We start from the raw sequence: 288,358 nt of genomic DNA on the forward strand, positions 1-288,358 counted from the left end.
TAAATTATGCATTTCAAGCTCATTATCTTCTATAATAATGATCGATGTGTTAGTGCAATGTAATATGATTGCAGGTTTGGACTTTTGTAAAATGCAGATGTTTTTTGTGGCTTATGAGTGGACCACAAGCTATTAAATGTTGGGAACTTCTACTTGCTATGTATCTAAATACATTAAAAACGTCACATTTTCTTTGTAATATGCTACATACCCTTTTACTGTGTCTTTCTCTGTTAAATCTCTACAGGGGAAAAACAAATAAACTGTATGAATACACAAATATGTTAGACTGAAAGACAAGTAGACGGATGGATACTCGTACAGATAGAGAGATTTTTCTTACTTGTTAATAGAGACTTTTACTTTGAGTTGACAGTTCAGTTCTGGGAGTTTGACTAGTGATCTAGAAAACAATAAGACATTCGATTTTTATATACACATCGGCATCACTTATATTTCACAAAGCTTTTCTCAGATATTTACCATCACTTAAAATAAGTGACATGACAGTGCTATTGATGTTAACTTCAAAAGAAACTCACCTGATCTTGACTGTGAATTGAACTCCTGTTTTTATCACCAAGGGTCTCTGAGGATGTGTGGGCATACAAGGCTGTCTCTCCACCACAAGAGAACTGAAAGACATATCACAACCACTGCCATCCTGTTCACGAATAAGAAGTGATGCACACCTCAAAATCTATTCAAATTCCCCTGTGAATCTGTAACCCCACAAATCCTCCCATCAAAACCATTTTTTTCTACAGCTTGTGCTCTACATTTAAAGTCATAGAATGGTTTGAACAGTTAGGGTGTAGTGCCTCACTTTAATATAAGGTGTCTGAAGAGTGTTAGGGCCTGCTCATCCAGCTGGCTCTTGCCCAGAGTGAGGGGGTCGTTGTTGTAGGTGAATTTCTGCACCAATTCCTGAATTTTCTTCAGCTGCTGACGGACCTGCTGGAGACACTCTGCCACTGCTGTGAACCTGGAGCATAAGTCGTGTATTAGCTAATTATAAAAATTATATATCAGCACCAAAAGGACAAGATGAAATCATCAGCTCAAGCTTGAGACTACTGTACATTAAATATGGAAATACTTGACCCTCAAGACCAACTAATAATTTCAAGGATTTTCTTTCCTAAAGTATAACATTATAGATATGTCAAATATAAAATATTTATTTGATCTGTTTTTTTTTAAATTATTATTTTGTTTCCAGCTGCATAACAGTCATTTTGAATCGCCCCCTAGAGGTTCCCACCAGCTCTGCAGTTGGTCCAGACATGCATTGGGCGGCCCACCGATACAAGCCATCTGCTGTCTTTTCTTCCACTCCGGTAACTCTTCTGATACGAGTGAGAGCTGGATCTGCTCTGCTAGAGTCAGTGCATTAGCAATTTCTTTTATCACCACCTGCAAAGATAAACACATGCTCTATTTAAGAAAAAATATGATCATGAAAAAAACACCAAAGCCACATTAAAATCAACACCCTTGTAACCTTTAACCAAAATAAGTTCCCCTGTCTCTTGTAATGACATCTCTTTTCCCGGATTACACGCTTACTGGTGTAAAGGTGGGACAAAATGAACGATCAAACAATGCAATCAATTACAGATGAAAAAAAAAAAAAACGTCCCTTGGTCTTGTGTCACACTTTTTTGGTGTTAACCTTAGAGGCTTTGATTAAATGTCACAACAGAAAATACTATTTTCCTAGATGTGAATATTCCTGATCTCATACTTTCAGCTAAATATGTCTAGAGGTGCATTACTGAAATCTTGACCTACCTCTCTTTTCATGCTCAGCCCAACAAACATTTGCCTAAGTGCCATTTCCTCCTGCTGGATCTCTTTTGTTATCTGGCCATTCATTTCAACTTCCACTGAAAATATAAAAATACAAATCCATACCATTTCTCATTCTTGTAACGTCACACCATTTATGTTCACATAGACTCTGTAAAAACCACAAAATTTATCAAACCAAGTACTGACTCTGCAAAGTATTCCTCTTGAAATCATATTCATCTTGCGCATCCTCCAGAACCTGAATTTCTTGTTCAATTTCCTAGAAGCATATAAATATTCCACAATTGCAGCTGTTTGAAACATTGTAGTTACTTGTAAGGTTTAAATAATTCTGTGTAATTTAAAGCGTTTTTTGTATGTAAAGACCAAAAAGGAGTCAATATGAGCTCCAAAAAGATGGTTTACCTGCACACTCGTTTTCAAATTATTGATTTTGTTTCCCAACTGATTTTGCTGTTCCATCGTGAAACTCCCCTGTGATGGGCCACCTTTATCCTAAAAGCAAAATGACTAAGATGAATAATAAACACGTGTGCAGGTTTCAAATGACAGTTGTAATGCAAGACGAAAGCCTTACTTGAGTACGAAGAGCAGTTTCCAGTATCTTTCGCTCTTCATTTAGAGTGCTAGATATGATCATAGCCATGTGAACAGGATCCTCCTGGAAGTGCTCCTAATGGGAGATGATTATTTTCATAAGATATGCTATTTTATTTTAGAATAATGAAATCAAGGATATTAATGTTTATTGAATGTAACATAGTTAGAAAAACAATATAAAAAAATGTACCTGTAGGTTACGCTTAATTTTGCGTATATTATGCTGTAAAAGAAAGTTGTTCCCTAGGTTGAGACGGCTGTAGTGCTCGTCCAGTTGGTTCAGGAGTTCATGGAAGCGCAGGGTTGCCAAAGATACATTACTAGCCACGGATTCCCTGCAACCAACAATAACGTGTCAAAGATGTGATGTTTTGCAGCAATTCATGATGCATGAATTAAAATGTGCAACTGGATAATGCATCATTAAATAAATAAAAAAATTTAACAATAAAATTAAAACAATTCTCACCAGTCATGACTCTCAATCCATTGACTGAGATACTGTCGGATCTCCATTGGAAAAGCCTCATCGTAAAGCTGGTCTACTTGCTCTAAATACAGAGAGTCCAGCAGCTGCAGCTGGTTCCAGAGTGTCATCTGAAGATATAAAATCACACTTGCATATGAAATACTGTAAGAGTGGTTACGTGCAACATCCTGTTGATATTGGTCTCCAAGCTGCTTGTTTCTTGAGAAATTGTGTTAACATTAGGAATTAAGCCAAAAATAAAAAAATTAAAATAAAATTTATTATGAAAATGCATAAATATATTTAAGAATATATAAGACTTTCATGATGATACAAAAATAGAATTGCAATATTTTAATTAAAAAAAAATGGTTAATAATAAAATAATATTAAGAGTATTGGTGCTGTGCTCATCTTTTAAAATCACTGACCACGGTCACACTAGACTTGTATTTAGAGAGTTTAGAGAGATTATTTAATGCTTTTATTCTATGCATTTGATACTTAACACATACATTCTTTTCTTTTCTTTTTTTAAGCGGCATGTACTATGTTCTATGCGCAAGCTTCATTCCATTGTAAACAGAGAAAACAATGCTTTACGTGGCATAGCATTACCAAAAAGAACGAAATTAGATAAAGCGCTAGATAACTTAGAAAATTACCTTTCAACATAGAAGTTGGGTCAAGGCACAAAAGCAGTATATCTCAGGCTATGTAGATACAAGTAGACTAAACTGTGTATGCGTAAGACTTATATTCTCTTCAGTGACCTCATAATGGTAAAACATGAAATACCACCGCAGGTTACAGCCCAAATCGGGTCTGTAAGCCAATGGGAAAGCTGTAATCACCATATGTAAATTTACCAGTGATGACAGCCAATCATTTTCTAATGCGTACGCTAAGCCGCGCCACTGTAGTGAATGGCTGTTCTCGGTAAGCGCAGCCCTCCCTTTACTGTCACGCTCTTTAGAGAATAGGAACTGATGTGAAAAAAGAAACTTAACGAAACACTGGAATATTTTTAAATGAAGTTTGATAATTAGACAACAGCCGTTCATAATAATCTACGAATAATTTATTATTATCTTAAAAGACAAAGCATTCTCTGGTCCATCACTGACCTTATGTCGAAGTCTTTCACGCTGATAAACTCTGGTCAGGGCGGGGCGGTTGTGAAACTCAAGGCACAGCCACCAGGAGAGCACGAGTTTTCTGAGAAAGCGAGACCTAAACTCAGTCAGTGCAGGAATGAAACTGAGAAACGAAACTTGGATTTACGTCTATTCCATATTATTTTACTACAAGCCAATGGATGTTTTAAGGATACCCATTGGCTTTACAAAATTCAAAGTGCTTTGAGACCCAAAATGTAGAGCCTTGTTGTAAGAAATGGTTCTATAAAGGATAGGTTATACCAGATTTAGATTTTGAGTGAAACAAGCCATGTATACATCTATGTCACAAAATCCTTTGCAAATACTTGCTGAAGTTTATGCTGTTGTTTACCTACCAAAATAATGTGGCTTCCTGGAGGATAATGTCATTAAAGGGTAAGTTCATCGAAAAATCAAAATGATGTCATTAACTCACCCTGTCATTCCAAACCCGTGAGAACTCTGTTTATCTTCAGAACACAGTTTAAGATATTTTAGATTCAGTCCAAGAGCTCTCAGTCCCTCCATTGAAGCTGTGTGTACGGTATACTGTGTCCATATCCAGAAAGGTAATAAAAACATCATCAAAGTAGTCCATGTGACATCAGAGGGTCAGTTAGAATTTTTTGAAGCATCGAAAATACATTTTGGTCCAAAAATTGCAAAAACCACAACTTTATTTAGCATTGTCTTCTCTTCCGTGTCTGTTGTGAGAGAGTTCAAAACAAAGCAGTTGATGATATCCGGTTCGCGAACGAATCATTCGATCATGTAACCGGATCTTTTGGAACCAGTTCACCAAATCGAATTTAATCGTTTAAACGGTTCACGTCTCCAATACGCATTAATCCACAAATGACTTAAGCTGTTAACTTTTTTAATGTGGCTGACACTCCCTCTAAGTTCAAACAAACCAATATCCTGGAGTAATTCATTTACTCAAAAAGTGCACTGACTGAACTGCTGTGAAGAGAGAACTGAAGATGAACACCGAGCCGAGCCAGATAATGAACGAAAGATTGACTCGTTCTCGAGTCAATGTGCACTATCCATTATCACTGCCCCTCTACGGCGACTGCTGCGTAAGGATGAGCCATGTGTGTGGTCACAAGCATGCTCTGATGCTATGCGTGGGTTCAAGGTACAGCTGAAGTTCACCCCCAGCACTCTGCACATGTCTTGGCTCACAAGGGCCACCTGGGTATTGTGAAGTTGAAGCAGCACTGCAGAGACCGAGTTTGGTGGCCAGGGACAGATAAAGACATTGAGGCCAATCGTGAAATGCTGCCTGTCTCTTGAGTGGTAAGACTGGTCAACAGATAATGCACTGAATTAGTGTTCAGCGACGCACCGAGTTTGGCTGTGCTGAAAAGCATTCTGTCATGCCTGACCAATGTATGTGTTAATGCATCTCTTTCTGACAGAGACAGATTTAGATTCAGTGGCAGAGATCAATATATCAAAGAAAATACAGAAGAGATCAGATAGTGCTACGTCCTTAAATAAAAATGGATGAAATGCTTAGACCTCTACTGCTGATTAAATCTAGAGTATGTCTATGTTTGTGTATTGGTCCATGCACATGCTGAATCAGGTCAAAAGGGTTTAAAACAGTAATAATTTCTTTTGTGGTTTTGTTTTCTGCATTATCTATGTGAATATTAAAATCCCCTGCAATTGCAAAACAAAAATCGTTGATAGCATTTCTGTGAAATCTTCAACAAAGGCTGGAGAGTATTATAACTAGAGCTGCATCCACATGTCAGCTCTATGCGGCACGTTGGAGGATTTTCTCGACATGGTGCAAGGAGTGTAGGTTAGACCCAATATGCTGTGAAGATCCTGGAGTTCTTAGCTTTTAGCAGCATCTTTTAAATTCAGCTGAGAATGACCCTTAACCCATATTTTACTGTATGGGATTTGAAACTTGTTCTTGATTTTGTCTGTCCGCCACCATTTGAGCCTTTGCAGACAGCTAAACTGAAATGGATATCTTTAAAAACATTTTTTTAGTTTACAGTTGCTTCTGCTGAACATAACTGAGTTTCATGCTTTGTTCATTAACAAGTTATGTATGGGTTGGTTGCCACTCATGCTGTCAGTTCCACAATTTTCCAGGAGCAACCTTAAATTTTTTCAGGTGAGTGACATTCTTCATGTCATCCACAAGTCCTTAAGCACTGCCTCTGGCAGGAGGAATGAAACAAAATGTTTGTTACGTATATGTAAATGTTGTTCTGTGAATTCCATTGATGCTAAAAAGAACATTATTTTGTGAATTTGTTTTAATTAAATATGTTTATGCACTTTAAGTTAGTTCTGTGTGTTACAGTGTGTTACAAGAACAAAATTTGGAGCAAATTTTCACTTTAATTAGTATATTAAGATAAAAGCTAATATGATTTCTACTTTTAAATTGTGAATTTAATACTTTATCTCATATATTAAAACATTTGACAGGGACATAAAAATGAGTTGCATAGTATTGTCTAAATTTTTTAAGAAACAAAACTCAATTTAACTTAAAATCACCTTATAATTAAATAATGTAGAAACTTAATTTGACTTAATCTTAATTAAAGAGCTATACAAATAAACTTGAATTACGATTCATAGTTCTCTTAGCAGTTTTGTTTGACATTTTGACGTCATTATTTTTTTCCACACACCGGCATGACAAACCAAAGTGAATGAAGTAGATGTCAAATTGTTAGCATTCTTAGTTGCAGAAATGCAAAAAAGACTTACTGTCATATCTTGCATGCCATATTTGCAACTAAAAAACATGAAGTGAAGTGTAAAAGTGTTTTCAGACAGGTGTTTAAAAAATAGATGTTTAATTGACATAAATCATATTGCAGGCACAGTGCATCTAGTCACAAACTTTAATGGGAGTTTTCTGTTTATAAAGGTTAATATCTACATACTATAAAGGACATCATGATTAGATTCTTACTTCTAGCTCTAAATTACTGGATCCTACCCTGCAAAAACTTCACATATGCTGATAGGAAGAATGTGGGTGAAAACTTTTCCCATGTTACATGTAACATGCTGGCTGCCGCCCACTCAACAACATTTCCATCCTCATAATGTGAACAACCACAATTCCTACTCAATGTGCCAATATATTGCATTTTATTTTTACTATTTTATTACTACTATTAATAATAATAATACCATAGATAAACCATGAAATTCTTAATAAAAAAAATACATATATATATATATATATATATATATATATATATATATATATATATATATATATATATATACATAAAGAGTAAAATGGTTATAAAATTAAGACAGATTAAGGTTTGGGCAAATCTGAATTTTACAGGTAGATGAGACAAGTAATTTATTGTAAATAAGAAATAAATTGCTGCAATTTAGAATTATGACATTAATAATACATATGATACATCGTCATACTGACAGTATTTTGAATATACATACAGTCTCTGTCAACAAATGAAAATAAAGACATTATGCATTGTAACAGAATAGAGCCAGAAAAGTGAAGAACAGCAAAAGAAGCTAAAATAAACAGATGAAAATCTTTGAATCCATCTATAATCTTGGATCCAAATGAAATGTGGCTGTTGCCCTTTCTAGGGTGAACTCATCTGCAATGTAAACAAGAAAAAAAAAAAGTCATTTTCTGGTTAGTTCATGTCAGATGTTCTTGCTTTTAATGAAGTATAATATGCTTTTTGGATTATTCTCAAATCATGATGGACGATCATCACTTGGCAGCATCATAGCAAGCTTTAAAATGTGTTAAAAATGTTACTTACAGCGCTTTCAAACTCAAAGGGACTGAGGTGCTGGGTGATAATTTCAAACATTCCAGGAGACATGGGGGGTTCAGGAGAGGAACATGCATTCTGGACTGGACCACTGAGAATTGAGGACATTGAAGAGAGAGAATTTTTTTTTAGTTCATACAATCATGCAACACAGGGAAGAAACAAATTACAAAATTAAATCTGGTTGTGAAAGAAATTAAAACACTCACTTCCGATGGGAAATTGGAACTAACTGTGTCTGAATGTAAGGACAAACTGTGAAGGATATAAAACAACAACAATAAAGCATTTTAGCATATGATATTTATAATCCTGCACGCCCCACCCCCCCCCCAAAAAAAAGTATGGCCTGAAAAAAAAAAAAACAGGTGTGTAAATAAAATATGGGGCACAGCTAAAATATAAAAAAAAAAAAATCTGATACATTTATAGACATCTAACCTTTGTTTTGCTGGCTGTTATAATGTTTCCCAAAAGCCTCATCCTTCGGGATGTCAGGATAGAGGAACTTCAAAGGATTCTCTGGGACAACACCATCTGCAATGACCTTATAGTCCCGTATTATATCAGCAATGGGCAAGGCATTGAGGCGGTTTTTCGTGTACGGCTCTACAGAGATGAACTTTGGGTCTCCTGTAGGCAGAATACATATGCTTAAGATTATTTAACAGCATATTTAATACAATAAAGACAAATTTAAAAAAATGCACCAAGTGCTAATGTTTTCCTCAGGCATTATTCATTCTAAACAATTAAAACTCTCCAATGCACACTGAAAATAAGAAAACAAAAAACTATCTATAAAAGGATAAACGGCATCTGCTAAATTTTGGAATATCTCCAGGCTGGAATTTCCCTCAGCAAACACAAGACATTGTCTCAGTGTGGAAATGACAGTAATTGCTTAACCTGGCAAGAGTTCCTTAACTTTAAAACCTTTAACCTGTGCTTTCAGAAGATTTCAACCATTCACTCCATAGAAGACCTTGTTAGGATTCTTATGTTTTTTTTTTTGTTTTACAATTGGACACCTGTAACATAATGTCTCCTACATTCGACTGTACTGGGAATGTTATTCTTAAAGGAATAGTTCACCCAGACAATTTCCCCACCCTCAGGCCAACCAAGACGGAGATTAATTTGTTTCATTGGAACAGATTTGAAGAAATTTAGTGTTCATTTCTGCAGTGAATGGTTGCCGTCAAAATGAGAGTCCATAAAGCTGATAAAAACATCACAATAATACAAAGGTTATCCACACGACTCCAGTACATGAATTAATGTTTCATGAAGTGAAAAGCTGCATGTTCGTTGCATGAAACAAATCCATCATTAAGATGCTGCTTCCCACTAAAATATGATTCCTCTATTCATAATAATACTTCCTCCAGTGTTTATATCAGGGGAGAAATATGAACAGATCAACCTTTAACAAGCAAAAACAGTCAAATGGAGCTACAGACTTTTACACAGAGCTGTATAAGAATCTAAATAAGAATGTCAGATGATTTTCTTCTTTTACTCCCACCAGATGTCACTAATCTGCCTTCAATTTTTTTTGTTTTATTGTTTGCATTTTATCATGAAATACTTCCATAATTTCAAAAGTAATATAAAATATTAGATTTTTTATTATTATTTCTATGAGAATTTATTTATCATAATTATTGCATAAATATTCATTAATATAATGAAATTCTCTCAACATACGGAAAAAAAAAGAAAATAAATAATATAATTTTTCACTTCAAAAGACATTAATTCACAGGACTGGAGCGGTGTGGATTACTGTGATGTTTTTATTAGCTGCTTGGTCTCTCATTCTGACGGCATTCTGAATTTTCATTTATTGCTGAACTATTCCGTTAAATCCTGATAACATATATTAGACCAGTGGTTTTCAAAATGTGGGCTGCGATGGTATTGCAGGTGGGCCGCCAATTAATAATAAATAATAATATTGTTTTATAAATGTAAAAATGTCTAAGTCATAACATAATAACATCATTTCATGTATATAATTAAATAACAAACAAAAAATTTAACTGTAACCATGCTTCCACTGTTCCAACTCGCTGACTGGTTTAAGATTAAACCGCCAATTTATCTTAGATATTTTTGCTGCATATGCTACAGAACAACAAATTCAAACATGCATAAATGGCTGTCAACATGTTCCCTCCTGACTGCTTGCTCCGCTGACTGTCTACACGCTGCCGAGCTCTGTCTGGATCTGGTTTTCCCATTTTGCTAAGCGGTGCCAGCCCGAGTTATTTTCTGTTCATTGCCAGTTCGTTCAATAAGACAGTTAACAAACTAGCTTCTGAGTACTAAGTTATTAACCCAACAATAGCAGGGGCAGTTAATTTTTTTGCAGTGGGCCGCGCAAACATATATGTTTGGTTGTGTGGGCCACGAGTTGAAAAAGTTTGGGAACCAATGTATTAGACAAACCATTTTCATCCTGCTCAACCCAGGTGAAGGTGATTCCTCCAAGGTGACTTTCACTAAAGCGTAGCAGGAATGTCCCTGGCTCCTTCTCCTTCAGTAAGGCACGCTCCATCTCTTTACTCACAAACCCCATTATGTAACTGAGAAACAAAAAATAGCAGAATCCATTGAGAAGCAGAAAACAAGCAAAAACTCAATTCAGCATGGCAGATCAAGAGAAATCTCAATTATAAATATACTGATAAAACATCAAATAAAGATAGACTACATGCTTTTTTATAACATGCTTATCAGAATAACAGAGTTAATATGTGTTAATTATTTATATTTATCATGCATGTGAATGCCATGACAAGGTCACTGACCCATCAATCCAAACAGGAAGTAAATGTTTCTTAATAAGGTCCAGGATCGAGTCCAGCCACAGCCAAAAACTAAATGACTTGCCAGGAATGTTTTCCTGAGACCAACAGAAAAACAGAAGAAAAATTTAAATTGTTACAGTTCAAGAATAGCAAGATCATATACTATTTTTTTTTCTTTTTTATTTTACCTTCCAGAACTTGGACCAAGAAACCTGGCAGTCATTATAAGAAGCATGCTGACCTTCAGAAACAATTAGAAAACACTGTTTAGCTGAAGGCTAAATACGTTCACAAGAAACTGTGCTATGTTTATGAAACATCATTAGAGAAATCAAACATACAGTGGAATGCAGCAGACAATGACGGAAATATTCTTTAATGTCACATATGCCAACAAGTTTGTAGAAAACATACCCAGGAGTTTATCTCCCAGCATGTTAAGCTGCTCCTTGTTGAGTCCTCGGCCTGCAAAACTTGAGAACTGCCAGCTGAGTACCTCTGAGAGTTGACTCCAACTTGCCCGCAAAGGGTTACTGAAGAATCCAAGGTTCTAAACATATCAGAGAAGTTTAAATAATACTGTATGACAAGCCTTGCCACCTCTAGTTATAGTAGTCATATAATACATGAGTAGATCAAATGCAGACAATAAGCATGTTTCTACCAAGTACTGCAAACTATAAAATGGACACTATAAGCTAGACGTCCATTCTTTGCATCTGCATCAGAAGCTCACCTTGGGGTCGTCTGTTAGAAGGTTGTACCACATGACGGAGGCCCAGCCCCCTGGAAGCTGACTGACATTGGAGATGACCACCAGGGGCAGGGAGCAAGTCTGCACAGAAACAAAAATACAAAAGTATTAAGTAAAGTAAAGAAGTAAAGAACATTGGGTCTGATGGGAAACATTTTGCACGGCATTAAGCTGGGGAAAGACTGAAGCCCAATGTTTTATAGAAATTATATTTCAAATAAATCTGTTCTTTTCAGCTTTCTATTCAAAGAATCCTGAGGGGAAACACGTATAGCAGTTTCTACAAAAATGTTACAACAACAGTTATCAGGAATTTTTACTAAAAAAGAAGAAAAAAAAATCAAACATCACTGAATCAGCATGTTAAAATGATTTTAATAAGAACCGCTGAAGATTCAGCTTTACCATCACAGTAATAAACTACATTTTAAGATATGTTAAAATAGAAAACAATTATTTTTATTTCATTTACATTCTAATAATATTTTATAATCTTACTGTTTTTACTGTATTTTATCATCAAATAAATGCCATATTGGTAAACATATATAAAGCTGCATTGAAAATCATCTATAATGTTTATACATATTATAAACAAAAATATATATGAATTTTCAATAAAGCTTTAAATATGCTTTTGATTATATAAAGTTACATATGGTAATTAGTATACAGTATTTGATATATATATATATATATATATATATATTAATATATTAAAATTATACACTTAAACTTACCTCAAGATCTATATCCAGGCCCTGTAACATCAGCATGGCCTCAAAATTAAGAGAATGTAACTCCTCTGTTACTGACAGGGGACCCTGCAACACAGACACATTATTATTACGTCAATACAAAATCAAACATATACTGTGTGAGGCTGCCCTCTGTTGGCGAGATGATGTATTCCAAACAACATGTAATCATGTAACCAGACTCGAGCCATGGCACAGGCCTTTTAAAGATACAGTGGGGCTCCAAAGTTTGGGCACCCCTTGCAGAATCTGTGAAAATATGAGTAATTTTCAAAAAATAACAGAGATCATACTAAATGCATGTTATTTTTTATTTAGTACTGTCCTGAGTAAGATGAAAGTGAAATTATCTTGTTTCCTTCTGGAGCATCATTGAATATTTGAATCTTTTTAAATAGTTGTGTTTGAGTGCCTCAAATGTCCTCAGTGTGATAAGGTGCATCTCAAAATCATACAGTCACTGCTTGAAAGGGTTCAAATATGCAAAGATGCTGGAAAACTGAAGAATCTGCAGGACTTTAAATATTTTTCTGAAGAACGCTGCTCAGTTTAACTGTTCAGAACAAACAAGGGACTCATGCACAACCATCACAAAACAGAAAGACAGTCGAGGATCATAACTTTTGAGTGGGGTTATTTTAATAATTTCAGCATTTTTTTTTTGTCTTGTGGACTAAATGTTTTATGTACAATATCTTACTCAGGACAGTACTAAATAAAATATAACATGCATTTAGTATGATCTCTCTTATTTTTTGAAAATTACTCGCATTTTCACAGATTCTGCAAAGGTGCCCAAACTTTCGATCCCCACTGTACACCTGTGAAGTAAGCAGCAGATATTAGAAATAATGCAGTCTTACCTCATTTCCTTTTCCTCCAGTAGGACACTTTCTCTCTTTCAGCTGCTGCAAAACACAACGATTTCATAAAATAGCTTCCCTCTCTTAAAGGGATAGTTCACCCAAAATGAAACTGCTTTTTACTGACCCTCATGTTCATTTTCACACGGCTCATTCTAACAACAATTCATAGTTATCACACACAGATGGTATATATGGTTTATGGGGACTCTCCATTGGCGTAATGGTTTTTATTCTGTACAAACTGTATATTCTATGGCCCTACCCCAACCCTACACCTAAACCTACTCCTCACAGGAACATTTGTGCATTTTTCAAAAATACTAATTCTGAATGATTTATAATGATATTGATTTTTAATGATAAATTACGGGAATAAATGATATTTAAAAATTAATTACAGGGACACTGAAAATGTCCTCATAAATCACCTTCTCATTGTAATACGTAAGTCATAACCATGTCATTATACAAATTTGTATCCTCATAAACCACATAAACATGCTTACACCCACCCCCCCCCCCCCCCCCCCCCACACACACACACACACACACAATGTACTAAAATATTCCAAGTCTTCTGACATTTAATAACTTTATGTGAGAAAAAGAGTAAGTTTTTCACTTTTTGGAGCAATGGTCATTACCAACTGTCCTTGAATGGAAAAAAATAAAACTTTAATGTTTTTTCTTTTATGTTCCATGGAAAAATAACAGAATGTGGGTTTGGAGCAACATGAGGGTGAGTAATGACTAATTAATTTTCCTACAGTGGGTGAACTCTTTTAAATATATTTAACACCAAAGCCTTAGTAACAGTATTGCTCTTGAATAATGCTAGAATTCAGAGTGAAGTACCAGATGCCTGAACTCTACAGAAAGACATCCAGTCGACTCCTCAACATCCATCACTTTGGTGTTGTGGGTGTGGATGAAGAACTGTCTGTTCCTACAAGGACATATCAGCAATGTTAGTTTTGATATTTTCTGTTTGGTCACAACTTCCACTGTACTGTAGATTACAGTCACATGCTATGTAGAATTTAAATAGAAATGAGCTTGTAAAACACTGCTGTCCCCCTCCCCCACACACTTAGCTGAAAAAACTCATATTGAGATTTGGCCTAAATAAACAACAGGAAGTTGGTTCTTCTGTTTGAGGTTGAGTGCACTCACACTTTGCCTGGAGGAAGGTCTCTGCACACACAAAAATAGAAAAGAGTAGAAAAACACGGTCATGTTGGGCTAAATGCACCTGTGACACAAATACTGCTTGCATGGCTCGTGAACAATGAAAACAAAAGCTTGCATGTAAATGTGAGAATGATATTAATTATTATTGCCATAATCACAGTTGGGTCATTCCTAGTTGTGCGGTGTCTTCACATCCCTATCATGAATGCCGTAATACATATTTACAATTGTAAAAATGGAATTCATATTAGAGATTATTATTATTAATTTTCTATAATTTTACTACTTTTAATTAAGATTGAGTGCATATTGCATTAATGTCTAAGAAATATTTTAGTTGTTTATTTATTTATTTATTTATTTATCTATAATAATCAAAATGGGGTTTATGTATTATATTACAGATTTTTCCTGTAATATTATTTAACTGGTCTCAACATAGATTCAACATAGCTTCATCAACATCTGAGTCAAAACTTGGACTTGATATTACTAAACGAAATTAGACATCAACGAGATATATAAAAAAAATTCTGTTTAACAAATGCATTTTAGATTTTACTTGGACAAAAGCAAGTTCATTGACATTTTCTAGCGGGAAGTGACATCATGTGTGGTAGGGAAACAACAGCACAACATCAGTAAACATTATGATGAATTTTATGTGGTGTACTGTGGGATTAGTTTGTTTTTCTCTTTCTAATAATAATAATAGTAATAATTGGTATAATATCTAGACATTTAAAAAAAAAAATCTATCTATATTAACTTTTTTTTTTCAATCTTTTTATGATCCACACTCTTAAATTTGCCATTTTGTAAGTAAACAAGTTGTAATTAATATGTTTTAACAATCAGATCATACTTGTCTGCTCCATTACATCAAAGGTATATTTCTTTTTATTAAGTCAATATATGTATTGCACACTATTGTTAATATTGCAAATATATTGCATAACATGAATGACCTAGGTTATAAAGATGGAATGTAGACATGATTCAGGGAACATACTTATCAAATGTTGTCTTGACTTTGAGTTGATAATCCACCTCAGGTAATTTAACCAGTAATCTAAAAAAAAAATTAAAAGTGCAATGAAATGAAGTGCCTTGTGAAATCAGACTTGTTTACATGAAGCGTTTGGAGGAGGCTGTGGTTCATACCTGACCTTGGTGGTAAACTGCACCTGTGTTTTGATGATAAGAGGTTTCTGGGGGTGTGTAGGCATACAGGGCTGCTTCTCCACCACAAATGAGCTGCAGACATGACCAAGACAGATTATCCAGGTTCCCTGGTCACCCAGCACAGCCTTTACATTGTGTTGCATTCTTTGAGTTTCATGTATTTCCGGCACTTAAAGCCACACAAAGTGAGCTGTTGTGCCTTAATTGTTCACAAATCACAGAAAATCCCTAAATGTTACCTTTTAATGAGATGATAGATGAGGTATTTGACTTGCTCCTCCATCTGAGGTTTCTGGAGAGGGATTGGATCACTCTCGTAAGTGACTTTTAGGATCAGCTCGCCCAGTTTGTCTAGCTGTCTTTTAATCTGGAAAAGACTCTGGGCTGTCAGGGTAAACCTATAAAATCGATTTCACATGAAAATTGATTAAAATTTTAACAATTGCAACCTCAAAAGCAACCATTCCGAAAGCATTAGCAACCACCTTGAAAGACCAACACTCTTCAAAGGTTTTGGGTTGGTAAGACTTTTTACATTTTTCTGAAAGACATCTTTTATGCTCACCAAGTCTGCATTTATTTGACCAGAAATACAGTAATATAAAATATAGTAAAATATTAGTCATATTGTGAAATATTGTTGCAATTAAATTTTCTATGTTAATATATGTTTTAATTGTTTTATTACTCCAGTCTTCAGTGTCACATGATTCTTTCAGAAATCATTTTTAATATTTGGTACCCAAGAAACATTTCTTATGATCAATGCTGAAAGCTTTTTTTGCGGAAACTGTAATACATTTGTTAGGATTCTCAAATTAAGTTACATGCATGATTTCTGAATATGTTATGAAGGGTTATACCAGTTCTGGAGCTGGTCCAGTCCTATCAGAACCGGTCCTCCGATGCAGGCGATCTGTTGCCTCCGTTTCCATTCCTTAAGTTCAGGGTTGAGCTGGGACGAAATCAGGGCATCAATTTCCTTTATAACATCTGAAATCTTTGACAAAATCTCCTGCAAAGGTAAAACAAAGTGCACACATATAGTGGTTAATAATGATCTTCCAACCACAACATATATAGTGGCATCACACACCTGAGTGAAATGTACCAAAGATGTGTGAAAACCACTCAAAGCCACCTATCTGAGGCAGGAAGTTCCCAGGGTAGTTCAAAAAGTAGAATACAATCTACGTAAACAAAACCTTTTACAAAAGAGAAAAAAATTAAAAATGTAAAACTATTAAAAAAATAGTAATGTCAGTGTAAAATACACTTGCCTTTCTTTTAAAATCCAAGCGGTTCAGTATTTCCTGAAGTGTAGTGACTTCTTGCTTCATGGATAAAGAATTTCTATCAACTGGATCTACAGGATATCAGAGGAAGATTAAAAAAAAAAACTCTCTTATATGCTCATATTCAATTATTTGCTTTATGTCAAAGGCTCACCTCGAAGTTGGAGTGTTTTGTAGCGAAAGTCAAAATCGTCCTGCATGTCCTCAAGATACTTCACAGCCTGGTCCAGCATCTGAAAAACGCATGAAGAAATAATGACACACTGGACATTTTCATAAGAAATGAAATCTAAAAAATGCATAAAATTGAAACCCCGACAGCTGTGCTAATGGAAAGCAATACTGGAGGTAAATTACCTGAACGCTGCTTCTTATGATTGCCACTTTGTTGTCAAGAACTTTCTGCTTCTCCAAGGCGGCTGAGCTTTGCATTGACTTCTCCAGTGGCCCCTGCCATTAATGAAATGGAAACATGGAAAATAGAAGATTTAAATGTAAAGTAAATGTATACATCCTAAGCATGACAACATGAAATAAATCAAAAATGTATTGTTCAACAGTCGGTCACAAATTGAATAAGTGCATTTGTAATATTGGCCATGTTTACTAGGTCACACTGAAGCACCTTTTGGATCCCACACTGGTATACTGTAATATGTGAGTACGCTGCAATACTCTGAAGCTTGGTTAACAACATAGTTGCATTGGGTATTTGTGGTTTTCGCATGCTGTTTGTCCTGAGTGTCTTGGCAGTACCTGTTCCTCCATGCTGGCTGTAGATAAGATGCGTCTTTCTTCCCTCAGGGAGTTACAGATGACAGTGGCCATTTGCAGAGGATCCGCCTTGTATTTTCCCTGAAAGTGTTAAGCAACAGCATTTACAGACTGATGTCAATATCTAGTCACATCTCAAAGTACACTGGTGAAAATAAATCTGTTCAGCTTGAAGGTTGTTTCACAGTATGTGTGAAAAGCAGTAGAAAGGAGTAAGAAAAAGAGGTAAGCAGAGTGGACTGTATTAAGAAGCAGAGTGTATTAAGTATGAGTATGATTCAATGGGCTATATAACAATTTTAATTGCCTGGAAATTACTTGGCTTTTAAATTTTGGTTCAATATACTTTCCTGTTGATCAAAAAAAAAAAAAACTTAAACCTTTTTTTTGTTCTTGTTTTATTCAGTAATTTGAATTTGAATTTTGCAACACAAAATTGGATCACTTTGATAAGAAAATCTTATTTTGCTGAACAATTTTGGCATTCTTGTTTGGTAATTGATCAAGCAGGCTTGTTCAAACATTATATCTCCAAAGAACCCTAACATGTCTTCTAAGTAAGGAGTAATTGCTGCATTTGTTAAGTTTAAGAGAGGGTGTACTCATTTATGCTGTGCACTGTATATATATATATATATATATATATATATATATATATATATATATATATACATAGTATGTATACACACAGTGAGAGTACCCTGAACATGCCTGACAAGTTAAAACTCATCACCATTTACAGGAATCATGCTTTACGAGGAATGTCTCAGTACAAGGAGTGAAGTAACCTTGGAAAGTGAAAGTTCAAGCAAATAACCATTGATGTAAACAAAACACTTGAGGGTTAAAATCTCACGCATTACGTTTTGGAGATCTGTTTTGTTTCTATAAAGGAATAGCTAGTCCAAACTTTAAAATTTAGCAGGTTTGATGTTCTGAAATCATATAATGATGATACAAATATGATCTGAGAGCATATAATCATGCATTTGGCTTTAGGAGAGTGCACTTTCATTTTTGAGTAATTTTCCCTTCAAGTGCACAGAGATCAAGGTTTTGATATTCCTACAGGAGTTTACGGAAAATAACAATCATCTGCTAAGTTCATTTGAACTTTAATGTTAGACAAAACAATATTGTGGGCGTTTCGTCCAGTCGTTTTTTCCCCCCATGCAATATTGACTGATATTTCCATAGGGTTTTTCAAAACAAAATAAATGACGCAAGAACGAAAATATATTTTTTTGCATCTGTCCTAAATACAGTCTATGTGAAAAAAAAATGGTCTCCCCCACGCTGTGCTCTGTCATTTTGTTTTTTTTGCGGGTGGCATACAACACCAGCTACAGACAGATGTCATTTTTTTTAAACAAGCGAAACCCCTGACATTTGATTCTTCTGTGGAAGTTTTTTTTTTTCACATTGATATAGTGAGAAATCCCCACAGCACCTACTCATGAAAATAATCCATAAATGAAAGAAATGCGTTCAGCAGTCTGAAACTACACTGAGTGTTTTGCCAGTCAGCTTTTGTCAGTGAATTTAGGTTCTTCGACATCCTGGATTCTCATTTTCTTGTTGTCTGCCTACTAAAGAAATTTTCAAGACTGTAGGAATGCACACTACTGTAACTACATATAACACATCGAAATGGTATGTTACTGTAGTGTACATGGCAGCCATTGCTTATAGACTGTTTAATAATGTGAGGTAAGTGACCTAAGGTGCTAAATATTGGTTAGGACTGTTTCCACTGAAGTCATTGAAAAGTTAACAAAAACCACACCTGGCTACACAAGCTTCCGTTGACAACCAAACACGCACTTAAAATAATTGACATTGTTGTCACAGAGTTATGAATCACAACAGATATTCTATGTAATTAGCCTGTTGACTATTACAGTAAATATTAGATCATTTCCTGTTTAGTGTTTATAGGAAATAAGAGCATGCATTTGTTAAATAAATAATAAAGTAAAGTCATTCACTTTCCTCTCACTTCTTGTTTCAGAGAGGGTGTAAATATAGGCACGGAGGCATCACTAAATGAAACTATGCTTTTGATAGGCAACAATCGTTCAGTGTGCAAGAAAAAAATGTTTTCATAACTACACTGACAAGTATTTGGTGTAGAAACATTTTTCACTCAGAAAATTGCTAGCAAAATTCACAATTAATTATGGCAAGTAACACACTGAAGTAAACATGAAATATTGAAGTATATGAATTAAATAGTATTTTCTTGTAAAATGTACTCCAGTAATCTTTGTTGTTGTTTTTTCACAGATGTGAAACATAATTTTATACAATGTGGATATGGCTCTAACGCACAAGATCTGTGGAAGTAACAGGAGGGCGTCTGTTACCTGTATCTGATGAAATATTCTCTTCAGGTTGTGTCTGTGAAGAAAGTTCTGCTCCTGAGAACACTGCCTCTCCAGTTGAATGAGGAAGTTATTGAAGAGTACAGTAGCCATAGATTCATGGTTTGAAGCTGTTTCCCTGAGGTGATGAGGACAAAGATGCTTCAGAAAGATGCATTCCCTTATACATTAGAGTTGTGTTACAAATGCATAATACAAATGCACATATTATGAACCACAGAATATTTTTGGGTGGATGTTGTGTTTTTATCTGGCTGGAAATTCAAAATGTGATTTAATACAGATTGAAAATAGCCACATACCAGTCCTGGCTTTCAATCCAGCTGGCCATCACCTGCCTCAGCTCCATTGGAAAGTTGTCATCATAAAAATAGTCCACCTGTTCGAGGAACTTAATATCCAGTTGCTGGATTTGTTTCCATTGACTCATAGTGGTACTGGGACGAAAAATGCAATGTTTAAAATACAATGAATGTTATGCAATATATGAAATACACGAAAACTATACTGTAAATATATCAAATCAATGGCAACAATAACTTCTTGAGAAATCAAGAAGTGTTTTGACACCAATAGTGTAACCAAGAAATAAGCTATGGGCTGAAACCACTATCAAACATGACCATCAAACTCTTGAGGTGACATTAGAGGTTGTATAAGACTTTTTGCCTTCAAACTCAATTGATTTGTTATTATCATGTGATCTATTTCTGCATGAAAAAAAAAACAACAGTATCTACTAATAATTCTAAAAACATTATAGATTATTATACAGTAGTACCCTGTTCCTATTTTATTTGCTGTTATAAATTTAATGATTTCCTATATGTTTACTAAATGTTAAATTGTAAATTAAGGGTTGAGCAACAAGGGTTCACCTCTAAGGGAATGCATGACCTGAACCGACCTTGAATGCAATGTATGTTGCTTTGGATAGAAGCATCTGTCAAAAGTTTTTGGGATGATTCTAACATGATTGTGAACTTTATTGTGACATAAGATCACCACAATGAATTAATGCACAAAATGTAAAATCTATTTTATGTCTGTTATGTTTATAAACTATTTTAATGTGTTTTAGACACACATGGGAGTATTATATTAAAGTCTGAGACGGTGTAAAAAAAAAAAAAAAAAAAAAAACAATGCGTTACAAAGTTTCCCAATCTCCACTATGTTTTAGCTTTCATATAAACATAATAAACATTACAACGCACCACATAGGCTACGGTTTAGAAATCAGACTTTAACAAACAACTCGAATACAAATGCCAATATGTAATGTATTGTAATAATTAAAACTGAAACTAAAGTCCAAAGATTTACCTGCTGCTCTTACGAGGATGACACTCACGAGAAGTTCACACAATGCACCTGCTAAACCTGATGTTTCAGGGTAACCAGCAGCCACGCGTTTAACCAGACGCAGTTCCTCAAGAGTCTTGCCCTCAGACTGCAGACGCTATCCGGCGAGACGCGCTTCAAATGTTCCTAGAAGTCTGGAGATGCGTGCACGGTCCCGTTTCCTCTCATGAATGACGCCCTTTCAGGCATGAATGTCAACTGTCTTATCCAGCGATCTGGACTGAACGGGTAAACAGGTGGGTTCTTCAAGGAAATGTTGAGCACTTCGCGAACACGGAAACGCCGCGGCAGAAAAAAAAAACTACAAGGGAAACTCCCCTAAATGATCTCAAGCGTGTTCACAGGGTATTTTATATTGACCGCGTCTGTCTGACTCACATCTTGTGAGTTTAGAATGGAGTATGCATTTTATTAGATTTATGTACTCACCACTCTCTGCAATGATGGCATTAAAAGATACGTGTTACACATAGCCTGCTGATAACACAGATGACACAACACTGTCTAGCACTTGAGGCGTGCTCTTTGATAGCAATCTTTCAAAGATTTTTCCATATTGTAGTATATTTACAGTAACAGTTTAAACATAGTTTAATATTGTCATTTTGTTGTCGGCAGCCCCAACATTTAAAATTATAATTAAAAAACACATAACACATAAATACATACATAAATGTAATTTGGCATGAAATATAAAAAATATGTAAGTTCAGTATATATTGCCATTTATAATGCATTAGGTAACGTTAACTTAATCATTGTTCCAGATACACATCATGCATGTTGCTTTATATGTTTGCCTTATATAGCCTATGTATATGTGTGTTGTTGTTGTTGTTTTGCAAATTATTATTATTATTATTATTATTATGAAGCACTATTCTCATCAGTGTTTTTTTTTTCAGCTGTGACACATAATTCTTTGTGCTTTTTATATTTTATTCAAGGGCTTTTTTTTTACTTTATAGAGGACATTTTCTCACTAATCATATTAATATGATTCATTTCAAATTCTTACATTTGATCTATAAATTCAATTATGATGTGATTATCATTACGTTATCAAATTCAATCATTGACACACACAAAAATACAACAGTGTTAAATAATATTATGAGATTCTTTTAAATATGTTTTAATATACAAACAAGAAATTATGGTGGGCATTTAATGAGTGAGTCACTGAGTCGTTCATTCAAACGATTCGTTCAAATGACAGATTTATCAGATGTTTATGAAACTTTGACTCTTTTTGATAAAATGAAACTTTTGACAAAACACAGAATCAGCAATGACTCATCTGTTTGCTGTGAGATGCACTGTTTCCATCTAAAAGTGACCTAATTTGAAGTAAGTGACCTAATATTATTGTAATATTATTGTTGCTTATTGAACTGTTCATAGAATCATTAAACAGTTTTAATGGTGAAAACGTTGTGATGTTGCCTAACTAACTGTATTTTAAAGTTTATTTATATAGCACATTTCGTGCACAATGGTAATTCAAAGTGCTTTACATAAAAGAAAGTAAAATAATCATGAAGAAAGAAAAATAAAACAAGCAATTTTAAAACTTTTAAAATGATTAAAACATTTACTTAAAATGAATTTAAAAACAGTTAGAAAATGATTTTACATAAAAAAACAAACAGTGAAGATATAGTGCAGTCAGTTCGGACATAAAACAGTGCTCATTCAATAAATGCACAGCTAAACAGATGGGTTTTGAGTCTAGATTTAAATGTGACTAGTGTTTTAGCACATCTGATCTCTTCTGGAAGCTGATTCCAACTGCGGGCAGCATAGTAACTAAAGGCGGACTCCCCTTGTTTTGTGTGAACCCTTGGTATTTCTAACTGACTCGATCCTAGTGATCTGAGTGGTCTGTTAGGTTTATATTCATTGAACATATCTGCAATATATTTCGGTCTTAGGTCATTTAGTGACTTATATACGAGTAAAAGTACTTGTAAAAACTTTTTTTTTTTTTACCATTGTATGTCTGTGTAACCTTCTTCATTTCTAATATAATGTACATTTTCAGGACGAAAAATAGTTTAATTTCTGTATATGTGCCATATTTTACAGTAAAATTTAATGTTTTCTCTTTAAAACAAATTTTATTTTTACTGTGACATTTTTAGATTATTTAACTAAATATTATTTTTTAGAACTCTCGCAGTGACTGAACGCCCGGCCGCACGAGGCCGCTGTGCTCCATCAGATTCTTTTCACTACAGCCGAAGAAGAAACGCACAGCGGCCACATGTGATGAAGAGAGGCAGAAAAACATGGTGGAGCAGAGTGACGTCCGCGTGGTTCGCTGCGGCGGCAGCAAAATAAACTTTAGACCTCCAATCATCTCCACTGACTCCAGGTATCCGCTAAATCAAGTTAACTTTTGTGTCTGATGTTGTCTGTATATTCTCTAAATGTCATCGTCTTAAACATTAAAGCCGTGCTGGAAGTTCCCAAAGGGATGCGTGATCAGCCAGATAGCAAATTAAAATCCGATCTACATGTGTGTCTGAACACTTGGCTAAATGACAGGTTCATCTTCATTTTTATAGTGGGATGAACTTTAGTGATTGTTTACACTGCTGATGAACGTGTTGTTAGCTTTGTGTTCAAAGATACAGAAATGTCTGTGAAGCAGCTAACGTTAACTTAATCTTTGTTCCAGACACACATGCATGTTGCTTTACCCAAAAAAACAAAACAAAAAAAAGTAAAATTTTTACATTAAAGCATAGTAAAAATATTACACGTCAAAATTTACCACCCTGGGTTGCTTTATTTTTATTTTTTACCCTTTTTAACCCCCCCCCCCCCCCCCAATATGTTGATCCCATTGAAATGGACTCTTCCTAAAATAAAAGAAAGCTGTATAGTCATGCATTAATAAATAAATAATATATATAAACATTTATATTGTGTGGAAAAAAAACAGTATGTATCATGATATAAAACCCAAGTGGATCCATTATTAAGTTTATTTGTCATTGCACAGGTTTTTTTTTCTTCATTGTTTTGTTTGGTTATTTTAGAGCATTAGGTTAAACTAGATGAAAATGGGATGGCAAATTACACATATGAGCATGTTTTTGTGGTTTTATTAAATACTATAATCCTGCATTATACTAAAGCAATTCAAATAAATGTAATCGACACGAACATTTATATTTATTATATTTTATGCCAAAGTACATTTATGTATGTATTTATCTATTTGTTTATTTATTTAGAATGTTGGGGCTGCTAAGGGATAAAAAAAATCACAATTAAACCCATGGTTTTAGTAAATAATTAAGACATTAAATTCTGTTTTATGGTAAGACAACTAAGTGACGTGAGTTTTTGATCATTTGTGTGAAATATATCTGTATGAATTCACATACATTGTTCAGAGGAGGTCTCTGAATGGCAAATATAAAATGCAAAGGCATTGTCTGTATCACTTAAATTTCAAGTTGTCTCATGGTTGCAGGTTTCTGTTGTGCGCCTCTGGGGATTCAGTGAAGGTCTATAGCACACGCACAGAAGAGTGGCTCCATAGTCTGCAGGGCCACACCAACCAAGTGACCGGCATCGCCTTGAATCCTGCCAATCACCTGCAGGTCTGTGTGTGTGCATCACTTGAGTTCACTTCTATAGAAAGTGTCAGATCGTTGAGAAGTTTGTCTTTGTGTTCCTTCTGTCGGTCAGCATGCCAATGAATTCTTAACCAGCTCATGTAGGTGTGTTTTGAAGTCCATTTAAATAAATATGAAATATGAAATAATTTGCATATTCCTGGTATTTGAGGTGCACTATATTATAGCAGAAAAATGTCTTAAAATCTTTTGCCATCTTCCTTTTTTGAGGAATTTGAATTTAAGCTAACCGTATATTTTGAGGACAAAGTCTTTATTCCAAAATAAACCTCCTGACCTCCTTCCTGGATTTATTTTGGATGGCTTACTGTTACTTCAACAGCAGAAATTAATCTTTAACCTGTTCTTTATTTCTGCATGCAGGTTTACTCTTGCTCTGCAGATGGCACTGTTAAGTTATGGGACTTCATTGATGGCATCCTTATCAAGGTACAGTTGGTGTTGTTGTGAGTAAAGCCAAGGCCACTGTTGCAGTAAATATTTTCATTCTTTTCATGTTGTTTTATTTCTTTTTTATTCAGACATTTATCATTGGACACCCTTTGTTTGCAATTTACGTGTCCGAGAAACATGAGGGAATCGTTTTTCTTCATATTGTTATGGATACAGAATCCAAAAAGGGTGTGTATTTCAGTTCTCCATCCAGAAAGCACTTCGACACTGTTTCTACAGAAAGCACAATATGAATAGACATGAATGCTCTGTGTGTCTGCATGTCCAGAGGGTTTTCAGTTGGTTGCTGTACATCTGCCCAAGTCAGCAGAGCAGGAGGTGGAAGCCAAAGAGCTGTCTGCTGTTTCCAGTCAAATCAGCCCAAACCCCAGCTGCACGGCCTTCGGTAGAGAAGTAAGAGCTCAATCAGCACTTTCTTTCACTGTGATGGTTATTACATTCTTTTTATTTATTTATTGTTTTGTGATTTTTTTTCCTTTGGTGGATGTCTTAAAATCATTGAGGTATCTGTCTAGAACGCTTTTTAGTCCAAGACTAAGTGATTCGATTTTTAATACCTATTTTACATAAATAGGCTTTTCAGGCACATAATGTTAAAACATAGGGCGCGTCACTCTTCCATGGATTCAGGAAAAACAAGCCAATTCAAGCCAGAACAAATCTGGCATCTCTTTTCCAAAGTGTAGGTCCTTTTCTATATGTTTTCAATTAATAAAATCCATTAATGTGACAAATCTGATAATAAATTCAATAGAAAAAGACACAGTGACAGCTTGGAACAGGAACAGATCGTATTATTGTACAATAACACAAGTGTATCATACTCTAAAGCCCAACAAGCTGGTGTTAAGATGTTTAGAAACCAATAGGCATGAGTACTGTGGATTTATTTCATTTGAATTCACACACACAAAATAAAAATCTTAATGTACAAATAAATTATATGCTCCATTCACATACTTTGTGTAGCTGAAACTCCACTGTACATGTAAATTCCAACATAACAGAACATTAAACACTAATAGATCGTCTCTTGATCTCCTAAGTGTATATGGATATTCACTTTGGGGTCTGTTAAAGACTACATTTAACAGTATTAAATTATTAGTGTTTTTAATTGTAAATATAAGATGGCCTGTTATGTTAAACTAAGTGGGAAATATGGGAAATAGGCATTCTCAATAAAATATTCAGGATTAGCCAGTATTGGATATTTCTATGAAGACTCGGGCAGAATTTATAAAGAAGCAAGATATATATAATATAATGTATATCTTAAATATATATATTTATTTATTTATTTATTTATTTATTTTAAAAAGTGTACAGTTACCAATGATATAGACTACTTGGAAAATTCTGTATTAATATCTCCCTACAAAAGAGGTCCTGAAATCCAACTTGCATGCCTGTTTTTTTATTTTATTTTAATTTGAAATGTTAGTTCATTTCTGGCTGTGGGAAGGTTGTTGAACACTGTCATACCTGCTCAGGTTGTTCTGGATGAATTTGTCTTCCTGCACAGTCATTGCACAGTTTAGTAAACATGGTTTACATTGAGTTATTTTTGTAGCTCTTTCGCACCTTTTCTAGCTGTTTTAGTACAGCCATTACACATCATGACTTCTAAACCTTATTTGTGGTTGTGGGCAAATAAGAAAGACCTGTATGTTTCTTGAAGCTCAAGACATGGAACCAGCAACTTTACAATTAGCTCTAGAGAAAAAGTCATTTCTTAACAGTGTGTTTTCTGTATATTGTATTTTCAGGGGCAGTACATAGCGTTTGCCAGGAATCTCCAACTGAATGTTTATTTCTTCAGGAAGCAGAAGACATACAGGTAATAACCGCTGTATCCTAAATAGCCTTTTTATGGTCAGAACATGTAGGAACGTGTCCAACCGCACTGCTTATTTACTGGCCCCAGAGCAAGACACGTGTCATGTAGCTAGGTTTGGGCTTTGCCTTACTGTTGGTTTTTCCTTTTTATTTTCTGAAAACAAGTCAATTGAGACAACACCTCCTTATAGTTCACCTCAAAATGAAGATGTAATTTACTTAGTCATTTAAAACTGTGGTTTTTTTCTGTTGAACTCAAATGGGATGAACAATATTCACACTTCAAGTAATTAGGTTATTGGTCTACTAATAAAAATCACTTTTTGATTGATTTTTTTTTAAGGGGATATTGGATGCCCATTTTTCAAGTTGGTATGTTTCATTAGGGTTTTTTAAGAAATGTCTGCAACACACTTTGGTTAAAATTCCTCATTGGTCGTGTAAAAAATACGTCAAAAACTGCTCTGTTCACAGTGACCTGTTTGGGTCCATGTCTTTTTAAATGATAATGAGCTATTGCTCACCCGACTGCTCTCTTACGTTGTTTGCATATTCGGTGGCGTGTTACCATCAGAAACAAAACTAAAACACTGCGTCCTCAGTGGCTCTGATGTAGAGAGAAAATAAAAACTCTTCAGGTTTTGCTTCACATCAGTGTTCCTTCGTCGTCACTGCAGCTTTGATGTGTAATGTGTACAGTATGAGTATCTTAACAATTAGATGTATCCTGTAATAATACAATGACAATTATTACTAATAATGAAATTATTACCATGTTGCTGTTGTAATTTAATTGTCAAATAGCAAAAATAAAACAATTTAAAAATATATTTGGTACAATTTATTAGTTATTCGACACTTAAACAAAAAGAAAAAAATCTATATCTGTACCTTTTTTCTTTTTTTACTTAAAGTTTTGACAGCACCCATCCATATTTGCTTTCATTACTTTAAATGTTCCTGTCGTGCTAAATGGAAATCATTAATTGAATCAGTGTAATGACCAATGTAAATTTAAATTAAAAGTCCTCCCTTTTTTCTTTTCTTTTTTCGTTGTAGTTTTTCCCTAAAAGCCACAGATAAGAAAGGAGCCAAAAATGCATTCACATGCATAGCCTGTCACCCAACAGACGACTGCATCGCCACCGGTCATGAAGACGGAAAGATCCGTCTCTGGTAAGGCCAGAATACACCATCCAGTTTTTTGAGTTGATATGCAGGTCACGTGATCCGAATCGGAGGTTTAAAGTTACTTTGTTTTTTGCTACAGGAGAAACTTCATTCACAAAAAAGAGTACACATATTCTACCCAGCACTGGCATCACAATGCTGTAAACACTTTGTGTTTTACTCCTGAAGGTGGGTTGTACTGTGGGGTGGGTGTGTTTCACACACTTTCACTTCATTCTCTGTGTCAAATGTATGTTACTGACCCCATCTGTAGAAAACATGATGTTATTGTCCGTGCAGGCACTAATCTGTTGAGTGGAGGCATTGAGTCAGTGCTTGTCCAGTGGCAGTATGGCGCAGGCAACCGAAAAGAGATCCTGCCCCGTCTCGGAGGATCCATTTTACACGTGTCAACATCATCTGATGGGCAGCTGTTTTGCACCTCTCATTCAGACAACAGTAAGTCTTCAGCTTTGTGGTGAATCTGGGATTTCCTTTCCGAAATTAAGCTAAAAGTAGTTTTACTTTGTGTACAGAAAAGAAAGTTTATTTTTTGAGACAAATTAAGTGGCTTTACTTTCATCATGCAGATTGTAATTTAGATTGTCATACTGTTGTTTTGTGGATGAATTGTGTACATTTTGTGAGATTCAACCTTAGTCTGTCTTTACCCACATATTTCACTCTGGTGTCATCTCTGACATTTTTCTGGTTTGTCATTTGCCTTCTTCCTCATCAGAGATCACGGTTATCGAGAGCAGCTTCAAAGTGTGTGGAGTAATTCAGGGTTTAGTCAAAGGTTTGTAAAGTCTCATTTGCACAAAGCATTGAGATTTCATAACCGTTGCAGTAAATGTTTATTTCTTCCGATGTTTTTAATGCTTTCAGGAGATGCCGTTTTGACTGATCTAATGATTGACCCGCGCAGTAAAGCTTTAGTGCTGAATGGGAAACCGGGTCATCTGCAGTTCTACTCCCTGCTGCGTGACAAGCATCTCTACAATGTGAGTTGTCCCGTTTCTCTTAAATAAGCAAGTATTTGGGGGAAGTATGTGCTGGAAAATGTTGAATCACATGACGGTGCGTTAGTTTTACCCTTGTGCGTTCTGCTGAAATGGCTAATAAACTTTTGTCACCTGACGTGTGTCAGATGAAATCACATGATCTGTGCGGCCGTCGTCTTGTCAAATATTGTTTTGTGTAGATTTGTGCTTACATTCTGTCTGTTGCATTCACAGCTGGACATAGTGCAGCAAGAATATATTTATGAAGCGGGTCTGGATCAGTTTGAAGTGGTGAAGGCTGCCTTTGACAGAAAAGGGTTTTGGCTTGCTACAGTGGAGGAAAGGGGACAAAAGTCCTCCGATCTTGAATTTTTCCTCAAACTGTGGGCTTACGATGAAAGTACACAAAGGTATTCACGCTAGATTGCAGATTTTAATAATGTTAAATATATGATTCATATAAGAAATGTAGGATTTTGTCCACGACATTTGCTATTTCTCATGGTCCACAAGCAAATAATGTAAATCATTTTCCATTTAATTAATACTGTTAGGAGAACAATCTAAAATTTTTGCACTGGTCCTTCATCAGTGTTCAAAATAATCATATTTTTATCACTTCGTATTATATAACCAGGACGTTATCCCATAAACCATACATTTATTAGACAAAATTTTTAATACAATTTTAATTTAAAACATTTTTTTTTAACATAAGCAATACCAGTATATAAATGTGCAGTTGAATAAAATTTCAAATAAAAAAATTAAAAGCAAAAACACACTTCACAGTTTGGGATGTGAGGACTGCACAGGTGTATGAAGGAATATGCCTGATATTTCAGTTATTTTACACAAATTGTGAAAAGTGTATATTTATGACTTTGTGCATATATATATATATATATATATATATATATATATACACACACACACACACACACACACACACACACACAGTTGTTGCATTGCTTGTAATTGCTATTTATCTATTTAGAAATATCATTAGGGAAAAATCAATTTGGGACTTAATCATAAATTTTAAATCATATACTTTATACATACATACACGCATACATGTATATGTATGTGTGTGTGTGTATAAAATGTATAATTAGGTCCCATATATATGAAGTGACAAAAATATATTTTTATAGTACAGTTCAAACTTTTGTGGGTCAGTAAGATTTTTTTTTTTAATGTTTTTGAAAGAAGTCACCAAATATACGGAAATTGAATTTGAGATAGAAAAATCTTTTGTAACATTAATGCCTTTTAATGTCTGTATTTTTATTTGTTAAAAGAAATGGACTCAACTTTTGAATGAAATTTTTTAATGTTTCTAAACAAGACTTTATTTTTGGACTATAATGGTGTATTGTTCTGTCCCATTAGTTTCGTACTGAACACTACCATCACTGCCGCCCACACGGATCGGATTATATCCATGTGCTTCAGCTCTTCTGAGGAGACCACCATGCTGGTGACCACAGCAGAAGAAGGCCAGTTCAAAGCATGGTGTCAGGGTGTTGACGCAGACACAGAACGTGAGTCAAACCCTTCAGACATTTGCAAAGGTGTTAGTGTTGGATTGAGAAGCCAAACACCGAAGGTCACGAGTCTGAATCCAGACATACCTGTCTCACCGCAACCTTTCCGTTTGTGTTTTAGAGGACCAGAACTTCTGGTCATGTGATTTTGTGGGCAGCTACCATAACCTGAAGCCCACAAACTGCAGTTTCTCAGCTGATAGCTCTCTCCTGGCGGTGAGCTTCCAAGAAGTCATCACCATATGGAGTCCGGACACCTGGGAGCTGCTCACCACCCTCTGCCAACCACCTGGAGTAATAAGGTGGGATATGTTGTTTTATCAGGCTGGGTACTGTATATGTTACCTGTCTTCAAATGAGTCAGTCCAAATGCTTTCTGATGCATTTAGAATGGGTTGCACAGGTGTGGTTGACTAACCCTCACTAAACTCTTTTCTAACTGTCTGCACAGTCTGAATAATAGTAATTTAGTAATTAACCCTCTGAAGTTGATTAATGCGTATACGCGTTATGAGACATTTTCTCCTGATAACCCCGAAAATAACTTAAATTACACTTTCAGCTTTGATTGTACAGATAAGAGCAATACATCAATCGAATCTGTAAAGGGTCTACTTTTTTTGTATACAGACATAACAAAACTTTGTGCACATAAAATAAAGATAAACAAGGTGTGCTGTCTGCAGCCTTTGTCTGCGCTGATCTTCATTTACATACACGTCTATAAAATGAACTGTAACTCAGTTAAAACTCAACGAAAAGACATGAGAGATATATCTATAGAAAGCCTGACATGTCTACTTTTAAACTAAACAAGTGCTGCCAAAAACAAATGTTCTGTGGTAAAGTAATCCATATGAAAACAACGTGATGTCTGTTTTTCACATCTCCCTTCATTATCTTCTAATGTGAACGCCCCCGCGCTGAATGCGCTATTCAGATTATAATGTTTCACTGAAGCGTGCAGCTTGAATACGCCCACACAACTGAAGACAAAGCAGCGAGACTTTTCTTAGAGTTTTTTTTATTTTTTTTTTATTTTACTGTTTGCTTCGCGATAAGAGGAATAAGACATAATTCACCCCAAAAAGATGTGATGTGGTTGAGGATTTGGGTTTGGATTTCCTCAGAAAAAAGAATGAAGCACTTTATTCAGCAGAGATCATAAACATAAGTATGTCTCATTTAATTTATTTATATACTACTGTATTTTCCGCACTATAAGGCGCACTTAAAAGCCTTTAATTTTCTAAAAAAATGACAGTGTGCCTTATAATCCGGAGCGCCTTATGGATCAAGGTTTTGTTGACATTCAAAACGTGTAAACATTTTACTAGTTAGACTTTTTCCAAACTATAATTCCTGAAGTCTCAATAACAATATACACTACTATACCATTCAAAAAACTTGATGTAAATAATATAAATGTAACACAATGCTGTTCGTTCAACTTATTCCCCCCTAAAAAAAAAACCTGAAAAAAAAATTCTCAGCTGTTTTCTACATTAATAATAATAATGATAATAATAACAATATTTTTTTTTTTTTGTAGAAAATCAGATTGTTAAAAGGATTCTGAAGGATTGTGTGATTGGAGTAATGATGCAAAAATTCAGTTTGAAAGTCCACTTTAATTGTTCCTAATAAACTGTTGCACTCCCAAGTGAATATTAAATTATGTTGTGGGATAATTAAATATATTCTATATAAACTACAAAGATACAATTTATATAGATTTATTTTGTCCTCACATTCTTTCTTGTAACTCTTCCCTCTCAGTGGCACAGCTGACTGAAAGGCTCATTATGCAGCTCATTATGCAGGTCTTTGTCTTCTCAGGTGTAAATCACAATGATATTCATGGTAGTTGACGCCTACTCGCATATGACTTTTATCAACAAAAAGTGTCTTAGAAAATTTTAATCAATATGTTGTTTTCTGTGAGTGAGTAAAGATGATTTTCACAATTTAGAAAGAAAAATTCTAAGCTACAAGCTCCAGTTCTCAAAAGTTGTGGCCTTATTCAAGTGATTTAACATTTTTAGTTTTTCACTAACCGCACATAACATTTTTTTTCTCTCAAAAACACAATCATGAACATACATGCTGCTCACATATTATTATAGCCCAGTTTGTGCTGATTACGGTGAGACTAGACTTTAGCCATTTAGATGTTTATAAGCAACTGAAAAAAGCACATGTCAGGGCATGACAAAACTTCTCAAAGCCCCCAAAATATCCTTAGACTCCAGAGGGTTAAGATTTAGATGCTGTCAGACAAAAATGAGGATTTAGTCCTGCTAAGAAATTGGGCGCAAGCCCAGTCCTGCAGGGTCACCAGGGACGAAGTTGAAGTTTCTCTTCAACAGTGTATTTTGGAAATAAGGAAGTTCATTAGAGGAAACTGATTTTCATCACGATAGAAAATTCATGGCATTCCTTGTCAACAACTGCTTTCGGTTCTTCCTTAATTCTCCGTGTAACAAGCACTAAATTGTGTCGTGTTTTGAAATATTTAAAATGGTTTCAGTCTAGTTTTCTGCAATTTTGAGCTTTCTCACCCTCCCTTCTATCTCCGACAGAAAATGTGTCATTTTAATTAAACACGTATGTCCTGCTGCATGTTTTAAAGCTAAGCAATCACACTCCAGTGTTTTCAGCGACTCCGTTGACTGTGAAAGCAGTGAACTCAGTCTCTGAATTTAACATGCATTTGGGAGGCCTGAGGAATCTTAGATTCAGCTGAAAAGAAAATACTTTATGGTCAAAAGTAAATAAAATTACCTTAAAATTATGCCTCTAATGGTGTGTCATTTTATGGAAGTCATAAATTCCAGCATTGTGACAGCACTAGTAAATTGGTCCTTAAGGAAGTGATAGAAGATGATATCTTTGTGTAAAGAACTGATTGAAATTAACTAATTGACTTTAATCCTCACATTTGCCCTAGCTATCTTGGATGCATTTATTAGAAAAGTAACAATTAGAGGTGAGCGATACATATTCTACAATAATGTTATAATTATTTAAACTATATGCGATTTGACATTGAGTGTGTATCGCAAAAACACAGCCAATGCTGCAAATATACTGCGTTATACAATCTGTGTGAATGCATGTAAATGCCACTTAAGATGCAGATTCTGTGCCACCTCTGCTTTGCAAACACAAATTTAGTTGATACTGATTTCATTTGATTGGTAGTCCTAAAGTGTCTTATCTTTTGAATTTGATTAAATGTAAGAATTTGACAAAAGATGATGCATACATTTAATTAGGTTAGGAGAAAAATGGCCATATAAAGGTACAAATTTAAAATAAAATAAAAATAAATTTACACGTACTGAAATTGTTCCTTTCTGTTACTGCTGCAAACGAATCACCGCACAGAATATGAAGAATATCAAACGCTTTGGGATTTGGCTGTCCACAGCAGTCCTTAACCTGTCCAAGTATCATCAATATGGTATTTATCTGAGTTAGGAAGAATGGAATGTAGTTACAGTAATTACGTAATTAAATCTGTTTCGTACAGTATTTCCAATCCTCTCACACTGATTTGTTAAGCCATAAGGTCATAGGCGGCTTTGCACCATGTTTTGATGTATATAATCAAATAAACTCAAAAAATTTGATTTTGTAAACATCAGTAAAATTATTATACCTCAGGATATTTATCGCTAATGTTTTTGGTAGTTCATTGCTGTCATTATTACAGTTTCTGATTAAGAGTAAAGCAACTGATTATCACTCACTGAGACTAATCTGATGAAATATGTTAAGTGACATGGGTCTTGCTGTTCATGGTGGTCTTTGAATTGGTGAAACCAACTAAAGGGAGCTACTTTGATCCACCAGGGACCTTTGTTTCGGCCAATTAAGCTGCTCCAAATACTTGATTGCAACGACCACAGAAAACCTTCTCTGCTGCTGGAATCTTCTCACTTGTGCATGTAAGTAGTCATTAATATTGGTTCATATTTCATATTTGCTGTTTCCAGTTACAAGTTACAGTACAAGGAGAAATTGCACATGTCTGTCACATTATAACAACCCAGTTGTGGACTAATTTTATGGTACTTTCATGGGCTTTTTTGGAGCTTAAAAGCATTGTTGGGTGAACATCTCTTGGGTAACTAATCTGGCTCAGCCTGGTTTTATTCACTGTTTGGTTTTGCAAGGTCAGTTTTATGTAATGTCAAATCTCTTTCATTCACAGTGGAGTGGAGCACATCTGTGGAAGTTTCCAAGCTGCAGCTCGACCCCTTGTCAGAAAATGTGGCTGCTTTTTCATACCAGTCTGAACATACAGACCGTAAGTGTTTGAAAGCTCACCACCTCTTTAATGTATCAGACTTATGCACAAACTAGTTTTAATGTATCTTCTGGTCTCTATACAGTGTTTGTTTTCAAACCCAACGAGCCGAGGCCTCTGTTCAGCCATAAGAACGTGTGTTCAGAGAAGATACATCGTGCTGTCTTTGTTCCTCGAGAAGAGCCGTTGAACAGTTGTGATGAAAGTTCTCAGTGGCTCAACAGATCTCAGCTGTACTTCCTCACCCAGAACATGGTATTTCACTGATATTTGTAATCACACAACAGTGTAAATCACATGCATAACCGTAGGACGATCCATTCGTGTTTTGTTTGTTAGTTCCTACATCAAATAAAAACCTAAAAAAGTGTTTTTTTACTTATAAATTTTTTTTTTTAAATATGAAAAATTATATAATTTAGGTTAACGTTTATTAGAAAATATTTTTAATTATAAAATAATTTAATTTATAATAAATTATCAAATTTAATTAATTTTAAATATTCAAAAGAAAAAAATTAAATGATACATTTAATATAATAAATAATAATAATAAAAAAAAGTGTATTTTATGAGCTAGAATTCAATTTCTTTGTAAGAGCAATCATTGTGAACAACTGCACAGTCCTTTAAATATGTTCTAATACTATACTGTGTCCTGACATTTCTACTTAAATGCACTGTGTTCAACTATCAGGATTTAATGACCTTCAGCACAGCAACAGAGGAGGACAGATTGTTGTCTTCGAGTAGACGGGTACAGTTTTCTTTCTTAAACCATCCTTATTCTCATTTATTTCGAAGACCTCCAAAGTAACTTTTCACTTGTGTGTCTTTTGGTACAGCTTGTCATTGATGACAGTGTTGCTGTAACACCATTTTACCTGCTGTTGGGCAAACACAGACAACAGCAGCAGAAACTCGACACACCGTCCCATCCAGCAGCTGACAAGCCCCAACAGCCACAGGGCTCTGTTACCATCACAGAAGTAAGTCATTTCAAATAGGCTGTCTGTTTGTTATATATATGTTTCGGAAGGATCGTGTGACACTGAATTCTGGAGGAAATTGTAGTAGTATTTAGCAATATTACTGTTTACTGTAAAAATATGCTTGCGTGTATATTTCCAAGTATTTATCTCTTGTAATGTTTTTTTTTTTAGTTGTTGCACACACCAGCTCACGTTCTACCTGCTGCGTCTGTCCTGTGCTCAATGTTTGTCAGCTCCCTCCTGATCTCCAACACTGGAGTTCAAGACCCCCTCAGGTTCTTTCTTCATATACATATATACTTTTTTTGTTTTTTGAAAGTTAACCAGAGGTAACCTTTTTTTTCTGAGATGCTTTGTACTGCATGCACAAAAATGTTATATTTTTCCTTTTTGTTTTTTTCTGGCACGCCTGCAGGAAGGAAATGGAATCCTCTGAGCAGGAAATGAATGGTGAGGAAGAGGACTCTGAGGAGGAAATGGAGGCATGTGATAGTCAGCAGGAGCTCAGAGCCCAGGGTTCAGTGGATGAGGTGACGCCGAAGCTTTCTAAAGCACAAGAGAGAGAATTGAAGCGGGTCAGAAAGACTGACTTTAGCTGGATGGCTGGCCTCGTTGACTCCAAACCGTGATGGAGCAATTGCACAGTCCTTTTTATGTGTTTTTGTTTATTCTTCCCAACTTCCCAACAGAAGCCCATTAGTGGTTTAATAAGTGATTCCTTTTGGAACAAAAAGGACAGCAATGCTATTTTGTAACTCTGAATGATAGTAAAATGTTCATCCCATTTACATCAAGAATTTATAAAGAGCTTTGTGAACAATGTACTGTGACGTTGAATTTATTTTAGTACATTTGTGCATTTTTTTATGTTCAATTTATAACTTTTTCCAATTAAAATATTTAAACACCTTGAATCAGGATAAATTGACTTGAGAGGCTAATTGAACCTATATCTGTCAATGGGATAAGTAAGCTTGTTTCCCTGTTGAATCAGTTAGTTAGACTTTTGGCAATTACTTAAACCCAGTGTCTATTGATTGCACTTGAAAGCTAGACAGAAATACTGAGGAATAACTGTGATCCAAAGGTACAGTAAAAGTTACTTGGTTTTAAATGTATCTTCATAAAATTATATATATATATAGATAGATAGATAGATAGATAGATATATTAGTTCACAGAAAGAGAATAACAACTGAACTAATTGAACTGAGATATATATATATATATATATATATATAGTGGCGACATCTCAGTTCAATTAGTTCAGTTGTTATTCTCTTTCTGTGAACTAATGTAAACTACAGACATGGTAAACAAAGTGAACTTCTGACTAGACTATTAGGACTGCTCTCTAGTAAAAGTATCAAAGGTCATGGTTTTATAGACTGATATTGTACAAAATAAATTGCTTGGGATGCAAGTTACTTCACGCATTTATTTTCAAAACACTTTGGAGAAAATCTCCCACCAGTGTCTGGATTTCTAATTCAAGCAAAGTCAAACTTTTCTGTTGAGATTTGCTCCTACTTTGCTGTAGGTTTTAACTGTATAATCAAATGCATGCGCTCTTTACACTTTGGCCTGATAGACATGGAAGATATTTCTCAGTACTGGTTCTAAAACTCAAAAGTTCTGTGCACATTTTGGTCTAGACCCAGCAGATTGGCCTGATTTGCCACCCACCCAGAAGGGCAGGCATTGTGTTGGTGACTGCCATGTAATCGGTTTGTTTTTTGTATTTGCTTCTCATGCAAGCCACTCTGCTCTGCTTTTAGTTGGTGCATTAACCAAAAAAGTCTGAAAGGGAAATCTATCAAAGAAAATTACCAGCAAACCCTTCTGAGGAATGTGACCCTGTCCCTTTTCCGCTGGATGTGTTCCAGCTCCTGCTGGTTCACAGGCGACCACTTGAAATCGCTCCACTACTCCTTTCAATCAATCAAACATTGCATTTGGATACAAATCTGTTTATTTTGTTTGAAGTAAGATATGGTACAAGTTTGAATTATTCCCCCGGTAGTGTTGTGTGAACCACACAACAGGAGTATGCTCCCATAAAATAATTTCTTACATTTTCAACTGGGTTTTGGGCACAATTTTCATTTTCTAAATGTGTCCAAGGCAAAATCTAATGTGGTGTTACATAGGAGTACAAAACTGAATTCAAATAAAACTAGCCAACATGAGAATATAATTTTTTTTTTTTTACAGTTGGAAATAAGGCTTCGCATTCATAGAAAGACAGTATGCACTGAAGCAATTAAGTGTTTAAAAACTGACAGTATGTTCGTGAGGGCCTCATGAAAAAATCCTTACAAGTTAAAAATGCTTGCATAAGTAAAGTAAACCATCAGTGACTTGGCACCTGTTTTTGTGACCAGCTGCACTTTAGACCAGCCATCCACACTGGACTCAATAATCCCTTCTGTTCGGTGCATATGGTGGTTTCCCGCTGGTGTCCAACATCAATATTACACAACTATTACAAAATAACTTCGCATATATATGTTGAGCCAGCTGTGGCTGTCAAAGGGATGTTAGTACCTGAACGATTGTGGCTCATGGGCAGGTCTTTAATGTTTACTTTGTACAATCTAGATTAGCATATGATTTGAATAAAGGGAAAACTGAGGTGTGTTGCCATTTACAGAGCAGTAAAAATCATGAGGTTGTTTGAGTTACGAGCTAGTTCTAAAATCCCAATTTTGTTGCGGTTTTGAAGCAGATGTGAAATCTTGTAAAAAGAAAATCCTGTTTTAATGCAGGACTGCTACTATTTTGTGCAAATGTCTTAATACCTGAAGTGTCTCGTTGCTCTTATTTTGTAATGGGAAAAGTAAAATCACGTAAAGTGCTTGTGTAACAATCTTTGCAAAAAGAATCATGCGTTAAATCACTTTCAAATCAAAACAGGACAGAAACAAATCCAGTGCTTAAAACTAGTTGCAATGTGGAAAGTGTTTTAGGGCCTAAATCTCACACCAATAATATTCTGAATGTTTAAAAACATCTGCAATTCCCTCACTTCCACATGGTGAAAAAAAAAATCCACTTTGGTTACATGTTACAAACCGTATATGTCTGCATAGCTTTCCAGAAGAGTTATAATAACAATCTAGCACCACCGAAGCGGAGATACAGAATACTGACTACGTGTATATAAATATGTAAGCATTATATAAGTATTCCTGAATGAATAACTAGCACACTCCAAATAACTATTAAAGAGACTTTAACCATGGCTTGCAAAAAGCATTGAGGGACAAGCATTACAAAACTACACTATCTTAAGTAGAGCACATTGTAAAACTTATATACCTAGTCTGAAGGTTAACTACGACCATAAAGTCGGAAAACTAATAAAATACGTAAAAGTAGAATAAATATGCCCATTATTGCTTTGGAGCTTTTACAAAAGTAATTAAAGCACGTATAACCCCAAAGAACCATAGTTCCTGTTCGTATGTTTCCCCCTATGATTAGTTCTCAGGCAATTTTACAGCACCTTGAACAAACCGTATGATTCAGGGAAGTAGTGTATGCTTTTTTGACATAAGTAATTCTAAGCTATGCTAAGGAGAGCTCCTTCTCGCCTTTGTTATTTTGGCTAATGGCGAAGACTATATACTCAATGCATAAGCATTGCAGGAAGCTAAAGCAAGCATGTTGGTAAAAAGATGGAACATGTTCCTGGCGACGTTCTCGAAGAACACAGCATGCCATACTCTAGCAGTATGGCATACTCTATCAAATTGGCCTACAGTCTCTTTAAAAGTTATACAGAGTTGGGAAGTGAGGCAATATTGGGATCTGGCTTCTGCTCGGGTGAGCAGAACAGGAAGAGTCGACTCCGGAGGCTTTTATAGGCAAACCTGAAATACATCATATGTCCCATCGCAACAAAGGAAACCGAGATGATCACGAGAAGCCCAAAGGCCTCTGGATTTGGTGCAAGGATGACCATGATGAAGTGTAGGAGATCAAGAAGATAGTTCATGGAGTTCTGGACGCCGTTGATGACGCCTCTCTCGGATTCAATCACATTCTCTTGGATCAATTGGGTCACGGTCAAATCAAAGGACCAAAGACCTGAAAGCAATTCAGGAGAATCAATTAAAACATAATGCATCAATATGCAATTATCACAAACATGCCTTGTTGTTTTTGGTCTCAAAGGTTGGCTTTATAACTTTCAGGTGATACGGATATCATCATCTTCCCTTTGGAGATAACAGAAAATAAGGACTGAAACGATTTCTATTGTTTGCTGTTCGTTGCTCAATTACTCACCAATTCTAGCAGCAATGACACCGGTGAAAAGAAGACTGACGGACATGTAGGACTCTATTTGTGGGGCTTCCTCAAAAACAGTGGTGTTAATCTGGATCTGTGGTTCAATTGTAGGAAGAAGAGTAGGACTCTCACGCAGCGAGTTGCTGTCTCCAAACAAATGCTTTAAGACCTCGTCGAAAGGTGAGACGCTGAGATCGAAAGGGCTGCCAGGAGCAAAGACAGATGCTACACAGAGCACGAGGCAAGACAGTTGAGCGACTCCAGCGATGAAGCCGGTTCTGATCAGGCCACACTTCTTTCTGATCCAGGTGAAGGCCACCGTTCCACAGATTCCAGATATAGCTGAAGCTCCCATGAGGAGACTGAGCACGGAGCCGTTCAGGCCCTGAGTGTAAGCATAGCCTGTGGTGATGCAATCGAAGCCCAGAACGGTCATGTAGAGGAAAGACAGAGACATGCCAGCAAAAAAGATGGACTGGTTGTAGTAGGCCACCCAGCCATCCTTAAAGGTGCGGATGGGTTCCGTCATTTGGTAGCAGCAGCTGGTAGTCTTCTTCACCTCAGCAGTTTCATTCATCAGCTGGGAGCCTTCAACTGGACTTTCATTATTTCCAATCTCTGTAAACAGTGAGTTGGACAAACACGAAATAAATTATTATTATTTTTCTTTTTAGCAAATGATTAGTGAAAAGGTGCTTCATCTTCCAAAAACAACAACAACAAAAAAAAAAATACAAGATCTAATCCAGAGTCGGAAATAACAGACTAGTAAAAGGGTTTCAGATTTAGATTGAACAAAAGACGGTTTATGGTTAGTCACAATAAAAATGACAAATTATAAAAAATAAAAAAAAACCTTAGTAATATGGTTAGATGGTTAAGCTTGACAAGTGCAGTGGACACTACAGTTTGAATAACTTATTGATTCAACAGATTATCTTTCAGGTTGTCACAATTTTAAGAAATTATAATTTTTGTAATGGGAGAAAACCAATAGGTAACAGGGTTATGCACAGGTGAAAGTGAGTGTTTTAAGCTAGATTAATATTGCAGAATTCTTATGTTGTCTTAATCTTATGTTAAATAATAGTCTAACATATTCAGATGTGCTCACAACAAAAATCACTTTTTATTGTAATGCAAAAAAAAAGAAAAAGAAAAGTGGAAAGTTGTTGGGGTGGTATTACAAACCTTTTTGTACGTTGAGATGCTTCAACTCTTGGTCATCATTGTCCTTCTGTCCTGCCTTGAAGGCAAGTGCTGGAGTCTTCTGATAAACTTTCCGAAGCAGGAAGTACTCCAAGAACATGGAGAACACATTCCAACCCGAGATAAAACCACAGCCGATGAAATGGGAGCCGAATGCCATGATCTGGCCCACAAGCATTGGAGCCAGAATGTTGGTTAGCTGGTCGATTATTCTTACAGTTGCATTCATATCTAACAAAACAGACACATAGAAAACAATAGGGAGTACAGGTGTGAGAAATGGGATTTATTCTGTGATTATATAGAAAGTACAAGTAATTCAGTAAATTATGGAGTCTGTAAGATTTTTTAAATGTTTTAGAAAAAAGTAATTAAAGCTGCTTTTACTTCATAAAAAAAAACAGTATTGTTGTTAAATATAATAGCAACAAGTCATTGTTTTCTATTGTAATGTGTTTTAAAATGTAAAGTATTCCTTTGAACGTAAAGCTGAATTTTCATACTATGCTGATTTGGTGCTAAGAAAACATTTCTTATTATTTTCAATCTTGAGAACAGCTGTACTACTTGAAAAAATAAAACATACTACCCTTATTACTGTTGAATGGTAATGTATATGCCTATATATAATGTAGATATGGGCTATGTGCTAACTTTCATGGATTTCCTGATGGTTAGTGGGTTCACTGGGTACATTAAGAGCCATAAGGACTGGCAGCTGATGCAAGCATTCTAAACAGATAAGATGATTGATGGAGAAAGAGCTGTAATGTATTTTATGGGTTTCCTCGACTAGGTGAAATGAGTTTTATAGACAATATAACAGTGGTAAAATGTATTTGGACACTTAACCCCTCCCAATTAAATAACATAACATAAATGACCTGCCAATTTGCTCCGATCATCTCCAGCCACAACCACAACCCAGTCCCTCTGGATGGTGATGGACATAGCTGTGCTGGCCAGGTTAGCGATGTTAGCAATGGTGATGACCAAAATGTAGCATGATGTCTGCAAAGACGACAAACATGGACTTAAAAAATATGTCACTGTGTCCTAAATAGTAGCAGATATTGTTATTTGTTGTAAGTCCAGTGCCATAAAAAGCATAACTCGATATTCAGGAACAGTCCAGAACAAAATAAAAAAAACAAGAGTCCACCTCAGTGACACCCGGACAAACAGCAGGTTTTGTTTGTTATTATATATGTTAAGTTTAAGCTTTCCAGCCCTGTTAAGCAAACAACATGCTTTCTGCTCACATGACATCCCTGGAACCTGCTGACAACACATTTTGTTATCAAGGTCTCATGTTTCAGAAGCAAGAACTTAAGTTGAGTCGATTCAGAATAAAGAAGGGAGCTTTAGACAGCATCACCTCCTATATAGGTCAGAAATTATTGAGAAGCTTGACATAGCTCTGAATATCTTGTTATAAGGAGATTTTTTGCCACTGCCAGCTACGAAAGAAAACCCTCTTTTCATGCATTTTAAATAGGGAAACATGTTTAGAGTGAAACCATTTGCATTAAACGTGAGCAAAAACAAAAATGTAGGCCACCAAGAAGTTTATGTTTTTGAAAATTAAGGCTTGTACATGAAGATCTGTTAACACACTCAGCAAATATGAATGAATAGTGTCAGAGTTTTACTAGGAAGCAAACTATCACAGCTTTTTAAATACTCACAAGCAACCATCCGCTGTACAAGGTAGTAAGCTGTTCTTTAAACTGGAAAACGACCATCAGAAGGACACCACAGAGAATGACAGCACTGTTCTGGACAACCAAAGACGTCTGTGCCACTGAAATTGAGAGAGAAATATATATTTAAATTGCATTTAGTAAAAAAAATTTTTTTTTGTAATAATTGGCATTATGAAAAGTGATGCATGCTCTCATGTCTCATGTTGCACAATAATTCTGCATGCTCTGGTTTTTGGAGCTTTGCCATGTTTACCTTTCAGTCTGGGGTTTTTGTCCACCCAGTCACCAATAATAGCTCCCAGTAAGAGGACAGACCCCGCAACCACCAGTCCATACACAGCTGTCAGGAGTAAACTATTGCCATACAGCTCCACCAAAAACACAGCCACAGCAAAATTCCACATCCGATCCCCCTGTAACATAAAGACACAATGAACAAAAAGTTTTTTGCTCATTTTGCAGCTTACATTACTCGTTTTATTAACAACATATTAATAAACACATACATACATACACACACACACACACACATATATTTATATATATATATATATATATATATATATATATATATATATATATATATATATATATATATATATATATATATATATATATATATATATATATATATATAGCACAAATATACATGTTAACAGTGTTTAATATGTTCTGGAGTAAAGTTATTGTCATTTCTGATATAATTTAGTAATATGGCCAAATAACTTTAGTTATGGTTTTTGATTATTAAAATTTACTATGTAACATTTTACACAGAAAATTAATAATTTTTTTATGAAAAAAGTCGAATTTGCCTGATTTTAAGACAAAAATGTTTAAAAGATTTTAACCCTTTAGTGTTGCTAAAGATGTGGGAAAAAGCAACTTAAGAGACACAATAAAAACAGTTACATTTGATTTAAGCTTATAATTAATCAAAATATCTAACTGTGTGTGTGTCTAAAATCTAAAATACAAATACAAAATAAAAATATGAATAAAATACAATAGCAAAATATATCAAATATGACCACATTTATACTACATATGCAATATATATATATATGTATATGTATATGTATATGTATATGTATATATATATATATATATATATGTATATGTATATGTATATGTATATATATATATATATATATATATATATGTATATGTGTATATATATATATATATATATATATATATATATATATATATATATATATATATATATATATATATATATATATATATACATATATATATATATATATAGGTCGTTCTTCAAAGAAAAAAAACTAGCTGTCAAATACAGATCCTAAGGCAAAGAGACTCTTACCCATGTTGACAAGGCATGTCCGAGGTAAATGAGGAATTTCGCAGACTTGAAGAATTCGCAAAATCTTTCTGAAAATACAGAAATGCAAGTGCAATGTTGTTTATTTCTTCTTCTTCTTATACTTCACATGATTCTACCGACGAATTCGTAAAACACTTACCACAGCAAGGTTTTTTAGACGCAGCTCTGTCCATTTTGCGTTGAATATCGATTGTATTTGTTCGGCTTTAGTTGTTAGGATTTTAATTCCTTTGTATTGTTCAGGTTCGACAGGAAAAGTAAATCGTCGCTGCAAATATTTCCTGCGCAAAAACACGAATATGTCCCTTTTCTCCTCTCCAAACTTAGCTATCACTGTAGCTGAAGTTGGAGAGAAATAACCTCTTCTAGAACGACTAAATGTGTAAAAACATATAATTCCCGAAGGAGCCAGATCCGCGCTGACGGACGCAGCCGAGCACCGTGTTTAGCACACAGCGCTCCGAGCAGACGACTGATAATATAGTGATCATAGACTCCGCCCCTCCGCGATCAGACAAAGACAAGTGCTTCTCGAGCTTGTTTAACAATGTCAAAGTTATGACTCTGATCCACTAAATGGGTTTGCAAAATACAGCTAAAATACAAATATAAAGAGCTAATATATAAAGTCTATACATCTTATTATAGGAGAGACGGGGCTAACGCTTGTTTGTCTTCCAGTTTAATCCCTGTTAAATTATGTTTTTGTGAATACCGTCGTTCAAAGTAAAATGTAATACTGCCATACTTGACATATGCGTTAGAAGAAATGTTAATATTTAAGTCATTATTAATAGTAGCATTGCTACTTTTTGTCTGATGTGTGACAACTCCCCAGGTTCTCCTACACATAATACATTTTTTGTGTTTTTCAACTGGCCATATATCTTATTAGTTATCATTCAGGTCGTATGCCATTAAAAAACCATATCAGTATCAACACCACTAGCATCAGATAATCTCTTTATGTGTCACCATGACATGGGTGTTCTGTTATTCACTGCCATGCTGTGCTCAATGACCTAAAAGGTGCCCAGTACATCTCTATCATTTTGAATTTTTACAACACAGCCCTCGATGAACAGTAGTTTACATAAAATCAGTGTTAACATTTTATTAAATTCCAATCATCTATATCAGGGGTCTCCAAACTCAGTCTCCTGCAGGACCCCGAGGACCGAGTTTGGAGACCCCTGATCTAGATAGATAGAGATAGATAGATTGATAAATAGATAGATAGATGAGTTTGGTTTTATTTTCAACATTCACAATAAGATGGAAGTTTTCTTTTTCCGCTGTTACTGAGTTGCACTTTGGATCAATGACAGCTATTTCCCAACAGCTTGGCAGTGATTGGCTCTTCCCAATGGTATCCAGATTTATTCTATCCAGGTCAGTACTTAGTGTCAGTATTCGAGCACACAAACAAACATAATGTGAAATATTAGAAAAACATAAGCGTATGTTTATTAAAAAAGCTATGTATGTCCGGAATGCGTTTTTGCTTTCTGCTTTTGGTTTGAAGGAAAATTGCTTTATTACACACTCACGCTCACTTACAACCTTATTGCGTAAGCCTGAGAGGCTCAAAAGAGTGCATTTCAGTCTTTTATACAATTGATAGCCTGGGTGGATGTTTTTCCCTTAACATGACTATGCAGAAGCTTGTAGCATGTTTTTTTATATATCTGTTTGTATCTTCATATTTTTTTGACTTGATAATGCATAAAAAGTGAAGTAATGCTTTGCTCGGTTTTGTTATTTTTAAATAATAACATGATGCAATGACATGTCACATTTAATCACATAACAAACAGAAAGGATTGCGTCGTTATATCTCTTTTGTTAGTGGTTCTCATATTTGTTTGCTGCAGAATTTGCATGGAATGACAAACCGACATCTAAAGGTTTGGACTTGATTAAAACATCTGACAATTAGGAATTAGGAAGCATCCGATTCACACATGGCTCAGAGCTGAGTCATGTTGCACACAGAACCATCCTAGCCACAGAAATTTGAGACATAGAACCAGATTACTTGGGTCACAGACTTGGTATTGTTCTCTGTCTCTCTGTTGGTCTCATAACACGAAAATGTGATTTACACCTTGCTTGATAAATCTGCATTTAATCAAATTTGGTTTTCTTTGATCTGAAAAATCGGAACTCTTCCAACATATTTAGTAACCTTGGAAATTGCCAATTTTCCTCTGATAAAGATCCAAACTTTACACAGGTGTCTAGAATCAATACAGGAGTATACAGAGTTCATTACAGCCATGACCATGACTTAACCCAAACAAACTAATGTGTAAACACAAGTAAACACTGTCCACATGATTTAACACTTAAGCATTTCATGGGTGAACAAACGTTTCAACAGAACTGTACAACACAGGGGCTAATGCACAATCAACAGGACCACAAACACAAACACTGTAATTCAGTAAATACAGGTTTTCGTTGTCATGAATGAGGTTAGAAGTTTACAAAACAGGATAATGGGATCTTACTATTAAAAATAGGAATGATTACCCAAACCAATGGATTCTATTTTTAGAGCAGTGGTTGCTATTTGATTTTATTTTTCATAGTGTGATTTTTGATAAATTATATTACAAAGTTGAATTAACAAAGTTGTATCAACAATTAATAATTATAATAACAGTATATGGAACCCACAACATTTAAAAAAAACTAGAACATACAAAAAATATTATCCATGTTTTATTGAGGCATAGATAATAACAAGTGAGATTTTAGAGATATTTTAAATGCCTCAATTTTAGCAATCAGGGGCAGGATTCACGAAACATTCTTACAAATAAAATTCTTCTTAACTGCCGATGTCTTCTTATTTTCTAACTTAAGAAAAAAGATAAGAATATTTTGTATTCCCAAAAATTAATCTTAAGAATATTCCAACAAGAGCTACATATAATACATAGGAGGACTAGGGATGTGCCATGTGTGTGTGTCATAGTCTTTTAAAATACCTTTATGTATTTGATAGTTACTGAAAATATGATGATTTAATCATCTTAATAAAATTCTCAGAGAGGATTTAAAATATTCTCTAATCTGTTTGAATGCATAATAATATGTATCGACCACATTGTCAATACGTATACATTTAAGGGATGTGTTACAAAACCTTTTGTCATCAGAAGCCATGGTCTTGTGGATTTAGGATTGTGGCATGTTGGTTCTTTAGTGTTGTGGGAGAAAAATCAAAATCAAAATCAAATGGCTCCATTTTACACTAAATACTACTTATATCCAATGGGATTCAACATTTCTACCGCAAAACAGTAAACTCTTGTCAGCTTAGATTGCTTTTGAAGGTTTAAATGCAAACCATGTGCTTTGATATGTTTTGAGCAAAACTCTCCAGTTACAGTGCAACACAAATATTTGGATTAGTTTGGGATAAGATGTTGCATAAAAGAGTTATGATATCATGTTCATTTTTTTTAACCACCCCTTAAGTGTGGTAGCACATCAGAAAGGATAGTATAAGATAATAATAAAACTCCATTTAAAAAACAGCTTTTACTTTGCAACAAAAACACATTATAATATGATTTTTTTACTTTTTCTTTTTACCTTCAATTATTTTAGAAACACAGACAGGATAGTATCAGATTAAATCGGGTTCAGACAAATATCAACTGTTTGGTGGTGAATAACTTTTTGCATTTGACCTATGTGAGCTATTTTTGACAATTTAACGTAGCTACATCCTATTCTACCTACATCCTATTTTTCTAGACACATTACAGGTATTTAAACCATCCGTTTACACGGTCTCTCTTACTCGTTCATTCACATTCATTTGTTAAAATTCTCCAGTCTCTCGTAGCTATCTTAAAACCATCGTTGTCATTCTGTTCAAAGACTCGGGGAGGGGTCATGAGTTGGTAAACATTTACGTGACGTACTTTTAACGCGTCGCTGCCTGCTTCTCCCGCGTACGTCATTTGTGTTCGACGAACGAGCCGCTTGCATGTGGAAATGTTTCCTTGAATCCTCCGAAGCGTTTTGATATAAAATGTCCTCTGAAAACAGCCAGCGAACGGAACCTGGAGCTCAAGAAGATCGTGCACAAAAAGAGGAGCTGAACAAGAAGGTTTCCTTTCAAAAATGCTTTGTATAGCCTATATAATATTAAAACTTTTTGTAAAATTGGCAGTACGTTAACTAAATGTAGTAGTAAATTATGCTTTTAATTAATGTTTGCAAACATTTACGATTCATTCACAGATAAAAGAGCAAAAGATTGTCGTTGATGAGTTGAGCAATTTGAAGAAAAACAGGGTATGTATGCTGTCTACTCGTCTTGTTTTATTAATCATTCTGTCATATGGGTCATTTTTACATTTTGAGTAGCAGATGCTGACAAAAACAAACTGCAGTTTTCACAGTGGCATGCGAAAGTTTGGGAACCCCTTGCAGAATCTGTGAAGAAATAAAAAAAAAAAACAAGAGAGATCATACTAATTAATTTGTGTTCCGGGAAACACAAGTATCTTCTGTTGCTTACAAGGGCAGAACTAAATGGGAAAAAAAATATTTCAACAAAATAAGAAAAATTTGCACATCTTCATTGTGAAAAAAGTTTTCACCCCCCAACTCTTAATGCATCTTGTTTCCTTCTGGAGCATCAGTGAACATTTGAATCTTTTTTAATAGTTGTGTTTGAGTGTCTTAATTGTCCTCAGTGTGAAAAGATGCTGGAAAACTGAAGAATCTGCAGGACCTTAAAGATTTTTCTGAAGAACAGTTCTGAGTTTAACTGTTCAGAACAAACAAGGGACTCATGCACAACCATCACAAAACAGAAAGACATTCATTGGTCATCCAGGTAACAGCACACAGCATGAAGAACCAAGGGTTCCCAAACTATTGAATGGGGTTATTTTAATTATTTCAGCAATTTTTTTGTGTTGTGGACTGAATGTAAACATTTTATTTAAAATATCTTACTCAGGACAGTACTAAATAAAAAAAAATAACATTCATTTAGTATGATCTCTCTTATTTTGTAAAAATTCACATTTTCACAGATTCTGCAAGGGGTTCCCAAACTTTCGCATGCCACTGTACCATATATTATGAAAAACACTTAAGCTATAACCAGTAATGGTATAATCAATTATCTTTGAAACCAATATTTCCAGTTATTTTAAAAGCATCTTCTTCAATAAGCTTGCACTGTTTCATAACACTTAGCAATTTTGAAAAACAAAGAAAAAAGGACCAGAACATTATATACACATCATGCATATAATCTATTGCTATTTTCCAAAACACTGGGATTCAGATAATACAATGTCATGTTTTTCTTGAGAATATTGCATGTAATGTCAATCGAAGAGATTTCCAAGTGTACCTCAAGGTCAGCGGTCTTCTCATGGCATACCTTTAGATGAAGATAGGACCTGATTTCGTTTTTGAAGTATTATAATTACTCCTGTTTAGATTGTAGATTTGTTAGTATATCATGTTCTGGTACTCATAAGCTTATTCTTACAGAGAGTTTACACCCTGCAGCCCAACAGCAATATATTCTTCCTGGCAGACAAAGGAGAGACCCTTAGCACTTGTAAAGGTAAGATTTCTAAACAATGAATCATAAATGACAAATAATAACTGTACAATTAGAGCGCTTCCTAATACGACCATCATCTTGTCTCTTATAGAGGATCTGGATAATATGAGAAAAGAATATCGAGATATATAGTGCCTTGAGATCATGTGCGGTATCTGCTGCGTGGTCAGTTTGACCACAGCGCATAATCCCCTGGACAAGCATGTCCATGAAAATCTCAAGCACAGAGGGCCCAACTCTAGCTGGGACATTACAGAGCCAATCTCAAACGGCAGTCTAGTTTTCTCTGCACATGTGCTTCACATGAGAGGATGCTTGACACCTCAGCCTCTTCAAGATGACAATGGAAACATGCTTCTCTGGAATGGAGAGGTATTTGGTGGTCTGAGAGTAGAACAGGGAGAAAATGACACCAAAGTTGTTCTCCATCACCTGTCAATGGCTCAGTGTGCCTCAGATATGCTATCTTTACTATCGCAACTCAGAGGACCATGGGCCTTTATATATTACCAAAAAGTAGAGCGCTGTATCTGGTTTGGGAGAGATTTTTTTGGAAGAAGAAGTCTGCTTTGGAAATTTGATCCTGAAGGGACATCTTTCACACTTTCATCAGTTGCTTCCCTGCCAGTAGATAATATTCAGTCCCAATGGCAGGAAGTACCACCTAGTGGAGTGTACCGGTTTGACCTTAAAGACTCTTCACCTTTACGTCCATTTGTATTTGAATTTTTTCCATGGGTTTTCCACAGTGGTGAAGAGCCAAATGAAAGCCCGGAATCGAAATGCGTAGGTCTTCCCAGATCTGTCACTGTTAATAGTTCTGGACTTTACCTGACCTCTCCTATTTGTCCAATGAACATATCCATTTCATCATTTACAACTGAACGAGATCAGAATGTTTCTCAAACCTCTGTTGAAAATCTGAAAGGATTTTTAACAAACTCTAAAAAGAAAGCAGTGGTTAGCACGCTCATTGGTATTCTAAGTGAGGCAGTCCGTAAGAGAGTACAGTACCTACCTGCTCAAGATGAAATGGCGATCCCCAATCATATGAAAGCTGATATTGTCATTCTTTTTTCTGGGGGAATTGATTCAATGATATTAGCCGTCCTTGCTGATAGGCACATCCCTGCAGACAAACCCATTGACCTGCTCAATGTTGCTTTCAAAACCCAAGAACCAAAAGTGCCTCCCAAGTCTTTGAAGAAAGGGAAAAATAAGAAGAAAGGCTGTGACGCTGATGAAATGCAATTGGATCAACAGAGCTTTAACTGCTTTGATGTGCCAGACAGATTAACCGGTAGAGCTGGTCTGCAAGAACTAAAAAAACTCAGTCCAAAGCGCAAGTGGAACTTTATCGAAATTAACATAACTCAAGAGGAGCTTAAGGAAATGCGACAGAAATGCATCTGTCATTTGGTGCACCCTTTGGACACTGTTCTGGATGATAGCCTTGGATGTGCCGTCTGGTTTGCCGCCAGAGGAACTGGCGTCATAAATGAGGGCCTGGAAGAACTTTATACTTCAGAAGCAAAGGTAACTTGGTTTTTCTGTTTGCACTTGAATTGTGGAAGTCCTAGGTCATACTGTATTAAAATTATATGTTCCTGTTCTCGCAGGTGGTTTTGACTGGCATTGGAGCAGATGAACAGCTGGCGGGATACTCCAGACACAGGGTGCGGTATAAGAACTCAGGGCTGGAAGGACTCGTCAAAGAGCTGGCTATGGAATTGGGACGAATATCCTCCAGAAATCTTGGAAGGGATGACCGAATCATTGGGGACCATGGGAAAGAGGCCAGGCAAGAATTACACTGTGCAGCTAAAGGAATATTTAAGGTTAAAGGACTTGGACCAAAAATGAAATGCTATTGTATTGTACATAATACATATTCTTCTTTTATCTCAGATTCCCGTACTTGGATGAAGATGTAGTCAGTTTCCTTAACGGACTACCTGTGTCTGAGAAGGCTGACTTGTCTCTACCTAGAGGAGTCGGAGAAAAGCTGTTACTGAGGTTGGCGGCTATTGAGTTGGGATTGGGACTCTCTGCTCTCTTGCCTAAGAGAGCCATGCAGTTCGGCTCCAGAATTGCTAAGTTAGAGGACAGCCATGAAAAGGCCTCAGATAAGTGCAAAAGGCTTTTCACCACCTAATTTAATATTCTGACAGGTGTCTTTTCTGGTTCTGTTCTTTTAACATGGATATGCTCCTTAAATGATTGGTTTGGGCAACTGGGAATGAGTACAATTAACACATTTATGGCAATAAGTTTTATTTTGTATGTCATTACATGTTTGAACTACATTAAATAAACAGAAGGATTTTGCAGTTGGTCCTTGAAGTATTTGTCACATTCTATGTATGATGGAAGATTTCCCACATCAAATCGTCCAGATATCCTGTGCACGTACACAGGCCTCCTAAAATAAACCGATGGTTATTAAAGTAATTGAATGTCAAAAAACACAATGCCTTAATATATGCCAGTAAGTAACCTTAATATGAGCCATGAGAGAAAGGTCCCTGGTGCATCCCGCTCTTCAAGGGGTGCATTCTGCAAGGAAGAGAGTTGCATTACGAAAAATAACATGATAGAATAGCTAAATAAATATAAACTGTACCTTCTCACTGAGAAAAATGTCCAAAAGCGGAAGTGAGGTTCTTGAAAACAAGTAAAAGCAAGGACACTGCAAAGTGGGGATAAAACATTAAAGATATTGACTCTAATATTAAGGACAAATTGAAATGTCATCTTGTATCAAACAATACAAAAAAACCTACTGCATTATGTGAACTTGTTTCACTAAAGATAGGTTTTTCCTTCATACAGTGTACTTTAAGGTTCTCATCCAACTCCAGAATCCCATATTTGGAAGTTTCTGAAGGTGGAAATAGTTTTAATAATTAGTTCAATATATTTAGCTTTTTTTAAGTGAAGAAAAAAGGATGTTTACCTGCATCATTGCACTGGTATGACAGCACTAAGTTGCTCTCTTTGTCTTTACTTTGCACTTCAAAGAACCTCTCTGTGAATTTCCTCAGGCTGAAATCCTCTTTGAATAAATTTTTTTTTTCCTCCAAATTTTAAACCCATTTTAAACATTTAGCTGGAGTGCATTATTTAATCTGATGCAGGTTATACCCTCCGATAACTAGTAAGTGTTCATCCACAGCACACAACTTGACCGGTAGCTGAAGACAGGCAACAGCACCATGTCTGTCCTGCAAACACATTTGTTTGAAAAACAATCAGCATATTAGAATAATTTCTGAGGGATCATGTGACACTGAAGACTGGAGTAATGGCTGATGGAAATTTTCTGGTTTGCATCACAAAAATAAATTCTATATTAAAAAAGAAACAATTATTTTATATTGTTATAACATTTCTTTCTGTATTTTTGATCAAATAAATCCAACCTTAATGAGCATAAGATATTTCTTTAAAAAACATTACAAGTCTTACTGATCCCAAAATTTTGAGCGGCAGTGTGTGTGTGTGTGTGTATATATATATATTTTAATTGACAAATAGCTCCTTCCCATGTTGCTCACCTCATTTCTTCTTGTTCCATCATTGATTATTTTAACATTGAGGAATTCTTGAGCCCACTGCTGGAATGCTTCATGGTAAAGATCATTCGTCTGTTCAAAAGATGATACAGTTTATTATTTTGTGCAAGATAATCATGCAATTCAAACAAGGACTGTAAAAGCTGAATATTGTCATATTTAAAAACAACAACAACTAAACCGTTATTATGCACTCACAACCACATAAACTTTGTCCACACATCGTGTTTTGGTCAGTGCCTGGACCCAGTGTGTGATAAGGGCACATGGTCCGACAGGAAGCAGTGGCTTTGCAATGACGCCCAGATGCTTGAAATTCCCGGTAGTGTCATTCTCGATATCCCTTTGCAGTCTTGTTCCATAACCTGCAGCTAAAATAACAGCTTTCATAGTCAGTTGAAAATGAAAGTGACAAAATCTTTTTACTGCATTTGATCTTAAAAAAAGTTAGTTAAACCGTAAAGTTTTACACTTTGGAAAGGTTTCGCCAAGATCGTTTTCTGGGTAAAAGTTGTTTTGTTCAGTCAGACCCACACATGCGCAGTACGTGCCACAAAGTTTTAAAGCACTCACACATCCGCTAAACTAACTTAGCTCATAAATATAAGTGATAGGAAGTCGAAATCATTTACATGAATCGTTTTAATTTATTTTGTTAAATAAAGCAATATATCTTGTCGAGTTGTAATATATATTTTATTACCTTTTTGTCTATGTCTTTATTAAATATGTGCAGAGACGTGCAAATTATATATATATATATATATATATATATATATATATATATATATATTAATATATAATGTAATGCAAATTATAATAATATACGATTCATTTTGGACTGTACATGAATATAGACGCGTCTTTTGTGCTTTTGCTTTTTTGAATACCATACTTTATATGACATTAATATGTTGAAAAGTTTATCTTACAGTTTGTATTTTTTAGGGTGACTTGACTAATTAACATTCAGTCCATGGAATAGCCTCTGACTCATTTAAAGTATGTTTATTAATTTGAACTGCCGCTTTTAAATAAAATAATAAAAATATATTATAATCAAAATACTAATCAAACTCTATCATGAGCTAGTCCTGCATATTGCACTGACCTGACCGCAAACGCGTGCAACAGCGCCATCTATTGGTCGAGCTGAAGAGTTGCAGAAGCGTCACTGGGCGTGACTGGTTGCTAAGAGCACAAAATTAAATTCGACAACTTTGAGGGGTGTTTTTAAAAAGAAATTAATTCAGGAAAATTTTAGCTCCCAACATAATTTTTCTGGCTCCCTTTGACTCCAGTTTGCGCCTGGATTACAGAATGGTCCACCAGATTGTGAGGGAGCTGACTGTGGGAATGTATGGTTTTAACCAATTTCCTTTATCAGTCTGCTGGTACCCAACTATGACCAGAGCTCCACGTGCCAGTTGCCACCAGCATATTACGATACAAAGTCGGTCAGATAAAAATAAACAGATTATACCATGAAGGCTCTCTGGCACAGAAGTTACATTGAGAAATGCATACACGCATACCCAAGATTTATGGGGCCCTAAGCAGAATTTTATTTGGGGGCCCCTTCGTGTCGCCAATACGACTGATCAATGTCAATGCTTGATTATTCACACACTATAAATCTAGCGCACCCATTATCAGTTTAATTTGTTGTAGCTGTGTGTGTTGTTTACATCACACCAATGTTTTTACCCTTGTGTGATTTTTACTTGTAACAATATAACAAACCCAGAAGAGTGCTCAGGTGTTAATTTGCACTTTACCATTCAGTCTTACAGTACTAAGTGTTATATAATGCGGTGTACTGAAAAGTAGCTAAATAAACCAGTAGACAATGCATTTACAGAAAAGAATGTTATTTTAACAACATAAATTATCAGAACGTCAGAAAATAGCATAATCACTACCATAATATTTGTAAGAATAATATTTATATAGGAATTTAGTTTATGAATATAATGAACGGTTTTAGTAATTTATTTAGAATAATATATACTTTTATCTATGTTCTAAAACAAAAAACAAAACAAAAAAAGAAGCACCTTTCTTTAAATGTTGTTCTTTGATTTTAGTTCATTCCTTATTAATTTAGCATTTTTTAGTCTTGCTTTTATATCAACAAGTGGGTCTTATTTTGTTGTTGTTGAATTTCCTGTACTGTTCTTGATAACTTTCAAAGAATTATAAGATTTAATAAGAAGGATACGATTTCAGAGAATGGTTCTCGTATTGCATAAAGTCTCAAGTCAACCCTTGGCACAGTAAACTCTGAACTTCACCCTGTGTTCAGGTGTCCAGCTAGAAGTGCGGGAACAGGGTGCAACAGCTCTGTGTGCCCTGGCAGGACAAACTGAAGCAACAGAAACTCATGGCAGAACAGATGGGCTACCCGGCCATCCTTGACCTTCTTCTGTCCTCTTCAAACTAAATGCAATATGTGGGTCAGATAAAAATTGGTCTCATTATACACCATCCCAAAAGAGATCACCCAGTTCCATCCAACCAATCAGTCACCCATGAATGTAAGTAACACTCTCGCTGCAAAGCTGTCGTCCAGACAGAACAGAAGAAGCACCAAATGCAATAAAAACAGCTTCCCATTGACTACGTGCTGACAGGCACTGGATAAACTGAGCAGATTGAGTACCTGAGCTTCTCCCGGTCGATGACAGAACAGGTCTGGTCCAGCGGGTAAGTGGCCAGCACTTCCTGTCTTGAGACAGCACTGATCTGTTAGACTCATAAGACAGGAACATTATTCCCCCTGTGGGTTTCTCTGTAAACATTGCTTACAAGAGTTGCTGTGTCTCTTGTATTGCTATTAGTGTTAAACTATGACCCGTTTACAGGCTGTGATTCCAAAATGATGCTATATTCCAAGAGTGCTTCCTTTTCGGTCAGGTGTCTGGACCGAGTCTCCCCTGGATCGTCTGTTAAAACACTTTGTCAGACAGAACTGTCCGCACCTTCATAACTGTGGAAGCTTGTTTCTGCCATGGAATAAAAAATGATAAATAAATGAAAATATAGTATAAATAAAATGTTAATTGTGATAGTGTTAATTGTGATTTATTATTTTGCAATTAAAAATATATTTTGGAATTTAAATAATATACTTTATCCCCTCCTACATTTTAAGTTCGCACAGCATCGTCATCGACAGCTTCTGGCGAAATGTAGAAAGTCTCCTCACATATATGGAGAATTTAGCTGAAGATGCCAGAATATCGCAAGTGTTTACAGCAGAGTTTGAAAGACAGAGAAGAACAGGGAATCCATCCCTCAGGTGCTTTAATTTTAAAGTATGCAATGAAGTAAAAATGAAGTAGCTAAAATATGAGGCCTTTGATAATTCACAAGCATAATTTGTTTTCTTTCTGTTTTCTCCATTGCAGTTTGGAGATAAATGGCAGCCCTCCTGTGCCTCATCGTGATAATAAAGGTATTTCAATTGAATTATGTATGACAGAGCGATACTGTATTGCTGGCTAAAGCAATGAGGACTATATCTCACTTACAGATGTTTGCGCTATATCATTTCTCACCAGGACTGGCAAAGAGAATGAACGTCAGTCTGCAACTGGGGACAGAGAAACACCAGCTCTTTTGCCACACCATTTAAGATAGAGGGCCAGAACTGCCAACCCCAGAGTCAGAACGGGACAGACGTCCTGCCACAATGCCCCAAAACAAAGGTTGAATGAAAATACCTGAAAGGTCAAGAACTGCCATGCACACCAAAAGGTGATTTAAAAAGAAATAACATCATTAACTTTGAATTAAAGCATATGCAAAACAGACCCATTTGAATTTCTTTAAATAAAGAATCATTTATTAATATGTAGGAAATGTCCTTTCAACACAATGTCAAGAATTTATCTTCAGTTTTAATGGGGGAATTTTGATTGCAGCATCTTTAACTTCTGAAGTAATGTCTAATCCAAGTGGTGCCCTAAAAATAAAGGAAAAATGTTATTACACCAAAACAGACTCTTCACATGTACAATCAGTGCTGGGTAGATTACTTACAAACCGTTACTGATTCCAGTTATATGAGGGAAGTTAGTAATGTAATATATTCGATTTTACACATTTTAGGTAATCTAACTGGAATACTTTTTTACCTTACTTTTTTATCACATAGATTTGAATAGGTTTATTTTGTACCAAAATTATATAAAAATACAAAGAGATAGAAATTTTTTTCCATACTTTGCATTAAACATCACATTAGGGTTTTCCAAACTGGGGTTTGTGAGTTGATGAAAAGCCAATACTTAATTAAATCATAAAAAAAAAAAAAGATTACAAAAATAAGATTTATTTTTTTTTTTTTTTACAAAATTGATTATGCATTGAAAATGTAAATAAATCCAATTTATTTACTAACAGAGCAAATACAATTTGTGACCCTGGACCAAAAAGTCACTGGGGTATATTTGTAGCAATACCAAAAAAAAAAAAAAAAAACCTTATATGGGTAAAAATGATCTATTTTAGCCAAATATTGTCCAATCCTTATAAACCATACATCAGTGGAAATCTTATTTATTCAGATCTCAGATGATGTATTATCTCAATTTTGAAAAATTGACAGTTAAGTGTTCCAGGGTCAGATTTGAACTTACTTGGGTTCATAGTTGACCTCTTCGGTGTGGGACATGATCCCCTTTCCTTGCTTTAGTCTCTCTACACCATTCCTACCAACAATAGTGAGGAACAAATGTCACTGTCTTATTCATGTCATTAAGACTATGAGGCAATATGCATCATTTTATGTTCTTACCATGCAATCATGACTCCATTATCAGTGCAAAACTTTGATGGAGGGCAAAGCAGATGTAATCCAGTGGCATCTGTGACAATTTTCAGAGTCCGTCTGATGTATTCATTACTTGCTACTCCCCCTGAAACAACCTACAGAGGTGCACAAGTGGAAGAGTAGAAGTTTTGGTTGGGATATAAAGGTTAGTGGAATTTTCACAGAATGTCAATTCACCACAGGCATTACAGTTTTTCAACTGTACAATGATTAAGCCAAGCTCAAATGAATGTTAATATTAAAAGCCTCAACCGAGTCCTGGAGTGCTGTGAACTTACCAGAGTTGGATTATGCTGTGGTAGAAGACCTTTGGATTTACAGAACAAAATGGCACGATGTGTTCGTTTGACTATATGAGACGCCACGGTGTGTTGTGAGGCAGCGGCGATGTCTTTGACGCATGATAATAACTGTCCTTTTTCAACACCTGACGAAACATAACATTACAGTTATATAATAGTGGTTAGGATTATATAAATACACATTTTATGCAATTACAATTAACATATACAGCACATACAAATAAAACATTTTCACATTTGTGTTTAACTATTTTATTGATACTTCAATATGAATGAATACATATATATCCATAAAATAGTTAAAATCTAACTGAAAACCCTATATTTTTGCACAATATTTGTGTTCTGTACATTTATATAAATACAATGTGTGTGTGTGTGTGTGTGTATATATATATATAATCTATGTAGGCAGCTCACTAGCTTTTGGAAACTTTTGTTTAAAAGGAATAGATAAAGTACCTTCTTCTTTCTCTTTTTTGCTTATTGCCAGTGTCACCTGGTTTTGCAAACCAGCAAAAGAGAAATTGCAGTCGTAGAGCTGCCCCATGGGTGACTTGAAATGAAAAGCGAATCGATCTCCTTCTTTTGCCAGAAGCTCTATGGCCTGTCCACCGCTCAAAGACGAGCACTCTGGGTGACTGCTAAGAGAAAGTCTTCTAGCAATCTGTCATTGAAAGCAAAGATAAATGGTTTATATTACAAACATCCTGCTGCTCTCACTGTGTTTGAAACTGTCCTGATATCGTGATACCTTATCTAAAGTGTCCCCGGCTGCTACATCCAATGTTTGCCCCAGCAGAAGAAATTCATCTATTCCTTTGGCCAATGCAAGAAGAGAATGACCCCCGGAGACAAGGAGCACAAGAAAAGGGAAGTCTACGGGGTGTAGCATTCTTACAGTGAGGGCGTGTGCCTCCATATGGTGTATAGGGATGAACGGCTTTTCGTGAAGTCTCACAAACCTCTGACTGAAATCCAAGCCGATCCCTAAGCTAAGAGCGAGCCCCGGCTTCACTGTTGTGGCCACAGCTGTGAGTTCACTGGGTTCAATGCCACTTCTGTCCAAGGCCTCCTGGACAACTCTACAGATGTTTTCTCTGTGTAGGCGCTGGGCCACAGTTGGGATAATTCCACCCGTCCTGTAAGAGAATGAGTGGAATTAAATGCACATAATACGCCATTAACGGAGTCATTTATATCCTTATCTTATGTATATAAATATATAAGGCAAATAGTTTATTTTTAAATCACCTTTTTTGTTATTCCTGGATTTAACTTAAATAGTCCTGATCTGAAAATGGCCGAACATAATGAAAAAAACCCTTATAAAATATAATTATATTACAGTTTTTGTTTACATGACAGAATTCACACATTTTATTATTATTTATTTTTATTTTTTTTGAGGGTTTTTATATTAGGTATGTAAAACCAACATACAAGCCATTAGTAACACTATTGTCTAAAAGCCTGTGAACTTCTCTAGTGTAAGAAAATTGGTAAGTAAATAAGTAAAATGATAAGTTTTTTGAGTAATTCTGCTATGAATTACTTAAGTAATTCATAGCAGAATGTCCAAGCTGTTCTTTTCTACACAACAACAGTGAATAGTAACCACAGCTTATATTTCCAGTGAATAACAACTTTGCTTTCAATCAGTTTCTTAAGCACAGCTATTATAGCTCAAGAAGATAAGTCAGTGTTGTTATTGTTCACTAAAACTAAATAGTTTTTCTTAAAATAAGACTGACACAAAATATAATTCTATGATAAAAAACTTAAGTTAAATTTATAAATGTTGCCTTGGCAATTGAGTGAATAAGTCTAAGTACTAAAATTACTTAAACTAACACGGAAAAAAATAAAGGAAAATAAAACATATGAAAACTAAAAATATAAAATAAAAGCTAGTTTAAAATATTGATAATATAATATAATACTATAATATAATTAGTGCTGTCAAGTGATTGACCGCGATTAATCACATCCAAAATAAGTTTTTGTTTACGTGATATATGCGTGTGATGTGTATATGTATTTTGTATATATAAAGACACACACATGCATGTACATATTTAAGAAAAATATGTTGTTTATATATTATATATTTATATATGATTTAATTTATATTAATATGAATACATACATGTAAAATCATGTAAATATTTAAAAAATATATGTTCCACACATGTATCATGTAAACTAAAACTTATATTTTGGATGCAATTAATCACGATTAATCGTTTGATTATATTACAGATTTAGTTCATAAACAACACTAAAATAACCCTACTTGAAGTATAGTGCACAGGTCATATAGACCATTTTTATGATAATTTTCTCGTTTCTTAAGACCTTGCAAATGTTTCTTTAACATAATGAAAACGTGGTTAGTGTTGTTCTATGTATCATCAACTGAGGTTATTTATGAAGCCAGTGGCTATCCTTACTCAAGGTGTGTCAGTTTCTGAGAATGCAAAGATTCGCCCAGAATCAGTCCAGTGTCGTCCAGCACAGCCGCTCCGGTCTCATCGCAGCTCGTCTCGATACCCAAAACTAACCTGCGCCCTGTCCTGAAGACTCCCTGTGACGAGCAGCGCTTCATCAGGCACACATCAGCACCACTCAGAGCGCGAGGGAGCATGCTGATTTAATTCGACGGGAATCTCAAAGGCTACATACGCTTCAACAATTCAAAAGAATCCAATAGACCGCTAGACTTAATGTAGTTCCTTGTAAAACTTAATTTATGAATCTGTCCGATCAAGGCGTTACATATAAATACGCCCTACTCACAACAAACGAAGTTGGGTTCCGTTAGACTTCCTTTAAAATGAAAAGGATAAATAGTAGTAGAGAAAAAAAGATGCCTTGGCCAATTTAATGCATAAACAAGTATGCTAAGTCCAAAATAAAGAACAATACGGGATAATACATGAGGGATGAAGACTCACGTGGACGAGATGTTGTACACTGAATAAGATGAGTTCTTCACACTTGGCTGCTATAAATTAGGTTCTATGACTATTTCCAGCTATTATTTGATATTTAAAGTCCATTCTTTACTAATAAGGTAAAGGCATGTTAGCTTCACGCACATTTCTGTATTCAAATCCATTCATTCCGTTTCTGTCTACATTATCTATTTTCATACATTTCTGTATTACAACGTTCATAGGCTATTTTCAGTTTTTTTTATTCTGTTTTTTTTTAAGTTTTAATAATTTTGTATTTTGTCAGTTTCATTATTTTTTAATATCTATATAGTTATTATTTTCTTATTTATTTTAATTTTAGCTAGTTGTTTCAGTACATTAAGTTAAGCTAAATAACTAAATAAAAAAAGTTATTTATTTATACCTCAGTTCAAGTTCATTTTATTTCTAGTAATGAACATTTGATTATGGTTTTAGTTAACTGCAACAAACCAGGTTCGTGATGAGGACATTTTGAGTGTCTCAGACAGCTCTTCAGGCAGTAACTTTTACTGTGAAATTCTGCTTCTACAGATGACATCAGGAAAGGCCCAGACAAATTATTAAATGAATATAACAAGATGGAGCCACAAGCCAAATTAAGAAAAAGGAAATGGACAAATATGATACTTGGGGCGGATCTACCGGGGGTACCCCAGTTGGCAGCAACGAATTAAAGGTTATGAACAATTTGAAAATTTACTAGCGCGAATCTTTCGTGATTCGTGATCCAGCTACGAAGTCCCGAACTGACTCAAATTATTTGTGATCCTCAAACTGACTCAAATGATTCGCGAATCCGCTTTGAACTCCCGAACTGACTCAAATGATTCGTGATCCCGCTCCGAACTTCCGAACTGATTCAATTGATTTGCGATCCCCAAACTTACTCAAATGATTCGCGAACCCGCTTTGAACCGTCTATGCTTTGAACTCCCGAACTGACTCAAGTGATTCGCAAACCCGCTACGAACTCCCGAATTGATTCAAATGATTCGCGATCCCGCTCCGAACTCCCGAACTGACTCAAATGATTCACGAACCCGCTCCGAGCTCTCGAATCGATTCAAATTATCTGCGATCTCCAAACTGACTCAAAAGATTCGCGCACCCGCTCCGAACTCCCAAACTGACTCAAATGATTCGCGATCCCCATAAATGACTCAAATGATTCGCGATCCCGCTACGAACTCCCGAACTGATTCAAATAATTCGCGATCCCGCTACGAACTCCCGAACTGATTCAAATGATTCGCGATCCCGCTACGAACTCCCGAACTGATTCAATGATTCGCGAACCCGCTTTGAACTCCCGAACTGACACAAATGATTCGCGATCCCGCTCCGAACTCCCGAACTGACTCAATCTGCCTAGGGCACCAACTCCCAGAGGGGGCACCATCCCAGTTGCTCCCAAAAACAAACAAACAAACAAACAAAAAAAATCCTCCATTCTGCCATCCGCGCTCGCGACCGCTCGCAACTCATGTTTGCGACTGAATGTTCATAATTGATGGAGGAATCCAATCAAGTATACACTTTGGAAATGTCATTGGCTGTTAAAATCTTGTGTTTCTTATAATAAACGGACATATTGATAACACTGAACCTTTTATAATGCTCTTAATTACATGTCGATGCATACTGTGTGCATTAGGGAGTGTGGTGGTGCTTCTTATATGAACTGTTTCAAATGCAAGACACTGATTGCATGAGATTAAGTTTGTAAATGATAGCCTGTGTCCTTTTGTGTGCACATATATTTATCATCCAACTGTGATAACTTTGACTAAATTCAGTAAATTAGGTCTGCAATATGTTGCCACCCCTCAAAAATTCCTGCCCCCTTCTCGCCACCCCATCAATATTTTTCTAGATCCGCCCCTGCTATGTTCTTCCAGTTCTTTTGACTCCAGTTGATTGGGAGAACCTTTCCTTGTCCAAATACCCACCAGTCCTCCATTAACTAGACCACAGTTTGAAAAAGCTAGGCAACACTGGCCTACATCATTTCACGAGGACAAACACGTGAAGAGGCCACTTATTCACTGCCGATCAGAGAGCTAAAATGCAAGAGTACATGACAGCAGCTGTAGAGGCTGCAGGATCAGGTGAGGAGATGGGAATGGATGCCGTTGGCGCTGTGATTGTGGACCCAGAATCTGAGCAGATTGTTGTGGTGGGTCATGACTTTAAGCGAGGCTCTCATCCGCTTCATCATGCTGTCATGGTCTGTATTGATCTTATGGCCTGTGGGCAAGGAGAAGGTGCCTACAATTATGAGAAATATCTAGCCTGTCGGTTTAGCAGTCCTTTAGGAATGCCTGCTATGCCAAAGAAACCAGACAGCCTTATATCTGCATCGGATATGACCTTTCCATCACCCAAGAGCCGTGTGTGATGTGTGCAATGGCTTTGGTCCATTCAAGAATCAACAGTGTTTTATGGAGCGCCCTCTGCAGATGGTGCCTTGGGAACCGAGTGTTAAATTAATTGGGAAAAAGATTTAAATCATCACTTTGAAGTGTTTAATGGGGTGATGAGAAATACATGTGAGGCTTTATTCAAAAAGTGATTTAAATGTATATATATATATATATATATATATATATATATATATACATACAATATCAACATTTTAATTCTTTTTACGTTTTGACTTTTTTTTTGATAGGACCATAATAAAAAATATGGAAGATAACTTGGATTGTCGTCTACTTTTAATTTTCATATTCAATTTATCAGACCATCTATATATTATCAGTGTCTATATATATATATATATATATATATATATATATATATATATATATATTTTTTTTTTTTTTAAGAAATAAAATTTCATTCAGAAAGGAGACAGGAAATTGATGAATACATTTAAATATTACAAATTATATATATATATATATATATATATATATACATACACACACACATTTCTGTTAATTGAAAAATCATAAAAAATATTAATCTGAAGACTGGTTTCCAACACTGATAATGAGAAATCTTCCTTGAGCAGCAAATCAGCATATTAGATCCTGAATGATGCTAAAATTTTAGCTACGATTTTTTTTTTTTTTAAATATATCAGAAAAGTGATTTTAAAATGTAAAAATATTTTTTATTTAAAAAAAACTATCCAACCTCAACTTTTTGAGTAGTGGTGTGTATTCTATGGTTTTTAGTAAAAGCTTTACAGCATCAAAAGTATTTGGTATTTCACACAATTTATTTTTCTAATAAACAACAGTGTTTCTAATACTTTGCAAAGTTTTATTTGTTTGGAGCATGTCATACAACACATAACATACTCTGATCAGACCCTTTCTCAAAACAAAAGGACAAAAAAATTGGCACAGTCGAGCCTTCGCAGATATTGTCAAAAGATGAGAAAGTGAAAAAATACAAATAGTTTATTAGGGCTATGTTACAGTTTCTCAACTTCAATAATACTGTGAGGGAAAAGAGAGCAAAGAATCGCGATGATCCAGAGTTTACAATGACACTGAAATTGAGCTAAAAGTCAACATGCAATTTTCTGATTCAAACAATAGATGAAAGAATGTAGGGAAGAACTTGATGTTTTGTTTCAGGGGCAGAGGAAGCTGTACAAAAATTATGATGAAATATTCTTTGAAATAAGGTGCAATGATAAAATGTGCAAAATGAGACCAGAATGAAGATCGATTTTGGATTCCATGTTGAATGAATGTGAAAGTTCTTAAAATCCTAAAAGTTTTGTAAATGTTAATATTTTTCCATTGTCACTTAAAAGTTGTAAGACAAAAACTGTAAACAAAACTATATATAGTATTGTGACGGAACAAATATTTTTCAGGATATCATGCCATCTGACTTTTTATTCACCTATGAAGCAATGAAAACATTAACGAAACAGCAGAAAGGTTTCATGGCTTTTAAATGATTTTAAAAACACGTTTGTCAATTCTTGGCATTATCTAAGAATCAATAGATTCAGAAATGTGAAGTGAAGCTAAAAGCATAAATCTATCTTAGTGTATCAGTGTTGTGAGCACGTTTGAACAAACAAAAACTAATGAACAAAACACTTTAACCATGAAACCTGGGCCAGCCCAGATCCACAAGGATCACAAAACAACTAACAAAAACACATTAAATATCTTAAGTTATTAATGCTTGTAGAATTGTCCTCCTAACATGTCCCTACAACAATTTCTCAAGATATATCAAACAAAGAGACTCACAATTACACAGACTGTACAAAACTGCTAAGTGTACACAGCTGCTGTACAAAGTACAAAGGGTTATCTCCTCTCCCGAATCAGACAACATCTCCGAGTTGGTCTGTGCCCTCTGAACACTGGGCTTAATACTTGTTTATTCCAAAGATCCTGACTCCATGGAGTTGTGGCAGTTTTGGGATGAGAACACTCAAAAGCGAAGCTGTGTTTATCACAAAATGAGCGGTGTCATATTTAGTGTAAAAGCTGGCGAGAAAATATCTGCAAAGAGAAGAACAACAAGTGTTACACTTTAAAATAAGTACAGGATCTTATATAATAAAGGTCTAATAAATATGTCTTTAGTATTCACTATTCGCATTTCGGATGCATTTAGTTCAAAATGTTGTGAAACTGGATGGTTGATGTTTTAACACCAGGCCAGCTTTTTTGGCTATTTTCATGGTTGTAATAATATTCAACAGCCATATAATTAAAAAAAACCTATATCAGGTCTGTTAAAGGGGTTATCAGATGATTTTCCAGAAGTTGATATGATTATTTAGGTTCTTAATGACAAGTCTGTAACATAGTTACGGTTAATTTCTCAATGGTAGAGTCAAACAACACCCTTAATACTCTGTCATAAACAGCTTTTTTCAGAACAAGCCGTTTTGTAGCATTTTCCTTTAAATGTTAATGAGCTCTGCTGACCCCGCCCCTCTCTTCCAAGCCACTCTCTGAGGGACTGTTTACTTCAGCCACATTCATCATGAAATTCACACATGATTCACACGAATATAGACGCATTTAGGTAGATCGGGGGCACATTCCCTTTAAAAACAAATGTAATCTACTGCGTCTTCAGCGGCTCAGATGTCGGGAGTAAATGATGACTGCCATGTTTATTGTTACAACTATCACTTATGAGATATTTTTGTCTACATCTGCTCCGGCGTCAAAACAATGGTGGAATGCTGACAGCTAATTTAGGGGCGGGTCTAAGTTAAGACACCATTCCAATCTGTGCTGAAACACTACTGTCAATCAAACTATCTTGGGAGGGGTCTGTCTCTGTGATGTCACACAGAGATCGGCTCAAAGGGGAAATTATTTAACAAGATAAAATAAAAAAAATAAAAAAACACTGGGTGGATTTTTATCATTAGAGAGTGGTTGTGTACACACACTGCCAACACATATTTCAGTTCAAATAACTTGTAAAAGTGCATGTAGCATCCGATGACCCCTTTAAAAATGTATTTAAGAGTGTCAATGTTGTGCAAAAGATGGTAAAAATAACTTACAAAATTATTGGTGAGATTGTAAAGAATTTTCTAGATGATGTGAACTGCACGCCATAGTCCAGCTGTTCCCAGTGTGTGAGAAGTCTTGCCTTGCCCTGGTCTGGTGTTTCAAATGGTGTGCCTTTCACTGCATGCATAAACACATACATACCCTGTGGGAAGATTGAAAGATGATCCAAATGTCATACACACAATTCTCAAAGCTTGTAACAAAGGAAAGCCCCTCAATATTAAAGGGACAAATTACTCAAAATAAAAAATTCTGTGATTTACTAATGTCATTCTAAACCTGTATGACTTTGGTTGATCTTCTAAAGACTATTTCAGATATTTGAAACAAAACATGAGAAGTTCCTGTCCCTCCAGTAGCGCTTATATCATTTATATAGAGATGCTAAAAAAGCTAGAAATTAAATTTATCATTTATATAGATTAAAAAACAAGCTTTATTTCTTTTATTTTCCATTAGTTTGTGTCTGCTTATTCTATTCATCAGTGTTTGAACCATTAAAGAAAAATCACATTTTCCATATTATATTTCTGGGTTAAAAACAAAGGGATTGCAAAAGTACACAGACCTTTTTGTTCTCTCTTCATGGAAAGCTATCGTATGGCTTCAGAAGACTCTGAATATCATCCCTCTCTCTTATAGCTGCAGACTTACTACACTCACTAAATTCCATGTCAGGACTACAGAAACATTACAGTAGCCCTATGAATAGCTTGGCTTTATCATTGTGGCACAAGCTGTAATACATCATCTTGTACCAGAGAGCTTAAACTTGGTTGGTGATGTCATGCTGTTGACCTTGAATCTTTGTGTGAGCGAGTCCTTACATAATGCCACAAAGACTACTAAGGAAGCATCAACTGTTGAGACTCCAACTGGCCTCAGGGCACCGCTGAGAAAATGACAAGCCATAGACAGGGAAATGAAATGCAATATAACGAAGGATTATTCAACAGAGGACACTTACAAAATTGTGAATAACATTTGTGAGGGTCCACACAACAGGAACACTGAAGAAAGGAATGCTCAACAGTACGATGTGAAGCATTCCTACACCGAGTGCATATGTCAGCCATATCCCCCGACTGTTCATCACACGGGTGTTTGGGTTCACTTCACTGTGGGCCACACCGACGTTCATCTTGCTTTTCTGTCGACAGATACAATTTTTTTTAAATTATTATTATTTTACACTTTCCATATTGACATTTTCGACTACAACAACAACAAAACATCTGGTGTAGAGACAGTTTGCACTCAGAAATTGCTAGTATGTGTATATATATATATATATATATATATATTACTTAAATGTTTATTATGCAGCTAATTCAAATAAACACAAAATACAATAAATAAAATTAATAAATAAAAGCATTGCATTCTTCTTTAATTTTTTTTAAGAAATATATATTTTTTCTAAATGATTCAAACTGACAAAAAAAAGAACCAACATTAAATTATTTGGCTAATCAATCAACTTGAATTAATTGAGAAAGTGACTTAAGTTATAAAAGTGTCGTGTTGTCTCATCATTACTAAAAATTATATGTCAGTGTCTATTTAGCAGCAGTCTAGTTAATTCCAATTAAATAAGATGTAGAACTGTATTAAAGTATTCAAATTTATGATCATTTTGCACTACTACAATCAATAGTCTGCTGCTGTTGTTTCATAGCTTTAAAAAAAACTAGTTAAAAATAGTAGCGGTCTTACAGGTGAGGTCTTGTCTATATGCCAACAAAAGTTCACGAACTTACAATGGGGTGATTCTTTGTAGTACTTTGCCCTAATGCATTACTGTTCATGCGGGCCAACTTTGTATTCAAATTATTTGCAAGAGTTCAGTACTTTGGAAGAGCAAAACGAGTGGAAGTGACATTTCATGGCCTGTCACAGTAAACAGTCTGGGCAGCTGTTTGAAAGTCAATGTTACCTAATATCAAGCTTATTTTGTTTGGTTGTCGCTCATCTCAAGATTTCTCACCAAAATCAAAGCTCATCTAAATGATACATTTAACAATTAAAGAAAGCATCCATAACAAAATGGCATTATTTTATCTCTTATTATTGACCCTCTACACATAGATGCAATAAAAGCAAATCAGATTGAGGTCAAAGGTTGAAATCCTGTGACTGCAACATCTGTCAATAGCCACTTGGTTGATCCTCCACTCAGTGATTTTGTAGAAGTATGAAGTATATATGTAAAATTTATTTAATATCCCCTGAGACGACAACAACACAGTAATGAAGAAGTAATTTTGAATAGATAGCGTTCATAACCGGCTTCATGTAAACGATAAAGACAGCAGGCTGAGCGTTTGCCTTTATTCAAAATTACCTTAATATTACATAAAAATAAATGTTGGTTTTTCAGTGGCAATTGCAGGAGATAAACAAGTCCATGACACGGAGTTAGCAGCACAGCTATCTGACAAAACATCGCGCATCTTAATGTATTCTTTAATTTAACCATTTAAATTAACACTCATTCCTATTTTCCTCTCTGTGCTGTTATACGGAGATGCTTCAGGTTCTGCCCATGAGAGCAATGTTTTTTATTTCGCATCTAACGTTAACGTTACTGCTTTCATAACAAACACTAGTTGCTTTTGTTTCACTGTACTTCCATTAAACACATCAAACAACAATAAAAGCTCTCGAATCTCCCATTATCAGCCTAATTTCTTCCATTTGGTTTTAAAAGTAGCAGCACAAATGACTTGGATTCATAACAGATAAGTAACGGTACCTTATTCGCGTTCGGGTGAAGCAGGCTGGAGCGCTGCCGGCCTCCGCTGCGCGCACTGCGGGCTGACTCACCGCTCACACTCCGCTAGCACACAGGCTACCCCAGCTAACGGGATTATGAGAGCAAACATCGCGAGATTGACGCACCACGCCCACCAAAGGCATGACGTCTGGAAAATAATATTTATTATTATCGGATAATAATTGGGCTAATATTAGTTTTTTTTTTTTATTTGACCATTTCTAAATATAAAAAATATCAATAACATAAATGCGCTAAATTTTGTGGATTTGTATACTTTCCTAGGGATAGCCATAACTGTATGACAATAAAAAAAGGTCCAATCAAAGCAGAGATTAACAATTGTAATAATTTAGTAAATTAAGTCATATTCGATAATGGAGCGAGTTATTAAAACATGTTAAATACACTTGTGATGTGAAATTTTTGGTTATCTTTTAACGGATGATTATTATTTTACATAAAGTAAGAAGATATTTGGATATTTTAAATATAATTGTTTAACGTATCATAATGTTAATGTCAAGGTTGATCTAAGTTATAAGTTACGTGTCCTATTAGAATTGATGCCAACCTGCAGCTTTTGTGGTAAATGCACTTTGTATCTACAAACCTGCTGACCAGTATTAGGACACTTATAAATGTGTTCATGTCATTAAATTAGACAACAAAACATATTAAACCGTTGGCATTCCCTTTAAAGGTTCCGTTCTTTGTGATCCCATGTTTTAAACTTTAGTTCGTGTGTAATGTTGTTGTTAGAGTATTAAAAATATCTGTAAAATTCTAAAGCTCAAATTTCAATGCCAAGCCAGATATTTTTTTTAAAAGAATTTGACTACAAAAAACTGGGGGACTGCATCCCTCTAGTTCCTGCAGTAATGACGTCACTAAAACAGTTCTTTGACTAACCTCCGCCCACAGGATACACAAAAAGGGGCGTGGCCTTGTTGCGCTCTGACGGAACAGCTGCGTTTGTGTTTGTCGCCATGTCTTCGAAACGCTGTTATTTTCATCTCAGAGGCAAATCACCCTTGTTTGGGCTTCCAAGGGACGCTGTACTTGGAGATTAATTGTTACAATTTATGTTTAACTCGTTCCCGAAAATTATAATCCACATGTAAAATTGTGTGCAGCACATTTTCCTGAGGATAGCGAGCTTCCTCAATCTCAATCAGTTTAATGCCGGATTCGCACAAAGATTATTCTTGAAAGATGGAGCAGTTCCCTCTTTGTCTGGAGAAGGCGTTGTTTATGGACCACAACCGGTAAGTGTATTTTATTATTAAAGTTGGTGCGTTTAACAGTTTACTTAGTAACTTATTACAGAAAGGGCAATGCTGTTTAGCTTTGTTAACTAGATGTTCGGGCTTTGCAAAAAAATAGAATGGGCTTTGCAAAAAAATAGAATGCGATTTTCATGGGCATCTCGTCAGTAAAAACGCTCCTGTGATTATAAGTACATCTCCAGCATGTGCGTTCTATTACTGCCTATGGTTCAGATCAGGATTGCCAGGTTTTCAAAACAAATCCTGCCCACTTGCTTTCTCAAAACTAGTCCAAAACTAGCCCAATCGCGTTTACAGGAGGGCAGCAAGCTCTAAGCTGGTGTCAAATCACAACACAGGAACCGCTGGCACAATCAGAACTTGTCATGTATTTCTGAAGGAGGGACTTTATAGAACAAGGAAGTCATCAGCCCGTTTTTATGACAGTAAAAACAGCGGTATACATCTTGGTTACTTATGTAACCACAGTTCCCTGAATAGGGAAAGAGCAGGCGGCGAGGAAGTCGACCGGAAGTTGAAGTCGGCTGCGTGCTGCCATCTTGTAGCAGAACTTCACTTGCGTTAGCATTCCCATTGACTCCCATTCATTTTGGCGTCACTTTGACAGTGAATAACTTTACATCTGAGGCGTTTAAAGACTCCGTTTGTCCATTATTTATTTCTAAAGATACACGACAATGTATAAAGGGCTACATTACCTTCTATGTTACATTATGGCCCCGTAGAAACAGTTTTTGTAAAAAATAGGCTAACGATTGCGTCATGACCACTCGACTCTCTGTCGCATTACCGTACAGACAGGAGGAGAAGCTCGTAGGCAATTAACTTAATATGGCGTACTGGCGTTACATTTTAAAATACTATACAAAATAATTAATCAGAATACTTACTCCTGCTCACTCACGACAAAGAACTCCCCGCTTAAGCTCGCCGTCTCTGCAAGATTAACGATGGCAGTTTGCACGCACAGCCACTAGAAGATTTACATCTGTCAGACAGGTTGCTGACGTCGTCAAGCTTCGTTTGAGTCTGCGCGTCAGAAACGGAAGTGCTAAAAAACGCTAAAAATATGCTTCAATTGTCTCAGTTGAGTTCCAAAGGGATCGCTGTGTCCATTTCTTTTACTGTCTATGGGAAAGAGATGGTGCGGTGACGTCACCGTATGGGAACACCCCTCGATGTGACGAATGTCTGAAGTCCTATACCATCCCACCAATCCTATTGGCCAAATAGCGCTTGGCACCGCCCTACGCGTATGTTAACCTAAGTGACGTGCGCTATTTCGCTCAGATTTCATGAACTGAAGAAATGCTATCAAGGTACGGAATGGCCTGGACCGCAGCATCTTGTTCCCTTTTCAGGGAACCGTGGTTACATACAGTACGTAACCGAGATGTTCCCTTTCATAGGTCACTTCGATGCTGCGGTGACGTCACGGTATGGGAACACTATACCATCACGCCTGACGTACCTGATAGTTGGAATCCAAGGAAAGCATCTGCTCAAGTGGACAGAACCCGGGAGCCAGGGGCCATCCTCACATCCAGACTGTAAAACTTGACAAAAGTGCTCGGTGAGAAACATCCTGCCGCAGCACAGACATCATATATAGAAGAACCACTGAGAGAGCTTGTGATGAAGCCACTGCTCTCGTGGAGTAAGCTCTAACTCCTAAGGGTGAAGTGAGTCCGCGCGCCTCATAGGCTAAAGATATAGTCTCCACCAGCCAATGGGACATGCGCTGCTTTGTGACAGCATGGCCTCTATTTTGTGTCCCAACAGACAAAGCTGGTCAGACTCACGCCATGGAGCTGTTCGTTCAACATAAGTCTTCAGCGCTCTGACAGGGTAAAGACTCAGATCTCCTGACCCCGCCTCTGCAGGGGGTAAAGCCTCCAAGACCACTTGTTGAAAGGGAAAAGGGTTCGAAGCGACCTAGGGACATAATAAAATCCATGCACGAGGGCAAAACAGAAAAAGCCTGTAAATCCCCAACTCTCTTGAGTAGGCTATCATAGAGAGAACATGTAGAGAGGCTGCTAACCAGTGTTAATTTCATTGACTAAATATTTTCGTCATTATTTTCGTCACGAATATATTTTTGCGGACGAAAACGAAAAGCGAAAACTAAAAAAGAAGTCACTGATGGAGACAAAAAACTATGACTAAATTGATTGACATTATCGTCAACGAATAAAGGACGAGACGAAAATAGACTGTGACGAAAATCAAATCAGCAGACGGGAGAGATTCGAGGAATGAACAAAAGAACCGACAAAACGGAACAGGCGAGACTGCATGAGAGAAGAGAACCAATCAGAGCCTGACTTATTGAGACGTGAAACTAAAGTATTGCGTTTTTGACTGAGCTCCCAGGAAGACGGCATTCGAAGAGGTGATGTCTAAAAGAGCGACATCACATAATCAGATGACTAAAACTTGACTAAAACTAAAAAGAATTATAGTCAAAAGACTAAGACTAAAACTAAATAAAAATTTTGTGTCAAAATTAACACTGCTGCTAATGAACCTCTCATGAGTGCCTCCTCGTGATAAACCCATTTTATGACTCTTACCTTTCGTTGACTCAACGCGTCCGCGAAGAGGAGTTGAACACTGCTCGAAGAAAAAAACGCTGAGAACGCGAGATGGTTTCCTTAGGGCACAGATGATTTGCTTTCCTGAAGGAATGAAATCTGAGCGAAATAGCGCGCGACACTCAGGTATACGATGCGTACACATGCATAGGGCGGTGCCAAGCGCTATTTGGCCGGGATCTTATAGGGCTTCAGACATTCTTCACACCGAGGGGTGTTCCCATATGGTGACGTCACCGCAGCATCGAAGTGCCCTATGAAAGGGAACGATGAACAATGAAGGGTGTTTTTTTACACGTGAAACATGAACACGTTATATTGCACACTGTCAACACAATTAAAGCTTCAAAAAAAAAAGCACGAAAAAAGGGACCTTTAAAGAAGTTGTACTTTTATAAAACCTTTCACAAAATGAAGGGTGACACCTTGTGAACCTGAAGGGATCTGACTTCTTTTTATATTTTAAATACTCTTTAAAACTCTCTAAATACTCTGATTTATATGAACAGATTGCTTCTAACATAACTTTTTCCTTTGTTGGCAAAGCCGAATATTCAGCAGCCATTATTCCAGTCTTCAGTGTCACATGATCCTTCAGAGATCAATATATTGTTGATATGATGCTCAGTTTAATGAAATTAATTAATGATCATTATTTTTTTTATCTATGTGATGCACAGATTTCTTGTAGAAACCGAAATACATTTTTTTCAAGGATTTTTTTATGTTTGATGAATAGAATGTTAAAAAGAGCAGCATTTATTTGAAATAGAAATATGTTGTAACATTATAAATGTTTCCAATGTCACTTTTTTTTATAAATTTAATGTAACCTTGCTAAATTAAAGCCTTAATTTCTAAAAATACAAAGTCTTACTGACCTTAACCGTTTTGATGATGGTGAATATTTGACCACTAGGTGGCGTCACACATCAACAAATACTGTTGGATCACTCTCTACGGGTTTTACCCACATTCAGTGACATTTAACCATCACAGGCCATGCTATCAGCCGTGCTAATATTGTTCGGCTATCGTTAATTAGAACTTATGTAACTTGTTTATTGCTGTGGTTTCTCACTACTGTACTGACTCTGTGCTTCCTCGTTGCAGTTTCAATCTCATGTTTTAAATCCTGATATTAATCAGCAAAGATAATAAAAGACATTTTAGAATGCTCTTCCAGTTAACAGATGCATAGATGCAATAGAATGATGTTTATTAAAAAAAGATTTAAGGTCACAAGCAAGTTAGGTCCTGTAGGAAAACTCTTGAAGTTGCCCATGCAAAATAAATAAATAAATAAATAAAAAATTGATAATAAGCGCATGTTATGATGACAGCCTGGACATTTCCGGCATTTAGACATGAATCAATTACAGTATAACCCAGGAAAGTGAACATTTCGCATGCTTCTCGTCCAAAAATTAGCAATGCAACCGCAGGATGAACCACTAAGCCTTTGAATCTCACACTGCCACATGATCCTAAAGTAACAAGCTATGTGTTATGAGTTCTCTGAATGTTTTCGCAAGTCCAATAACAGCATGGCCCCATGATAGCGTACGTATCTGGCCTTGCTCGGTGAGACTTCGTGTACCTTTCATTAAATTCCTGTCATTCAGGTTGTAGATCATCGGGGGAGGGCCAAACACTCATTTCATGCCATCAGCACTTCCAGGCATATCTCGTATCACAAACTTTGCACTTCGCCCTGCATTGGGTTTCATGACTTCTCGAAAAGCTGTTTACTAGTCTGATCTCTTTACAGTCACCAAATTGTATATTTCATAGCAGAGATGTGTGCTGCGGACCGCATGCTTTCAGAAATCAACACCTTGGATATATATACTTGCATGTGGAAGTGCCAATGACAGGCAAACGTATGGGTGTGAAAATATATGCATAACTGTGCTCCTCACGTTGAAATGACATTTGTGCAAGTAGCATGTTTGCTTGATGCTGCCAGATGGTATAAAACCTTCATGAAAAGTAATGAAAAGCTGGCAGCATCTATCCGTGCAGTGCTCCCTGCGCAGCTGATTTTGAATAATTGTTTATTGTGAAGAGTTGATTGGTGGCTAATGGCTGTTTGCGAGCATGCAATCCCACAGGTGGTTTTATTTTAGGATGACCGAAAAATAACTTGACCTGTTTTATCGTGTTGTTACAGGCAGTGGACTGGCCGAAGTCCAGGGTGTCGGATCACTGAACTGCCCTCATGGCTGTGCTCGGAGCGACCTCCGTTGCCAAAATGCTCCCCATCCAGCATCACCAGGAGCAACCAGAGGTCAGTGAAGCGCTGAGAAAACACGGCATATTTATCGTTTTCAGCATAAGCAGTAGGGTTCCACAGATGCACCAGCTCTGGGGCTGCCATGACGGTTTGCGATAGGAAACAGAATGTTTTCATAAGGGAGTGTGCTTCAAGGTTCAAACAATCAGGGTTCATTTAAATGGCATGTGTCTTAATCTGACTTTAAACGTCCTTGCACTTCTGTCAGGTTGCTAAACCCAAAGACTCGTGTAACAACTTAATTCCGAACGGCTTTCCTCTCCCTGGAGAGCGGTTTCTCTTTTTCCTGGTTGTGCATTCCGTAGCAATGACTTCTTGCATGAATGACTCAGCATTCTTACCCAAGTTATACCTTATATAAAGCCTTTTAATTTTCAGGATAGGATTCCAATTTCTAGCTAAATTGGTCTGTATACATAATAATACTATGGCCCAGAAGTGTATATGGACACTTTTGGAGACATCATCACGCATAAAAATGATTGAATGTAATTGCATAGATGTCAAAATATCAAACCAGTGGGGATCTGAAAACAAAATGTGAAGTCAATTCTCCTCAAGCTCACACGGATGTCAGTGTAATGTAATAGTTCCAACAGTACTTGATCCACTACCATTCAGTGATGAGAAACTGTCTAAATTCTTTTTGTCTTCACTTTGAACAATTAGTATATTGTTACATACTTTTTAAAAACGAACAAACTTTTAGTTTTTGCATGAAGTGGGACTTGTGCTATGATTTCTTTAAAATAAATGCCAGTATGTTTGACATGCTGTTAGCTTTGATATGTTTACTAGCTCATGCAACTACTTTGATACATTTTAAGGTTGTCTCAAGTGCCAATAATATATATATTTTTTACAGTATTTTGTTTTTGCCTGAAAAGTGTATTTTTAAAGAGTAACTAAACCCTAAACCAACTTTTTTTAGTTAATGATCTATAAGACTGGGGCTTTGTTCATTGATTCGAGTAACTTTTTCAATTCTACAATATATGGTGTAAAAACGTCTGAGTGCTGCCCTCTTCAGGTTGAACGGTCTCTACTGCAGTTGATTTTTCCTATTTGATTTTGCGGTGGCAAGTGACGTAAGCGGTGGCAGGTGACGTAAGCAGTTTCCAGCTCACCACGCCCCTTGGTACGAGCTACCACGCCCTTGGCAGTATAAAACTATCTTGTTTTGTCAAAATCACTGTAGGTGAGTCAGGAGTTGGAATTGCGAGTGTTCAAAACAACCAGGATAGACTATTATAGCATCTATTTTGCATAGCAACTATATAGTTACTTAGATTATTTTGTAAGCACAGTTAGTTAGTAGCATAGTATTGCATCAGTTAGGATAGCTTTAAGTTAGCGTAGATTTATCTGTATTTACAGTGGTCAGGATGGTACATAGGTGTAGTGTTTCTGGATCCGACAGCACTGCTGGACTGCATAGTTTCCCAGCAGATTTTAAAATTAGGCACCAGTGGTTGGTTGCACTTGGCCTGGAAGACCGCGAGTTCCCGGCCTAGAGCTGGAGTGTGCAAACTGCATTTTACACGGGATTGCTTCTCCAACGCAATGGAGGTGGAAATGGGATTCTCCACACAGCTCGCGCTGAAAAGTGACACGATGCGGGAGTTAAGACCGCAGTTTGAGCCAGCGACTCGAATTGATTTGAACAGACACCTCGACATCCTCCACTTCAGGTGAAGGTGGGGGAGAAAATTCCTCTACTTCAAATGATCGCTATGTTGCAAAGCTACTTGCGTCACTAGTGTCACTCTCCATTTTAGCGACTCTGACAGCAGCTGTCAATCAATCCGTCACTGCGGGTCTCAGGTTCACTTCGCACTCGCTCAGCCCCGCCCTAGGTTCGTCCCCTCTATCTCCGCTGTGATCTGCCAACTTTTCAGCATTTTTTAAATATTGCCAGTGGGTGGAGTCAGGCTCTGACCAGGGGTTTAGTTACCCTTTAATATTATTTATTTAAAACAAATATTTCTTTGTTTAGATATTTTGTCATCTAAAGCAACTACCTTTGAACTGTGTCTGAAGTGTCCAAACATATTTTCAGCACACTGCACATTTTTCAGATTTAAAATTGTGTTATTTTAATCATGTAGGCTATAGAATTCCACCCTCTGTAAGGCTATGTGTCTTTCCGAGACCCAGTGCGGCGGTCAGTGACGGATCACGTTACTCTGTCAGCAGTGGACCTATGCACCAAATGTGGCAAACTTCGCGACAAATGCAGCAGTGAATTAAAGGAGCCTTCAGGGACTGCAGTGTATGTGGTGAAAGGGCCTCAGAGGGACGTAACCTGCCTGTGTTGGCCAGAGGCCACTGCTCTGGCACAGATTTAATACACTGCTACAAATGCAACGAGCAAGCATTTTTTCAAGCAAATATGTGATGTATAGTATTATGAATTGGTAAAAAACTGTAAGCTTGATTTAGTCCTGTTTAATGATATTTCTCTCACTCACAAAGACACACATATGAAGATTTAATGTGCTGCAGCAGTACAGGATCTGTGATGCTCTATGCATGTTTTTTGCAGGTTTTCTCCTCGACATTAATCCTGCTTGACTAATTTTGAGCATTTTTGGGTCACTCCTGTTATGCAATATATTTTCAAGTATATTGCCATCATTAATGTATTGGATGCAATCATAAAAGATGAAAATCATATTAGTTAGTTTTTTGTTTATTTAAATAATTTTACTACTTAGATTTATTTGGGTATTGAAATTTCTGCCATGTCACTAGGTGATTTGCACTATTAAACAGAAAATTTCAGCTATTTCTTCAATCAATATAAAATGTAAATAATCATCATTATTATTATTGGTAATCAGTTTCACATAATTTTTTATATTCCATCATTGATGGATTGGATATATTAATCTCTTAAAATGGAATCTTGTCATTGTTTGTTCTTGGGTGCTATGAACCTCTAAAGAAATATTGACTATTTTACTAAAAAAAAAATATGGTAATTTTTATTTATATATTTTTTCAAATGAAACATCTTTATTTTAGAGTAAATGTGAAATCTTTGACAATAAAATTATGATGCTTAAGTATTGAGTACAATCAAATACTGAATATTATTATTAAGTTAATATTGGTAATCAATTAGTATTTTTTTTTTTTGTGCTTCGCTTTACTATCCCCTATATAACAAAAGTGAGTTCCTTGAAAACTTCAAGGAAGTGGGTAATTTTTTGGGGGAAACCAACAGCACCCAAACATCATAAAGTGTTAGACATGGGTTTGATGAATTCTGAAATGTTTTGTGGTATTAGTTGGCTTCTCACACTGTAAAACATCCCATCCTTTTGAAAAAAAAATGACAATAATTTGTATTAAAGTAACTTGACGACGTTGATAGTCTCTAGTAAGCTAACTTAATAATTTTCATTATGTTAGGCATTCTGTCCATTGGCTGTTGTGTAAATATTCAGGTATAATTAATAAAGTTGAAGTATTTAAATTACAACACAGACTTATTCGTTATTAAGCAGAATAGGAATGACCCATGTACATTTCTTTCTTCTGGTCATTTTGTCCTACCTTCAAATGAACCATTTGACCTTTTCTACTTAACGTCAGCATGATACTCTCTTATCTTCCCTTCTTTCAGCTAAAGGCTCTCCTATCGCAGAATCTGCCTCTCGTTCTATAATTATCTCCCTGTTACGCAGAACTGTATAGGTCATACAGTGCATGCATGACATGGTGATTCTAATTCAGGCATTTGGCCTGATCTCATCGCTGCCCTGCTGGAGAGGATGCTATTGTTGGTGCACACATGGTGTCCTACTTTGATATGTGAGGCTGATGAAGAATGCACAACGCTAGCATTGTCTAAATTTGCTGGATAATTTGCATGTGATTTATTCATGCTAAGTGTCCTCTTATAAAACATGCATTTAGTAGTTTTGAATAGAGTCCCTGCTTGCGTTTTGCTTTAGTGTAGGAATAATTCTCTGTAGACACACTTCAAGTGTTTGGCTCGAGCTGATCTTGGCAGCTCGCTCTTCTCATATAGCAGAACACATTGCGTATGTACAGCTATGCTCGAAGATGGTTTTCATTGAGTCTTGCGTAAATGTTCTGTAAAGCCATGTGCCAGATGAGAATGCATCTTTGCTCACCATTTATTAGTTGTAAGTCATCTCAGCATTCTAGGAATCGGTGGGTTTATTTATGGCCTTGAGAGGAGGATCTGTTGGAGTAATCAGTCATTAGCCTTACACTCATCCTCAGGTTGAGCCCCATGCCAAGACCATTGCTAACTCGTCACCCCACCCCTCACCAATTTGACATGTGAAGCCATTTTCAGATTGCAGTGGTGCGTTCCATTTTTCATAAACCTCAGTAGCAAACAGTGTTATGCATTTCACATTTTGAGTCATAATCTTTATATATTTCTAATGTTATTTGCAACTAAATTTTATTTAACATTAAAGCTTATAATTGTGACTATGAACATATACATTACTGTTCAAAAGTTTAGAGTCATTAAGATTTTGTTGTTGTTTTCTTTGCTTTTCATACAAATAAAGACTTTTATACAGCAAGCATGCATTGAATCAATTGATGTAAAATACTTAAAAAACCATTCTATTTCAAGTAAATGCTGTATTTTCTTTTTACTTTATATCATTCAAAGAATACTGAAAAAATGTATAGCGGTTTCAACAAAAACATTAAGTAGCACAATTGTTTTTAATATATAATAATAATAAGAAATGTTCAATGAGCACTTAATTAGCATAAATGATTTCTGAATGATCTTGTGACACTGAAGACTGGAGTAATGATGCTGGAAATTCAGTTTTGCTTTCGAAGGAATAATTTACATTTTTAAACAAGTTAAAATATAAAACAGTTATTTTAAAATGTAAAAATATTTCACAGGATTACTGTTTCTGCTGTAAATGTTTTGTTTAACCAACCTGAATTACTTGAACTTGTTTAAGTCTTATTGCATGGACTTGAACTATTTGTGTGGAAAAGTTTTCCTTAATTTAGTTAAGTTCACTGAACAGACTTATTTTTTGAACGTATGATGAGCCAATCCGCTTAAGTCACGACGTGCATTGAAAGATTCATATCAGAATATTGAAGAAACTTAGATGGGTTCATGTTTTTGCTCTCAAATGTGTTTTGCAACCTTTTATTTATATTATCTATTATATTTTTGCATTATATATTTGCAATCAATAGTGCTTTTTCAGTTTTCTGAAAGTACTGGAATGGTAACAGGTTTTCTGAGCGAGAATGGAACATGAAGCGGGTTTGCAGTTGACTGTTTTTGTGCTGTGGCCGAGATCCTTCTGCCATGGAAGAGTCCAGAATAATAACCTCCATTCAGTGCTTAAAACAGAAAGGACTGGGCCACCTACAACACCGTAATTGACAAATGTAGAAAGTGTACAGAACATAAGTGTTGATTGTGAAAGTCACAATACCCCTGATTATCAAGTTTGTCAGAGGCTCCAATTAAAATGTCCTCTTGCCAGCCAACTGCTGTGCTTGTTAATTCCAAATGGTGAGCCCTAGATCACTGATTAATTTGGAGCCGGTTCTCATCCCGCCACTTCGCCGGTGCTGCATTTAGCCAACAGAAACATTGCAAATTTTAGCATGGCCACTTCATAGTTTGGAGATGACAAATGGGTTTTGATAGCACAGTGAAGTCTTAATTGGTAACTGCGAAGCCGGCTGAAGGCCAGCAGTGTGTCATCTTGTTTGTTTTGGAATAAGTTCATAGAAGCCTCAATGTGCCCTGACAGTTAATGAGTATGGTTTGTGGCAGAGGGGAAGAATAAAGAAAAACTACACTAGATTTAACATGGTAATCTAGCTTCTTAAAACACGTTTCAATTAATGTCGATATATGACTCTTTTGGTATGCAGTCATTGGTTGAAAGTATTATTCACAGAAGTCTTACGTTTGTACAGATTGGCATCGACGGATTCTTTTCCAAACCAGACTCAGATTTTAATTCCACCAGCTCCTTTTCTCCTGATAAAACATTCATCTTTGTTAATAGTCGACCTGTGCATCACAAAGAAATACGTAAGGTAAAGTAACTGCCATATAACCTTAATACTAATTTACCTACATTTATTTGCAGTGTGTAAATTTTATATAATTTTTTTCTGTAAAATGAAATGTCCTTGACTAGCTGTACAAATGAAATATCCCAAACCTCGAACATTCATTCATCCATATATTTGATTATTTGTTATGTTTAGGCTTACATGATATTTAGACTATAGTTCAAAAGTTTGGAGTCAGCAGTTTTTTTGTTTTGTTTTTTTAAAGAAAAAAAAATAGCTTATTCAGCAAAGATGCGTCAACTGTATTAAACATTAGTAATAATAATAATAAATATTTGAGCACCAAATCAGCTGAAAATTCTAAGTTGCATTCATAAATAAATTACACAAAATATATATGAAACAGAAAGTAGTATTTTACAATATTACTGTTTTCACATATTTTTTTAATGTTATTAAAATGGGAAAGCGGCGGTTTGCAGATTCTTTATTAAATTGAGCATTGTAGTATTGCTTGAGAAGCATCAGGGTAAATGTGCATTCACAAGAACATTGTGAGTAGCATACAGACACCTGATAAAACTAAAGTGATGCTAAAGAACAAGGTACAAATAGTTCTGACTTTCTTTCCTATGTTTTTATACTATGGAAAACTTCATGACAATGTTCCCTTAATCAAACTTTAGCATCGTTTAACAGGAAGGAGTCCAGTTGGCGCTGGAGACCATATTATTCTCCTTGTACGGTTACTCTATCGGCGATGATGATCTCAAAGCAGAAAGAAATCACCCTGGCATTAGTTCTGTGGAGGTACCTGAACACACTAATGTAGTAATGCCTACACCAACCACAGATAATAGTTTGGACGATCCATAAGTACTTGATAATTCTCTCCCAAATGAAGAGAAACAAGATAGTGAGCTATCCTTGAGCAACACGGCAAACACCAACTCCACTTTGATTTCAGAGGATTGGGTGATCAACAGAAGCTCAAATGATTTTGATAGTATTAGTTCCTCATTACCTGCTGACGATGTTGTAATGAACTCTACATCTGATCTAAACTTTGGCTCCCAAAGGCATCTAAGAGTGACAGTGGCCCAGATCAGGAGAGTGAAATACAGTAACTGCTGAGAGCTGGAGCACGGGCAAGGCCTTCTCAAATCAAATCACCGAAGAATGCCTAGAAACTGAAACTCCATGTCCCAAAAACACATGAAGACCTAGCTGGCCAAGCTGACAGCCTACGAGCTGATCAGCAACCGCTCCGTGCGTCAGCACTCGTCTGCCTTTTTGCTGTTTGAGCAAGACACCAGATCGCAGGTCCTCCAGGTGAACCCAAGAGCCAGTCCTCAGGATGTCACAACTCCTGTGAAAGAGAGATGGGAAAGCCTCGGGGAGGAAGACCGCGAGAAGTAAGTTTCCAGATTTTACCCTCGAAGACGCAGTTTCCAGTTGTTGTGATTCACTCTCTGTGTCTAGCAAGAGAAAAATAGATCTGCCACTAGCGTGTGTAAAATATGGATTGGAAAATCTGCCTGGCCTGGTCATGTTGCTACATGAAGTAAGAAGTGATGAAGTGTTTGTATTTTCCAGAAAACTGTGTTTGATTACTTGGTTTGATGGTCACAATAGGCCTGTTTTCCATTGTAAAAGAGGTATTCTATTTTTTTTTTCCAAAGAATGCCACATTCTTTCAGTTCCTTCAGGTGCCAGAAGATTCCAGTTCATTCTATACCAGATGAAATCTGACTAATTTATTGGTTGTTTATGAGCCCAAGGAATACTCGGGTTGGATATATGGATCTGTCTTTTTTTTATGACTTTAGACCAGGGGTGTCAAACTCAATTTCTGGAGGGCAGGAGCCCTGCAGAGTTTTGTTCCAACCCTGCTCCAATGTACATACCATGTACTTTTCAAATTAGCCTGAAGGACTTGATTGGTTGGATCAGGTCTGGTTAATTAGGGTTGAAACTAAACTCCAGGAATTGAGTTTGACACCCCTGATCTAGACTGACAATCAAATGTTCAGACACACCTACTGATTTTTTTTATTTTTTTTATTATTGCTCTTGTCCACATTTAAGAATGATAATCATCAAACTATGAAATAGCACAAATGGAAGAATGGGAAATTTGTAGTGATGAAAATGGTTAACCATTTTCAGACAAAGGCGACTCGGACCTTTGAGTCTGGTTTAGCAAGATGAACGGAACGGAACGGAAACGTTGATCCAACTACAAACAATACAAAACTATAATGCTATAAGAAACAGAAAAGATTAATTCATTGTTTTCCTGGGTCTTCAGTTTATGATTAGCTCACCTCACCTCTTATCTGACAAGTCTTCGGGTTTGAGTTAACCTATGCAGTCTGAGCCAGAAAAATAATTGATTTGTTCATCTCATGGGTCTTTCAGGTTTGCATCATTTTTTTCCAGGATTTCTTTACTAGTAACTCTACTAGTATTATGTACTAGTTTAATATAAGTAAAAAAAATTACCCATTATTATCAGTTATGCTGTCTACACTGGATGCGATATGACAAATCCTGACAGTAAACTGATGCCACGTTCTATTTCTGACGTACTGACACAAAGTACAAATGATTTGCAACGGTCGCTTTGTCACGTCCAGTGTAGAAAGTCCAGTGTTTAATATATCTATTAAAAGTGAATTTTGTCAAATACACAATATCATATAGATGACCTCACAGCAACTTAAAGTTATGCAACTAAAATTTAGGTCTTTTTAATTCTAAGATCTTTGTAATTTCCTAACTTCAGATTAAGAGCATAGTACATCAGAAATACTGTTATCACAGTATCACAAAAAGAGGATATCCCCTCTAAATCACAGCATGCCAAGTTAGCATTATTAAATGAATGGAAATTGTATCTCAGCACTGTTAAGTAACTCATGGAAAAAGACATCTGTATGCTGTTGTACATTAGTGCCGTCTTAAAGATGAAATAGGCCTTATCAGGTGACACGCACTTCTGAGAGTTGCTATATTTACATGGATGCATGTAGCATGGGTTCATCACATATGGGCATGCTGAGCTAAAGGGTCAGAGATTGTTGACATGGATGTTTGGGGGAGGGAGTACCATGCTTGCTATATTTTGGTTGCAGTGGTCTGATGCAGCAATAAAATGCCTGGCACTGATCCAGGGACTCTATATGAACTTGGTTTAGATCCAAAGTGCTCAAACCAAGGGAACATTGCTTTCATTTTAAAATGGTTTATGAGTGTTTGATCCTCATTATGAATACTAGGCTAAAAATACAAAACGGACTCCCTAAATGGCTTTCATTGCGTATGCGAGTGTGCACTGAGGTCCATCTCAGGAGGGAAGAGAGGATGGCGCCTTCATTTTCTGTTGTTTCCACACTCATCTTCTCATTGGAGATATTCTGGTTGGCTAATTGATGTGCATGGCAGTGATATTTCAGTATTGTTGATAGATTAGTTTTTCTTAATATTTTGAATTATTATTATTATTTATTTTAGATTTTCTGTTTTCACTTTAAATTTAGCTGAAGTTTTTAGTTTTTAGTTTTTAGTTTTAGTTAAATAAAATAACCTTGATGCACAGTCTTAATTATGGCTACATTTTGTCTTTCTGTAATGAGATTTGAGGCCATTACATTTGGACACCCAATGAAATCAAAAGGAATTTTGTAATCCAGACATGCGTCATGTGACCTATGAATTTAATTTGCGTCGCTTCAACGTCAAGTTAAATTATTATTGTTATTATTAGTTTGTTTTTATACAGGGCCATGATGCTGCAGGTAAATTCTGGCAGTGCTGATGGTAAAATCTGTTTTATGTTTACATAATTTTTTTTTTTAAATTAAATTAATTATATGTTGATTAAAAAACATTTCACTTTGCTGGACAGACACAGCTACTGTACTTTTATAGGACCATCAGTCGAGAAATTTGATTTAGTGGCAAAACGATTAAGATTTTTATAGGAGCCTCACTGAAAAGGGCTCACCAAGGCTGAATTTATTTGATAAAAAATGCAAGAACATAAAAATTGTGAAGTATAATTACAATTGAAATTATGTAATTGACAATGTAATTTATTCCTGTGATGGCAGAGCAAAATTTTCAGCAGCCATCACTCCAATCTTTAATGTTGCATCTTTTGTAACATTATAAATATATCATCACTTTTAATCACTTTAATGCATTCTTGAGGAAAAAAAAAAGAAAGAAATCTAATTGACCCCAAAACGTTTGAACACTAGTGTATAAAGTCAAAATAATTATCTGTGGTGCTAATCAAATGTCTTGAAAAATAATGTGCCATTTTTAGTAGCTTCTTTTCAATTTTTTTGTACATGTAAATGTCAACCACGATGCCTGTTCATATATTTTCACTTTTTTCAAGATGCAGACTTAAATCCAAGAGCCCTCAGGTCAAGAACTCATTTCAGTGTACATGGCAGGGGATACCCTCAAGCTTCAACCTTCTGCTCCATCATGAAATCATTTATCTCCCCCATTGGCCCCCTACTGCTTTTCTCTTGCATTCAGCACATTTCATGCCTTTGTCTTCATTTGTCTGGTTTATCAGCATTTGCAAGTTCATTTGCATCTTTTTTCTTGCACCCAAGCTTTAAGCTCCGAAACCATACAGTGCGTTTGAAATTGTGCCCGGTCTATTGTACAGTAGCAAGCTCTGTGCAATGCCACAGCTGTTAATTGGCAAGCCATTCGAGAAACGTCCAGTGGAGGCTCAGGGCTGCATGTTTTAACAGGCCCTCTCCTCCCTCTCTCACTGCTCTCTGGCCCCCATCTGGTCACAGGTAGCAGATGTTTTTTATCTCGCCTGTTTCTGCACATTTTCTACACTCTGATTTACAGCAGTCCACTTAGATCACTAGAGCAAATTAAATCAAGGTTTCTTGTGTGAATTGAGGATATTTAATTAGTCTTTATTTAGTATTCTTACCAGCCTGCAAATTACTGGACCAAAAGCAGTATTTCTGTCTTCTTTCTTGTATATGTATATATACAGGTGCTGGTCATATAATTGGAATATCATCAAAAAGTAGATTTCTCTTATTCCATTCAAAGTGAAACTTGTATATATATTCATTCATTACACACAAACTGATATATTTCAAATGTTTATTTCTTTTAATGTTGATGTTAATAACTGACAAGTAAGGAAAATCCCAAATTGAGTATCTCAGAAAATTTGAATATTGTGAAAAGGTTCAATATTGAAGACACCTGGTGCCAGACTCTAATCAGCTGATTAACTCAAAACACCTGCAAAGGTCTTTAAATGTTCTCTCAGTCTAGTTCTGTAGGCTACACAATCATGGGGAAGACTGCTGACTTGACAGTTGTCCAAAAGACGACCATTGACACCTTGGACAAGGAGGGCAAGACACAAAAGGTCATTGCAAAAGAGGCGGGCTGTTCACAGAGCTCTGTGTCAAAGCCCTTTATTAGAGAGGCAAAGGGAAGGAAAAGATGTGGTAGAAAAAAAGTGTACAAGCAATAGGGATAACCGCACCCTGGAGAGGATTGTGAAACAAAACCCATTCAAAAATGTGGGGGGGATTCACAAAGAGTTGACTGCAGCTGGAGTCGGTGCTTTAAGAACCACTATGCACAGACATATGCAAGACATGGGTTTCAGCTGTCGGATTCCTTAAGTCAAGCCACTCTTGAACAACAGACAGCGTCAGAAGCGTCTAAAGACAAAAAGGACTGGACTGCTGCTGAGTGGTCCACAGTTATGTTTTCTGTTCTGAAATTTTGCATTTCCTTTGGATATCAGGGTCCCAGAGTCTGGAGGAAGAGAGGAGAGGCACACAATCCATGTTGCTTGAGGTCCAGTGTAAAGTTTCCATAGTCAGTGATGGTTTGGGGTGCCATGTCATCTGCTGGTGTTGGTCCACTGTGTTTTCTGAGGTCCAACGTCAACACAGCGGTATACCAGGAAGTTTTAGAGCACTTCATGCTTCCTACTGCTGACCAGCTTTATGGAGATGCAGATTTCATTTTCCAATGGGACTTGGCACCTGCACACAGTGCCAAAGCTACCAGTACTTGGTTCAAGGACCATGGTATCCCTGTTCTTAATTGCGAGCAAACTCGCCTGACCTTAACCCCATAGATTTTCTTTATTGTGAAGAGGAAGATGCGATATGTCAGACCCAAGAATGCAGAAGAGCTGAAGGCCACTATCAGAGCGACCTGGGCTCTTATTACACCTGAGCAGTGCCACAGACTGATCTTATGTCTGAATTATCTTTATGATTACTTTTTTCCATGTATTAGTATAACAATGAAGTAATACACATTTTAAACAAAACTGGAGGTAAGGGAACAAACCTACAATTTCTTTTTTTAATCATAAGTAAAAAAAAAAGAAAAGAAAACTATCTTATATTTTAATTTCTTTAAAAGTTGCCGTACTTTTGCATTGGTTGCATTATGGGACAGTTTTTTTTAAACAATATTAAAATTGTTTTGTATTTTAATATTAAAAAATGTTTCTTATTATTTGGATCATTATTAATGAGCAAATAAAAATAAACAAAAAATTAAATATGAGAAGAAATTCACATTGTCTACGAAACCATGCGTTAAGCCAGTGTTATTAAATTTTCCTTTAATTTTAAAGTTTTAGTAATTTTGTTTTATTTTTTCAATTGTATTATTATTTTTTAAATATGCCTCCTGTATGTTGTTTTAGATATTTATTTTACTTTTTTCACTTTTAGTTTTTTGTACATTGAGTTCAACTAAATGAAAATTAGAAACGTGAAATAAAGTAAGTTTAAGTTTTTAAAGGTTCTTTTATGTCAAGTAATTTTTATTTCAGTCTTCTGTTTTTACCCAGCCTAATTTAGTTTGGAGTTAATTATAAGAACCCTCCTTCAAACATTTAAGCATATGCCTAAATAAAAGTGTTTTTAAGATCATGAGAAACAAATTCACTCCAAAATGTTGATCAAGTGTTATTTCCAAACACATTCAAACAGTTACAACAAAGAAATACAAAATGTACAAGAAGGACTGTAACAAATACAGGTTCTTCCATCACATCCCATCTTAGGTATGAAAGCAAGGCAGAAAAGTCTCTGAACGCCTACAACCTTCAAAGGAAGAGGGCAGCAGAGGGCGGTGACCAGTGCGGAGAGGGCAAGAAGCAGATGAGTGCCGAGTCTTCATTGAACAAAGCTCAAGGCATGAAGCGCAAGGCCCCCCTCGCCAACCAGCAGGCCCTGGACAAACTCTTGTCCTCTCAGCCCTCGAGTAAGAGGAGCCCTGCCAACCTCTCCAAACCCCTCCCGTTCAGGATTGCAACCCTCAAGCAGAGTCTTAACCTCCTCTCCTATCTGAACAGCTCGAGTGTGCAGGGCCTCAGGCTTGTAAACCGCTTGGCTTCTCAAGGTGCCTGGGTCGTTTTGTGCGGCGGAAAACACATGTTGTTGAACCCGTTTCGAGTGGAGGAAGCCTTGCTGTTTTAAAGACTTCTGGAGAATAATATACTTCCAACCGTGAGGCTGCAGACCCCTGTACCACTGACAGATGGATAGCCTGTCTCTTTTTCTCACCTAATGATGACATTCTGGATGTGTACGATCTGTAATGTAATTGTAAAAACATGTAAAAATAAGGATTTTAGTATGCATAAATGCATTCATTTAGAATTACAATATATGAGTAATAGCTGCATTAATCCACTCTATTCTAAATTGCAGTACTTAATCGACTCATTAATATTTATGTTTGCATATTAACATACACTTTCTTTCCCAGGGTGCTTGATGGGTCAGAGCACATGGATGTTCTCCTTAACATGGAGAAAGACAGTCCCTGCTTTAATGTAGACGTCTTCTTCACTGATCCTAGGCTTGTGGCAAATGGTTTTGAGATTAGGATGATTCCAGGTAACACTCATAAAGGGGGGTGAAATGCTCGTTTTCACTCAATATCCTGTTAATATTGAGTACCTATAGAGTAGTACTGCATCCTTCATAACTCCAAAAAGTCTTTAGTTTTATTATATTCATAAGAGAAAGATAGTCTGTACCGATTTTTCCCGGAAAAACGCGACTGGCTGGAGGCGTGATGTGTGGGCGGAGCTAAAGAATCACGAGCGCCAGTAGGCTTTTGCGTTGAGAGCGTTTGGAAGTTCCACTTTGTCGTCTTTTTTTTTTTTTTAAGCTGTACATGTGGAAAGTGCAGTTTCATGACAACATCGCATGTTGTTTACTTGATGTGCTTACACGCCGATAGCTAAGTTAACAACACAGAGATATTTGAAGCAGTTTAACTCACCGCATGCGGTTCCAACACACGATCGTGACCCTTTTTAGTTGGGACTGCATTATCCTTAAGAAATAAACGATGTGCAAATCCGGCGTCAAACTGGGCCTTGTTTGTAAAACAAGCATCTTCGAAAGAACAAACACTTGCACAACTCTGTTGATGCTCTGTAAAAATAAACTCCATCCACTGGTCCCTTAATGTTGTTTCTCTTTTGGTAATCTGTGCAGGGTTGTCTTGCCCTGGCAACCAAAAACACACTCCTTTTGTGACATTTCGCGACGCTCTCGCTCTGATCAGTGAACGTCTGTTGTGCTCTCAGTGCTCTGCTATACAGGAGCGCGCGCTCTTCCGGCAGAAGTGCCCTTAGGACCCATATAAGGAAATTCCGCTCCATCTAACGTCACACGGACCCATACTCGAGAAAAACTTTCCGAAACTTGTGACAAACTGGAAGGAGTATTTTTGGAACAGAAATACTCCTTCAAACGTACAACTTAATTTTTGAAACTTTGTCCATGTTTAGCATGGGAATCCAACTCTTTAACAGTGTAAAAAACTCAGTATGCATGAAATAGCATTTCACCCCCCCTTTAAATTTATTTAACACAGCCCAACCAATGAAATAAAATATAAATTAAGCAGCATTAATGTTTTCAACATAATAATAAGAAATGTTACCCGAGCACCAAATCAGCATATTTGAATGACTTTTAAAGGGTCATGGAACACTAAAGACTGGAATAACAGCTGCTGAAAATTCCACTTTGCCATTTCAAGAATAGATGACATTTTAAAATATATTAAAATATTATGTTTTATGTTCTATTTAATTAGCGATAGACTGATATATTGTGCAGTATTTGATCAATATTCTGAAATGTTGTGCAAGATTATGTTCATATTATCATATAATGTATATACTGGCATTATATCAGCTCGACTTCCACTCCAACATTCAAAACAATCTGCTCCCTCAGGCAAAACATGAAAATTACATTCAACTTATTTCACAAAGCTCGCAACTCTAGTCTAGAACACTACAAAAAAGAAAAAAAGGAACGGTCTGTATATCAACACCCTTTAAATGCTGTTCAGCCAATCCATCATACTTGTTTAATAAATATAACTCTATAAAAGAGTCATGATCATGGAAAAAAACAATGCTTGACATTTCACAGGGTTTTATTTGATTTGGACTTACTGTTCCTCCTCCATAGACATGGTCTGTTTGTGTGCTTTGGAGCCGGTCACCAAATTTAAACAATTGTCTACGTTTCACTTTTCCATTACATATGCATCCCTGCACAATTTGCAAAAGGTCTCATTTTAAATGGAGTGAACTACTTCTTTATAGGCATTGGAAAATATCATTCAACTTCCAATATATGATGATAATGCTTAATTTGTAGTTTTTAATAACTTTAAATATCCATGCTATTACCTTAGAGATGTTAATTCCCGCTACGCCGAGTGATGAAGTCATTGTTTATACAAATTGCTTAAGTGGAAAGTGCTGTGTCAGCACTTCTATTCCCTTTCACAGCTCAGTGTATGATAAGAGATAGTTTTAAAAAGAGGGGGCTTGATTCTAAGGGATCGGTCCATTTCCTGTATGACGATGGTCATTTTGTGTGTTCACGTGAAATCACACTTCACTTTCATGTGTTATGGACTGGGAGGGATTCTTAATTACTCGTTTTTTTTTCTTTGCCAGGTTTCTCTTGAGAAAATGTGCCTTTATTAATTCAAGAGTCATGCTGTTTAAAGGTCTCTAGGTTTGTCCAATTTGATTTAACAAAAGTTGGACCCACTGGACATCATTAATGCCACAGTTCACAAATTGTTTTGAAATGTCAAATATAACGGCTTGAATAACAGGATTACAGTCAATTATTTCTGACAGAATTGCTTGTGTCTGATTAGTGAAGAATGAAAATAATGTGTTTGCTTTAATGTTTTCGTGGGAATTTTTTAGATGCCTTTTAATATTATAAAAACAGGTAACTGCAGGGGTTTCTCAGTGTGCCAATACTGCATAATCATTACCTCACTTTCTAAAATTATTGTAAAAGGAATATTAATGTAACCACCTGTAATTTTGCATATTTTTAAGTAAGCAATGAGGTACAATAGCCACTTGAGCCATGGCATCAAGTGCCTCATTGATTTCATACAGTACTTAATAAATCCCTGTGTTCAAAAATTATTAGTTTTTAGTGTTTTATGTATTTATATTAGAGGTGGGCATAGATTAATTTTTTTAATCTAGATTAATCTCACTGTGATCTTTAATTTAGATTAAAATGGCTCACTCGAATTGTGCCGACGGCATTCAGAATATGTGTGTTACCCAAATAAAATTGACAAACAGTAAGTCTTTGAGGGGGTTTATCAAGCTAGATGGTGCATTAGAAATGTACATCTCCTGTTTCCAAAATGCATCACAAACTGCTTGAAAAAGCTGTAAACTAATTCCACATTGCACAAGCGGGGACCCGGTGAAGGTTGTACCAGTGGGCCCTGTTTGAAATTGTCTAATTTGTATGTTCGTTTATTTTTATTTATTTGTGCTATTTACATGTTTAAGGTTTTTTCAAGTTTGTAGGTGTCAAGGTACAGAAACTAAATAATTAAATGTAAAAAAGCACTGGATAGTCTTCAATGTAAAAATGAAATATACAATGAAAACTTCATTTATTCAGACACCTTCAACATTTCTCACATTATTACAGTTTTGCTATATATATCAAAAATATGTATCTGGTGTCTGAATAATTTTTGGTTTGACTGTTAAAACTACAAAGTAGTCAAGAGCAGTGAATGATTTTCATTTTCATTTTTACTTGGATTAACATTACAGCAGCCAGTAGCTAAATTAGGCTCGGTCCCTTTAAGACACGATGAACACATCCAATATAATACACATCCCAACACCGCGAGCACTGAATCGGGCTCTTTCACATCTTGTTGTTTGTTTCAAACTGCGATTTGTATTTGTTTGTTCCGGTGCAGGAGGGACTTCGAGGAGAACTTCGCAGAAGAGAGCTCGGTTCAGTGTTGCTGTCCGTTAGGCTGGCCTCAGCCAGTCGGTTATATAAAATATCAAGTCATTATAAGTGAAAGTCATTATAGCTTGCTTAGTATAGACCCAGCTCCCAACCCAACTTTGAGAATAGATCAACGGCAATATTTTTTTATTAACGCAGCACGTTAACGGCGATAACGGCCCACCACTAATTTATAAACACTGAACAAAATTATAAATGCAATAATTTTGTTTTTGCCCCCATTTTTCATGAGCTAAACTCAAAGATTTAAGACTTTTTCTATCTACACAAAAGGCCTATTTCACTTAAATATTGTTCACAAATCTGTCTAAATGTGTGTTATTGAGCTAAGTTCATAAAATTAGATATTAATGCATTTTCATTAATATTTTCAAAGCAACATTAATATAAACTATCGTTCAAAAGTTTGGAGGAGTCTCTTATGCTCTCCATGGCTGTAGTTATTTGATCCAAAATGCAGTAAATCTGTAATATTGTGAAACTGTTACAGCTTAAAATACAAACCTGATTCCAAAAAAGTTGGGACACTGTACAAACTGTGAATAAAAACAGAATGCAATGATGTGGAAGTTTTAAATTTCAATATTTTATTCAGAATACAACATAGATGACATATCAAATGTTTAAACTGAGAAAATGTATGATTTTAAGGGGAAAATAAGTTGATTTTAAATTTCATGGCATCAAAACATCTCAAAAAAGTTGGGACAAGGTCAAGTTTACCACTGTGTGGCATCCTCTCTTCTTTTTATAACAGTCTGCAAATGTCTGGGGACTGAGAAAACAAACTGTTCAAGTTTAGGAATAAGAATGTTGTCCCATTCTTGTCTAATACAGGCTTCTAGTTGCTCGACTGTTTTAGGTCTTTTTTGTCGCATCTTCTACCAAATGTTTTCTATGGGTGAAAGATCTGGACTGCAGGCAGGCCATTTCAGTACCCGGATCCTTCTTCCACTCAGCCACAATGTTGTAATTGATGCAGTATGTAGTCTCGCATTGTCATGTTGGAAAATGCAAGGTCTTCCCTAAAAGAGACGACGTCTGTGCTTCTGGATCATGTTTAGATATTGCTTCTTTTTTGACCTATAGCGGTTTAGCCGGCAACGGCGAATGGCACGGTGTATTGTGTTCACCGAAAATGTTTTCTGGAAGTATTCCTGAGCTCATGTTGTGATTTCCATAACAGTAGCATTCCTGTATGTGATGCAGTGCCGTCTAAGGGCCCTAAGATCACGGTTTTTCCAATATGGTTTTCCGGCCTTGATCCTTATGCACATAGAGCCCTATTTTAACAATCTAATCGGAAAGTGTAAAGCGCACAGTGCAGGTGCACTCATGGTGTGTCCAAATCCACTTGTGCTATTTTAACGATGGAAAAACTGTTGCCTCTCCCGGGTGCATGGTCTAAAAGGGTTGTCCCTATTCTCTTAATGAGTAATGGGTGTTTTTGGGGCGTAACGTGCAATAAACCAATCAGAGTCTCATCTTCCATTTCCTTTAAGAGCCAGTTGCGCTCGTGCCATGATGGCTTTGAACACACGCCTGAACTCACCTCTTTTTTAAACCAGCACGCCCATGGGCGCAAAAATTAGCGCAAATGCATTTGCTAATTAAGCAGCGTGGCACTGTTCCAGATTCTCTGAATCTTTGGATGATATTATTCACTGTAGATGATGATAACTTCAAACTCTTTGCAATTTTTCTCTGAGAAACTCCTTTCTGATATTGCTCCACTATTTTTCACTGCAGCATTGGGGGAATTGGTGATCCTCTGCCCATCTTGACTTCTGAGAGACACTGCCACCCTGAGAGGCTCTTTTTTACACAGTCATGTTGACCAATATATATTATATTTGACCAATTTATTGTTATATTACATAACATACAGAGAAAAGAGATTATATTTAGTTATATTTTAACTAATTTATGTAATGTCAAAGCTGACTGACCTAAGGCATGGTATTGGCGGCCCGAGGGTTACGAGTCAAACTCTATAACCACTAGGCCATAACTTCCATGTTTATATGTATGGATGCCCAGGCTCTATTGTTATGGTGATATGCACTCTTAAAGAAAAAGTGCTTTCAATCATTTTCCCCTTAAAAGTTACTTTTTTCCATTATTCTGACCATTTAAGTTAAGTTTGATAATGACAAGCAGAATCAATTAAATATCTTATATCCAACACTGAAAAATAAAAAATTAGCAGATAACTGATGTTCTAATAATTCTATATTGTGCAAACAGTTTATAATCGGTTTAGAATCTGCTTATTTTGTAATTTTGTCCTCTCTCTAAGGAGTTTGCCATCTTAGTCCTCATTTGACCTTTATTTTGCCTGTTGTTATGGAATGCACTTAAGACTTCCCCCTCAGCCCTTTTCCTGTAAAATGTCGTGTTGGCACTGGTAAGGGTCATCATGGCTGAAGCTGGCTCGCTGCCTGAGCTTTTGCCAGCACAGTACATTTGCAATAAAGTGTGGTGCTGTGGAGAAAAATTGCCCTTTACAAAAGGGAATCGTTTCTGAGCCAACTTCAGAGATTTGGCAAAAACATGCACCAGATTTCTAACCTTTTCAAAACCCCAAAGTATTAAACCTTGGCGCAAAACATACCATGTACTGTTTGTCCTACAAATGTGAATTATACCTCAAATTGTTCAGCTTGTTGAGGAGATGTGTACAATTTCATTTGCAAATGATCAGATTTACACCTGGTTGATAATAAAATTGCTGGGAGAAATCCTGTCTCGCATTGAACAGAATATCATAGAGTCTTGCAGTGTTGTTATTGTTAGCTAAAACTAAACTATAACAAATTGTTTTTGTCAATTGTTAATAAAGCTTTCAAAAATAAGAATTAAATTAATTATACAAAATGTACAATTATAAATGTTGCCCATGGCATCTAGCTGAAAATAAGTTTAAAATTACTAAAACTCAAGCCGAAAAAAGTTAAAAGAAATAATAAACATATAAATTTAAAATATAAAAAAGACAAAAGCACATATAGCACATATAGCAAATATAAAAATATGAATAAATACTACAATAGTATAGAAATAAAATTAAAATAACACTGATGTGAAGCTGTCTCATTTGACTTGGCCTGTAGTAAGAAACGTCCTAGCGATCCCCCAAAACACCCTAGCAACCACTTAGCAATGCCCTGGTGAAATAAATAATAAACATTTAGTACTTGCAATGGGAAAGTCACTTTTGGAGTGTCTATTCAATATGTATCATATTGCCAATAATATAATTTTGTAAGCATGGCAGATCAAGTCATGTTTCTTTCTAAAAGTGCATAGGGAAGGAGAAAATGTTTTGTTTGTGCTTCCTTGATGACCTTTCCATACATTTCACCTCTTCATTGAGATGCATCTAGGGAAAAGCAATCATCTTTAAATCATCTGTTGAAAACCTCCTCCACCTTGGTTTTTCTTTCCAGTCCACAAAGACATGGTAATAGCGTAATTTGGTGCAATGCCCATCTGACTTGGTTTCTACCCAGCGTGTAAATCACAATATTTATTTATTATTTTTTCCTGGAGAATGTTGTACTTGGAGTTTATTAATCCTTGCTTGTTGCTTATCTTGGCCAGGTTCCTCGTCTTCTGAGAGGCATGTTGAAGTGACGGGCATGGCCGACTGCATGCCTTTCTTCGGGATAGGAGACCTCAGGGAGATCCTGCAGACTATAAAGGTCCAGGATGCAAAAACCATGGAGCAATGTAGACCTCTCAAAGTCTCAAACTACCTAGAGGTAGTTTTTAATGATCCATTTTTAATTTGCTGCCACTTTATCAAAATACGAGCACATTTGGAGAGTTTAATAAAAGGATGAAAATTAGATGAAAATGTACTCCCCCTCAGGTCATCCAATATGTAGATGAGTTTGTTTCTTTATTGGAGCAGATTTAGAGAAATGTACTGTAGCATTACACTTGCTCACAGATGGATCTTTGCAGTGAATGGGTGCTGTCAGAATGAGAGTTCAGACAGGTGATAAAAACATCACAATAATTTACAAGTAATCCACACGAATCCATCTTGTGAAGTGAAAAAAGCTGGATGTTTGTAAGAGACAAATTCATCATCAAACGTCATGTTAAAATACAACTCCTCTATCCAAAGTCATCTCGTCTGAATCAGGTGAGAAAAATGCCCAGATCAAGCACTGTTTATAAGCAAAAACGGTTCTAATAAAACATGGTTATGGATTTTAACGTGAGAGGACAACAGGGGATGGACTTTTTCACTGGAGGCAGTGTTATTATGGAATAAGGACTTGAATTTTGCCCAGAAGTGATGGTTTAAAGTTAAAATGCCAAATCAAACACGCAACTTTACACTTGATGTTCAAGTGTACAAGATGTTCATTTATGGACGTGTGGATTATTGTGATGTATTTATCAGCCATTTTGACGGCATCCATTTACTGCAGAGAATTACCTGAGGGTGACATATTAACATTTTTGTGTGAACTATTTATTTAATAATATTAGACTGGAGTTAGTATCTGTAAATGAGTTCAGAGTTTGAAAGGAAGAGGACGAAGAGTCGGCTTTACTGCTGACGACTTTAATTACAAAAAATAAATAAAACAAAGACGGTGCTCATCAGCAGCGGGTTTCTCTCTCGTTCTACTCCTGTTTCTCCTGGCGTTAAATACTCTCTCCACGCCACATCACCGGCCGTTCCTCTCCCTCCATCTCCTGAGACAGGACTGCACCAAGCCCCCTGTCCGACGCGTCTGTCTGCAACAGAAAAGGGAGAGAAAAATTAGGAGCGTGTAACAAAGGCCCGCCACATAGGGCAGCCTTCACTTGGGTAAAGGCCTGCTGACATGGCTCCATTCACTGGACTGTATCAGGCGCCTCCTTTTTAGTAAGATCAGTCAAAGGACTGGTGAGGTCCGAATAATTAGTCACAAACCGTCTATAATATCCTGCCAGACCCAAGAACTGTCTTACCTCCTTTTTGGTCTTGGGACGCGGACAGGTCGCAACCGTGGCTGTCTTATAAATTTGGGGACGCAACTGTCCATGCCCCAAGTGAAAGCCCAGATACTTTACTTCCACATGCCCAACCGCACACTTCTTCAGGTTGGCCGTGAGCCCAGCCCCTCTCAGCGACTTCAAGACGGCCCTCAAATGCTGCATATGCCGCTGCCAATCATTACTAAATATAATGATGTCGTCCAGATAGGCAGTGGCATAAGCAGCATGGAGTCGCAGGATCTTGTCCATGAGCCGCTGGAAGGTGGCTGGAGCCCCGAACAAGCCGAACGAAAGGGTAAAGAATTAATGTAAACCAAACGGCATTGTGAAAGCTGTCTTTTCTTTGGATAATGGAGACAAGGGGATCTGCCAATATCCCTTCATAAGGTCCAACGTTGAATAAAAGCGAGCCGTGCCGAGCCAATCAAGAAACTTGTCAACCCGCTGCATTGGATACTTTTCAAATTTCGACACAGCATTCACCTTGCGGTAGTCCACACAGAAACGGACCGAGCCATCCGTTTTTGGAACCAACACTATTGGGCTCGCCCAGTTGCTGTTGGACTCTTCTATTACCCCCATTTCAAGCATCGCTTCCAATTTAGCCTGAACTACCTTTTTCTTATGCTCAGGCAAACGATACGGCCGGCTGCGAACCACCATGCCTGGTTGCGTCTCGATATGGTGCTGAATTAGGTTTGTACGGCCAGGTAGGGGCGAAAACACGTCGGCAAATTCAGCCTGCAACTTCATGATGTCAGTGAGCTGGGACGGCGAAAGGTGATCTCCCCCTGGGGCCAGGGTGAGGGATTGCATTTTGACACCCGCCAAGATCGTCCTCTCCACTAATCGCTGTCACCAAAATCACCGGCTTGTATCCAATGCCCCCGGTTGAATCAGGCTTTGATGGATCGAGGTTTGGTTACATCCTGAATCCACCTAGGCCGGATAAATACCCTCCTTGATACTCACAGTTATTTGGTATTCGCCGGCCTGACCAGGGGTGACCGGGACCCGGATCATTGTCCTCACATCCATCATTGGACACCTGTCCACAAAATGGTCCGGATACCCGCAACGCCAACAGGCCAGCCCAAACCTTCCCCCTGCCCCAGCGACGGGGAGTGGGCCAAACGATTGGCGTGGAGAGAGCGGTCATCAGTCCCGCTGGGCGGGGATCTGGAACCCGCGAAGGATCCCTGGTCCGTCCCGGGTCGGGACACGATGAGGGCTGGGTTGCCAGGATCTAAGGAGAGGGACAGGGCGAGAGAGAGAAGGAGGGGGGAGAGGGGAAAAGAGAGAGGTAAAGGGTAGGGGTTCGCCGACCCCTGGGCACGCAACCATGTGGTCCTCCGGTGGCAATGGACCCACTCGGCCGTCTTCTTGGGTAGGCGAGCGACGAACTGCTCCAGTACCACCAGGTCAATGACATGCTCCACGTCACTTCCCTCGGCCAGTAGCCACTTGCGGCAGGAGTCCCGGAACTGTTGGGCCATCGCGAAGGGCTGACCGGCTTCCCCCAAGTCCAGGGACCGGAAGCGTTGGCGATGTTGCTCGGGGGACCGGCCGACCCGCTGGATGATGGCCCTCTTCAGGTTGTCGAAGACCAGGAGGTTCGCCAGCGGGAGCTATTGAGCGGCCACCTGGGCTTCAACGGAGAGCAGGGGGATGAGGCGCATTGGCCACTGTTCGTGGGGCCACCCACACGCCTCCGCCGATTTCTGGAACAGCTCCAGGAACGCTTCTGGATCATCCTGGGGTACCACCTTGTGCATCGGCAGATGCATGGGCACGGCGGGCGACCCGGGCGGCCTCGGCGCGAACCTCCCAATCGATCCAGCTCCGGAACCTCTCGCAGTCCTCCTGCTGGGCCTGGACGGTGGCCTGGAACTGCCTCTCCTGGTCGGTCCTCAAGTCCTGGTGTTGTTCGCAGTGCAGGACCGCGAGGGAGGAAATGATGTCCGCAAGCGGCGTGGAAGACAGGCTTTGCATGGCGGCGGCGGTCCTTCTTCCTTCCCGGCTTTTGGCACCAGTGTAAATGAGTTCAGAGTTCGAAAGGAAGAGGACGAGGGGTCGGCTTTACTGCTGACGACTTTAATTACAAAAAAAACATAAAACAAAGACGGTGCCTCTCGCACCATAAACAGATAACTCTGTTCGTTCTACTCCTGTTTCTCCTGGCGTTAAATACTCTCTCCACGCCAATTACTGAAATAAGAGACAGGTTTTGATTATTTCCGTTCAGCCCGCTCACTCACCGTTCATCTCCCAATTCTCTCTCCGGCTGCAGACTTCGCTAAACCATGCCTCCACCTCCACAGTATCTTTTTAGCTTCTTTTTTGCTTTAAAAAAACCCCTCTTTCTCTCACTTTTTCTTTTAGAGTAAAGCTGTGAGACTAGCTAGACAGTTACCTCTGAACCTCTCCAGAGCTGATGTTACAAACACTTTGCCGAATGAAACGGAATCTTGAAGAAGAAAGTTGGATCTGCATTCATGGATAACCATTTTTTCATGATCTGGTTACTGTTCCTGAAACTGAGCAGTAAACTCTGCAAATCATGTCTCATTATTGTTAAGGATTTCAAGGACTTTGTTGTAAGTCCCTATTGGCACTCTAACATTTATTATACCATATATGAAAGTCTTCATTTGGAATTATAAATGTTTGTCTTGTTGATTTAAAGTTTCATTCATGACTTGAGGGATTAATACTTACTAAACAGGATTCTTAATGTTTAATCAAGATGCGTATTGTATGTATTCACCATTTAGCATCACCATTTTATCTTCCATAATATATGCAAATATAATAGCTGTAATTATAACGCATTACATAGATACTTCAGTCCAGAAATGACAGTGATGGGTCATGAGTAATTTAACTTTTTATGAACGATTTTATGAGGGCAAAGCTAAAGAATTGTGAATAATCAATTATGACACATTAAGATTTTGAAACCATATTTCAGTGATGTTAATTTATGTACTTTGCTTTTCTGTCTTAATTTTTTGTCGGAAAATTAGACATTGCAGGTAATGAAGGAAAGGGCAAGTGCTCGACTTTAAAAGTTTGCCTTGTTGACTTCTGATTAGAAAAGAAAACAAGCCAGAACTACTGACCCCTAAGCAGATGCCAGTGAACCACAAAATTGAATGCAGTGTGGTTGTAAATTCACTCTCTGCCAAAAATCAGCATCTTAAATGCTGATCATGTAAGTCGGCACTCGGGGCCCATAAAGCCAAAAGGGGAGGGCTCTAGGGTTTACCGAAAAGTGTGCAGTCACAGTCAGGGACCCCCAATTACCAGTTGAAAATAAGGCTCAGATGTTGTGAAGTTTTAACAGTTGCTCCCCTGTAGCCATATGGTTTGTGGTTTTTTAGTGTTTGATCAGTTCCACGAACTGCATTTTAACCTCTGGGGGCCCAGTAATTAATTTTCATCTTCTACAGAAGACATGGGTCTACAATTTTGACTCTTAATTTTTAGTTTTTAAACAAATGAATCCCTTTATTCAGAAAGACACTGATCAGTAAAGGATTTAAAGGGTTAGTTCACCCAAATATTAAAATTATGTTATTAATAACTCACCCTCATGTCGTTCCAAATTCATAAGATATTTTAGATTTAGTCCGAGAGTTTTCTGTCCCTCCATTGAAACTGTGTGAACGGTATACTGTCCATGTCAAGAAAGGTAAGAAAAACATCTTCAAAGTAGTCCATGTGACATCAGAGGGTCAGTTAGAATTTTTTGGAGCATCGAAAATACATTTTGGTCCAAAAATTGCAAAAACTACGACTTTATTCAGCATTGTTTTCTCTTCCGGGTCAATGAGGGTGAGTCATTAATGACATAATTTAAATTTTTGGGTGAACTATCCCTTTAATATTACAAAAGATTTCTATTTGAAATAAATGCTGTTCTTTTCAACTTTCTATTCTTCAAAGAATCATGAACAAATGTATCATGGTTTCCACAAAATATTTTAAGTAGCACAACTGTTTTAAACATTGATATTAATATTTAATGTTTTTTGGGCACCAGATCAGCAAATTATAATGATTTCTGAAGGGAGTAATGATGCTGAAAATTCAGCTTTGCCATCACAGGAATAAATTACATTTTACAATATAATAAAATAGAAAACAGTTCTTTAAGATTTTAATATTTAATAATATTTTTTACTATATTTTTGTATATAATGCAGCTGGTGAACATAAGAAATTTAGCTCAAAAACATCTGGGATTTTTTTTTCTTCATTTAAACCCAGAAATAGAAGTTTAGAATTTTTTTTTTGAATTGTAGAAAACATAATTAAAATATGGTATATTATATGGTATATTGAAATTGTTCTGTTAATTTATAAATTTGTTTTTTTTACTATTATTATTTCCCTGGTATTATAGACCTCTTTGCAATTGACCAATACATATTGAGATGGCACAAGATTTTATAATGACGTTATTTCTTGTGGCCTACACATTGTCACAGCAAATTTTGCTCAGTCATGCATTGCACCTTGTTTCCTTTTGCTAAATCAAAACAGGTGGGTGTGGTGCTCTTTTCTCTGGCCTTTCTCAATCCTTATCACTGAACTAAGAATAGCTTTGGAGTAGATGCACGTAGCATGTGTCGCTTCATTTTGAACTTGATTAATGTGCAAATTTACTGTACGCAAAGCCAAATGGTGCACTAGCATCCGAAATAATAAAAAATAACCCATGTTAACCCAGGCTTGGTTTTTCACACCACAGTGCAATAAGCAAGCCTGCTGCATCTGTATTCTGAAGGAAAAACATTTTTGGAAAAACACCAATGAGGGGTGATGAAATAAATTAAGTGTGATCTTTTTAAATGAGTCTTCACATGCTCTTGAGATGATTGTTGGTTAATCCCGACTATCAGACTACTGGGCTGTGTTTCCCAAAAGCATTGTAAGCTTAAGTACATTGCAGACCCATTGAAACCAACTATGCTCAATTATGCTTTTGGGAAACACAGCACTGGCTGTTTCGAGAGAGCAGGCACACATATTCCCAGCTTTAATGGAAGTCTCAAACAAGGGTCAGTGAGAAATGAGGCCCCTGAGTGCTGCCTCACCTCTCCCCTGCTTTTAGAATTTGCACCCTGTGGCTATGCGAGAGTGAGTGCTGAAGTGGCAGCACAGGGCCGTGAAAACTAAAACGTGTGCTGTGGTTTGACCTTTCCCTATGTTAAATACAATATTATCATAAGACGTGCTATTGAGTTGCAGTGCCTTTGCATGATCAGATTCACTGCCACGTGGGCTCTGCGCTCAGGTTCAGCACATGTGAGCTCATTAGAGCAGGTATAAATGTGGTGTAGCATGCCAACTGGTATATACAAAACATTTTATTTTACTTTATTATTTAGGCTAGTCTTGTTATAAGTGTACATGCAAGGCAATTATGCATTTTGTCAAATAATAGGGAAAGAATGACATTTTATTGGATTTTGAGGCTCCTGGGTGCAGTGAAATCTGCACTGGCCAGCTTTATCACTAAGCCATTAACTTAACATGGAAAAAAGACTAAATGTTTCTGCTAAGGGAAATGTCTTGGGAGACTGTAGTGACATAATATAATGCCATATTAGCTAAAAAAAAATAAGTGAATTTTTAAATACAGTCTTATTTCTTAATAGAAATCATAAATTGAAAGACCAGTTGTGTGCTGTTACTCAATAAAATATTGAATTAACTACATTTTATACATATTAAGCAAACAATTGCAATTGAATATCTATCTGTCTATCAGCTTTATATATTTATTTTCAGCATCTGATGAAGTTTCAAGATTTTTGCGCTTTTGAACCGCGACAATTGCAACAGTGGCACACTAGCGCGCTCTTGTTTTCAGTCATTACTCGAGAAACAAGTGCTGTACATTTTTCACGTTTTTGTAGCTTTATACATCACAATAAGTGTTTTTACACAAGAACCACACAAACAAGTATGTGCCCCTGCTCATGGTCGTTACATCAACAAATCTTAATTACGTTACATTTTTCCAGATCTTAATAGATTTGTAACTGTTACATCATAAGAAAAGTTTTTTTCTCCATACAACATAGAAAGTTGTGTGAGGACATAACCATAACAACATTTGCTAGCTCTCATTTGAGTTGTTACATCGACAAGATTGAAGTAGCCTGTGAAGTTTTTATTGATTTTCAGTTTTGTACATCACAAGAAATGTGTTTTTCCCTTAAAAAGTCTTTAAGAAAGTTGATGATTGAGGCAGGTTTACTACAAAACTAAAATAATTTGTGCATAGGACAGGTTGCCTGTAGTAGCAGCTGGAGCTGCTTCCAAATGCTTTGATTTTGGGCTGAGGTTAGCTAATGGAAATGCTAACTAAAGCTTGAATTGCTTCAATGGTAGGCCAATCCCCTTTCTAGGTTTATATATGACTAATTCACACAATATTAATGTTAAATTTATTTTCATATATTTTTTTTTCAGCTTTTAAAGGTTTATTCAGATGCCATATTTATCCTTTAAAACAAATGTTTCTCAAACAATCAAAGTGCAAATCAGCAAAACCTGCTGTAATTTCATAATGTATACAGTTAGCCGTCAAATGGCATTCATTGATTAAAGAGCGTGCAGCTGGCACTGTTGGAAGCAGTGTACTGTAGGACGGTCTCTGGCATGAGATGGACTGCACATTGTGGTCAGAGAGCGTGCCAAATGCCATTCCAGTGCCTCTGCAACAGGGGTCGAAGGTTAAGAAACATTGTGCCTCAGAAGACAGACGTCCATGGGTGGATATTTTCATTCTGCTTGAAAGCTGAAATCACAATTTGTTTAGATTTTTTTGTAGGAAACATAGCTGTATATGGAATTGAATAATGACCCATTTTGTTGTATTCTTAACTAGTATTAAGCATGTCTCCATATGGTGATCCACTCTTTTAAATGTGCAGTCTTGCTGCTGTCTTAATTGGTGGATTACATACTGTCCACCTTAATGCTCACTATGGCTTGTGATGTTTGGCAGTATTCACTGTATAATGACCAACTGTGGTTTTCATGTCCTTAGAGATTTCATAAGTGTTGGATTTATGCTAAGTGTGGGAATGGAGATTACCTCTGCTTCTCCTTTGCCAAGATAATCCATCCACCTCACAGGCGTGGCATATCAAGATGCTGATTAGACAGCATGATTAATGCAATTACACATGTCCGGTGAGTATGCTGGCCATGCAAGAACTGGGATGTTTTCAACTTCCAGGAATTGTGTACAGATCCTCGCAACATGGGGCTGTGCATTATTATGCTGCCACAAGAGGTGATGGTCGTGGATGAATGGCACAACAATGGGCCTCAGGATCTCGTAACTGTATATCATACAAACACGCTGTCTGCCATCTGCCCTGTACATTGAAAACTGGGATTCATCTGTAAAGATAACACCTTTCCAAAGTTCCAGATGCCATCAAATGTGAGCATTTGCCCACTCAAGTTGGTTATGGTGATTTACTGCAATCACATTTTAGAGTGGCCTTTTATTGTGGCCAACCTAAGGCACACCTGTGCAATAATCATGCTGTCTAATCAGCATCTTGATACACACCTGTGAGGTGGATGGATTACCTAGGAATAGGTCTTTTGTGTGCATAGAACATGTCTTAGATCTTTGAATTCAGCTCATGAAAAATGGGGGCAAAAACAAAAGTGTTGCGTTTTTAAAATTTTGTTCAGTGTAGATAGATAGATAGATAGCCAGACTCGTATATTCTTATTCGTATAAGTTTTCAATGAGCAATATTTTATATGAACAAGATACAGACATTATTACCTTGATTGCAAAACAATGCAAAACTGTTTCTCCATATGACAAAACACCTCAGATTCCTGAATATCCAGCTGTCTGACAGGCGTTGTGATGACACAGAAGGGGACATGTTTCCATTTTTCCAAATGAACCAGACATCTCGCAGTCTCCTCAGAGGAGCATCTATCCTCCATCACTGTCAGTCATTGGTCTCCTGGGGGCATATGGTTTACTGCCACAGACCTTTTCCACTTGAGTCATTAGGGTGCCTTGTAAATGAACTTAGACTTATGGACAAAACTTGCTGAATGACTCATTCCAGCCCAAATGTGATCTTGAGTTACACATTGCTAAAACAGGACACATTCCCGTCCTCGACGTCCGGAAGCTTTACGATGTAATTAATCAAATGTTGATTCCACAAGGGTCAATAGAGTTTTGGGAGAGACGGATGTCGATTTCTCAGCTAAGTGAAAAAACAAGTGGTGTTGAAGGCAGGGCCCAGTGTGGATGCGCTGGATAAATCCATCAGGGGCGCTGACAACCAGCCGTCAGTGGCTGCACATCTGCACCCATCTGCCCGAGGCCCATGTCTTTTATTGCTTTTCATTGCTTTCTTCAGATGAGAGCACAGGTTCAGTGGAACTGAATCACACCTCCCTTGGAAACTGAGGTGATTATTGCATAGCAAAACGTTAGATTAATCATTAAATTAAAGGTATTTTCGACTGTGCCTGTTGAGTGGACCTGGTGTTGACTGAATTAGAAAAGATGAGTGCAGAGCTCAACAATAAGCTTTAGTTTTGGGCCAGCTGATGGTAATTGTCAACGAGAATTATATTTAATGATCATATGAATGTTTTTTTTTTTTTCAGACCTAGCATTTGGTTTTCTGTGACGTAGTCTATTGAAGATTGATGATGCAAATTCGGCTGGTTTAAATATGTTACCATGGGAAAGTATTAGGTTGCTTCTTTAAATGATCATTGTATGATTTTACCTTTCAACCAAATTACAGTACTTTTCATTTTTTTTGCCTCTTGTGCTCTACAAGGCTGCATTTATTTGATCAATAATAGTCATGAATTTAAAACCAATCTATTTGAATATATTTAAAAATTTAATTTATTTCAGCAGCCATCAGTGTCACTGTCATGTGATCTGTCAGAAATCAATGATTTTTTTAAAAAAAAGAAGAGCATTTATTTTAAATATCTTTTGTAACATTATAAATGTCTACTGTCACTTTTGATGAATTTGATGCTTCCTTGATTCATGAAAACATTAAATTCTTTAAAAAAAAAATGACTCACCCCAAACTTGAATTATTATTTTTATATTATTATTTATTATGTTTTGTGGTGAAGCCACATGATATCAACAAGGCATGTATAAATCTACTGGACCAGCATAAACAAACAAACATACATTTTAATTTATATATTTAGAAGCAAATGCAGTTGGAATCTTTCGAGCAAATAATCTTACAATTCCCAATGGTCTCGTTCAAAACCTGAATGACTTAAGAAGTCGAATTGACATGATTTGATTGTTTTTTGGCAGACAGGTAATAGTACAGCTCATGTTTACCACAGCAGCAGACCAGGTGAGATGTCAACAGCACAACATGTATCATCTGCCACCTGTCTGCAGCCTCGCCATCAATTTTCGACCTGATGCCTCGTGGCAGCGCGTACCTTTAACTCATCACTCAAAAGCAAGCGTTTCTCCAGCTGTTCCAGAGGCTGTATGTTAGTGTGAAGATGCAGATGTTTGACCACACCTGGCAGCTGTCCCTCTTCCCCCTTGTACACGGTGCTTCCCTCCTGTCCGAGCACATGCAGCTCTACCCGGCTCCCCTGCAGCTCATACGGATATGGGGAATCCTGGTGACTGAGATGAGCTATGTGTTTCCCCCCGGAGTCTCCTGTCCCTGGAGGAGCCACGCTGCCTTCCCATTTTCTCACAGTCACTTCCTCTCCTGTCAACCTGGGAATGTGCTGGCAGCCGTCAAGCCACGGAGACACGGAAAACGTTTCCCGTGTGACAGATATAACAACTCGGGGAAACCATTACTGTTCCTGTTTATCATACACTTGCCGTTACCTGGCACAAAGGACGGTGCTGCAAGTCAGATGCACAAGAAAACAAATCAATCATTCTCCTGAGCGTGATTCATAGCACGGACGCTCCTGCATGTACAACAGGATGAATTACGAAGGGATGCACCTGATTATCGGTGCACATTCAGATGTTAAAACGCTTATCGATAGTTTCAAGAGCATTCATGTGAGTGGTTTGGGCTTTTCAGAAACCAAGTTTAATTGTATGTGGCAACTGATCGTGAATCCATGGCACATTATCTCAACCCAAATGTGGAAGGAAATGTTATTGCTCAGGGACTTTTAATCTCCCACAGCCCTCTGTTCATTTTAGAGCAGTTCCCACCTGGTTTCCATGGCATCTGTCCAACTCACAGCAGGAAAGGAAGCAGATCTCGGCAGTGCTGAGTTCGCCCTCTTCTGGACGGAAGTAAGGGCTCCAATAAGCCTTGGTCTAATTAGCCGTGCTGTCAAAACATTTCTGCACAGGTCTTTTTAGAAAACTCTACTGCATGCTCACACTGAACTATTCCGAGGGACGATTTGTTCATTTGGGCTTATGTAACACTGCAGCTCGCTGCCATTATGGGGGAAAGCGAATGAAAAGGTCAAATGATAGTAAATTCAATCCAAAAAGGAACCTCTTAACACAGTTTGGACAGTGCCCCACATTCACCTTTGCTTAGAAAAAGACATGACATGGAATGACTTTCCCATTTAACTATCTGATCACAGCCAATATGGCTCCTTGTGACACATTTTATCAAATGATTTTGATTGTACCTACAGAACTGCGGGTTTCCAAACATTCAAAACTCAGTGCAGTTTTAATCCTTTTTCTGAACAATTTGAAATAACAGAGTTAAACATATAAAGCAAGCACCTTTATTGGTTTGAACAGATACATAGATTTATATTGTACACTTTTTTGCTATTTTGTGTTCATATACATGTACTAACCGTGGTTTAAAAAAAAGGCAACCGTTAATGGAAACAATGGCAAGTATACAATACAATTAGCAAACATATCAAAATCAGTTTTTACAACATTTGTAGCAACCAATTCTTTCTATTGGTCTGCCATAGTGCAAACTGTTTGGTTTGAAGACAGGGTGTTCGCGTGATGTTAACATTCATTCTTACAATTCCGATGTCTCTGTCTCGAACACATTTTCAATGTGTAGACAGCATTCACAGCACCTCTGCTTCAAGTCTTTCTGTCCCCTAATAACAATCTCAATAATACTTCAAGTGTGTAGGGCTGTTCGACAGATGAGTAGTGGATAAAAGATACAATTAACAATTGGATCGGTGTGTTTATTGCAATATGGAAGTTTGCGTCAGATATCTGTATTCAAGCTCTGTTCAATGTTCAAGAGTCCCTCTCTGTTTATATCTTCTTAAATAAGCGCACCTGTTACAGCTGTTACGGCAAAGATCTAAATGATTGTATTTTGGCGTGGTTGCATAATACAATGTTGTCTGCGCATCCTAACGAGAGTATTGTGAACAAGGTGAAAACATGAATTAAAGCAGAGAATGTCGTCCATTTCAAAAGTGTCCATTCCCAAGTCCAGCCAGCATGGCATTCCTTTAGTACATCCATGTAACATTGGACTCCTGTAGCAGAGATACTGATTTAGAGGAAAATGACAAAAAGCTGAAGAGTGAGTGAGTGAGTGTCCTTCTATTGCACAGTGTCTTGCGGAAAGCACTGATAGTGGATGGTGGATGGTGTGATCAGATGTCCGGGTCTGTGATACGGATCGAGTCCTGTCTGGGCACTGGTTCACGAGCAGCCACAGCGGTCTACTACCATTGAGGGGATCTTGCCGTAGATGATCTGCTCTTTGCCGTTGAAGTAAAGCATGTTGATGGGAGACATCTTGGTGGGGGTGCAGCAGGGCCCGGCGGTGCCTCGTGGATTGGCTTTGTTCACCAGATGGGTGTGGGGATATTTCTGCAGGTGTATGTAGTCGCATTCTCCTGAACAGTAATTGGCCTTATAGCGTTTTGGAGCAATAATCCAGTCCCAGCCGAAGTCCTCGAAGTCCACAGTGAGAGGGTACCGGCAGCATCGAGACTCTGATGAATTCTCGTCGCAGTCCAATCCAGAGTCCCTCCGGATTCGCTTTGGGCCCTCGGAAATTTTCACCTCCATGAAGGGGAGCTGGGAGTGAGAGAAAACCAAAGAGCCAGTCTTTCAGTTTACTGTTGGTGCTTTCCGCTTGCCAACTCCTGGTCTGACCATAAAGTAGCTTTGTCCAACCATTAATGTATGCTAATGATTCTGGTTCCAATTCCACTTAATGATTATCATTGCTTAATGGTGCCATTAAAGATATTTTCAATTCTAATTGCAGTTACAGCCCCCAGCAAATCATGAGATCATTTCTGATATCAGCAGAATCAATATGCAAACATAAATGTAAAACTTTTTTTTTGCAACACATTTTTTATGGACTTTATATTAAATAAAAATACTAAAATCAATCTTTTTTTGTAAAGTACGACTTAAATGTAAGTTTAAATGTAAGGTAATTTAAGTTTCACGAGGGTTAACTTTTTTGTTTCTTGCGAAGGTAACTTTAGATTCAATAAGACATATTACTTCACTAAAAATATAATTTATTTAAAACAAAGTATTGTAGAACTAAAACCATCTTAATAATTCCTCATTAGTGCCATTCACAATAATTACTGTTGGCAAAGCTATGTCTAAAATTGGTTATATTTTACAAAAACATATACTTGGTAACCAGAACAGCTGAACTCACCAGTCCATCCTCTCCGGGCTCAGCTGAGGTGACGGCCAAGTCGTTTCCCTTCGCGTCATACGCGTTTATCTCAATGCCCCAGTTGGTCTCCGGTTGTCTTAACCACACCGTCAGCACCTGTTTTACGTCTATACTCTGCCAAGACATCACTCCTGCGTTCACATCGATCTTCAAAGATCGTATTCGGATGTGCCTTCCTCCGTCCGCGACGGGCGTCAGCCGTGATATCTGTAAGAAGACGGTGGTCGCTTCTTCCGAGGGTCTCAGATGAACCCACAGCTGCGCTCTTACGATCCGGTTCGCCTGGATCTTCGGACTGAAGGAGAAAAAACAACACGTCGGTTTCCGATCTACTTGAACGATGGGGTCAGCTGAAAAAAGAGAAACAACGATTATTGGGACTGTATATATGATTATATATCTGCTGTTTTCAGTGACAGTTTTATTATTAAAGCGGTTCATGATGTGGCGCACTGATATAAACTGAAAGATTACGTTTTAAAGAAATAACGTTGACTACACCCACAAAATACAATACATTACAGACAAATAGCAGACAGTTCTATGTAACAAATTGATTGACTATATACATATAGTTTAGATATATAGTTATTTATATCAAAAAAACCTTAAACGGCATTGCGGAGGGAAACATTTATACATTTAAAAACTAATGGATTGACTATTACTTATAATGTATATATGATAATACGCATTTTTCACCTAAAACAAGTGCCTGAGATATAACCAAGGTTCAACTACAGTTTGAAAATGTCACGTGTGGTAAAGGTGAAAACATTTTCCTCTGACCGACTCTGGTGCGCCTTGCTGCGCTTCCAAGTTCAGCGTGCGTAAAATCGGTTCAGCAAGGCTGATAAAGGAGCAAACCAAAGCCTTAAAAAAATCAGTAAGCGATAATTATTTTAGCATTAACTGTGCATTTAATGCACAATAGCCGTAAAGGGTCTCTCCAATATATACCCTATGTTTTGTCCATTGTTAAAAGGATACATCTACTTGAATTAATCTTTAAAATATATGATCCTTACGCTCTGTGGCCATGGTCATAATGGTCTCTGTGGTGATATGTTCATCATCGTCTTCCACAGCTCCATCCTTACTGTCATCTCCCAGAACATCGTACTGATCCAGTAGTTGCTGCAAAGGCGGTGCTTTGGGTAACAGCTGCTTGACCACGTCCCGGCTGATGTTTGGAGCCTGTTTGAGTCGGAGTTTGCTAAGAATTTGGGACTTGATGGCATGCAGTCTCATCAGCTTGCTGTGTTGTCTGAACTCACATGTGGAGCACTGCTCGCTTTCCTCCGCGGCTGTGGAAGGCTGCTGGGGCGCCGTTATATCTCCATGACCCACTGAACCATATGCAATTAATACACTTAGAGAAATTAAAACCTGTGTAAAATGCATGTTCCAAAGCGTGCTAAAGGATGTTTGCGATGTTTGATCTGATTTGCTATGCAAATGAACCTCACCACGCACCGGACAAGTAGATGTCATGCTTAAATTCGACAAGGCTTTTTATACTGCAACTTTGGCCACTCTATTGTGTCGTAAGATTCAACGATTGGCTGAGCTGGCAACAATAAACCTAATGGACAGAGCTGGACTTCTTTCGCAGTTCTTAAAGAGGCATGACACATCTTAGAGGAGTCGTGGAGGAATCAGCTGAACTTGAAAACAAATTATGCACATGAAAAAACACGCATATTTAGTATACCATTTCAGTGCGTGCATCTAGGCTACTCACTATCCAAATGATCTGAACCCTAATGTAAAGGCTACATGTGGCATTTATTCATATGAAATCATAACAATTTTTTTTTATCTTAACAGTACATTCATGCATTTATCCTATGTCCTATTTTATGTGGTAGCCTATAGTATTTGAAAGATATGTGTTTGGATAATATTCATGCTGATTCCGTCAATGCAACGAGATTTAATTTCAAACTACATATGTAAAGTTTTAAACGTATGATATCATTTAATCACAATTAATCTTTGTCCAACACTCCCTCATAGCTGCAGTTCTTTTTTAAGACCGTGGGTAAGATACATTGCGCCATCTTGTGGAATACATTGTGTAACGCAGTTGAGGTATGTCCCCGACCTTCTAGTTTTTGCACAGTTATCAGTAAAGAATATACATATAAAGATAGTAAACATGGAAAAATAATAAAGAAATATATAATAAAAAATAAAATTATAATATGCAACTTCTGGTATACATTAGAAGTTGTAGTTGTGTTGGATTATGGCAAGAAAATAAATCCTGATTAAAATGTCCATTATTATGGTGCTCTGGAATGCTTGATTCTGATTGGCCAGCTGTTGTGCATGTCAAACTCCGCTACTCCACTGTTTTCCTTCTTACATAATAACATAATTTCACCTCAAATCAATGTTTCATGTCCATTTATTTATTTGGCAAGGAGACGGAAGGAAGCAGCAGGATAATGTGCAGTCAACTTTTTCAAGGCCATACAAGACGGAGTCTGGGGACATTTAGTGATAATGAGCTGACGAAAGGGCATTATCCCATCACTTATATCTTCGGTTCAGTTCAGTCATATATTATGAAGATAAAAAAGGAAGAATCGAATATATCTTCCTTTATTAAGTTCCAATGGACTTAGGAAAATACCTAACATGACATAAAATGATCTAGTCTGTAATTATCGTGCTTGTTTGTTTGATGGTTTTTAATGTAACACGCTTCCTAAAATCGCTGGTTATTGCTGTATATTTATGAAATGTAAATGTGTTTCAACAGGAAAAAAATATTTTTGAAAATTCAATTAACATTTTTTGGTATGCATGCAGAACTCACAAATTTTATCTATAGTATTAGTGAAAGCAGTCCTTCCACTAGGTGGCGATATTGTATTTAAAAACACAGCGAGGCGCAACCTGTGTCTGCGTTCGTTGCAGTAACCTATTTTACCCAGTTTACAAACAAACATTGAAGCAAGGATAGCACAGACTAAGTATGCCCGTGAATAGAAACGGAAAGAATTTCCCAGCTTCAAATTCAGTCATATAGATGGCCATGACTGAACAGACAGAGAGAAATGCAAAAACAACACGGATTAATGCGCTGTTGAGCGGCTTCGCTGTCCTGTCATTGCAATGAAACTGAAACGTTATCAGTCTATGTGGACTCCGGACGCACATGCTGAATTCTGACCCGACTTACCCCACAAGAGCAAGTTCATCACCATGCGTTCTTACTCTCCTGTGGAGTAACCGAGTCTGGTATAGAGGAGGAAGCTTCTGTCTGTTAATACTGTGCATTTATGCCAGTTTTCATTTTAAAGAACGCACTCCGATTTGGATTTAATGATTTTAATATCCATAATATTGACGCTCGCAGCCTGCAGTCCGAAAAGGTATGTACCGTTACCCACACTGATTATATCATTAGAATCTGCACTTTTAATATCACATATATATAAAACAGATAATCGTGCATTCTATAAAACCAGGAAAAGCATTTGTCTTGACCTTGAGGGTTTATTGACACAAATGAGACCATGGAATTTACTCGAAAAAAAGATTTCCAGACAGTGGCTGTCGGCTGTCTTTGGCTGCTGTGCATTAAAGCCTACAATGGGTTCGCGTATCAGACGAAGAGAATATTGCCGAGAGTAGCCTAAAAATATTATTGTTAAAAATATTAACTATTTTAGCGCCCAAAAGAGCTTGTAGATTTAGAATCCACAGAATAAACATATTTATATTGTAAACGCGGTATATTCTAAATTCTAGATGTTGGTATCTGCAGAAAAAGGATTTTTTTTTTTTTTGTGAGGAGAAGTCTGTTAGTTAGGATTAGCTGTCCTCAGATGCAGCGTTTCTGGAGACGGCACGAGACAAATATTCTTAATAGCGACGCCCGAATCGTTCTTTTGAGTCGGATCATTTGAACGAGTAGGTTGAACCAGTTCACAAAATCGATCTGAACGATTTGTTCGAAGAAAGAACTGAATTATTCCGAGCGGTTCTCCAGTTTAAAACACCCCAGTCAACTGAATCCGATTCGGAGTGAATCTGATTGAAGAGCATTTTAGTGTTAACTGATGTCAATGATGAGGTAAAAGCAGATATAAATTTTGTCGAAATTTTACTTGTAAAACGTTACAATCACGTTTGATATATGCATTTGCTATAGGCTACATAATTATAATATAGTTTTGTTTTTAAGATATTTTATTAACACAAACATTATATTCTTCAAGTAGATATGTAGCATTGTTTAATGTGAATAGAAATTATATTTTCGCTTTTTATGTCTGAATCTGAACTGGGATAAAAAACAAAACAAAAAAAAAACACTTATAAATAAAAAATCCACAGTGAACAGTAGCATATTATCTGTGTGATGATGGAATTATGTGTTTGCATAAACATCCAGTGCATTTTTTTAACGATTCTTTAAAACTACATGCTTTAACCTATTAAAGCACATTTTTCTTTATATTGCCTCAAAAGTAAATCATCATTCCTGTGAAGATTTTGTCATTAAAATTGTCATGGACAAGGTTGTCAAGACACTGAATAAAAAGTCATCTTGAAAATATATATTTAGCCAGGCGAAGACGAAATAACTCACATTAACCATTCATTTTCTTCACACAGGGAAGTGTGAGGTGGCTGTACATCATGGCTGACCATCTGGAGTGTCTCAACCACACTTTGTACAGAAATACGCCCTAGCTTCTTATCCATACATCATAAAACCCTATAAACTGCTTAACAAGGGAATATAACCTTGGTATCTCACTATCTTTGCATCTCTTCCCCTCACTGCTTTCAAACCAATGCTACATTATTTATATCATGGGATGCATGAAATCCAAGCACCGCGACCCCACTCAGAACTCCAGCTCATCGGAGAAGGTGGATGGCGAGCCAGCAGAGCAAGGAGAGAAAGCAGTTCTAGTTTTCTCAGAGATTGGCTCCATGGAGGACCCGGTACGGGTCAGTCCGGTTCTGCTGGACTATGCCCAGAGACTCTCGGAGGAAATTGTTGCCCGGGCAGTACAACAATGGGCTGAGGTGGACAGCCGGTACAGTGACATCCCCTACATTGAGTGTGATGTGCCATAACGTTTCAACTGGATGGAATAAGGCTGGATTGGCCTGGCTTACACCCCTCCTGTTTGTAAAGGAAAGCTTTCAGATAACTTCAGGCCAGAGGAGCATCATGTCATTTTGGGAAGCTGTTCTTTTGATCTCTGAAAACTGTTTTATTTTTTATAGACCCATTAAGGATTCACATTAAATATTCAGCCATTTTATGTTTTTACACATTAAAATTAACATTTAGAGGCCTGTTTTCTTAACTAAGAGCTGTTATACCACAAGACTGCGTCTCTTGTTTACCCCTAAAGCCCAGTGGTTTAATTGGTCCAAAGGCCACAGTCATCCCAACCATGTTTAGTTCATACTTCATCTTTTTGCCTTTAATATTTTCATGTTCATGTGGCTCAGCACATCAGACAGTACCTCCTTTTTACTTTCCATCCATCCATTGGTTTTGGTCACATTAGTGAATTTTCATTGGCAAAAAAAGGTCCATTGGCAATAGTGTAGTGATGACTTTCAAACCAAGAATTTTTGTTGGTCAGCACTGAGAATTCAAGTGACCTACTTGAACCCATAGCAAAATCTGTGTGGGGAAATCTTTCAACCTTGATACAAAAAATCCTAAACGTGGATTCCTATCGAAAGGACTGGATTTTGCCTGTGAAAAATCTTTGAAAAATGGTAAATGTGACTGCACATTTAAAGGACGCCTGCTCAGGGTTATGGTTTCTATTTAAGGGGCAAGTGCTGGCTTCTATGGATTAATAAGTGTACATTACTTCACTGCTATTTTTTTTTTTTTGACGTGACAGCTCTGTCAACTGTAATTCCGGGTACAAACAGCCTTGTCGATACTATGGCCAGATGTTGTTTATACATGATACATTCCATGGACTCTTAAATATAGAGGTTACAAATCATCCTTCATTCACATGATGCCATGAAAGAATACATTCAAAAGAGAAGGATTCCTAAATTAAGACATTAAACTTTTGTTAATAGAAGATTTTCTTCTGTGGAGCTCAGATATACAATTCTTAAAGACCAAGACATTATAAAAACAAACTTAGCGCTACCAGGTTGCCAAACCCCTCACTTAAAGACAAAATTCAGACAGGGGAGCAAATATGCCAATGTCCTTAATGATTCTTAATGCAAGCACAATAACTCTTCTAATAGTGTCTCAACAGCTGCTCACCAATGCTTTTTATTGATGTGATATTGGCACTTCTGGGTCTTGTGCCATGCTGTCAGGTAGACATATATACTCCCTTTAATGATCTCCAGCACAATACAGTGCAACATTGGGGTTCTGGAAGGAAAAGTCACATTTGTTTTATCCATAGAGAAATAGATTGTTAGTGGTAATGCATAAATCTTTTAAGACAGACCTACCATGAGCATTGATGTGGTTAAGAGATGATATAATCTCTATCACATAACTACTAAAAAGAAATACTTAATTTTAAAGGTCACCCTTTCCCATAGAGCATCAGATTTCTCAAATCATTTCTATATTCATGCATATCAGAATGTTTTGCAATTAACTTTATTTTATACTTATATTTATTTTTTAATATTTATTTAATATCATCAATCAAAGGCTAATGAAGCTGTTTTTTTTTTAATGGCTTTAAACTCTTAACTGAAGAATTTTTCCGAATACCTATGGAGAAAACAAATGAGAAAATTACTTCCAGAACCTAGGCTACAGATGACATGGGTAGTCACTGTTATGGCCTGTTACAAAGACAATTAGGCAAGAACTGCACTTTGACCATTATACTTCTGCATAGAAAGTCATAAATGCAGAGTGAATTCTTAAGATATGAAAGAAGGACTTAAAGTTGTATTTTATGAGGCCTTTCAGCACACTATGTTATGTGCTCAGAGTAGAACCTCAGAATATCTCAACATCTAAAGGAACAATCAGCACATGAGTCACTGGTGTTCATTACTCTCATAGGCCTCCATTCGTAGGCCAAAAGTGTGTAATTACCTAGAACAAAAAAGTGCAAAACCAGTGTAAATAAACCGCAATCTCAGACTATTTTTGTACCAGCGTGTACTGTCAAGCTGATTTCTCCTAGGATCTCCAGTCCTCTCACAGATGTTTGATGAGTTGCTGATGATTCTGACCAAAATTGTTGTATTTCATATATCAGTGTATATTTCAGACATAAGTGATTTACCTGTAGTCTGAGCAATCTCAGTTCTGTAATTTAAAGAAAAGGGAAAAACACTGCTACACCAATAAACCAACCATGGCCTTTGTCAATACCTCAACTGTTGCCTTCTTTCAGTGTCTTCCGTTTCATATTTATCACGACACTTAAAATAGGACTTTTCCTTCTGTGCAAGTGTATGGGAATTTTAATGTCATTTTATTAACCACTAAGAGAAAAATGCTGTTTGTTATGAAAATTAATAGCAAAGCTCTCTGTTAAATGTCATGATTTGAGATATTATTCATGTCCATACTGTAGCACAATGCGCAGATCGCTTGCCTGACTTTACTTCTTGCAGTTAGGTGCTTGTTTAGATCCCTAACCTTAAGTTTGAGCAATGCTTTAACGAATAAAACTGATAAGTAGATTAAATGATCTGTTGCCATGCATGCTATTCAATCTGTCAGTCAATTTACTAATTACTTCAATGAATACAATGAATGTTTTTATTGAAATGCACTGTTGAAATGTTATGCCATATCTGCTATCAAAATCAAAAACAGACATCATAAACAATAATTTTACGTTATAATTTAGCACACATATAGGTCGCACATTTTTTAGGAACATCCACATAGTTACATGAGCAAAGAAGAGGAGAACCAAGTTATTTGAATTCAAGGCATCACGCTGTCTCAAAATCATTCAGATTTATTCTGTCAGGCTAGATACCCTGGAGTCTAGGCCAGTGGAACTGCTCGTGTAGTAAACACTGTGCTTAATGGCAGTCATATTATGAATCACATGATGACACTTTAATCCCACCAAACTGAATCATGGCCAGGGTATGTGGTTAAGGTTGTCAGGGTTAATCACGGATTGCAGCAAGTGCAAAAATGAGTGTCTGCCATTCTCTTTCCACAGAGTTTACACAAATGATTACACAGCAAGGGGATTTCTGAGGGGAGTTTCTATAGTTTGAGATCTCTTTCACCCAGGGAGCTGAAACATTCTTCTATGGCCTGCTCTGAGACACCAGAGAGAGTAGAAGGTTTCCACTTTGGACTCTGGTCTTTATCGATTAGCACTGCAAGCACAGAGGGAAAAAAATCAGACAGTTTTTCTGCAGTTGCTTAGGACAAAAAAAATTGGTTAGGTGAGTGGAGCTGGCAAAGAATACTGCAAGAGGCACTTTCATTTAAGGTAAAACCCTATAATAACCTTAATAATTACCAATAACAGACATTATTACATTACACAATTTATAACACCAACAATGTGCAGAAATGTAAGAAACTCATCATGTCAAATGTAGTTTTAACACAAATGTGACCTTTTTTTCAGAAAGCTGAATAAATAAGTTTTATTAGGATCTGACAATATTTGTCTATTTGAAAATCTGGAATCTGAGGGTGCAAAAAAACCTAAATACTGAGAAAATAGCCTTTGAAGTTGTCCAAATGAGTTCTTAGCAATGCATATTTCTAATCAATAAAATAAGGTTTCATATATTTATGGTAGGAAATTTACTAAATATCTTCATAGAACATGCTCTTTACTAAATATCCTAATGATTCTTGGCATAAAAGAAAAATCGATAATTTTGACCCTTACAATGTTTTTTTTGGCTATTGCTAAAAAATATACCCCAGCGACTTCACAAATATGAATGAACCATAAAAATAATATGATAGACACATCATATGGGATATTACCAAAAACATTAGATGATAGAAATGTGTATTTAACATATGTATGTGTAAAATGTTAAAATGTGTAAATGTTAAATTTAGTAAATTACAAACTATTCTGGAACAGCATTATACTTCTAGATTGGCTTAATTTACAAAAATGTAAATGTCTTTAAATTTAAATATGAATAGAAATGTATTCTTCAAGTTGATTCAATTTAATTCAACATCCCATGGTTGTGGCCAATTTAATTCAAATTTCAAACCATGATTTTTTTTTTTTTTTAATAAATTTGACCAACCCTTTAAAACCACTATTCTGATTTGATACCTTATATTTATTAGGAAATAATATGTGAATATTTGAAGAAAATATGTCTTACCTGCTCTGACTCCCTCATAAAAATCGTGACCCCTCTGCAAAGCCAGAGTAAAAACTTATGAAACAAATAACAAATATTTCCCCTAAACTAATAACTGGCATGTGAAAACTGTACCAACACAGCTTTAAGGTGATTTGATTTGGATAATGAAATGATAAAGCATTGAATTTACAGGGAACTGAATTACATACCATACAGGCCTGACTGAGTCTATACTCCATGACCAACACCTCCTGCAAACTCATTCTCGCTCCTTCCTGAATCTGCCTGAAAGTTAACTTCAGTGAGGTTGGGGACATTTTGGCCAGAGTCTGTAAAATCCAATACAAAAACCTGAATTTAATAATCAAAATAAATAAATAGCAATTTGAATTTCCAACTAAATCAACAAAGTATCATCATGCTGTGAGAATTTGCAGTATGTTTCTGTATTTGCAGTGCATTTCTGTATTTGTTGGTGTTGTAAGAATTTGCACGGTGTTTCTGTATTTGGTTTTGTTGTGAGAATTTAAAGGGTGCTTCTGTATTTGCAGTGCATTTCTGTATTTGGTTGTGTTGTGAGAATTTGCAGTGCATTTCTGTATTTGGTTGTGCTGTGAGAATTTGCAGCACATTTCTGTATTTGCAGCGCGCTTCTGTATTTGGTTGTGTTGTGAGAATTTGCAGTGCATTTCTGTATTTGCAGCGCATTTCTGTATTTGGTTGTGCTGTGAGAATTTGCAGCACGTTTCTGTATTTGCAGCGCGTTTCTGTATTTGGTTGTGTTGTGAGAATTTGCAGTGCATTTCTGTATTTGGTTGTGCTGTGAGAATTTGCAGCACGTTTCTGTATTTGCAGCGCGCTTCTGTATTTGGTTGTGCTGTGAGAATTTGCAGTGCATTTCTGTATTTGCAGCGCGTTTCTCTATTTGGTTGTGCTGTGAGAATTTGCAGCGCGTTTCTATATTTGCAGCGTGTCTCTTTATTAAGTTGTGTTGTGAGAATTTGGAGTGCATTTCTGTATTTGCAGCGCGTTTCTGTATTTGGTTGTGCTGTGAGAATTTGCAGCGCGTTTTTTGTATTTGCAGCGCACTTCTGTATTTGTTGTGTTGTGAGAATTTGCAGTGCATTTCTGTATTTGCAGCGCGTTTCTGTATTTGGTTGTGCTGTGAGAATTTGCAGCGCGTTTCTATATTTGCAACGTGTCTCTTTATTTGGTTGTGTTGTGAGAATTTGCAGTGCGTTTCTTTATTTGCAGCATGTTTCTGCATTTGTTTGTGTTGTGAGGATTTGCAGCGTGTTTCTGTATTTGGTTGTGATGTGAGAATTTGGACTACGTTTCTGTATGCAGCACGTTTCTGCATTTGTTTGTGTTGTTAGGATTTGGACTGCATTTCTGTGTTTTTGGTTGTGCTGTGAGAATTTTGCAGTGCGTTTCTATATTTGCAGCATGTTTCTGTATTTGGTTGTTGTAAGAATTTGCAGCGCGTTTCTATATTTGCAGTTCGTTTGTGAGAATTTGCAGAATTGGACAGACTGAGCAGCTAAAGTTATGATTTTAATTTAATTTTAAATAAGCTACAGAAATGTGTCGTTTTGGGTGAACAAGGTCATAATTTATCTCCCACTAGATAAATAAATAAATACACACATACATGAAAAAGAAAAAGTGTGAGCTGGGGAAAACATGAACTGGTCCACATATAACATAAAAGTATGAACAGGGAGGTTACATAGGGGTAATGGCCAAGTGAACTGTTGACAAAAAGAGGCCCCACATGAGCAGAGGACCAGTCCATGAACAGCCTTGTGTTTGGAGAGAACATTGCATGACCTGTTTGGTCATAAATATTCACATTCAATTCAAACGGCCTGTTCTGTTTATATCAGGGCCACTTTGTATTATACAGTATAATGAGGAATTGCGATTATTTATATTGTAACTTTGTTTAGGTCATAAAAGGAAAAAAAAAAGCAAACAGGAAACAGATTTTCACTCAGAAAATTATAGTCCAGATACTGAGCAACAGCAACTGTAAATATTCACCAATAAAAAACAACACAATGTCAAACATCAATTTCCTATCTACAGCTCACTCTAAACAAAGTGATGTGTCAAAGTAGTGCTATGGGAGGAAAAACAGAATGGCTTTGAAATACTAATGAGGTATAATATGATTCAGGGCCCATTACGCAATAGAAGAGAGTGTTTGCATGCAGCAGAGAGCACGTAGACCTTAAATGAGAAGCCATACACGCTCATTCCAGAAAGCATCAAACACTGTACCCAGCTGCAGGAGCAGGACATGGAAACACACTCCTCTATGAAGAACAAACCAAACCTTGATACGACATTGCCTATTATCATGACATTTTCTGAGGTTCATTAAAACATCACTGGTACTAAGGAGTACAGGAGTTTCGTATGGGTCTTACGCTGCTAAACAACTGAATAATTCATCCAAAGAGTAATATATAAAAAATACTGTCATAATTTATTCACCTCATGTTGTCCCGAACCTGTATCACTTTCTCTTTTCTGTAGTACACAAAAAGGCCATTTAGGTTATATACTGGCTATTCTTTTCAATATAATGAACGTGAACAAGGTCTAGGGCTGAGGGCTGTAAAACTACGAGGTGATTAAAACAAAACAATAAAAAATATTTAAAAAAAACACACCATAGAATTATTATAAAACTGATCTGTCATAAAGCATACACTATATTTCATCTTCTAAAGTCGCAAGTAGCTTTGTGTGAGGTCAAGACTGTTATTGTTAAAACACAATAATTTTCACTCTTGGGTCATTTTTTGTGTGTGTGTTTAGTCACTCTCCCTGAACCCACCTCTGTCTGTTTGAGTGCAAAAGCAGAGCCATCTCTCTTAAGGTTCTCCATGATCTCCTCCACACTTCCAGCTGAAAAGAGCCTGAAACAACAGAACAACAACAGTCCTACAAACACAAACATCTATAAAACCCCCATCTGTGGAAGTTTTTCTGCGTCATGCTCATGCAGTCAAGACAAATTAGTCATCAGATTTAATCCTGGGACCAGATTAGTGCAGCATCAACTGATGTTATGTAAGGCTCAAATGCAATGCAGATTACAAAAACAGGTAAACAAGGGGTGTATAGGCTCTTGGCAATTTGTTCCACTAAACGCTCAAGCACCCGGAAGGGAAGACGTAAACACAACATTGCACATGCTCTGGTCAATGTGGAAACTGAGTTTTGGAGCATGTCCAATGTTTATCAGTCTGATCGTTTCAGGACTTAACAAACAAATGCAGAAACTAAAAAAAATAAATAAAAAAAAAATAAAAAAAAATTATATATATATATACATACACACACACACACACACACACACACACACACACACACACACACACACACACACACACACACATATACAGTATTGTTCAAAATAATAGCAGTACAATGTGACTAACCAGAATAATCAAGGTTTTTCGTATATTTTTTTATTGCTACGTGGCAAACAAGTTACCAGTAGGTTCAGTAGATTCTCAGAAAACAAATGAGACCCAGCATTCATGATATGCACGCTCTTAAGGCTGTGCAATTGGGCAATTAGTTGAATTAGTTGAAAGGGGTGTGTTCAAAAAAATAGCAGTGTGGCATTCAATCACTGAGGTCATCAATTTTGTGAAGAAACAGGTGTGAATCAGGTGGCCCCTATTTAAGGATGAAGCCAACACTTGTTGAACATGCATTTGAAAGCTGAGGAAAATGGGTCGTTCAAGACATTGTTCAGAAGAACAGCGTACTTTGATTAAAAAGTTGATTAGAGAGGGGAAAACCTATAAAGAGGTGCAAAAAATGATAGGCTGTTCAGCTAAAATGATCTCCAATGCCTTAAAATGGAGAGCAAAACCAGAGAGACGTGGAAGAAAACGGAAGACAACCATCAAAATGGATAGAAGAATAACCAGAATGGCAAAGGCTCAGCCAATGATCACCTCCAGGATGATCAAAGACAGTCTGGAGTTACCTGTAAGTACTGTGACAGTTAGAAGACGTCTGTGTGAAGCTAATCTATTTTCAAGAATCCCCCGCAAAGTCCCTCTGTTAAAAAAAAGGCATGTGCAGAAGAGGTTACAATTTGCCAAAGAACACATCAACTGGCCTAAAGAGAAATGGAGGAACATTTTGTGGACTGATGAGAGTAAAATTGTTCTTTTTGGGTCCAAGGGCCACAGGCAGTTTGTGAGACGACCCCCAAACTCTGAATTCAAGCCACAGTACACAGTGAAGACAGTGAAGCATGGAGGTGCAAGCATCATGATATGGGCATGTTTCTCCTACTATGGTGTTGGGCCTATTTATCGCATACCAGGGATCATGGATCAGTTTGCATATGTTAAAATACTTGAAGAGGTCATGTTGCCCTATGCTGAAGAGGACATGCCCTTGAAATGGTTGTTTCAACAAGACAATGACCCAAAACACACTAGTAAACGGGCAAAGTCTTGGTTCCAAACCAACAAAATTAATGTTATGGAGTGGCCAGCCCAATCTCCAGACCTTAATCCAATTGAGAACTTGTGGGGTGATATCAAAAATGCTGTTTCTGAAGCAAAACCAAGAAATGTGAATGAATTGTGGAATGTTGTTAAAGAATCATGGAGTGGAATAACAGCTGAGAGGTGCCACAAGTTGGTTGACTCCACGCCACACAGATGTCAAGCAGTATTAAAAAACTGTGGTCATACAACTAAATATTAGTTTAGTGATTCACAGGATTGCTAAATCCCAGAAAAAAAAATGTTTGTACAAAATAGTTTTGAGTTTGTACAGTCAAAGGTAGACACTGCTATTTTTTTGAACACACCCCTTTCAACTAATTGCCCAATTGCACAGCCTTAAGAGCGTGCATATCATGAATGCTGGGTCTTGTTTGTTTTCTGACAATCTACTGAACCTACTGGTAACTTGTTTGCCACGTAGCAATAAAAAATATACTAAAAACCTTGATTATTCTGGTTAGTCACATTGTACTGCTATTATTTTGAACAATACTGTATATACTTAGACTTGAAGCCTATAGGGCAAGTGTAACGAATGTTTCAAAGCACATACATTCTTGTTCTTCAAAAAGGTGTTCAACTAAAAACTCCCCAATTTCAATAGTCAACTGACTTCAGCAAGCATCACTACACCCATACATAACCATTTCAAAAGCAGTATCAGACTGAAAATTCTATTTAAATGATACTTAAAACCTAACACATAACCACAGGTTAGTTTTCCATTTCAAGGGAGAGCTTTAGTTTCATTCTATTTTGGGTTAGACACAATAAAGCAAGGAGAGAAGAGCGTTTAGGTTTACCTGTCGATGGCCTCTGTCTGTTCTTGCAGCACAAAAGGTTTCTCAGCATCCAGACTGCTCTGAGGAGACAAAACAGCAGTCCGTGTTTAAACACCAGATGAAGCACATACACACGGCTGTATTTCAACCCAGACAACTGCAATCCTCAACTATCTGTGTGAGGCCATTTTAGTTCCTGTCAGACACCATGGCTGTGTCTGATGCTGAAGAATAAGTATAAGAAACATTTTTCAAAAACATAAAAAAAAAATATCCACATTTTGGTAGTGCATATATACATACACTATAAACTAGTACACTGTTGGCTGACCATTTCAGATTCAGGCCATTTATCATTTCATCCTCTGTGTAGGCGTGCACCGCTGGTCAAACTAATTTATGACCTCCTAGTGCTTAAAAGCTGTGACATGAATCCCAGAGACATTTCATTTCACGCCGGCTCTAGAGATACACAGACATGGATATATCTATTTCAGTACACTGTCACAGAATCCGTAACATGGAATCACAATAAACACACTGTTAGCATTTTGAACAAAGAATGAAAGTGGCTATATTCCTCCCTTATCTGCTCAGGTCTGGATACACCCCGTCTTATCTTCAATATCAAACAATCTACTGACTTTAAAGTGCAACACTGATGATATGGTTTTATGGTTTAGTGACAGCGGCTGTATATAAGCAGGAGCATTGCCAGACATAAATAACATCTAGTGCACTTTAGTGCCATATCATAATGCAAAGACTAGCTGTAAATAATCACGGTGTTTGGATTTTTAATTAGGCTACTATTACAATCTGTTGAGAATCGAAGAGAATAAAATAAATGGAATGATCAAAACAGGTCCGGGAAGGGTTTGCGAAAGTGGTTTGACCGGTGCATGAAAGTCCCTCCCTCCCGGGGACCTCTGGAAAGGTCCATAAGTTGTTGTCACATTTTTCTACATGGTACATGGGTAAATGGTCCTTTAAGGTGAGAAAATCTTCCAGATTTGTGTCGTCATGTACATTTGCTGCTTGCTGAACATTTAATTGTAACTATTTAAAGATGCACTGAAAGCAAATCCATCAGTGTTGTTTACTGTTGCTAAGCCCACCACTGTGTAGTGTAACAGCAGACACTCAGGTTGTAAAAGTTCTCAAAAAGAGTCACGTCTGTTTTTGCCACATACCTGTTCCTGATAAGAATCCAGAAGTTGGGCCACATCACTGTTAGATGGAGACTTCAGATCAATAAGATCCTTCTCAAGAGACACAATCTGATGGGTGAAACAAATGGTACAATTCTCTGATGGGCAGGGGCACAGTGATACACAACATTAAACAACAGCTTAGTGTCCAAAACGTAGTGTGCAGGACAGCCTTTTAGGGATCACAAGTGAGCTTACAACACTGCGTTTAAAGGTGCATTCTCATCAGCTAAAGTTTGCATGCAAAAACAGGTCTACTGTCAACAGTGAGAAGATATATATAACACTGCACAAAAAGAAGTTACTTAAAAAACCAAGCGGTTTTAGAGTCGTCAGTGCAGAATATTTGCTGAAATATGCATGAGGAACTTTTTTCCCCTCACATGAAACTCCTAATTGTATGGCTATTTTTTCACAGGGAATTGTAAGGCTTTACCCTTTCTCAAGCTGCTTTGGAACAATATGCATTGTGAAGCACACTACACTAACATATCGAACAGAATGCATTACACCAGGATATAAAAGGAAGAATGGCATTTAATTCTCCCATCAGGCTCCCACTTGTTTGAAAAATTATTTCTTCCACTTTTGACTGGTAGCTAAAATTTTAAGAGATTGGACTTGGAAAGAACAATTTCTAATCAATTAAATATTACACAGGATTAGAAAATGCATATTCACTAAAGAAATCCCATGTTTTTTCAATATTATTAATATTATTGTTTCCTCTTAAAATATACAGTTTTCCAGGCCTAAAAATCACAATCACTTTACCCTTGTGGTGATAATTAATGACAACACAGGCTGACTCAATTAATAATTGTCAGGGTTGTTTACATTGCTCATAAAACAGACTGAATCAGCTCTGAACTAGTTCTGCAGTACAAACTAACGCCCTGTCCTCAGAGCCCTTTTGTGGTTATTTTTATCACAAGTTACTTCTGTGTGTAGCGTGTATGCCAGATCCTGCTGGTTGTCTCTCATTGGCCAGAGGATGTGTGTGTGTGTGTGTGTGTGTGTGTGTGTGTATAGGCTTGTATGCCCCTCTCTCCAGCAGTGCCAAGCCCTGGTCCTCATTTTCACCTCTGGCACATGAACTGGGCGTAGGTTTAGGGCTCAGTTGCCCCCTGCTGCCGAAAGCTCGCTGACAAGTCTGAGAAAAGCTGACTAAGTCCTCTTCTTTCAGTAACTTCTCTCATTTCAGCAACAAATGCAAGAAGTGCAGCCCAAAAGCCCAGGAGGCCAGCACCAGCACAGCTCCTTTCCAGTCACCATTACCTTGAATTTGAGTTTCATCCTTTCGAAACAGTCTTAAAACTGTTCTAGAATTCAAATAACTTTTTCTTAGCACTGTGTCCAAACCAGGAGCTGCATGTGAAACCACTGCACAACATGAAACACCCACAGCCAATATATCAGATATGGCTTTGTCTATGATGCAGATTATAAATATATATTATATACAATGTTTTATATTATACAACAATATAATAAATAATATACAAATATATAATAAATTATAATCCGTTAAATATCATATTATATATTATCTATAAGAATATACAATATTTGATATTACATAAGATTAATAGAAGCTGAAAATTGCAATAACACTGATATTTGCAAATATTTACTCGATCTTTGACATGGGAAAAATGTGCAATATATATTCACAAGGCCATCAATAGTCTGACAAACTGATGCTAGAGAAAGAGCCATTTATTTGGCCAATCGATTATCTATTTAACCTCAAAATGGCCAAATATTGGTCTTTCTCTAGTCTATGTGCATTACCTTGTCAGACTGCACAAAGTGAGTAGCCACCCCGACCCTCTGAATATCTCTGCCTTTGAGGCGGAACCCAGTCAGGGCGAGAAAGAGGCCCAGTTTGCCTTGAAGTCTGGGCAGGAAGTATCCACCTCCAACATCAGGGAACAGTCCTATAGAAACAAAACACACAAAACTAAAGCCATTTAGACCAAATCTGGACACAAATATCCCAATCATTTTCTCCACTGAAAAACAAGACAAAACAGGTTTTATATATTAAATAATTAATTTCACTGCTTCATGGGGTGACTAGTTGATTTAGTAAAGTCTGTAATTTCAGTCTGTATGTTTTTATTATTTTCAAACACTATTTTATATTGAATCAAATGTGTTGTAATTCAGAGCTGAGTGGTTTGATTCAAGGCTTCTTTATTGTAAATGTATTATTATTATTATTATTTTTTTAATCCTTATTGAGAAAATTAATGCAGAAAAAATAATTACGAACTCAAGGTCAGTGAACAAATAGTTCAGTGATGTATTTCAATCCATAACGATTGGTTCTCGCCACTTTTAATAAGATTTCTTCACTGTTTAAGCTACATAGGGACACTGTACATCTGTTGCGTGTTTATGCTATGCTGTCGTCCTTTAATTTAAGATTGCACAGGACCAGTGAGACATGACTTCTAATGCTCTTTACCCAAGAAAAAAACAGTTATTTTCTGGCCACAGGAGTACAAATTTGTTATTTTTTAGTTACTTAATTATAATTGTCCCTCAAGTGATTTCATAAGTAATCAAAAAATGAAATATTTGAATAAACAAAAAGACCTTCATCATACGAGTTATATTTCACTGTCACACCAAGCAGGAGCATTAAAAAAATTATGCCAATGACCCTACAAAATTATAATCTGAAGGGGCCCTCTTCCTAAAGTATGATGGGAGCTGTATATTTCTATGTAAACAGACCATTTATGAAATGTAGGAAAAATAGTAAACATGATATTGCAGAGCAAACTTTATAATGTTGTTTCCAAAATCAAGTAATTGGATGTCATATTGCCATTACACTAGAGCCAAAAGATGAGATTAAAAAAAGAATAATAAAATAAAAAATAACATGAAAATATTTACTTATATTAAGCATCATAAATAATAAAATATAAATAATAAATAACATATTTTTACCCACCACTGGATTTAAATTAGAGGTATTAACCTGAGAAACATAATCAAAATGAATAAGTCAAATTATGAATGATTAAATCAAAAGTTAAATTCTTCAAATATTAACATTTTCTACAAATATTTTCACACTATTTATTTCCAATTTCCCGCAAGGGGGTCCTTGGCCCCTAATTTGTAAGACCTTGCATAAACAGTTATCAAATGCATTGTTCAGTCTGCAGGATGTGGTTATGAAATGGCATAGTGTGGTGCTACAATCTTATTAACCTGATGTGCATTTTTGTAGTAAGGGCTGAAAGAAATAACATAATTTCCCTCACACACACACACACACACATGCACGCACGCACATGCACACACACACACACACATGCACACAGGCGGGGCAGGATTAGGTCCCCGACCTGATTCCAAGAGACAAATGTAATATCATAAATGCAGATTAAGCTTGCCGTTGTCTCGTGGCCGGCATGGTTTTAAAACTCAAATAGCCCCATAATCCATCAACAGAAGGGGGTGAAGGGGCTGATACAGGTTGCAGACAGGGAGAGGGGGCCATTTTCGACACACAGATGGCTGGCACATTGTCAGAGAAGGTGCCACCATGGGCGAATGCCACAGCTCAGCACAAATGGCTCAAGACTTCTGCTACCATGCTGTTCATGGTGTTTCCCTTCTGGAATCCCACTTAGCCTTGAGCATTTATACAGGACAACAAAATTAAATAAAAATCAGTTCTTTAAACCACTTTAAAACTGCACACGATTCCCAGCACCACTTCTTTCCCAGAAAAGCGTAAACACAATCAAAACATTGTTTGTTTGAGAGACCCAACACAGTATCAACAGCTCAACCAATGGTCTTATTTGGGGTGTGTTTTTTCAATCTATGGCAGATGGACAAACATGTTTAAAACATTTATTAATAAATCATTATTTATGAAGAATTGTTATTATGCTGCCAAGTACAGGGTTATTATTGTCAGATAAAACTAAAACGATAAAAAAAAAAAAAAATCCTGTAATTGAAAAAGTGAAACTTTAATCTTTAGGGGTGGTTGGATTTATTCACGCACATTAAAATATTTATTTGCAGCTTCTTTCTTTTCAGATTCTTATTTATAGCTTTCTTTTAACAGGCTTTATATTAACTTATTGGGAGAAAACCAGTAGCTCTATGTGAACTCAAACACTGAGCACAGCCATATGGTCAAAATGGCATGATCATCATATCACCCCGCAAATATTTGACTGAGAGATTGGTAGTAGAATCGGGCTCCTCCTATCGAAGCATCGAATCATCTACTATTCAGGGTCACCCCTAGTGGAGACCATGTAAACTAGATGAGCCCCAGACACAGAAATATCATCTGAAATAAATACTATAAAATAGTGTAATAGGCAATTTTTTTACATTAATAGTTGAACTGAGGAGCCACACAAATGATGTGCACATGATGATGTAGCCAAGGAAGAAGAACTATATGGAAGTACCCGTCTACAAGACAAATTAATCTGATCACCTTAACGCAGAACAAACCATTAAGACAACTGCAAACCCAAAGAGGATTATTCATTTAGCTTGGGTTGAGAGACACAAGCTCTTAATGGAATTAGTGGGTGATGGCACAAAGAAACTGTGCATTCACTCTATCAAACACACACACACACACACACACACACACACACACACGTGCAAAGATGCTCAACAGATGTGTCACAGACCGTGATTAGCACTACTTCCTGCCACTCTAACAGTTCCGCAGGGAGTCTTCACCCAAGGCTTGCAAGAGTGAAGGACATCGTACAATGCAGGAGGAAATGCTTTAAAACTCTCTTATTAAGAGTCCAGAATGAATTATAATTACCGAGGCAGACTTCTGCGAACATGTGTAGGAGCATGTGATAGGGACAAGGGCAAAGTTTTCATCACAGACAATCTGATTTATACCGTATCAAGGCTCCAGAAATACCATTCACAGGGTGTGATTAGAACATGGAATGAAAAGAAGCATGAAAAATCTAAAGCATGTGCAATAAAAGTGATATGCAGCACACATGGATGTATTCTGGGAGGATGGTTATGAAAGATGGATGTGGAAACATTCACTTTGGACTCGAAAATGAACATTTTGTCTTCATTTTCTTAACTTCATGTCTAACGGTGTATTTTCTGGGTGAGTAAGTGATGACAGAATTTAACATTTTGAAGTTTATGACAAGCTCAGTTTCTCTAAAAACATCAGCAGTGGTATAACACTAAAACATTCTAGTTCCAAAGTTCGGAAACACAAAGATTATTATGATTTTTTTAAAAGAAATGTTATACTTGATAAATATGCATTAAATTGCTCAAAATTGAAAGGAAAAAATATTACAAAAGATTTTTATTTCAAATAAAAAGTGTTCTTTTGAACTTTCTATTCATCAAAGAAGCATAGAGAAAATGTATCATTGTATTTTTGATCAAATAAATGCAGTCTTGTTGAGCATAAATGATCAAAAACATTTCAAAATCTTACAGATCCCAAACGTTTGGTAGTGTTAACGGTAGTGTAAGACATGCTTAAAAAAATTTATAAAAATGATTAGACAACAAATTACCAAAGCATGTTGCATCTGTAAGAATTTTTTGCAATGACAATGGTCTGAAGGTGATTTGTAGTGCTGAAAGTGTCAAAACGTATTGTCTACATTTCGAGAAAACATATATACAGTGTTTTTCGGACTATAAGTCGCACGTGTGAGTAAGTCAAGTGAGTAAGTCGCATCAGGCCAAAAATACGTTATGATGAGGAAAAAAACATATATAAGTCGCACTGGACTATTAGGCGCATTTATTTAGAATCAGGAACCAAGAGAAAACATTACCGTCTACAGCTGCGAGAGGGCGCTCTATGTCTTCAGTGTAGACTACAGGACACTGAGCAGCATAGAGCGCCCTCTCGTGGCTGTAGACAGTAATGTTTTTTATTGGTTCATTTGTCTTAGTTCATTTCTCTTGGTTCATGTCAAATTAATTTTCAAATAAGTCGCACCTGACTACAAGTCGCAGGACCAGCCAAACTATGAAAAAAAGTGAGACTTATAGTCCGGAAAATACGGTATGTACTTTGTTCTGTAACTCAATTTATGTCACTGAGCTGTCCACCTACACCAGATGAAAGGTTAGGAAATTAAATATACATACAAGTATGCAAGAATCATCTGTTGGCTCCACGGTTGGAACAAGACCCACCCACTTACATATCAGCGGCAGATTGATCGGATGCCGTCCGCATCGCCAGAATTCCTTCCATGAGCAAAAGGGAGATTCATGCTGTCTGTGGAGTGTTTTAACATGCTGTTCATTTAGAGACCACACGCATCAGACAGGTGCTGTCTCTCTACACTGTTTCCACATAAAACTGACCTGACCGATCTGCTGCGAAAGATTGCTTTTGGGTCAGGACTTTGGGCCAGGGAATGATTTGAGAAGGAATCAGATCACAAGTTTTTTTTTCAGCTACAAAAAATGTGTGCTGTGTCATCTCACGCTGGTGAGAGAAATATACACAGATCAAGCACTGTGTACCAGCAAAAACAAACATGTCAACAGGAGATGGACTTTTCCATTGAAGTAAGCAATTATTATGGATTTTGTTGTGTTTTAGCCAGAAGCTAAAAAGAAGTTAAAACACCTTAATGATTAATTTGTTTCTTATAAACACTCAGCTTTTCACTTCACAAGATGTTAACTGATGGACTGGAGTCGTGTGGATTATTGTATGTTTTTATCAGTTGTCTGAACTCTCATTCTGACGGCACCCATTCACTGCACAGGATCCACTGGTGAGCAAGCGATCTAATGTAAATGTAAATTTCTCTAAATCTGTTGCGATTTACATTTACATCATGGTTGACCTGAGGGCGAGCAGATTTAAAGCAATTTTTGGGTGAACTATTCCTTTAAATGAATATGCCTTTTTTGGCAAATGGTGTGCGTTACATTCAATTGTCACATCTATTTTTTGGATGAAGTACTATCGATTCCTGTGAAGTCAAAGCCATCTTGCATTATTAATGAAAATTCGGTTATAACCCAGTTACAGCCCACGGGGAGAGAGGAACGCAGACTGCCTCTTACCAATGCCCGTCTCTGGCATGGCAAACAGTGTCTTCTCAGTGGCCACACGAAACCGTCCATGAACTGAAAGACCCACGCCCTGCAGAGAGAGAGAGAGAAAAAAAACGTACAGATCAATAATTGGGTACAATGTTCCCAGAACAGATGGAGAAAGCTGTAGAATGAGGGTTCAAGTCTTCACATCCATTCACTGTAAGACACTAGAAGAATATTTTAATGAAAATTCTGATTCAATCAAATCTGTATGTATGGTCCATTTGTCTATACATACACTACCGCTCAAAAGTTTGGTGTTTGCTCTTTTTTTTATGTTCTGCCTTTATTTGTATAAGTTAAAATATTTCTATTTTGAAATATAATTACAATTTAAAATGATAGTTTTCTATTTTAATGTTTTCAAATGTAATTTATTCCTGTAACAGAAAAGCTGAATTTTGAGCATCATTATTCCAGTCTTCAGTGTAATAAGGTCCTCCAGAAATCATTCTGATTTGATCTGGTGCTGAAGAAACATTTCTTATTATTATCAAGTTTGAAAACAGTTGTGCTGCTTAATATTTCTGTGAAAACCTTGATGTTTTAAAGCCTACTGGATGAAGTATATCATATGCACAGTGCAAGAATTTGGAAGGCTCTTCCTATGCACTGTAGCCATAATGAAACACCAACACCACGTTTGATGATTTAGTATGAGACCCTTAATCACGACAGCACTGCCTAAACAGCAGAAGCAGGAATGGAATAACAAACAGTCACTGATGTACAGCACACTGGATTTTTATGTGCTCTGAAAATCCACAGCTTGTTCACAAACTGTGTAGGATTAGAATCAAATGGTGCACATGACACAACAACAACAACAACAACACAGCAACCCTAGCAGACAGCTGATACTCTTGAAGCATTACAGACACAGCCGAACAGTTATCAGGTCTGTTAGCACAAACAAATGACCGATTTTTAAAATGATCAATATTGGCCAAGTATCATCCAGAAATCAATCTCAAATTGTCATCTGATGTCCAAGAAACATTTCTTATTATTATTTTTAATGTTGAAAACAGTTGTGCCACTTAATATTTTTGTGAAAACCATTATACATTTTTTTTTTCCCCCCAGGATTCATATCCATACATTTATTTACAAACGATTAAAAATAAAGACTGCCAAATTTCTGAACGACCATTATATCGACCTTGCTCTGTAGATAAATTATTCTCAAAAAATTAGAAGCAACTTCTAAAGAAAACATCCTGGACTATCAGGAAGCGCAAAATTCTTAAACGTTTTGTTATACAAAGCTCCGCCTGATTCTGTCATAAAAAAAAAGATCCACAAATGAGTCTAAAACAGCATCGTCATCTTAATCACTTCAATATCTTTAGCTGATGTGACTCATGAGATCACAGAGCATGACTGACATGGACTCATCTAGTTAAAGAAAATAGACATCATAAATTCAGTTATTATGAGACCAACTGGGGGCTGCGTTCTCAACGGGCTGCTCATTTAGAGACAATAATCATCTTCTCCTGGGGAGCAGCCCATGTGTCCCCTACATGAAAACTCATTAGGATGATTACGATAAAGTGAGAACAACCATCCAAACTATAACACAGTCAAAGTAGAAGCAGAAGAAAAGAATAAACTGTCTAAATAGTTTGGTAACAGGATTTTCATTTATAAATGGGAAGCACATGTTGTAGCTGGAAGCATCAAATCATTCACCTAGAAGCGGTGGAAACTTTCATCGTTTGTCCAAAACGTTTGGCTGGAATCCGGCCGAAAACTTGCGGACAGCTTCTAAATTTAGGAATCAACTCCAGGATGGAAAACATTACCTATCAAAAACACAAGTCTCTCCTCTTTAGGAGACTAATATGGAACATAAATGTAGCCAAAAATGTTTAAAGACCATCTTTAATCTGGCGGTTTTCTAATATGAAAGCTTTCTGGAATGTTAAAAATGATAAAGAAGAATGATAAAGTTCCTACACCACTGTTCAAAGGTTTGGGGATTCTTTTGAAAAATTATAATTTTTATTCAGCAAGGATACATCACGTTGATCAGAAGTGACAGTAAAGACATTTATGTTTTAAGGCATTTAAAAAAGATTTCTGTTTTAATAAATGTCCTTCTTTTGAACCTTCTATTCAATATAATTATTTATTTTCCTTTCTCTCTGTAAAGAGTTAGAAATAAAGGTGACATCAGATGATTCTGAAAAAAAATGTACTGCAGTTTCAACAAAAACAATAAGCTGCACAATTTTTGTCCACATTGATAATTATAAATATTCAGTTGATTATCAAATCAGCATATTAGAATGATTTCTGAAGGATGGAGTAATGATTGCTGAAAATTCAGCTTTGATCACAGGAATAAATTATAGTTTACAATATATTCAAATATATTTTGCATTTCAATAATTTTTCAAAATATCAATGTTCTTGTAATTTTTGATCAAATAAATGCAGCCTTGGTGAGTAGAAGAGGCTCAAAAATCATTAAAAAGCAACCCCAATTTTTGAATGGTAATATTAACTTCTATGCCCAATAAGGTCAAAAACATAAGTAGAAGAGAACAGTTTATATTCATATTCACTATAGAGAAAACAAAGTTATATTATGAAATGTGGTCTGCATATTTTCAACAGTTCACCAGTTTTTTTTATATAACAGATGCCCTTCTCTTCTCTGGTCCTCTGTATTACTTCATCTGTCCTGCGGCTCTGCTTAATTATGATTTACCATATGGTAAGCATCAAACTGCAGAAGCACTAAAGGTTTGATCTTCATTATATTTTTGAGATTGTCAAAATGAATTCAGCAGAAGTAAAATGAAATATCTTTTGAGTGTGAGTTTATCTGGCCTACCTCGAACTGCTCTTTCAGTATCTGTAACACAGAATTTATTATTATTCGTCATTTATTTATAACAGTTGCCCATGAGTGTGGCATCGCATCCTGCTGCCCATATTCATTACAGGTCCAAAAAGTAGTTTTGCATGCTGTGACTGAAAATGAACTTTGTCTCAAAAGACTAAACAAAGACATGCAAGTTAATGAGAATGCAGCTTCAGTGGAGACCAAAAGACCATTCCACAAATGCTAACTATATAATCAAAGCAAAAGAGGATCTTACAAATGCTGGAAAACAGTAATAGCTGATAAGCAGCGATGGTCAGGAAGGCTTTAAAGGTGTAGCACAGCCACCCTCTGACAGGGTTGTGTGAGGGATCAAAGAGATGCTCATAGATCACACTGAGCCACCGACTGATACACTGCAGGTGTGAGATATGATGTTACGCCTCTCATGAGTGATTACATACTTCTTCCATTACTAAATGTGTTCCATAAACAAAGATTCAGCTGGACCACTGGAGAAAATCATTCTGATTTATTGGATAATCTACTACCACTTATAGTGATGGGACTATTATGCCTTCCTCACATCTCTAAATAGGGATTCTGGAAAGCTGCTTTAGAGTAAGTATGAGAGGAACTCATAGACACTTCGGGGTGTTTAAACAAGATTAGAATTGCTAAAGAAACTTTTCTTTATATTATAAAACTGGATTAGAATTGCTCAAGAAACATTTATTTTTATTATCAGTGTTGAAAATGTTTTTTTTAATATAATTTATAAAAAAAAAAATTGTCACTTTTGATCATTTTAACATGTCCCTGCTGAATTAAAAGGATACATTTCTAAAAAAAAAAAAAAAAAAAACATACTGACCCCAAAAGTAGTGTAGATGCAGTAACTACAACTGAAGACAAAAAATTTAAATTTAGTATGCAAATAAATACAAGAAAGAGAGCCCATCACAAAAAAATTTGCAAATAATGTTTATATCTGTGCTAGATGTCAAATTTTGACTAGTGAACATTCTGTCAACCCAATTCAGCAGGAGATTTTAAGGGTTTTATCTAAAAAGTATTAAAAACTATAAAGTTAATAACAGCTCTAAATATTTAACATAATGGAGACTGCTAATAAAATAAATAAATCAACTAAATAAAAATATAACAAAAATACAACTATAGCAGACCTGATCCTGTCTATAAATACACAAAATACGCAGTCTGCGTAGGGCCCCCGAAACATCTGGGGGCACACTTGCCCTCGAAGATGATTTGATTTTGAAGTGGTGCGCAGTTGCCCTTTTTACGTGGAAATGCCATCAAATCCTGTAATGTGAATGTTGTACAGTCTCTCTTGAGACAAAAAAGAGAGAGAGAGACACTTTTTCTCAAGCGCGAGTGCATTTGTTCATGCAATGTTACATTTCCGAAGAAGAAAAACTCATCTAACTTGGATGGTCTGAGGGTGAAAGGTTTTCTTTTTGGGTGAACTACTCCTTTAAGGATTAAACGTTTATTAGTAAATGATTAAACATTTTGAGTATAGAACTTCTGAATACAGATACTTTGTGATGCATCTCTAATTATTAAATGAGCTGACTTGTGGGTCTACATGTAGAATACAAAATGAATGTAAATATAAAGTGTTACTCAAACACAAATCCATAGCCTACCAATGGGAGGACACTTGAGAACTGATTCATAAGAAACCAAAAGATTGTTTGCAAGATCAGCTCACTGCTGACACCTACTGGATAAAATACACATTGCAGAACAGAAATAAAGAGGATTAAGAGGGGTTTATGACTCCTATTGTGAGGACTGGCTTGCAGCTCATACAGTCAAACATGACTGCAAAATATTGAATATTGCACTAAGAATACATATAATAATAGCTCATGGGTCCTTATGTCTAAGTATTTTCATGCATATGTTTAAAAATGAGAACACCTAGATTTTGAATCATGCATGAAGCCAGTAGCAATGTGAGTCCTTATGTTTTTGGATAAATTAATAGCGACACAGTGAAAAGGATAGTACAGTTATATATATATTGTTTCATATAAAGCAGGACGCTTTGTCCTTCATTTATTTTTATATTTTGTAAACACAAGACAAGCTGGTCCACATTGCCTCTGGTTCCTTTAATTCTGCTAAATTAGAACAGACAGCACCATCTGCTGGTGAACTTGTGCAGCAAGACGACCGTTTCAGATAAATACTTACTCCCCCCATTGTAATTCCATCGATAAGAGCCACATACGGTTTCTGATATGTACCTACAAAGAGTTAAAATCAATCAATCAATCTGTTCATCAAACCTCAAAAACAGCAACAGAAGTGCGAAAACATACCAATAGTGTTGTTAAGAATATATTCCTCACGGAAGAAGTCTTGAGCAAGAGAATCGCCTGCTTTACCAGCTTCTGTGACAGCTGGGAGAATATCTGAATGTCAGATCTGTATTATCTATGCATAGATCCATTTAACAGGGAATGAAAAACCAAACTGCATGATTATCTTAAATAATTACCTCTGATATCCCCACCAGCACAGAACGCCTTCTCCCCTGCTCCTTTAATGATCACTAGATCCGTTTCTGAGTCTTTGTCCCAATTCTACAAAAACACGATGATTCAAGTAGGTTAACAATGCAGATCTGTTATATGAAGTTTGATTGGGTGATCAAAAATACTATAGGGCTATTATTGATGTTGGGAGAAAGGCTTCCAGTCTCCCCTAACCTTGAGCTGAGGGTAGATGTGTCTGATCATGGTGAGATTCAGGGCATTGAGAGCTTTGGGTCTGTTTAGTGTAATGACACCAGCGTTCCCAACTTTCTCAAACAGGACTTCAGACCCAGCTTTAGTGGACATCTGAGACACCGTAATAAAACAATATTCAATGGGAGAAACATGTAGGATTAATACAACATTACTAAACTAAAACATGTACATCACAAGGTGATTGAATATTTTTTATTTATTTTATTTTTTCAAATAACTGCACATTTAAACATAAGACATCAGATGAAAAAAGGCCAAATTATTCCAAGCATTATATATAAGATACCAGACCAAAAGATTTTTAGGGTCATAAAAGAATTATTGAAACATTGACATTCTTGACTGGCTGAATTATTATTATATTTTTTTTTTGCATGAATACTGATGCCTGCTTAGGGCTTAAATTTACCATGTGTCCTTGTATTCTCTGCAATCTGCAGGCTGATCGTAATCTGTATTAGATAAAAAAATAAAATAAACCGTGGTGTTATTGTTTTTATGTTAAACTTAACATCAAATTGTTAAATGTATTGTTGGGTCATGACATTACAATTATTCAATTAAAGGCAACCGGAAAATTTGAAATGAAACATCAAAGACACCGTATGTATATATATATATATATATAACGTTAACGTATAATATATAAAATTGTTTATTTATTTATTTTCATGCTTTTCATTATTAGACAAGAACACAATACACAACATTTTCTATATGATGCATTAGTTGCAGATTGCTTCTATGTGTTTTTAAAACCTTTTAAAGTATGTTTTGCTGGGTTCAGTTTAATCAAATATTTAAACGACACCTTCCATACTTTATTAGCTATTGTATATATAAATAAGACAACGTCCAAACTTGATCTCATTCATTCTTTTTGGAAAAGAGACCTATATTGCAGTGTCTGCAGATCTCCTACACACCAAACAGCAAGCAAATCATTCTTGAATTCTGGAGTCTATATGCAGAACGGATCCCTGATGACATCACACATGTGGCACTTGAGGAACACTCACCTGTGCGCAGAGGTCAAGATTATTAATGACATGGCTAGATTCAGCTGATGTTCTGGAAGGTTTCGTTTCTCCCTGTCTGTCGCCCCTGCTGGCCCTGCTTGATGATGTCATAGTGCCGCGACACCAGCGAGGAAGTCTCACGATGTGTCATAACAGAGCCGACACCTGCCCACTGCACAGTTTTATTCGCGCTTTACCAGTGAAGAGAAAAAAACAAGCATACAAGTTTCGCCAGTTAATTATCTTATGTATAAAGTTATATTTAACTAAAATAAAGATATATTTCATGACTCTGAAAAGTATAAACCGGTTGTGCAAAGAGGTGCTTGAGTTACTACCTGTTTTTATACAGTCTTTGGTTGCTATGCAACTGTACCGAGTGCGTGACTACGAAAGTCATGGCGAATAAGAGGGGAACAGCTGGGTCTGCTCCCTTTCATGATATTTTAGGACAATATTTGGTATTAATCCTTATTATTTTATTTTATAAATTCTCTTCTGCTACAATGGACGATATATTTCGTGCCGGGCAGTCGATGATGTTGTCTCCGGTAGCTGCTGCATCACGGGATGTTCGGTAGGAATCATTTGTTGGAAAATATTCTTCCTACTTGTAAATGTCCACAACTGTTGAGTCCTTTATGTTGGTTTGTTCCTGTTAAGTAAGGCCACATGGACGCTGTAATGTAAAAAATAAATTGATGTGTTTACCAGGATATAAGAGACTTGAATTCCCCTTTATGTAACGTTCATTAACACTCAAATACAAATGTTTTTCTGTTTAATATTAGACTGGATGGCATTCATCGGCTTTATAATTAGTAATATTAAAACAGTCATTGTTCACTAATGCTGTAAGAAAGTGAGAAAGTCTATATCTCTCTAACTAAAGACTTGTGTTTAGTATGGTTCATTTCCAGTGACATAGAAGTACATAAAAACAATAGATTTTGGCACATTAATTATTTTCAAAATAACAGAATTACTGAAAATAATATATATATATATATATATATATATATATATATATATATATATATGCGCATATGTATGTATGTGTTTGTGTGTATAAAAACATGGTCAGAATTGTTGGTATCCATGGTAAATATGATCAAAGAAGTCTGTGAAAATAAATCTGCATTGTTAATCCTTTTAATCTTTTTTTTATAAATTTTTAAAATCAAAAATCTAACCTTTCATTGGAGAATAAGAATTAAAAAAAAGTGGGGGGGGGGGGTCATTATGAAATAAATGTTTTTCTCTAAGACACATTGGACACAATTAATGGTACCCTTTTATTCAATACTTCTTGAAACCCCCATTAGCCAGTTAAACAGCTCTGAGTTTTCCATTATAATGCCTGATGAGGTTAGAAAACACCTGATAAGAGATCATGACAATTCCATCATCCAGAATGACTCTAATATTCTATAGGGTTCATGTCAGAGGACTGGAATGGCCATAGCTTGGTTTTGTGCCCAGTTACCTATTTTTGTATTGTTTTAAGGTTTGTTTAGGGCCAGTAGCACCGAGGTCAGAATAGTGCAGGTTTCCACAGTCAGGGCCTGAAGCTCCGCTGCGCGTCACTAAAACACGCCCTTTATATGCCTCTCAGAACAATGTCACGCAACCTCATCATTTCACCAACAAAGAGAAGTTATCAGAAAACTTCTGATAACTGGAACATGCGTGATCACCACAGGCACATGTTAAAAGCGGCCGTTTGTTTGCATGCTTTGTTAAATATTCAAATATAGAATAAGTGATACATTGATCTAATTTATAAGGACTCAAAACTAACCACACATAAATACACTTATTTCTATTTTATTTATTTATTTTTAACGCTTATGAAAATAGCCTGCTTATTCAGTCGAGTCTGTTTCTGTTTATTTGTAGCCACAGTAGCCTATACATCACATTTAGAATGAATGATAATCTCTCTATTTTTATAAAAGCTCCCGAACAAAAACATTATTATATTTTTTTTATGATAGGCAACGTGGAGCTAAACTCTCGAGACGAGACTTATAAGTTACAAAATAAATACACGACTGTGATCGTGAGAAACCGACGTCTGATTTCTTCAAGTGATCATATTTACCATGTTTACTATGGTAACGTTAATGTTTAGCATGCAGTCTTTTACATCGCTTAAAATATTTCTCCCTTGTTTACATGAATATAATCCACATCGGATCAAGTTATTTCAAACACTCGCTGCTGACTGAAAGTGAGTTTTGAGCTCAACTTCTTTTATAAAGTGTTTAATGCTGGTGTTAGACGTTATCTTTCTGAAATGATCCGCAGCGCAGTCTCTCTATTTTTATTAAAGCTCCCGAACAAAAATCATTATTATATTTTGATGATATGCTACGTGGAGCTAAACTCACGAGACGAGACTTATGACAGATAAAATATGTTAAATAAATACACAATTGTGATAGAGAATAAGAAGCTGACGTCTGATCTCTCTTTAATACTGGTGTTAAAGCTGTCATCTTTCTGAAATGATCTGCAGCGCTGAGCTCTCCAGACACGGAGAAACTCCGCGTTTGTTCATAACCCCTCCTCTAGCCCCAGCTGGCCCGCTTTGGCCCAAGGTTTTCGTAGGGCCAAAAACCCTGGCAGTTGGCCCCAAGGAAGCCCCGGCGAGGCACGATCAAGCCCCGGAAGTGACCGTGGAAACGCGACTGGCCCTGGCACGCACTAGCATGCCCGGTTTAAGCTCGCCAGTGGAAACGCGGCTTTTGAGCTTTAGCCATCTGGCCGGCACTTCAGAGCCGCAAATACCAGGCCAGTCAGGCACAAGAACAGTTTCTTGCCCCAGGCAATCAACCTCACGAACAGTTAAATGTTCCCCACTAAAAATGTGCAATATCCTTATACTTATTTGTTGTTCCTCCATCACAGTACATCCCTGCATCCTACCAAAGTCCTTTCAGGCAAGTCACTCGGCTGCCATCTTGGCAACGCCTCTGGGCAGCTATTTGAGAATAACAAGACCAGCTCCTATCTAAATTAATGGGCAGAGAGTCAGAACTGCACTTTCACTGGTCATCGGGACATAAAAACAGCATGTATAGAAACAGCAGTGAAATATGATAAAAATCGCTGAAAAAGTTTTATGACTTTGCCCCAAAATTAGGTTTAAAACGCCTTTTCCCCCACAGGTTATACCTTTACTACGCATGCGCAAGGGTTCCTCAACTGTGCTTATACGTCAGTGGAACCAGACGATAAGCTTAAATGTTTCCCGGCTTGACTGTTAAAAGCAGATGATTGGCTTTCCAGCTGGAGGGGCGGGACATGTGCACACAACCGCCATCTTTGCCGTTACGGGTTTTCCTTATACAGTTGTATTGACGATTGAGGAAGTGACATGTCTCTTATAAACTGTCTCTGATCCTACTCAATTCTATTCCATTATCATCTATAGCACAACTGTTTATACAATTTATTTATTTGCTAATTCTTCTTTCTTTTTTTTTGTCTGTGTTGTTGTCTCTGTGTACTGGAAGCCTATGACACTAAAACAAATTCCTTGTATGCACAAGCATACTTGGCAATAAAGCTCTTTCTGATTCTGATTTCTGATTCTGAATTTGGCCTTTGTTTGGCTCCTATTTATATTCCTGTGAAACAGGAATCCATGGTTGGATAGTTTCATGTTCATAATCACTCTGGTATGATCAAAATTGTAAATATGGATGGGAATATACATCACAGATATTTTACTCATAAGAATAGGGGCACCAATAATTGTGTCCAACATGTAATTGAGAAAAACATTTATTTCATGAGAGATTTCCCCCCATTTTCAATTGTTTTAGTTCAGTAAAAGGTCAGATATTTGTAAAATATATATATAAATTGATCCTGTTATATGCAATGCTCAGATACCTCCTATATGATGTAAATCCACTTGAGGGCTTTAATCTTCGCCGAGATGTGTACATTCGCATGGCCTCTTTGCTGAAGACATTGAGGAAAAATGGCGACTGGGTGTTAGTGCTGCCTCCATGGGGTCGTCTTCCTCACTGGCAGAGTCCTGATATAAATCAGGTTCGCATCCCGTGGGGAGAGTTCTTCAGCATAACCAGTCTGCAGGCTAACATACCTGTCATTGAGTATGAGGAGTTTATTTCTGGTGAGCCATGCTGTTTTTGTGTGTTTGAGAGTGATAACAATTACATGTTATTATTTATATTCAATTACCTGTCATTAATTTATTCAGACAGGAGGGATTTTGGAAAAACAGGTTTAAAAAAAAAAAAAACATACGTACTTTACTTGCAATTCCACGTGGTGATGCTAGTGGCACAAAAAAATACAGGACAGTCTTGCGTGACAGTATAATTAGTCATATACAATCAAATTTCACTTTAACTTGAATAGAATGCGCTAGTAATTTTCACAAATACAAAGAATACCAAGTAACACACTGAAGAAAGACTGAAAAAAAAAAAAATTATTCTCAAACATACTCCAGTAAATGTTTTTACAGTGTAGTATTTAAATACGAGTAGGGGCACTGCATTAATAAACAATACAAGCTGAGACTCAAGTATGATTCCCACATTCTGTGTCTTTATTATTGATCTTAGAGTCTGGAGGACCCTTCATTGACCAGATCCTTGTGCTGCAGAGGTCTGCTGAGGGTTGGACAGATGGGAAATGGGAGGAGATGGCGGATGAACCAACATGCATCGAAAAGCTAATGTACTCAAAAGACAAACATGGTTATTACAGGTACTGCTTTAAAGTTACAGGTTCTGCAAGTTCAGTTGCTCTTGACAGACATACAAGTATAAAAGTATGCCAGGCATTGTTTATGGAACTTTTAAAGCCATACATAAATAATTGTTAACCCTTTAACCGTCACCCCGTCCCATATACGGGATCCATACATTTACTTCACTATATTACAATTAAATCTAATCTAATCTTGACAAACTATATATCGTTGGAAAGGTCTAAGACTCCCAAATGTATGTTGTACCAATGAATTTTGTTAAACATTATGTAGGAAAAGTAATAGATTAATTTATGACAAGAGTGCACCATCAAAAATCTACATTATAACAGTTTTGACCTATGTTTTAAAAAAGGATTTCTTCATTGCCTCTATCACATTTTAGAAATCATCAGAAATTATATATCAACTGAAAACTTAAAATCTCAAAATTCATCCTTTAAAACCCATTTTAAAATCATACATTGCATTACCATGTAAATGAAACATCAATATCATTACAAAATGTTTTCATTCATGGGTTATACAAATTTAAGTTTGGATCGTGCACTATAAAGTCTATGTTCAAAAATGTGAGTGACAGTTAAGGAACGGTTATAATAAATAAATAAAATATTTCAAAATATACTGTTTGTGGTTGTAAATATAAGTAAAATACTGTAATATATATATGCCAATTTTCCACAAGTTGATATGATTCTTTAGGGTCTAAATGAAAAGTCTGTAACATAGTTTGGTTAAAATTTCTCAATGGTAGTTTAAGAAACACCTTTTTTTACCTGGTCAAAAACAGCTCTTTTCAGAGAAAGCCATTTTGTAGCATTTTCCTCTAAATGCAAATTGCCTCTAGTGACCCCGTCCCTCTCTTCTGAGACGATCTCTGAGGGACTGTTCACTTCAGCCACATTCATTGTGAAACTTGCTAATTAGCACATTATTAGGAAAGCCGATTTGCGAAGATTCATAAAAAAATCTTATACTCAGTTCTTCTGTTAGTGAAGCTGGATCGTAGATGATTTGTGTGAACATAGACATTTAGGTAGATCGGTGGCTCATTCCCTTTAAAAACAAATGTAATCTACTGCATCTTCAGCAGCTCAGATGTCAGGAGTAAATAATGAAATCTATGCTGATTATTACATCCAACAACAAAACACCTCAATCACTTAGGAGACATTCTTGTCTACATCTGGTCCGGCAGTGAAACAATGGCGGACTTATGACAGCTCACTCAGGGCGGGTCTAAGGTAAGACACCAGTCCAGTCTGTGCAGAAAAGCAAATGTCAATCAAACAATCATGGGATGGGCCTGTCTGTGTGATGTCAGTAGGCATGAGATGATAACCAGTTTCAGGGTATACCACAGTTTAGAAAATTTTGTTATATCATTCCTATTTAAGGCACAGCTTTTTTACATGTCGTCAAAGATGAAAAGTACTTGGAGTCTCTACTAATGAGCTGATGAGCTGAATCAGGTGTGTTTGATTAAGGAGACATGGAAAACATGCGGTATTGGGGGGCCTCCAGGATCATGATTGGGAATCTCTGGTGTATAAGATGGCTGAAGGAGTTGAATCCGAGGAACTTCATCCCCTGATGAAAAAGGCAAAGCTCATTTGGACAGTGATCACTCGAATCGCAGTGATGGTTTTAACATCACGTACAACATCAACTGACAACATAGTAGAATGTCACCGCATGAATTAATATGAAATATATTCTTATTTTTCTCTTTAAACACATCGTTCTGTTACATGTTCTTACAACATTTCAGCTTGAATAATAAATATTATTTATAAATCCTAATTAGATGTCTTCAGTTCCCTTCTAGCAATGTGTGTTCATGTTGAAATACAAAAAAATGGTTTGTATTTTCAAATCTTCTATCGCGTCATTCGTGTGTCATCATATTTGGTCATTTGGTTTATGTTGCGCGCTTCAGAAATGTGACATTATTTCTGGTAAGGGAGCATATTGAGCATATTTTTTTACATAAATTATGTTTTGATTATATTCTTAATTATTGGGCTGCAGGTTTAGGCTCACTTAAGTGACTGTACTTAAATAAGAAGGATTTAATTATACATTTTTATTATTTAACCTGACATGTTTACTGTCCCAAAATATTCAATATTTTTCTTAAAAATAAAATAAATTTTGTTCAATGGAAGTTTTTTTTAATTTTTTTCAGACATTTAAAAATAACATATCTTAGAGCTGTTATCGCAATACTGTGAACTTATCATATTTTTATCAAAGGTTATATCGTCAGAATCTCATACCAGCCCATGCCTAGACATCACAGAGACAGGCATCTGAGATCGGCTCGATTTGAGAAATGAGGAATGATTATGCATTATATTTTATTATCTTTTAAAACCAAACAATGGCTTTGTGTGAGAAACAAACCAAATTGAAAGGTTTGTGATTTTTATTTTATTTTATTTACTCACTTTAATGTTCTTTCAGTGTATGATTTTCTTCGTTCTGTTGAATGCAAAAGAATATATTTTGAACTTTGTCTCCATACCAAAAAGTCCAAACAAAACAACATTCTTTAAAATATGTTCTTTTGTGTTCCACAGCAAAAAAAGAGAAATGCGCAGGAAAAGAAATTCAGTCAGTTTCTTTAATGATTTTTTTATTTATTATAATTTTTTTTTCAGAGGTTGGTTTTGGGGTTATGAGGAGACCAGAGCATTGAATGTCACCTGTTTATCTGCTCAGGGTCATGCCTCTACCTTGGCTCCTGTCTTACAAAATAAATTAAACGCTATGTAAGTCACTTTGAAAATAAGTTTGAATTAAAAAGCTCTTAAATGCAAATGGGGTCTTATACATGTGTTATCATTAATCCAAAGGTCATTAATGCTAGACAGAGCTGAATCTGTCCTTCATGATCATTATGCTGGGAAGGACTACTGGGATGTAAGTCCATGAATTTTTTTAAATAATTTGGCTAAATTAGGCTTTTTGAAAGATATCTCACCTATCTAATTTTATTGTCCTACAGACGAGGCGAAGTATGGTGTTTGCCAAACACTTGCGTATCATAGGAGACGATTTTAGGGCCAAGTATTTAAACTCCACAGACAAACAGGACCAGACGCCGTATAATGATGACTGGACCCAAATGAAAGTATGTTTCACTTACATTAATTCCAGCATAAAAGCTATAGTCAAACTTGTGATTATGGGACAAGATTAAGTATTTGAGCTTCGTCAGAGCTTTTGTTCACATGTCAGGACAGTTCTTTTCTGGAATGTTTGTCATGTGCTTTACGCCCACACTCATTTCAGTGTGACAAAGCAGACACATTTTTTGCATGACCTTTTGTAAACTCTTGGACTCAGAACAGGCTTGGCAGTGCTAAAGGAGGCCCTTACCTGGGAGTCCACTTGCGTAGGAAGGACTTCATCTGGGGGCACAGAGAAGATGTGCCCACCCTCAAAAGAGCAGTGAAGAAGATCCGTAGTCTCCTGAAGAAGCACAAGCTTCAACAAGTCTTTGTTGCCACCAATGCAGACGAAGAAGGTACACTATTAAAAAGACTGAAAAAGACAAAAACAACAAGCTTTCATTCAGACACATTTATTAATTTATGATACAAAACAATCACAGAATATAGAAAAAATGGTTCATTTGTTATTGTTTACTAAACCAATCTCATTCTAAAACCTTGAGCTGATATTTATTTTCAGTTCAGCAGAATATACAGCAGCATGCATATCTAAAAAACACAGTAAAAGCACTTTAAAAGTAGCTGATATGATTTAATTATGTCTTCTCAAGCCACCCAACAGCTTTGTATTAGCCATTTTTATTCACTTTAAATCTTCTATTCATAAACACTGCTTGTTTAAAAGTGTGTGCTCAGTAAATTTATTTAAAAAAGAAAAATACTTTTATTCATCAAAGATTTAAAAAGTAACAGTGAGGATGTATAAATATGATAAAGATTTCTGTTCTTTTGAACTTTCTAGTCATCAAACATAAAAACTAAAAAAATCTTTTGATGGTTTCCACATAAATATTAAGCCGTACAACTGTTTTCAACATTTATAATAGTAAGACATGTTTTAAGCATCAGATCAGCATATTAGAATGATTTATAATGGATCACATGACACTGAAGACTGGAGTGATGATGCTGAAAATTGTGGAATATATCAAATGGCTTTTAGCTAGAATTTGTGAATGCTGCTGCTCTGTTCTCACAGTTCTTTGATTCGGATTGTTGATACGCAAGAAGAACTGTGTAAACACTGTAATCAAACCTTTTTGAAAAAGGTCAACATGATTTTTCACCCCTGCTCCAGCCTTTGAAGTACTGTGCGTGTCAAACAAATAAAATAAAGTGCTTTCACAGACTTTGCCAAAAGTATTTTTACACTCTGTAGTGTTAATTTCTTACATTAGATGACGTAAAAGATTCCAGTAAAAAGCCTTGTCTAAAATCACAGCCTTTAAAGATAAGCATCAGGAATGGTTGCATTTTAACTTGACGACAAGCAGTTGATGTTTTTGTTTTGTATATTTTTTTTTTTTGTTTGGAAATGTAAATTTATGTTCACATTTACCATTACTGTATTTTCATCTGTGGAGGTTTTCTATAAATGTATTAATTTTTTTCTAAATCAAATTTCTAGTTGTCTGTTTAGTTGTCTGCTAGATGCATTTATAATAAAATAATAAATCTGGTGTAGGTTTTGGTTATATATTTACATGACTGTATTTTGCAATCTCTCTCCAGGGGCATGAATCTGGTTTCATATGATCCAATCTGTCCAGATCAAATCTATACTTACTTAATTACTTAAGATGTTATATTCCTAAACTCTACTGTTAACATGTGTGGGCTCAGTAAATCTCTTAAAAAAACACTTTTATTTATCAAGGACACATTGCATTGTTCAAAAGTAACAGTGAGGACATGTAATGCTACAAAAAGAAATATGGTTTCCACATGAATGCTAAGCTTTAAGAAATGTTTTTATAAGCATCAAATCAGCATATTAGAATGATTTCTGAAAGATCATGTGACACTGATGCTGAAAATTCAGCTTTGCCATCATTACATTTTAAAATATATTTAAATAGAAAACAGTCATTTTAAATTGTAATAATATTTAACAATATGTTGGTTTTTTATCATATCTTCAATCAGCCTGGGTGAGCATAAGAGTCTTTTAACATTTAAAAAAATCTTACTTTTCAACAGTAGTGTTTGTGTACATATATTATATATATGTGTGTGTGCCAAAAGTATATATAAGCCAAAAGTTTGGACACACCTTCTCATTCAAAGAGATGACTATGAAAATTGTAGAGTCACACTGAAGCCATTAAAACTATGTGAAACAACTGAAAATATGTCATATTGTAGGTTCTTCAAAGTAGCCACCTTTTACTTTGATTACTGCTTTGCACACTCTTGGCATTCTCTTGATGAGCTTCAAGAGGTAGTCACCTGAAATGGTCTTCCAACAGTCTTGAAGGAGTTCCCCGAGAGATGCTTAGCACTTGTTGGCCCTTTTGCCTTCTGTCTGCGGTCCAGCTCACCCCTAAACCATCTCGATTGGATTCAGGTCCGGTGACTGTGGAGGCCAGGTCATCTGGCGCAGCACCCCATCACTCTCCTTCTTGGTCAAATAGCCCTTGAAGCCTTCAGTGTGATTCTACAATTTTTATAGTCATGAAAATAAAGAAAACTCTTTGAATGAGAAGGTGCGTCCAAACTTTTGGTCTGTACTGTATACACACACACACACACACACACTCTCTCACACACACACACACACATATATATATAATGGATGTGAGATCAAGCTGTTTCTGCTTTTAGAGTTATCTAAGCTGAAAAGGATGCTACCTGAGATGGTGCGATACGAGCCCACCTGTGAGGACCTGAAGCTCTTGAAGGATGGAGGGGTGGCCATCATAGACCAGTGGATCTGCGCTCATGGGAGGTATTGAATCCCAGCCTCTGCTCTCCTTTTTTCATCACAACAAAGTGGTTACCGAATGACATTGAGTTTTTTTTGTATGCTTTAGTTGAACAAACCTGCCTATCAACTGTGTTGAAAGATAAATAATATTTCAAATAATGACTTAACTTAAAAAGTTTATTTAGAAATTACAATTACTAATTCGATTTTTTGCTGTTTCATTGAACTGGGTGTGACTCAAAAGTTTCTTTGCATAAAAAACAGGAAATGTACAACCCCATGATGCAATGGCTTGATCATTTCAGTCAAATCAATCACTTGCTTAAATGGAAAAAACTGCTCATTGTTAAATATGACAACCTTTGATCCTACCTATCACATGCTGTTGTATGACATTTTACTGTAAATATATCTTGCAATCTTTTTGTTTGCGATGGTTTATCGCTTTTGGAAGAGTACATCACCCACTCACATTTTTATTGACTTTCTTGTCAGGTATTTCATTGGGACTTCGGTTTCAACGTTCTCTTTCAGAATACACGAGGAAAGGGAGATACTAGGTTTCGATCCTAAAACCACCTACAACCGATTCTGTGGTGACGATGAGAATGAATGTGAACAACCAACACACTGGAAAATTGTCTACTGATCACACAGATCACAACTTGATGCTGATCATACAGACATACAGAGGATTCTCTCTATTTTTTTTATGTTTTATCTAAATACAATTTTTTAAAAGAATAGTTAACCCTAAAATGAAATTTCCTGAAAATGTACTTACCCTCAAGCCATCCAAGATGTGGATGAGTTTGCTTCTTTATCAGAACAGATTAGGAGTAATTTAGATTTACTTACTTGCTCATCGATGGATCTTCAGTGAATGGGTGCCGTCAGAATGAGAGTCCAAACTGCTGATAAAAACATCAAAGAATGCGAATCCACGAATTTCCAAGCCATTAATTAACATTTTGTGAAACAAAAAGCGTTGCGTTTGTAAGGAAAAAAAAAAACAAAAAAACATTGTTAAGATGTTTTTAACTTCAAACTGCTGTTTACAGTAAAACACAATCCTCTATCCACAGTATTGCCTTCTCCAGTGAAATACAGAGTCAAAACAGTTATAAATAAATATATAATTGGATTTTGATGTGAGATGATAATTTGGGATGGATTTGAGGAATCATTATTATGGATTATGGAATAGTGAATAGTTATCAGAAGTGACAATTTAAAGTTTAAATGGCTTAAAAATATATGTGTTTCTTACAAACACACAGCTAATGATGTTAACTAATGGAGATGTGTGGATTACTTGTGGATTATTGTGATTTTATTTATTTATTTATTTTGGACTCCCATTCTGACAGCACCCATTCACTGCAGAGGATCTACATTTCTGCAAATCTTTTTTGATGAAGAAACAAACTCATCTTCTACTGTATGTCCTGAAGGAGACTCGTTTTTCAGCAAATTTTCATTTTGGGTGAATTTTTAGTTTCATGGAAGAGCCAATGGTTTTTGATTGTGTAACAAGTTTGTAAGGCCTTTGTAAGTTTAATTTAATTTAATTTAATTTTTAATTTTTAATTTTTAATTTTTAATTTTTAATTTAATTTATTTTTTAATTTTTAATTTTTAATTTAATTTATTTTTTAATTTTTAACTAAATTAAATTAAATTAAAAATTAAAAATTAAATTAAAAATTAAATTTAATTTAATTTAATTTAATTTAATTTAATTTAATTTAATTTAATTTAATTTAATTTAATTTAATTTAATTTAATTTAATTTAATTTAATTTAATTGTTTATTTAAAAGGGCACAGTGCAATTTCATAAAACACATGAACAAACATGGTTAAAAAAGCCAGAATTAGCCAAAAGGCTATTCTTCATTTGTAGTCCACTGGCCAAGATTTAAAAAAAAAAACATTAAAATACGAACAAGAAAATACATTTACAAGTCTATGGCAAATTGACTACAATATAAATGACACCGTAAAATAACTTAAGGTACACTGTACCTGTTACAATAATAAAACACTAAAAACACATTTTCAAAAAGGCTGTAGTACAGTATATCAAATATATAATACAGCTCAATAGGCTCGGCTTTTAATATTGGCAGACATAATTGTTAATGAGACAAATTTAAAAAAATTTTGTAAAGGCCTTGTAAGTGTTGAGCTGTCTAACCTCCTCAGGTATAAAATTCCATTCAGTAGCGCCCCTCACTGACCATGCCGAGCGACTGAGCACGCTCCTGCACAGAGGGATGACACATTCCCCTCTAGCAGAGCCTTGAGTGACACACTCAGAGCTGATTCTTGGGCTGATGAACTGGTGCCAAATCATGTGTCACTTTGTATATGAGATTCAGATTTAAAAACTTATGAATACTGTTCCAGTTTAAAAGGCTGTGTTTTTAAAAAATTGCACAGTCATGATAGTGCCTTGGTTTTTTGTCCATGATTATAATGGCTTGTTTGTATAATGTTTTCAAAGGTATTTTTGTGCTCTGACTTGCTCGAGACCAACTTGTAAAGCAGTAGTTGAGGTGGCTGAAAATTATTTAATGTTTATTCCTTTCATTAGATGAGGTAAACCATTCCAGTACAAAGTACATATTCTGAAATCACAGCCTGTTAAGATAAGCTGATAACTTGAGGACAAGCAGTTGAGGTTTTTGTTTTGTAGATTTATTTTATTGTCTGGAAATGTGAATTTATGTTCACAATTACCATTCAAATATGTACTGTATTTTAATCTGTGCAGTTTTTCTATAAATGTTTATTGTTCTAAATTAATTTCTAGTAGTCTGCTAGATACAGTATAAAAGAATAAATTTGCTGTAGGATTTGCAAAGTTTTACAATCTCTCTCCAGGGACATTAATCTGGTTTCATATGATGCCCATCTGTCAGTTCAAAGCTATACTTCTCATTTTACCTCAACCTGTGAGTGGAGACAATGCTTTGTGACTTATTTTCCTCAAAAAGAGGGCAGCATGAGATGTTTTTCAGTCTTTTGTTCTGTTGATGCTTCTGGAAAACTTTCCAAGCCAGTTTTCATAGTTCAAGTATATTTTAACAATAGCGTGTTATGTGGATCCTAATCTTGGTTGTTTATTGTTACGATCAAGTTTTAGAACTGATTAAAATGTTAGGTGATAAATTTCAGAATAATGTATGTACTGTACTGTTATTGTCCTTATTGTCATTGACCTAAAGACAAAGGAAAGGTTTATGAACTTCATAACCTGTACAACCATCATGAAAAAATAAAAAGATAAAAAACATTGAAAGTGATCTAAAGGTCATAGAAAACCAGACAGTCTGATCAAGCCAGACTGAACAAAAGAGTTTGAACTGGTTGATTGGTTCAGTGTAGAATAGAGAACCAGTCCTTTACCAAAATATATAGTATATCATAACATCTCTATTATAAATAACCTATTTAAACACTTTCTTCAGTGAATATTTCTGATTATATATTTTAACATGTGAAACAGCTTTGGCCAACAAATATTATACTATTCAACTTTTTTGTAAAAATCTAACTTACTCAGATATAGCATACATATGATACTGGAATTAAAAATTTTACTCTAATTATGAAACCCTTCCCAACCTGACATATATATTTATTTCCTCAATAACAATTTCTGTGTGAATAGCACATGGAAAATACGACAAATCTGTCTTGTGTTAAACTCTCCTCAAAAGTTCTCCTTTCAGTTTACTGTAAGTCATTGTTCACATCATCCACCAATGTTATGTTCTCTGCTTCTGTATGTAGCCTACATATCCTGTTACTATTGAAGCAACAGAGAAATGAATCCAAGTGGGAGTGACCTGTTGGAACAGTTCGAACTGAATTTAGAACTGATTCAGACCGTTTTGAAAACTTGTTGGACAGATACACTGAAAAGAACTGATGCAAATCTGATTCATTAGCTGTATTGTTAGTTCTTAAATATTTGATCATTATTATTTACTGAATTAAAATAAATAAATAAACAAAATAAACATTATATTAGCCTAGCTACTAAAAGTATACATTATTTAAAAGCTGGCAAATAGTGACACTACCACCTGCCAAAGTAATTTAGTTCAACGAGTAGATTCCCTACTGAAATGTCACGAGTGTTGAGGAATTAATCATAAGACGTAGTTTTATTTGCATAATAATTATAATTGTTAGGCGTTTATTTACAAAATATATGGTAGGCTAGCAAATGCTAGCTAGCATAATTATACAAAACATTAACTAGGCAAAGCGATACCATACACAGTAAAAGAAATGGACACAGCGACCCCATTGGAACTCAATTGAGTGAAGCCCATTTTTAGCGTTTTTTAGCACTTCCGTTTCTGACGCGCAGACTCAAACGAAGCTTGATGACGTCAGCAACCTGTCTGACAGATGTAAATCTTCTAGTAGATGTGCGTGCAAACTGCCACCGTTAATCTTGCAGAGACGGCGAGCTTAAGCGGGGAGTTCTTTGGCGTGAGTGAGCAGGAGTAAGTATTCTGATTAATTATTTTGTATAGTATTTTAAAATGTAACGCCAGTACGCCATATTAAGTTAATTGCCTGCGAGCTTCTCCTCCTGTCTGTATGGTAATTTCTCTACAGTGCGACAGAGAGTCGAGTGGTTATGACGCAATCGTTAGCCTATTTTTACAAAAACTGTTTCTACGGGGCCATAATGTAACATAGAATGTAATGGAGCCCTTTATACATTGTCGTGTATCTTTAGAAATAAATAATGGACAAATGGAGTCTTTAAACGCCTCAGATGTAAAGTTATTCACTGTCAAAGTGACGGCAAAATGAATGGGAGTCAATGGGATGCTAACGCAAGTGAAGTTCTGCTACAAGATGGCGGTACACGGCCGACTTCAACTTCCAGTCGACTTCCTTGCCGCCTGAGTGATACACACATTAAAAGGCGAAATAAGCATATATAAGTGAGTGAAGTGAAGTGACATTCAGCCAAGTATGGTGACCCATACTCAGAATTTGTGCTCTGCATTTAACCCATCCAAAATGCGCGCGCGCGCACACGCACACACGCACGGAGCAGTGGGCAGCCATTTATGCTGCAGCACCCGGGGAGCAGTTGGGGGTTCGATGCCTTGCTCAAGGGCACCTAAATCATGGTATTGAAGGTGGAGAGAGAGCTGTTCATGCACTCCCCCCACCCACAATTCCGTCCGGCCCGAGACTAGAACCCAGAATCCTTCGATTGGGAGTCCAACCCTCTAACCATTAGGCCACGACTTCCCACTTCTGTAATACATATAGAGCCCTAATAAGTTAATATAATAATAATAATAATAATAATAATAACAATAATAATAATAATAATATACAAATATTAAATGTAATTTTTAATGTTATCTATTTTTGATAATCTCGGGTTGCTATGGTCACACAGATTTGTTTATGCATTTGGCCACAGAGAAAAATATGTCCTAATGTTACTCTCAACATAAAGAAGTCGTGGCCACAACATAAGGATGTCCTCACCTGGACAAAATAATCTCGTGGCCACGACATAAAATATCACGTTACCACGAGTTAATATGATGTTCCCACCAGTTATTATGTCGTGGCCACGACAAAACTTTGTGAACCGAACTAGTCATCTTACGGGCACCGTATAGGGGCACCGTTCTTTGGGTATACATCGCCTATAATCTTGAATAGGCCTACCTATCAAATTTCTCTCGATTGCGTATTTGCCCTCCCACTTACATTAGGCGCGGAATCCTCAAACCGGTCATACGACGTGTGAGAAACACCCTCCTCGGCTGTATAGACAATGAGAATACAGAACAGAGACAAGAGTATACAGCAGACAGCGGTGCGAACACCTGACGAGACAGAGATAGAGAGAACATCTGCGCGTTATAAACTAGTATAATACATACTTTAATTTTTTATTTTTTATTAATTGTTCGTAAATTCGTGACGTATCACATGGAAAGTGTACTTTGCTAAGAATAAGCTGGCAAAATGTCTTCATTATATCAAACGCATCGGACTTGATAAAGATATATTAAATCCAATTCAGGCTTAACAAGGTAAATATATAACTTCATCTATATTATTTTTAGTAGTATACAAATTATATATGTACTGCATATTTATTACTTTTGTAGGTGATATAATAAATTGAATATCTGAGATTCAGTTAGCTATAAGTCAATAATGAAATATAGGTGTATATTACGTCAAAAAGGCAATTCAGTGAGGAATGTATTCTGAACAGTTATAGACAAGGTTTACTAAGACAAGTAGTGAGAAAAAACTTTAAATCAGCAGTCTTTTTATTATTTTTGTGTATAAATACTTTTTGTTTGTTATTTTATTACATTTATCACCATTATTATTATTCTTATTATTCTTATTATTATATTAACCTTTATATAAATAAAAAATTACATTATAATAAAAATATATAATTGTTTGTGCAATAAGACGTACCATTTCATATAATGCTTTAAGGTGGTCAAACTGTTTTATTGTATTTATTTAGTTAGCTTTTGTAGCATGTTATCTGGTTTGTACAGGTATATTAACTTGGTCAAGTATAACAAAGCTGATCTCAGGCCAGCAAGCTGAGAGTCCGGCTTATCATCCATGTAGATCAGCTGGAAGCAGCTACTGGCCATAAATGACCATCAGAAGGGTAGCAGTAACCTTGTGTCTGTGCTGTGTAAAAGCTACTGTCCTACACTTTCTCACAGGCTAAGTGACTAAAACAAACCATCACAAAAAATTATATTTGCAACAATACATGCTTACAGGTTGTTGACTTCAGTAGAGGCTGCTGTTAAAGATCAGCATTCTCATTTGACAGTGGGTGTAAGATTGTAATAAAATGTCCACTGAAAGATTGTTGTGAGAACCCAAGTGTGGTTTTATTATATCCCAAAAGGGAGCAGATAAACAATACACACAACATACATGGCTTGCTGGCTTGATTTGACTATATAAAACAAGAACATAGACATGGACACAACTTACTACATTACAGGCAACAAAGCTAGACAACTGATAATGACAAATCTAAAACCAGTATTACAAAGATGTACACAATGAAGGGGCGGTCACACTGCACTTTTAGTTCCGTTGACTTCCATTCATAGGCACATGAATGCGTCAGACCGGAAGCGTAAGTTCATGTGAAAATTTTTGCATTTCGCTGCATTCCAAATTTCCAGTTTGGTGAACTCTGACCTGCGATATGATATGAAGACGTGGGACCAGTAGGTATCTATACGTCACAGTGTGACCTCTCTGTACAGAAATTCAAAAACGGAGGAAGCACTAATTTTTGCCGTAGCACAGCGTCCTATTTTATATAACACATCTTTTAAATATTATAAAAATAAAATAAAAAAAGAAGCTGCAGTGTCCATTGAAACAGGAACTTATGGTACACTTGAATGCGGACACATTTTATAAAAAAATTTTTATTGCTTAGTGTGCATATATTTACATATAGAGAGAGACACAGATACATTTTTAACTAGTAAAATAACGCATTACTTTTAAATTTACAAGATAATATCTGAGTTACTTTTTCAAAAAAGTAACGGCAGTTACTTTGTTTTCCCTTTTATTGACTGACAAGTCTCCTGTCCACATATTGGGAGAAATTGGAAGTACAGAGGCGTTGTGTGCACTATGTGAACATGATGTAGTTCTAGACGTGAATGTGCATTAATTCATCCCAATCACAAAAAAGAAAAAAACATTTAGTAGCTATTCATCAAAATTAATGAAAACAGTGAAATGCAAACTCGGAATATGATGCAGACCTAATAATTAAATATGTTAAACAACATAAATGTATCTAATCTCATTTTATTAACAAATGTCTTTGCTGCTGACCTTTGATGATCCAGTTTAACCATACTAATAAGCAAAAATGACTTTAGATAAACTAACAATTGTGCTTCATTTTCTTTTTTTTGCTGAACAGTGTTGAACCTTCTTCTCCTGTGTTCAGCCTGAGGTTTATGCATTACACTTTATGGTGTGAAAGGGCTTTTACATTTGCTATAAATAGAACTTCCTATATTAAAAACAATCACAATTACAAAAGTAATGCAAAAGTAATATAACGCATTACGTTTAGGTAGTAACGCAATATTGTAATGCATTACTTTTAAAAGTAACTTTCCGCAACACTGGAAGTAACATCTCATTTTCGAAGGGGTCCCAGAACACATAGAGAATACATTACAAAAAAACAACACTTGAAACAAACAAAACAAGAAAAAAAAAGTATTTCAAAGGTGCCATAGAGTGGAAAACTGTATTTACATTGGCATAGTTGAACAATAACAGTTGAAAACGACATAACGTGAGCCTCAAGCACCAATGTTTCCCCCTTATGCATTCTAATAAAATAACGCAAGCCACTAAAGGGACATGGTAAGCTGCTTGCTAGAGGTAGCCTGTTACATTACTGTACATAAGATTTCACTAATAGCAGTTCCTTGATGCCCGTATTTTATATACAGTATAATTACCCATTGATGAAACTTCCAAAAAAGGTAAAAACAGACCATTTCATTCTAAGGACAAATACTTGGGTTGTAACTGGACATGTAAAACCATTTCTGGGGATTTTTTGTATGTGCCTAAGCCACATACCTTCTTTGTAGATATCAGAGAACAATTTAAACCTTTAAACAGATGAGCAGCTCACTCCCCTAATCTTCCACTTACAGTCTACAACTGGATTAAAAAAAACATACATTTTAGTGCGATGATGAAAATAGAAATGTACTTGCACCCTTCAAAATGACAGAAATAAAAAAATAAATTAGTAAATACATAAAGTGAACTAAATTGATATACATTAGTATATAAGCCTTGATTAAAAACATAAGCAAGTTGTTTTCAGATGAGAAAAAAAGGTTAGTCTTTAAAAGATGATCTAAGAGAAAGAAGGAGATTATTTCAGTCAGATGAAGCTTTGTATTGAAATTACCTGCGGCCAATTTCAATAAAGATTCTAGGGACACAGAAAAAAGGATGCTGCATATTTCACAGGAGATAGGAGGATGGAAACAGAACCAAAAATGGGTTTAAATAGGAGGGACAATTAAAATTAATGGATTTAAAAAGAAACTGGAACCAGTGATATTGCCTTCGGCAGTTTGGTTGACATCTCAAACAAACATACATACATTTTATTTACTATGACATTTTCAATTAAAATTTTTTCAGAATGATAAATACCGTTGTGGTAACTATTAATGAATCTGAATTTTACTCTTGTCTTTCATTTATATCAGCCTTCTCCTCTGATGGCATCCTTCTTACAACAGCTAAGACTTCTTCTCTGGAAAAATGGTCTGAGTGTCATCCGGCAGCCAGTGAGTAAACCAGTAAACTTGTACCTGTATCCTGAATAACTTGAATAACAACATTAAAAACCCAATGCCCAGATTCTGTGGAGCTCTGTAGGTTCAGGATTCCTGCCTACATATAACCATACAGACTCCACATAACATATTTTCATACTGAATTTTAAAATGTAAAAACAACTACTGCACACCTTTGGTTAGCTGATTTGGTTGCATTATTGCAAATTAAGTTAACACACCATGGCACTGTTTCTAAACTTATCTTTGCTTTATCATTAGATTAGCTGTACATTATCGCTTTAATATTCTCTGTGTCCTTAAATCTTTAATCAATAAGGTCTTCTATATATATATATATATATATATATATATATATATATACATATCTTATGATACAATCAGATTGTTTTACATAAATACAGTAATATTAAAAAAATTTAGCAAAATTTTAGCTATATTTGTAACCATACATATATATTGTTCCCATACTAGGATTAATAACCATGTACAATATAACCAACAGAAAAACCTGACCACAAATCTTTGTTGATTTTTTTCAGGCCTGGTCGCTGGCTCTCCTTGTCTGGCCACTTGTGATCTTTATTATCTTGGCGATCACCCGTTCACAGTTTCCTCCAAAACTCACAGACACATGTATGTACCACTGTTACACTATATTTAGACTGCAAAAGGAAGTCATCTAAGTATCTACGTTTGTTTTGATCCAAATGGCGTGACACTGACTGAAGGCATTCTGCATTGGTTAGAGATGGTGTAAACATAAAGATTGTGGCTTCAATCCTGAGAAGGTTTTAGTCAGAAGCTGTTGAGTTCACAATCCTGCTCTATTAGTGTTATGCCCATGAGCAAAATACTTATTTTCATGTTATCCCGTTGGTACTGTCATTGCACTTAGTCTGCAGTACAGTGAAATATGTTTGCAAGGAACAGTAACATTGCTGATGGTCTGATTCATGTTTTGATGGAAATTCTTATGCAGCTGAACACATCTTACTTAATTTTCCTGGATTTCTTTAAAAGTATTTAAATGTGTGCAACAAGGTGCAGAGCTTAAGCAGGCTGATTATATATATATATATATATATATATATATATATATATATATATATATATATATATATATATATATATGTGTGTGTGTGTGTGTGTGTTTGTGTGTATATATATATATATATATAGAGAGAGAGAGAGAGAGAGAGAGAGAGAGAGAGAGAGAGAGAGAGAGAGAGAGAGAGAGAACATTTGACATTATACGCCATGTCGGGCTTGGGAATGTTCTAGACTAGTGTTTGCTATAGTGCATTATGGAAGGCCAGTCACTAATCTCCCTTCTTGTTATTCTTGTTTAATGTTTTACATTATCTGTATGCCTCCAGTTTTCTTTAAATATGATATGGGATTAACTTGTAAAAAGACCCATTCTGTGATTTTTAAAGGGGGGGTGAAATGCTATTTCATGCATACTGAGTTTTTTACACTGTTAAAGAGTTGGATTCCCATGCTAAACATGGACAAAGTTTCAAAAATTAAGTTGTACGTTTGAAGGAGTATTTCTGTTCCAAAAATACTCCTTCCGGTTTGTCACAAGTTTCGGAAAGTTTTTTTCGAGTATGGCTCTGTGTGACGTTAGATGGAGCGGAATTTGATTATATGGGTCCTGAGGCACTTCTCAGGAAGCGCGCGGACAACGAGCATTTCACCCCCCCTTTAAGCAATCTTTCTTCTGGCTGTCATTTGGGAGTTTTCTGTTATTTCACATCTCTCTCTTGAGGATTGGTTTCTTAGGCCTAGTCTTTCCCATAAGTAGCTCCCTTATGCATTGCACCATTCTGTGTAGGCAGACTTGTCTAATTGTATATTCATTCATAAAATCTCAAAACTAATTTGATAATGTTAGAAAACAAATGCTAAAGCTTCACAACTAACAAGGAACGTCCTCATAGCTTAGTTTCAGATGGTTCAGAAAACATTTAAAAGTAACTTTCCAACAATGTTTGCAAAATGATAAAACTGAATGTACCTTTAATGTTTCCTATTCACATATCCAAGAAAAAAATGCTTTAAAATGTTCCAAATATCAAGTTCAGTGAACATACATAAACTTTTATAATTTAACAGGAATATTATCAAAATATTTTTTGATAATGTTGTTGGTGTGTTTTTCTTTGATATGAGAGAGATGCATATGAGTAATATCACACGAGTAGCAGTGTGATTTGGCTGTATTTCAGCACAACTGTGATTCAGCCATCAGTGTCATCTATAGGAGCATTGCGTTAGCAGCGCAAGTTTGTTGGTTCAATTCCCAGGGGACACATGTTAAGTTAAAAACGGTTAGCCTGAATGCTCTTTAAGTCGCTTTGGATAAAAGCGTCTGATAAATGCATAATATATATATATATATATATATATCAGGTGGTTTTGTTAAAAATAGGCAAAGGAAGCAGTGCCTCCTCAAAAGTAAAAAATTAATAAATAAATAAATAAACATAAACAAAACCATTATTCTAAATGTATGGTGCCTGTTAAATGCCTAGTTTGGTTTACTTAGTTTTGTCGTGACTACGAAATAATAACTCATGGGAACGTGATAATATGCCGTGGCCACGAGATATTAATTTGTGGGAACGTCATATTAACTTGTGGGAACGTCATATTATGTCGTGGTCACGAGATCATTTTGTCGAAGTAACGACATCCTTATGTCTTGGCCTCGAGATGCTATGTTGAGGGAACAACATCCATTTCTCGTGGCCACGACTTCTTATGTTGAGGGAACTTCAATTTCGATCTCTTTACTTAACATTCTAAATACTTTTGTAAGTAATAGCATACTGTAAATGCTCAACATTAACATAAAATGTCATAATGTAAATGCATACATTTTATATGAATAAATAATATAATAAGTTCGTCATAAAAAAAAATATGAATGAATCCATCTCTGATAATCCCGGGTTGCTATGGTCACACAGGTTTATTTACGCATTAAACTAGTGGCCATGAGAAAAACTTGTCGTTCCCTCAACATAAGAAGTCGTGGCCACGAGAAATGAATGTTGTTCCCTCAACATAGCATCTCGAGGCCACGACATAAGGATGTAGTCACCTCGACAAAATGATCTCGTGGCCATGACATAATATGACGTTCCCACAAGTTAATATGACATTCCCACAAATCAATATCTAGTGGTCACGACATATTATCATGTTCCCATGAGTTATTATGCCGTGGCTATGATAAAACGAAGTAAACCGAACAAGTCACCTTACAGGCACCGTAAGAATTATAACATTATAACTCACTTTTCAAAATGAACATTTAAGCAGAGTAGATATCTTCACATTCTTTCAAATGGCCCACAAGATCCACTTTCCTGGAGAGCTTAGCTCTAACTCTAATTGTGTGGTGAGTTTAGTGGGGGGTAATTGTTGGTAAGTCATGTGAAAGCAGTCAATGCCTCTATCACTATATGATAGAATATGATGGATTATGTTCAGCTGTGATTGGTTCATGTGATAATTTCCACCTCTTATGTTTGTGCGCATTCCCAAATCAGTGTGAATTAACAATATAATGGCTTTAATGGGAAGACTATTTTAAAGACCTATTATGTCCCTTTTCACAAGATGTAAAATAATTCTCTGATGTCCCCAGAGTGTGTATGTGAAGTTTTAACTCAAAATACTAGCGTTTGCAAATAAACACTCAACACACAACATGCTGTGTACTCACTCAGGGTGGTTCTATGTTAAAATGGCAGCGTCTGTCAACTTTCGTGGGTGGGGTCTGTACTGAAAACAGTTTGTTGGGAGAAACTGCTTATTGTTTATGGGGATAAAAAAAAGGAGCGGGTGGATTTTTTTCATTATAAGGGTGGTTGTGTACACACACTGCCAACACGCATTTATATCCAAAAAACATTTGAAAGTGAAATTTGCTATAGGTCCTCCTTAAAAAAGTAAGTAAACAACTCAAATACTTAGATAACCACTTTGTTGTAAATTAGTCCCCACAGACTTTTTCCGTGCAAGTATGTTCACGTAGAGGTTTTCAAGGGCCAGCGTGAAAAAAATCCAGATTATTAGGGAGCGCTAAGCAGTGTATGATTCATACATACTCAAAGCCGGAGAGAAATTTCAAAACCACCTCATAGAAGTAATAACTTATGAGGTGCCAGGAAAGCCCTAATATGGACAAAAATGGCACCCGGCTATCGCTGTAGCTAAGCTGAATAGAAAGCAGAAATGTTTTGTTGAAAATGTGAATAAACACGATTGCGACAATATATGGTTTATATGTGTTTTTTCAAGTCATCTTCTGGTAATAAATAAGTACAATTTATGGATATTTTATGAATTTCACCAGCTTGGTTGGTAAATTTCACCAGCTTGGTGAAATTTAAAGTAAATCTCTGTTTCTGTGACCAGTATTTAAAGAACTTTGATGAATGTTGATCCGAAAAATTCTAACTATTAAAAAGAATAGCTGAACATAAGTTCGCAAATAAAATCTATTGTTTAAATTTGTAAAATATAATATGTAATTGTTTTGGAATAAATGCAAAACGCTAACTTGCAAGTATGCAAGTATGTGTGTGTGTATATATATATATATATATATATATATATATATATATATATATATATATATATATATATAGGTTAGAAGAAAAGCAACTTTAAAGGAATTAGTTTGCTTAAAAGTTAATGTTTTCTATTAATATGAGGAGAATATTTTTGGTTATGATAATCCCATCTGTTATTAAACATAAACGTATTAATGATTTTATATTTGCTTATGTTATTAATACTTTCTCTGTATATTTTAGGAAGTTGCTGATCAAATCATTTGAATACTTGTTCATAGTTCTTCTATGGTTTTGGTTCATTCAAACATTGTTTGCTGGACAAACATTGCATAAAATCAATAATCCTACAGTATGAAACCTTTTAGGTGGTCACGCTTAGTCTGAAGTAATGTACCTTTTAACTCAAAGCATTGTGCTTGTTTCAATGAAAGTCCTGTACCTTAAAACCAGACAGGAAAATCAAATATTCTCCCTCTCTGGGGAAAAAAAACCAACCCAGGTTGAGAAAACATGATTGAGATCTCAATTGTTTTTCCCCAGACAGCAAATAGATTAAGAATGAGCTGAGGTATTTTCTGGTCTGATTCTCTGATTTTTCTCCTGCAGTATTAATGTGTCTCTTCTTAGAGTTTCGGAGGACAAACAGTGCCGCCAAGTCTGCTCAGTTTTGCCAAGAGACTATAGTCTGCAATCAGATATGAAAAAATTAAATTTGAACATTTGGATTTCCAAAAATGTGGGATTTTCTGAACGACTCTACTGCATTTTTAATTATGTGAGCCACTTCAGCAGATCCTTTTCAGTATTTACTGGAATGTTTCTGAAGCAGAGAACAACAATATTTGTTATCTGTCAAAATGACAGAGAGCACTATGAAATATCACACAATGTTCCAGATGTAACATTTCCGCCTTCCAATCAGGTGCATCATGCATTTAAAGCAAGGGTATACATTCTCCTTCAGATTTTTGAACCTAATGGATTTAAATACTGCTTCCAAAAAACAAAAAAAAATAATATTTTTAAATTATATATTTTTAAGTATAATTAACCCTTTGAAGTGTACAATCACAAGTGTGATTGCAACGTTCAGTGTGTCACGTTATCAACAAAATATATGTTCTGCTTTATTATGTGATAATAATAATAATAATAATAAATAATAATAATTCTGTCTCCCTTACATTTGAAATCTCCTCTGTGGGAGTTTTTAGTGAGATATCAGCTCGGTGAAATTTAAAGTAAATCTCTGTTTTATTTGACCAGTATTTAAAGATCTATTATTTTGGAATAAATGCAAAACATTAGCTTACTGAGATTCATACTTGGCTTTAATAAATATATTGTGTATATATATTTATTGGTTAGAAGAAAAGAAACTTTAAAGGAACAGTTTGCCTAAAAGTTAATTTTCTTTATGAATATGAGTAGAATGTTTTTGGTTATGATGATAATCCCACCGGTTATTAAACTTAAATGTATTAATTAAACTTAATGGAACAGTCCTAGTCAATATTTTATCATGTTAATAATACCTCATCCGTATATTTTAGAAAGCTGCTGATCAGATCATGTGAATGCTTATCACACCCTAAGTAGATTATGCCATGTTTATTTTTTATCGTTCTCCATAGTTTCTCTAGGGTTTTAGTTCATTCAAGCACTGTTTGCTAGACAAACATTACATAATATCAATAATCCTACAGTATGAAACCTTTTACGCGGTCACGCTTAGTTTGTAGTAATGTACAGTACCACTTAACTCAAAAGATTGTGTTAGTTTCTATGAAAGTCCTGTACCATACCAGACATTTTTAGCCTTCTGTGAAAGTTGCTTTTATTGATCGACCAAACCCATTGTGGTCTATGCTAGATTAAAAGGACATAAAAAAAAACAAACTCTGATTCACAAACTGCACTGTCAAACACCGAGATAAAGTGCAGTGTCTGTGCTTATATACTTTAAATGTGTTTGCTTCTGTAAACTACAGAGTACAAGACTGAATTGATGCAGGATCTATAGGACTAATATTCTGGAATACCGATACTGTAGTAGTTATTACAGTGAAAGCTTATATTTATTAATTATTTATTATTATTATTATTTTTTTTTTCTTTTTCTTTTTGTTTGATGGTTAGGGAGTGAGTGAATAATGGGACATCACTGTACATCGTTTTTGCAGATGTTTATTTATAGACCAAACCTTATAAAGGATGCTGCTTTTAGTCCATGACTATTGGATTTGTGATCATTTATATACATCTATGTATACTAATGTACCTATACAAGTTGATTAATAAACTTATCACATATGTATGCATTTAAAATGTAGACTAGTCTTTCTCTTCCTAGAAAGCAGAACAAAATATCGATGTCTCATCTTACTCACATGGGCATATATAGACATTTTTGTCCAATCAAATGTCTCTTTTTAGAACGAGAACATGAACTTATACCATCTGCCGTTGACTAGCAAAGGCAAATCATGAATTGGATATATCCTGCTTAATGTCAAGAATGGTGTTCAACAATCCATGCCATGGGGTGTAAATGATAATGTACTCACCAGATTTGGAGAAATTTAGCATTACATCACTTGCTCACCAATGGATCCACTGCAGTGAACTGGTGCCGTCAGAATGAGAGTTCAAACAGCTGATTAAAACATCACAATTTTCTCTAAGTAATCCACATGACTGTTTAAAGTCGAAATGCCTGGATGGATATGTTCTTACAAAAATAGAGCTTTTCACCTCACAGGACAATAATCGATGGACTAGAGTTGTTTGGATTACTTGTGGATGATTGTGATGTTTTTATCAGTTGTTCGGACTCTCCTTCTAACACGTGGTGTAATGCTAAATTTCCCCAAATCTATTTAGATGAAGAAACAAACTCATGTACATCTTACATTCTACATTTGCAAATTTTAACTGAACTGTTCTTTTAACCCTAACAATAATAAAAAAACAACAACTCTGTACTGTTTCTTTCAGGCTATGTGGCACCTAGAAATCTTCCGAGTGCCGGGTTCTTCCCTTTCCTGCAGACACTCATGTGTAACACCGACAGTACATGCACCAACAAATCCTACCTAACAGAAGGACAGTCCAAATCGCACTGGTACACGCGTCATCGCCAACGGAGGGATGCTGAATCTCACAGGTAATGCACTGTGAAAAATAACATATTTCCAGAAACAGATTTTTCATGTTGCACCATATTCTCAGAAAGTCTGAGGTCTTTTTATAAATTATTTCTCCATATTGGGTGTATTATGGTGATCAGATGTGTACATTAATGGTGATATTTATGAGCTAGCACCCTGCTGTATGCCATGCGATGTCTAATAATGATGTCTCAGTACAAAATGACAATGGCCACACCTGTAAGTTGATGCGTCACTGATGAGATGATAATGGACCTCATGGCAAAACACTGCACCTCTTGTGACATTGCTGTAACCTTTGGCTTAGTCACTAATCATCAAGCTAAGAATTCTCTTATTTGATCAGCTGATCAGCATTTGGCTGTTGTATAGAGAAATGTTGACTAAACCTGTTTGTTCAAAGGTTCTTTAACTGCTGTGTGTATCATGTCTAGGTTGAGTCAACAATGGAACTTTCTGTATTCAAAACCTTTGCTGGGTCATTGTTGCTGAAGAATATTTGGTGAAGAAGCATGGATTTGTTTACATGCGGTTTTCCTTTACCACACAAAAAACACACACTGTATATGACTACTTATAAAGTGCTACTTAAAAATATTGTTGAAAATAAATTGCATGATTATTGGTAAAAACATTTTTTGTCTAAAGCACAGTGGTAGAAAACATTTAATTGTTTGAAGTTCGATAAATAAGATAATTTGCTTTATATTGATCTCTGTCATGATCTACCCATAGTTTTTTCCTTGTAAACACAAAAGGGGGAAATTTGTTAATATTTTCCCTTACATTCAGGTTAGCATTTTGTCCCCTTGCTCCAAGTAAAATTTTAATAATAGACTAACATATAAATAAACTAAAAGTTTTAAAAAAGTATTAATCACATTTTAAGAATTAAAAAAATATTTTTGGTGGAATAAAATAAAATAGATAACAGTGAAAGAGTAAATATTACATAAAATGTTGTTAATTTAGTTGGTTCATAGTTTAATGAAGTTCGAAGAAATGTAGAAAAGGCTTTAAGACACTATTTTGCTTTAACGTACATCCAAGAAGATTTCACTGAGTGTTTGAAAAATTTGATTCAGTTAAATAAGGGGGTGGCAGAAACTCCCAATGGCAACATCGCTTCTTTTCTACTTCCTTTTATTAATTAAATTTCTTTGTGCACTGTGAAGAAACTACCAGCTCATACTGTGTGGGAGGGTTTGAATTCACAGGAATTGTTTGTATAATCCTTCACCTAGTTATCATTAAATAATGCTCCATCCTTGACGTACGGTTAGGCTTGTGCAAAAATATCAGCATTTACATAATCATACATTACATGTCTATGTTTGAACTGTTATATAATGTATTTTTAGACTATATAAACATATATTTTAGTAACAAAACTTTAGCTTGTCCTTTGACAAAAGTTTCATTATAGTTATAGTTATTATACTCCTTGCATTCCCATGGCCCTCTTTATATTTCAGTTTACCAACCCTGCTTCATGGATTCCCTCCACTGGCCCATCTACAGAAGGGAGGACTGGTTCACTCAATCCTGAAAAGGGATGCATCAAATCAAGAGCTCCTAGAGCTATGGGACAGGATGCTCAGTATGTACATTTTCATCGGTCTTTTAAAACAAAGCTATTATCAGGGTTAAAGAATTGATAAATGAACCAGTTTCTGTTTTTACATGTTATTTATTATTATTATTATTATTTTAGATTCCAGCTTTCAAAACATGCCCAATGTGACTTCAGTCATGCACACTTTTAACAACACTGCACTTGTTGATCAGGTTAGTGATGAGTGTTTTCCGTATTATTGACATATCCATGTTTTTGTGTATGTGTATGTATACACCAGATTGATTTTATTTTATTTTTAGGAGATAATATACAAAAGGTGAATTATTATATATTTTTTTTCAAAATATCTTCATGTAATTTTTTTGTTTTTGTTTTTGGTAATAGTCACTAGTCATTGTTTGTTGTGTATTCTTTGTAATGGTCCATTAAAAATACATTTTTATCATTTGAATGTATATTTTAAGCGATATGGCTACTTAAAGGGATAGTTCATTCAAAACGATGTCATCATTTACTCACCCGTATGTTGTTTGCAAACCTGCAACCAAACAGTTGCTGGTAGCCATTGACTCTCACGGTATTTGTTTCCATACTATGTAAATCAGTGGCTACTAGCGACTGGTTCAATACCAACATTCTTCAAAATATCAATATTCTTCAATGTCCAGTTACTTACATAATTAATTGTTTTCTTTGTTGTAGACAATGGAGTCAGTTTGGGAATCTGTGAATGTCTTGAAAAAATCAATTTGCAGCTTCTCCATGACTGCCATCAACACATCAGCCAGTTCACAGAATCTCTTTACAAAGGGCTCAATAAACTTCTGCAGCTCCAATGACACTGTTCTGGAAGCATCCTTACTCACCCTGAACCAGGTGGGATCAGACCACCCACACCGTTCATAATCTTTCAGTCTAGTTACATTATGCCTACAAATGTCGAAGACATCAAATGAGTTATTAGACATCCCTATGATGTTCATCTGTTTACTTGTGTGGGTCGCCAGGTGCTGACAGAAATGCTGCTCAGTAACCCGACAGAAGTATTGGGATCGATTGGAGGCACTGTGGTGGTCCTAGACATGCTTCAACAGGAGACGTCAGTGTGGGACTTCCTGCTTGGCCTGCCTGATCTCTTCTTGAAGCCCAAAGATCAAGAGATATTAAATGTTGGAGCAGGGGAATTGGAAAATCTTAACAAGTGAGTGTTGAGAATTTGTTTAAATAAAAATTGCTCACATACGCTGCCTTTGAAATGTTTAGGGTCAGTTAATAATTCAAATTCAGTCTGATGAGTATGTTCACAACAGTATACCTTCCCATTATGTGTGTCTTACATGTTTATATTGTTAGTGTTTAATGACTGTCTAAAATAATCTCAGCCTCTCTTATTTGCTTTTAGTACCTTGACCTTTCTTCAGAGGACTTTTCCTCAGGCCAACATCTCTACTGATGTCACAAACCCAGTCATCACTAAAGTCATTGGCTTTCTCAACTACATGAGTGGTTGGAAAGGGAGAGGTGTGTTGAAAATGAATGGTTTGAAGTATGAATGTTTTGTGATTGGTATTTATATATATTATTGTATAGTATATATATATATATATATATATATATATATATATATATATATATATATATATATATATATATATATATATATATATATATATATTATTGGTTCATAAAAGTGAGTCACGCACATTTTTCATCTAACTGTGTAAAGTGACCTTGGGCTTTGGAAAGCCTAAATAAATATTTGTACCAGATAGCACAATTTTGATGAAATGTCACTATAGTGCCTCTGGACATGCTGAATTTGTCAGATGAGATTTTTTTTTCCCATTAGGTAAGGATAAATGTTTTATGGTTACTACCATTGCACTTGAGTAAGGTTTATAACCCCAGGTTGCTGGCTGCCAGGTTGCTTACTATCTTAGTAGAGATGTTGATTATTATGGGATTTAGAGTCTATTGTCAAAACCAGTCCAGACCATGTGCACCACACCCTGTCTTATAAAAGGTGAGGATCCTACTTGGCAAGGTGAAAAATTATGATCACATGTCATTTGCAGCCTGTTCTTAGACAAAAGTGTATTTTATTATTTGAGTACCTAAAAACCGTAGGGCATAATTTTTTTCATTGTTAAAGTTCTTGTTTGATCCCTGTTTAATATGTACCGATATGCATATGCAAGCCATTCATAGATTGCTTTCATCTAGTCGTATGAGTTTAAGGCAGGGCTATCTGTTTTTTTGACAATTAGGAAGAAGGGGGAGTGTTCATGTAACCAGTTTGAAAACAGTAATTTTTAAAAAATCTATTTGTGATGATACTGACACAGAAATTATACACTTCAGATTTAACTAACACTGTGGTGTTTTGACCAGCATATTCCCCAAAATGTGCATAGATATTAAACTTTCAAGTGCTTTAGAATGCCATCTGCCAGCCAACATAGTCACAGAAGAGCTCTCGTATTGGTCAAAAGTGCATTCATACTTTTCTCTTGTTTTAAATAGATGTGTATTTCAAATTGAGTGATGTCATGACCCCAAGCAGCATTGTTCTGTACAGCTCAGAAGTGAAGGACCTTATCAACCAAATAAAGATTCCTCTCGATCAGGTAGGCCTCTCATTGCTGCTCAGTGCAGGTTCCTTGTTCAGAATATGAGTATTCATTAAACTATGTGTACAAAGCCAAAAGCTCCATAGACTTTGAGGAAAAAAACACTTTTTCAACTTTTAAATGATGTGTAATTTGTCCACAAACTAGATCAAATTGTGCATATGCATGCATCAAAAGAGACATATTATTATTCCTATTATAATTATTTGAATCACCATGGAAATCACCAGTGCCACATTCACCACATCTTAAGTTATGTGTTGTTTAATATTATTCTGTGGTTGAAATCACATCGATTGAATGAACTAACGAATTTAGAAATACAATATGATTAGAAATTATCAAAAGTTGTATTTAGTAATTCTTTATTAATTTTGTATTAAAGCTGATTTCAGTAGAATTTTGTATTAGCGTGTTGCTAATTTAATGACATGATACTCTAACATGAAACTCTTGATTGATATGCTTAGTTAATGAAGGACTTCAATTGCATAAATTGACAAAGTGACAGCTTAACTAGCAATGGCGAACAATAAAAATACTTTTCACCAAAGATATTTAGGAAAATTTTTCACATGGGGATTGCCTGCCATATAATGCCCTAATGTTGCTTACACAGGCTAGGTTTTCAGAGAATTAGCTCATTTGTTTTACGGTATATTGTTAGAAGATTAGGAGTTTATATAAACAAACACAAATCATTCACACACAATCATTCAAACTCACGCATATTTTGACCTTCTCAGATTCAAGTGCTGTTCAGCGAGGCAAACTTTCGTACCTTTTTATGCAACCAAAACATCAACGCCTCCTATTGTTGGAGTTGGGAAGCGAGCCAGATATTTGAAGGGGTAAATACGTGGAAAGTTGCTGAACAGGTAAATTTTTCATACAGTATATTGGTATGTACAAATATCTGCTTCTCTATGTTCAGAAGTAAGCCATATTAAATAACACTTCCAAACTTTACTAACCTATTTTGTGGTTGAGAGGGTGAGAAACTCTCATTTACGCTTCCTCCTATTTACTTGCTGCACATTGCCTAGGAAACAGCTCAGTCTAAACACAAGACAGCATGCTAGCTGCACTCACACTGATTGAAAAAAAAAGCATGTATAATCAGCAGCCCTCAGGGAACGCCAATTAGATATTCCCCTGACACAGAGGAAACTCCACAACAATATCCAATCACCATGATTTTGCATTTAGAAGCCATGCATCATGTGAAAAATACAATGCACAGTAATTGGTAGGACTGTCACAGTGACCACTACATACAAATATTACATGCTATATTTGGAACAAACCCACATGCATACGTCGTTTACTCCTCATTACATTTAAATAATGAATGCTGTTTTAATATTGTAAATTCCCATACCAGTAACATCTTCATGTTTCATCCTTACAGGTACTGTTGGCTTGGAGTCAGACCTCTGCATCAGCTGACCTGGCCTTCACTAAAGAGGTGTTCGGCAGCTTCCTGGGCCTAGTGTCTCCATCGAGCCTGGATGCTGTTCTCAAACATAGCAGGTCCCAGCGCAGCAGTGATGCTCAGCCACAGAGCCTGGCGGAACAATTGTATGTCAACCCAGGCTACTTTGCATCTGTTTAGATGGAATTTTATGCAGTAAATCAGATCAGCCAAATCTGGTTTGATTATTCCATGTGAAAGGTGGCTCTGTGCCATAGATACCATAGAGTTTACTTCCAGGATGTAGGTTGTTTTTAACTTTGGTAGGAGGATTTTTAAATTAATCAAACCAATGTTTAACAAGTAAATTTGTTTGGTCCACTACCTTTTGTATGAAAATGGATTAATATATAAATATAAACCAGGCTGGTCCATGTGACATCTGCATGAACAAAAGAACCTGTTATTAAAGTTGTTAAACCTGAAATCCCTCTTTATCATTTTCTCCTGTCAGGATCTTTGGATTAAGCAATTCAGCATTTGATTTTCTACAAGGCATGCCTGGCTGGGAATACATTCAGACTTTTATGATGGCTGGCCATTCATCAATGCAGGTGGCAAGAGTTGCAATTGAAGTCCAGCTACGTATGTATCATCAGCATGTGCAGAGAATTACACTATGCAAGCAGTTTCCAATGCTTGACACACTGATTACCTGAATCATCATTATCTGTTTCACAGCATTCATTGATGTGGTCCTGAAGGATGCCAAGTATGTCCAGGAGGCATTCCTTTCTCTAATGCAGAATGAGACCTTTGCTAATGCCTGGGCTGACCATGCCATGGACTCTACTGTGCAAACCGTGGCCAAGGTGGGAAAAAAAAAAGTGTGCTTGTGTAGTTTTCACTGAAAGTCTTCATCTGTCACACTGGATGTCCTCTAATGTTTCATACAGGTTCTAGAGGGTCACACTAGCTGCAAAGACCTTTTTGCTCCCTGGGCTTGGATGTCAACCTACAGCTCTATAAACTTTCAGTTGTGGGGCACTCTAGTTTGCGCTGGGAATGACACACGTCTTGAGGAAATGCTGTTAACATCACTTTTGCCAGTAAACGAGAAAGTAAGGGGGTGTATTTAGAAGAGATGGCAAAAAAGTGTCTAACTTTGACAAAAGAAAAAAGAAGTTAATGATTATATTACTACTGTACCTAAACTAAATGTGTTTTCACAGGTTCAACAGTTGGTTGGTGTAGTGAATGGAACTGTAATGTACAATGTCACACCCTCAATACTAATGGCAGAGTGGCACAGTCTATACACAATCTCCCTTCAGTATGTCACTGCCCTCCAGAAATTGCAAACTGAGCTTAATGAGGACTATTTTGCAGCTTGGATCCCAGGGAACATTTCAATTGGATTATCCCAGGTTCTGTTGACCAGGTTAGAAACCTACTATTTGTCAATAACTACTATGTGACAAGGATGTTTCTTGCTGAGAATTATAACAGTCCCTGTAGAAACAGAGATTTACCTAGCTAAGAACCTTTATCACCTTTTAAACTAATTTTGTATGTTTATTTGTATTTTAATTTCTTGTGAAAAAAGCGTTACTGGCATATTTGAGAACATGGGTTCTCCACTAGAGAACAGCTCTCTGTGGCCCTCCATAGAACCATATTTCCATATGGCTTATTGGATTTTGACCTACCAACCTAATGCCACTGCATCACCAAACTGTGAGTATAAATTTTTTGTTTTAAATCTTTCATAAATCAGAAGGCTTTGTTCTTAATATCTGATTATTGTTGGTAATTTTATAACAATGAGAAATCATTTTCCATGGTTTTTAAATCTAGAATGTTTTTACATATTTATTAGGGCTGTCAAAATGGCTGAAAAATTTAATTCGAATTTGCAATTAAATATTAAAATTCAAATTATATAAAAATTTAAAATGCATAATTTCATTTAGGGTGAAGAAAAGCTTTTGGCTTCTCTTCTGAGGCCACAACAGGGCGCATTGGGCAAAATATTACTAATCCACGTTTATTGAAAGCATAAGAAAATATTACACTTTTCTTAATATTACAGAGTGCAATGGTGATAGAAGATGCCCCTCTCTAGAAAATGTGTGAAATATGTGATAAGGAATATTATAAATTGAACATAGATTAATAAATGCTGAAAAATCAAAAATTGTTGAAAAAAATCATATAATTGTTCATGATACCTAATGCATTACCTGATGTAAAAAATGTCTTATTTTAAAGTTTTGCAAATTTTATTGATATGACATTTGTATTGACAATGTACAGCAAAGTGTTATCATATCCAGTTCAATTCATCAGTTAACATCATAGTGGAATAATTTTTCCCCCACTTTTTTTTTTACGTTATTGAATGATCAGTATTTTATTTCAACCGTACTATAAATAATATGCAGTAAATTGTGCACGTTTTTGCAGGCACTCTTACCCCCACTGCCTTCACCTGTCAGACAGGCTTTACCTGGGAAACAGCTGTTCCTTTGATTCATTCTATGATCTCTAAAGTGTCAAGAGAACCTGCCAGCCTGTTAAGGTAGTGATTTTTTACTGCAAAACATTTATTGATACCAAAGTTATTCTATTTTCAACTTCTGTACTACTCTGTGCATATTTTATTTTCAAAATGTATCAAATTACATAAAAGTCAAATTGGTGATACAATATAGATTATTTTATTATAGATAATGACTTTACATTCATTTGATTTTAGACCTCTCCAGGGGACAGTGGCTCTCCTCCAAAACAGTTACTTTGCACTTTTGCAGCAAGTCATTGCCAATGGCCTTCCTGGTCAGCTACTTGGTAGTGAAATTTCACTAAAAGACTTGTTGCTGGACCTCATTAATACAGTCGATAAAGAAATTCAGCTCCTCTCAAACATTGATTTCACACAACAGTTTGACACTCAGCTCTTAAACGACATTATGGCAGCTCTTGGACTGGGACAGATAGAGAACCTGTTGTCAGGAGGTTCCCAGACCACCAGCATGCACCCAGTCATTATGGGCATCCTTCAGGTCTTGAACAATGGGTCCATCCAGATTCTAAACAAAGAGGAGGGTTTTGCAGTTCTTCGAGCAATTTTGAGCCAACTTGGAGCCATCTTACCTCCAGAGCAGCAGTATCAGTTAGAAGCAGGGCTAAATAAGACTCATGATCTCATTCGAGATCTAGAGATCTGTTCAGCTCTTGGCCAGGACTGTGTAGCTGATATCCAGAATGTCTTTGATAATCTTGGTGCAATGCTTACATTTGGAAATAATATCACCATGCCAACAACACATCTTTGGGGTAACATGACTCTCCCTGTTGCGCTTGATGTTCTCGCTCTGCTCCTGCCTTGGACCATGTCCCTGCCAGCAGAAGCCTCAATGGAAATTTCCAGGAAGATTCAATATCTTCTTGAGCATGCTTATGCATCTCCTATTTTCAACATCAGTCAAAGTCTACAAGCCTCCAATCTCACCATTTCTGAATTAGAACAAGTCAATTCTGTCTTTCATTCTAATTGGTCAGTATCCATTCTGGAAACTCTGAATATGGCCATTCAAATCCCACAGTGTGTGAACACTCAAACCACACAGTCTCCCCAGAAGCCTCCTGTTACTGGACAGGCCGAATGTGTCCTTCAGCTCATCCAGACTGCTTCTGGTTTACTTGGAGTAATACCTGTGGCAAATAATGCTCAAATGACTCTTAAAAACTGGCTTAATATCACTGCGGTAGAATATCAGAAACTAAATAACATGTCCACCTCTGGATCTGGCCCACTTGCATTGACAGAAGAGGTGCTGATAACAACACTGTCAGCCATCAGACAAAATCTGCAGGGTCTTGATGTGGAGAACATCACTGATATTACAAATGAGCTCAACATCCTGGAAGACCTCTTGAAAAATGTGTTCAGAGAACAATACACATACCACACCATTAATTCGACATTGATGGAGCAGGGGCAGTATGCACAGAAGGTGTATGGAGAAATCACACTGTGGTATTTAAACAAGCTTGGAAATTACACCAGTGGCAGTATGTTTGCAGAGATTCTCCATCAACTGAAACAGATGACTGAAATGCAGGTGGCACTTATCAATGCAAAAGCAGATATGGTGACGCTAACAATGAATAAGATCCAGAACTTGAACCATGTGAGGCTTCCTCTGGAAGGTGAAGATCTTGTACAGGTTGGCAGTACAATCATGACCTTGCTGCAGGGTGAGATGGCATTGATTAAAGGAAATCTTGAGATCCAGCAGACATACTACAATTCTCTAGGCTCCCAAATGAACATTAGTATTCCTGCTGAAATTGAAGGTCAGATCATGACCTACCTCAGCTTGACAAGGGAGTGGATCACAAACCCACAAGTGATGACGGCACTTGCTAGAATTTTCCAGTGGGAAATTAGCTCTCTATCTGATATCACAACAGCAGGAAAGGATCTTGAGCTGCTCCTCCAAGCCATGGCTCCTCTACTCTCCCCTGAGGACAGAGCTTTCATTGCTGTTGCTGAACAGGTTTCTCAGGCAGTAAACTACACTCTACAGTTGGCTAGCACTGATGGTGGTCTCCAAAGTGAAAACTTTACAGAAGCTGTCATTAGCACAGTCAGAGTGGTTCTGGAGAGTATTTCTAATGAAACCGGAGCTCTACCTCAGGATGTGGTTAACAATATTCTTGGTGCTTTTAAAAGTTCCCTTCAGCTGATCCTAAACTCCAATATGAGCTATGCCCAAGCTATCACCCTCACACAGGAGACTATTCAGATGGTAGATGCAGTGATTCATACTCTTTTACCAGCCGAGGCAGTTGTGGTGCTGGTTCCCATTAAAAACAGCATTTTATCCTATCTGAATAACATCTCCCAGCCTGCTGGATTTGATCAGTGGAATGAACTGTAAGTATAGATACTATGTGTTTGTTGAATATTGTTCTTTCTCTCTGTTTCATTCTCACTTTTTAATTATATGTTTTATATATATACTGGATGTATTTTGCAGGAGAGATGACAGCTGTACTTGTGCTCTTTTTGTTTTTCAGCATTATGAATGTGTTAACAGAGCTTCAGAATTCCCTTCCATCTAACAACACGGCTCAGCCCATCATATCAATGATAATCAAGGTCACAGAAAACATTCTGAGCTCAAATGAAGGCAACTTGACGAAGGACTGGATCATTAACCAACATCTGACAATTGCACTTGACAAAATCTTCCAGGGGAATGTTAGCTCTGTAGATCTTGCAGGAGCTGGGGTGAATCTTGAACAACTTTTGCAAGCCATGGCTCCTCTACTCTCACCTGAGGACAGAGCCTTCCTGGATGTCGCTGAGCAGGTGTCTCAGGCACTAACCTATGCCTTACAAGTGGCTAGCACTGATGGTGGTCTCCAAAGTGAAAACTTTACAGAAGCTGTCATTAGCACAGTCAGAGTGGTTCTGGAGAGTATTTCTAATAAAACCAGAGCTCTACCTCAGGATGTGGTTAACAATATTCTTGGTGCTTTCAGCGGTTCCCTTCAGCTGATCCTAAACTCCAATATGAGCTATGCCCAAGCTAGCACCCTCACACAGGGGACTATCCAGATGGTAGATGCAGTGATTCATACTCTTTTAACAGCAGATGTAGCTGAGGTGCTGGTTCCCATTAAAAACAGCATTTTATCCTATCTGAATAACATCTCCCAGCCTGCTGGATTTGATCAATGGAATGAACTGTAAGTATAAATACTTTGTATTTGTTGAGTATTGTTCTTTCTCTCTGTTTCATTCTCACTTTACAAACAGTATATACTGTATGTATTTTGTAGGAGAGATGACAGCTGTACTTGTGCTCTTTTTTGTTTTTCAGCATTATGAATGTGTTAACAGAGCTTCAGAATTCGCTGCCATCAAACAACACGGCTCAGCCCATCATATCAATGATAATCAAGGTCACAGAAAACCTTCTGAGCTCAAATGAAGGCAACTTGACCAGGAACTGGATCACTAACCAACATCTGACAATTGCACTTGACAAAATCTTCCAGGGGAATGTTAGCTCTGTTGATCTTGCAGGAGCTGGGGTGAATCTTGACCAACTTTTGCAAGCCATGGCTCCTCTACTCTCCCCTGAGGACAGAGCCTTCCTGGATGTTGCTGAGCAGGTGTCTCAGGCACTAACTTATGCATCACATGTGGCTAGTACTGATGGTGGTCTCCAAAGTGAAAACTTTACAGAAGCTGTCATTAGCACAGTCAGAGTGGTTCTGGAGAGTATTTCTAATGAAACCGGAGCTCTACCTCAGGATGTGGTTAACAATATTCTTGGTGCTTTCAATGGTTCCCTTCAGCTGATCCTAAACTCCAATATGAGCTATGCCCAAGCTATCACCCTCACACAGGAGACTGTCCAGATGGTAGATTCAATGATTCATTTTCTTTTACCAGCGGAGGTAGCTGAGGTGCTGTTTCCCATTAAATACAATATGTTATCCTATCTGAATAACATCTCCCAGCCTGCTGGATTTGATCAATGGAATGAACTGTGAGTGTAAAGAATATGTATTTGTTGAGAATCGTCCTTTCTCTCTGTTTCACTCTCACTTTCTAATTATATTTTAATATATATTCTTTATGTAACTTGTAGGAGAGATAACAATTGTACTTGTGTTCTTTTTGTTTTTCAGCATTATGAATGTGTTAACGGAGCTTCAGAATTCTCTTCCATCTAACAACACGGCTCAGCCCATCATATCAACGATAATCAAGGTCACAGAAAACCTTCTGAGCTCAAATGAAGGCAACTTGACAAAGGACTGGATCATTAACCAACATCTGACAATTGCACTTGACAAAATCTTCCAGGGGAATGTTAGCTCTGTAGATCTTGCAGGAGCTGGGGTGAATCTTGAACAACTTTTGCAAGCCATGGCTCCTCTACTCTCACCTGAGGACAGAGCCTTCCTGGATGTTGCTGAGCAGGTGTCTCAGGCACTAACCTATGCCTTACAAGTGGCTAGCACTGATGGTGGTCTTCAAAGTGAAAACTTTTCAGAAGCTTTAATTAACACATTCAGAGTGGTTCTGGAGAGTATTTCTAATGAAACCGGAGCTCTACCTCAGGATGTGGTTAACAATATTCTTGACGCTTTCAATGGTTCCCTTCAGCTGATCTTACACCCCAAAATTAGCTATGCACAAGCTAGGACCCTCACACAGGGAACTATCCAGATGGTAGATGCAGTGATTCATACTCTTTTACCAGCGGAGGTAGCTGAGGTGCTGGTTCCCATTAAAAACAGCATTTTATCCTATCTCAATAACATCTCCCAGCCTGCTGGATTTGATCAATGGAATGAACTGTGAGTGTAGATACTATGTGTTTATTGATTATTGTTCTTACTCTCTGCTTTACTCTCACTTTCTAATGAAATTTATATAAACTTACTGTATGTATTTTGTTGGAGAGATGGCAATTGTACTTGTACTCTTTTTGTTTTTCAGCATTATGAATGTGTTAACAGAGCTTCAGAATTCTCTGCCATCAAACAACACAGCTCAGCCCATCATATCAACGATACTCAAGGTCACAGAAAACCTTCTGAGCTCAAATGAAAGCAACTTGACGAAGGACTGGATCATTAACCAACATCTGACAATTGCACTTGACAAAATCTTCCAGGGGAATGTTAGCTCTGTAGATCTTGCAGGAGCTGGGGTGAATCTTGACCAACTTTTGCAAGCCATGGCTCCTCTACTCTCCCCTGAGGACAGAGCCTTCCTGGATGTTGCTGAGCAGGTGTCTCAGGCACTAACCTATGCCTTACAAGTGGCTAGCACTGATGGTGGTCTCCAAAGTGAAAATTTTACAGAAGCTGTCATTAGCACAGTCAGAGTGGTTCTGGAGAGTATTTCTAATGAAACTGGAGCTCTACCTCGGGATGTGATTAACAATATTCTTGGTGCTTTCAACAGTTCCCTTCAGCTTATCCTAAACTCCAATATAAGCTATGCCCAAGCTAGCACCCTCACACAGGAGACTGTCCAGATGGTAGAGACAGTGATTCATACTCTTTTACCAGCGGAGGCAGTTGTGGTGCTGGTTCCCATTAAAAACAGCATTTTATCCTATCTGAATAACATCTCCCAGCCTGCTGGATTTGATCAGTGGAATGAACTGTAAGTATAGATACTATGTGTTTGTTGAATATTGTTCTTTCTCTCTGTTTCATTCTCACTTTCTAATTACATGTTTATATATATACTGGATGTATTTTGTAGGAGAGATGACAGCTGTACTTGTGCTCTTTTTGTTTTTTAGTATTATGAATGTGTTAACAGAGCTTCAGAATTCTCTGCCATCTAACAACACGGCTCAGCCCATCATATCAACGATAATCAAGGTCACAGAAAACTTTCTGAGCTCAAATGAAGGCAACTTGACCAGGAACTGGATCATTAACCAACATCTGACAATTGCACTTGACAAAATCTTCCAGGGGAATGTTAGCTCTGTAGATCTTGCAGGAGCTGGGGTGAATCTTGAACAACTTTTGCAAGCCATGGCTCCTCTACTCTCCCCTGAGGACAGAGCCTTCCTGGATGTTGCTGAGCAGGTGTCTCAGGCACTAACTTATGCATCACATGTGGCTAGCACTGATGGTGGTCTCCAAAGTGAAAACTTTACAGAAGCTGTCATTAGCACAGTCAGAGTGGTTCTGGAGAGTATTTCTAATGAAACCGGAGCTCTACCTCAGGATGTGATTAACAATATTCTTGGTGCTTTCAACAGTTCCCTTCAGCTGATCCTAAACTCCAATATGAGCTATGCCCAAGCTAGCACTCTCACACAGGGGACTATCCAGATGGTAGATGCAGTGATTCATACTCTTTTACCAGCCGAGGCAGTTGTGGTGCTGGTTCCCATTAAAAACAGCATTTTATCCTATCTGAATAACATCTCCCAGCCTGCTGGATTTGATCAATGGAATGAACTGTGAGTGTAAAGAATATGTATTTGTTGAGTATTTTTCTTTCTCTCTATTTCACTCTCACTTTCTAATTATATTGTAATATATATTCTGTATGTAACTTGTAGGAGAGATGACAATTGTACTTGTGCTCTTTTTGTTTTTCAGCATTATGAATGTGTTAACAGAGCTTCAGAATTCTCTGCCATCTAACAACACGGCTCAGCCCATCATATCAATGATAATCAAGGTCACAGAAAACCTTTTGAGCTCAAATGAAGGCAACTTGACAAAGGACTGGATCATTAACCAACATCTGACAATTGCACTTGACAAAATCTTCCAGGGGAATGTTAGCTCTGTAGATCTTGCAGGAGCTGGGGTGAATCTTGAACAACTTTTGCAAGCCATGGCTCCTCTACTCTCACCTGAGGACAGAGCCTTCCTGGATGTCGCTGAGCAGGTGTCTCAGGCACTAACCTATGCCTTACAAGTGGCTAGCACTGATGGTGGTCTTCAAAGTGAAAACTTTACAGAAGCTTTAATTAACACATTCAGAGTGGTTCTGGAGAGTATTTCTAATGAAACCGGAGCTCTACCTCAGGATGTGGTTAACAATATTCTTGACGCTTTCAATGGTTCCCTTCAGCTGATCTTACACCCCAAAATTAGCTATGCACAAGCTAGGACCCTCACACAGGGGACTATCCAGATGGTAGATGCAGTGATTCATACTCTTTTACCAGCGGAGGTAGCTGAGGTGCTGGTTCCCATTAAAAACAGCATTTTATCCTATCTCAATAACATCTCCCAGCCTGCTGGATTTGATCAGTGGAATGAACTGTGAGTGTAGATACTATGTGTTTGTTGATTATTGTTCTTACTCTCTGCTTTACTCTCACTTTCTAATGAAATTTATATAAACTGACTGTATGTATTTTGTTGGAGAGATGGCAATTGTACTTGTACTCTTTTTGTTTTTCAGCATTATGAATGTGTTAACGGAGCTTCAGAATTCTCTTCCATCTAACAACACGGCTCAGCCCATCATATCAATGATAATCAAGGCCACAGAAAACCTTCTGAGCTCAAATGAGGGAAACTTGACCAGGAACTGGATCATTAACCAACATCTGACAATTGCACTTGACAAAATCTTCCAGGGGAATGTTAGCTCTGTAGATCTTGCAGGAGCTGGGGTGAATCTTGACCAACTTTTGCAAGCCATGGCTCCTCTACTCTCACCTGAGGACAGAGCCTTCCTGGATGTTGCTGAGCAGGTGTCTCAGGCACTAACTTATGCATCACATGTGGCTAGCACTGATGGTGGTCTCCAAAGTGAAAACTTTACAGAAGCTGTCATTAGCACATTCAGAGTGGTTCTGGAGAGTATTTCTAATGAAACTGGAGCTCTACCTCGGGATGTGATTAACAATATTCTTGGTGCTTTTAATGGTTCACTTCAGCTGATACTTAACCCCAATATATATTACATGCAAGCTAACCACCTCACACAGGAGACTGTCCAGATGCTAGGGGGAGCTATTCATGGCCTTTTGCCAGCAGAGGTGGCTGAGGTGTTGGTTCCCATGAAAAACAGCATTTTAGCATATTTGCAGACCATCTCCCAATCTTCTGGACCTAACAAATTGAATGAAGTGTAAGTAAAGACTTTGTATTGTTTCCAAAGTATTCTGTCTATGTTTTTCTTTCACTCCTGCTATCTATGGTGTGTGTGTGTGTGTGTGTATGTATGTATATATATTTTTGACTTTTGAATTTTAGTGTATATGCATTACATGTATTTGTGTATGCACAGGTCATAATAGTTGGTGTTTCTTTTTCATTTTCAGCATTGTGAATATGATGAGAAAGCTTCAGAATTCACTGCCATCAAACAACACAGCTCAGCCCATCATATCTGTGATTCTTAAGGTCACTGAATATCTTCTAAACTCAAATGAAGGCAAGTTTACTGTATGGTGTTTGTTGGGGTTCATTGAAAAAACAGTGTGTTAGTTGGCCATATATTAATAAAACTTATTTATTTTTTATTCAGTCAAGTTGTCATAGATATATATACTCTATATTTTTCGCAGAATATACAAACATGTGGCACAACCTAGGAAACTTCAGTCTTGGCAGCCTAAATGAAATAACAGAACAGGTAAATTGCTTTTATTTCTTAAAGGCCTGTTATTGACAGGCCCTGCATAACCAACAACTCTTTTGACAGTAAAATGTCACCATATTATGATATATGTTGATTTATTGCACAAATAAAAAAATTATAACACACACACAAACATAAATGTGTTATTGTTAACTTCTTTTGTGATGTCACAGCTTGCAGTCTTTCTGGGCTCTATGTCACCATTCATGAATGAGTCCGCCCAGACTGTTACAGAATCTGTAGGCGTTCTGGTCCAGATCCTTTCAGGGAGTCCTGACCAGCTGACCTTTGACAAGTAAGGCTGCCACCCTACTATTGGATTATTTTGTTGAAAGCTTCTCTTATATAGCCAAGAGAGTCAGAGAGATGGCCATAAATCTCAGATTCTCTGATAACTTTGACCATGTTTGAATGTTTGAAAGGAATTCTGATACAGTAGTTGTTGGACTTGGAAATCACTAAGAGTTTTTCTCACGATGAAAATCTGACAAGATTTTGTTCTTTTCAGATTTGATCCAATATATATAGGTTAATGCAAAGAAGCTGATTGTTATTTAGGAGAATTCTATAGCTAAACATTTGGGAGTTTTCCACACTTAAATCACTTTTAAATTCTGAAAGTAATTTAAAGCATTCGATTAGTCTTTCACCTCACGATTTCTGCACATACAATTAGTAGGTGTGACAGTCCTTACCAAAATTAATGAGCATACCATCAAACCAATCAAACCAATGAGCATACATATTAAAAATAGATTTATTCCTTGTTGACTCTTAGTTTTGAATGTCAGTCTTACTGTTTGTTAAACAACAGGTTGGAGGACATGTTGGCTGCTTTGTTTTCAACCTTCAAAGGTACTCCTATGTGGGATTCATTGCCGTCTGTCATTTCCACAATTCACCAAGCCATTGTCAACAGTTCTCACAACATGCAGACACAAACAGGTGAGAAAAGCAAAGCCTTACTGTTGAATACACCTCAAAAGAATAGCAAAGTAGGTGTTCATGCTTACAGACAATTTCCTTCATATCTGAACTGTATGCGTCTAATGCAAGCGTTTTCTTCTCCTCAGAGCTCCTCTATGTCCTCCAGGAGCCAATGTCCAACCTCTTGTCTGCCATTTTTCATGTTATGAACACAAGCAATTTCACTTCTCAGTCCTTTGTTGGTGGATTGCCACAGGCCCTTGTGTCAACTGCAGAAGCTGCTCTGCAGGTTAGAACAACATTTCTATCTATTGATGTGGTGGACTTATCCAGACGAATGTTGCCAACTCTCAAAAGATAAATAAGCAACCGCAGCTTCAGAAACAAGCCCCCAAAAAATAAGCCCAATATTATTGTATTATTTATTATTATCAATATTATTTATTAGTGATTGTTTATTATCAATAAATGAGCCCTGCAACATAGTAAACAACTCAAACCACTCTGAGATTGAAGAGCAAAAACAGAAGTTATTTAACAAAAATCATCAAACTGTAACAAAGCGGGAAGGCACGCACTGTCCACTGATCACTTGTGAGCAGAATAGTTTTGGAGACAGAGAAGGAGAGTAAGAAAAGAGCACTAGGTGGAAGCTTTAATATAGTCACACATTTATTATGAAATAAACTCAAAGCGTACCTGTATGTATCTACTGTTAGTATTAATGCTTGTTTATCGTTTTAATGATTAATGCATTATGAAAAATATTTATTAATGGTCCTTTTGTTTCCATGTTTCCTCTCCATTTCTGTACATCTGTGTTGGTGGCGTTGTTAGTCTATTTATTTGGTTGAGAAAATCAGTTTTTCTTAGTAAAGACAAGATATCATAGTAACATACTATGTTTTTGATCAGGCATTGAAGAGACTGGATCTTGCATAGCCCTGGTGTTAGTTGTTAATTCTCTTTTTGTTTGTTTCTAAACAGACACAGGCATCAACTAAATGTATCTGGCAAATGTTCTGACTTTTTTTTTTCTGAAACAATTTCAAAATCCTGCCAAGAAGTGTATTAATTACAGATAAACAGCTAGCCTACATTAGCTAGCATGCATTGGGTGCTGCTTTTCATCCCTAGAGAGAATTTGGTTTCCTTTTACAACAGATGCTCAAATCCTGGCAGGAGTTATATATCGCTACGTGTTCAGTGAATGCTTTGTCTATGATAATATCAATTATCGCATCACTTGAATTCACAAGGCATCAAACTAGGTCACGAATGGGTGCCCCACCCTGACAAACTTAGGATATCTATTTGTGTTTTTTCTTGTGTCTCTATGAATGGGACAACATCTAATCTCTAGTCTTAAATAGTAAAAAAAAGTAGCAGTAGTGTGTTGGACTTCTGTGATAATTATTATTTTTTCTGGTTCTCACCCCTCAGGCTGGTTTGGGGGGTCAGAGTCTGAACTGCAGCTACATGCAGCAAATATGGCAAGATGTCAGAGCTGGTGCTGGAAGTGAAGACACTGTTGCTTTGTGGTGTAACATCAGCCTGCTGCCAGTCATAGCAGCCTTTGATAAACCAGCTCCAGACTTTAATATGACGGTGAGAGGATAAGTTCCAGTTTTACAATAGCAGCCGTTTTTAATGGCTCTCAAATGCAACTATCGTATCTCACCACGAGGTGGTAGTGTACACTAAAGACTGATTTAGACTGTACCCTCTGTGTTTCTAAACAGGAAATGGCAATGAACCCTCTATGGATAAACGCCACTGCAGGAATGATGGCAGAGTCACTGGAGACTTTCTATGAAGTGATCGTGAACAGTACCTTTGCTAGCAATCACCTTACAGAAGTCCTGTTGCATTACACATCAATGCTATCCAACCTCTCAGTGCTAGAAATAACAAACCAGACTGACTGGAATGTCCAGCTCTTCCAGATGCAGCTCTACCAAAGGTATTAATGGTCTGGAGTCATTTTTACAGTAATATTTATTCTAACTATGTTACATGCCCCAAGTCATTCTATACTGTCTCGTAACAGAGAACGCTCTTTTATAAAGTTAAACACTACTGAACTTTTAAACTTTATTTTTCTGTTTGACTGAATTGCCAACAAAAGTGTGCAACAATTTCACCCATACTCACAATCCCATTATTCTTCGACATTACCACGAGCCTGATTATAATACTGAAATACTTTCTCAAATTTACTAAGAGATTTGCAGTTATTACCCATAAGGACCAGGGGTTGGAAAAATGCAAACAAACTAAGTAAGAGTAATTAAATTTGCATTAAGGTTGATTTATTCAGTTTGACTCCTTTGCTTCCAAACAGGATTGAGCAGATAAAGTAGTTTCTATTATTCTGATATCTCCTTGCTCTTAAATTGATTCTGCTTTATGTGCTCATCCCTGTAATGAACCGACTACTGATAGGAATCAAATTGTGCATTTGTGCATATCTGTGCAAATCAATCACGTACGACTGCAGAATCATTTATGCACCCACTGTAGATCATTGATTATGAAACATAATGGAAATTGTCTATTATAAATAAAGTGTATTATATTTATTCAGTTCTATTAATATAATAATAGTGCCCGCTGAAACTGAGAGCAAAATCAAGATGAAATATGGACCATTGTTGTGCAGTTTTTAAATATAAGTAATCTAATTAAAGAAATTGTCCCATCAACTCTACATTTAAGTATCTTGTACTGTAATGGTTCATAGTCTTTCACATAAATGAATAACAGTACATTATTTAATCCAGCTATTAATGGATCCTTAAAGAGTCATTTTTATTATTCTGTAACTTTTTTTGTGCACATGCAATACTAATTTCTCTCTCATTCATCAGCCTCTCCTCAATACAAATGGCTCTGGATCAAATTAAGAGAGAAGCTCCCTTGATGACGCCATACATCGAGGCAGCTGGAAAAACTATAGAGGTCATCCTCCAGAATTTCTATCTGCTCCAGAACTCAACTGCAAGCCCTCAGATCATCATGCAGGCTCTGGAGATCACGCTCACTGGAATGAATTTTACAAAGGAAACCATTAATTATATCCTGAGTGGAGACATATTTATGAACCCAAATGGAAGCACAGTTGACAGCTTAATAAAAGAGGTTATCCAGCAAATCATTGGTACGGGATTACTGGGAGACTGGCCTACCCTTTATGGAGTAATGCAGCAAATTCTGTATTTGGAAGATACAAGTGGCACCTTATGGAAAACTGTTGAATTTTTCAACTGGCTGTACAATACTCAAGAAACTGGGCTAAGTTTTGTCTTGGAGATCCTGCGCAAGTTATACGAGATAGTAAGAGATGCCCTAACCAAGATGCCACTGCCGTGCTTCTCAGAAACCTTTATTGACCTTTTTGGGAATGTTTTGTACATGCTGAAACAGATCAAACTAACCAGTGACCTCTTCAACCCTGTGGAACAATATCTAAGCCCACTCAAAATGGAAATTGCTCGGGGACAGAACCTGCAAGGTCTTGTGTCCAACACAAGAAATGCCAGAAGAATTGCTAGGGAAGTACAGAGAGAGCCAGTGGATGACTTCCTTGATCTTCTCGACATTGACTACCAAGCCTTGCTTAAAGTTCTTTCCATTCCACCCACCTCGACTGAAATTATGGAGACTATCCATGTTTTCTTTGCAAATCCAGATTTGGGTGTCATCCTGAAGGGTTATCTGAAAGAAATGACTGGGGGCACAAGTCAGGAGGAAACCATTGACACAGCTCTGAATGTGCTGTCATACTTGACACTCCCTAGCAATGGGCAGCAGTTTTTGGAGATGTTCATGGACATCGGTAGTGAAGGATGGAGAGTGCAGGACCTTGATAAAGTAGAGAAACTTGCCGAGAGCCTAGGAAGAACAATTGACATGGCCATGGTGCTATCCGACCAGCCGCCTCTGAACATTCCTCAAAGAATCGAGCACATGGCCCAACAACTTCAAGCTTCAGTGTCAAATATCATCTCACAGGATGGAAATAGCACCAACACTGCGATCCAATTCCTTACGGCGCTCAACAGCATCCTTACCGAGAACTTTGAAGAAAGCAAGGACATCAGCCCTCAGGTCACTGGCATTCTTCAAAACATAATTGGCTCATTTTCCAGTCCAGGGTCGCAGATGAGCATAGAATCCTATTTGGCAGCCGTTGATCAAACTGCAGAAGCCTTCACCCCACTTCTCTCTGGAGAGGTAGCTGTTTATTTCAACATATCTGGACAAATGATGCAAGCCTTTGCATTGCTCGAGGCATATCCCGGAGACATAGAAAAAGTCATGATGTCCACCAGCAAGATTTCTAACTCCCTAAACCGTGTTCTTGCCCTCTTAAATATTACAACTCTTCCAAATGGACAATATGTTCAAGAGGTCACCCATCCCCTCATCCTTAGCAGTGCTATGGCCACCCACATCCTATTCAACCTCTCCATGTCAAACTATAGCCTGAGCAGCAATGCTGAGAGGGAGATGCTTTTGACCCAAACCTTCAATCAGATGGTTGTCGTTCTCCCCACGGAAACACACATGTACCTCTTTTCTATCCAATCGGCTCTATTCACTGCCCTCTCGAAAGTATCCAGCACTGCAGAAATCACATCCCAATTCCCTGAAATCTCCCAGCTGGTTACACAGTCTCTTCTTAACTCGCTAAACATTACTCATGATCCGACATCCACGCATATGACTCCAGATGGCCTTGTTTACATTTTGATGACCGTGTCCAATCAAGTGTCTATGAGTCTCTACAAGGGCCTTATGTTATCCGGTTCCCCTGTCCAAATCTCACAAGCAGTGAACTCTTTAAGTGAGGTTGGATCTTCCATATACTCGATAATGCCTGTCGAGGGACAGCCATACATCAATATCACACTCAACCTAATGGAGACAATATCTTCTGTTCTTAATGACACAAGCACCTTTGGGGATGTCAGTGGGGCTGTATCACAAGTAGTAAGTTCTGTCAACAGCCTTCTGGCCATGGTGCACCACATGAACACAAACTCCTCCAGCAGCATTATAAGTGACCTAGAGCGGACCCTTAAAACAATCCTAATGATCATCCAAACAGACCAAAGCCCTCTCACCCAAACAGCTGATATTACCCAGCAGCTACTGCACACCATCCAAAATTTCATCTCACTGGGCAATAGCAGCAGTCTTGAGTCTGAACTCCCCAAAATGGTGCTGGGGGCTTCTAGCATGAATATCGGCCATCTGCTGAGGATCAATGACACTAACTGGACTGACAAGTGAGTTTCTTTGAGGTTTTGCTCCCAAGGCTGGTTCCTGGTTATGAGCTCATAACAAGACCCAGTTTTTCGTACTCTTTTGCTTGTTCATTACTTGGCATTTATCCTTTATATATGCTTACTACTTCTAATTTATGACTCTGAAAAGAACACATTCTTAGGTTCCTGAAAATAAATGGATCCATAGTAGTACATTTTGATAAAGCCATCTCAGCAGAAAGAATAACGTGTTGTTAGTTAATAAAACTCTTCCGTTTACATAGGCTGCCTGTGCTGTTGACAAACCTCGCTAATAGCCTTCCAGAAGACCTGCAGTATTCTCCTCTTATTAAGTCCATCATGAGAAGTCTGGCCAACGAATCCCAAGGTACCTAAGTCATCTCACAAGATCTACTGACCTATAACACCGTTCATTCAGGGATTTTATTTCCACAATCTCCCACAGTTGCATATAGTGCTTATAAGTATTTTGCATTAAGCTGTGTGAATAGATAAAAATTTATTTGAATAATCTGTATTTGTTTAGCACAAGAACAAGATGCATAATGTCCATAGTAAATGTTCCAGGTTCTCCCTCTGAGTAAATTACTCTTAGTAATCCCCAAAGACATTAAACAATGTATGTTGCGTTATGTTTATGACATTGCAAAGATTTGGTGGTTTTCAAAGAAGTGCAGTAAATGGCAGGTTTGAAGTCAGCTTTCTGTGATATTCAGCCAGGAGGCATGTGACTAGACGGAGTTTGACAAAAAGAGCTCAACGCACCTGCAAATGAAACACCTGCAAATTAAGAAAACAACTTCATCAATATGACAACACATTGTGCTGCAAATGCTCACAACATAACCAAACAAAGAAACGCTGCAAATAAAATTCTTTATTTGGTTGTTGTGAGCATTTGCAGCACCTGCTGTCAAACTGATGAAGATGTTTTCTTGATTTGCTGGTGCTTTTTCTATTTGCATGTGTTTTCTGAAGTTGCAGCGCGTTGAGCTCTCTCGGCCACCGTAGTTTTTGTTTTAGGCAAAGATTTAACTAAACTTGGTGATGTTTGTGTTTTAAGCAAGAAAATAATTCAACATTGGGGTAAAAGAATAAACCTAATTAAGATACACTGTATGTTTTGAAAGCAAGTGCCAAGTATTACATTTTGCTTCTGAAATGAAATTATCTTGTTTTACAGATATTATTATTATTATTTTATTTTATTTTTTTGTTATCAGATAACGAGACAAAAATACTGATTAAGTTCAAATGAATAATTTTCATTTTTATACTACTATCCTATTCAAGAATGCACAATTCCCCCCGGAGATCCACTTTCTGACTGCAGTACTCCCTCACTTTCATTGATAAGCTGCTTTTCAAGCCTCTCGGTTTGCTCTATATTTTTTTCTTTAATTAAACCGATGTCTTGTTGAGCATTTAATTTCCTTCATAAGTGTCTGGTATTTTATATTGCTAAAGGTGTTGCACATGTAAGTGCTGTCAGATATGAATCAGCACACGGCACCTTAAAGCTTTCAATGTCTCTTTTCTAAGGGGAGATTCTTTGCTAGATCATTTGCTGCTTACTGCACTGTGAGGTTGGCCTGAAAGTGGAGTTAGGTGCAAGTAATGATGTCTGTAGGGAATTTAAGTTACTTTAGCTCTGCAAAAGCTTGATCTTTGTTTTTTTTTTTTTTCGTTTCTCTCGCCTCTCTGCAGAAAATCTGCATCTTCTACAGCAAGTGCTAAACACCACCTTTGAATTAGGCTCAACCAACTCAGTGAATGAAAGTTCGGACAAAATACTAGACCACTTGTTAACTAAGGTGAGATTTTTAATGGTTCAGATGTAAAACTTTTTCAAAAGAATATGCCAGCAAAAATTACCATCTTGTCAGTATTTACTGATGCCATTCCAAGTTGCAAAAAGAATAAAAAAAAAAGAAATTGTTAGTCCATATGTCCTATATTTCAAGCATTCTGAAGCCAATGTTTTTCCTGATAATGTAGGTGTGTGCTCTGGAAAACATGGCCACTGTGCAGCTGATCACCAGTTTTCTTCCTCTGGGCCCCAGACTGCTATGCGACACTGTTGTTCCCACAATCCAGGCTTTCCATGTGCTAACAACCAACCTGGTGAACCAAAGCACCGACATCTATGATCTGATTTTCCAGACTTTTGTTGGAGACCCTAGCACCTACAACACTGAAGTGGACTGGTACTGTTTTCTATAAAGAATTTCAACCTTGTTGTTGCAGCATAACCTATGTATGTTGGGGAGTAACTTTTAGAAGGGGTAAATATTTTAGTAGAGTGAACTGCAGCATTTCCAGTTACAAGCTACTTTTTCAATATGTGCTGGCTGCTAGCGTAGCATTCTCTAGCATGCACAACTTCAAGCTGAGCAAACTGTTGTAGTGATTAAATTCACTCCACTGTTTTCCCACTTCTTCCTATGAAACATTTTGCAAGTCTGATTAATTTTAGTGAATCAGTTCAGACCCCATATTCAAATGAATATGTTAAAAATATATTCACAGATTCATCAGATGTTTACCTGTCTTTGAAAAAAAAAAATACATTTACAAAATATAATGAAATTAGATGTTACTGTTACTACGTTTTTCATTTAATTTAGTATTGCTATTATATTTATTATTATTATACTGTTATAATGTAAGTTTTGAAAACATTTGATGTAAATAATATTTATGTAAAAAATTTGTATAATTATGTTACACATTTTGATCAGTTTGTGTCCAGGAATTCTACTCATAGTTTTTATTGCTTGCACTCTCTCTCTCTCTCTCTCTCTCTCTGTTATAAAGGACATCCATTCTCTCTGAAATTGTGGGCTTCAACGTCTCAACTCTGAAAACTCTGAATATCAATATAACATCTCCGGGTACGTACCGCTGTCACTTCAAGCAAAAGAACTGCGGAAAGACAAGTGTTCCTTAGCTATCAGTTGGTGGTCCGATCAGTCTGTTTCAACCTTGCCATGAGTGCATTCCTGCTCTCTCATTTGTCTTTTATCTTGTATTCTGACAGCTGAAGTGAAAGTTTTTGAGCTGCTGAAAAATGTCACACTGTTTGTTGAGGATGTCGAGCGGTATACCAGCTTTCCCCCTCGCATTCTTCAGGCCCTATTAGATTACCCTCTACCCAGAAACAACATACAGGTACAACACAACTCATGCATACAGTACATCAGAGGGGATCAAGGGGATCAAGATGTGTCCGAAAGGATTTTTTCCCCATCTTACTGATCTTAATTAAACTTTGAGTACTTTTACTGGCATGGTTGCCTTTTGCTTGCTCACAGAGGGTTGTATCGTGCTTTATTTGTGATGAAGCTGCTTAGGCACAATACATATACATTTAGTAACATTTATCTCAGTCTCTCACCAGTGTGAAGTCTTGCAGAGTGCATTTTTATTATAATGTGTTCTTGTCACCTCTCCCCTCTTCACAGATCTTTGCATGGTTGGCAAACCTTCGCCAGTGCTCAGACCCCTCGTCTTTGCAACTGGACCCTACAGGGCAGGAGATCTTCAGCACCTTCTGTAATCTGACACATGAATGGTACAGCATCACGGTTATCTTTCTTCGTCATGTGGACACGAAGGCGGCTTTATTCAGGGTAAAGAGTTGCGCACAGAATGTTTTGTATATATTGTATGTCCAATGAAACTGAAATACTGCATCTCTCTGTTGTAGTTAATTAAATACAAGAAATGTTTTGCAAATAGTTGTTATGAAACAAAATAATAATGCTTGCTGTTTTATGCATTTATAATTATGGATTCTTTGCATGTATGGTTAGATTGGGGCTAGGGCAGCCTGATCTCACTCTTAACCATTCAATAATCTTTATAAAGAGAGAAAATAATCAAATTATATATATTTTACTACTTCATTCACAAGTTTTTAAGTGTTTAATTATTGAGACATAGACATTGCCACTTATTTTATGTTTAATATACGTATATAAACCTTTTTTATTTTTATTTTTTCCAGAAAAAATAACTATATCATGCAATATACCAATAATGTTACTAAAAACCCTATGATATTTTGTTGCAGCTGGTGTTGTCCAAAGAAATTCAGGATTTGGTGGGAATCATGCTAGAGCTGGTGAAGTTTTTGACGGACATAATGCACAAACTGGTTCCTGCCATTAATAAACTCCAGGAATACCTGACAAACATAGGAGAACTAAACCTGGTGGCCAACCAAGAGTTCCACAGTGTAAGAGTTTCATTTTATTTTATTTTATTTTATTTTATTTTATTTTATTTTATTTTATTTTATTTTATTTTATTTTATTTTATTTTATTTAATTTTATTTTATGTGTCTTTGGATTCTCTCTCCCACAGCTGGTGAGGGGAAAGCGGTCCACCATGTCCAGCAGGGCCACCTTTAGTACCATCGCTCGTGCCTTGTGCAAAAACGGCATCCTGACTCTGTTTGCCATCGCGAAAGTCCCTATAGTTACCGAGACTGATCCTTCCGTCCAGACGGACCACAAGAGAGAAGAGCTGATTGAGAAGTTCAAAATCCCTCAAGATGCTAGTATGAACGCATATTCTCAGCACACAGCTAAATTTGCAATAAAGCATTATGATAATGACCTGTCAAGAATCTGCTTACAGCATACTGAGTTTCAGTTTGATGAAGTGCTGTGGTCAGGCTTAATTAATATACTGCTTATGTCCAGGTCCCTTTTGTATGAACCTCTACTTGGATATGGTGAACACTACGGGCGGCGCGGTGGCCTGGGCATTCCTCAAACCCATGCTGTTGGGACAGGTCCTGTACTCACCAGACACACCAGTGACGAGAGAGATCATGACAAAGGTGCTGATTTTACATCTCACAAATTAATATTTGGCATCTAAGCCACATTTATGCTTTTCACTGTTTTAAGACACAGAGATAATTCAATTTTTTTTGAATTCATATACTGTATCAAGCAAAAATGTGTGATTGGATCCAGTTTGGGCCACTTTTAGATATGTGTTTTGTTCATATTTCAAAAGATTTCTGCCTGGAAAAAAAAACTTTGATTTCCAATTATAAAGTGCAACAAAAATGTAATTCATTGTGAAAGTATGACATCAAAAATGACAGCACCAAGGGAAAAGTGTAGTTTACTTGAATCAAACAAACGTTCCTATATTACATGATGCAGAGGCAGGTGTGGAAAAACATGGTAAATGACCTTTTCTGTTGGTAATTGTATGGTTAGCATTGTACAATGTCCTTTATTCTCCACAGTTGCTAGGAGACGTATTTGCTGAGAATCAGATACCTGCAAAGATAAAATATATAGGAATATTCTATTTCTGATTTAGGATGGACAGCAGCATAAATCTATTCATATCGGATTGTTCTTTTAAGATATAGACGTGTAGTGTAGTCATGAAGCAAAATATAAAATTTTCTTGTAAAATGTGGTGTTTTTGTCTTCTTTCCTGCAGTCAAATTCTACACTGCACCAGTTTGGTGATCTAAAGCTTTATGCGTCCGAGTGGATAGAGTCATCCTCATATGTGATGCAGTCTGCTGACATCCTGACAAAAACCTTGCCGATACTTCAGGTATACTACGAGCTCAGAGAAAATCAAATAGACACTTTTTATTTGATTTATTAATCCCCCCGTACTGCATTAACTCTTTCCTTATCAAACTACTCTTCACAGAATTCTCTGCGCAATCCCTTTGTCCAAAACTTCATTCAGACTCAGACCGGCATTGATGTTGCACAAATGAGCTCAACTCTCAGCCAGTTCTGTAAGTTCTCAACAGTGCATGAAATGCTTGCATCATGGTGATGGAGTATTATTATTAGAAGAATGTTATTGTCATTATTATGAGATGTTGTTATAACTGGAAAGTTTCTAATATTTATGAGAAACAAAGTCATTATTATGAGAAAATTCTCATTCTTACGAATTGCTTTGTCATTATCATGAGAAAGCGTTGCACTATAGTGAAATGTTATGTCATACTAATAAGGTGTTATTTTCCCTCCTTAATAACGTTAACCCATAGTTATGATAAAGTTTACCATTATTTTAAACTTTAAGAACTTAAAGAATTTTAACTTGAATCTTAATTTTGCTTAATCGTAGCAGGAACCATAATACAAATGTTACATAATTGAATTACAAATGTACATATATATATATATATATATATATATAAATTAAATAACCACAAGACCCTGGAGTTAGTCTACAAACTGTTACCAATGGGATGAAAAACAACAGGCATTATCGGTTCACTTGGCAATTAATGTCTCCCCGAGAAATAATTACACTCAGAATAGTCTGTGTGACACAAATTTACCTAATCTTCTCTGTGAAAACTCTTCGTCTGTGTAGAGTTTTACAGCCAATCATGACAAGTGCAAGAGATGCATTGCTCCTATACACCCAAGTGTGTTTTATTCTAAATCTGCAGTGGCTTGAACAGTTTTTCTAACTCTCTTTGCAGCAAACATGACAGTCCTTTTAGAGAAAAACAAGTTTATCATGGAGCAGATCACCACCCTCTCCATGCTGATGTTGAACCTTTCCTCATGTGTCAACTTCGACCGCTACCGAGCTTTCAACTCCACAGATGAACTCGACAGGCAGGCAGAGAGACTGGCTCAAAACCGCGAGCTCTACGCCAGTGAGTTCACACACACACACACATTCACACACACTCTCTCAACAGGAGATACCCCTTCAACTAACTACTTCACTCATGCGTTTGGTGATACTCTCGGTTGAGGACACCACAGGCACTGAAGAGCCATCGGGCTGTAAAGTCTATAATTCAATGCAATTTGAATTCAGTTCTATTGAGATATAGATTTCCACTGTCATCGGAGCAGCAGGTCTCTGAGGTTACTCTGACAACAGATCACTTCCCCTTTATACACATGAACTCTGCTCATCTTCACAGGCATTATTTTCAAACTTCCTGAGGAGACCTCCAGCAGCCTGCCCCCCAACATCGACTACACCATTCGAATGAACATTGAGAATGTGATGCGCACCGACCGTGCAAGGAATCCCTTCTGGGTGAAAGATTCCTTCATTTCGTCAACGAAGAACCAGCGGTACAACCGAGGCTTTGTGTACCTGCAGGAGAGCATCGAGAGAGCCATCATCGAAATGCAGACGGGTAAAGCTATGGATGGGCCCGCGGTCCAGATGCAGGCGTTCCCTTATCCCTGCTTCTACAAGGATGAGTGAGTGTCTGAAAAGCACAAACTGATATGAATGAGATGTGGTATCTGAACAGATAATCAACAGTTTACACCAACACTGAACATCTGCTCCGTTTTGTACATTAGAAATTCCTCTAGTAGGGTGAACATTTAGTATTTCATAAAAAATAATATATTTGCATTTGTTTAATGAAACAGCACTGCTTGCAAGGCAGCAAAACAATTTTAAGCTTAGCTTTGTTTCGGTGTAGATGAAGTGCTGGGTCAGAGCTGTTGTCATGGCACTGAATTTTCTGTTGGCTGTGTATGAGAATCCTCATTACTTAATAATAACGTTACTTTTTTTTCTTGCTATGTAACAGTGGCTTTAGATATATTCTATTGTTGTTATAAAAAAAGAAGAAAATCATTACAAATAATAATTATTAGGTGAAGAAATATATAATTATTAGGAGAAATCTTGTCTTGGCTTATAAAACTATAATAAATATAAATGAAAGCTAAACATAGATAATAAAAAAAACGCAACTAATACAAACACAAAAATATAAATGGCAACATCACATAAAATTTATTTAACAATTAAAATGAAAACTGAAAATATAAATCCTATAACAGTACATTCATAATATTAAATTAACACTAAATGTTAGAATTAAAAGATGGATGCGATAAAGTGACAAGCTTTTATAGATTGCAAACCAAATAAATGTCTCAATTAGTCTCAATGCACATGATCAATGCTGTGGGTCATCAATTTAGTATTTAAATTACAACATTAATCAAAGAGAAACTTGACTTAAGCTAGTCAGTTCATCAGCTCCTCTATAGATTGATGTGTATAACAAATATGCCCTTCACCTGCTAATCTCAAATCTTTCTACCCCAAAGGTATCTCAACAGCCTCTCTTTTGCCTTCCCAATGGCACTCATGACCTGCTGGGTGCTGTTTGTTGCCCACTTTGTGAAGAAACTCGTCCACGAGAGAGAACTGCGACTGCATGAGGTATGGAACCAAAACATATTTTTCCTTTAATCTCTTCCCACAAACTTTAATTGGGTTTCTAATCTCTTTTCACTCTTCCCATAGTACATGAAAATGATGGGGGTCAATCCCATCAGCCACTTCTTTGCCTGGTTAATTGAAAGTGCTGTGTTCTTGCTGGTGACCGTCATCATCCTCACCATCATTTTGAAGGCTGGCGGCATCCTTCCTCACAGCGATGGCTTCGTTCTCTTCCTCTACCTTAGTGACTATGGCTTCAGCGTCCTTGCAATCAGCTTCCTGGTCAGCTCCTTCTTCGATAAGACCAACATCGCCGGGCTGAGCGGCAGCCTTATCTATGTCATCTGTTTCTTCCCCTTCATCGTGCTGATCCACTTGGAGGACAATCTTTCCTTCAGTCTGAAGAGCGCTCTGGTCTGTACTGCATTGAATCAGTTTGCACAGTCACATTGTGAAATATTTAAAAAGGCCTATTAAAGTTCACATACCATATTAACAAATAATGACGAATAATTAACGAATAATTATATACAGTATGATTAATGCAGCCAAAAAATGACATTTAGTTTGACATTATAACTTCTGTTTGACATTATAATTTCTAAAACTTCTGTTGTAGTGGCGGCCTTTTTGCATTTTGTATTTTTATATTTAGACATTATGTACTGTGTTTATTATTTCACTTCCCTCAATATAGGTTTCAGGTTACTGCAGGGACAAAATATCCTTTCTCACACACACACACAAAAACTCAAAACTCCCAAGAACAGCATATTTTCTCAGTAAATGCAGGAAGACATTCTTTACGGATAATTCATTTAGAAATCAAAGCCAGGCGGGACATTTAACAAAAGTCATTTGCATTCTTTGTATGGTAAAATTTAATTATCATGGCTGCTCCACAAGTGAAATATCACCCACAAATGTGAAACCGCGTCATTCATAGAAATGTTAATGCGAACACCTGCAGAGGAATATGGCAAAAGTATCTTTACATGTAATATTATGTCCATGAAGAGTGGGGTCATAAAGTTGTTTTGTTGAATTATTGCACACTTGCATTTCCATGTTGCAATTTTCTTTATTTTGTTCTGTTTTCGTGCAAAAAAAGGTCAGTTAAAAGCACCATTGAAGGAATTTACCTTGTCAGAATTATTATATTGATATGGATACATATTTCACAGTAGTTTCATCCACACAAATTACAAAAACCAATAATACACAATATTTTTAAACAATAAAACAAATGCGTTAGCATATTAACTACATTATATGCACTAATAAAGGAAGCATTCACCCAAGAAAAAAATATTTATTTATTCACCTGTCATTCCAAACCTGTCTGACTTTATATATATATATATATATATATATATATATATATATATATATATATATATATATATATATATATATATATATATATATATATATATATATATATAACAACTCACCTTTTGTAAAAATGTAAGGTTTTGTAAGAAAGTAAGCTAAGTGACATGATGGTGAGTAAATTATGACAGAATTAGACTTTTGGGTGAATTAGTCTTTTTTTAATGATTTAATCGATTGACAGCTGTAAAATAAATCGCTCTGCATTTGTTTTTGCTCCACAGAGCCTCTTTTCTCCGACATGCTTCAGTTATGCCAGCCAGTATATCTCCCGCTATGAAAAACAGGAAGAAGGTAGGTTGACACAAACCTCTCATCTTTATTCAGTGTTTGTTTGGGATAATTACATTGACTGAATGCATTGTGTACTTACACCTCAGGCATCCAGTGGAGCAACATGTATATCTCTCCTCTGGCTGGTGACACTTCCTCCTTCGGTTGGCTCTGCTGGCTGCTCCTCATTGACTCAGTAGTATATTTTATCATTGGGATTTACATCCGCATGGTCTTCCCAGGTATGTGTGAGCTGCTCATTTGTTTGCGTTGTTAGGTAAAAAGAAACATTATTCATTTTTATAAGTTGAGGTTTAATATTATTGTTTGATCCATTTTTCTCTTAATCAGGAAAGTATGGCATTGGTCTTCCGTGGTACTTCCCAGTGACTCGGTCCTTCTGGAAAGATATGTTCAGCTGCTGTAGCAGAACACCACAGAAAATAGGCAGAGGCTTGCTCTTTACCAACATGATGCAAGAGCAAAACAGCACTAACAAGGGCAAAGGTACGTTACTACACAGTTCTTTGGAATACTTGATTCTGATTGGTCTTTTGCAGCATTGAGCGGGTAAGTACTTTTGCATGAGTGGATATCTGTATATTTGGTAACTGTCTGTGGCAGTCTGTGGTGCTATTTGCCCAAATGCTTGCAAACTCTACCTTATTTGAAAGTGACACAGATTGTAACTATATGCTAAATTTGAATCCCTTGAATTTCAGTGTGATATTTTAACATCTTTGCTTCTCTTTATCTATTTTTTTTCCCCCCTGTAGGTAAAAGTAGCTTGGCGGAGAATGGAGAAGACGATTTCTCAGGATTGCCTGTTGGAGTCTCACTGTATGGCCTGACAAAGACCTACGACAGCCGGCATGCTGTAGACAACCTGAACCTCTCTTTCTATGAGGGACATGTCACCTCTCTGCTGGGTCACAATGGAGCTGGAAAAACCACCACTATGTAAGAGCGTAAAAGCATATTGCATCTTAAAAAAATGGCATTGGTTTTAATAAGCATAATTTCTTTTTATTTTTTATTTGAATTGTTGTTTTTTTTTATATATATATTTGTATTTTCTTGTTTCAGGTCACTTCTGACTGGGTTGTTTGCACCAACCAGTGGCACCATCGAGGTGTATGGGATGGATATGCAGACATCCATAGATGATGTGCGTAAGGAGATGGGCGTTTGCATGCAGTATGATGTCCTGTTCGATCACCTTACCACAAAGGAACATCTGCTGCTATATGCTCAGATCAAAGCTCCCCACTTGACCAAACAGGAAGTGAATGAACAAGTGCGAAGGTAAGTTTCAGTCTGTTTTATGTTCTTCTGTAACACTCCCTTAGATAAATTAACTTTTTACAGAAGCTTGTTATCTTAACTCGAATTGCATGCAGATTTCCAATGTGCCCTTAATGGTGTTGGGGAAGCTACTTTAAACTACTTTAAAACTGAAGCTTCCCACACTACAACCTACTCATAATTTAAAGTAGTTCAGCTGCAAAGTCAAGCTACACTGATGCTTATTATATAAAAAAAACAATGATTCTTCTGCAGCATTAAACAGAAAATTTAGATACAAAAAACTTACAGTAACTGTATGGGCTGGTAAAAGTGTGAAGGTTCAAATCCCTCAATGGATGGTCCCTGAACACACTGTGCCCTTGTGCAAGGCATTTTACCTTAAATCACTATGGATACTGTAAGAGTAACAGCTAAATGAGAAATATGCATTAACATGGGTTCCTGTCTTAGAATCCTAATGGAGACAGACATGCATTCCCACCGGCACAAGCGTGTCGGCACCCTGTCAGGAGGTATGAAGAGGAAGCTATCCATCTCCATTGCCTTCATTGGAGGTTCGCGGCTGGTGGTGCTAGATGAGCCGACCACCGGGGTGGATCCCTGTTCCCGACGCAGCATCTGGGACATTGTCCTTCAGCACAAGCAAGGTGAAATCCCCTTGCAATTCATACCAGAGTGAAAATAATCTCCTGACTTGTACCTGTAGCAAACTCCCCAAAGGACTTAGTTGTTATCGGGTATCTGACACTTGGTTTCGAATTTAATTAGGCTTGAATGGATTTTCTCAAGGTGCGTGCAGTCAAATCCAGACAGGGAAAAATCCAGACGCAGATGTAGTAACGACTGATTGTTATCCGTCGTGCTCCTTCTGATGTTTAATTATCTTCCTCGGAGACAGTTAGCGAATTTATCTCGAGCAAGGATTTAAGATTGTAAAAGAGGGTCATGTCAGATTCTCCTGTGTTTTCTTATTACATCAGCTCTTTGTTCAGAGCCTGTCTCTCTCTGTCTGTCTGTATCAGTGAATCTTTGATTTGACATGCCTCTGTGCTGGTTTTGTTTAATTGTCCAGAGCGTACCATCATTCTTTCCACCCATCACCTGGATGAGGCTGAAGTTCTCAGTGACCGCATCGCCTTCCTGGAGCGCGGAGGCCTCAAGTGCTGTGGTTCACCCTTCTACCTCAAAGACAAGCTGGCTAAGGGCTACAACCTCACCCTCACAAAGAAGGTACATTCCATGGAGAATATCAGTCACTCCAGCTTGACTTTCAACCCTCATAAAAAGTACCATGGTAGTACTGGAGTACAGTACAATGGTGTAACATTAATACTAAGATACGCTGATATTCCAATACACAAATGTTCAAAAGTTTGGGGTTGGTTAGATTTTTACAACATTTCCCTTTTTTTTTTCATTTAAATATATTTTACTTTATGTCTTTTAGTCATTACTTCAGTCTCCAGTGCACATTACTCTTCAGAAATCATTTTAAAGATGATTTGCTGCTCAAGTTACATTTATTATCAAAGTTGAAAACAGTTGTGCTGCTTTATTTATATCTATATTTCATTTTATTTGCTATATCTGTATTTTGTGGAAACTTTGATCCAGTTTTTTCAGGATTCTTTGCTGAATATAACTTTCAAAAGAAAAGCATTTATTTGAAATAGAAATCTTTTGTAGCATTATTAATTTCTTAACTGTCACTTTTGATCAGTTTACTACATTTCCTTCATTATTTATTTATTTCAAAAATTAAAAATAAAAATCTTACTGATCCCAAACTTTTATACATTAGTGAATATATGCAATGGTATATAATGAATATTGTATTAATATACCGTGATATTACGGTGGTAATATGTGTCACCTTCGGTATTCCAGAATTTATATTTTATAACTTGTCGTATTATCAACATGCATTTCTGTGTTTTTGATTCAGGTTCAGACTCCTGATTCAAACGAAAAGTTGAACATTGAAGAACTCAGGGCTTTCATTCAATCCTACCTGCCTGACGCTCAGCAGAAGGAGGGAGAGGTGGGCGATTTGGTCTTCGCCCTCCCACCGTACACCCCCCAGAACGCAGCTGCATACCACTCTCTGCTCACCGGTCTGGATCAGAACCTGGACAAGCTTCAGCTCGGCTGCTATGGCATTTCTGACACCACTCTGGAAGAGGTAATTATCAGATGAAGACCCAGGTGCAGGTGGGCTTCAGACTGCCTGCCCAGCGACCTTTAAAGCCTCAAGCAGGGCAGCCCAAGACTGCCAAAGGAAGCTTAACCATACTAGGTTCCCTGGGACTCTTGACTCATACAGTGCAATTTCACTCCAAAGATTCTATGTAGAGCTGGAAGATATTTAATTATTGAAATGCTATTGAAAGTATTGAAGAAAAAAAATGTGATTATATGTATAAAAAAATGTGTTGGCTATTCATTTTAATCATCTAATGCAAGGTTTCCCAACCTGACACTCATGGCTACCAGCTGGATTGCTGAGGCTTTTAGAGTTCTGTTTTCTCTATGAAAAAAAAAAAAAAAAAGATTGCCACCGGTTCCTACACAATCTACATGTTTAGATTTTACAGTCTCCATTTAGAAATTGCTTGTATATTGGGAACCTAATGTTAACCTAACAAAGCCATAGGAAAATATGATCCAACCCTGTCCGAGTGCATTTAAAAAGACATTGTGTTTTCCCTCAGGTGTTCTTGCAGTTGACTCGAGACAACATGGAGCCTACAGAAAGTGAAACCTGGTCTGTATCGGAGTCTGTGATTGCGAATGACATGTTTGCGTCAAGAGACAGCATTCCTGATGATCTCAACAACACGTACCTCGGAGACAAAGCCAGTAAGTGGACTTTTATGACTAGTTTCTTTCAGCAGTTTGCGGAATATTAGTTCCATGACCTGTACTTTCCCAATTACCCCTTGAAAGCTTTGAACTTTGAAAGCTCTTCTTCAGATTTTCCCTGGATTGTAGCGGTTGATATGATTGCCTCTGTCTCATGTGGCACACTCTCTTCTTCTCTCTTATAGGCCTCACTGGGACCTCAAACGTGCGTGGGCTTGCTTTGACTGCACAGCGGGTTAAGGCTATGTTGCTGAAACGCGTGCACCACTCCAGGAGGGACTGGAAGGGTCTGTTCTCCCAGGTGCTGTTGCCTGTACTCTTTGTAATTGCTGCCATGGGCCTGGGCTCCATCAAGAGCGATCTTCAGCACTTTCCTAAGATTGTGCTCTCTCCTGCACTGTACCACATTGATGATCAGTATACCTTCTTCAGGTTAGATTCACTTTGTTCTGTAACTTGCCTATGATTCAAAAAAAGTTAGGAAATATGGGTACTGCTGAAATACCCATATTTATTATTATTATTTTTTTTTATTGGGTAATAATCTGTTTGTAGACACTTTTATCCAAAGTGACTGAGAGTCCATTCACAGTATACATTTCATCAGTCAATGCATTCTCTGGGAATCAAACCCATGAGCCTGCCATTGCTTACTGTTAATGAGCAATGCCTATCTTTATATTTAAAATACCTATCTTTATTATGGGTCACTGGCACACCAGTAGCTAATTCCGCATTTGCTGATGCAAATAATGGCCAAAGAAAAGAACATAGAAGCATTGCACTGTTTCTTATATTGTTGTTGTTTTTTGTCACCATCAAAGAAATATAAAAAATAGTGTAAATATTCAATATTTCACCCAGCCTTAAACATCGCCATTGCATGTTCTCTCCAAAGCAATCAGAATCCCGCTGCCAGTGGTCTTGTAGATTCCATGATGTCCTATCCAGGCGTTGACCACGTCTGCGTCAGAGACCCCACAGATTCGTAAGTAATCATCCATATGTCTCAGTGACCAAGCACTCTGAACTCAGTAATCAGACTGCAGGCCACTCTAAGCCGTAAGTGATTACATATCACAGCATCAGCTCACCTAGGCACTGCAAATGGCCTTCATTTTTGCCGGCTATGATTTCAGCCTCTCTGATCTTCGCAGGTCTGTTCCTAAGCTCCGGTCGCTCATCTCTTTTGGCGAGCCCTGGGACTCTGATACTCTGTCTGCTTGTATCAGTGGGTCTTCTCGTGTTCCTGGTCGATTTCATCCCACTAATGTGCCACTTTTAGTTTTCCATCTCTGTTTTTTGCTACCCTAATTTCCCATCTCTTTTTCCTCACAAACACTCTCTTGCTTTCTTGTTCTCTTTTTTTCGATTTCTCTCTTTCACCCACACATCTGAAAGCTCTGTCTTTTGTAATTCCACTGTAAGAGCGTACAATAATGCTCCTGTATATGGGTGTAAATCTCACAGAAGAACCTCCCTGCACATATTTTTGGGAGATTTACCTTGGGATCATTTGCATTCCTAATACATTTCCTGTTTATAGGATCACATTGTTCCTCATAGAATTTTGTATTCTTCTACTTTTTGCTACAAGAAAATATTTATTTTTCTACAGGGTTTGCAAAGAGAGACCTACTGTAGGAAGTGAGACATGGATCTCCAGAGGCAACAGCTCTGCAACATTTACCACCTGCAAGTGTAGCAACCAAGTGCAGGTGGGTCAAACAGAGCATAACCATCATAACACAAACAACATTATTACATATCCTCAATAATGTGCTTCTCAGCACATTTAAATATGGATAAAGATCGTTAGTGTTTTGATAGCGTGAAGGGGAGACAGCAGGGTTGCACGCCCTTCAGAAATGATTTCAGAATGCCTTTTAAATTAAATTCCTGACTTTGAAACAATGCAGAATGAAAATTCTAATTTAACACAGAATGTTTAATAATAATAATAATAATAATAATAATAATATATATATATTATCATATAGTAATAAAATAATGAAATTAGAAAATAAATCACACATAAACAATATCATGAGGAAAACATGTTATTTACTTAAAAATATATATTTTATTAATAATTCATGTTGACACATATAAAACTTGTATTTAATTATGTGCTTTCATTTTATGGAATGTGGTAGATAAGAGGTGTTGTGTTTCTCCTTAAAATTAAAATCGGTTGTTGGCTGTTTTTTCACAGTATTCAACTTCAAGTTAAGTAAATTGTACTTGTATTTGGGGAAATATGTCACCTTAGGGATTTTTTTTATTTTTTTTACATATAATGGAGTAATTAGCCCTAATTAGTCAAGTTAATGATGTATGTAATTTAAAAATGATTTTTCACCAAAATTGTGTTGATGTTGTGCCTGTTCTTCTTGTTTCAATTCAACTTCCTGTCAACTCCCCTTTGAATCTGAGAGCAAGTTGTTAAATTTTTCCCAGTACTGTATCATGGTGTTTATTCAGAATTTCACTCACTTTTCTCTCACTTTCAGTCATGTCCTGCATTAGTTTACGACCCACCTCACAAAAGAAATCCATCATCCCAGATTGTCTACAACCTGACAGGCATCAACACAGAGGACTACCTGCTGGTCACTGCCAATGACTTCATCAGAAACAGGTGAATTTTATCGCTCGTAGCACTTCACAGCATTAAACAAAGTTTGAGAGATAATTCCTTTGTCACAAGTTCAAAATATGGCGAGGTGGAATATTAAGGAATTTATGAACCGCTGGTAGGCTGATTAATAATTGAACAGGAAGCGCTTCGGTTTATCCCGTCTTAACTGTGGCATTTCCGACCAGCTGACATTTTCCACCCTAGTCAAATAGCACACAGCACTGGGCTGTGCTGCTGGCATGAAAATATTTTATTACACCTAAAATATTAGGGCTAGCATTTATTATTCATACATTGCCCCCCCCCCAAAAAAAAAAAACGTAATATAATAATAAAATGTGATAATAATAAAAAAGACAAATCATGGCTCTTGTAATAAATTGAGAATTCAACAAAAGCATAGAACTATTAGTCAGGAAAAGGTGTGTGTAATATTTAGTGTCTGAAAACCCTAAATCTAATAGGAAAATTTGCATCCAGTAAATGTGTATGATGTGAACAAAATGTTACACCAGCCTAGTGTTATGAGTTCTAATGTAAGTTATTTTGTGCTTTGTTTCAGATATGGAGGCTGGGACTTTGGAAAGTCTCTTCCCATTGATCTTAAGATGGACATGTTAGATGTGCCAGAGAACAGAACCCTTAGTAAGGTAATGTGGATGAGTGATATTACATACCCACAATGGCAAAGTGGCTCATTGTCCCAACGTAGCAATTTATGTAGACAATAAAAGGCTCTGTTCCAAAACCAAGTAAGTTACCACATAGGCAGCATTTTAATGCATCTTAATCACCCTCCAAATGTGAAAGCTGTTCCAAAAGGTAGGCGGCATAATTATGTTGTCCTCTAAGAGAAACTTTTAAGGCAATACCGTATGCATTGTTTGCGCAGAAAAAAAAATATTTTCAAGATGGTGAATAAAACAGAAGTAAAGTTCATTCAGTACCAAAAAAAACTGTTAAGTCTAAGTACGAATGTACAATTTATATTGTATATTTTATATTTATATAATATTATTATTCAGCTATGTTTTTTTTTTTTTAAATGTATGTTAGAATATTGGGTTTCATGTCAAAGCAATGCAGCTAAGGACATTTTGGAACAGAGTCTTTACAAGATGATCATATAAGGGAATCGTTATGCATTGTATTAATATTTGTGTTCACACAGGTTTGGTATAATCCAGAAGGTCACCACACCATGCCTGCCTACCTCAACAGCCTTAACAACTTTATCCTGAGATCCAGCTTGCCACCAGAGAAACGACAAAAATATAGTTAGTTAAATCTCTCTCTAATACTGTAAGGTTTTGTTATAGATTCTAGTTTTCTCTTAGAATCTAAAAAAATGTATTCCGTTCAAAAGTTTGGGTTCAGTAATGCATATATATATATATTTTTTAAAGAAATTAAAATACTTTGATTAAAAAAATGCATTAAATTAAGTATTAAATTGGTATTTATAATGTTACAAAAAAAAAATATTTCCAATAAATGCTGCTCTTTTGAATTCTCTAGTCATCAAAAAGAATCCTGGAAAAAGAAAGGACAATATATTGTAGTTTCCACAAAAATATCATGCAGGACAACTGTTGTCAGCATGGATAGTAAGGAGAAATGCTTCTTGAGCAACAAATCAAATACAAAAACATTTTTAAAAGTCTTACCGACCCCAAATTTTGAATGGTATGGTACTGTATATCTAGTAATTTTCAAGTTGTGTAACAGTTTATATGTGTCATGTCCTGAGCTAATGTGCACTTAGACTTGCATATCTAAAGTTTTGACTTGCCATGTAAGGTCTAATCCACTTTCTGAAAGACTGAAGTTCTTTTTGCTTTCACATATCAATAACTACTGGGTTAATCTAAAATATGCTTTTAGCAATTTCCTGAAATATAATGCAATTCCAATACCCTTAGAAAGAGGGCAGTGTGTCTTTTCTGTCTCTCACCATGAGGCAGAGCGATCTGAATGCTAATTAGAGGTGCTGAGAACTGAAATGAAGGGATAGAGCTGGTCTTATTTCAACACTGCCAGACTGGCCCAGTGGCTGAGATTCACTGTCCGCCTCCAGGCAAGATTAATGCAATCCCACCAGTCAATAATGAAAAGAGGGAATGCATTCATTCAAATGTAGCTGGTGAAGTCATTCAGGGCAAAACAGAGCATAAATTCAGAAAAGGTTCATGGGAGGAGCAGATGGCTGGGCACGTGTTTGCCGGTCAAGTGTATATTTTCTCATGTGCTAAAATCTCTCTTTACAGCCATCTCCATATCCAGCCACCCTTACCCTGGCCAAGTGCAAGACGAGGATGTCATGTAAGAGCACACACATACGCACGCACGTCCTTCTGTCTGGCAGCTAAAGCAGATAAAGTACTCTGTGGGGCCAAATACAGACAGAGCGTATTAGTAGGGGCTGGTACAAAATCACAGACCCAGTGGTGGAGAAAAGAAAGTAATCAGCCAAATGATGGGCTTTAGATAAGATATGCAAACATTGCTCTGACATTTTCATTCTAGTGGAGCACTTGAACTAATGCAATTTGACTCCTGTATTTACTCCTCTTTGATTTTTTTTTCCTGAGCTTGGCTTATTGATTACTAAACCAATATAATGTGTGTTTACTCTGAAGGTGGTTCAGAGGTTAACTGATTCAACGTTGCCACCCAAACATGCCTGTATTTTGAACACTGTGGGCTATTTCAACCGTGTCTAAATTTGAAAGACACACATTGTAAAATTAGTGCAGATGTTTAATTCTCTCAGCTGGGATGAGTCTGGCTTTAATGCCTGCTTCTTTGGCCCGAGAAAGGGATTTCTTGAGAGGGGAGAAAACATGCAGGGAAGGCAAGAAAATGAAGAAGAATAGGTTGGCTACTCAAGAAGGTCTCTGTGAGTGGCTGAAAAGAGCAGAAATACCAGACACTTGTGTCAAAAGCAAAGTCCCTTTAAGGCAAGTCAAGAACTTGGTGGCCATATTGGTAACAGCCTCAGGCAGCTGTTTCAAGTACAGATAGAGTGCTGCAGGAATGACTCCTATAACCCAGAATCGAGTTCGCATTTTTGAACTTCCAGTTACATTTTTCAAGGTCAGTTACATTTTTTGGGGTTAAATGGCTGAAATAAGGTCTGAGGTTAAAGGGATAGTTCACCCAAAAATCATAATTATGTCATTAATAACTCACCCTTATGTAGTTCCAAACCAGTTAGATCTCCATTTATCTTTGGAACACATTTTTTAGATTTAGTCCGAGAGCTCTCAGTCCCTCCATTGAAACTGTGTGTACATACATATACTCTCCATGTCTAGAAAGGTAAGAAAAACATCATCAAAGTAGTCCATGTGACATCAGAGGGTCGGTTAGAATTTTTTGGAGCATCGAAAATACATTTTGGTCTTGCAAACTATTCTAATGCAAACATTTTCCCAACTTGCAGATTTTAAATAAAGATTTATTGGAAATGTAGTGGTAGTGACAGTAAAGTCATGCGACTGCGGTATAGTTTGTTTATAGCCTTCCTTTAACTTTTAGCTTCTCTCAATTGTGTTTAGGCTTCAAAATTCCTTGTGTGCTCTTTTGTGAAGATGATATTAAAATGAGAACAACCTTTATTGAATCTACTTCATAATCTCAAAAACTGTCAAGATTGTGTTTCAGTAACATATTTTGTAGTGATTTTTAACCCTGTTTCATAGCTGATGAAATCTGATTGTCTGATGGTAGCCATATTTTTTAATTATACATTTGTTGTCATCTTAGTTGGGACCAAATCGATCTCAAGTGTTTCAAACATTTTATCATGAGGTTTGTTTTTTTATAGTGCCACCAATTGCCTGGAAAAGTGAGAACGAATGTAATCAAAATGGCTTATTGTATTCAGGAATTATAGCTAAAATATGCCATGTCCAACAGTCTTCATTGGCCTCAGATGGCCACGTTGGATTCAAAGAACAATCTAGTTCAGTCTAGTAGTTTCTTATCCTTTGACTTCATAGATCAACCAACTCAGCCCTTCTTATCTGAATATAAAGTTATCCTTGCTTCTGCATTCAGGCTCAACTCTTTGTGTTACGGGTCTTCTGTCTTTCCCTGAGATGAGTTCATTCTTATTTGTCCTCCATTTTAGTTATTTTTTTTGAAAGTGCAGTTGTTGAAGGCAGAGATGGGATGCAGAGGGGCGACATTAAAGGCAAAAGCTCAGCTGGTGTCTGGTAGAAGAAGTGTCCTGCTGAGACTGAACACTCGATCGTCTTTGACTCTGTCTTACCCAATTCTCACAGATAGAGAGATCTTAATTCTTATGGGCTTTCATCTTTTCTCCTCACTGTGTCTGGTGCCGTTGTAAATGCATCAAGCTTGACTGAAGAGCAGTCATGTGAGAGACTGTAAGAAATATGAAGTGCAGTTTGTATTTTAAGGGTAAGACAAAATGACATGCATTTAAAAGGTCTCTCACTGCACTTGACCACTGTTGTAGAATATCTGGTGCTCTGCTGGTTTGGTTATAAAGTGTACAGATGTATTTCAGATCTTAGTGTGAACAATTCATAGAATTTTTGATCAAATACATGCAAAATGAATGTATATATATATGTATGTATACACAATTCACCAATGTATAATCTATAAAAAAGTTATAGTTCATATATATGGATACATGAGGTCAGATACTCTCAACTCACGTCTTCAAGTCCATGTCTTTAAGATTGAGATCTTTTTGTCTCCTCAAGGGTGGGTGGTTTGGTCAGCATCCTGGTTGCGCTCTGTGTCCTCACTGGATACTCTATCATGACTGCCAGCTTTGTCATCTATGAGGTTCACGAACATCACACAGGCTCCAAGAGACTCCAGCAGATCTCTGGCATCAGCGAACCTTTTTACTGGATCATCAACTTCTTCTATGATATGGTACTTTACGATTAGTTGATCGATTTCAGCCTTTGAGATTTGCTGCATTGATCTGAGAAAAATTAAAATAGAAAAACATGAACAAGAAATTACAAACCAGACTACATGAAGTAGAGGTACAATAATCATTTCTGCCTGCACTTAATCCTTTATTTGTTTCTCAGTAATAATATACTAGCCTTTTTGTAGCTCAAACAGTATAGGATGGTGCTATCAACGCCGAGTTTTTGATTACCAGGACCAAATGCATAAATATAAGTTAAAGAAAGAGTTTAATATGCATATTACATAAGACCGTTTGTATTTACTAAGTCTTTCCTATGTCTTTGCAGACTCTTTACATGATTCCCGTGGTCCTCTCGGTGGCGATGATAGCAGCGTTCCAGCTCCCAGCGTTCACAGAAAGGCAGAACCTCGGCGCGGTCACACTTCTGCTGGTGCTATTTGGGTCAGCATACATTAGAGTCCCTTTACCGCCAGAGATTACCCTGTCACAAGACCGACATCTCATTAGAACGTCTCAGAGCTGACAGGTCCTCAAGGCACTAGAGCTTCATGAATGTGTCATTCAGCTACTGCTACACGTCGCAGCACTGGCAGAAGGGGAGGTTTTAGTTAATGCGTTGTCTATCAGGTAAACACTGGCCTCTCAGCTAGAAAGAGGAGAGCTGCTCGAAGCTCTCCTGCAAGGCCTGGGCTCCGAAGAAGCGATTTCACACACTCCGTCACCCAGTTAATTGCATTGTGGAGAGCAGTGAGGCCACTCACAGTCAGTCTTTAGGCTTCAGAGCACCAGGCTGCTTGGGATGCCCTTCATTGTGTGAAGTCAGCAGTCTGGCTCACATTCATCCGCCTGTAAGCTCACCGGCTCTCGGCCCATAAATAACCGCACATCACAGCAATCTGACCACTTTCCCTTCATCCTGCTTAATTGCTTTTGTTTAGCTGAGTGGTGTGGACTTTTTACACCACTAACAATACATGCAAACGGGCCAGGAAATGTGCACATATACACACACGTGGTACCCCCTCTTTTTAAACACATCCTCTTCCTTGACCCCACCACCCCAATCACCAAGAGTAATGAATAAAAAAGTAGTTGAAGAGAAAAGAGAATTCTTCACAAAGAGGAAATAGATTAACCCATTTATCTTTACTCTTAGCTCAATGGTGGAATATATTATCTCTTTCTTTGCTAAACTCAAAACAGAAGACTTACTGTTGCTCTTTTGTTTTCCTGCATGTTGTAATTCTTCTCTTTAGATCTCTCTTTGAAACTTGCCACTTACCATATTGATTTCATGGTTTCTTTTCAGCTTCTCCACCTTCCCTTGGATGTACCTTCTGTCTGCGGTATTTAAGGATACAGAGATGGCCTTCATCGGTTATGTTTGCATCAATCTCTTCATCAGTGTCAACACCATCATCTCCACTTCCATTCTCTACTTCCTGGGTCAGCTCAACCAGAATGACCAGGTGAGAGAAGAGTCAGAGGGACTTTAATATAACCATGTCACAATTCACCCCCCCCCCAAAAAAAACAAACAAACAAACAAACAAAACAAAAACATTTCTTATCATTATCAATGTTGAAAACAGTTGTGCTGCTCAATATTTTTGTGGGAACCATGATACATTTTTTTTGCATTCTTTGATGATAGTAAAACAACAACAACAACAACTACAAAAACAGCATTTATTTTTAAATAGAAATATTAGCAACTGTTTTGATTATCATTTTGATCAATTTAGAGCATCCTTGCTGACTAAAAGCTAAAATTGCTAACCCCAAAATATGATTAAATAGACCTGATTAGCTTTGCACATGGTTTTTCCTTTTCTAACTTGCTTTCACTGTCCATTTCAGAGCATCCAGGATGTGTACCGTACCATGAGCAACATATTCCTAGTTTTCCCTCAGTTCAGCTTTGGCAATGGTTTGATGGAATTGGCACGGGTTGACATGCAGGTGCAGATCTTGAGCGCTTTTGGAGTGGACGCCTACAAGAACCCCTTCAACTTGGACGTTCTGGGCTGGATGTTCATCTCCATGTTCCTGCAGGGTGTCATCTGCTTCACGCTTCGCCTGCTACTTAACAAGACGCTCCTGCGCAAAGTCAGGTATACCTGAGGCTCTGGGACTGCGCATTCAAAGTGACTGGCACAGTGTTACAGTTTTTACATTTGTTGTGCATTTGTGTATTTCTTCATAGATGCTGGAAGAAGAACGTTTTTCAGAGCTATAGCCCCAATGAGGATGAAGATGTTCTGGCTGAACGTTTGCGTGTGGACCGGGGGGATGCTAGTGCCGATATTCTGCAGGTCAATCGTCTGACTAAGGTGTACCAAAGCCTGAACAAGAGGGTACAGGCGGTGAAGAGTCTGTCAGTGGGCATCCCAGCTGGCGAGGTCTGTGCTGTTTGTATTTTGATGTTTATTATGCACAGGAATATTACAGTATTAAAAGTTAACATAAATTGGCATTTGCAACCAATTGTATTTGCTTAATGCAATATACACACTACCAGTCACAAGTTTGGAAAAGTAACGATTTCTTAATACTGAGTGAACATAAGTCTCATAAGTTTAATATTAAAAGCTTAAACACAAAAGTGACAGTAAGGGCATTTATAATAATACAAAAGATTTATATTTTTAAAAAATGCTTTTCTTTTGAACTTTGTATTCAAACATAATAAAAAATTATTATGTTTGTCATAAAAATATTTAAAAAGTCTTCTTTGTTGCCTTTTTCTCTATCACACTTTAGAAATCATCAGAAATTATATATCACTTGAAAACTTAAAATCTCAAAATTCATCCTTTGAAACCCATTTTAAATTCAAACATTGCATTACCATGAAAATAGTACATCAAAATCATGTTTTCAGTCATGAATTATAAAAATGTAGGTTTGGATCATGCACTTTCAAGTCTATGTTCAAAAATGTAAATGACAGTTAACAGGTTAAACAAATTTACAAAATTAATTATATTTTTTCTAACAGAATATGTTATTTATCTGAAAATGTGCATGTCGATGTGGTCACAGATGGGAAATGCAACTATATATTCTCAGAGAACCTTGTTTAAGGCACTTGGCATATGCTGTCCTTCATTACATTTTAGTTCTGCATGGTTTTTCATAGAAGATTTATTGAGCTGTTAAGAATAATCGATGACAGCAAAACATTCAATGTGAATGAATGGAAGGTCAATATCTTCCTTAGTGCTTTGGATTGCTGGGAGTCAATGGTGCAGGAAAGACGACTACCTTCAAGATGCTGACAGGAGACGTTAGCCCCACCGATGGATCAGCCAAGATCCGTGACATTGACGGGTACCGTTTTTATTTAATTTTTTTCCTTAAAATGTTGATCTGGTACTTTTACTGTTGCTCACCATCTTTTTCTGATGCACTCAGACTCTTTTACTATACATTTGTGTTTTGTTTCATTGCATGTTCATAAATGTCCTTGGCCTGTGTCCTCAGGAGAATGGTTGACATCATAGACTGCAGGAGAGAGGGCATTAACATTGGTTACTGCCCTCAGGTGGATGCACTGGATGACCTCCTGACTGGAGAAGAGCATCTCTATTTTTACGCCCGCATCAGGGGCATCTCCAAGAGGGAGATTGACCGGGTAAGGTCACAGCTATATCATTGTCTGTTGCTTTCTGGCAAAGGCCAGTTTCTTATCAAAGTGACCTACCCTGTACAAAAATGCATGTTTTCTGTTGTGATGATACCTGTACATCGTAAAACTAATTTACTTACATTTCAGTATTTGATACTAGTCAAATGACCAGTTTCAAGGACTCAAAAGTTTGGGTGGTTTGAAATGAGAGGCAGGAAATGAGGTAAAACAGGCAGCTGTCTGTTAAATCATGTCACAACCCACTGACATTTAACACTTTAAGAGAGACTTTGCATCTGTTTTTCGTCATGTGGTACTCTACCCTGATTACAGCTTTCCTTACACGTAAAAAAAAAAAGTCAGAAAATTGAGGTTTGACAGTCATTTTGAAATGACTGGCATGTATTTTGATTGAGATGCTGCTGTTGCCACCAGACTCTCTTAACTCGTAACTTTACCACTTTTACCCATCATCGATCAATGTGGAAATCCCTGCTGGACTTCTCAGTAAGATGCGAACAGATCTTAGTTTGGTATAGTCCGAGTATTGCATTTGACAGGAAATGGTTGGCTCTCCTCCACATTGATTAATTAGAAAGCTAATTAATCTTGCATTCTCTCGGGATTATTGGTAAAAAGCACTTCTATAAAACTTGCCTTTGGCTGCAGATGTCAACTCTTGGACAGTTATCCTAAAGACGAAAACACTGGTCTGAGGGAATATAGTCTGCGGAAAAAGTTGCAATGTCATTTTAGCAACTTATTATGAAAATTAGTTTAAGTTGGAATAGAGTTCCTATTAAACAATACTTTTTTTTGCATGTATTATTGTTGGCTGTGTGTAACAATGATTCATAGCTTTACTGCTTTTATAAAGCAGGAACAATGTCAATATGAAAAAAGTCACCAATATTCAACAAATAGGTAAGTTTATTGAATAAATGAGCTTATTTGAGTCAGAGGCATCTATTTTTGTCATGCAGTACCAGCTGTGCTGAAGATACATAGGAGAACTGTTTAGAAGATAAATCACATTGGTTTATGACTAATTTCTCTGTATTGCATCCACACAATATTTTGATCATGAAAGCTTATGTTTGAACTGAAGATATCAACATTATGTTCAGAGACTGTGACACGCATGTATGACGTTATGAGCACATGACTGTAACACGCATAAACCTCCCTGCCAAGCTCTTTCCCTCCTCTAAAGGAATTCAGGGTTGTCTCTACTGATATTTGGTTAGCCTGCAGAGAAAGAGTCCGCAGGTATATAATCTTATACAGTCTTAGAACCTTGTCCAAGGTGAGTTATCCACAGAAATTGTGAAAAGAGCATCTCTTTGTAGATTAAAGTAAAAATAAAGATGTTTTCTATGAAGCTTTCCAGCTACAGTAATTGATTATATTTGTTACATTTTTATTAATCCATTGTTTACTCAACCTCACATTAACTTTCGTTCCTCAGAGGAAGTGCTTTGAAGAATGTCCATGATGCTTTTTTTTTTTCAGTGAAAGTGGATAATGACCAAGGGCAAGATTTTCAGGGAATTATTTATTCTGTGTCTCACACAAAGTTATCGACTGGCTTCAGAAAACTTATATTAATAGTAGTGTACAAGCTATATAGGCTACTTTTGAGCTGCTTTTTTCCCTTCTGGAGCTTGACAGTCTCTGGTCACCATCCACTTTTATTGTAAGAAAGAGAGCTTCCTGAACATACTACACAAGTTGTCCTTTTGTATTATGTTAATAGAAAGGAAGTCACACAGGTTTTAAATGACATTAGAGTGAGTAAATTATAGCAGAAAATTCATGTTTGGCTGAAGTAACCCTTTAAATCTTTAAGTAAAGTTGATATGAAGTTCAGGTTACCCTTCTTTAAAAAGGGCAGAGAAGGAATTGACTTAACAATCAATGAATCCCATCAGTCATCTTTTGGCTTCCAAGGCTTTGTGTAAAAGCTGCTGAAACTTTGAAATGGCTTTTGTGTTTTGGCCCGTTAACTTGGATTAAAGGATTTAGAGGAAACGGCTGGTAAATTTTGATGTCCTGAGGGTAGCGTGCAGTGCGATGCCCGACCCAAAAGAATGATCTGTAGGTGTGTGTAACCCGCTAGACAGAGAGTGCTTTATGGTTTCTTGCAGGTTTATGAGAAGCTATTAAAATTCATAGAATGTCTACTTGGATCCTTTGATGTATGAATCCAATTAGTTTAAATGAATGCAGAGCCCATGACATGCTCTGTGTGGGGTCAAATGTCAACCGGCATTTAATCAAAACATTATTCAAAGTGACTCATTGTGATGTCAAGACCAAACAGTTAATGTGTTAGAACAACTTTTTAAGCCTTTTTAGGGAACAATTATTGCTTTGTTAATCAAAAATAAATTGCAGGGAAATTATGACAGAACGTTAAGTGTGGGATGGGTTTTAATATAAGGCTGCTTGATTTGAGGGGCCAATACCAGTGTGATTTTTTTTTTTTAAATTGCTATTTAAAATGACTTTGTTTGCTGTGCTTGTTTGTAGGGGTGCAACCTTTGGCTAAAACCCCCCCTGAAATTATATATAAATTTGACTCCATAATAATAATTAATATTATTATTATTTATAATAATTTATATTATTATTTATAATTATTATTATTCATTATATAATTAATTAATAATATTAATTTATAATATATAAAAAAACAAAAAAATATTAAAAAGAATATATTGCTATTGTAATATATCACTGTAGAAAAAAATAGTAATAATTATAATTTTATTTTATTTTATAATACAGATGTAAAATTACAATAGTTAAATTTGAGGCTGTATTAATTTCTTCAAACATTAAACCATCAAGCTATTATTTTGATGGGTACTGCAGGATAATGTTTTTTTTTTTTTTTTTTTTTTTTTTTTTTTACATTATAAGTAGTGTTTGAAAGGATTTGAAGAAACTCCAGTAAAACACATAACAATCTTATCTAACATGCTGTTATTATAATACTCACTATGATAATCTCATTATTTGATCTTTTTTCTTTAGGTTGTGAACTATCTGTTGAAAAAGTTGGAGCTGGATTACCACAGACACAACACAAGTGAGAGCTACAGTTGTGGAACACGCCGGAAGCTGTCGACAGCCTTGGCCCTGATCGGAAACCCTCAGATCCTTCTCCTGGTGAGCAATTGCACATTATGCTACACTGAGACTAGTTACTGTTGAGTAAGTCACACAGTTACACTATAAATCACTGTATTGCATGTTGTCTTGAGTGTTTGCTTAGAGGGGTTTGAATGGGTAAAATGTTGCACCCTTATTACAAACACTTCTGAAATGCATCTTTGTGCTGTTATTCTGACTTAAAAGTTTGGCACAGTGCATTGCAGGATTGCATTTGCCTTGAGAGTGTGTGGGTTTTGCATTAGGTTTTTCTTTTGTTCTGTAAGCGCAGAGAAACGTCCCACATGCTTCTTACAGTACATGTCTCCTCTAACCTCTCAGGATGAACCCAGCTCTGGAATGGACCCACGTTCCAAACGTCATCTTTGGAAGATCATCTCTGAGCAAGTGATGGGCAAATGTGCTGTGGTCCTGACATCACACAGGTAATGATCGCCCCTGACTCAAACTGCATCACTTCCTCCCAACAAATAGGTGGTAGTAATGAGACATTTAGCCAAAATAGACTCTCTTAGACCAGGGGTTTTCAAGCTTTTTAGTGCTAAAGACATTAAAATATAAAGATCCTCTTTTAAATATGAGGGAAATCTTTTGTAAATTATAAAGGTAGTTACATATTTTCATGTGTGTGTGTGTGTGTGTGTGTATATATATATATATATATATATATATATATATATATATATATATATATATATATATATTATTTTTATTTATTTTTTAGTGTTGCTGCACTTTGCCTTTATAGTGGGCTTCTGTATCTGTATTCAGTTATCAGTGGAAACTAGATCAAATTAAAGTTTAAGACAAACTTTGACTATTGGCTTTACTAAGCATTGCCTGAAACTCTGAATTGATTTGAAAAAGCTTTGAAGTTTGAAGACAGTGATATATTATATAATAAGATACTATGTATCTCTTATAATGTGTGTGATCATTAAGTATGGTGTGTTTCTACAAAAGGTTTTTGTCAGTTTTGATGGGTTTTAGAGAGTTGAACAGAGTATGTGTGTATTTGTGTCCTACAGCATGGAGGAGTGTGAGGCCCTTTGCACCCGTCTGGCTATAATGGTAAAAGGACAGTTCAGATGTCTCGGCTCCCTACAGCACATCAAGAACAGGTCAGTGGTTTATCTTTCGGTACCCTGTGTTTCTTCCTTCCAATTATTTTCCTTGGTTCTCTCACATATCCTTTTGTTTTCCACACTTACTGTTGCTGTGGAGCATTATATCTCTTGCAAACACTACATAATTTCATCCCTGGTGATAAAATAATCTCTGTTCATCTGACAGGTTTGGGAAAGGATTCACAGTTAAGATGTACTTAGCTGGAGCCTCCTGTGATGTAGATATGATCAGTAACTTCATGCAGCAGAATTTCCCCAGCACGTTCCTGAAGGTGAGAAACAGAGCACGTCATAATGAAGTTAAAGTTATTGAAAAGTTGAAGCTGAAGTAATTTAAAAGTACCGTTTATTGACTTGACAGCAATACGCCGTATATCATTTCAAATACTGTCGAAATAGGCCGTTTACATAAGTACAGCAGCAAAATAAAACAGCCGGTTCATGGGTCAGAGAGAGTGAGGAAATGGTCATAATTTTTTTAGTATGCATGTTTCAGGACAAAACAAACATTACTAACATTATTAGTAAACCTAAGGGGAAAAAAAATCTTAAAAGTCTATGATGTGACCCCTTAAAGTGTATTTTTGCCGTCTCCTCTAATAAATTAATATTGTCCATCTTTCTGTCCATGAAGGATCATCACTCAAATATGGTGGAGTACCATGTACCTGTTGCTCCTGGTGGTGTGGCTTCAATCTTTGGTCTGTTAGAGTCCAATAAAGCTGTACTGCAAATCAAACACTTCTCAGTCAGCCAGACTACTCTGGATGAGGTAAGTTACATAAGATGACTAGGGTCGTTATTTATTTACCCTCACGCTGTTGTTCTGTGAAACACAAAGGTAGATCTTTTTTGTCTGAAGAATTTTCACACAGTTATTTTCAATACAACTACAGTTTGTAGTGATTTGTCAAGCTATAAGAGACCTATAAAAGTAATACTTACAATATCTTGTATACCTTTTTGAAATCAACATGCTAGGAAAAAAACAAAAATACGATGGAATGTGAATAAATAATGAGTAAATAATGACAAAATATTGTTTTTGTCTGTGAATAGTGAATAAAGGATTTAAAGATTAAACAAGTGAACAGTTGTTGAATGCTAAGTGGAGGAGAGACATGAAAAGAGACATAGAGGTTGTGGTGTGGAGACTAAACGATTGTCTTGATTTGTCTCCTTAGGTTTTCATTAACTTTGCCATGGCGAAGACGGACACAGACGAACAGGAAGCCACTGAAGGAACGGACATTGACAGTCTAGACTCGTACAATGCTTTGGACCGATGAAATATTTGCACATTATACCATTCAATGAACCTCAGAAAAAATACATTAATTTAATATGTAAGAAATCTTTTATAGGCTATATCATATTTTAGTGTTGTGATTTTTATGAAAGTCAAAAAGTATCTATTTTGCCTTGAATAATGAAGTGGCCAAATACATTATGGATAATCATTGAGGATTTATATGAATATTATGAGTTATAGGCTGATATGCTGAAAGTCTGCATTAGTTTACATAGTATGATGCAATTCATTAGTCTTTAATTTGTGAAGTACACTGCTGCTTTCAAAGAAAATGAAATCATTTATTTACTAAATTGTTTGAAATTTTATTAGCTCTACCAGATATATATATATATCATGTATCAAAAGATAAATAATTCACATAAACAACCAACAATGTGTTACTCAACGGAGAATTAAATATGCATGCAGAGTGAAGAGTCCATCCTCTTAAATTGCTGGCTGCATCGATGCAGCTCCTTTCTTGGGTTGATATAAATCACAAAGACCTTTTTGGCTTCAAGGTATAACTGATTCCTCAATGTCTGCACATCTTCAATCTCATTAATATTTTCTCTGAAGGCACATCTCTTGTGCAAGAATGTACTAAATATTTCATTGGCCTTTTCCTCTGTCTGCTTCAAGGCAAGGTTCCTCTTTTAAAATTGTACCAAGCTTATTTTTACATTAAAGCTATTTTTCACATGCAGTTGTTGAGCGTTTGTCTTATTGAATGTAGTGCAATTGGTTCTTTTTTGTCATGAGTTGAGGTATGCAATTTCTTTGCATAGAAAATCGAGCACTGTGTAAATGATGAGCTATCTAATGTTCAGACTGCCTTTCAGACATGTTCTGTCCTTTCCCTGTATACAGAAAAGGGTTATCTCCACTACATTTTACAGATGGATCTTCCGGACTGAAATAGATATAGGGTTAGGAAGTGTACTTGATTTAGTAAATTAAAATGGAAATTATTAAATTCCCCATTCACTATTGTACATTTAAGAAAATCAATCAATCACAAACTACACATGGTAGTTAACTCAATTTAAAATGATCAAGAAAACATGTTTTGATAAATATTTTGACTTTATTTGTTAATACATTTCCAATTTAATACATTTTAAAAGCACTAATAGTAAAAAAATATGCAATTTTGTATACACTCACACATTTACTTGCTAGCTGTAATATTGTGATAAAAAATAAACAAAGAATGGAAGGAACGCACTATTAAACTTCATAATTAAAGCCCCCAGTTGACCAATTAGAGCGAGAGTTCGCTAAGCTCCTCCCCTTCGCTTCCCGTGCTGTTGGAGTGACTCTAAAAACAGGTCTGTAAGTTCAAATCAAGTCTGTAAGAAAACTTGTGATCGCTGTCTTATTTTGTTATTATGGATCAAGAAAGATAATTCTGTCATTGAGTCAAACCCTGTGACATGAACCAGGGCTGTTTTTAAAATGACAGCTGAGCGTTACTTTCATAATGGAAGCAGCTCAGACGTCTGAACACGCCAAAATCTTTCTTCCCAGTCTAAGTCATTGTGGTTTAATTTTGCAGCTTAAGTCAATTAAAGATGTTTGTTGCTCTTGCATTTTACTGATTCGGATCATGATGATCTAAAACAAAGGCAACTTATTTGTGGACTGCAGGTCTATGTCATGAATAACTCAAATAAACATACACTTAAAACAAGTGCAATCAATCGTACTGAAAGTTATCTCCACGTGCAACATTGACAGCTAAGCGGATATAATCTACAGTCAGAAATATATATTCAGATATCGATTCATTTCATCCCATGCTTCCTGCAGCACTTCCCATATACAGTATTGTTCAAAATAATAGCAGTACAATGTGACTAACCAGAATAATCAAGGTTTTTCGTATATTTTTTTATTGCTACGTGGCAAACAAGTTACCAGTAGGTTCAGTAGATTCTCAGAAAACAAATGAGACCCAGCATTCATGATATGCACGCTCTTAAGGCTGTGCAATTGGGCAATTAGTTGAATTAGTTGAAAGGGGTGTGTTCAAAAAAATAGCAGTGTGGCATTCAATCACTGAGGTCATCAATTTTGTGAAGAAACAGGTGTGAATCAGGTGGCCCCTATTTAAGGATGAAGCCAACACTTGTTGAACATGCATTTGAAAGCTGAGGAAAATGGGTCGTTCAAGACATTGTTCAGAAGAACAGCGTACTTTGATTAAAAAGTTGATTAGAGAGGGGAAAACCTATAAAGAGGTGCAAAAAATGATAGGCTGTTCAGCTAAAATGATCTCCAATGCCTTAAAATGGAGAGCAAAACCAGAGAGACGTGGAAGAAAACGGAAGACAACCATCAAAATGGATAGAAGAATAACCAGAATGGCAAAGGCTCAGCCAATGATCACCTCCAGGATGATCAAAGACAGTCTGGAGTTACCTGTAAGTACTGTGACAGTTAGAAGACGTCTGTGTGAAGCTAATCTATTTTCAAGAATCCCCCGCAAAGTCCCTCTGTTAAAAAAAAGGCATGTGCAGAAGAGGTTACAATTTGCCAAAGAACACATCAACTGGCCTAAAGAGAAATGGAGGAACATTTTGTGGACTGATGATAGTAAAATTGTTCTTTTTGGGTCCAAGGGCCACAGGCAGTTTGTGAGACGACCCCCAAACTCTGAATTCAAGCCACAGTACACAGTGAAGACAGTGAAGCATGGAGGTGCAAGCATCATGATATGGGCATGTTTCTCCTACTATGGTGTTGGGCCTATTTATCGCATACCAGGGATCATGGATCAGTTTGCATATGTTAAAATACTTGAAGAGGTCATGTTGCCCTATGCTGAAGAGGACATGCCCTTGAAATGGTTGTTTCAACAAGACAATGACCCAAAACACACTAGTAAACGGGCAAAGTCTTGGTTCCAAACCAACAAAATTAATGTTATGGAGTGGCCAGCCCAATCTCCAGGCCTTAATCCAATTGAGAACTTGTGGGGTGATATCAAAAATGCTGTTTCTGAAGCAAAACCAAGAAATGTGAATGAATTGTGGAATGTTGTTAAAGAATCATGGAGTGGAATAACAGCTGAGAGGTGCCACAAGTTGGTTGACTCCATGCCACACAGATGTCAAGCAGTTTTAAAAAACTGTGGTCATACAACTAAATATTAGTTTAGTGATTCACAGGATTGCTAAATCCCAGAAAAAAAAATGTTTGTACAAAATAGTTTTGAGTTTGTACAGTCAAAGGTAGACACTGCTATTTTTTTGAACACACCCCTTTCAACTAATTGCCCAATTGCACAGCCTTAAGAGCGTGCATATCATGAATGCTGGGTCTTGTTTGTTTTCTGACAATCTACTGAACCTACTGGTAACTTGTTTGCCACGTAGCAATAAAAAATATACTAAAAACCTTGACTATTCTGGTTAGTCACATTGTAATGCTATTATTTTGAACAATACTGTAGGTGTATGGACTTTCAGCTTCTCAAACTTGCATTCACTTTCCCTTTATACTCCTTTCTAATCATTCATCATCCAGTTTTGAAGTTATTTCCCCCATTTTACACTTTTCTTCACATATGCCAGTTTCAGATGTGTCTTTATCTTTGAAACTCTTCTTAAAAGGCCTCTTCTAACTCTTCTAAGCTGCCAGCTGAGCATCAAGTGAGGAGTCTGTTGCTCAGGCTAGAGACTCTGAAGTGTTGTGCATCTGGGCTGTCCACTTCACTCTTTGTCCTTGTTAAATACAGTTTGCTTTCTTCTTTCAAGGCAGTGGTACATGCGATAGCCTTTATCAAATAAGCAATATAGGCTACTTATGCACTTCTAGAGAAAGCTGTTTCTCTACAGCCCTTTTTGAAGCCCAAATTTGGCTTTAGAAATGCAAGTATGTGAAAAACAAAGATGATGTGTTGCGGTTTCTACACTTCACTGAGTAGCACAATCTTTTTAAAGTGCACTATGATAGTAAGAAAGGATTCTTCAGCAAAAAATTAAGGGACAAATGTATGCAGTGTTGTCTTAGACTGCACTATTGGATGCTCAAAATTGGTCTTTTCTTCACAAATAAAGATTGAATTAAAAAATTAGTGTTTTAGATGGTAATGTTTTGCACCTTTATTATGGTTTCACAATTTTTTTATCATTTAAAAGGTACCTTGGTTAGCAAACATAGCATTTTTAAAAACCACATAGGGTCTTATATATTACACATGCAATATATATATACTGTATATATAAAATGTATGTTGTGTTTATGTGATAAATGTGGTATATATAATTTATGCATTTATAATTGTGATAATTGTATTAATTATGATAAATATTATAAAAGTATGATAAAAAGTATACATTTATATATTAAAAATAAATAAGTGTGTGTATAATAAACAATATATTTTTTATTTCAATGTATATTAAAATAAGCAAACAAATAAATATGTATACAGTGTCTGTGTGTGTGTGTGTGTGTGTATATTTTTCTAATTTATTTATTTTTTCTCCCCCACAATATCACCTTGCCCTATAATCGTATATAATAAGTATATAATCGTATATGTATGTGATCTGTCCTATAGATCTTGTGCAGGACCCCATGCTGGTTCAAACTGGTCATAGGGCTGCAACTAACGATTATTTTGATAATCGATTAATCTGTCGATTATTTTTACGATTAATCGATTAATCGGTTTATGTACTTATATTTTAGTTTTTTCCATTTTTTCCCCAAGTAAATTATTAATAAAGGGTCTTTATCATTCAGCATAGATTTTTAAGAGATTTTAACCATTTTGCATTGTCATATCCTCATCAAAAATATACCTGGAGTTGTTTTATTAATCCTTTGTCGAACTCTTCTGCAATCAAAACACTGACCCATACTCTAGCAAAATTCACAAGGAGATTTCAAATATTGTTTTTACCATGGCAGTCCTTAGAGCTCCTAAAGTAGTTTAACATCCCAAACAAAGCTTAAGGAATCTTTGAGAACATATTTTCACGAAGTATAAGGATAAAACAGAATAAAATTGCAGTGCATTGTATTTTATTATTTACTGGGAAAAAGCTTTATAGCTTATGCTGTGAAATTGTAAACAATCCTTCGAAAAAAAAGTGCCAATGGCATGAAACTTGAATGGAACTCACAATTTAAAGTAAAATCCATCAGAAGGTTGTCCAGAAAAAAAAATTGGGACACACACAAAAAACCTTCTGTGTGAAAAAGAGCAGTGAATACTTAGAAAAGAAGTGCATTTTAAATATACTCAAACATTTACCTCTCTCATTCAGTCATAATTAGGCTGCAAGTCTGAATTATGAACTGGTAAACGTCAAACTGATCACATAACATGTTTGTAAAGCTTTAAATGTTAACTGTTAAAAAGCAATGTTATCAGCTTTTACGACTAAACATTTGCAAACAACCTTGTACTGGAGAATCTGCACAAATAAAATTCTTAGGGGCCGTTCACATATCGCACCTAAAAACGCGTGGAAAACGCTAGTCGCGCCGCTTTCTCCTTCTTTCCAAAGCGCTCGGGCAGAAGCGCCCCTGATGCGTCTGCCTTTGCTAAGCAACCATGACGTGCCCTCTCCATGACGTGCCCTCTCCATGACTTGCCCTCTCCATGAAGACCCGGAAATTTCAGCAAAGGATAAATGGATGCGGTGTGGACGCGCCTGGAAAAACGGGCGCATCGCACCGCGTGCGTGTCGCGACCGCGTCGCTTCCATTATGAGAGTGCATACTGCGCGCCTACATAGGAAATAACTAACTTGAGCACGCAAAAGACACGATATGTGAACGGCCCCTTAAACAGTTCAGTAGTGCAGAGTTTACAGGTTACTCTTCATTTTGAAGGCTCAAAGTAAAGTACTGCCACTTCCCGCTGAATGCTGCAGAGACGCTGTTCGGGAAGCACGTGACATAAAACGAGGCCAGCTATTGGCTATTCGCTACTTCACCTGCTGTACTGGCTGAGTAAAACCTCCGGTGGCTCATTACTGCCACACTTTGGTCACCGCAGATATGAAATATGCACGAAATGAGCCGCTTATGGCAAATAAAATTTATTTAGCGACGAATCGATTACTAAATTAGTTGACAACTATTTTAATAATCGATTTTAATCGATTAAATCGATTCGTTGTTTCAGCTCTGGAGTCCCTCCTGAAGTCCTCAAGTAAGACAAGTCCTTCGCATCATGACATCAAGTAGACATCAAGAGGAGGGGGAGGGAAGGCACAGTAACTCATTTGGGGGGCTTAGCCCATGAATGCCCCGTTTGGTGCCAAGTTGACCCTGATCATAACTCTAATGCCGCGTTTCCACCACAGGAACTTTACCCAGGAACTAGGGACTTGGCCTGGTACTCGGTGTGTTTCCACCGCAGGAACCAGGAACTAAATAAAGTTCCGGGTAAAAAAATGCCCCTCAGAAAGTCCCTGCTGGCGAGGTAGTATGAGGAGCGCTAAACATCCTGATTGGTTGAGTTCACGCAGCATTGGTTGAGTCCAACCACCATTTATTTGGATCATTTTCAAAATATAACTGTTATTGTGTCATGAAATGTAATTGTAAAAGTATTTCAAGCGAGAATGTAGTTTTTTAAAACTCAAATCTGTGGTTTATTTATAAAGACAGCGCCTATTTAAAAATGTGTTTCGCCGATCTCGGAGACATGAGCTCCACGTGATCAGCGGGAGCTCAGTGATCATCTATCCGCCGAGAAGCAGCCTCACCTCGGATAGACCTTCTGATATGTGCCACTGGCTCTGATGTCTCTTTAGTGGTTAAACAACATATAATTTGTTTTTGGGTAAATCTAACAGGTTATCTTTGGTCTGTATTCAATTTATTTATATGTTAAAATGAAAATAAGGCAAATTTATATAATATTTAGTTTCATTGTAATGACTGTATATACGCATATCCCTGAACTAAGTACATTTCTGCAGCTGTTATTATGTTTAAAAGAAAACGAAAGGAGGCAGTGGTACAGAAAGGAAAATTGCAGTGGCCAGGGCGAGCTGACTGAAGTTATTAACCTGTTAAATGTCACCCCGTCCCGTATACGGGACGCCTACGTTGACTATACTATATTACAATAAAATCTAATCTAATCTTGACAAACTATATATCGTTGGAAAGATCTAAGACTCCCAAATATATATTTTACCAATATGTTTTGTTAAAAATTATGTAGGTAATAGATGAATTTATGACAAGAGTGCACCCTCAGAAATCTACATTACAAAAGGAGCTTTGACCTTTGTTTAAAAAAAAGACTTCCTCGTTGCCTTTTTCTCTATCACATTTTAGAAATCATCAGAAGTTATATATCACTTGAAAACATAAAATCTCAAAATTCATCCTTCAAAACCCATTTTAAAATCAGACATTGCATTACCATGTAAATGGTATGTTTTCAGTCATGAATTATAAAAATTTAGGTTTGTATCATGCACATTCATCTCTATCTTCAAAAACGTCAGTGACAGTTAACAGGTTAAGTCCGCTGCTGTTTGCAGAATGCACTTGCGTCGTCGTGGACATCACACTCCCGAGTCGAATGCACAAAGTCCGCACTTCCGGAGGAGGCACGTCCAAAATCAGCGTAGTTTGTATTGAGAAACGCGCCCAAACCTACGTCACCAGTCTATTTGCCTAATCTTCCCGGTACTTTACACCGCGGTGGAAACACAGAAAGCAACAGGTCTAGGGGGAAAAAAGTTCCTGGGAAAAAAAGTTCCTGGTACAAATGTTCCGGGTAATTTCGGTGGAAAAGCGGCATAAGATATGTATATTAGAATTATGTCCCTTAAAGAGATACTTCACCCCAAAATGAAAATTTTGTCATTAATCACTTACCCCCATGTCGTTCCAAACCTGTAAAGCTTTGTTCATCTTAGGAACACAATGTAAGATATTTTGGATGAAAACCTGGAGGCTTGTGACTGTCCCATTCACTGCCAAGTAATGTGGGGTAAGTGATTAATGAAAACATTTTCATTTTAGGGTGGAGTAATCCTTTAACATAATGTACTGAACACTATGGACTTCAATTTATGTTCTTTTTTTAAACACACAATTCCCCAACTGAACTTTTTAGGCTGGTAATGACTATAATTATGCAATTTAATTTTCCATAGCAGTCTTAGAAGTTTTTTCTGAGCTCGGGGTGCTGTTGCCGATGGCAGTAGATGTGCTTTCTGACAGACAGGTCTGTGCCCCAGGGGTCAAGGCGTTTAATGCTGCACAGGAGATTGAGTTAGTGGAGAGGTCATGCTGGTTCACTCATGCTGGTGCTGCTGTAGCATCAAATACATCTTTTTTTAATACATACTTTCTGAATGAACGTCCAATTTCTTTTTCAAGAGGTGTTTTTAAGTTATTGTGTCCTTTATTTAGTACTTGAATATGCACAACTTTGCATGATGACTTTTATTTATTTTTATTTGCTGGTGCAGTGCGATTCTCTTTTTGATTCCTTTAGCCATGATCACCGATACCATACAGTCAGATGAGAAGTCTATCCCGAAGAATAAGAAGAACATCAAAATGTGGTTTAGCCCAAAGAGTCGTAAAGTACGCTGTTGCATTGAGAAACCTGTTGACTCAAACAAATCAAATGAAGTCCAGGGAAAGAAAGCCAATCCATCATCTTCTTCCAAAGACCAGTCCGTCTTCAACTTCACCTCTTCCTCCCAGGAGTCTGGCTCATCCTCCCCTCCACAGGGGAAGGCAAATCAGAAAATAAAGAAAAAAAGGATCAGCCAAACCTCCAAACAAACTGGTGGTGGACAAAGGCCAAAAACATGGACTCAGACTATGCAAGAATGTAAGAGACTGAAGCCAGAGGTGAGTAATCAGCAGTGCAACTTTGGAAAAGTAGGTACTAAAGACAAAAAGGATGGAGAGGACGAGACAGTGAGCTCTGCGGTTGACAACAGAAGGTCCAGTAAGATAGTTTCTTTCCATTTCCCTCACAGCCAATCTGAGGAGACCCATAAGGTTGTCCATCAAGGATAGAATCAAATTCCTGGTCCCCAAAAAAAGCATCCTAAGCAATTTGGAAGTTGAAGACTCTGAGAAACAAAACTCTGCCAATTTGAGTTTACCATATTATGAAGCACAGGTTGAGCCTGTCACTGATATCCTACAAGAATCCAATGAAAACAGTCCAGGGCTTCCTCATCCTTCTCTTGCCAGAGTGCTTAAGATAACCAGAGAGGATCAGGACAGTGATGATCCACAGAGAATGCCAAAACAACCCAGAACGATTTCAAGATGGAAGAAGAGATCATCTGGAGAAGAAACTGCTTCACCTGAAGACCACTCTCAGAGTCTGAGAACATGCAGACAGTCCAGTGAGAAGAACAATGTGAACCCAATCACACCAGCTACCCCTGACCTTGGGAGGAAGTCTTCAAGTGTGAGACACAAACAGGCAAGTCCGGCTTACATGAAGAGGAACCACAACGGAGAGACGCCACTGCACTTAGCTGCCATAAAGGTTTGTGTTCACTTACATCCGCGTGTTGCCAAAATTACATGCATTTGTGCTAATATAGGGTTTCAAAGTGACATAAAGTTGTGTTAAAATATAGTTTCTAGACAGCCTTTATCAAAACGTGGAAAATGTTTTCTTGTCCCATTTAAAAGTTGATAAGCACAGTAGGAATACAATATATTGGTACTATTTTAGTTATTTTTTTAAGTGGTATTTTGGATTGATCGACTGATATTTGATAATTGTATATGTGAATGCGTTATGCTCTTTTTACATTTAGGTGACTTTTTTTATCATCTAAAGCTCACTTAAAATTTTCATTAAATAGTTTTTTTAATTAAGATGTTTTGTATAATCTAACAAATTTCAAAGTAAAATTAAATCTTTCATACTACTAATTGTAATGTTGAAATGCCTGAATTAACTTGTAGCATTTAAAATTTTTAATTTTTACAAATGTTCTTTTACAAAATAGTGTAAATATGATATTTTTTTTTTATATCTGCTATTTATCACTTTTAGGCCGTGACTTGAAACTTATGATCGTCTCATAGGTATTAAATATTGGTGGATCCCTATTTTTACTATATTTAGTAAAATAAAATTGTGTGTGTGTATGTATATATATATATATATATATATATATATATATATATATATATATATATATATATATATATATATATATATATATATATATATATATTTATTCATATATTTTTATATATTCATATTTTATTATTACGTTGAGAAATAATGTAAAATACTGGTAAAATACTATAAAATTTTTTTTTTTTTTTACAAATTTTGTAAACAAGTATTTTAGTTCCCCTTGCTTCACAAAAATCATTCAAATTTTAATGGTATACAGAACACGAATGAAAGATATAATTATAAAATAAACCAAATTTCTTGTGCCATTCATTATAAATGGCTTTTAAAGTGAAACTGAATACCAGAGTGTAGGAAATGTGCTAAATGAATAAACTTTACATGCTTAACAAGCACAAACTGTAAAAGTTGCATGTGTGGAGAAATAAACACTGAAACGCAAAAGGTAAAACCAGTCACAAGTCTGTAAACCCATTTTATACACATTAGATTATTTACATTTACATGTTTTCTTCCTCCTGTCCATGTGACCAATTTGTTTGTCTCTAACCAGCAGTATATATATTTTTTTAACTGGTGGTTTGCTGTTCTTTGTTACCATTCCAGCAGCGATTCATTTTGGTCACTTAATGATTGATGCTAGGTCAGTGTTTGAGTCTGGTTGATCAATATCTGCTAACACAGACCTTTTGACCCTGGTCTTCTGAACAGGGTGATGTGGAAGAGGTCCGTAAGCTCCTTGCTCAGGGAGCCAACCCCAACCTGAAGGACAATGCAGGCTGGACATCACTGGTGAGCCAAGAGAAATCACACACAATCCTACATAAATCTTTTACACATAACATCCTTGTCTATATTTTGAGGCTGTCTGGGCTGAAATTCGATGGAAAGCTTTTCCCTATATGTTATCCTAGCATAATGCTAAAGGTTCACTGAATACTACAGTATATTGTCTTAATGGTTATTGTAGATTTTACCATTACCTTTCTGTGTTTGTTTTTGTTTTGTTTGTTGTTGTTTTTTTTGTTTCATTTAGCCGATTAAGTGTAAGATCAATGTAGCTTTTTGCATTTGGAAATGGTCAAATGAAATATGAGCATTGGTTGTGCAAATTTAGCTTGTAGCTTGTACATTTACTGACAAAATTCCACACAAAGCTATAAAAATAAATTCAGTGCACCAAGCATCAATGCTATGTTTTATTTTATTGTTTGCTTTCTACAATATATTTTAATTATATTTTATTACGTTATGAATATTTTTGCAATATTGTCCTCTAAACTAAGGCATCATCACAATTAAAATGATCATGCTTTTGCAAGCTGTTGGGTCAAAACCACATTATTTACTGAAAGGTTAAACCGTGTTGTTTGGGGGAAGTTGTCACATGTTAAAGGATATGAATTGGTTTATATATTTTTTTAAGTTGCATTTTTTTTTTTTTATCGTGACACTGTTTAAATTGTCAATGCTTTAATGTTTCAATAAAATGTTCAATAGCAGGTTTCATTGTGACAACTTACCCCATATAAAGTTTTAGACAATGCTTACCCCATGTTTCAGTATATCTTTCTTTCCTTAACAGTACTGTACTTTTATCATATAATTGTTTTATAGCTTCTACAATTTGTGATTCTACAGAAATATACTTTAATAAGTGAACATACACTTAGAAATATTCAGTGACCCCTGCAAGTGCGACCCCTAGCTCAGGTTGCTTAGGGCTTGAAAATTTGTGACAAATGTACTTTACAGTTTATATAATGCATCATCATTTCTTTCACATTATAGTAGACTGTTGAGAATTAGGAAAGAGGATTCTTAACAGCTGAATCGTAAATCTTCTATGAAAAACCTTTCACAACTGAATAATAATGAACCACACCATGTTCTAAGTTTCTTAAAGAAAGATCTCTGTGAATATATAACTGCATTTCCCCTCAGTCATAAATCCCACAGGTTTATATGAAATGCCTTTGCCAAATTGTAGATTCTAGGGAATAATTGGGTCCAAACTATTATAATAATGCTATTGCTCTTTTAATCCTTCATAATAAGACAACATTTTTATATCTGCTACCAAGGCAGTTATGTATTGTATTTGTGTTTGTGTTTTTGCAGCATGAGGCTTGTAGTCTGGGTCACCTGGGAGTGGTGGAGGAACTGCTTCAGCAGGGGGCGCTGTTGAACACCCCAGCCTATCAGAACGACTCTCCACTCCATGATGCCGTAAAGAATGGGCAAATAGCAGTGGTCAAGCTCTTGGTTGAACGAGGCGCATCCCAAAATGTCCTGTGAGTACTTGACCTTACATTACTTCTTGGTATTTTTGTGGAAGCTGGATATATTTGAAATGGTTATCTTTTGTCAAGTCCAGTCAAAAGTTTTGAAGGAGATTGTGTTGTATGCCTTTATTCCTTTATTATTTGTATTATTATTGTTAGCAATTTTCAAACCAGTTTTTGCTGTTTAATGTTTTTTGTTGAACTGTGATGCTTTTTTTTCTGGATTGATACAATTGTCATTGTACCGTATTTTCCGGACTTTTTTTCATAGTTTGTCTGGTCCTGCGGCTTATAGTCAGGTGCGACTTATCAAAATTAATTTGACATGAACCGAGAGAAATGAACCATGAGAAAACTTTACCGTCTAAAGCCACCAGAGGGCGCTCTATGCTGCTCAGTGCTCCTGTAGTCTACACTGAAAACATATAGCACCCTCTTGCGGCTGTAGACGGTAATGTTTTCTCTTGGTTCTAAATAAATGCGACTTATAGTCCAGTGCGACTTATTTATGTTTTTTTCCTCGTCATGACATATTTTTTGGACTGATGCGACTTATACTCAGGTGCGACTTATAGTCCAAAAAATATGGTATTTACTTTCACTTTTGATCAATTCACCGAATCCTTGCCGAATACAAATGTACATTTCTTTCTTTTTCATTTTATATTTTATGTATATATTGTTTTTGTTTTTTTGTGTGTGTATTTTTTATTGTTGTTTAGGTTTTTGCACCATCTACTGAAATGATAACTTTACAAATTAAAAGTTCTTAATCTTATTTAATTATTTATTTAAATTTAAGTTTTATGTATACAAACCAAAAATAGGATTTGTCGTAAATTAATGCATCTAGCATCAAACATTTATTGCAAATACTATTTAATGGATAAGTCAATTTACCTGCTTGACACTGCACCTCAGCGCTACAAAATAAAAGATGTTGCAAAATCTCCACAGGTTGACACATTTCTACTGTTGAATGGTATACCATCACTTATACTTCTTAGCCCACTTATGTGAAAGTATTTTATTCAATCATTTTATAGGTAAATTTTTTGTAACTTGTGACTGTGCAGTGGTGTGTACCTGGTGTAGAAATGTTCGGGAACTTCTGCTCCGCTTCCTCCCACTTGCCCTTTATCTTAATGAACTCTATTTCTCCGAGATTGGCAGCGAAACCAGATGAACAAATGCTCATCCCAAGAGCTCACTGCATGCGTCTCTGCATCTCTTTTTGTCTGTCTGCCCTTTGTACATTGATTGACTAGTGCTGTGCTGTACTGGGAGTGTGCATAAAGCATCAGCAGATTTATGCTTCGTTAGTCAGTGGTGAAGTGAAGCATCAGCTCTGTCATAGAAGCACTGCTCTGAAGCAATCCACTCCTGTCACACATAATCAATCACTTTCACTCCTTGTGGTCTGGAATCGAAGCAGTAGGGCTATAGGTGGAACTGCTGTGGACAGAGCCTTCTCTGTAATGTGTGGTATGAATTGACTGGCACATCCCTGCAGTACCAGCAGTAATCTTTAATGCTTTTCAGATCTGAAAAGGCGCTCCTTGAGGGACCGGGAGGGTAGCAAGTACAAGCAAGACTAGTGACTCTAGTGAGCTACATAAGCAGCATCCTAACTGTCACCGAACCTCACGAGTGACTGATTTGGAATGCTCTACGTGGACAGATACATTTTTTTTTTATTAAATGTTATTCACTAGCATGTAAAAGTTTGGGTTTGGTAAGATATTAAATGTCTTTCAGAGAAGTCTCTTAGGCTAACCAAGGCAGTTTACAAATGTTCTTACAACTTAGTATAATTTATTCCTTCCTAATACTAAATTTTTCCAGATATAATAAATATATTTCTGATGTTTTTGAAGGATATGTCTAATGCTCAACAAGGTTGCATTTATTTGATCAAAAATACAGTAAAAATGTAATATTGTGAGAAATTATTACAATTTGATATTATTATTTTTTTTAAGTGCTTAATGGTTCTAAAGGTTCTTATGCTCTTAAATTAAATGCTTATTTACTAGGGTTCAAAAGTTTGGGGTTGGTATTTAATATTTTTATAGAAGTCTTATACTCCCCAAGGTTTCATCTATTTGAGCAAAACACAGTAAAAGTACTTAAAATAACTTTTCTATTTTAATATATTCTGAAAAACAAGTTATGCTTGTTAAGGCAAAGCTGAATTTATAGCATCATTACTCCATTCTTCTGTGTCACGAAGAAAGCCTTCAGAAATCATTCTAATATGCCAGATTTGGTGCTTTTCTTATTATTACTAATGTTGAAAACATTTGTGCTTCTTAAAATTTTTGTGGAAACTGTGATGTTTAATGAATATAACTTTCAAAAGAACAAAAAAGTACTCTTTTACCCAAGATTTTATTGGTAGTATATTTGTTCCTAGTTACCTGTATTTGTTAGTGTACATTTATAATCCACCATCACTTCATCCCACTTTGATAGTAGCCTAAATTTTTTATTAATAATGCCTGCTTGGCTGATTGTCAGTATCTACCACACCCATTGAAATATCAGTTTTGGGGACCACTAAACTTGCATATTTTCAGCGTGTTGGTTTCTATTCTGACATTGCCTTCTCTTTGAAGGAAGTGTCCTAGGAGGCAGCATAATTAAGATGACACCTAGTAAGGCAGTTTCCTACTAGGCTGTACAATTCAATAGCTGCTGTTCCAACCAAGTAAAATTAATTAGTTTAACCCAAGCTAAAGAATAATAATGTGCATTTGATCAGATACAACTGCAGTCACAAATTATTAGATGCATTATTTGAATGCTTGGTAAAAGGTAATATAGATTTAAACAGAGTGTGTGTCTTAACCCCGAACATTATCGTGAAGGCTATTCGAGTTTGGGAGCCAAATGTGAGAAAGCTCTACCTCTTTTAGTGGACTTTGCTATCTTAGGAACTACCAAAAGTCCAGCGTTTTGTGACCTTAGGGAGTGTGATGGATTGTAACGTGGTAGAAGACTAGTTAGGTACACAGGAGCTAAAGTGTTTAGGGCCATATAGGTAAGTAATGATAATTTGTTACTGATACAGAACTTAATAGGTAATAAAATTGGGATAATATGATCATATTTTCTTGACCTCGTAAGGACTCTAGCCAGTGCGAAAACAGAAGAGCTGTGTACTAGTAGAAACATTTTAGATGGATTCGGCTTGCATAAGCTCGATTAGTTTTGTTGATGTAATCCAAGCTTTAATGCTTAGCGCCGCCATTCTTGATTAGTTTGGTTAAGTGGACAGGAACAGCTGGAGCACCTTCGAGGACTAATTTTCACATCTCCATTGATCTGTGATTTATTGGTCCTTTTACCGCTGACATCTGTGTCTGATTTGTCAACTGCGAGATGGATGCTGTTGCTGAGAGGTTTTAGCTTACTAATATCTCTCTTTTACTGCATGGAGTGTCTCATTTTGCTGGAGGTGATGAATGCACACCTCCCCTTTATCAGTATGGGTAACACACACGCCTGTAGGTGGTGTCTGCGTATGAGACACTTTGGCATTATTGGATTTTCTCTTTTTGAGATTAGAAGCTGTGTGTCGCACCAAAACAAAATCATTTACATCCTATGGGAGTGAGAAGAGACTGTGGGCTTGTATGGGGGTGTGGGGGTGGCTCATGAATCCAAATGAAATTTTATGGACCAGTGGACCTCTTAATTGCCCCCCAGGTGTTATCTGTGCTGAAGCTTAATCTCAACATACAACCCTCTCCACTTTATTTTATTTCCACCTCTCTTTCCACTACCATCCAACAGGGACAAATGATCTAACGAGGGGCCGTCACACACTGCTTGCCAAACAGATCCTCTTCGGATTTGTCCTAGGCCTTAACATCTCGCTTATCTGATAGTTTTGCATACTAAGTGAGTTGCACTGTGTAAACCAGGCCCTTTTTCACTCATGTGTGGAAGCTTGTTTCCGTGACTGAATAAAAAAGGTAATTGTGACTGCTCAACATGCAGGATTTTCAGTAAACATCCCACAATGTAAACATTTTTCCCTCAGAATTTTGTGATGTAAACTCACAATTGCATTTTATAAAATCTGACTTATGAGATATAAACTTGCAGTTTTAAGAAAATGTCAGAATTGTAAGTTGTTTTTTGTGGATGCTTTGATTTCTATTGTTTGAATAGTAAGTTTAAAAGAACCGTACTTTTTGTAATTTAAAACTTTCCTAACATTCTAAACATCTTTGCTGTCACTTTAGATCAATTGAAAGGCATCCTTGCAAAATAAACGTATTAATTTTCCTATTAACTTTATTAAAATTATAATTAACATAGGGAAATATTCTAGCGACAGCGTAAAGATTTTGCTTGCTTACTTTTAAAAAACAAAACGTATTGTTATAAATATAAAAGTTCCCCAAGAAGAAAATTGCATCAAAATGAGAGTAATATAAATTCAGATATATATCTTTTGTTTGCCTCTGCCACAAAACTCCCATTCTCTATGACTGTTTCAGACAAGACTTGTGAGCATCCTTTTGAACCATAAAATGACAAAAGGGACATCTTACATCTCTTAAACTTCACAGCCATGCAAAAACAAAAGCTACAAGACAAATCCGCAAAGTTTGCCGTTTTGTGAGGTTTTTTTCTTCCCGGTTGGTTTGACTTTTCTTCGAGTATGAGGCATTAGCAGGCTTAACAGAACGCATCTAGAGGATACAGTCCTTGAAAGTGTTTTCGTTTTAAAAAAAAGAGTACTTTGCATAAATTATACATATGTCTGTGTTTTTCAGGAATATGTTTGGCCTACGGCCGGTGGATTATGCATTGACTCCAGAAATGCAGGAGGTCCTAAGAATGGCCCCGGAGGCACCTCATCCTATAACACGGACCCCGAGCCCTCCCACCAGCCTCACTAAGGTGCATGACCCAAACCCGCCTCGCAACCAAACGCACTCAAAACCAACAGATACAAAATGCTTGTGTTTTGTACATAATTTTGAAACCTGCTTTGAGGCGGCATATGTCAAGAACATAAATGCAAATGAAGTGTGCAGTAGAGTTTATTTGTATTCTCGCAGGCTGAAGGCTGTGTGCGAGAGACTGGTCCAGTGGTTGTGATTGGCAGTCAGCTGACGCAGATTCAGCAGAAGCTGCTTGCCAAAGCAGCTCAGCTCTTTGGAGGGAAACAAGTAAAGTCCTTTTCTAGTGCAGGTACATCTCCTTTGAGTTCTTGTGTAAAGGAATGAGTGGGTTCAAGAATTTGGAGTCAGTAAGTTTTTTTTTTTTTAATGTTTTACATTATTTTGTGCTTGCCATAGCTGCAGTTTTTGTGACATATTATTACAATTTAAATAACTGTTAACTATTTTAAGATGTCATTTATTCCTGTGATGGCAAAGCTGAATTTTCAGCAACATTAGTCTAGTAATCAATGTGACATGATCTTTCAAAAATGATTCGGTGCTCAAGAAACATTTCTTATTATTATCAATGTTGAAAAAAATCTTCATTTTACATACAGGTCTTTTTTAAGGTTTAAAGAACAGCATTTATTTGAAATATTTTGTAACCTTATGTCCTTATTGTCACTTTTGATGTCATGGCTGAATTCATCATGCATCCTTGCTGAATAAGAGTATAATTTTTATTTTTTTTAAATATAATCTTCATGACAAATTAAGTCTGTGCAAAAACAGCTTTACGTTTTTCAACATAAGTTGCAAACAAAATATCGAAAACAGTAAAATTAATATTATAAAATTGAAAGTTTTTGAAGAACCACATTTGAAGGAGTTGTAAAATGGCCAACAAACCATCTTTAACCCTCTGAAGTCGATTAACGTGTATACGCGTTATGAGGCATTTTCTCCTGATAACCCTGAAAAGAACTGAAATTACACTTTCAGTTTTGATCTTACAGATAAGAGCAATAGATCAATCGAATCTGTAAAGGGTCTACTTTTTTGTATACAGCCATAGTAACAACAAAACTTTGTGCTTTTATAAAATAAAGATAACAAACAAGGTGTGCTGTCTGCAGCCTTTGTCTGCGCTGATCTTCTTTTAGACACGCGGTGTGATAAGTTGAAAGGACAATTTATTATTATTTTAACATCTGACATGCAGCGCAGTCTAATGCTGGGTTTAAAACAATGGACCAATCAAATGAACCTGGCGGCAGCTTATGCTAATTTGCATGTGTATATGTGTACAAGTATTTATATTAGCGAAAGTAAAGTTAATGTTATAAATAAATAAATAAATAAATAACCAGACAAACAGATTTTTTGACTTGCCAGTTTTTATTCACATAATCATATAATTCATAACATTATGAAATATGTGGCATATAAAGACTATAAATTGTTAAATGAACATCAAATCTTAAAGGTGAGGATAAAAAGCTGAAGATAAGATTATTTCAACACCACGTGGATGGCTAAAAACAGCTCAAAAAAACAGTGAAACATTTTCAGAGCAGTGAAATGAAGTGTCTCTTTCTTTGCCTTTCTTCCATCACATAGAAGAGCATTACAAGGCATCCAGCTGGAGCATAAGAGGGATATTTTGAAATCTTACATTATGAAATCAGCACTTTCAGTGACAAATCTAGCTCTCACCGAGTCTTTCGACTCCTCCAGAAATCACAACAAAAGATAAACAATGTGGAGTGTCTCAAAGTTGAAACAGAGTAGAATTAAAGCAATTGAAGCAGTTTCTCATAGGCTGCACATAGCTGAACAAGGGCAAACGCAATTTTCTTGAAGAATGTATTCTGTGCATTTGTCACACAACAAAGTAAGAGCTTTTGGGTTTTGTCCTTTTCTAGAATTAAAATTACCTCTAGGGATTGATGTGTAGCGAACCACTTCTGTACTAGGTAGGAGCCTCTAAATAATGTGTCTTTGTTTTCCTGATATTCATTGAGCAGTGTTGTTATAGTTAACAAAAAGTATTATAATTTGTGAATAAAAAAATAAATAAAATGATTAAATATAATATCAGTATTAGGTGAAAAAAAATAAAGAACTGAAATAAAAATAGCGCTAAATAGAAATTATATATATAAAAAAAAAGATGAAAGCACATACTGTAACAAAATTACTAAAACTAAAATAAAAACTGAAAATATAACAGAAGAAGCTAATTCAAAATATGACTTAATGCTGCTTTCCATGGCATCATGCTGAATTTGATGATCTTGAATAAATTGAAGTTAATTTTTTTAATGTTTACAATGCTTGTTTCTCAACAGAAATTAATACAAATGTGATGAATAGTACTACATGAATAGTAATTTATTTGTTTGTCTATAGTTATTAACTGCTTCCCTCTTTGATTTTACATCTCTTCAGTTACCCATGTGGTTGTACCAGATGTTCCCATCATGCCCTCTACCCTGACCACACTGCAGGGCGTACTCAATGGCTGCTGGATCCTCCGTTTCAGCAGTAAGTAATGAATCAAAGCATTAGATTGTTGTAAATGTTTATGCTCAGGTAAGTTTACATGAATATTAGTCATTTGAATGTTTCTGAATGCTGAGGTTTCTGGATGATGGAAATATACCGTAGTCCCCAAAGAAATAGATCCTTGCATCCAGATTTGCAAAGATATGTACAGGTGAGCAGTGTTTACTCTGTGTAGCTCTTGAACAATGGATATAAAATAACTGTTAACCTATGAGAAAAATATTAATAATATTATGTGACTCTGTGGTTTTTCTTTAAAAATGAACATGGTTATAATTTTATTCTATTATATTTGATGCAGTTATGAATTTAGCATGTGGTTCTTGTTCTGTTATTTAGCACTGCATATTTCCATATGTAAGATTCAGATCAGTTTCATAGTGAAAATTAGTAGTCCATGGCTGAAGTGTCGCCCACTCATTTAGTCTTTTTATCGCTTTTATCCAAATCGACTTACAATTGGGGGATACATAAAATAAATCTTCTTAAAGGGTTAGTTCAGCCAAAAATGAAAAATTATGTCATTAATGACTCACCCTCATGTCGTTCCAAACCCGTAAGACCTCTGTTCATCTTCAGAACACAGTTTAAGATATTTTAGATTTAGTCCGAGAGCTCTCAGTCCCTCCACTGAAAATGTATGTACGGCATGGGCGTAACTTTGAGTCTACCACTGGGGGGGCTAAACTCGAGTAATATTTATTAATTTATTTATTGAAACATTTTCTTGTGTAAAACATGCTAATTTGCCATTCCTGTATTAGAAATACAATTTGATACTTTTACTGATTAAAAAATTAACATCAAATAACAGAATTAAATACCTTCAAATAGAGAAAATGAAAGTGCAATTGTATTATTACTTCACATGAAATAAGACTCAATAGTAGAAAAATAACTATGTTGAATTATATTGATGTTCAAATCGTAGTTGTTTTTTCAGATTAATCGCAATGTAATTTTTGGGCCAAATTGTGCAGCAATAAATGAATGTCTCAAATTGCAGAATGAGTGCGTGAGTAGGTATACACAGTTCAGTTTAGCACTCTGTCTGTGCCACACTTTATGAGCTGATGATGCTGTGCCTCAGCTTTCTGTTCTTATGTATGAGTCTCCATTGCTCAGTGTAACACAGTTCAGTGCTCATGAGTGTGTGGGCTTTTAGCACAAACCGATCCACAGCCACCCACCACACACACACACATACACACACACACACACATGGATCTTCGATGTCCTCTCTCATAATCGTGAATCTAATTAGCTAATATGCTAATGGCTCTTTGCTGCTCGACTAACAACCTGACCCTATCGTCCAGAGAGAGACTTGGATTAACCCCGTGATGTAGCATTTTCACCACCACCGCCCTCACGGGGTCCTGGGAAATGAACACTCTAATTAAAGAGGCAGAGGAAGTGTAATTACAGCTCATGATTACTATGGAAGGTTCCGTGCTCCTATACTTTAGGTGGTATCGGTGTTCTGTAACCATGGGCTGGGCTGGATATAAAGATACACAGTGACACTTTGAGTGCAGGAATACTAATCCTGCTAATGGCTCAGCATCCAACACATTGGATTTTTCATTATGATAAGGGACTATGGAGGGAGGTGGACAGAAATGTTTGGTTACTCCTACAATTTGATTTTCATTCCAGGCCAGTTTGCACATAGTATTGTAATTATTGTGTAATTAAAACACACACACACACACACACACACACACACACACACACACACACACACACACACACACACACACACACACACACACACACACACACACACACACACACACACACACATATATAATTAGCAATATTTTGGTAGACTAAAGTAAAATAAGTCAAGATATATTCTAATTTATATTTATTATATACAGTTTTTATTTTATATGTAATACACCTAAAACACGCATTAATGTTTATAGGGATCATAAGAAGCGATTTCATGTTTTTCGATGTTCTTTTTAGCAACGTCATATGACCCCTTTAGTCTGAAAGCTGTTTGCCGCCTTACGCTTACCAAGGCTGCATTTTATTTGATAAAATAAAATAATAATAAATAAATAAACAACAGAGTAATGTTTCTTTGATGAATAAAAGGTTTACAAGAACATAGTAAGAACACAATTTTTTTTTTTTTTGCATTATGCCTTTACTGTCACTTTTAATACATTTTTAATCAGTTCCAAATTTACATGAAAATACATCTTATTTTATCAATTATATATAGTATAGAATTAATATTTTTTTTACAAGTACATTTGGAAATAGTATTAAAATAAAAACAGGTGTTCAAACTGCTCAATATAAAGACACATAGGACAGCCTGTCAGTTGGAGAAGCAATGAGAGATCGAGCTAGAATCTTTGCTCTCCCCTTAAACGGCTTCTTAAGTATTTTTAGACACTCTACAAGGTCCCCATTTATTCCCCTTGCCCTTTTTCTGTCTTCATTCTCATTGGAACAACAGACAATAGCTTCCTGCTCTTCCAGAGCTCTTCAGTCACGAAAGGGCTATTTCAACCAGATGTACAACTAGGGCAATCTGAGCAGAACACTGTCAAATAGTTGTAAACAAGTTGAGCGGGCGAAGGTGGTTTGTGATTGAGGATTTATATATATATATATATATATATATATATATATATATATATATATATATATATATATATATATATATATATATATATATATATATATATTATATTTATATATGCGTGTGAAGCAGAAACTGTTTTTTAGACCACCTTGAGATCACTTGTAGTATATTGTGCTGAAGTCCTTGTGTGAAGAATTGTACCTGACAGAAATGAACAAAAAGATTGTTTTCACCCTTGTTGAGATCCACGATCCCCTCTAGCTTTCTATCTTACCGCCCTGAAAATCTTGTCCTGCTGTGTTACTTTTCCCTAGTGAAAGTCATAAAATGCAGCATAAGACTTGCAGAATTTAAGTGTGCATTGCATCAGTGCTGTTGTACTTATTTGCTTTGAAACTGCATATTTCTTTTACGCTTAAAAATAGTTAATTCTTTCATTTTAATTCATTTTTTTAAATAAAAATAAGCAGCTAATAATATAATAAAATGAATAATATAATAAAACTGCTAATAATATAATACTAAAATTATAATAAATATATTAGCCGCTATATGTATAATTATGTAGCCATTATTTATTTTTTGAAGGGGAATATTCTTTAAAATGTTTCCTTTTATATTCCACTGGAAAAAATGATAGCATACATGGTTTAAAATGGCATGAGGGATTTCATAAAAAAATTTTTTAAGTCTCATGTCATTTTGTTTTAAATCTTTAATGATTTTTATATAGTAAATGCAATAACATTTATATTGTTAGAAATGTTTCGCAATTTACATTTAATGGCTTGAAGTAACTTAACATATTTGTGTTCATTTTAAGCCTCTGAATAAAATTGAGTTTTTTTTTCATCTTCAAGTATGAGTTCCATATTCTCATTATATCAAACTATTTGGGCCATAAAAGCCTGATGTATCAATTATGATAATCGACAAAACATATGCAGATGTTTTTCATGTGTCAGGCTTTACAGATTTAAAATGCAGATGTATAGCTGGTAAGTCTGGTATGTCTCGTTCTCTTACTCTCAGTCTTTCTCCAGGGGTGAGTTGTAGCCTTCAGGCTGTCAGCTGGGTCAGCGAGAGCGAGTACGAGGCAGGTGATGGCCCCCCGCGTGCCCGTGTGAACAGAGGCAGCCTGGTGAGTGACAGGCCGACATGTGGAGGGTCTTAACAGTTATCGACACATTTTCCTCTCTAGAGAGAAGGAATAATGGCTGAGTGAAACCCTCTCCTGGTCCTGCTCTTTAATGGTCTCTCATTGTCAATCTGCCATGTTGATCTGCTCTCCTCAGGCTGGCTTGGCTTTTATTACTGACTGTGCTATGGATTGTGGCTTGTTTCGAAAGTCCCACACTTACCCGAGGACAGAGGATTTAAAGAGACTGAACACCCTTGTGACTTTATGAGAGGACTGTGCATTGTGAGACAATATAGGGCACTGGTAATTTCCCTAGGCCACGGTGTACGACTCACTTTGCAGTGAAGAAGCCAAGCTTGGTGTTCTGCTCTGATTGCTAAGAAGCCTCACGTCTAGTAGCAGTCTTTAACATGAATACTGCAGGATTTGGATGTGTGGTAGGATGAGGTGGTGTTTTGTAAATCAGTTCAAACTGTCTGATTCATTGAATTTATTCAAGAATCTGATTTGATGATTAATTTGCAGCATTATTCAGATAAAAATATATATCAGCCATTTTTCTTTGCATTAAATATTGTACTATTTCACCATCTATTGTATCAAAAATACAATAACAACGATGTAAATAAAATATCATTAAAATTTAAAGTAACTGTTTTCTATTAGATGTATTTTAAAATGTAATTAATTCCTGTGTTGGCAAAGCTGAATTTTTAGCAGCTATTACTCCGGTCTTCAATGATCATGATCCTTTAGCAATCATTCTAATGTGCTGATTTGCTGCTCAAAAAAGCACTTGTGCTGCTTAATATACTCTCAATATTAATATAAAATATTCTCAATGGTTTCAATAGTAAAGCTTTTTCAGGATTGTGTAATGAGCTATTAGTAAAATAATAATAATAATAATATTTTTTATTTTATTTTGATCAGTCACTTTTGATCAATACTAATACATCTTTCATGAATAAGGGTATTCATTTTGTTTTTAAAAATTCTTACTGATCCCAAACATTTCAATGGTGCTGCATATTAAGTTAAATGTGGATATTACTATAAATTGCTATGTTGCAGTTATATTGCAATTAATAACTACATTCACCAATAAAACAATATGCGTAATATTGTTTTATTGGTGGATGTAGTTATTAATCGCTCATTTAGTGAAAAACTGTTTTAAAATCGTACTGTTTACTTTTTTTAAATAGTTTTTGCTGTTTCACTAAAGTATTTTAATGGAAATTTTGTCAAAAGTGCATAAATATGCATTGATTTTAAATATTGCCAAAAGACTAAAAAGTATTAAGAATATTCCATATTGTGCTGATATTTATCAAAGATAACAAGCCTTATAAATGCTGTACTGTAAATAGTGGTTACCTCTACAACATCATTAGAATATAAAAATCATATTCCATAGTTGACATCTGTATTTATGTGTGTAATATTGCAGCTCTTTATTGTGAGGCTTAAATGGCCCAAGTCTAGCATGTTGAAAAAAAATTAACTCATTCGCACAAATGTAACAGGCTCTTCAAATATGCTTCATTCTTTAATGTTTTTCAAAGATTTGTTTTCGCTAATCGTGGATTCTGAATGCACTGCCACAGATTTCGCTTACACTTCTCAGTTTTTCGTTTGGTGTTTTGACAAACCTCTCATGGGGGCGGGCTTAACAGTGATCTACTTTGATTGGATAGTGAGCTTTTGATGGACAGGTGCTCTCTGCGCTGCAAGTACAGACGTCACTCAGTGGCGCGCATATTGGAAAGCTGCGAAGCGTAAGCGATGTGTTTTTCTTCTTTTGTAATGGCATATATTTGATAGTTTTTGAAAAAGTCACATTCAGTTTTATAAAGTTACGTTAATTTTTTTTAAGCAAATATAATTCCATAAACCTGGAATAATCCAGGAATATTAAATGGAATTCCCTGGAAATTACCTTGAAATGGGTAAAAATATTAAAGTCATGTACATTTCTATGGCCAGTAGCTGAGCATTTCATCAGCTAGAAATGTCTCTATGAATGATTTAGAAATCCTGATTAAATGATCATGAAGGACTAGAAACACCATGGAAATGTATTGGTCAAAAGGGTGACCAATATTTATGTTTCACCTTGAAAAAAAGGCAAAAATTATTTCTCCACTGTGACTTGCAGCTAGTACACTTGTATGTTGAGCTTTGGTGCTCATGTGTGAATTGTGGGATCAAATCTGGCCTCTGTTGTGACCCAGTCTGCTTTCTCCCTCTTTTCCCATTCAATTCCAGTCATCTCCACTATCAACATGACAAACACTCAACAAACTGCCAATAAACACAGTGCAGGTCATTACAGGATGCCATAAATGATATATGCAAGTACTTTATTAATGCTTTGTGTACTAAATCACTCTCATTTTTTCGTACATTTTTAGCTGCCTCCCCTCTTTGATGGCTGCTTCTTCTTCATGCTGGGCTCCTTCTGCAAGCCACCTAAAGATGAGCTTATTCAGTTAGTTAACGAAGGAGGAGGACAACTTCTGAATCGCCAGCCCAAACCCGAGAGTGATGTCACGCAAACCCTTAACGCGGCAACATACCATGCCCAGCCTGGTTCAGACCAGGTTCTCTGCACCCAGTATATCTTGTATGATCCTCAGAGCTCCTACAAACCCCAGAAGGTCCGGGTAGGTAAGGTTTGGTCGGCTCCATCTACATGGCTTCTGGACTGTATAGCTGCCTTTCAACTCCTGCCAGTGCCTGAGCACTAGGGCATACAATTGCTGTATTATTATGTTTCAGCTTCATGACATCAAGTAAAATCCTTTTTTTTTTTTCTGCATAAGAGAAAATAGTTTTTATCCTTATCGAAAGATAGAGACATCTTAATTGCTGTTTTCATCATGCTTTATGTGAGGCAAAATAAAGGGTCTGAATATCCCCTGAAGATTCAAGGCACGTGGCAAGTCTTAGGAGATGGTATTTCCATGCTTTTTTTCGAGTCTATTGTGCTTAATGTTTTTTTTTCTGAGACAAATTATGCGCTCTGAAAGCTAGCAAATTATGAAAACATTTGCCATTGTTAGGATACATGACCTATTTTGAACAGACTCTCAACTTGCATGCAAACGATTCAGAGATCTTGTGGGAATTTGATTTATATTCACCCAGACAAAAAGTACATCTTCATCAGACATTTAAATGCAATGCTAATTGCATATACAACTTTTGTTTTAAAAATCCAAATGGTGTTCATAAAGTCCATGATAGGATAATGGGATTCTGGCTTTGCCTCTATAGATGATGAGGTGGCATTTAGATTAGATAAAAAATACCCAAAGAGATGAATGAAGAGAATAAAAGCAATTAAAAGTTGGCCCTTTCAAACAAATAGTTTTTTTTGGTTTTCTTTGCTCGTTGTTTCTGCAAGGGTTAAAAAATAAAAGATTTGGCCATCTCCCAAGATGCAGCTTTCAATGGGATTAGTCAGGGATGCTCCTAATTGCTATTGATTGCTGTGAACCGCATTAAATTGCTTCGCCCTCATCCTGCAGGGACGTGGAGGGAGGCAATTAGTGGTGTGGACAGGGTTTCATGGGGTGATTAATTGGAGGGTATTGAGGGTCCTGTGGGTAGAGGGAAACATGCACCCAACTCTTAACACCCGACTTTGCAAACTTTATCATCTCCCTTCTAACAGTTAAGAGTTTTCAAATGCACTTTTACAAGGCAATGTGCTGTGTGCAGACAGATTCAATCCTGTTGGCAAAGATTCTCATTATGTATTGTTTTTTGCAATGCTGGTTCTTATGTTGATTTTGGTTTACGGTATATCTGAAGATGTCATTATTACAAATCCTGTCTTTTTATATTCATCAAAAATCTTTTATCTAGAATTCATATTAAAAAGAAAGGCTGGAGATATATATATTTCTAATTATTACCTAAACTCTACTCACTATCCAACAGAGGCTGATGAAAAATTTCACTGTAAATCTCTGAACTACTGAATAATGATCTTCTAAATGGGTTCCATCATGAAAGTGCAATGTCTCAAGCCCCATTCGGACAAGACAAGACTATTTTTCCCTTCAGGAAGATTCAGACCTGCTTGTTTATCTTGCACATCTTGGTTAAAATAACTTTTTTTTTTCTTTTTTTGGCCAGCTTAGACATCCTTGATGACAAATGATGCCAGGGATATATAAACACCATATCACATAGCCAATTTTTTTAATCCATGAAAAAATAATATAATACAAATTTTATATATATATATATATATATATATATATATATATATATATATATATATATATATATATATATATATATACATTTACATTCAGCTTTCATAGATTGCCTTTGCCTTCAGTCAGCCTTAAATTAAAAAAATAAAACACTAATACTGTAATTTAACTGTTAAATGTAATCTTTAGTCTCAAGAATATCCATAAAAGAAAACATAATTAAATTTGCATTTAAGAATATTAATACTTAAATTTCTAGTCACAGTATTTTTTTTTTTTTTGACTTGTTTAATATAGTAACTTTGCTAAATTACTTATTTGCTACCTAGTGCACTTCATCTGATTTTAACCTTTAGCATTATTTGGGCTTCTGGCCAGTAAGCAGTTCAAATGCTTTCTGCTTATATCCTATCTGATGTTAAAATATAATGAAATCGAAGATTTAAAGAGAGTAAAATAAAAGAAGTAAAGAAAATAAAGAGAGCCCCATTCTCTGTGTCTGTATCTCATCATCCTCACCTCGGTTAATTTCTTCCCTTAATTATAAATGATCTTGTGGGCACATTTTGTTTTAGCAATCACAGACATCCAGTCTTAATGGCTGTAACTCAAAACATCTGAATAGTGCTTTCCCTTTATGTTGCAGTATTCCCGGACTGTATGTATGGAAGCAATTCAGTTCTGGCTACTGTTTCTGCTACTTATGATGAAAATTGCAGTTCTTCAGTTAGTTTTTATGGGGCTGTAGGATTTCTTTTTTTGGCGACTTCTTGTTGTATCAGCACTTTAATGCTCTCCTAGACAATGATGGATGAGTAAACCTGTGTTGGAGTTACAGTAATGGTCTGAGTTCCTCTCTTTCCTGTTTTCTGAAACTCAGTGTGGTGACGGTTTTCTTAGCAGTAGCAGAAGAAAGTGAACATGTGCTCGGCTCTCCCTGTGACAGAGGGAATGTGATGTTTGCACACTGTAAATGAATGGCTGGTTACAAAATACAGCTTTGTCAGCATTTAGGAACTGCTCAGGTCTGCAGTATCAGATACCCTGTGCATCTAGCTGAAGATGAGCTAGTTGGATATGCTTACAAAAGATGGGAAGGTAAATAAACACACACCGACTTTTTTTTTTTTTTTTTTTTTTACTGTATAACACTTTTTCGGTCTATTTAACAAAATAGTTTTGTCTTCATAAATAATACACGTTTGTAATCCTCTTTCTAACTCTGAATTCAGAATACACATTGAACGCTTCAAGATATTTACATGTTTATACATTAGAAAGGGCACCTGGGCTCTGTATTGTCCCATAAAAATAAATACAAATATTATAATGATAATATTAATAACTGTCACCTTAAATCATAGCACTGTTAAATAATACATATCAGTGAGTAAAATTAGTTTTAAATTAATAGTTCACAGAAAAATTTTAATTCTGTTATTTACTCACCCTAATGTTGTTTGAAAATCGTACGACAAACTTGTTCTTCTGTTTTTATTCACTTAATATCTTCCCTTCCAGTAATATGTTTCCTGCTGCAAGCTAATCGAGAAATATTTTAACGTGACCAACTAATTAAAAAAACGGTTAAAAGATTCAAAATAAAATAATAATTTGTTCACTAATTGGACACCTACTTCTCTCCTAAAACCTCTTGTATATATTTCGGGCTGTTTCTAGCTATTTATTGTATGGCTTCAAAAGACTGGGAATGTAACGCATGTTTTGGGTTCCTTTTGAAGCTTGACAGCTACAGTTCCTCATTCGTTGTAAGAGCATGGCAATTCACAATTTGAAACTTAATACAGTTCTTCAACATTTCTCCATTTATGTCCCATAGAAACAAGTCATTTGGCTATGCAACAACATGAGGGTGAGTAAATGATGCCAGAATTGTTGTTTTTAGGTGAACTGTCCCTTTAAGTGTACTGACCCTCAGCGCCGGTCATTAAGAAAAGCTGATTGTTTAACAGTAATTTTTCCTCTTCCATTATAGATGTAGTTTGTTTGTTTTCAGGCACAAGTTCATATAACAGTTTTGATTAGAAAAAAGAACAATCTTTCACAGCTTCCAGCTACAGTTAGTCAGTGTCTCAAAAAAAGAGCAATGGTTCACTTTTTACAAAACTGACAGCGAATGGCGGAGACATTGACAGACATTGAAGGCCATTTGCACAAAAAATTGGGTCTTTTTAGAAGCATGATGCAGAACAAAATTCCTTCACAGATGAAGCCGGTCCTTCTTTCAGTGGACGTACTGTAACTTGTTATGATTCAGGGTGTTGTGGAAAAAGTACAAATGAGTTGTATTCCATGTCTTCAGGCCTGGACATTATGAATTCCATGTGATTGTCAAAAGAGAACAGTGGAGAACAAATCATACATGAGGACAGATGGGAGTTTTAAGTGCCACAGCTGACTTTGTCAATAAATAATCAATAAATGACAGTTTTACTAATATCTCTCATGACGTCCGATGATGTGCAATATGCTGCCAAAACAATAAACAGCTGTCCAGTTTAATGAATATTTAGGATTAATATATAAAAAACAAACACTGTGTTTTATCCCATACAACAATACCAGGACACATTTTCTTTCGATACAGGCTGCGACTTTGATTACTTTAGGGGCGAAAATTGTGAAAAGAGCATGTCCAGGTCATGGTTCACCCCAAAATCAAGAGAAAGATTTTGCATTGAGAACATTAAACCTATTTTTAGCACCATTTAGATGTTGTGTTGTCATTTTATAAAAAAAAAAAAAATTTGTCAGTTAAGCAAGTTCCTTTCTTAAACTTGAAAAGAAAATATGCAATATAAATATTTATTCATTATGCTTATGAATAAAAAGTATATTTACTTTGTGTCATACATGAATTAAATTATGGGATCAGTTTTCTGCCAAAAGTATTGCAGTCATGGATAAAAAAAAAAAAAATTACCCGACTTTTTTTTTGTGCTCTTAGACATATTCTGCTCATATTTAAATTTGTTGTATTCCATATTCTGCACTTGCTTTTCCAAATGTTACTGTTAGAGTGTCATGTAAATCAGGGTCATCATTGGTCCACTAGTCATCATTGCTCATTAAGTGTCATCATTGGTCCACTAGTTCTAGATTGACAGCTCCTCCTCTAGCCAGTCAGTTGAAGAGTGGAGTTGTTATCACTCCAATGCTCCTCATTAGCTGCAGATGCTCAGTGTTCACTTGAACAGGTGAAAATGGATAACAGTCAGCTGGGGTAACATCTCTCCATACAGGAAACTGTTATACAGTATGTGTCTCCCTGCTTTACACTTACTTGGCAATCTGTTACCATTAAATATTCACCCAATATCATGCACAGGGGGCTAGAGCCCCTGCTCCTTTAATCGCCGACCTTAAAGTGCCCTTTCGGTCTGTGATTTCAATGGGACCCGTTAATCAATAGTCAAGTCTAGCCTAGCAATGCAAAAAAATTACATTCATTCATAATTAATTTACCAATTTTCAAATTTAGTGGTTATGGATCACCAGGTAAGTGTACAGCAGTGACAGGCAGGCACATAACAGTCCTGTATGAAAAGATGTTACCCCAGCTGACGGTTGTCCGTTTTCACCTGTACAAGTGAACACTGAGCATCTGCAGCTAATGAGACGCATTGTAGTATCAATCTAGAACTAGTAGACCATTGGTGATGCACAACATTTGGAAAAGCAAGCGCAGAACATGGAAACAAGAGTGAAGGGAAAACATAACAATATGAGCAGAAAATATCTTAGAAATATAACCAAGAAAAACATGATTTTGTGTGCAAGTGAGATAAATTAGCAGTTTTGTGCAATATGATTTGAAAATATTCTTATTTATTCATATTTATTTGTTGAAATATGCATTATTAAATTTTTGATTTACGCTTATTTTCTGATCTGTGACTATTTTTTGCTATTCTTTAAACTTTGCTTTCATTTTTTTGATTTTGTGCAATTTATTTTTACTTGCATTTTTTAATTTTGGATTCACATTTATTATTTTTTTATCCAGTACTGCAATACTTTTGGCGGAAAATGTATCCCATATTTAAATCACTTAATTTACTGTTAAATGTATACATTTAAAAGATTTCGGAGTAAGGGTGAACTAAACAAATTTTTAAAGTGTTTATGCTGTTTCTAACCCTTTTGTCTTGTTTACCAGTGTTTTACATTTATTTTTCAATGTAATAATAAAATGTGACTTATTTCCAAAAAAAAAAAAAAAAACACACACACACACCAAAAAACCTTATTATAATTTTTTTTCCCCAGTGGTGAATAGGATAATTTTATGTAAAATGTGCTTGAATTTTCATAAAAAATAATTCCACAATGCAAAAAAATAAATAAACATACAAAATAAGCATACTTTCCACTGTTCAATTTTTTATATTTAGGTTGAAATGTGACCTTGACATATTTTTATTTATTTTTTTGATTTACCCACTAATCTAATTTTGTTGTTGTTGAGATCTGAGATTGAATAGTAATTAAATGAATTTAATTATTCAATGTATTTATAATATTAAATTAATAATTATATTAAATGAGTTTCCCAAGGGCTTTGAAGCTCATGTATTGGTGCTACAGTAGGTGTATTAATCTAGACTAGCAGAGAACAGATTAGCTCACAAATCCTCTTCTAGTCTGATTTTAGAAAGCCAAGAGCCCGGCACCCATTGGGATGGGCAGGTTTAGGACAAAAAGAGAAATAGAAGCAATGTAAAAAAAAATAAAATAAAATCACCCGCTCGCATAAGCCTGAGCTTTGCTTGTAGCTGTGGGTCATGTTTGGTGCTTAGTGCTGCACATTCTCGCTTGTCACAGCTTGTGTACACATCTGCACGCTCTCTTCCTTTAGTGTCGCCCTGTCTCTGTGTTAGATGATGCTACACAACATCTGTTTTTTTATATGCTCAGAGCTGTTATAAATGTCTGGTGTGAACAGGACTCTAGGGACTGTATAATAATCATTTGTCTTCTGCTATATGTCATTTATGGACTTTTACAGTTCTTTATTTTAATCGAGACTTAATGATTTGTTGACTTATCTGACAAGCCTTTGCTTCTACATTGAGCTAAAGAGAGACAAGTGACCCTGAAGATGAAGAAAAGGCAGTGAGTGAATACGTGTGTATATATATATATATATATATATATATATATATATATATATATATATATATATATATATATATATATATATATATATAGGTTCTAGCACCTTTGCGGGTCATTGTCGTCTCATTATCAGATCTGCAGATCTGTTATTAAGTAGCTCATCTATCAGTGCTTAGAAACTTAGAAACTTAGAGTTCGAAAGGTTAAAGGGAATGAATGCTGCTGGATGGGAAAAAATACCTATGATAAATCGCAGGTGCTTGGTGAGGTTCCCATTGAATTAATGACTGGTATTCATCATTGAGAGAGAGAGAGAAAAAAAAGCAAATCAGGCATGTGTGGGTGCCTATTTTAAAAAGGATCTATAAGCTCTGCATTAGTTAAAACTGAACGATGGTCATTCCTAACGTTGTGCTGTAATGAGTCTCTGCACAGATGTGTTGTGATACAGGAAAATCTTCAGCAAATTTAGGCTGAAAGTGGCTCTGATTTTGTTTAGAGGTTCTTATTGGTTTAAGTGCTTCTCAAAGTACATCGATCAACATCTTCCTTCTAAGCATGCAAACGAAATTGCCATGAGCCAAGGTTACGGATGCGCTGAAGATCAAAAGAAATGGTTTGAGTATCGCTTTGAAGCGCCAGACTCTATGCAGATTCCTTCCTTTGTTTTAGCCCTCTGCATGCTGGGCTGTGTGTCTGCCGGGCAGTAACACAGAGGGCAGAGGCGGATCATTTATCACTGCATATTGCCTGATTAAAGAAAATTAAAGTAGGTTGCTGTAGGCTAGCTAATTGCTTAGATAACAAGTTCAAGCTGCTAGACTTTAGGAAGGCATGTTTGTTTGTGCTTGGGAGAGAAAAACAAGGGTATTACAAACAGAAAACTCTGCAGTACGGTAGTGATTTATAGCATGCACAGGTTTAACGTTCGGTGACACTTTCCATGAATGTAAAGCATATATTGAAATATAAATGGAGGCCATACTAAATATTGATGGGCGATTTTATTTATTAATTTATTGGATTTATTTTCTGTGAAATTTATTTGTAAATGTTTGCCATTTGGGATCTTAGTGCACAAAATACATTTTGTAAAGTTGTAAATATAACAATATTTTTTTACAAGAAAATTATTTTTGTCTTTCTACTTAAAAATGCAATGTTTAATTCAGTGTGCTAATTTGTACATTTCTTTGAAACTATTTTAATAACTGAATTTTTTATTAAATTAGTTATACATTTTACAGTCTGTAAATTGTATATTGTTGTTTTTGAAAATAGTATCTCATGCTGACTGAGGCTGCATTTAATTGATAAAAAAACTGCTGTATTATTTTTGATAAAATATTATTAAAATGATTTCAATTTATTTTAATATATTTTAATATATTTTAACATTTAATTCATTCTTGTGCTGACAAAGGTAAATTTTCAGCATCATTACTCCCGTCTTCAGTGTCACATGATCCTTCAGAAGTCATTTTAATATTCTGATCTGATGCTCTAGAAACATTTATTATTATCAATATTAAGAGCAGTTGTGCTTAATATTTTTGTGGAAACCATAGTATGTTTTTTAAGGATTCAGGTAGAAAATGTAAAACAACAGTGCTCATTTGAAGTTGAATATATCTGTCATAAATGTCTATAATGTCACATTTGATCAATCTAATGCATCCTCGCTGAATCTTATTAAATATATATATATATTTTTTTGTACTACTGTACCTTGTTCATGGAAAGTGTTTCCCACCTGTAATGCTGAATCCATCCTCATATGAGTTTTCTTACATGAGTGATGCAATCAAATCTTTTTCCAGAACAATCACTGAATCATCTTCGCTTCTCAGCTGTTTCTCTTAGGCTATTTTCCAATTATGGGGTGTAGATCTACCTTATTCCCTGTTGTTCCACTAATTCAACCATTGAAGTCAAACTTGTCATTAATCATTTTTCTTAATGAACAAGTTCATACCACCTAGCAATACTACCACTAAAAATAATTAATCAATAATCAACAAATGTGGGAACACAGAGGTATATACGGGGCTAATGGAGGTGTGGTTTTGTGTACGTAATGTTGTAATGTATGCTATATTAAAATATCTCACTGTAAGCTTAGAATAAAATGATTAATGTTATCTTTAGAGAATTGAGGTGGTATTTTAGGTAAGGTTTAAATGTTCTCATTGAGCACTTATGGTCACGTGAAATATACAAACACTGTTTAAGCAGCATAAGCAACTAATGAAACGAGTGGGTGAATCTCATGAAACCTTTCAAGAACGTGTACAGAATCAAACAAAATCAAACAAACAAAAGTAGTACTATTTTACCTAAAGACAATGAAGCCTGTTTTAGGACCATTAAGACATATTGACACTTATTCACCCTGAAATTATAATTTTAATAACTTTTATTATATAATTATAAAATTATTATAATATCAAGTTATTAAACTTACAATTTCAGGGTGAATAATATTGTATTATATTGTATTCCAATACAGAGAATCTAACGAGAATCCCTGAGAACAGTGAACAATGCCAATTAAAAAGAAAAAGAAAAAAAAGAAACACCATAATTTTGAGGGATTTTTAAGTCAAAATGCACAAAATTATAATGACTTGCTTTTGATTATGAAATAATAATATATTTGTTAGTATTTGTTGTGCTTTTATAATGATTACATTAATTTTTTTATTATTCTTTTCAAATATATCATTAGTTTATTTTAATTTATAATAACTTATTTTGATATTTTAATAAATTGTTAATGTAGTATTCTTGTATTTAATAAAGTAAAAATATTGTATTTCATTAGTGAGAATATAATGAGAAACCTTGGGAATAATGAGAGTTACAAACAACCAACCAACCAAACAAACAAAAACTTAAATCAAACCTCAAATAATTTTGAGGCAAATGTAAAATGTGAATTTGGGTTCATTTTTATGAAAAAAGGCCAAAATAAGAATATGATACATACACAAACACACACACACACACACACAGATATATATATAATGGATTATTTTAAATATAATTTCTAATTGTATTCTTTTGATTTTGGAGTGAAATGTTTTCATGAAGTTCACCCAACTATGAACTCATCACAGGAGAAAAATGTGGCCTCAGTTAAAGACACTTGTTATGATTCTGCCAAGGACTTTTATGCGTGTTTGTGTTTGAGTGTACAGTATGTCCCATGTATCTCAGCACGTCCAGCCCATCTCAGTTTGCCAGAGGAATTGTGCTCCTGCCAATTAGTCCGTCTCTGTCAGAAGGTGGGCCCTGCGCCGACAGTCGTGCCACACATCTCATTGTGTCCCTCCCTTCAGCTCCGGAGGGTTTCTATGATGATGTCTGGCCGTTGAGACACTCCCGACGCAAGCACTGCGCAGGCTTCCACCAGTCCCCGCTGTGGCACCGACAGATGGTGCAGTCGTCCACCTTCACTTCAATGCCAGCTGGGATGATCGTCGTTCCAGCGAAGCAATTTGGACCTGTCACATGGGGGAAAAGAGGAGATTTTAAGGAAGCAGGAATGAGCAAGAGCTCACTGGAGCTTCTTTTGGGAGGAAAAGCCAGAGTGACTCACGGGATTTCTGAAGGCGGAACAGACATGTGGAAGGTTTTCACGGCCATGCACCGATGGGCTTGTTTTTGTAACACTAAAGCTCTTTTGCTCCTCTTTTTCTTTCTCTCTAATTTTTCCCCTCACACACCCATCCTCTCACTGGGATACTTTGCATTCTAATGCACCACAGGCTGCAGGGGCTGCTGAACAGTCATGCTGGCACTATGTGTGATCTGAGCACGCTCTACTCATTCTCTTCTATTGTGGCCTTGAAGCATTGTAGACCATGAGCTATGCAGAAAAACAGTCCATTAAAAAACATTGAACTTATTACATGGTACACTGATTTCAAAACCGAACTGATTTCAAATAATCACTTTTATCAATCACTCATATGTGCAGTTATAATTAAGATCATCTCTTTCATTCAAAGCATGTTAAGGCCAGTTGTAGACAGAAACAGTTCAAAACTTTGTGGTCAGTAAGTAGTATATTGAAATATATTAAAATAGAAATGTATTTCTGTATTTCACTGTATCACTATATTTCTATCAAATTAATGCAGCCTCCGTAAGCATTAGAGACAAAAAAATGAATAAAATTTTACAGAACCCAAACTTATGTTAGTCTGAAACCTGATTTTTACTGAAGTTTACATGATGTTAAAAACACAAATTATTTATTTAGTCCGACTAAAATCAAACTTTATTTTCCACTTACTATTCACAGAGAAAGCCTGTTAATTAGTACTATGGACATCTTTGGCTGAAGTATCTTATGGTTTCTTCAGTCTCTGAAGTATTGAATCCCACTTTTATAGTTTGTATGCTAACACTGTAAATGTAATTCAGTTTTTTAAAAAAATGCTTTCTGCTCCATGGACTTGTGCTCTTTTTTTTTTTTTTTACTCATTTAGTTTGGTCTGGTTTGGTGAGATTGTCAAAGATACAGATTAACAGTCATTAAACAATATTCGACCTCATAATGCTGTTATTGATCAGTCAGAATTAGGAATTACAAATAGCTGTGAAATGCGATTCATCAGATTGTTTTATTCAGTTAACAGCAGGACATTTTTTTTTGTTTTGTTTTTTGTAATTTTGACTAAACACACAGTGTTGTTCAATTACAAGGGTCTATTGTGATCATAATTTACAAGAACACTTATTTTTATGCAATTCCTCACTTCCTTGCCCCAATGAGCAGATATTAGTGGCCTGCTGTGGAATAAACCCGAAGCGGTTGGTATAATTGCTTAGCAAATATCTATATTTACCCATGTAAAGTGGTAATGATCATTCCTAAATGACAGCAAATCAAAAAGTGGAGTAGGCTGACAATGTGTTTAATTAATTCCTGTTCTGAATTGGGCTGTAATGCATTTTGTAACCATAAAATTACAATTTCAACACAGCCACTATTGTCTAATGTTTTTCAAGATTATTGTATTTGTGCCTTGCAATGAAATTTACATGAAGGTATCAGGTTATTTATTTTTAAGGTATTGAATGCAACTATGCATAGTTTACTGTTATTACTAAAGTATGTATATTTAACATGTAATAAGGACAATAAAAAAGTGTTAGCAAAGCCAAAAATTATTTAAAGCAGGTAAAGCTAATATGAAAAGTAAAATAATAATAAAACGCAGGGTGTGCATTTATAAAACACATTCTTGGTTTCTCCGATCACAAATGAAGACAAATGGTTTTGTGTTTACGTGGTGTGATATGCAACGCAATGTGTAAAAAGACTGTATAAGCCATTATAATCAGTAATTATGTCCCCACTGGATGCAAAAAATGCGTCTTTGTAATGGGTTTTATTGCTTTTATGTCATTGTGCCAGGACACGACATCACAGTATGGTAATTACTGTAACATTTCCTTCACACGCTTGAGGTATTCGGCCAATCACAATGCACTGGATAGCTGGCCAATCAGAGCACACGTTGCTTTTCAGAACCATGAGCTTTATAAAAATCAATGCAATTCAGAAATTTCAGGCGGGGCATTGAGGAGCAACAAAAATGTTCAGTACATGGAAAATATATATATATATATATATATTTACACAAATACACAAAATAATGTTCTTTTCAGCAACTTCATATGACCTCTTTGAAGGCTTGTATAAATTGCACAATGCAATTCTAATATTTATCTGTGAGTGGTGCATTTCTTTGTCTTTATACCCTATAGTCTCTGTTATAGCACTTGACCTTTGGTGACCTCACGGGGACTGAAGCTGCAATTAGTGGCTACTATAAAACAAAATCTATAACAAGAGTCAAGGTATGAGTAGAGCATATCTGCTTATTCAATCAGTGTAGTTTAGAATAGTCCAGTTTAAGTTGTATTAAATATTAATATTCTCTTGTGGATGTACAGGCTACAGTGTTCGTACTTATCAGTCTTATTTTAGTAACAGGATGCTTTCATAGATACACATCTTATGAACAAATTAGATATCAGCATAAATTTGAACCCAGAACCCTGTGGACACATAGTTCTTTAGAGATAATTTTATTAGTGTGGTAAATAAGATTATTGTGGATTTACTCTATTAAAAGGGCTTTAACAGAATACCTGCAATGTAAAATGTAGGCGTATGATAATCACAGTACAGATTTTTATTTATTTATTTTCACATCAAGACTTTTTGTAGGTGGGATCAGATTGGAGATTCAGGCTTGGAGTGTGTGAAACATGATACTCAGTGTTTTTCCATTTGCTTTGCTGATCTCCCAGTCGCAAATTATCGTGAATTATAAACAAGCGTCTTAAGGGTTGACTTTGAGCAGTGTTGTGAATTTGATGATCTGTTAAGTATTACATAATGTTTTAATTTCCCACATTCCTATTCCCACATGATATCCTATCAAATGTAATAAGAGCTGATTCAGATTGTACATGTTTACATATCAGTGTTACGAGTTTTCTATTGGCATATACTTTCACAGAAAACCAGTAACCCAGTTCAAAATTATCATGGAAGCCCCCCCCCCATTTTTCAGAACAGTCAAAGAACATTACAAACATACATTCTCTTAATGTTAGAAAAATTATAAAACTGAATGTTGCCTTAATATTCGCATAACCCAGATTTATTTATTTATTTTTTACATAAGTTTCATACCTTAAGTGGAACTTCAAATAAATGTTCTTTAGAACATATTTTGTTTTTACCTTTAAGCAGAGAGGTTGTGACAAGGCAGGAGGTAGAGGATTTTAATGGGCCACTGTTAACAATTTCTTTGTAAACAGCAATTTCATCTATGTATATGGGCCAGACATAATTTTAACATATTCACTTTTTATGATTATTTGATAATGGGATCTGAATAGGTTAATCATCAGCTCTGAAGAAGTGTATTCACCATACTCAGCTTGTTAAAAATCAGCATTTACAGAAGTAACGTTTCAGCATAAGGCCATTCTTGATGACAAGCAAGTCCTTGAAATTACTTCTGGTTTGATGCGGCAGTATTCCCTGAAATATAGTCCTCACTCTATGTCAGTAAAAGTCAGTGGTGCCGCACATTTCAAAAAGAGTTCAAGCTTCATGACCTCCCTTTTACTGTGGGGGAAAACAACTAGATTGCCTTTTAACCACATCACAGACATGTTAATAGACTTGCAGCAGGGTTAGCGGTGCACAAATTGCTTTACTACCTACAATATTCTGCATGCTCCTAAGAAGTCTTACATGTACTCAAATATTTGATTTCCATCAGTAAAAATTATGAGCTGTTGGCAAAAGTGCAAAAGCGACCGTTCAAGGGGGGTGAAACAGAGATGCGTAACTACTAGCCTAGCCAAGAGCAGTTATTCGTCATCCTATAGAAAAGAGCGTCACTAGTGCAAGGACACCTTGGCCAGGTGGACAGGTACCAAACAGATAACGGATAAGATCATGCTCAAAGCCATTGCTTATTGGCCCAGACATCTGTTTTAAGACTACTGGTTTATTAAGAAGATGAAGATTTGAATCCTTGATTACAACATAATAGCACATCGTGTAAGCAATAGGGTTTTAAGATGCATTTTTTATTAATTCAAAACTGCCAGTAAAATGATTAGAATGAGAAAGCAATATTATGGGTAGAGGACTCATATTTTGGTTGCAAGTACATGTACTTACATGTACTTATAGTGTACTTACATTGCATTTTTCTAAGAAAGTTCTGGTAATACAAGGTAACTACAATGGAGTAGGGTTAGGTTTAGGGGTAGGTTCATGGTTAGTACCTACTTATTACATAGTTATTGTAATTACAATAACAAGTACATACATACATGTAGTGTATACATAAGGATCAGGACTGTAAAATAAAGTGCTTCCCATATTTTAGCCAGAAGCAACAAGTGAATGTTTAAAATGTCCTGAGGCATTTATCTAAAAAATTTAGTTTACAATAATAAAACTGGTTCAATAACAGTTCAGAATGTGGAAATCCTTGACTTCAATAATATTAACTTACACTTTACATTCTCTCCATTGCAATCTGGATCTCTCCCAAAAATGTATTGGATTATTTTGACACACTTTTGAGTATTGAGATTTGAACAATATGATAAACATTTGATATCTTCTGCATCATCAGTCTCAGACATCAAGGCTAAGAGAACAAAAGACATGGAATTACTTTGAAACCAGAAATTTGATGTTGAATGGGGAGTGCTAAAACCACCAAAGTAATTACTTCCGTCCCTAAACAAAGACACTTACGGGTCTTCACAGAAGGTCCCAAAAGTGAACTGAGTGAAAAAGGCAAGTACTATTTGCAGTTGGCCTTGGTTCATTTAAGCTGTAATTGACAAATATATTTACTTTCACGTTGCAATGCAGTCCAGCTAAACTCTTGAGTCTTTTTAAAGTAACTAATATTGGCAAAAGTGTGAAAATAAAGTGAACCTGGAGTACTTTACTCTGACAATGCAAAGAAGAAGAGAACCAAACAATGGGCTTAAAGTGAATGAATCTCAGAGCACTAACTGAAATGGATTCTGCATGGAGATTTATTAATTGCATGGTTTAGTATGTGAATACAGACATAACAGTGTACTGTAGCTCCTTCATCCAGGCATGGGATGCATACAAACTGTATATGTACAGTATTAAATATATTGTAGTTTATGCAATTTTGATTTTATTTTTATTAATTGTGCACCTTTACATTTTCAGATCATAGTCATCATCATAGGTGAAGTTACTCTGTTGCAGTGTAGGCCCTCGTCATTGCTCCTCAAATTAGCCTGCAACCTACAAGTAAACAGTTACTATGGTAATCACTGAAGCTACTGAGAGATGGTTGCCCACGACTGGCTCACTTACATAGAAACATGGCTAGTTGTCTTTCCAGTATTGCAGCTGAGCTTGGTATTGATGGACAAAGTTCTTGTTAAAATTGATTTTTAAAGGCTGCATCAGGTGCCAAGGTTTAGAGGCATATTATGGTAATTAGCAATCAGTAGCAAGCCAGCACACTTTTCCTTGAGGCTATTTTTGAGTTTTTGAGGTTCAATTTCACATCAGCAAAAAAGTACTGGATTCCTGCGAGGTTCATTAAGAGAGGATCCGAAACAGAGTGATACCTCACGGTCTTCTTTTATTTTGACATGACATGGGACAGAGTCAGATGTGAGCTATATGTTGATGGATGTTGAGAATTGTGCTATAAAAAAAAGAATGCAGTCTGAATTTTGATTGACTGAGACTTGGCATTCCCAATGTCATTGTTGATCCTCTGCCAGCTCCGTCTGTGCTGGGATAAGTGTCTCTTGACATTTACCGTCTCAGTATGTCTATGTGGAACAATCTGAGAGAGATTACATGACAGACTGTTTAGAACAGCTCTTGACCAACGCTATTAGAATTGATTGAACTGAGATAAAGTCTCTCAAACTAATTATTTTCTTCCTCCTAATTGCAACCAAATATAGCCAAGCGAGTTCTTAGATAATATATTATCTTTAAGATGTCATTTCAAACCAAAGCCTTTCATTAAAATGAACAGGAATAGGAAGTTCTCTTATGAATTTTGAGGACAGTCATAAGCATTATGGTGCAAATACCGAAAAAGTGCTCGTATCGAATTTGTTATTGATATTTTAAAAAATTTCTCTCTGAGGACCACTTAAAACGATCACATTGAATTGTATTATTTTGAGGTAGCAAACAGGTAAATTTAAAAAGAAATTCATTTAACAGAACTGTCATTTCTAACTAGAAAAGTTTGCCAATGTTTGATTAACATTGATACACAAGTTTTGGATTGTTAAAACCAATTTTAATGAATTAATTTATTTTTAAATGTTTTTTAAAGACTCTTATGCTCACTTAGACTGAATATATTTGATCCAGAAAACAGTAAAAATAGTAATACTGTTACAGTTTTATATACCTGTTTTCCTTGTTTATCATTTAAAAAAATTAATTTATTCATGTGTAAAGCCGAAGTTCAAAAACCATTATTCCTTAATTGTCACTTGATCCTTCAGAAAGCCTTCTAATATTTAATACATCCCTATTTAAAAAAGGAATTTTTATTTTATTCGTATTTTTTTATTTGTATATTTATTTTATACCTTTTAAAGAAATCTTTACGTGACCAGAATGCATTTCTTTTTTCCAGAATGCATTTATTTTATATTTCTTTGATTTACAATTTACTCAATTTCTTTTTCTGTTATTCTGTCTCAGCTTCCTGTAGTATGTGGCCAATTCAATTTAAATTCCAGCTTATGAATTGAAATGAAGCCACGTCTTAAGTTCTGCATATTGCCTGACCCTGATATATAAACTATATTTTTGAGTAAGAAGCACATTACTTAAATACAGTACTGGCACAGAAAGTACATATATATATATATATATATATATATATATATATATACATACATACATTGAACACTTTTATCTCAAAGTATCAAGTAGAAATTGAATCCTCCTGATATGACCCCTTTAAAGATCTCTGAAGCAGAGTTAGTTATTTCCTCCAGGGGACGTGCTCCACCACAGACTCCCTAAAATGCCAGCACCACAAGCTCGTCACCGTGCCATGTCTGCCTGGATTAGTTCTCTTCCAGGCTGTAGGCGAGGTTTGTGTATCCATGCGTGCATATCTCTGGCTGTCTTTCTGCACTAGTAAAGCAGAAAGTCACAGCCAGTCTCTCTTTAGCAACTATACCTTACACCACATTTCTGATTGTAATGTGGATCCTGGAGAATGTAGGTCAATATGTGCCAGAAGGGGAAAAAATAGGGAATTGCATAGATTTTAAAGTTGCACTTAGAAGATTAGATATGATTTTTCTTTACAAATGTATTTTCAAACATGTCTTCTGAGGCGCTCTACAGAGCGGCAAGATTTCTTTAAAACTGACGACTCTGAAACTTGATGTAGTTATTTCTTGTTCAAATCTATACCCTTCAATTTTTTTATTGTCAACAATGGCTGTCTGTTTATATTTTTAAATTCTAATAGTTTTTTATAAGTAAACTTAAATGTTCTTTTAAAACCAACACTTAATTAAAGACAATATTTTATATAATATCAGTGTTGAAACATAATGTTGAAATTCACAGGTATTATTATTTTAGATCGTTGATTTGGCCCTCATTTTATGGATTTTCCTTTTCCAAAAAATGCTAGTTAATTTTATTGCATTAGACTAAAACTTTTTTTTTCTTTCATTATGCTCAGTTTTTAAGTATATACTGGCAAAATGATCCAAACATAATATATATATTTATATATATATTTTTTTCCACTCAAAAACCGAGGTACTGTACATAAGCTCATATCAGTGAGGCCTACAGTCAGTTTCGATACAAAATCTGTGCTAACTGAAAGTATAAAAAGATTGCATCAGAGATTTGGCATAATGAGAAATTTACAAGTAATTTTTAAAAGGCTGGTAATTTTTGACCTGGTATACCAAATTAAGTAAAGGATTTTTTTCAGCACAACACAATGGTTAAATCTATGTCCTCTACATGTTGTTAATCATGTATTTATGTATTTATCCCACTGATTCACAGAGCTTACACTTTTTGTGTTTGTGCCTCTGTATCGGACTGACTCAGGGATATCTCTTGCCCTTGGCCATCCAGTGAGCCATTGGAATCCAATAATTGTAATTTTGGAATCGGGCCTTGCTGATGAGTGCATCAAGACACAGGAGATAGAGGAGTCCCCATTGGCCAATTAATCCTTCTTAGCATGGTCTTAATCAATGGGATACTGTTTATCTGAACCAAATTTCACCTCTAATCGAGCAGAGGATTGGTAATCAGAACTCTCTAACTGGTGATACTGAAATCTAATAGAAAGTTTTAGTGGGTTTTAAACAACCTGTGCATAGAGTCTTCTGTTTATATCACATTCACCTCACTGCTATTTCTTGAGCCCCGATACATGCCAGTCAGCGAAACAAATTCCTTTCCTTTGGGATTGTGGAGAGAGTCCTCTGAGGAATGCTCTAAAGTACACCTTGCAGGTATTTTCGTCTTCTCCATAAAGTTATAATAGGAAATAGGCCGTTCTTACCGCTTTTACAGATGGGGCAGCACTGTTCTGGCTCATACACTGGGTTGACGCACTCCGGTACTGCACAGTCAGCGACCACACAATGCACCTCGTTATTTGGCTCACAGCGGCACCATTCACAGGGTGAAGGCTAGAGGGACAGGGAAATGATACTGTGAGAGACTGTTACAGGTAAGACATCACCGTTCAAGTCAACATGAAATTCAAAATGACCCTATTTTTATATATATACTGTATAAATGCATGTTGTTCCAAATAAAAACAGTGTATGAAAGTACCTGCTCCATGTCTAACTCATCCCTCCAACCTTCTGGCTACTTTGTACACTACCGTTCAAAAGTTTGGGGTCGGTAAGAACTTTGAATGCTTTTGAAAGAAATCTCTTATGATCTAAGAAATATCTTATGCCAAATTTACACTGCAAAGATGGCACAAAATTGCTTCTGAACTGGCATTTAGGTGCTGCACACAGACTGTTTAATGCTATTGAAGTTTGGCATAAATGCATTTACACAGCAATTGCACCTTTATACAGTACTTTGATTTAGGGGACTGAAGTGAGTAGAGCAGGAATAATTTAGTCTGGCTTTTAAGGAGCATTAGATCTTTACACAGAATTTTGAGCAGGCACAGAGTAGCCTTAACTTGGCTGTGTAAAGATGCCTCAGTTACTCTCTTATGCCAATTTATTTGATCAAAATACAGTAAAACCGTGAAATATTATTGCAATTTACCATTTTAAAATGTAATTTATGAATTTTCAGCAGTCAGTACTTCAGTCTTTAACGCCACGGGATTGTTCATATTCAGTGCTCAAGAAAACCCTCAATGTTGAAAACAGCTGGGCTGCTAAATATTTTTCAAAATTCTTTAATGAATAGAAAGTTCAAAAGAACAGCATTGTTTTGAAGTAGAAATATTTTGTGACATTAGAATGTCCGTCACTTTTGATCAATTTAATGCACCCTTGCAGTCTGCTCTAAATCTAATCATTCATCCAATTTTAAAATCAGATTTAAAAATAGTTGCAGTATCTAACCAGTGGACAACAACAGATGTAAGTGGAGACCATCCTGTTTAGGGCATTCTTCTTGGTGAAGAAAGCCCAGATTAATATGTGATTAGTCCTATATTGGATGTCTGTAATAAAATACACTATTCCAACTGCTGAATATTACATGTTCTCCAAAAGGCCATAAAATATTAAATTTTAAATCCACATAGCCTACTGTGCCTTCTAAAAACTATTTAGAACAGTTCTCTCTTGCAGAATTGCAAATCCTAAAGTGAAGTGACATGCAGCCAAGTATGGTGACCGATACTCAGAATTCGTACTCTGCCTTTAACCCATCCAAAGTGCACACACACAGCTGTGAACACACACTCGGAGCAGTGGGCAGCCATTTTTATGCTGCGGCGCCCAGGGAGCAGTTGGGGTTTCAGTGTCTTGCTCAAGGGTACCTCAGTCACGGTTTTGCCGGCCCGAGACTCAGACCCACAACCTTAGGGTTAGCAGTCAAACTCCCTAACCATTAGGCCATGACTTCTCACACTGATCCACAAATCCTACACTGAAATTTGGTTTTATGTGATCATTTCAAAAACTTGACATGTATTACTTTTACAACCCAGATTCCAAAAAAGTTGGGACACTGTGCAAATTGTGAGTAAAAAAGGAATAGAATAATTTACAAATCTCATAAACTTATATTTTGTTCACAATAGAATATAGCTAAAATAACAAATGTTGAAAGTGAGACATTTTGAAATGTCACGCCAAATATTGGCTCATTTTGGATTTCATGAGAGCTACACATTCCCAAAAAGTTGGGACAGGTAGTAATAAGAGGCCGAAAAAGGAAAATGTACATATAAGGAACAGCTGGAGGACCAATTTGCAACTTATTAGGTAAATTGGCAAAATGAGTGGGTGTAAAAAGAGCCTCTCAGAGTGGCAGTGTCTCTCAGAAGTCAAGATGGGCAGAGGATCACCAATTCCCCCACTGCTGCAGCGAAAAATAGTGGAGCAATATCAGAAAGGAGATTCTCAGAGAAAAATTGCTAAGAGTTTGAATTTCATCATCTACAGTACATAATATCATCCAAAGATTCAGAGAACCCTAGTTGTTATCAGCGCTCAGTTCAGAAGCCTGCATCCCTGATGGTATGGGGTTGCATGAGTGCATCTGGCATGGGCAGCTTACACATCTGGAAAGGCACCATCAATGCTGAAAGGTATATCCAAGTTCTAGAACAACATATGCTCCCATCCAGACGTCATCTCTTTCAGGGAAGACCTTGCATTTTCCAACATGACAATGCCAGACCACATACTGCATAAATGACAACATCATGGCTGCGTAGAAGAAGGATCTGGGTACTGAAATGGCAAGCCTGCAGTCCAGATCTTTCACCCATAGAAAACATTTGCCGCATCATAAAGAGGAAGATGCGAAAAAGAAGACCTAAGACAGTTGATCTACTAGAAGCCTGCATTAGACAAGAATTGGACAACATTCCAATTCCTAAATTTGAGCAACTTGTCTCATCAGTCCCCAGACATTTGTAGACTGTTTTAAAAAGAAGAGAGGATGCCACACAGTGGTAAACTTGGCCTTGTCCCAACTTTTTTGAGATGTGTTGATGCCATGACATTTAAAATCAACTTATTTTCCCCTTAAAATTATAAATTTTCTCAGTTTAAACATTTGATATGTCATCTATGTTGTATTCTGAATAAAATATTGAAATGTGAAACTTCCACATCATTGCATTTTGTTTTTATTCTCAATCTGTACAGTGTCCCAACTTTTTTGGAATCAGATTTATACATTCCACAGATTTTAATATTCTGCAGAGGCATCTTTTGCAGCAGTGCCAGCTTTAATTCTTTTGGACTAAGTACCAGCTTCCCACACAGTTCAGGTATGTTTTTAGTCTATTCTCTTTGGCTGTTGAGTCAAACTATGCTACTTCACAGTTAGTATGATAATGTTGGTGGTGAGCAGTGTTAAATTTGCATTTCCCACATAGTTTTGAAATTTGGCTGAAATTTTACCATAAAAGATAGTTGGTATGGTTTTTAAAATATTGTTTTCGTGTTAAGAAAATATAAATTTTTGTGGGTGAGCTAGTCTTTATTCGTCCATAAACTCGGTATTCATCAATAAACTCTTTATTTTATTTTATTTTATTTATTTATTTAATTCTTTGCTTAATGGGTACTTGTTTCCCATTTGTGTACACCAGTGTTGTGCCGATTTAGTTGACCAATTCACCTTTACTCCTTTCTCAGCTCCTGAACTCTGCAGCTTCTTCAAAGTGACCGATATGCTCTTTTTGGTTTCTCTCACCGGTTTCCTTTATGTTCGCAAAGAGAGTTTTGAGGTATGACCTTTTCAAGGAAGTGTCTAGGTGGTTTGATGTACTGTATCTTCCACATCCTGACAATTGAACCAGCAATGTCCACTGCACAATTTTGTTTTAATTTATGCACTTATTTCAACTCCAAAAAGTAGTATTTTTGAAATATTCTCTCGTCTTTATTTTCACAGCAGTCCTTTAGAATAATGGTTCCTTAACTGTGGGGTTCATCTCCAGAGAGCATGGAAGTTATTTTAATGATTCACAGGTAGGGGCCAATTGTGAGGCAACTTTGTCATCGTTATGCAAATGTTGAAATTATGCAGCATGGGGATAGAAAATGTATGCAAACAGCATATATATGGATTTGTATATTATAAAACATATCTAATTTAGAATTTCAGTAGTGAAAACGAGAAAGTTTTAATAAAAAGGATATATATGCCTATGTCATAGTCTGCTTATCTTATATACATACAGTACTGTGCAAAAGTCTTAGGCCACTAGTATTTTTACACCCCCCCCCCCCAAAAATGGTTTTAAGTCAGTTATTTATATCTTTGCTGTAGTGTGTCAGTAGTAAATAGCAGTTTATATTTCAAACCATTATTTTTGCCATTAAAGCTGCGGTAGGGAACTTTTGACGCTCTAGCGGTTAATAAACAGAACTGCTTGCGTCTTGCGGAAGAACATCGTAGCCGGAACTACTTCTCTCTGTTTATGTCTATGAAGAATCACAAAGGTACTGGGTTTCTCCGCCGCGGTACCTCCGAAGCAATCTAAAATAGTCAGAATATAAACACTTATTATAGGTGTACCCTAGTGATTCAGGACAAGCTAAAAACACGGTTTGGAAAATGGATTCATGGTGTACTCGCTTATTATGCTAATTTTTCTACATTTTGAACACAAACAAAGTTACGGACCGCAGCTCTGATTGGTTGTTTTTTACCGGGAGCGCATGACTTTCTGCAAATGGCAATAGGACCACTGGGAGGAGCCAGGGGAGTTTGATTGTTTTCACAGATTATCTGTCTCGTATTCTACTGTCAGGACATAATGACAGGTTTAATAAATATGTAAAAAATATATTTTTTTACAAAAGTGCCCTACAGCACCTTTAATTGTAATAATCCAGTGAGATTTTTGTTTGCACAAGAAGTCTGACAGCTACCAGTTCTCCACACAGAGATCTGATCTCATCATCATCAGTCCATCTGAAATAACATGAAGAAACAGAACAAACTGAGACAGACCAAATCCAGAAAAACTGTGGCAATGTCTCCTAAACACTTCAATATGTAAATGTAAATATAAAACATGTTGTTTTGAACTTTCTATTCATCAAATAATACAGCGAATATCACTGTTTCTGCAAAAATATTAGGCAGCACAACAGTTTTCAACACTGATAATAGAAATAAATGTTTCTTAAGCAACAAATAAGCATATTAAAATGGTTCCTGAAGGATCATGTGACAAAGACTGGAGTAATAGCTGGAAAATTCAGCTTTGCTATCATAGGAATAAATTACATTTTACTATAAATTATTGTATAAAAGTGTTATTTTAAATTGTACTAATAAATTACAATATTATATTAATTACAAATAGACTTATTTCAAGAACATGTTACTAATTATTACATAATTATTACTATGAATACAATTGGGAATGTAATACTAAATTAAAATCTTCAATTCTTGATCCTTGTATTTCAATGTACACATTGTGATGTATTATATTGTTGCACTCTAGTGTTTCATTCATGAATTTCTTGTATTCACAGAGGTGACACTGACTGTAAATGCCAGCCTGGATCATGGCTGAAGGTCTCAAGGACAGACAAGAGATCAGTACCCCTGTCCTGGCAGCGGTCATGCCCTTCAGTCTCTGCACACTGTGTAAGTGGCACGGACACTAATAATCCTCTGTTCTCCATTGATAACAGCATCTGGTCCATTGGGGCAGGAGCTTGTGAACTTGCCCATACAAATCACTTGTAATTGTGCCAAACTCCTTGTAGAGCCAACACATGGCAAAAAAGGATACAATGGGCAGCAGTGGGTATAAGCAACTAGTTTTCATAGCTTGTCTTCTAGAGAATGCTGAGATTAACATTCTCACTCAAAAACTGACAATGAACTTGAACCTTTTACTTTAATAAAGACAATTGAGAAAAGTCTTAAATGGGTATTATGAGATTCAAAGTGTACATGCAGTACTACCGAAAAAAAACATCCGTACAATGTATTCATTGCATTCATTCAGTACAGGACAAGATGGTACAAAAAAGACTGAAAAGACTCTTTGTGTAGTTAGGTTAAGATCACTCTAATTTTAAAGGCTTTACTCTTCTCAGAATTATCTACGTATAATATTATGTATTATTCTGCTACATGGATCCAACAAAAATGTAAGCAAAACAACTGAAAGGAAAATTGTATTTTCCTGCTGAAAAAATACACATTAAGAAGAATAAGAAGGCTTGCTGGTCTTAGCAGGTTTGGCTGGGCTAGCTTGTCTCAAAGCCAGGCCAAGCAGATGTTCAGCTGGTGTACCTGCTAGATGTAGGTTTCTTAAGCTGATATACTGACACATGCCTAAAATCTCTTAAAAACCAGCAAACCAGGCCAGGATCAGACTGGTTTTAGTTGTTTCTTCAAAAGGATTTCAAATGCACTAAACACAAAAGTCAAGGTTTAATACATTAATTCAAAATGAATGATTACTTTTGTGTGTAGAGTAGAATAGCTATTTTATATATTGCCTATAATATAATTGCATTGGAATAAAACTTACTGACGTGTCTCACAGGGGGTATATAACAACTTCCCCAAAAAGTTTTGATAATTTATGTACTTTTTGTACCTTGTTACACTTGTGGTATTCCCAGTCAATTCCTCATATTCTACTTAAAAATTGCTGAGACATTATTCATTATGCAACATTATTAAAAATATATTGGAATTAGTGGTGGGCATAGATTAATTTTTTTAATCTAGATTAATCTCACTGTAATCTTGGAATTAATCTACATTAATCTAGATTAAAATGGCTCATTTGAATTCTGCCGAAGGCCTTCAGAATATGTGTGCTACCAAAATAAAATAATGACTAAAATTAACGTTAAGTCTTTGAGAAGGGGTTTCTCAAGCCAGGTGGTGCATTAGACCAGGGGCTCATCTCCAGTTTCCAAAATGCATCACAAACTGCTTGAGAAAGCTGTAAACGAATTCCACATTGCACAAGGTGCAAACAACCGTATGCCTGTTTCACACATAATCCGTCTGCAGTGCGTAAGCATTGCATACTTTTTTACGCACCCATGTTAACGGATTACAGCATTCATGCAGTGGTGGTCCGTCAGTGCATTCCAGGAGAGTTGCGTCTGCAGCAGTGAAGCGATCGTTTATGTACCGAGTAGTGGACTGCAAATGCGTCCTGTGTTAAAGCACAATGAGTATGAGTCCGTGCTGCTTCTGCACCACATACGAAACGCACACGGACTGCATATGCACTGCAGATGGAGTATGTGTGAAACAGGCGTGCATCTTGTCGAGGTTTCCATTGGGAAGCTTCTTTAAAAAAATATATAATGGCCTGAAGCAAACCTGGCGGCATCTTAGCTGCATCCATGTTAGCACGTCACGTTTGATGTGGTAATTTCACAGTAGGCATACACACAGGTTTAAAGACTCGTTCTCGCCCCCTACAGATTCAGCAAGGTATACATCCGCGTTAAAATATCAAGGTGAAAGTCATCATAGCTTGCGTAGTATAGACCCAGCTCCCAACCCAACTTTGAGAATAGATTAACGCAAATATTTCTTATCACTAATTATTCAAAATGTTTCCGTTCACTTCATTTGTACTGCTTCTAAGGCTATTGGTGATTTGTTTTTGTGTGTAACCAATAGTGAATTCATTTACTTTTTTTCTGGTCTCCTATTAACATGCAAACCAAAGCAAGCATATCCTGCACATGGTGATGAGGTTCCTGTTCTAGTGATTACAACATTGCTACTGTACATGCATCAGTCTAATACATTATATACTGTGGGTGTGTGTGTGTACAGTATATATACATAGAGCAGTTCACTTATAGGAAAAAGATATATGAGAAGTCATGCTTCCCATGTTGTCTTAAATCAGTTGTTCCTGGTGTAGAAAGAGTGTTGAATGATGTATTTGGCATTCTGCAGGTAGCAATCTCAGTCTGAACATTTATTGAATGGCAGCATGAGCACAATATTCTGTAACTGCACAGGGTTACACGTGTAAAAGGACGTCTGTGACATTTTTGGTTTGTGTCCGATTACATTGATTACTTCATGGTTCATGTGATTAAAAAGATTCCATTTCTGAGGAAACGCCTCTAGTATTAGGACGAGTTAGCTCATTTTACACCTGACCAGTTACATTTAGATTCATCAATGCTGTATGAAACAGTTTAACACTGATGGTTTTATCTCGTCATGCTGCAGAGAATGAGGAAACATACTCTTTTCTACTCTATCAGAAAATGACTTCTTTAGCCTGGGCCTGCACTGTTTCAGAATCACCCAAGCGTCAAGAGCTTTTCAGCAGCCATTACTCCAGTCTTTAGTGTCACATGATCCTTCAGAAATCATTCTAAAAGGCTGATTTGGTGCTCAAGAAACATTTGATAACAATCATGCTGCTTGATACATTTGTGGAAACTGCGATAATTTTTTTATTTTTCAGGATTCTTTGATTAATAGAACAGCATTTATTTGAAATCGTGTACCATTATATAATTTTTAAGGTAACATTTGAACAATTTATTGTGTCCCTGTTGAATAAAAGTATTAATTTACTTTTGAGTGGTAGTGTATGTGGCTTTTAGATGAATGGTTGTGAAGCATGAGAAGTTTGATGATCAAATGTCTAAAATGCTTGTTAGTTTGTTTAATCAGTCTGTGTAAAAAAAAAAAAAAAAACTGTCGCAATTACAAGAATAAATATAAATACTTTATCATTTATGATATTATTTTCTCACCCAGTCAAGTTCAAAATTAGACCAAAAAATAAATAAAGAGACCAAATGACTCATGATGACCAGTGGCTAGAAGTAGTTATTAACTGATAATACCAGTCACAAAAATCTATCATATGGCTGTCATCCATATGAAAAATCTATCAGTATGTGTGGGCATACTGGATCTGAAGTGTTAAAAATATGTTAAAAACATTTATATTCACTATTGGCGCCACTGATGGCTCATATGCACTAAGCTTGAGTCATCAGATCCTCATGAGTTTAAGCACAGATGTTAAGCTGCATTTTTGACAGCATTCTGGGAAATGTAGTTCCAGACATAGGGGTGACTTAAAGGCTCATGCAAAATGCATTCAGAAAATGTTAAAGATCACGGTGGGTTGCAAAGGTTGCATTATGATAAGACTTTTTTAAAACAACACCAGGATCGGGGAATACAAGATGGAGAGGATGGTGGGAAAATGAAGATACTGAAGTGACCACTGATTTCAATTTGAAGCAACTTGGAAATGAGATTAAACTTGCTGAAACCATTTCATAGTTCCAGTTTCTGCCGGCCTACTTGTTAGCTTTTAATCAGTTTTTTAAATTAAAACCATGATGTTCCTCAGGCAGTTGGATCAGAAAATCAATTTAAGCTATTTATTTCAGGTGCTTTTTATAGCTATTTCCTCTCACAGGTGTCAGAGTTTGCAAGTACAGTCACTAATTACTGCTCACTGTAGCATATGCAGATGAGAGGGCAACTTTGTGTGTATTTGCATCTGAGAGAGAAAAGAGAGATACATGTTATAGTTGAAATATTTCTAAGCAATTACAATTTATCTCACAATTCAGACTTTTTCTTGCAATTCTGAATTAATTTATCACAATTAGTACTATGTTTCTTGCAATTCTGAGGATTAAAAAGTGAGAATTATGAGACATAACATAGAATAAACTCTCACAATCCCAAGTATTTCTTGCAATTCTGACTTTTTGTCCACATAATTTTTGTAGTTTATTTATTTTTTACCATGGAATAAATAAAAATAATTCTGACTTTTTATCTCAAAATTCTTTTTCTCGATATTTTGTGTTTGTATCTTACCATTCTTCTCAGATTTGTCAATTGTGTGAAAAAAAATTCACAATTACCTTTTTCATTCTTCTGTCCTGTGGTGGAAATAAGCTTCCATACTAAAACCGATTACTCTACATATCTATTTTAATAAAGTTGCTGCCTCTCGACATTGATAGACACTGCCTTGTATTTGATGGAATTTAAATGGACATTTCCTCATTAAATATTCAGCATGAGAAATGTACCGCCGCCTTTTCTAAGATGCTGGTGCACTGTTGTTTTGTTGAAGCTTTGAGCGATATTTGTGACAAGACAATTCTAAACCTTGAAGAGCCAAAAGTGTTATCTAATTAATTTGCAAAAAAATGTTTTCTCGGAATGCTTGAGGATTCAGCATGAAAAATTCAATGAAAGTGTCCACATATGAGACCTTATAAAATTATAGGTCTAATTTTATTTTGCGTATTTTATTATCTACAAGCCATTTCCTCAGATCTTAATTTTTTCACCGTCTCTCAAAGGTTTTCCCCTTTCTGGTGATCCCAGAGCTCATATCCCAGCCCTAGTCTATCTGCCTGGGATCTGAACTCACCCTATAGCTCCGGCCTCTTGCTTGCAGCGGTGAAGTGACTCTCTTCCATGGCTGCTGGGGAACCCTGTAGGTGAAACACCTACTAAGGATAAATTTCAGAACTCTTAGGGAATATAACACAACAGGAGAAAAGGAACCACTACATTATTTCCAAGCAGCAACTGCTCCTAAAATTAGCTAAATTAACCACTTATCATATCTTTTATATGTTCTTACACTGCCAGTACAATACTGTGTATGTTGTTCTTGTGTCAAATTGCCCCAAAATGTATTTGGACACTTTTAGATTAAACTATAATCTGATAAAGCAAGTATTATCTGTAAACAAATTTTTCAGAACTAACTACATTTTATGCAGTTATTAATCAGCTGGTCCAACTACTGTGGGAAAAAGGATCTTATGCTCACAGAGACTTCATTCAGATGATCAAAAATACAATAAATCAGTAATATTGTGAAATGTATTTCTGTGATAGCAAAGCTGGATTTTCAGCAGCCATTACTTCAGTCATCATGATCCTTCAGAAATCATTTTAATATGCTGATTTTGTGCTCAAGGTTTACTTTTGTGTAAACCACAAAAAAGAACAGGATGTATCTGAAATATCGATATTTGTGAGACTTCATCGCCTCTTGGCTAACTAAAACTAGTAGACACAGTCACATCTTACTGACCCCACATTTTTTTAACCATAATGTGTTTGTGTATGCGCTTGTGCTTGCTTGTGTATTTTTCTTAACTTAATTTTTATTTCACAATGATCTATTCCAATTACTGTATATACACTTTTAAGTGATGCATAAATGTCCAAATACTTTTTGTAAGCACTGTGCTTGTATTTGATATATACATTTATTAAATCATTAAAACAATTCAAAAATTCATTTTAATATAATCTAAAATAGCTGGTTTGGAATCCTAATGCACTGTTACTCCAGAAAGCACAGAGTGAGAAGGTGCAGAAACAGAGCAGAGAAGTAATTGGCCATTATAGTTTATTCTCTCAAGGTTTCGATTGACAGGATTATACGAACATGCTCTTCCTGAGCTTTCATTGGAACATTGTAAAAATCAAGACGTATCGGTAAGAGCTATCGCCATGCTTTAGAAGTAATGTGATTAACTCTGTTGTGTCGGTATAAATCCTATAGCTCTTTCAATCACCCTCAGTCTGGAAATCGTGACATTTAAAAAGCCACATAACTGTCTGGGTCAAGCTGGGTTACACATGGGTCAGTGTGCATGGCTTTGATAATGCACTTCAAGTCTTTCACTTCAAAATCTGTCACTTGGCTGTCATTTGCAGCAATAAGTAACAAAAACTAAAAAAAACAAAGGCTCTGCTGACTGATTGGTCTGCCTCATTCTACAGTGAAAAGTCTTCTCCACGTGTAAGATTCATATCTCTGTGGGGCTCCTCCCACTCCTGCTGAGCCAAGTAAATACAGTCATAGCTAAAGAACGGCTGAGGAAATGCCAGTGTAGCCCACACCAAAGGTTACCCTGTCAGCTTCTCTTAATTGGATCGGCTATCAATACCCTTTGATTCCCATTCGCAGCTGGACGTCAGTACTTGCTTTTTAATTCAAAGAGATCTCTCTGGACACTATTGAGTGATGATGCCTCGTTTGCTTAATGCACACGTCAAATTCAGAGCGGAAAACTGATCAAAAAGAGACTTCTGCTAGTTAAGATTTACTTGGCTTTGTTTATGGGTTTTCAACCAGGGCATCTTATGACTGGAGGTAATCAATAGAGCCAAAAAAAAAAAATATATTTTAGAGATAAAAGATCGTAAGTTGTCCTTCCATTCAAAATTGAGGAGAACAAGCTGTATTGATGGACCTGATCTTTTGACTTACATGGGCAAATATGTCTAGCTGAGGTATGCGTTGGCTAATCGGGCACCTAACAAAGATGGATTTGATTTAAAAGTCTCTGAGACCCTAATGCCAATTATGTAATTTAACCTTCTTGTTAGTCACAAAAAGTTTCCTTAGATGTTGGTGCCTAAATGAAGTGCTCTAATCTTGCCAGCTTTAGATTCTAAATTGATTGGCATTAGCTGGGCTTCTAAAAAAGTCTTTGTTTACTGAGGGACATGGCCAACTTATGTGGAACTGAATATGGCTTGACACCTCAAAGAAAACACTGTGCACTGCAATAAAATGCTGATTTTGTCTAAAAGCAGCTCTGAAGCTTGCCAGCCCCATGTTGATACAACAGAACTGGTGTGTGATAATGTAGCAGATGTTGCTGGATGGGAAATTCATCACTCAGAGAGTGATGAGAGTGAACTGCATAGACTTTCCACCCCACTGTAATCCTGATATTAAACATTGTTCTGGTTTTGATCTTCTTGTGAATTAGTTTTGAGATAATAATCTTTGCAATACATTTAGTGTTGGGAGACAGGTTGCCTTAAAAGGCCTGAATTTACATGATCTCAAGATCACAGTAAATGAATCAGATGTAAGAATGAGATGAATGCTAATGATATCTTGTTCTCTGGAGAGAGAAGTTTCAAGATAAATGCTGTGCAAAGCCAAGAAAAAGATCCAAAGCATTACAGATAAGATTCAATACATAATTACCAGTGTGGCCAGTGAATAATAAAATATCAGAAACATCAAAGAACATTTCCTATGGTCTGTTCCTTTTCCTTAATATGTTATGTTTATCTTAAAATATCTTTTTGAAAAGAGGATTTTGTTCAGTCATTGATCTTTAAAACTAAATATTGCATTTTAATACAAAAATATTAAATTAATATTTATTTAAAAATGATTCATTAAAAAATATGTTAAACCACAATGGATTAAATGAATATGAATATATTTTAAACAATACTTATATTAAGATTTAAATTACTGTGACAAAATCTGAAAATACCGAAGGGTACAGGATTTGAGTTTTCAAGAGATGAAATCCATAAATGGATAAGTGCAGGAAACAATCCTGCCCACTCCCACCTCACAAGGTGCACTTGTGAGGTGGAGCCAAAGACTCATTTTGTGTGTGATGATTTATTGCTTTGCCCTTTGTTGATACCTAAAACTTATATTAGAGTTTGCACTTGCTGAAACAGCCCACTTTAATCCTGGAAATGAGCTTTGTGGGTGAAAGTAATTTTTTTTTACTGTTATCTCATCAATCGCTTTCCTGGTGTTGCAGATTCAATTCTCTGACATTGTATCTTAAACTCATTACGTGTTTAGAGAATTAATACTTCTGAAAGTCTTTCCATTATTTGAAAATTAAATATGTATGACCTGCTATTTGCAACCCTGCCAGTGGAAATGGACCAAAGTAAACAAGGGTCCTGTTGATGTTAGTCAGGATTTATTTGCAGTATATTACATAATATTAGATAAATATCTAGTATTTTCAACTGCTTAATAGACTATTTATGTTAAATATGTGCTCTGCTGACATGAGGCATAACACCAAAGAGCCAACAACATGTTAGGTCTAATAAAGTGGTCATGAAATATATATAATATATTATATAATATAATAATTTATTTGTCAGTCCAATGTCTTTTGAATCTCAAATTGGCCAAATGGTTCATCAAGCAGCACAACATTCATTTATCTATCTATGGCTGATGTGTCTTTTAAGAATGCTTCGGTGCTTTGTTGTATGATTGATGGGTTTACTGATCAATAAAAATAACTTGAACTAAAATCAAGAGAAAATGCACAGTAGTTTTAAATGGATTGCTTTGTCAAGTAGATTGTTTCTATAGCACAGCTCTAATCAAATTACAGTTGATAGTGATGGATAGGGCTTGTCATGATGAGCCTCTAAAAGTAAAACAAGCACAAAACTATCCCACAATATCCAATACTCCACTCATGCAGGGACACATCTACACAAACACATAAAACAGCCTAATTTTCTTGCATATATTTGAGAACATAGTGGTGCAATAGTGTATATGTGGTCTTGAAACTGTCTTTAAGTCTCATGATTTTGACATATGATGACATCATTTCAGTGATGTTGTCATGTATGCTGTTTTGAGGTTGATTTGTTTAACTTGCAGGCTTGATTATTAATTTCAAACAGTGTAAAGTACAATCCACCCACAATTTGAGAATAATGGAAGGCTTATTCCCTTAATATCCCTGTGATTTTCCACTGTACATGGTTGAAATTTCAGTTGGAGTGCAAGACACACTTATTAATTAACCACAGGCATGTGTGATACTCAACGCAATGCTAAATTCATAAAACAGCCTCATATTCCTTCATAGACTTATTATTTTGGTAATTGGCAGCATGATCCTACCTTGAACTCCTCCAGGATTTTATAAGTCTTCCCTTTGTATTCACAAAAGTTTTTGACCTCCTTGCATTCGGGACAACACCCGTTGTGTTCCACCTTGGTGCACTTGGGGTGTATTTTAGGGCACACGGGTTGGTCACAGACAGGTCCATCCTCCGTGCACATGCACGGGCAGTTCGAGTGGCCCGGGAAGAAGCGTTCCCCGAGCTTGTACACGAAACCACTGTCATCCACGCAACCTTTCCCTCGGTAGTCATCGAAAATGATGTCATTGTTGGCAGTTCTCTCGGCCTCGTCCGTGGCGGGATAGTCCTCATGGCCGACAGAGGCCAGCGAGACAGCGGCGGTCAGGGCGAGCAGCACGATGCAAATCGCCCGGAAAAAAGGGCCCATCCTTTGCCGCGGCAATCTGACGCATTCAAGGAGAGTGTCTCAGGTCCCTTAAGTTGTAAGTCTCCATGCTGCAAATATGATACTGAAAGAAATGTAAACAACCCGTAGCTTAATAATTTGACGTGCATTTTAGTTATCTTAACTAATAAAAAAATCCTCACACTATACGTTAATGATCAAAGTACATTTCGCTGACAGAAGTAACCATATATAGGGATGAATGGGGAGTTTTGTAAAAATTTTATTCTATATTTGTTTGTTAGTTTAAAAATATATGACAAAACTACAGTAAACTGTATAAACAAGTGTCAGTCTCACACTACTAGTGTGAGTTTTAAAGTCTCTGTATGAGTTTGTTGTGGTAGTCAAATCTACTTTTAGTCATAAGCATTTCTTTTGCAAATGTTAAGTATAGGAATTACTTTAACATAACAATATTGGAATGCTAGTTCTACAAATAGAAATACATTTTATACAAATACTTTTTTTTACAAATATAAAATACAAACATTTCTCAAAGAACAATGTATGTGTGTGTGTGTGGGGAGGGGGGGGGTGTATAATACACACACACACACACACACACACACACACACACACACACACACTGTATCTAGTTAAACATCTGGTCAGTCGTGATATATACATGTAGAAAGCAAAATAGAAATGTTGTATGTTAAATTAAATAATCCGAGTGAGCTGGTTCATGGTTACAAAAATCTGCAAATCAATTTGTAATCCAGAGAAGAACTACTGCTTTCTAACTACTTTTCCCCCTTGCTGTTGTCTTCTCTAAAGAATCGTGATAATGTATGTAAGTGATTTCATTTGTGTCGCTCATTTCTAGTTGGTTAAGCTGATGGTGTTAAAAACGCACCCAGTGTAACAGCACTCCATACAAATTGAGCTCTGGTAAAGATCTGCCATTTGTTTCCATACATAACGCACTGAAGATACCCATAGACTGATGAAGAGTCAGTTCATATAAACGAGGTGTGTTTTCCACCTACAGTATATAATGATTGGTATTAGTAAGCTCTGGATCAGGAGGTGGTGAGGATATTATGGTGAGGAGGACAAAGTCGGTAAATCAACACAAATAAAAACCCAGTTAATCACAGGCATCATAGACAGGGCTCAACAAAGTTAACAAGGATACCTGTTTACGAAAAACAACAGGTCTCCACCTTCTAATCCCTCATAGCACTGCAGAAACGTGTGCAGTGACCATGTCCGTAGACTCCGTACATTCCTCCAAGAGCCCTTAAGAAACGACTCGGTTTCTGTGTCATTAACAAGTGCTTAATATGCTTTGGTCCAAATGCTTCTTCACTCGTGAAAGCACGAGAAATTAACCATAAAACGGCATGAGATTCTGGTCTTGAAAAAAAAAAAAACGGAGCAGCCAGGATAAAGCCCTTTAAAGAAAGAGTTTCTTTTTACACTGAAAGATAGTCTAGTATTGAAAATACGTCTAGTCTATAATAAATTGACTGCTTCTGTCTTTCTGAATGCATCTGTGCAGCTTGCCTTAAATGTAGAGAGAAATGCATTTAAAGTAATTAACATTATCATGGTCATAATTATTATTGCATTGAAATATTGCAATGAGCACGAATACATTTTAACCTAGCGGCTGAACAGACTTACCGCGTTGAAATGTCTGGTTCCACTTTGTTGGAATCGTAATCAAGCGAGCAAGTGCACCTTCGAGATGATAAGACCAGAAAAATCATTCCAATTCGAATTGGTGCAGAAATGTGCTTACTCCAACAGAAAAGATAATCCGAATGTCTATAATATTTACAAATGAATGCTGATCATGCCCACTTCAGAAATAATATATCCAGAAACGCAGTTATCCTTCCCCGATCATTAAGTGAATTTCAGAATATGCAAAAAGGAAGGAAAAAAGATCCAAAACATCTGTACAAATGACTTCCTTCTCGTGATCATTTAGTCATCCGCGGCATTTATATTAACTCCCAAATACTGCAGGTGAAACAGTATAACGCCATTTGGTCTTCGGCACCTCCACCGAGAAAACAATTTCATGTCAAGTTAATGAACGAGAATAGATTCGAATCAGTACGTTTACCCAGTGCGAAGTAAGTTTATCTACATTGGCGATGCTCGCGCCGCCAGAGCAGAGAGAAAAGAGTCGTCAGAGACAGCGCTACTAAGTTGAGTGCGGAGAGGAATGAGAACAGAGGAGCGTTACATCTTCAATAGGTCGCCTCAGTGAGTTCAGCACCATCGAGCGGACAGCACCGAATCCAGAGTTCAGCACCACGGACAGCACTTGATTCTGCACTGATTCGAGCTCCAATCGTCTTATTGCTTCTCTAATCATGTACGATTTAGCAAAACGTGCAACAGGACAGTCCCTTTGGACCATAGGAAATACTTTACTACTTTTCTCAGCTTTTTTATTAGTACATAGAAAGAAGTAATTGAATCGAGACCAGTCGCTAACAGTGGATCTCATCAACACTTTAATGGTAATTGTAAACCGACAGCGTAGAAAAATGCAAAAATGTTGTGCAGATGGTAACCTATAGGGGCCACTGCATTACTGTATTTGATAGCGATCTGAGGGTGGACAAAGCAGGCATTGTTTATAGTGCCTTCTGTGTCATTTGTGCACACGTGTAAATAATGAAAAGCTGATACTAACTTTAACTGTGTGTTATCATAGACCTATCGTCTTTACACATAAATGCAGGGTATTTATTTATTTTTGAGTGTTTGTATGTATGTTCTTTTCCACTAGGATGAAAAAAATCTATCTATCTATCTATCTATCTATCTATCTATCTATCTATCTATCTATCTATCTATCTATCTATCTATCTAATAAACACCTCTTATAGTTTCATTATCTAGCGATAGCTAAATGAACTGCAAAACTGTTAACCTTGTTGTTTTCTAAAAAAAAGCATTAACTCATATTAAATAAAAATTCAGTCCAATTTATTATCATGCAATTTATTTCAAGACATTCTTTGTCTAATAGAACATTTGAAAATCTAAAAATACTTAAAAACTGTCTTTTCATAATAGAAGAAGGTCACATTTTATGAAATGACCAATTAAGCGTATGTGCTCACTGTTTCATTACATTAGTGGTCTCCAGGACCAAAAAAATTACAGCTTCTGCATTATCGTTGTTCTCATGGTAACATAGCAATCAAATGGTGACACTGGCAGCTATTATTGAATAATCACACTCAGTTTGTGTTTTCCTCCGACACTGAAACCACTAAGCACCCAAGTTCTGCAGTTAAATTCAGTCTGTTTCAAAAGTGCTCCCATGGGCCAGCTCAATCACCTAATTTTCTTCATGAATGGAACATTCAATATAATTTCCAAGGCCAATAAAATGGGTCCAAACAAAAACAAACAATGACATTGCAGAATTAGCTATTGACATATCCATAGCAACTGACAAAACAATACCAGTGGGTTATGTAACATCACATTGTAGATCAACAGGTGAACTTGGTGAGGTTGGCTTCTGTGAGTTTCACCCTTGATTACAAACATCTTCTAAACCCACAGATGGCAGCCCATCTTAGATACATGTTGTTCACATAGTAGAACAAATCAATAGAAAGGTATCTAAAAGCAAGGACACACGCTTTGCTTTTAAATGTGAAATTTCTGCTAGGTTATCTGCCCCTGAAGATACATTAGTCCTGTTTCGGGAGAGTATGTTTGGGCAAAGCCAAACATGAAAAACTATCGCTTAAAGTCTTCATCCCAGTGTGACTCTAATCAAATAAGCATACCTCGGGGGGAGACAGAGTCTAGTGTGCCTTTGGCTTAACCTTCACTCTCTTTTCCTTTGCTAAATCCCTCTTTGGAGAAAATATAAGTTTGCTACACTGATGGCTAATGAATAAAACTAAATACTTTATCCATATCTAAATATGAAATGCAATGTGGAAATCATTGGTCAGAGCCAGTGAATGAGTGTTGTGTCATGAAGCGTATGCCTCCTCCCTGTTATTAACTTGCTCGGCATGTTTCTCACAGAATCACCAGGGCTCTCAGCACACCCGTCACATCATGTAGGAATCAAGTGTGTCTGACCGCGACTGATGACATCACTGGTAATTGGGGAATGTTTTCTCACTTTATTGTTCAGAGGGTGTCATCCCCTATAAACAATCTCACCCTAATTGGCCTCAGCCTTTCCTGCCTTATGAAGGGTTCACAGACAGGGTCAGATTAAGGTCATCACTCTCATTACAGAAATCATAACACTAGTGAACGAGCTCTTATTAAACAGTCTGCCAGGAGCTGTTGAGATATTATGTGATTTTAATACAACTGATGTTTGTGAAATCAAGTGTGAGAATCTAATGTTTTCAAGCTTCAGTTGTGAGATAAAAGAAATCAGGTTTTCACAATTACATTTGTCAGTGCAGAGGCTGTATGAGTTCACAGTTTGTAAGAGAGACTGTTTTTAAATATTATTGGATGCCACTGTTCCCACCAATCCTTGCACAAGTTAAGGTTACACATGATGACGATGATGACGAAAGCATGTTAGTGCGAGCCCTTCCGGAACTCATTGAGATTGGATTGCAGTGCCTGCAGTTAGAAAAAAATGATCTTTGAATGGAAGTCAATGAGAGCACTCGGGGCGATACTCAGTCTGACAGAAATCATCCAAAAAGGGGTGGTACTACACAAAGCGAGACTCGACGCTGATTGGACTATTTAGAGGCAGCACAAACAGTCTAGAATCAGACTGTGGTTTAATGTGAAAGAGAAAAAATCCCTCCCTTTCGCACTTTGGTGGTGCATTGCCCAATCCCCCTAATGGAGAAACTGCCCCCCTGGGCAAACATAGAAACTAACTCATAGCAGTGGGCCTTAGTCTCATTTAGCTAGACCTTCAGACTGAAGATCTGGAATTCATGGCAGCTTTCATTGGCCAAAGCCCGCCCATGAGGCCATTTGACTGACATGTCAAACAACCAGTCAGTTCATTTCTTTCATAGTCATGTTTCGAGGAGTAGAAATGTTGCCACAATAACAGAACCGTTGTGTAAAACTCGGATATATTTGAAAGATTCTATGCCACAAACTTTAACCATTTCACTTACATTTGAAAATCCAGCATTTAGTTGATCCTGATAAGCACTCGTTGTCACAGTTGTAAACACGGTGGCTTTCTTCTTTCGTGAGGGGTTTGGTGCCCCAATATCTCTGTTGCCAGGCAGAACATTAAAGAACAAGACACAGACTTCTTGCGGACACTTTTGTGTCTCATATGCATCAGACGTTTAGCCAACGTTCCGTGGGCATGACGTCTGAGGCAGAGACTAAGCGGGCCTTTACTTCCGATATTAGAATCCATGAAGCCTATTTAAACAGAGCGTTCAGATGATGGGGTTAAAACAGGACAGAAAATAGCCTATTA

The 288,358-nt window shown here is 36.4% G+C and overlaps 14 protein-coding genes and 2 pseudogenes across 21 annotated transcripts in view; 8 read left to right on the top strand and 8 right to left on the bottom strand.

The window, feature by feature from the left end:
- The window catches only part of LOC113053015 (signal transducer and activator of transcription 1-like), a 7,984-nt gene extending 3,876 nt beyond the window's left edge, over positions 1-4,108 (bottom strand). The window contains exons 1-12 of one of the 2 annotated variants that reach the window (XM_026217609.1): positions 4,012-4,108; positions 2,885-3,012; positions 2,606-2,750; positions 2,393-2,488; positions 2,221-2,310; positions 2,002-2,074; positions 1,795-1,889; positions 1,265-1,416; positions 827-985; positions 543-635; positions 344-403; positions 212-241 (exon numbers count right to left, since the gene is read on the bottom strand). In XM_026217609.1, the coding sequence (XP_026073394.1) occupies positions 212-241; positions 344-403; positions 543-635; positions 827-985; positions 1,265-1,416; positions 1,795-1,889; positions 2,002-2,074; positions 2,221-2,310; positions 2,393-2,488; positions 2,606-2,750; positions 2,885-3,012 (1,121 nt within the window). In that variant the 5' untranslated portion in view covers positions 4,012-4,108. Of the gene's footprint in view, positions 1-211; positions 242-343; positions 404-542; positions 636-826; positions 986-1,264; positions 1,417-1,794; positions 1,890-2,001; positions 2,075-2,220; positions 2,311-2,392; positions 2,489-2,605; positions 2,751-2,884; positions 3,013-3,549; positions 3,676-4,011 lie in introns of those variants that run through there. The other variant, XM_026217608.1, reaches the window with a different exon arrangement.
- Positions 4,109-7,366: 3,258 nt separating this feature from the next.
- LOC113053016 (signal transducer and activator of transcription 4-like) lies at positions 7,367-21,550 on the bottom strand. Of its 2 annotated transcripts, none has more exons than XM_026217611.1 (24): positions 21,206-21,550; positions 20,182-20,316; positions 19,862-19,997; positions 17,478-17,576; positions 17,079-17,171; positions 16,876-16,954; positions 16,707-16,792; positions 16,290-16,441; positions 15,666-15,824; positions 15,406-15,498; positions 15,254-15,313; positions 14,224-14,244; positions 13,906-13,996; positions 13,048-13,089; positions 12,167-12,250; positions 11,409-11,507; positions 11,087-11,222; positions 10,861-10,913; positions 10,673-10,767; positions 10,311-10,447; positions 8,298-8,489; positions 8,066-8,111; positions 7,845-7,947; positions 7,367-7,673 (listed from the first exon to the last, which is right to left on the bottom strand). In XM_026217611.1, exons 2-24 carry the CDS (start codon positions 20,307-20,309, stop codon positions 7,659-7,661), a joined length of 2,199 nt encoding a protein of 732 aa, XP_026073396.1. In that variant the 5' UTR covers positions 20,310-20,316; positions 21,206-21,550; the 3' UTR covers positions 7,367-7,658. The 2 variants fall into 2 exon arrangements, with proteins under 2 accessions (XP_026073396.1, XP_026073395.1); XM_026217610.1 differs by having other exon boundaries at positions 13,048-13,092; positions 21,206-21,548.
- A 1,920-nt stretch (positions 21,551-23,470) lies between these two features.
- On the top strand, positions 23,471-37,134 carry LOC113053017 (WD repeat-containing protein 75). Its single transcript, XM_026217612.1, has 21 exons — positions 23,471-23,621; positions 24,732-24,861; positions 25,261-25,326; positions 25,419-25,518; positions 25,619-25,743; positions 27,120-27,190; positions 28,249-28,365; positions 28,460-28,548; positions 28,660-28,818; positions 29,099-29,158; positions 29,248-29,363; positions 29,598-29,773; positions 30,759-30,910; positions 31,035-31,215; positions 34,772-34,866; positions 35,133-35,228; positions 35,314-35,483; positions 35,926-35,985; positions 36,074-36,217; positions 36,392-36,495; positions 36,636-37,134. The coding sequence occupies exons 1-21, from the start codon at positions 23,536-23,538 to the stop codon at positions 36,847-36,849; spliced, it is 2,511 nt and encodes an 836-aa protein (XP_026073397.1). The 5' UTR covers positions 23,471-23,535; the 3' UTR covers positions 36,850-37,134.
- A 1,040-nt stretch (positions 37,135-38,174) lies between these two features.
- On the bottom strand, positions 38,175-45,253 carry LOC113053018 (solute carrier family 40 member 1). The gene is made up of 8 exons (XM_026217613.1): positions 44,925-45,253; positions 44,765-44,832; positions 43,685-43,844; positions 43,414-43,529; positions 42,610-42,736; positions 41,708-41,956; positions 40,514-41,134; positions 38,175-40,312 (listed from the first exon to the last, which is right to left on the bottom strand). Exons 1-8 carry the CDS (start codon positions 44,956-44,958, stop codon positions 39,999-40,001), a joined length of 1,689 nt encoding a protein of 562 aa, XP_026073398.1. The 5' UTR covers positions 44,959-45,253; the 3' UTR covers positions 38,175-39,998.
- A 3,489-nt stretch (positions 45,254-48,742) lies between these two features.
- LOC113053022 (ASNSD1 upstream open reading frame protein-like) lies at positions 48,743-50,654 on the top strand. Its single transcript, XM_026217618.1, has 4 exons — positions 48,743-48,914; positions 49,049-49,102; positions 50,321-50,396; positions 50,488-50,654. Exons 1-4 carry the CDS (start codon positions 48,837-48,839, stop codon positions 50,526-50,528), a joined length of 249 nt encoding a protein of 82 aa, XP_026073403.1. The 5' UTR covers positions 48,743-48,836; the 3' UTR covers positions 50,529-50,654.
- Positions 50,516-52,729, top strand: LOC113053020 (asparagine synthetase domain-containing protein 1-like). The gene is made up of 3 exons (XM_026217614.1): positions 50,516-51,932; positions 52,016-52,197; positions 52,305-52,729. The coding sequence occupies exons 1-3, from the start codon at positions 50,541-50,543 to the stop codon at positions 52,549-52,551; spliced, it is 1,821 nt and encodes a 606-aa protein (XP_026073399.1). The 5' UTR covers positions 50,516-50,540; the 3' UTR covers positions 52,552-52,729.
- On the bottom strand, positions 52,654-61,899 carry osgepl1 (O-sialoglycoprotein endopeptidase-like 1). Of its 2 annotated transcripts, XM_026217616.1 has the most exons (15): positions 61,564-61,899; positions 59,865-60,252; positions 59,573-59,777; positions 59,087-59,235; positions 58,773-58,903; positions 58,615-58,686; positions 57,118-57,938; positions 56,634-56,976; positions 54,170-54,342; positions 53,954-54,043; positions 53,353-53,620; positions 53,180-53,277; positions 53,020-53,085; positions 52,894-52,952; positions 52,654-52,818 (listed from the first exon to the last, which is right to left on the bottom strand). In XM_026217616.1, the coding sequence occupies exons 1-7, from the start codon at positions 61,755-61,757 to the stop codon at positions 57,854-57,856; spliced, it is 1,224 nt and encodes a 407-aa protein (XP_026073401.1). In that variant the 5' UTR covers positions 61,758-61,899; the 3' UTR covers positions 52,654-52,818; positions 52,894-52,952; positions 53,020-53,085; positions 53,180-53,277; positions 53,353-53,620; positions 53,954-54,043; positions 54,170-54,342; positions 56,634-56,976; positions 57,118-57,853. The 2 variants fall into 2 exon arrangements, with proteins under 2 accessions (XP_026073401.1, XP_026073400.1); XM_026217615.1 differs by having other exon boundaries at positions 56,634-57,938.
- A 2,109-nt stretch (positions 61,900-64,008) lies between these two features.
- LOC113053803 (probable inactive tRNA-specific adenosine deaminase-like protein 3) lies at positions 64,009-64,663 on the top strand (annotated as a pseudogene).
- A 677-nt stretch (positions 64,664-65,340) lies between these two features.
- On the bottom strand, positions 65,341-70,467 carry LOC113053023 (ORM1-like protein 1). Its single transcript, XM_026217619.1, has 4 exons — positions 70,363-70,467; positions 68,575-68,757; positions 67,598-67,749; positions 65,341-66,572 (listed from the first exon to the last, which is right to left on the bottom strand). The coding sequence occupies exons 2-4, from the start codon at positions 68,746-68,748 to the stop codon at positions 66,437-66,439; spliced, it is 462 nt and encodes a 153-aa protein (XP_026073404.1). The 5' UTR covers positions 68,749-68,757; positions 70,363-70,467; the 3' UTR covers positions 65,341-66,436.
- A 12,691-nt stretch (positions 70,468-83,158) lies between these two features.
- LOC113053804 (PMS1 protein homolog 1-like) lies at positions 83,159-101,588 on the top strand (annotated as a pseudogene).
- Positions 101,589-109,786: 8,198 nt separating this feature from the next.
- Positions 109,787-113,217, bottom strand: LOC113053026 (growth/differentiation factor 8-like). The gene is made up of 3 exons (XM_026217622.1): positions 112,740-113,217; positions 111,691-112,061; positions 109,787-111,083 (listed from the first exon to the last, which is right to left on the bottom strand). Exons 1-3 carry the CDS (start codon positions 113,203-113,205, stop codon positions 110,703-110,705), a joined length of 1,218 nt encoding a protein of 405 aa, XP_026073407.1. The 5' UTR covers positions 113,206-113,217; the 3' UTR covers positions 109,787-110,702.
- A 6,239-nt stretch (positions 113,218-119,456) lies between these two features.
- LOC113053027 (3-hydroxyisobutyryl-CoA hydrolase, mitochondrial) lies at positions 119,457-141,511 on the bottom strand. Of its 4 annotated transcripts, XM_026217625.1 has the most exons (15): positions 141,324-141,428; positions 140,714-140,756; positions 140,263-140,394; positions 140,052-140,136; positions 139,873-139,953; positions 139,745-139,797; positions 137,528-137,548; positions 134,650-134,728; positions 129,355-129,500; positions 127,543-127,629; positions 126,371-126,429; positions 123,866-123,947; positions 121,230-121,349; positions 121,039-121,072; positions 119,457-120,051 (listed from the first exon to the last, which is right to left on the bottom strand). In XM_026217625.1, the coding sequence occupies exons 1-15, from the start codon at positions 141,353-141,355 to the stop codon at positions 119,936-119,938; spliced, it is 1,170 nt and encodes a 389-aa protein (XP_026073410.1). In that variant the 5' UTR covers positions 141,356-141,428; the 3' UTR covers positions 119,457-119,935. The 4 variants fall into 4 exon arrangements, with proteins under 4 accessions (XP_026073410.1, XP_026073408.1, XP_026073411.1 ...); XM_026217623.1 differs by lacking the exon at positions 140,714-140,756 and having other exon boundaries at positions 141,324-141,511; XM_026217626.1 differs by lacking the exon at positions 137,528-137,548.
- Positions 141,512-141,710: 199 nt separating this feature from the next.
- LOC113053024 (GDP-fucose protein O-fucosyltransferase 2-like) lies at positions 141,711-153,009 on the top strand. 2 transcript variants are annotated; one of them, XM_026217620.1, is made up of 9 exons: positions 141,711-141,900; positions 145,223-145,473; positions 145,931-146,075; positions 148,746-148,856; positions 148,941-149,007; positions 149,093-149,218; positions 149,434-149,614; positions 151,926-152,049; positions 152,524-153,009. In XM_026217620.1, exons 1-9 carry the CDS (start codon positions 141,722-141,724, stop codon positions 152,675-152,677), a joined length of 1,338 nt encoding a protein of 445 aa, XP_026073405.1. In that variant the 5' UTR covers positions 141,711-141,721; the 3' UTR covers positions 152,678-153,009. The 2 variants fall into 2 exon arrangements, with proteins under 2 accessions (XP_026073405.1, XP_026073406.1); XM_026217621.1 differs by having other exon boundaries at positions 152,563-153,009.
- A 4,957-nt stretch (positions 153,010-157,966) lies between these two features.
- LOC113053805 (uncharacterized) lies at positions 157,967-223,771 on the top strand. The gene is made up of 78 exons (XM_026219055.1): positions 157,967-158,122; positions 161,354-161,434; positions 161,986-162,079; positions 169,036-169,204; positions 170,684-170,808; positions 170,923-170,996; positions 171,490-171,663; positions 171,795-171,988; positions 172,190-172,308; positions 173,311-173,414; positions 174,164-174,295; positions 174,829-174,998; positions 175,346-175,476; positions 175,573-175,703; positions 175,788-175,952; positions 176,064-176,272; positions 176,438-176,568; positions 177,298-177,412; positions 177,590-179,776; positions 179,920-180,594; positions 180,729-181,403; positions 181,546-182,220; positions 182,363-183,037; positions 183,180-183,854; positions 183,997-184,671; positions 184,814-185,488; positions 185,682-185,794; positions 185,928-185,995; positions 186,175-186,296; positions 186,816-186,946; positions 187,075-187,217; positions 188,372-188,536; positions 188,671-188,891; positions 189,799-192,222; positions 192,486-192,589; positions 193,930-194,036; positions 194,221-194,429; positions 195,040-195,116; positions 195,263-195,393; positions 195,687-195,854; positions 196,298-196,462; positions 196,592-196,787; positions 196,933-197,072; positions 197,696-197,815; positions 197,918-198,008; positions 198,714-198,893; positions 199,170-199,458; positions 200,329-200,443; positions 200,528-200,857; positions 202,060-202,129; positions 202,216-202,350; positions 202,460-202,615; positions 202,885-203,068; positions 203,195-203,413; positions 203,867-204,063; positions 204,489-204,646; positions 205,362-205,598; positions 206,128-206,275; positions 206,464-206,710; positions 207,177-207,266; positions 207,897-207,996; positions 208,792-208,919; positions 209,482-209,569; positions 210,091-210,196; positions 211,187-211,241; positions 213,659-213,836; positions 214,169-214,284; positions 215,153-215,312; positions 215,704-215,957; positions 216,050-216,245; positions 217,067-217,176; positions 217,330-217,480; positions 220,514-220,648; positions 220,973-221,076; positions 221,680-221,772; positions 221,945-222,050; positions 222,413-222,550; positions 222,963-223,771. Exons 2-78 carry the CDS (start codon positions 161,366-161,368, stop codon positions 223,065-223,067), a joined length of 19,191 nt encoding a protein of 6,396 aa, XP_026074840.1. The 5' UTR covers positions 157,967-158,122; positions 161,354-161,365; the 3' UTR covers positions 223,068-223,771.
- Positions 223,772-231,562: 7,791 nt separating this feature from the next.
- Positions 231,563-249,628, top strand: LOC113053806 (BRCA1-associated RING domain protein 1-like). The gene is given in 9 exon segments (XM_026219056.1): positions 231,563-232,120; positions 232,122-232,580; positions 233,901-233,981; positions 235,311-235,483; positions 240,265-240,391; positions 240,553-240,685; positions 242,830-242,925; positions 246,595-246,692; positions 249,110-249,628. Coding segments are annotated over 9 exon segments (2,061 nt in total). The 3' UTR covers positions 249,446-249,628.
- A 9,492-nt stretch (positions 249,629-259,120) lies between these two features.
- LOC113053726 (von Willebrand factor C domain-containing protein 2-like) lies at positions 259,121-285,227 on the bottom strand. Its single transcript, XM_026219001.1, has 4 exons — positions 284,575-285,227; positions 282,535-283,006; positions 268,198-268,327; positions 259,121-259,569 (listed from the first exon to the last, which is right to left on the bottom strand). Exons 2-4 carry the CDS (start codon positions 282,922-282,924, stop codon positions 259,418-259,420), a joined length of 672 nt encoding a protein of 223 aa, XP_026074786.1. The 5' UTR covers positions 282,925-283,006; positions 284,575-285,227; the 3' UTR covers positions 259,121-259,417.
- Between the last annotated feature and the right edge of the window lie 3,131 nt (positions 285,228-288,358).

The sequence above is a fragment of the Carassius auratus genome, chromosome 34 (assembly GCF_003368295.1).
Source record: "Carassius auratus strain Wakin chromosome 34, ASM336829v1, whole genome shotgun sequence".
NCBI lineage: Eukaryota > Metazoa > Chordata > Actinopteri > Cypriniformes > Cyprinidae > Carassius > Carassius auratus.

Excerpts from the sequence above, each read along its gene's own strand:
- LOC113053016 (XM_026217610.1), bottom strand. The coding sequence starts at position 20,309 with ATGAGTCAATGGAAACAAATCCAGCAACTGGATATTAAGTTCCTCGAA. Across the intron at positions 16,442-16,706 it reads GCTTGGATTTTAAAAGAAAG|GAGATTTTGTCAAAGATTTC; the intron begins GCAAGTGTATTT and ends TTACCTTTGCAG. Across the intron at positions 8,490-10,310 it reads GGTTGAGCAGGATGAAAATG|GAGACCCAAAGTTCATCTCT; the intron begins GTTTGTCTAATA and ends TTCTGCCTACAG.
- LOC113053017 (XM_026217612.1), top strand. The coding sequence starts at position 23,536 with ATGGTGGAGCAGAGTGACGTCCGCGTGGTTCGCTGCGGCGGCAGCAAA. Across the intron at positions 29,159-29,247 it reads AATTCAGGGTTTAGTCAAAG|GAGATGCCGTTTTGACTGAT; the intron begins GTTTGTAAAGTC and ends TAATGCTTTCAG. Across the intron at positions 29,774-30,758 it reads TACGATGAAAGTACACAAAG|TTTCGTACTGAACACTACCA; the intron begins GTATTCACGCTA and ends CTGTCCCATTAG.
- LOC113053018 (XM_026217613.1), bottom strand. The coding sequence starts at position 44,958 with ATGGACAGAGCTGCGTCTAAAAAACCTTGCTGTG. Across the intron at positions 43,530-43,684 it reads CAAAAACCCCAGACTGAAAG|TGGCACAGACGTCTTTGGTT; the intron begins GTAAACATGGCA and ends TCTCAATTTCAG. Across the intron at positions 42,737-43,413 it reads TGTACAGCGGATGGTTGCTT|ACATCATGCTACATTTTGGT; the intron begins GTGAGTATTTAA and ends TCGTCTTTGCAG.
- LOC113053022 (XM_026217618.1), top strand. The coding sequence starts at position 48,837 with ATGTCCTCTGAAAACAGCCAGCGAACGGAACCTGGAGCTCAAGAAGAT. Across the intron at positions 49,103-50,320 it reads GCAATTTGAAGAAAAACAGG|AGAGTTTACACCCTGCAGCC; the intron begins GTATGTATGCTG and ends TTATTCTTACAG. Across the intron at positions 50,397-50,487 it reads GACCCTTAGCACTTGTAAAG|AGGATCTGGATAATATGAGA; the intron begins GTAAGATTTCTA and ends TGTCTCTTATAG.
- LOC113053020 (XM_026217614.1), top strand. The coding sequence starts at position 50,541 with ATGTGCGGTATCTGCTGCGTGGTCAGTTTGACCACAGCGCATAATCCC. Across the intron at positions 51,933-52,015 it reads TTTATACTTCAGAAGCAAAG|GTGGTTTTGACTGGCATTGG; the intron begins GTAACTTGGTTT and ends CTGTTCTCGCAG. Across the intron at positions 52,198-52,304 it reads GACCATGGGAAAGAGGCCAG|ATTCCCGTACTTGGATGAAG; the intron begins GCAAGAATTACA and ends CTTTTATCTCAG.
- osgepl1 (XM_026217616.1), bottom strand. The coding sequence starts at position 61,757 with ATGCTCCCTCGCGCTCTGAGTGGTGCTGATGTGTGCCTGATGAAGCGC. Across the intron at positions 60,253-61,563 it reads CAGAAACTGACACACCTTGA|GACGGGTGGAATTATCCCAA; the intron begins GTAAGGATAGCC and ends ATTCTCTTACAG. Across the intron at positions 58,904-59,086 it reads CACAGCATAATCCAACTCTG|GTTGTTTCAGGGGGAGTAGC; the intron begins GTAAGTTCACAG and ends GCACCTCTGTAG.
- LOC113053023 (XM_026217619.1), bottom strand. The coding sequence starts at position 68,748 with ATGAACGTCGGTGTGGCCCACAGTGAAGTGAACCCAAACACCCGTGTG. Across the intron at positions 67,750-68,574 it reads CAAATGTTATTCACAATTTT|GGTATGTATGTGTTTATGCA; the intron begins GTAAGTGTCCTC and ends ATCTTCCCACAG. Across the intron at positions 66,573-67,597 it reads ACAATCTCACCAATAATTTT|ATATTTTCTCGCCAGCTTTT; the intron begins GTAAGTTATTTT and ends TTCTCTTTGCAG.
- LOC113053026 (XM_026217622.1), bottom strand. The coding sequence starts at position 113,205 with ATGACATCTACTTGTCCGGTGCGTGGTGAGGTTCATTTGCATAGCAAA. Across the intron at positions 112,062-112,739 it reads TATGACCATGGCCACAGAGC|CTGACCCCATCGTTCAAGTA; the intron begins GTAAGGATCATA and ends CTCTTTTTTCAG. Across the intron at positions 111,084-111,690 it reads AGCCCGGAGAGGATGGACTG|CTCCCCTTCATGGAGGTGAA; the intron begins GTGAGTTCAGCT and ends TCTCACTCCCAG.
- LOC113053027 (XM_026217623.1), bottom strand. The coding sequence starts at position 141,434 with ATGACATCATCAAGCAGGGCCAGCAGGGGCGACAGACAGGGAGAAACG. Across the intron at positions 140,395-141,323 it reads ATCTTGACCTCTGCGCACAG|ATGTCCACTAAAGCTGGGTC; the intron begins GTGAGTGTTCCT and ends ACGGTGTCTCAG. Across the intron at positions 137,549-139,744 it reads ATGGAATTACAATGGGGGGA|ATACTGAAAGAGCAGTTCGA; the intron begins GTAAGTATTTAT and ends TCTGTGTTACAG.
- LOC113053024 (XM_026217620.1), top strand. The coding sequence starts at position 141,722 with ATGGCGAATAAGAGGGGAACAGCTGGGTCTGCTCCCTTTCATGATATT. Across the intron at positions 141,901-145,222 it reads GCTGCATCACGGGATGTTCG|ATACCTCCTATATGATGTAA; the intron begins GTAGGAATCATT and ends TGCAATGCTCAG. Across the intron at positions 148,857-148,940 it reads CAAAATAAATTAAACGCTAT|GTCATTAATGCTAGACAGAG; the intron begins GTAAGTCACTTT and ends ATTAATCCAAAG.
- LOC113053805 (XM_026219055.1), top strand. The coding sequence starts at position 161,366 with ATGGCATCCTTCTTACAACAGCTAAGACTTCTTCTCTGGAAAAATGGT. Across the intron at positions 174,296-174,828 it reads CGTGGAAAGTTGCTGAACAG|GTACTGTTGGCTTGGAGTCA; the intron begins GTAAATTTTTCA and ends TCATCCTTACAG. Across the intron at positions 185,489-185,681 it reads CCTAACAAATTGAATGAAGT|CATTGTGAATATGATGAGAA; the intron begins GTAAGTAAAGAC and ends TTTCATTTTCAG.
- LOC113053726 (XM_026219001.1), bottom strand. The coding sequence starts at position 282,924 with ATGGGCCCTTTTTTCCGGGCGATTTGCATCGTGCTGCTCGCCCTGACC. Across the intron at positions 268,328-282,534 it reads AAATCCTGGAGGAGTTCAAG|CCTTCACCCTGTGAATGGTG; the intron begins GTAGGATCATGC and ends CTGTCCCTCTAG. Across the intron at positions 259,570-268,197 it reads CTGCCCCATCTGTAAAAGCG|GTCCAAATTGCTTCGCTGGA; the intron begins GTAAGAACGGCC and ends CCCATGTGACAG.